This window comes from Esox lucius, chromosome 7, assembly GCF_011004845.1.
Source record: "Esox lucius isolate fEsoLuc1 chromosome 7, fEsoLuc1.pri, whole genome shotgun sequence".
Taxonomy (NCBI): domain Eukaryota; kingdom Metazoa; phylum Chordata; class Actinopteri; order Esociformes; family Esocidae; genus Esox; species Esox lucius.
Genome location: NC_047575.1, coordinates 30471840 through 30715632, shown reverse-complemented (window position 1 = coordinate 30715632; position 243793 = coordinate 30471840). Strand labels below are relative to the sequence as shown.

Sequence of the window (243793 nt, the reverse complement as noted above, 5' to 3'; positions counted from 1 at the left end):
AAACCTTGGGGTTGAGACAGAGGGGTCCAGTAACACTGTGGCCCTATCCTTGGCCTTACCTGCACCATCTCTTGGTGAGGCTATAGGAAATTGACAGTGATTTGCAAAAGTATAATTTCTGAATAACAAATAGAACATTCATATTTTGTTCTGTTTGTTATTTTATATCAAAACACAGAAACTCAAAATCCTAGGGTGACGTTTTTGCGTTGGGAAATATTTTAAAGATATTTTTATGAAATACTGTGTGTTGCTTACATAGGTATTCAATCCCTTACACATTCTTATTTGGTAGATCCACCTTTATGCTGCATCAGCTATATGTTTTAGGAGGAAGTACTATCTACCTGCTTTGCACATGGTGTCAATAATTATGGCCATTCATGGTAGATTTGCTCCAGGTTGGATAACACATATGGACCACAATTCTAAGTAGCATCACAGATTCTCGCTGGGATTTATATCAGCTAGACATGGTATGTCAAGAGGCATGGGTAGTGTTAGGTTTGCGTCTTTTTTCGGCTTTTGCCCAAAAAGTTATATTTCTGTCTCATTTGACCACAAAACCTTTCCCACGTGTAGCTGGGTCACTCATATGCTTTTTAGTAATTGCCAGACGTGCTTTCAGTAATGGTGCATCAGTCAACCATATCAAGAGCTCTGCATAAAACTGTGACGGAATCTAAAACAAAAATCCAGAAAATCACATTATGATTCATAAGTAATTAATTTGTATTTTATTGCATGACATAAGTATTTAATACCTCAGAAAAGCAGAACTTAATATTTGGTACAGAAACCTTTGTTTGCAATTACAGTGATCATACGTTTCCTGTAGTTCTTGACCAGGTTTGCACACACTGCAGCAGGGATTTTGGCCCACTCCTCCATACAGACCGTCTCCAGATCCTTCAGGTTTCGAGGCTGTCGCTGGGCAATACGGACTTTCAGCTCCCTCCAAAGATTTTCTATTGGGTTCAGGTCTGGAGACTGGCTAGGCCACTCCAGGACCTTGAGATGCTTCTTATGCAGCCACTCCTTAGTTGCCCTGGCTGTGTGTTTCGGATCGTTGTCATGCTGGAAGATCTTCAATGCTCTTAATGAGGGAAGTAGGTTGTTGGCCAAGATCTCGCGATACATGGCCCCATCCATCCTCCCCTCAATACGGAGCAGTCGTCCTCTCCCCTTTGCAGAAAAGCATCCCCAAAGAATGATGTTTCCACTTTCATGGTTGGGATGGTGTTCTTGGGATTGTACTCATCCTTCTTCCTCCAAACACGAGTTTAGACCAAAAAGCTCTATTTTTGTCTTATCAGACCACATGACCTTCTCCCATTCCTCCTCTGGATCATCCAGATGGTCATTGGCAAACTTCAGACGGGCCTGGACAGGCTTGAGCAGGGGGACCTTGCGTGCGTTGCAGGATTTTGAATCTATGACAGCGTAGTGTGTTACTAATGGTTTTCTTTGAGACTGTGGTCCCAGCTCTCTTCAGGTCATTGACCAGGTCCTGCCGTGTAGTTCTGGGCTGATCCCTCACCTTCCTCATGATCATTGATGCCCCACAAGTTGAGATCTTGCATGGAGCCCCAGACCGAGGAAGATTGACCGTCATCTTGAACTTCTTCCATTTTCTAATAATTGCGCCAACAGTTGTTGCCTTCTCACCAAGCTGCTTACCTATTGTCCTGTAGCCCATCCCAGCCTTGTGCAGGTCTACAATTTTATCCATGATGTCCTTACACAGGTCAATCTACGTTCCTACTCTCACCTATGGTCATGAGCTTTGGGTCATGACCGAAAGGACAAGATCCCGGATACAGGCGGCCGAAATGAGCTTTCTCCGCAGGGTGGCTGGGCGTTCCCTTAGAGATAGGGTGAGAAGCTCGGTCACCCGGGAGGAGCTCGGAGTAGAGCCGCTGCTCCTCCACATCGAGAGGGGTCAGCTGAGGTGGCTTGGGCATCTGTTTCGGATGCCTCCGGAACGCCTTCCAGGGAAGGTGTTCCGGTCCCGTCCCACCGGGAGGAGACCCCGGGGAAGACCTAGGACACGCTGGAGGGACTATGTCTCCCGGCTGGCCTGGGAACGCCTCGGTGTCCCCCCGGAAGAGCTGGAGGAAGTGTCTGGGGAGAGGGAAGTCTGGGCATCCCTGCTTAGACTGCTGCCCCCGCGACCCGGCCCCGGATGAAGCGGAAGAAGATGATGATGATGATGTCCTTACACAGCTCTCTGGTCTTGGCCATTGTGGAGAGGTTGGTGTCTGTTTGAGTGTGTGGACAGGTGTCTTTTATACAGGTAACGAGTTCAAACAAGTGCAGTTAATAAAGGTAATGAGTGGAGAACAGGAGGGCTTCTTAAAGAAAAACTAACAGGTCTGTGAGAGCTGGAATTCTTACTGGTTGGTAGGTGATAAAATACGTATGTCATGCAATAAAATGCAAATTAATTATTTAATAATCATACAATGCGATTTTATGGATTTTTTTTTTAGATTCCGTCTCTCGCAGTTGATGTGAACCTATGATAAAAATGACAGACCTCTACATGCTTTGTAAGTAGGAAAACCTGCAAAATCGTCCATGTATCAAGTATTTGTTCTCCCCACTGTACATAGTTAAGCGTGTTGGCCTCTGATTATGACACGTTGAGGTGAAATCACACGTACATCAGATCAAAATAACTGACAATTTGGTGAATAATGAATACTATTACTGATCCTACACACGTTTTATAGCCTATCAATCAATAATCCAATGTAGCAGGCATAAAAGAAATGTCTAAATCTAGATGCTTTACATACCTGAAGAGAGATAAAAGTTAAGATAAAATCACCTTAAACTCCAGTAGCAGATGATTTCCATTTCCTAAAAAAAAAAAACGAATGCATCTGGTTTTTGCCAACCCCGCTGATGGTTCTCAATCAGAGATCAAATATTAGAGATACAGTTTTTGCGGTAACACTTTATTTGAAGGGGTGTGCATAAGAGTGACATGACACTGTCATGATACTGTCATAACCATGACATGACACATGAATTAATCATTTTTAACATTTATTAATATTTTCATTAGGATAAGCAAAGTTCCTTTCATGGCAGACAGAATACTGGCTAAATAGTTTCTTCAAGTTTGACAATTAGGCCCATGTTTATGACAGGTTATGTTGTCTTGGTTACTGTCATGTTGTCATAAAAAAAAACACTGACAGGATATTTTGTCTTAGTTAATGTCAAGTTCTCATAACAAAGACATTGACAGGTTGTGTTGACTCAGTTAATGTCAAGTAGTCATAACAAAGATATCCCAAACAATGTCAACCTTGCATAAAAAAAATTCATAAACGCTCATATTGATTCTTACATGTGTCATGTCATGGCTATGACAGTATCATGACAATGTCATGTCTCTTATGCACACCCCTTCAAATTAAGTGTTACCGTTTTTGCTTTGAAGGTGCTGCCAGAAGGCTGTCATCAACATAAGAAGCCACATATTACTGCCAAATTACCTTTTAATAATTGGTGCATTTTAGACAGACAGTCCAATTCAGATATTTTTTCACCAATTTTGCACATTAACATAACTTCATATCATTTGATCTAAATGTAAGGCCTGTTTTAACAGTCAGGTTAAAGTTTAGCCATTACAATAATTCCAGTTCAATATATATTTTTTAGGTTTGTTTGTACATTTTCTGTTTTAAGTTTTGGTTACATTAAAGTAAATAAAATTATGGACAAATTAAATATTATAATAAATTTGTACAAAGCTAGTTACCCCACAATGTAGCAATTTGGGTCCCAGATTATTATTTATTTTGACCTATTAATTTATTGACGCATAAAAAATGCAGTTGCATAGAAATGCAGTTACTGAATGTCCACAGCCATGCCCAGATCTGGTGCCTCTTCAAATGTGATCTTATAGTCAGCTTCCTGCTCCTCAAACACAATGACCTGCATGAGGATGAAGAAACACATTAAGGTAAGAGAAAGATGGACTGTAAGTAAAATTACTAGTACGACACCCTTTTAATGTGTTACTGTTTAATAAAAAAAAAATTCACCAATGATATTGTCTGTTTATAAATTCTCGCTAAGTGCTTCTATTTAGTCCTACCTGGTTTACTCCACTGTTGAGAAAAGGTCCTGGAAGGTAGAGCGTTTGCTGGGGGCCGATGGACCAGTACCGCCCCAAGTTCAACCCATTGATGAAAACTACACCTTTTCCCCAACCCTGCAAACATAATGATTGGCAACTTTACAGTCATAACATTACCCAACATCATATCATCATATATCCATGTGTCTAAAAATTGTCTTGTTCTGAGGAAAGGACCCCAATTTCAAATTCTGCAAAACAGCATTTCAAATTTAAATAAATAGTAACTGAAATTATCATAACTTTACTGTCATCCCATAAGTCCTTACATCTGAAAATACCCTTGTTCTGAGCAAAGGATCCCAATTTCCACTCTACGAAATATTATCTAAAATGTAATAATTAATATTAATTGAAGAGAGATATCATGTAGTTTCTTACACTTAATGTGGCATTAAATAATATATGTTAAGGCTGTGATTCCTGAAAAGATTGTCAACCCTGTTATCTCTGTATCATAAAAAAATTAACAGTGTAAGCTGCAGTTTAAATATCCCTTCTGTGCTCATTCTTTATAGTGCAATGTAACCGCTCATGGTCTCTAAGGTCGCTTTGATAGATGTAAAAGCACAATCCAATTTGTATTTTTATTTTCAAACACTAAGTTGAAAATTAGAATAGCATTTTGTGTTAAGAGCTTTGAATTTCAGCCTGATGAATTGATAGGCCATCCAGCAAGGCGTTGCATGCAGGGAAAACATGCTTACCAAACCTTGTTTTAGGTCTTTATAAGGTAGACTACCAACAACCTCCTCACAGCTACTGGGTTGTAGGAAAGGCATGCAAAACAGAGCCTAGGCCTAGAAGTCTGAACCAATTCTTTACTATTCCAGTTTCCCCGTAGCTCATAAAAGCAACAGAGAGAACATGCTCTATGAAAGCAAGCAGTTATAACAGCCAAATTGTCATAGTATGATATGCTTGTAATGACTCACTGGTAGCTTGATGAAGGTGTCACTTGGATAGCCGTATGTAAACATTCTTCCCAGGAAGAATCCGGGGAAACTGGGGCTGTGTGGTAGAGACTTCCAAGGTGCTTGGTTGAGGCTGATATAGATAGAACTCAAGGTATAGTCTCGAGTGCAGTAAATGAAGATGTACTGTACATGCAAACAATCAGAGTGGGTCACCAGCAAACATTTTATAATAAAGCAGAAACACCAATCAGCCATAACATTATGACCACTGACAGGTGACGTGAATAACACTGATAACCTCGTTATCATGGCACCTGTCAGTGTGACGGATATATTAGGCAGCAAGTGAACATTCTGTCCTCAAAGTTGATGTGTTAGAAGCAGGACAAATGGGAAAGCGTAAGGATGACAAGGGCCAAACTGTGATGACTTGATGACTGGGTCATAGGCTAGACGACTGGGCACCTCCAAAACTGCAGCCCTTGTGGGGTGTTCCCGGTCTGCAGTGGTCAGTACCTATCAAAAGTGGTCCATGGAAGGAAAAGAGGTGAACCGGTGACAGGGTCATGGGCAGCCAAGGCTCATTGATGCATTGGGAGTGAAGGCTGATGCATGGTCCGATCCAACAGACGAGCTACTGTAGCTCAAATTGCTAAGAAAGATAATGCTGGTACTGATAGAAAGGTGTCAGAACACACATTGCATTGCAGTTTGTTGCGTATGGGGCTGCATAGCTGCAGACCAGTCAGGGTGCCCATGCCGATCCCTGTCCTCAGCCGAAAGCACCTACAATGGGCACGTGAGCATCAGAACTGGACCACAGAGCAATGGAAGAAGTTGGCCTGGTCTGATGAAGCACGTTTCCTTTTACATCAAGGGGATGGCCGGGTGCGTGTTTATCACTTACCTGGAGAACACATGGCACCAGGATGCACTATGGGAAGGAGGTAAGCCAATGGAGGCAGTGTGATGCTTTGGGCAATGTTCCGCTGGGAAACCTGCCACAAAGCAAAAATGATTCAGGAATTGTCTGAGGAACACAACAACAAATTCAAGTTGTTGACTTGGCCTCCAAATTCCCCAGATCTCAATCCAATCAAGCATCTGTGGGATATGCTAGACAAACAAGTCTGATCCATGGAGGGCCAACCTCGCAACTTAAAGGACTTAAAGGACCAGCTGCTAACGTCTTGGTGCTAGATACCACAGCACACCTTCAGAGGTCTAGTGGACAGATCAGGGCTGTTTTTGTGGCAAAAGGGGGGCCTACACAATGTGAGGCAGGTGGTCATAATGTTATGGCTTATCGGTGTATGTCCCATGAGGTGTTTACATGCAAACAGTAGCAATGCATTCAGTGGAAGGATTATTAATTTACAGCTATGAAACTACAACCCCGTTTCCCCCAAAAGTTGGACACTGTATAATGCAAATAAAAACAGAATGCAATGATGTGCAAATCATTTACCACTATATTTAATTGAAAATAGTACAAACCTGATTCCAAAAAAGTTGGGACACTGTACAATTGTGAATAAAAACAGAATGCAATGATGTGGAATCTTTTTATAACAGACTGCAAACATCTGGGGACTGAGGAGCTCAAATTTATAAATAGGAATGTTGTCCCATTCTTGTCTAATACAGACTTCTAGTTGCTCAACTGTCTTAGGTCTTCTTTGTCGCACCTTCCTCTTTATGATGCACCAAATGTTTTCTATGGGTGAAAGATCTGGACTGCAGGCTGGCAATTTCAGTACCCGGATCCTTCTTCTATGCAGCCATGATATTGTAATTGATGCAGAATGTGGTCTGGCATTGTCATGTTGGAAAATGCAAGGTCTTCCCTGAAAGAGACAACGTCTGGATGGGAGCATATGTTGTTCTAGAACTTGGATATAACTGTCAGCATTGATGGTGCCTTTCCAGATGTGTAGGCTGCCCATGCCACACGCACTCATGCAACCCCATACCATCAGAGATGCAGGCATCTGAACTGAGCACTGATAACAATTTGGGTTGTCCTTGTCCTCTTTAGTCCGGATGACATGGCATCCCAGTTTTCCAAAATGAACTTCAAATTTGTATTTGTCTGACCACAGAACACTTTTCCACTTTGGCACAGTCCATTTTAAATTATCTTTGGCCCAGAGAAAATGCCTGCACTTCAGGATCCTGTTTAGATACGGCTTATTTTTTGACCTATAGAGTTTTAGCCGGCAACGGCGAATGGCACGGGGGATTGTGTTCACTGACAATGTTTTCTGGAAGTATTCCTGAGCCCATGTTGTGATTTCCATTACAGTATCATTCCTGTATGTGATGCAGTGCTGTCTGATGGCCTGAAGATCACAGGCATCCAGTATGGTTTTCCGGCCTTGACCCTTACGCACAGAGATTGTTCCAGATTCTCTGAATCTCTGGATGATATTATGCACTGTAGATGATGATAACTTCAAACTCTTTGCAATTTTTCTCTGAGAAACTTCTTTCTGATATTGCTCCACTATTTTTCGCTGCAGCATTGGGGGAATTGGTGATCCTCTGCCCATCTTGACTTCTGAGAGACACTGCCACTCTGAGAGGCTCTTTTTATACTCAATCATGTTGCCAATTGACATAATAAGTAGCAAATTGGTCCTCCAGCTGTTCCTTATCTGTACATTTAACTTTTCTGGCCTCTTATTGCTACCTGTCCCAACTTTTTTGGAATGTGTAGCTCTCATGAAATCCAAAATGAGCCAATATTTGGCATGACATTACAAAATGTCTAATTTTCAACATTCAATATGTTCTCTATATTCTATTGTGAATATAAGTTTATGAGATTTGTAAATTATTCCATTCCTTTTTTACTCACACTTGTACAGTGTCGCAACTTTTTTGGAATCGGGTTTGTATAAAGGCAACATATCAAATTTTGAAACTGAGAAATTCTATTGTTTTTGGAAAAAAACATGCCCATTTTGAATTTGATGCCAGTAACACAATTCAAAAATGTTGGGACAGAGGCATGTTTACTACTGTGTTGCATCACCTTTTCTTTCAACTGAGGAGACCAATAGCTATAGCTTTGAAAGTAAAATATATAAAAATTCTTCCTTGATACAGGATTCCAGCTGCTCAACAGTTTGGGGTCTCCTTTGCATTATTTCTTGTGTCATAATGCGCCTAATGTTTTCAATAGGGGACAAGTCTGGACTGCAGGCAGGCCAGTTTAGCACACAGACTCTTACTACGGAGCTATGCTGTTGCAATACGTGCAGAATGTGGTTTGCCGTTGTCTTGCTGAAATAAACAAGACGTCGTCTGAATGGCAGCATACAGTATGTGGCTCCAAAACCTTGGGTGTTGGCGGCCAGTCCCCGGCGGGTTCTGGTGGCAGCTGCGGCGCCTGGGCAGCGGGAGGAGGGGGCACTGGGAACACCGTACACGAGGTGTTAGCTGCACCAGGCTGGCCGGGGGCTCTGCCACAGGCGGAGAGAACTGGTACGGTGGATCCTTAAAGCCCCACAAGTCTGGGTAGGCCTCCCCACCAGAGGTGTTGCCCAACGCCTTGGCGCTGGCACTGGGCATGGTTGGAGCACCTCGATAACCCCCCCATGTGAGCGGCGGCGGCAAGGGCTCGTCGTACTCGGGGTCCTCTTCCTGCCCCCATAGCACCCCCCCAAAAAATGATTGGGGCTGCCTCATGGTGGGTGGGTTACGTCACCTCCGTCGACGTCTCCTCCGGGGTCGGTGTTGGTGCTGGCCAGGTGTGTAGCAGGGGACGGTAGGGGTTCTCCTCCTCCTCAGTTTCGCTGTCGAGCCAACCAAGAAGTTCCCCTACCGTCTATCTCTGTGGTGTCTCTTCTTGGTGGTTCATTCTGTCACGGTTGTGGTTGTGGTAGGACACAGGCTCAGAGTCAAAATGGTAGAAGTTATCCATGGTTTTAATGAAACGAAATGAAACAAAACCAGCGACGTAGGGCGTCCAAACAAAACCAAAATGAACCACCCCAGGTGTGGCCACACACAGAACATAAATAGGATCCCCAATCGGAGGCAACGATCTACACCTGCCTCCAACTGGGGAGACCAAAAAGGATTAAAGGTGGCTGAAGGCACTACCTTCTGTCCTGTCCTGACTATGGCTCCAGCCCTGCACAGAGATGGCTAGGGGCATAGCCAGGACATGACACACATCATTACATTCTGTTTTTATTTACATTTTATGCAGTGTCCCAACTTTTTGGAAACAAGGTTGTACTTAACAATACTTGTGACATGTATTACAAGTTGAAAATGAAAATATACAAACCTATCAATGAAGCTGGTTTTCATATCTAGACTGTATATTGTGAAGTCCCTCAACGGGGCGTTGTTCAACAGAATGTCCCCTACGAGACCTATAATAATACATCACCAACAACAAAAAGGCATCAAACCTGAAAATAAGTGCATTGTTAACAGCTGCTATTACAATATAAGGATGATATGATTTTGATAGTGTAAAGAGAGGATAGTCAAAATGTGTATTCACCTTTGCGCTGTTTATCTAGATCTTTCCCATAGTGAACTCGTCCACAGTTTTCAACTAGTAAGCTCAATGTCTGTTTGCCCTATTTGAATATGAAACAATTATTTGGTTCCATACTTTTTGTTTTATATGATTATGAAAGCTATATTTTAGGTCTCTTCATTTACAGTGGACATAAAAAGTCTACACACCTTTGTTAAAATGCCAGGTTCTTGTGATGTAAAAGAATGAGACAAAGATAAATCATGTCAGAACTTTTTCCACCTTTAATGCGACCAATAACGTGAACAATTTTATTGAAAAACAAACAGAAAAATAAAAAATAAAAAACTCACAATAACCTGATTGCATAAGTGTGCACACCCTTAAACTAATACTTTTTGGGTAGAAGTCTATTAGCATGGCACATCTATACGTGGCAATATTTGCCCACCCTTTTTTTGCAAAAGCGCTCCAGATCTGTCAGCTTGTGAGGACATCTCCTGTGCACAGCCCTCTTCAGATCACCCCACAGATGTTCAATTGGATAAAGCTCTAGGCTCTGGCTGGGCCATTCCAAAACGTTAATCTTCTTCTGGTGAATCCATACTTTTGTGGATTTGGATGTGTGCTTTGGGTCGTTGTCATGCTGAAAGAACATCCTCTTCATCTTCAGCTTTCTAGTGGACGACCTGAAGGTTTTGTGCCAAAATTGCCTGGTATTTGGAACTGTTCATAATTCCCTCCACCCTGACTAAGGCCCCGGTTCCAGCTGAAGAAAAACAGCCCCAAAGCATGATGCTGCCACCACCATGCTTCGCTGTGGGTATGGTGTTCTTTGGGTGATATGCAGTGTTATTTTTGCGCCAAACATACCTTTTGGAATTATGGACAAAAAGTTCAACCTTGGTTTCATCAGACCATAACACATTTTCCCACGTGCTTCTGGGAGACTTGATGTTTTGTTTTTGCAAATTTCAGCCAGGCTTGGATGTTTTTCTTTGTAAGAAAAGGCTTCCGTCTTGCCACCCTACCCCATAGCCCATTCATATGAAGAATACGGGAGATTGTTGTCACATGTAGCTAGTACTTTCCAGAAATTCCTGCAATTTGTTTTGAATTGAATTGTTCACATAATAGGTCACATTAAAAGTGGAAAAAGTTCTGACATTATTTCTCTTTGTCTCATTCTTTTACCTCACAAAAACCTGGCATTTTAACAGGGGTGTGTATACTTTTTATATCCACTGTAGGTTCCACTTGCTATGTTTGTCTTGCAGTACCTTTCCTTCAGGTACCATAAGTTCCAGACTCCGATGCTTGAAAATTCCAATGTAGTGTCTGTCAACAAACACCTGGAAATAAACAACAAAACTGTCAAATAAATTCCTTCAAAATATTTCAATTGCAACTGTATTTTTCTAATTTGCCTGTCATAAGTGTAATACCATTTCCACATCACATCATCAGCAATATATTCATCTTAAATTAGCTTTAACTTGGTCATAAAAGATGTTATATAAATGTATTATTTATCAGACTGTTGAACTACAGATGGATTCAATTCACAACAGGTTATTGCACTTTACATCAAGGTCTTCACTCACTCAACCCCACCCCAACTCAGTCCCCAGTATCTGCCCTGCAATACTCTGTCCCTTTGATGGGTTGGTCCAGTCTGGTGTAATTCATCCTGTATTATTTGGTATCTTATCTGGTCTTATCTATGCTCTGTATTTTCTCTTGTGTCTTGCTGGATCTTAGTAGAACTTGAGCCATAGCAACATGCCTGAGCACTACCTGTTTGATGACTCCTAGCTGTCCCTGTCCACATTCCAACTGGTCGTGTTGCCGATTTATATTTTTGACGTAAGTTTTACATAGATTCATATTTTTCGGAATTTTTATATTGGAATATCTTGATGAATGCTTTGGATTTGTACGATTGATATCTTCCTCTGATACAGCCAGAAGAGTAGTGGTCAACTCCCAGATCACTGGTCCTCTGTAGGTTTCCTCACCTCTGCAGTTTTTCCTAGCCTCTGTACTTTTTTCTGCCTTTTGCAGTTTTATGCTGGGTAGCTTTATAAACACATTTTGACAGAAAAGAGAGCTTTATAAATTACAGTTGATTGATTAATTCAGGCATAAAAGAACAATTAAGGAGGTGATGACCCACCAGGGCTCTGTCCCGTACATTGTCTCCAGACTTGAGGGAACCTCCGTTGGTTATGGTGGTTTCATAGAGGGTATATCCAGAGGACTGGCCATTCCCATTGTTCACAGGGAGATTTTCCATGTTGACTGGGATTGGAGATTTAAATGGCTAAAGATTCACACACCAAAACATGTGTTAAGTCTAAGTTTGTTGTAGATCTGACCCATTCAGATGCATACAAACATACACACCTCCTCAGTGAAGCTTAAGACGTCCCACAGGGAGAGGTGCTGGTACATGATGGCTGGCTCGTACGTTTCCTTCCAACGAAGAGCTGGCATGTCAGGAAGCGCCTCACCTCCAAAACACATGGCCAAAGGAATCATACAAGAGGTCAAACTAAATCTAGACTTACTCCTAGGGCCAGTTTCCAAGACACAGAGTAAAGGAAAACCAATCCTGGATATAATCACACTTTGAACTGAGATTCTCTTTAAAAAATATTTCCATCTAAGACTAAGGCTAGTGAACAAAATAAGGGCTATGGAATTATTCTCCTTACAATAAATTATGAACTTACTTTGGTACCGACTGAATAGATCCCTGAGAAGGTGATATTTTGGCGTATATTCCCCCGATTCTGACAGGGGTGCATCATAATCTGGATGACGGCAATTATTGGTGGGTTAGGGAAGATTTCTTGACTTGTTTTTCCATACTGCCACTTACTGGGGGCAATGTGTAACAGAATACAAATCAAAGTTTTAAGAGGAATTATTGTTCAATCTCAAAGGAAGATGTTCAATGACTGGAGATTCTTAATCAAAAGACATTGCCACATGTTGTAATGCTGCAAATAATTAAAATACAGGGAGTGGACAAAATAATGAAAATGGCCAATAATATAATAAAATGACATAAACAGGACACTTCTTGCCTTCAGAACAGCACCAACCCTTAATTGAAATGCTGTTCCTGAACTCTACGTAGTGGAATATTGCACCATTCTTCAAGAAAAGCCTCTTTTAGGGATGAAGTAAGTGGAAATATACTTCACACTGGAAGTATTGGAACATCATGAGGGTACAGTGTTTGCAATATAGGGTGTACCGGGTCCTGGAAATTGGGCCTTCACATTTCCTTGGCTGTTATACAACCATGTAGAACAATCATCACACTCAATCACTGGCTGCCCATACCATGACGGATCCCCCATCATGTTTAACAGTTGGCAGCAGACACTGTGGGCTGAAGTTATCCTTTGGCTTTATTCAAACTTAAACCCGTCCGGATGTAGTAAATAGGGTAAAAGATGGCTCATCAGAGCATATTACTTTTACATTGCTAATGGGTCCAACTTTTGTACTCCTTACATCAAATATTGTACATTTGTGCGTTGGCGAATTGTAGCCCTGCCATAAATTCCAGCTTTGTGAAACCCACAACTTACAGTTTTGGCGCATTGATCAACTATTCTGTTAAGTATCTGTCCATCCCAATCGGACTTACCACCACTGTTTCCTTTTGCAGATGCAATTTGTCCATGTTTGACATATGCTGTCATTTTTCAGACAGTTCACATTGACACATTTAATAATTTCTGTTACCAATGCACCTACAACTCAGACACCGACTATTTGGTTTCTTTGGAACATTGTTAGTTACCTCATGTTTCTTTGAAAACTCAAATTTCAAAGTGTTGATTGTCTGAATGCTTATAGCTGACACGTAAGTACTGCTAAATGTCAATGAACCTAACGCGACCTCTGCAGCTGCAGGTCCTTTTCCATGTGGTGTTTCCGTTATTTTGTCCACCCTCTGTAACAGGCTATATCTGAAAGAGGAGAAATAGCAGGACCAACCGTAGCTTGTGATTAGTGCCTTGTAGACGGGGTTGGCCAGTGCTCCACTCATGAAGCCAAAGTTAGTCCCTCCGTGGAACATGTAAAGGTTGATGGAAATGCCATGACTCAGAATCTCCCGCACAGTAGAAATCATATCTGACGAAAGAAAATTATCTTTTCATCACAGATATCTAACAATGTAATTACTGACACTATGACTAAGCATGTTACGGTGAAAAGTGGATAACAATAAACCTCATTCCATACAAATGTCCCTCTGACCAAATACGTTTTCTATTAACAAAATAGATTTGTTATAGTGCCCCCTTTGGGCTATTCACTGTAATTTTGTATAGGTCTGGGGGCTCGTTCATCAAGCATGTTTTCTTGTCAATTAGAATGTACACACAGGCATAACTATGCGTAGACACAGTGCTAAGTGGTTGAATAAGGTAACTTTTTGTCAAACTGATTAGTCAATATGGAAGATCTGTCGAAATTAATTAATTCAATTGTGAGAAACATGTAATCTGTTTCTTTATAATGATAAATAACTACATTAACGTATAGTATGTTTTGAGCACAGCCACATGTAAAAGTATTCTGGAATAATTGAAAGACTGACAAAATGGATAATTGGAGATTTATTTGAGATTTTTCCAGAAATAATATTGTCAGTCTTTCAATTATTCCAGAATACTTTTACATGTGGCTCTGCAGATATCATATTTGTGTCTGGAAAACTTATTTTACAGAGGCAAACAGATATAAATGCCATTCCGGTGCACATTGAGGTGCAATCTACCTTCAGGTTTTGGCAAATGGGCATTTCACAATGGAACCTATTATTCTAGCATGTAACTCAGGGTGAGCTGGATGATAAATGCCTGTAAAACAAACACTATACATACCCTGCTCCTCAACAGGTTGGAGTTAAGCATAGTTTAACAGTTTATTTGACATTTAGGTGTTCCTAAAAACAGTCTAAGGGTATAGACGGCACGCAGATTGACATAAAAGCATCATCCTAAGAATACTATGAGAATCGAACATCATTCCCGGTTTTATGTTAAGTGTGAAAGATGCTCTTTTATGTGATGGCAGTATGGGGAACGCACGACTCCTTCATTCTGCAGTACCGCAATGATGACATTTGAACCAGGGCTATAGAGGGACCTGTTGATGATGGGAGACCTCTTGGGGATTGTTTAATATATTAATTTAAAGAACAGCAGTTTTGCCAGTGCTAATGTGACTTGAATTTTCTTTATTGTCACTTCTTTAGCAAGGTTTTTTTTTTTACTGGTAAAGCAAGCAACAACAAGCTTAAAAAATAAAAGAACTAACTCAAAATTTCAAACTAGCACCATTTTCTTTGATTTGTTGGTTGCGTTGCTGCATTTTATGCTATGGTATTGTATATTCCACACAAACTTTACAGTGATAATTTTGACCATATATGGATAATTAGAGGCGTTTCGAAATGCAAATAGCCAAATATTTGTTTGTTTGTTTTTCACAAATTTCCAAATGCTGGAAAATCTATCATGTAAGTATATTACTTGTGATGAGTGGAATTAGCCATTCCTCACAAATTTCATGAGTTTGTAAGGGGTAAGGGGTGTGACCTTGCAAAATGTGCATTCCAATTGCATTTTATAGCACCATCTGATCAGTTAGTGTAATTTTGTAAATGCCAGATCTTTATGGCGAGATGTAATATTTAACCAAGTGGTGTCACAGATATTTAATGTGATGTAACGTGGTGCATGACAGGAAGAAATGGATGCCTTATGAGCCATTTGACACAACAAAGCTTGAAGTAATTAAACAAGCTGATAACCCTACCCTCAGGGGAGAGGACATGATGGAGGTCTCCCCATGCATCAAACCAGCCAGTCCAGTACTCCATCACCATCATGGGGCTTTTGGGCTGTCATGCACAAACACAAAGCCCACAACATGAACATTATTAAAACACACTGATATCATTCTAATTGAAGGCCAATGAAAGCACACTTACTTCATTTGTTAAGCATTTGATGAACATTTCAAATGATGAAGGCAGTGTAGAAGTTTATGAATGTATGCTTGTTATGTTTAGATTACAATCGAACATCCGTTTATCCATACACAGGAAGTCACGGTCAGTCAAAGCATGACAGTTATCAACCAATGGGCTTACTGTACTGTGTTGTGTATTCTGGACTGCGTACAGGATGACCGTAGAGAATGACTGGAGGTTATATTGAGACAAACCTGAATAGCATTCAAATCCTTGATATCCCCCAGATTTAGTTTCTGTAGATTCAATGTTCTGAGGGCTACACAAGAGGAATATACTGTGAATAACTGCAGACCTTTATTACTGAATTGGGACACAAGGACAGAGTAAAATAAAAATACTGTATGTATGTCTGTTGTGAAGATGAACTGTACCTCCAGACACACCCCCGCCCTTTAACAACCCCTTCTGGTTATCTGATGTTAGTAAGAGTTCATTGATTCCCCTGGACTGTAGAGCCTATGAAGAAACACAGTTGTGAGCTCCAACCTTGTACAGAATCCAAATATTATAGTGTCAGTAGATAATGCCATAGTATAACGTGTGTTTACCTCTTTGATGAAAGGCATGTAAGTGCTATCCATTGCAAACGATCCATATTCATTTTCTAACTGTATTGCGATAATGGGCCCTCCTTTTTTATACTGAAAAACAAAAAATATGTTAGGATTTTCTATAGCTAATATAGTTCATAGCTTTGGTTTAGTTACAGTTAGGTTTGTTTTATAGAAACCAAAACATTACCTGTAGAGGAACCACTTTTGGAATGAGCTTGTCAAAGAATTGATTGACTGCTTCAGTAAATCCTAGATGAGTAGTCCTCAACCTCATACTTCTGTCACGGAGCAGCCAACTTAACCAATGGTAAAAGAGCAAGAGAAGATATATTATTACAAATGCCAGAATATATATTGTAGATATTGTAGTCAATTAAACTCACTGTTCATGAAACTGTTGAGTCATATTCCCAGGAAAACAGAGAACTAGTAGACAAGGGTATTTACCCTGATTCCCATGGTCACGCATTACATAAAAAAATGGCACCTTGTGTTGCTAGATCAAGTTACCTCTGTGCAAAACAATTAGACTCCCTGATCTCTTTATTACATTTACTGAAGAATGTTGCAAAACAATTGAACGGTCAAATAGTGTAGGGAAAGGTTTCCTTCCTTCCAGAAAGACAGCCAGAAAAATACAAAGACAGACATACACACATACACTCACCTAAAGGATTATTAGGAACACCTGTTCAATTTCTCATTAATGCAATTATCTAATCAACCAATCACATGGCAGTTGCTTCAGTACATTTAGGGGTGTTGTCTTGGTCAAGACAATCTTCTGAACTCCAAACTGAATGTCAGAATGGGAAAGGTGATTTAAGCAATTTTGAGCGTGGCATGGTTGTTGGTGCCAGACGGGCTGGTCTGAGTATTTCACAATCTGCTCAGTTACTGGGATTTTCACGCACAACCATTTCTAGGGTTTATAAAGAATGGTGTGAAAAGGGCAGTCCTGTGGGCGAAAATGCCTTGTTGATGCTAGAGGTCAGAGGAGAATGGGCCAACTGATTCAAGCTGTTAGAAGAGCAACTTTGACTGAAATAAACACTCGTTAGAACCGAGGTATGCAGCAAAGCATTTGTGAAGCCACAACACGCACAACCTTGAGGCAGATGGGCTCCAACAGCAGAAGACCCCACCGGGTACCACTCATCTCCACTACAAATAGGAAAAAGAGGCTACAATTTGCACGAGCTCACCAAAATTGGACAGTTGAAGACTGGAATAATGTTACCTGGTCTGATGAGTCTCGATTTCTGTTGAGATATTCAGATGGTAGAGTCAGAATTTGGCGTAAACAGAATGAGAACATGGATCCATCATGCCTTGTTACCACTGTGCAGGCTGGTGGTGGTGGTGTAATGGTGTGGGGGATGTTTTCTTGGCACACTTTAGGCCCCTTAGTGCCAATTGGGCATCGTTTAAATGCCACGGCCTACCTGAGCATTGTTTCTGACCATGTCCATCCCTTTATGACCACCATGTACCCATCTTCTGATGGCTACTTCCAGCAGGATAATGCACCATGTCACAAAGCTCGAATCATTTCAAATTGGTTTCTTGAACATGACAATGAGTTCACTGTACTGAAATGGCCCCCACAGTCACCAGATCTCAACCCAATAGAGCATCTTTGGGATGTGGTGGAACGGGAGCTTCGTGCCCTGGATGTGCATCCCACAAATCTCCATCAACTGCAAGATGCTATCCTATCAATATGGGCCAACATTTCTAAAGAATGCTTTCAGCACCTTGTTGAATCAATGCCACGTAGAATTAAGGCAGTTCTGAAGGCGAAAGGGGGTCAAACACAGTATTAGTATGGTGTTAAAAATAATTCTTTAGGTGAGTGTACATACAGACAGAGAGGCGGACAGGTAGTTAGACACACAACTGACCTTGGCAGCCCTCCCAGGTCCAGCTCCGAGCAAATATATGGTCCTGGACGCAGGATAACCCAGAGTCCTATCTCGGCAGCTAGGTTAATGTAGGCTCTGGGAAAACAAGACACAACAAGACAAGACAGAGACAGAGAGTTGTAGTCAGACACACCAGTTACTTCACCTCAATACCAGTGACAAAAACAATCAACATTTGTGAGTTCTTTCTGGTCCTCTGAGTTCTGATTTTGGAGTTGGATTTGCAAAGATTATCTTTGACTTTGACATATATAATTGTTTTTAAGCCAAGTCCCCTGGAAACATGGGAGTCATGTGACCTGATCTCTGCTTGGCAACGCTGGTAAGGTTCACAGAGATATCTCCTCAGTGGCAATGATTGCACAGCAAATGCTGTTGTTGTGGAGATGCATTGGCGTATGTCAGGAGAGTGCATCTGCTATTTATTCCCATGAGCCTTGGAGCTATATAGGATATAATGACTGATGTCTGATGCAATATGATGTATTCCTACTATGTTTCAGTCCTGCACGTATTAACACCAGGGCAGAAATAAAATACCATTTGTTAGTTTGTTTTTGTGGTGAGTGGTTTCCAACCAGGGCTGCTAGGATCCCATGGACCTATCCACAGGGAATCCTTGAGAGGACTAATGAGACTGTAGGTTTACAGATTAAATGCTTTGTAAGGGTACTTCTCAGGTACTGTGAGCAGACCAAAATGTAGTTGCTGCTACCAGTAAACAAGAATGTTGATAATCAATGGAAAACTGCAAACATCAACTGGATATGGTGAACAAGAGGGCAAGAGGGTATCCTCACTCTAAATCCAACTCTGTATGAAAATGGAAAACCCCTCTCTCTGGCTGATGTAAACTCCATGGTACATATCTGTAAAAGAAACAGAATGCTCCTTGTTATCACATGACAATTGACCAGAGTCATGAACTAGTGGACATTAGTAAACTTCATTACTGATACTTCCAGCCTAATATAAGGAAGAGGGTGCCATTTTGTGACTGTAATCTAAATACATACGTACGTAGTAAGTGTGTTAATGCCACAGGCCTTCATTTTCATCAGGCGATCCCTCCAGTAGGCTCTAGGGACCCGGAAGTAGTGGACTGACCCCCCCAGAATACGGAAGGGTTCTCCTTCTAAGGTGAACTGGGATGAGTTGGCACTCAAGCCTCCCCTCCTGCCCATTCTCCTGCCTCCAGGCATAGTACTAGACAACAACGGAGCATGTGAAATAGATTTGTGTCTAATTTTGCTTTCTAACCTACTTTTAAACCACAGCCTTGCTAAATTTCTTGATGGGACGTAATTATAGACAATGAGAATGGAAGCCGTTGTTTTTGTTTAAAGAAATCTGCTATTAAGAAATGGTGTGCATTGACCCGTAAACACTTGCATTCACCCCTTTTACATATTGGATGGATGCACTGTATAGGAGCACTGTGCAATGCAAAATTCTTCCGAGTAACTTATTTAACCAAAGATACATTTCAGTCTATCAATTCAGACAAATGTTTCAAAAAACATTTAGTATACTAAAACATGTCATAAGATGAATGATAAATTATATTACTTACGTCAAGTACCAATACACGATGAAGCCAATAATGCTCAAACAGAGAAGTGCATGTCTTTTGTGGGCATTCCTTATTCTTAGAACAACCATCTGTTATATTTATATATGTTAATCTATTATTTGTTGATAGAAAGTAAGCACTACGTTTATACAAATTAAACTCTTTCCAAAAACACATCTATTCTGTTTGGATTTGCTGAGCGAAATGAAGGATCACTGCAGCTTCCCTTGAATGGTTGAAGCATTGACTATGAAGCATTGTACCGCCCAGCAACTGGGTGTTTATGTTAGAGAGAGAGAGAGAGAGAGAGCGTAAAAGAGAGAGAGAGAGAGAGAGAGAGAGAGAGAGAGAGAGAGAGAGGGGAGGTCATTAAGACATCACTTTGTGTCATCATATGACATCCTATCAATGTCAAATGCTAATGAATATATAGGATGTTTTCATAGTAATTTCCATATCAATAAGTGTAGTTCACTACACCACCCACAGTCCTATGCTGTTGCTTATGTTGCCTTGAACAATGCCTGATAGGCAACAGTATCTGCCAGACAGTTTAAGTCTTAAGGTTTGTTATTCCTAACCCGTTTCAGTTTGACATGTCTGAAATACAACTTAATTGTATTTGTTCTGCATGAAACCTGATGACATCCTGAACGTTGGGTATGGACCAATTTGGAGTGGATGTCACAGTTACATTACTGCAGTGGCATGCGCATTGTAGTGGCAGAAAACTGGGAACAGATGGATGGAACACTGTATTAGCTCTACATTTACAGCAAGACATAATATTTCTAATAGTTCTAACATACACTAAACAATGAAAAATATTAAATACACACCCAGCCATGCAAGTGCAGAGCACTGACAGTAAGCCTATGTAGCTTAGAACTAAAATACTTCTTAGACCGAGTAATCTTTTGATCAAGCTGTCAATGTTTAGTGATTATAGTGACATACAAATGTTGTTTGCATGTCATGAATTAGCATTTCTGAAATGTCAGTGGAAATATAAATATTTTCAGCTAGTTGGTTAGCGACGTAACAAAAAAATACGACCCCATATTATCGGCCACCTTACTATTTCTTTAATTACGTTAAATTTCCTTTTTCTTTGTGTTACACACAAAAGATCATAATCTTCTCTTAACTATTTACTAGAATGTTTTAGCTACCTTTCATGCCTTCTGGAGAAGAATAAAAAGATGTATCACTTTGATATTGCATGATGTCTGGTCTTGTCGCACAAGTCAGCTTTCACAATAAGCAACTCGTCTAAAACTATTTCTATATCAAATCTAAACAAAACTATTTAACTTCCATACCATACATCTCTATTAAAAATGATGGTGGGCTAGCTGAAATTGTATATATAAGAGGGGGACGTTAGCTAGTTGGGTGACTTGTTTATTTTAGCCCACGTCTTCTATAACTGCATTTTATGTCCTTGTCGTTAACAAAAGTAATTTGACAAATCTTGGAATTCAATGTCCTGGTCATGACCACCAAGTACAAAATGGTATGCGTCAAGAGATTTGTATGCCTTCACCCATTCACAGTGAGAACAGGTCAGGAAACCTCACCCTATTGCTAAGGGTTAGCTTATTGATGTTACACATCCTGACTTCTGCTGACAAACTCTTAAAATAATTGAAGAAGGCAGCCAGATGATCCATATTCCTATATGTTATTAAGAGGTTTGACAACTGTCACAAGATGGATTTTCTTTCATTGTGACAGGATTTAGAACATGTGTGGTGACAATTTCAATCTCACAGCAAGAGAGATTTACATTGGGCAGGGCTGGCCCAAATTAGGCCTGATTTTATTAACAAGGTATTTTAATTGGTCACCTTCTTGCCTAGTTAGTTTAGTATAGCCAAATGGGTAGCTCTAGGGAGAGTTTATAACCTTCCCCAGAACTATGCCTAGATACAATAATCTTGTGAAGTGTGGGACCTTATATAGGCAGGTGTTTGCCTTTCTAAATCATGTCCAATCAATTGTATTTGCCACAAGTGGACTCCATTGGGTTTCTTTATCATATCTCAAGTATGATAAAGAGATACAAGATGAATCTGAGGTCAATTTGTAGTTTCATGTTATGAGTCTGAATACTTTGTGTACGGGATTTCAGTTTTTTATTTACAATAAATATACACTAATATATACAAATATGGTTTTGTTTGGTCATTCTAAGTATGTAGATTGATGGCAAAAAAATTATGTATTAAATTATAAAATATCTATAACAAGAAAATTATTGAAACGTCTTTAAATGTGTTAGATTCAGTAGGGCATAAAATATAAGGGGCCAGACACAGTCTAGGTCTAAATACTAATGTTCAATAGAAAAGTCCATTGAGCTTGTTTTTAAGTCCTACACAAAGCTTAAACTGTGTCTGCAAAACCGGCCCAATATGTTTAATAGAAGACCGCTGTAGCCACTGATCATAATAGGGGATTCGATTTTCAGCTAACAATACCTGTAGTACCATAGTCAACCTCGAATTTCAATCTTCGATGGAAGGGGGCAGTCGTTCTTGTCTTGGCGACACACAGCCTGTAAGACAGGTCGAGGTAAAGTTGGCTTTATATTCAGAGATTCAACAAACATTCCACAGACATTCGAAGCAAACATTTAAATGTTAAAAACTACTTGTATTCTTCACTGATAACTATGACTGACTTATTTTTTTGGAATGAAGTTTTTGGAATGAAGTTTGGAATGAAGTTTCTATTATACTTTTTGAAAAAAAAAAGTTGTCCAACTTCCTGGAGAATATTTTGATCTTATAATGAAGTTTCTATGATGACATTTTAAAAAGATTGTGTTATAACTGTAATGTTCGAAGTAATTTTTTAAAATAAAATGTATGTGCATAATATTGATCAATTTAAAGGTTGTAAAGTTTGTCCAGCCTACTCCAGAATATTTTGAACTTGGAATGAAGTTTCTGTGATATTCTAATAATATCGCAATAACATTTTCAAAAAGTATGTGCATAAAACCTATGTTTGATTGTTTTATCAAATGGCTTGTGAATGTTATCCAACATAACATAGAATATTTTTACAAGTCAGTCATAGTTATCAGTGAACAATGCAAGTAGTTTTTAACATTTAAATTGTTTGCTTAGAATGTGTGTTGAATCTCTGTTGAATCTCCGTTGAATGTCTGTTGAATCTGAATATAAAACCAACTTTACTTCGGTGTAAGACTGCGCGACCTGTGAGTTTCAGTCAGGGCGTAAATACCCAACGAGAGGGTGTAACCCAGAAGTTTTCGAAAAATGGCCAGCTGGGTGAAGGTTACTGGAGTTTTGAGGAACTTTTTGACGAGAACTTCGTCGTACAGAACGCTACGTCGTGCCCTTGGAACTGGTATTTTGGGGTCTCTCGCTGGAGGCGGACTGATATATTATCACCATGAATCGCTGAAGAGGTTGTTGCGCTTTACGGTTTATGCCGACGAGGAAAAGGTAAGTGTAGCTATCATCGGTATGAGTAGCGCAGTAAAAGCTAACCCTATTTTTAATTAAGGTACTGTAGTTATTTTTGCCAGGTATTGCTACTTTCAGTGCTTGGCGAATTGTCTTTGCACTTGTATAACTGAATGAGGTCTATTTTTTTATGATTACTTCGTTATAAGAATGAAGACGATAATGTCAAGATGGGATACAACTTTAGTCAAATGCACTGTACGCGATTGTACATCTTAAGGGTGCACTTCAGTCACCAAACTCCTCCCAAAACACTGTTTTCAAGAAGTGATAATTTGTCGGAATGTGACGTCACTCGGTCCTCGAATTTTCTCTTCTAAATAAATAATTTGTTTGCAAGGTGGGACTTTTTAGCTGTAAATACATTTTAGATGTGATCAAGGTGCACCTTTTAAAGATGCAGTCCCTAACTTTTGCAGTGTAGGACGTTTAACCTCAATAATATTACCTTATAGTTGTTCTCCAAAGTTTGCATACCCTTGGAGAATAGGCAATACATGTAGAAAACATGAGTGAGCAGGCAAAACACGTCTTATTTCATATGGTATTCATATTCAACTGTAGGTCATAACAGAAAGGCACAATCATAAAACCAAACATGGCAACACAGAAAAAAATGAATTAACCCCTGTCTGCATACCCTTAGTTCTTAATAATGTGTCTTGCCCCCCTTTAGCATAAATGACAGCATGCAGTCTTTTGTAATAGTTGTCTATGAGGCCCTGAATTCTTGCAGGTGGTATAACTGCCCAATCGTCTTTGCAAAATGCCTCCAAGTCAAGCTTAGTCTTTGGTCCTCTTGCATAAACCGCACGTTTGAGATCTCCCTAGAGTGGCTTGATGATATTAAGGTCAGGAGACTGTGTTGGCCACTTCAGAACCTTCACCTTTTTCTGCTGTAACCACTGGAGGGTCAACTTGGCCTAGTGCTTAGGGTCAATGTCGTGCACAGCTTTCATACAGAAGAATGCAAATTGTCTGCCAGTATTTTAAGATAACATGCTGCATTGATCTTGCCATCAATTTTCACAAGATTCCCCGTGCCTTTAGAGCTCACACACCCCCAAAACATCAATGAGCCACCACCATGCGTCACAGTGGGCATGGTATTCTGTTCACTTGGCCTTGTTGACCCCTCTCCAAACATAGCACTTATGGTTGTGACCATAAAGCTCTATTTTGGTCTTGTCACTCCAAATTATGGTGTGCCAGAAGCTGTGGTGCGTGTCAAGGTGTAATTGTATATTGTAACTTGGCTTTTTTGTGGCATTGGCGCAGTAAAGGCTTCTTTCTGGCATCTCGACCATGCAGCTCAAGTATCGTCGTATTGTGCTCCTTGAAACAACCACACAGTCTTTTTTTACCTGAGGGTTTTTCTTTGTATCCTGAATAATTCTACTGGCAGTTTTGGCTGAATTCTTTCTTGGTCTTCCTGACCTTGGCTTGGTATCAAGATATCTTGAATTTTCCACTTCTTAATATGTGATTGAACAGTACTGACTGGTATTTGCAAGGCTTTGGATATAATTTTATATCCTTTTCCATCTTTATAAAGTTCCAAAAACAGGCCTTTCACCCAGGCTCTTGCTATCAGTTCTACTGAGTGCTGTGGCACCAACTCATTTTAAAGTGTTCTGAAAGTTCAAAACAAAAACAAACCCCACTACTGCTTGGCAGACTTCCACATTAATGATAGGACAGGCAGGCTTATAGCCCTGACTAGTGAGGAGGACAAAGGCATCGTACAAAGATGTGATCACATCTTTGTACGATGATCAGTCCAGTAAAATGTAATATTAGCAACAATTCTAAGTTATCCTATTGCTCTTAAACTGAGGTATGCTTGTTTTTCTTCAAATTAAGAAACGTTTAGCTAGCTCTGTCCTCACCTGCTAAGTAAGTGTTCAAATAACAATGAATTATCCCTAAACCTAACCCTTGCCTCAGTTGGGACTTGCACCACTTTTCTGTTTGTTTTTCCAATTAGGTCAATTGGTCCGTTGGCCTATTAAGGTCGCAAGGTGTCATACATTTGTGCAAACATTCTTTCAAAATGTGATAGTAATCTGACAAGTAGCCATCTTTTAGTCTTATAATTGTTAGATTTTCCCTGATCTATGGCATAATGTTTTCTATGTATACAGTTATTAAGCAATAACTGGATAATGTGATAGAGAAGAAAAAGGAATGTAGCACATTAGAGACTGTTATCCAGAGTACACGAGCAGTTAGGGTCAAGTGCCTTGCCTGAATGCACAATGACGAGAAGTTAATTTGCCTCTTCGTTTTAGACTTTGACCTCCTCTACGTGGTAATTCATCCTTGTGTTTTATAGGTGCTTCCAACATCCCAGCAGTCTGCCAGACGGATGCGCTTCAACCAGTTTGCCTCCTTGATTTACGATGAGGACATCTACATGACACCAAGGGATTTCCTGTTCTCAGTCATGCTGGATAACGTTGACAGTAAGTGGTTGTTTGCCGTATTGGAGGTTACATTTGCATTCAAAATCACAGAATTCACAAACAAAAGGGATATTCAACTTTGTGTGTAGACAGACATACAGACATGCATAGACAAAGTATACAAAAGCTGTGTGTCAATTAATGTAGCAATTTCTTGTAACTGTCGATCAGTCGCACGACCCACTTCAAGTCCCCAACACAGTATTTCAATAGGACTGAGGTCTGGGCTTTGACTTGGACAATCTATAATCTGTTTTGTACTGGACACATCAACTGGTGTTATTTAATGTGTCAAATAGCGTTATGTCTTACTTCTGACATTAGAAGACCCAAACGTCATTCCATATTACCTGTCCAAGTCACAAACAAAACCAAGACACCTCAAATCAGTCTGACAAGCCTCAGAAACCTCTCTTCTATATGTGAAAAAAGTAAACTCTATCAGGACTATGGATCATTTATGAATGTAGTTTCATGGGTTTATTTATAAACTATTTGTGGATGGTGCCCTTCCCAGGAAAATTGAAATACGTGTATGTTTTAAGGTAGACTAACTATGGGAAAAGGGATACTTCATGATGTGATTAATTAATAGCCAAACAGCTATTCTCTGTGGCAACATTTGGTTTGGGAGCAAATTACAAATTATCATACCGCATTGGACAATATGTCAAATTTAATTTTTTAAGCTAGTTTATATGAAAATCTACATGTAAATTTGACTAGTTTCCTTGTAGAACCCAGCTCCTCTGCACTACACCCATGTTATTGGTTTTGACCACTAATTTAATAGGCAAATCTGTTTTGCATGCCTGTGGGGCTGCCTATTGCAATACATAATGTTGGTGAAATACCTTTGCCAAGTGGTCAGTATTGTAAGTGTCAATGATTTTAGGTTTGTTATCCCATCACACAAGGATGAATACAATTATTGGCGGCGGAACTGCCATTCCCACAGCTTTAGTCGCTTGAGGAGGAAATGAACAGAACAGTGACCTGCATGCGCTAGTTAATTAATTGTTATATGGCTACATTGGCTGGACGTAATCTTCTGTGTTTTACATTTTGAACTGCTCTTTACCTCAATTTTTTTCTGCAATTAGGAAAATTACAGAAGAGAGCTTTAAACAAAAAGGTGAGTGGGAATGGGTTGGATCTTCCATTAACCTGAGCAGTACAGGCAGAGATTACCTGGTTGTTTCTGTTTGTAAACATTGTTATACTTGCAGGATGTGGATAAAATGCTGGATTTTGCCTCACGGGCCCAGGCAAGCAACAATCTGTTCAGACACTTCGGAGATGAGGGTATGTTTTAAAAATAGCCTCATGTGCTGTGTGCTCAAATCAAGGTTGCTGATGAGATGCTAATCTTTTCTTGAGCCAGATACAAATATTTTGTGTGTGTAGGTTATATGTATATATTCTATACACACAGACACTCTCACATGTGGCTCACAAAAGCATTCACCCCCTTGGACTTTGTGTTAAAACATGAAATAAAAAATTTATTTAATCAGGGGGTTTTGGCACTGATCAACACACAAAATAGCCTATAAAGTCAAATCCACATTGTTCAAAATTCATTACAAATACAAAACAGCAAATAATGAACTGTGTAAGTCTTCATTCCCTTTGCTCTGGCACCTAAATCCGCTATGGTGCAGCCAATTTTCTTTAGTGACGTAATTAGGGGAATTAGTTTCACCTGTGTGCAAAGGTGATTTCAGCTGAAAAACATTTGTTTCGGGGCGGTCCCACAGTTGGTATAACATGAACACAAAAAAATAATTCAATCCAAATCTGGAATCAGGTTATTTAAAATCATCATTAATCAGGGGTGGGATTTAAGTATTTATAAGGCATTAAATATCTAATATGGCACAACTGTCTGTGTGTCTCTGATATGTTTGTGTGACCGATTGTATGTTTTAATTTTTATTTTGCAGGTCTGTTATCCTACATTGAGTACTTGTTCCTGTTGACCATTCTGACGAGTAAGTCACAGACCCAGCTCATTTGTTAGACGATTGTACTATGTCAGAACTGTGGGTTTGAAATTGCGCTGGGGGCCAGTTAAAAAAAAAATGCACGCACTCTCCTAGTAAGAAAAGATTGCTACATTGAAACATCTTTTCATGGTTAAAAAAATATTGCGCTGTGAATAACTGTCTGAATTACTGACTAAAATTGTGTACCTGGACCAAAATAAATAGGTTTTCAGACACAAAACCAAAAATTTAATCATCAATTTATCTTTCCTCTTGGCCACTGAACACACTAAGCATATGCTAGTGTTTTACTGAAAGTGATGCTGTGAGATTTATGTAGTACTTTCCCAGAGTCCAATGAGTTTTGTGATAATATAAGTATTTTGCTTGTTTACCATAATTTGAAGGTCTCAAGCAGGACACTTTTTTTCCCCCCAAAATGCAAAGCCTCACAATTGTGTGGGGTCTCTTGGGCAGTGAGGCCCCCTGCTGCCTTGTAGCAGGTATTACAAGCAGAATTGCAAGATAGAACAAAAGTTTCGTAGGCACAAAAATACTATACACATGATTTAATAGACAACACACACCGTGGTTGCACATCAGTCTATTTACAAAAGATAATTTCATTCAGCACACCTCTTGACTATCGATGGGTGCTGCCGAAACAGGTTTCAAAACGCTCTGAAAACCTTGTGACACTGACGGGCTGAAACATAGTGTAGAAGTTTGTTTCAAAGTGGCCAAGTCACGTGATCTAAGCAAACAGTGTCGGTTACGTCATACTGTTTAGATCAGGTTTCAATCACCTATGCCAGTCCTTGAAATAAAATCCAATGAAAATGGCCAGATTTCAAGAGTTGTTTGGAGTAGGAGAGATACAGACATTACTATCAGTGTTTCAGTCAATTTGGAGAAATGGAGGAGCACAAAAAATAAGAGCCACTGTGTGGGAACATTTTCAAGTTGTTGAATTTAACCTTGTGAAATGCACTATTTGAGAGCAACAACTGGGCTAAAACTCCACCAATACAACATCAGTATTTTATATGGCTAATACTATTGGCACACACAGGCCAATTGTATACACAAATTCCAATTATTAAAATGTAATCATATAGATGTACAGTTGTATACTTTAATAGTCAAGCATCTAAGGACATTATCTGTAAAATCCTTGACATTGGTGGTTTTTTGTTAACTGATTTCCATATGTCTATGCAAACAATGCTTGTATGAAAATGCTCTAATGTGTTGTGCATTTGCAGATTTAGGAACCTTTGCGTTTATCTTCAACCACACACACAGTTGCGCTTAAGATGTTACTGCTCTTTTATTAACTCTGTAAGCTAAACATCTGTGATATGTCACATGAGTAGATACCACATCTAGCCCCACTTAACTGTTAACTTAACAATTTGCTATTCAGTGTTTAGGCCTATAAGAAATGCCAGCATATGCCACCTGCTACACCACTGAGTTTATTTTCTGGGAGTCTTCCAGTTCCATTACATGTGTTTGGCCAGCAGTCGTGAGCGTGTGATGTTTCGAGTGTATCGAAACAGTGAATTATTTTTCAATGTAATTGTTTCAATTAGCTTGTAGTTTCAGAAAGCTTTGATTTTCCCATCACTATTCATGACACATTTGAGCTGGAATAGCTAACTACCTAGCTAAGATGGCTTCAGTCAGTGGAAATTAGCAAATTAAACATGTCTACTACTCAAGCTCAAAAATTTAAAGAAGATTTAAAAAATAAAATGCTGAACAGGAACATTTACAGAAGCTCACTAGTAGCAATGCAAAGTTATTTAAAGTTACTCCGGCTAATTCCGAAGAAGTGGCTCAACCTGCCATGGAAGTTGTGGCATTCTTGCTAGTAAAATTTCATGATCTGGTGAAGGTGAGGGGAAACTGTCATTGTTTTGAATGACCCAGCTGTTTGGCAAGACAAGGTTACAAACTAAGAAAAGTCCACCATTTTACTGGACAGTTACCGGAAGACAATGAAAAGCGGAGAGAATAAACATTGTAAGAGAGGTTTACTCAATGAGTAGTGATTGTGTTTTTAGCTGCAAGCTGCTTATAGCAACAGTTGATTTTGAATGTGGATACATTTTCATAGCCACTTGAAAGAGCATGAGCTGGGCAAATCGCACCGTGCCAATATGCAAATCTGGTGGGAATTAGGAGATTGAATGAGATCTAGCTTAACCATTGATAGTTCCAGCCTGGAAGTACAGCACTGGAGGTCTGTGTTAGGCATAGTTATTGCCATTGTTTGCCATTTAGCAGAAAGAAACCAGGCGTTAAGGGGACATTCAGAGAAACTTTCTGAGGCCCTTAATAGCAATTTTAGCTATTGCCACAGATTTATTCAATAATGAGCGAACGTCTCAGAGGAATTGACAAAAAAAGAAATAATGGATCGTTACTAGTAACACCATCCATAATTTTGTCCATGATGCCACGCATTGTGAGCTGGAAGTCATTGGGGGGGTGGGTGGGGGGGGGGGGTTTCTTTGGGTTTATCAGTGTTGATGAGGCCACAGGAAAAGGTTTAAATACTCTGCTTGGGCAGCTGACCCACTTGAAAGTGAACCTTTTGTACTATTGTGGGCAGTCCTCTGATGATACACGTAATATGATGGGACACAAGCAGGAGATCCAGAAAAGTGCTCAAACTGAACAATAAGGCTATATGTGTTCCTTGCAGCAGTCTCGCACTCAACCTTGTTGTGGTTGATGCAGCCAAATCACCTATACCCTCTGTGTTTGTTTGGCATTCTTCAGCGGCTTTACAACCTATTTAGCTCCTCAGTACATCGCTGGTCAGTACCACAAAGACAGTGAAGCGTACAGTGAAAAGTCTGTCAATTACGAGGTGGGAGTGCCACGATGACCGTGTGAATGGACTTTGCTACCAAGTGCCTGGCGGTACGGATGCATCTTTCGGTGAATGTGCAGCAGGGAACAAGGATGGGGAGGCGTCACAAAGCCTGTGTAAAGGCTAGGGGTTTGTTCTGTTGTGATCTGCGAGAGTCTGGTATCGGGTAAATTATGTCAGTAAACTCCTTTAAAGCCCCAGTGTTTCAATTGAGACAGTGAAGAGGGAGAGTGAATTGACTTAAACAGTTTCTCTGCAAATACAGGCAGGGTGGATGTGCCAAAACATAGATGGATGCAAGATGAATAGCTGAGAAAATGCAGATATGACATTCCCAGTGGAGAGACCACAAAGAACAGCTTGCCAGTGAGGGCACTGAGGAAACTCCATTCACGCCAGAACAGTGCTTTATGCAAGACGTCTTCCTTCCACTGGTGGCTATAGCACTGAATGGTGTCAGTGAGAGGTTCACAACTTTAATCGCCTCCCTTTGTTTGGATTTTTATGTTCACTAGACAAGATTAAGAAAGCCACTCAAGGAGAAAATTGTTGACTCATGCAGGAACCTGGAACAATCAGGGGACATCCAGGACTTTGGGGGGCAGCTGTCATTGTTTTTCCTGGTTACATTTCTTCTCCATTAGAAATGCTGAATTACTTCTACAAGGAGAATCTGTTGGCACTGTATGGCAATTTGAGCATCAACCTGTGTTTACTCTTGACTTCAACCATTCCTGTCTATTCAGGTGAGAGGAGTTTCTCCTTAAAGCATATTCAAACATACTTGCAACCAACCATTTCCCAAGAAGACAATGGTTTAGCAATGATCTCTATTGAGTAGTCAAAGACAAAGGACAGCATAGTTAGATTCTGATTGCAGCAAGAACTACTAGAAAGATAAGCCAAAACTTATGAGGAATAAGTAAATCAAACCCTACACTTTTATCTGTCAAATTTTGCTAGCTACTAACCTGGTTACAAAGCAGATAAAAGGAACTTGGAATCTGACTGCAGGACCTTTTTCATCAATGTCTAGTCACTTGATATGTGGAAAACGCTAACTGTGGAAGGAGTTAGACTGAAATAGCATGAGTGATAATCTGTACAAAACCTTGAGTCACAACTGGGAAAAGCATCTCTTTCAGTTCTTACACCTTTAATTTCTCCCACAGGTGATATTTTTTTTTTGCCTCACACATCTGCCTGATCCCACAAGCTTACATTTAAACACTAGACCACATCCATATTTCATGGAAGTGCACTGTTAAACGGTAGCCGGCTCCAAACGTAAGCCTTCTCATCACGACCAGACTGATCTTCATTTAGCATTTTAATGTAAACTCGCAGGATCATGTGGCTTTGCAACGCTGGGGGATTTGGAGGCCTGTGTTTTGTGTAGGCTTACACCACCTAATGTATGTATCGGTTGTACAATTTGACTTACTAAATATTAGAAAAAATATTTTGTACACGTAATTGAATCAGACATGAAGAGATGTACCCAGTTTTATTTGAAGAAATTCTAAATGTCTTAAGGAATACATGAAAAGAATGTGAAAAGAACTAGTATCACATTGTAGCGACCATTTCCGTCTACATCATTTAAATCAAAACCTATTAAGGGGAGTGGACTGTGAGTAGTTAGGTTTTACCATATAAGGAACGTAATGAATAGCTAGAGGGGTGTGGCCCAGTCCTGCATGCACACAAAACCAGACTGTCTTAGCTAGATACCAGCAATTCTTCTGTGGCTATATTGTAAATTAAACTTGCTCGTATACTTGACAAATGGTGTTAAAAAGCTAGATTCTCTGCCTTTTTGTTTGCTGTGGGATTTTACACCAATATATGGGAGCCCTGGCTATGCCTTGTCCTAATGGGAATGGCAGTTAAGCTCCACCCAAGGACCCCACCCAGTTTTTAGGTAGTTAGGTATTTTTTTTCCTGCTTTTGAGTAGAGCTTACTACTATAACTGGAGACTTCTTGCAATTCTAACCTCCATGCGGGACAATAAATGGTGTCCGTGAGTTAATCGGACATCTCACAGTATCCCTGTAATGTCTTTATTCAAGATGTTGTCTGGTCATTAGGGATTTGACGATAGACGATTTTAGTACTAATCACGATAGAAAATACTCACGATTATGAAACTGTGGAGAAATTCCATAATCGGGATAATCATAAATCAAGATAATCCTCACGAGTGACTTGGAAAAAGTTCTGCCAGTCGCTGAAGTTTCCCTGACTGTTTTTTTGTGCGCACATCGCCTCTCACATTGTGCTTATGCCACTAAACATCCTCTGCAATGTATGGTCAGAAGCAGAATGGTTTTGCTAGCGTAAATAGAATAATATTGTAAATTACAATAAAAATATAAATTAAATTCTTAAATGTCATTGAGTTGAGATTGTAATGATAAAGAATAAACTAGTTTTCCAATTTCTTTCCAACAGTACTAGTCTAACTACACTTATTAGTCTAGAAAAAAAGCTTCTGATCACGTTTCCACTTCCTGCTATATACAAGACCTGTCCTACGCAGTTGAAACCATGTTGAGCTCAAACAAACCAATGATATCCTAGAAGAACCTGTTAACTGCAAATTGTTGAAAAATGAATATGATATACATTATACACACCTCTTTCAATTTTCTAATTATAATTTTGTTTATATTGTAGGATAATTGTTAACGCTTCCCTACTGAAAGTGACTAGAGAAGACCGAATATAATTTGCGCAGGCCAAAATAACACTATCTACATGATCTACACAATACATACGTGGGGTGTCTGATGGCAGGCTAATTAAAATGAACGTCCCTCAATAGTCAGCAGTGTTTTAGGCTATTTATTACGATGGAGAATGATACAAAGAATAAACTAGTTTTCCAATTCCTTTACAACAGTAGGCCTACTAGTGTAACCACTACACTTAGTAGCTTACAAAAAATATTCCGATCACGTCTCCACTTCCCGCTACAGTATAAGCCAATATACTGTCAATGAAGCTGGCAACCATATATATTTAGAGATGTACGTTATTAGAGTAGTTAGTTAATTATTTAAAACCTTCTTCTTTGATATTTTATTGTAATTGCCTTTTAAATGCACAAGAACAATATTTATGTAATGGAAGAATATCTGATCAGCCGTTTTGAGATAGAAACCAGAGTTGTTATTGGGATTGTTATTAATCGGAATAAAATTGTAAATTGAGATAATTTGGGCCAGGATAATGGTGGAATGAAATTCTCATATCATCCCACCCCTACTGGTCACCGGCAATGTTGTGCTTGAATCATTATCTCAAAAGGCTCTGATATTAACCTTGTGGAGTGGGCGGCAATGTAATGACTACTCATCTTGGTGTTGCTTTCTTTTTCTTCACCTAGATGAGTTTGTCATGTTTTCTAACTGTTAATGCATTGTTGTTTCAGAGCCAGACACCGGATTTCATATTGCTTTTAAAATGCTTGATATTGATGGCAATGAACAGGTGGATAGAAAAGAGTTTATGAAGGTACGTTTTAAGGAATATTTAAGTGTTTCATAGATGTTTTTAATTTTTTTTGTGACGTGCTTCTAAAGGAATTTACTGTGTTCCATATTAGACTGTATTGTATAAAATCATGTAGCTCTATTTCAAGTATTCACAATGATACATTGTAAAAGTTTCCACCCCTCACTACAGTGTTTCCCAATTCCATTCCCTAAGTACCCCCAGCAACTTTTTGTGCATTGGTAACAACAAAAATGTGTAATGCTGGGGTTACTGAAGGAAGTTTGGAAGCACTGTCTTACGTGGTCGTTTCCCAATTTGAGGTTTTGAGGTCGATGCTCCAACAAATATTGTAAGTACTATGAAGTCTTGACGCTAGAAAATAGTTGAATGTTGCATGGCCAGTACCTCAAGTCTATACCACATTTGTTTCTTTGTAGCAGTTTTTCACACCTCAATTGTTTCGTTCTGTCAAGTCTATTCTCGGACTGAGGTACCACATTCTTTCTGCTGAATCTTTTAATCATACATTATTTGCTAAGTGGCTTCAACTCAGTAAAATTAGTGTAGGACAAAAACGAAATCCTGTGACTGATACATTTACCTACCAACTCAGTTTCAAGTCCATGATTTGGAACAGAGGTTGGTGTGGAAATCAGCAACATTAGAAACAAAGGTTGGTTGGTTGGTTGTGTGTTCCTAATGGGATGATGAGGTCCAGAACATGCATCATTATGGCATGCACCTATGTTTTTCCCCATGACTAAATTGTGGTTTTAGGGGCTAGTTAGACCCTCCATCCCCTTCAAGCCTATGTGCAACAATTCAGCCTCTTGAGCAGAATGTGACAATGGAAGGCACTCTTATAATATGCACTGTGCCAAGGAGCTGGTTTGGGATTTTGGCTGAAAAGACTAGTTCCACACTAAACAATGACGAGAATTAAGCCTGGGTCTGTGTAAGGAAAGTACAGGATCACATGATGTCTAGTATTTAAGATGCAAGGTGATTTGTCAATCAGTGGTTCTGTGCTGTCCAACTGCCGAACTGTCTTTTATATTTGAGTGTGGCATTATAAGTAGTTGGTAAACTTTTCACAAATGATAATGAAATTCTGTTATTGCTGACGTTTCTTGGATGATTCAGAGGTAGGTTATTAGTGGATTTAGTTAGTTTTGCTATGACGTTCTCTCACTGGTGTTACAGTCTTTAGGTTGTTTACCATCTGCCTTATAATGTGTATTGTTGCTGGATTTGTTTTTATGATGAAGCTCAACAAAATCTTTGGGAAAATAAAAGAGAGCATGACCAATGAAGGTGCCACAGACATGGTAAGTTTAAAGAAGAATAAACTTCAATAAGTAGATAGACATTTTTTGGGGGGGGGTACTCCCAACCTTGCCATCTCTTTCATTGTGCAATGATTTTTACCTGTATTTCAAGCATGATGGGGCTTAACAACAGAGATGCGAAGTGTTGACTGTTGTCATCCTCACAGAAACCTACAACAGAGAGGGATGGTGTGAGTACTACACTGCAGGCCTTTTTTTTTGGCAAGAGTGGTGTAAATAAGCTTCAGTACAAGGAATTTTGCAGGTAAAATATTTGTGGGTTACTAGTGATTGTGTAAAGAATATTTGACAATTACATTGTGGTAGGATGTTGCCATTGCCTAATAATTTATATAGTATTTCAATATAAGTGTGTGTGTGTATAGTATAATTGTACATATATGATATTGGTACCTACTTGTATTGTGTTCTCCAGTCCCAGGCAATTCCCAGCCTTATTGGCTACTATGTAGTGTTTGTGCTAAGACTTAGAGCCCTCTTTGGGATGTTGAAATGAACCTAGATTCCTCAGTAACTACTTTAGATGGCATGATAATTTAGAAATTGGACAGTTTAATAAACAAGACACATTAGGTCAAAGCCACCACTGCTTGAATCCTGTATCATGTATTCCAGAAGAAACCGCAAATATTTTGTAACCATGTGCTAGAAAGTTTGCAGCATGATGTTATGCTGAATAATTTTCATTGTTAGGGCCAGAGGCCCTTGTTAAGGACAAGTATGATAGTATTAATAGAGGTCCTTGAGCAACCCCTGCTTCTCTTTGCAAGAAAGCTAAAATATAGTGGTATAGTGGAGTGGCTCCGGAATGAGTGGCTGGGAAATGTCCTTAAATGGCCTAGTCAAAACCAGGACCTATATACTATCAAAATGTGTGGCTTGACTTGCATTGAGGAATCTTAAAGAATCTCTAGTCAACAGTTTTGTAAAGAAGCATGGTTAAATTTTGCTAAATTATATTTGTATTATTATTATGATGTTGATGTGCAAAGTTAGTAGGGACCTATTCCAACACAGCTACAGTGGGGAGAACAAGTATTTGATACACTGCCGATTTTGCAGATTTTCCCACTTACAAAGCATTGGCTAGGCCACTCCAGGACCTTGAGATGCTTCTTATGGAGCCACTCCTTAGTTGCCCTGGCTGTGTGTTTCGGGTCATTGTCTTGCTGGAAGACCCAGCCATGACCCATCTTCAATGCTCTTACTGAGGGAAAGGTCTCGCGATACATGGCCCCATCCATCCTCCCCTCAATACGGTGCAGTCGTCCCATCCCCTTTGCAGAAAAGCATCCCCCAAGAATGATGTTTCCACCTCCATACTTCACAGTTGAGATGGTGTTCTTGGGTTGTACTCATCCTTCTTCCTCCAAACACGGCAAGTGGAGTTTAGACCAAAAAGCTCTATTTTTGTCTCATCAGACCACATGACCTTCTCCCATTCCTCCTCTGAATCATCCAGATGGTAATTGCAAACTTCAGACGGGCCTGGACATGGGCTGGCTTGAGCAGGGGTCCTTGCGTGCGCTGCAGGATTTTAATCCATGACAGCGTAGTGTGTTACTAATGGTTTTCTTTGAGACTGTGGTCCCAGCTCTCTTCAGGTCATTGACCAGGTTCTGCCATGTAGTTCTGGGCTGATCCCTCACCTTCCTCATGATCATTGATGCACCACGAGGTGAGATCTTGCATGGAGCCCCAGACCGACGGAGATTGACCGTCATCTTGAACTTCTTCCATTTTCTAATAATTGCGCCAACAGTTGTTGCCTTCTCACCAACCTGCTTGCCTATTGTCCTGTAGCCCATCCCAGCCTTGTGCCGGTCTACAATTTTATCCCTGATGTCCTTACACAGCTCTTTGGTCTTGACCATTGTGGAGAGGTTGGTGTCTGTTTGAGTGTGTGGACAGGTGTCTTTCATACAGGTAACGAGTTCAAACAGGTGCAGTTAATACAGGTAATGAGTGGAGGGCTTCTTAAAGAAAAACCAACAGGTCTGTGAGAGCTGGAATTCTTACTGGTTGGTAGGTGATCGAATACTTATGTCATGCAATAAAATGCAAATTAATTATTTAAAAATCATACAATGTGATTTTCTGGATTAGATTCTGTCTCTCACAGTTGAAGTGTACCTATGATAAAAATTACAGACCTCTACATGCTTTGTAAGTAGGAAAACCTGCAAAATCGGCAGGTTATCAAATACTTGTTCTCACTACTGTATATCTACTGCCAAAGGAGCTTCTTTAAGTATTAAGTTGGGGCAGAGACTATAATAATAATAATAATACAAAAACAGTGTGTATAATGTGTAGATAAGCATTTGAATGCATGAAACTGAGGCATTGACATGACAATTTCAAACTAGTTTAAGGGGGTGTACACTTTCTCAAGAGACTCTAGGTCAATGTCTCTACTCCGGATGTCTCTAGGTTCATGGAGGACCTGCAGGCTGAAGTACAGGAGATGGAGTTCTTGCAGTTCTCCAAAGGAATGGACACCATGAGGCGGGAGGATTTTGCGGAGTGGCTGCTGCACTACACCAATGAGGAAGCCAATGAGGCCTACTGGGAGAACCTGAGGAAGAGGATCCCTACAGGCCAGGTAAAAAGAAAATGGGTTTTGTTCCAAAACTTTCCAAAAATATTTCACCCTTGTTTGAGTTACTGCCTGCTTTTCTGGTGTGTTTTGGATCATTGGAGTTTATAGTTGACTCGATGTTGGCAAGTTGGCACAGAGGCAGCAAAGCAGTTCTAATATTCTTTTGTCTTGATATTCTTTTATGAGAGGCTTCCTCCTTCCGACCTCTCATGTAAGCCAATTTATTGAAGTCTATCTGGCAGTTGACTCATGCTCTTTGACAGATTGTAGCAAGTGTTTGACATATTGTAGGAAGGGATGTTACTTTTCTAAGCATGCTGAAGTATATCAGCATCTTTTGGTCAGCTCTCTGGTTGAATTTGGTGAGATTACCAGTTGTCTTGAATTATCTCCATTTTGTAGATCTGCCAGAAAGTAGAACAATGTACTTCAAATTGCTTGGAAACGGTTTTGTAACCCCTCCTAGACTCAAAGGCATCAGTAGTAGTTCCTTTGGGGGTCTTTGAATTTAAAAAAATTTTTATTTGCATGTTGTTACCACACATTCTTCTGGTTATGACCAATCTTCAAAAGGGTGTGTACTTCTCAGGTGGTGTACTTTTTCACCTGACTGTATTTGTCTTTTTCGAGGTCTCTGACTGTATGATTTCTTTTGTACAACTTTGTAATGTCTGTTCTTTTCCAGAGCATTACATTTGACGAGTTCAAAGAATTCTGTCTCTTTGCCAACAACTTGGAAGACTTTGCCTTCTCTGTGAAAATGATAAATGAAGCCAACCAACCTATTGGAATGGGTATGTTTATTTTTAGAAATTTAAGTGAATTTTGTTAAATATTAAAATTGTACACATTCAAATCACTAACTTTGTACATTATCCTGATAGTTTGTTTCCCTTTCATTCTCTGCAGTCCAGTTTAAGCGTGCTGTGAAGATTGCCACAGGGCATGACCTCTCGGAGAATGTGCTGGACACTGTGTTTAAGATATTTGATCTAGACGGCGATAACTGCTTGAGTCACAAAGAGTTTCTAGGAGTAATGGAGGACCGAGTACTTCGTGGTTTGAAGGTAGAGGGAATTTATTTGTCGGGGTTGAAAATCTTACGTTAAGTCCTAAAAGGTGTTATTCAGTCTTGAGAGAGACACTAAACACAAACCTTTCGGCAAGTCAGTTAATTTCTTACTGTCATTGTGATTTGACTCTATGAGTGGTGCTACAGAAACAAAATGTGGCCTGAGGCTACATGACTTTATTGAACTGCCCTGTTTAATCATGTTGACATTTTGGAGGCCAATTTTTATTTTCAGAATGTGTGCTCAGAAGCTTTAACACGGCAGTAGCCACATTCCTCTAGATTTTATCACTATAACATAAAACCGGAAAGAATGTTGACGTAATGATTTGTGTTCTGTTATCTAATTAGGGACTCTCAATTCCTATTAATGAAGTCCAACAATTTGTAATTGACGCATTTTAATAATTCTGGGATTTGTGGTCAGTAATTGTAAACATGTTGAGCCAACACAGGTCTCTGAAAAGGCTGTACTGTCTTGTATGGGCTGATATGTGTCCGATTTAATCTTAACTACTCACTTTCAAACTTTTAATTTAATGGATAACTGAGGTATGATAGTGATTCTACTTAAAAATGACATGTTACACAGCCAGCCCAAAACGAGAGATTTAAAAAACAAAATGTTTGTTACTCACGAAAGTCCCAGACTTCATATACAGCTCTTGAAAGAATTAAGAGACCACACTGCACCTTTTTGTTTCCTTTCCAAAAAAGTTGGATAGGAAGGTTTTGAGTGAGGAACAGAAGGGTTAAAAATAAGAGACCACTGCAAATTTTACGCTTCTGTTGCTCACTCAAAACCTTCCTATCCAAATATTTTGGAAAGGAAACAAAGCTGAGCTGTACAACTAAACTGGCTGTGCTAAATTTGACTTTGTAACTCCATTACATAGGCAAATGTTGAGTTCAAGCCAGCTACATGACACGATTGGAACTGGAAAGTTAACAGTATGTGATCTGTGTTTTAACCCAGGTGCAGCCTCAGCGTGGCCTCACAGGTTACTGGAAATGTGTGAAGAGGGAGACACTAAAGGGAGCTCAAGAGGCGCTCCGGGAAACAGGAAGCCCTTTCTGAGGCACTACACCATTGGATTAAGTGTTCACTGGGTTGATTTCACTGTAAAGCATTGATGGCAGACCAATAGATGCCAATTAATACATTATATTTGCTGACAGAATATAAACTAGATCCAATTAGGGATCCAAATCAATGAGCGATTTATTTTTAAGAAAATATTAATACATAATTTATGGGTGAGGTGTTTGTTTACAATATTTGACAGATTCTTATTCAAAGAATGTGATGCTTGGCACCAGTCTATGCACACAAGGCATGAGAATGTAAGATTTTTACATTTATTGAATGTTTCTTGGCACTTATTTCCCTCATGCATGTGGTTTACTTACTGTGGTATTCTTTTTTTATTGAAATGTGAATGTTCTTAACTACTGAGTCATGACAAGTCACAGAAGTGAGACTAGTTATGTTTGAAATACCTAGAAGTCTTTCTTTCCCTCAACATGTTGCTAAGTACAGATGCACTCTTATAGGTACCCTTCCAAATTGTTTATTTCAAAATGTGTTTACAATGACAAACGCTTTGTGTTAACTGTACAGCATCCAAAAAAATAAATCCAAACTGAAACGAGCTCACCTGTGGCAAGTTGCATTAATATTTGTTCTAAGTTTCAGACGGAAAATATTGAAAGCTTCTTTCCTCACTTAAAACATTCCTTTTCAAATGTTTTGGAAAGCAATGAAAAAGGAGCAGTGGCCTCTTCATTTTTTTTAGATTTAACATCCAAGACTCACAAAGCCTAACAGTAATCGGTTTTCATTAGAACGATACACATGATCTTTTAACAATAATGAATTTGGAAAGTATGACAGGTTATGTAAAATGTACTGTAGTCTGCCTAGTAACTACCCATACTGTTGAATACTTCATGTAGGTTTCCAGTCTCTACTGGAAGATTGTTCAACATTTGCAATCACATGCTGTATTTGCCAAAAGTTTGTTGATTTCTGTCAGTCAGCATAATGTTTGAATTCCCCGTTTCGCATTGGCTTCCCCCCAAATGTAAATATGAACTGCCTTGAAATGATCCATTATAGTACTTGTTACAGTATACATAGACCTATTTCAATGTTTAAAAAACAAAACCATACTTCCTTGTATTAAAAACTGAAAATAGGCCTACTTATCAATTTCACCCTTGTTTTAAATTAATACACTTTCATCATGAAGCCCTTGCGATTTGCACAATATATTTGCCAGCTTGCCATCAAATTTCAATCATTAGCAGGTGTCCATAATTATACCACCAAAAGGGAGGCAGACAAAGAAAAACAACAAACGCAATGACTATTCTGTAATTTATTAGTTGACCCCATGTTAAGATCACATTTGAGTATGTGGGTTAACCATTTAAGCATGTGGTGTGGGAAGAGTTCAGAAAGTAAATATTAAAGACAAACAACCAACTTCTGTCATGGATGAAGAAACAGTGACTGATGCCATAGGTTATCAGTGAGTACAACATTTATAGCTACAATACAATAAAATTACATAGAGCACAAAGCCATCTTTGGTCTTATTACTATAAACTCATACATATAAATTTGTATTGTATCAAAAATAGAAATTACATAGTCATTGAAAGTAAATTCACATTTTTGACATATATGTAATAAAGGAGCATACATAGGAGACATTTGAATAACGTTTTTATACCTTGGCTTTTTTAAGATCCTACTGGTTTTTCCTTTTTTTTTTTTTCCTCTTTCTCCTGTCCCAATATTTGCATGGTTCTGGCAACCAATGGACTTTCAATATCGGTATCATTTACTTGTATGACAGTATGCAACTAAATATTTTAGTTTAATAGAATATATAGAAACATATGAAATGTTGAGATTGTCATATTGAAGAACAGACCTGTGCTTCCAATCCTGGGCTTTTAAAACAAGGCCTCACGAGTAGCCTCTTCTGCTGCATTGGACATGGAGAATGATGTGTGTGGGATTTTCCGTAGTTTAAACTTAATACTAAACCCTGCGGAGAAGCCCCGCCCAGACAGGAAAACAAGTTGCCTTCTCTTGGACAGATGGTTCTAGTTCCCTCCCAACATTTTCTGTTGCCTCCTGGGTTGCATGGTAACTTTATTTTTTCGTGCTGCACCTTTGAGGCACACGTGATGAACTGCAGGCAACTGGACCTTCTGGGTGATATATATAGATCAGGGAAGTGCTTTTGAAGTGTTGTTTGACCCGCTGTGGAAAAAGGGGATTATTAAAACTTTCATTAAAAACAGAAACACTTCACTATTGTTACTAATAAGGAAAATATAAAGTCGTCACCCGCTTACCTTTCACTTTGATTAAACTGGGGGGTCAGGGGTCATTCTCCTTCTTCACCGTCACGTCACCGGCAAGAATGGTAGAGATCTCTCCTTGCATGAAGGCCCAGGGCACGGTGGATCCGGCCAGAGGGCAGCGCTCGCCACTGGGGCAGTACACTTCTCCGCCGGGGCCCTGACTGCGGATGGAGCCACGCGTGCACGGGAAGCAGAACTTATGGTGCGGGACAGACGGGCACTGGACAAAGTGAGTGTCCTCTAGACGCTCTCGGCAGAGGGTGCAGCAGAGCAGGGCACTGCTCCCGGTCTCCCCGGCACTGGTGGTGCTTGGCCCCCCTTGGGCACCCTGGCTCATAGATGCCTGGGAAACCGAGGCAGAGGAGGGACTGCCACTGTTAGGGCGGCCGGGTGCGGAGGAATGGGCCGAGGACATTCCGGGGCCGTCTCGGGACATCTGACTAGAGGTCAAGCTGTCGGCCACTCCCATGAGTGCCGAAATAGGTGAGGGCTGGCTGTGGGAGCGGGCTGGGCCATCCTGAGGGTTGGGCATGCCTGAGCCCAGAGGCTCCATGCCTGGATAGGCACCTCGAGGCCATGGCTCCCTGGCTGGATGATCCCCCATGGGTCTCACTTCACTCTCTCCATTTTCTGAGCCCGGGGATGCTTTGCGACGCCGCGCAGTGCCTTTCGGAGGTGCAGAGCGCCCTCCAGCCACTGTGGACATGCCGGCATCTGGATAAGCCTGTGGGAGGACCTCCGGGATCGGTGGCTCCTTAAACGAGCGTACGCCATCGCTCAGAAGCTCCGTGAGTGCACGCCAGTCCCCAGCACCCTGCCGCCTCTCGTATTCCACATACCGCAGCCCTGAGTTCCCCGCTTTGCCGGCATCTTTGTTCGAGTCACGGAACATCTGCCTGATCAGCTCTGGGATGCCGGAGAACACTATTCCAGAGCCACTAGGGTACTCCACAAACACCTTCAGCTCAAACTCTGGCCCGGTACCAGCTTCAAACGCCAGGATGCGGCCCACCAGGTTGTGGTCCTTCCTGAAGCGCACACTAAACGGAGCACAGCCACAGAGGGTCACCAGGACATCTCTTACCGCTTTAGGACGGTTGGGCCAGCCCTCTGCCCGGCTTCTGGCACTCTCCGCCAGCTCAGCCATGACCTCCCCATTCCTCCAGCCTGCCTCCAGACCCACCAGAGTAGAGGCACCAGCCCCCAGTGACAGGGCTGACACTACCTGACGCCTGCCTACATCACCTATTATAGGGCCAGAGGAACCAGCCATCTGTGGGCCTCCAGATCTGGCTGCTGAAACAGGGGCCAACAAGCCATGAGGAGGCCCCACTAACCCCTGGGCTATCAAAGCATGGGGTATGGTCCCATGAAGAGCAGGTACAGCCCCAGACATGGCCCGTCTGGTGTTGGGGCTCTGCCTGCTCCCCTCTGACATACTCACATCCTCAGCTCTGTGCAGACCGTTGGGGAGGCGTGGGGAAACACCATAATCTCCCCTCCCCCTGTCTAAACGCTCTGCGTGCTGCCTCCCTCCTTCCATGGACCCACCTGAGATGGGTTTGCCTTGCTGAGGGCCAGGGGACCTTCCATCCAAAACACCGTGGCTGCTCTTCAACTGTCTGGCGGTCTCAATTAGGAGCTCGATCCTATCTGCCCCATCGTAGTTCACGCATCCCCGACAAACAGCCTCGCTGAATTCCCACAGCATGGCCCAGGGCATCTTGGGCAGATCGCATAGGTAGCACCATTGCCGTCTAGAGGATGCCTGCGAGGCGGAGGACATATTGTTTACAGGCCCTTGCACAAACTTTCTTGAGCGGTCAACGCGTTACAGTCTTTGCTTTTCACAGATTTTTCAATATTCCGTCACGTCGAGCACCATACCGCGATTTTGTTGTAAAAAATTCAACTATGCTTGAAAATCTTTTGTTGATTGCTGGTTTTAAAAGTTAACTACGTTTTCTTTATCGGTCTGCCCGTGTCGTTCTGTCTGGGAGGAAGTAAAATGTGTTCAAGACCCCGGATACACCTATGCCGCATTGCGGTTGCACTCTGGGAGCTGTAGTTTAAATCTGTACTAATCTCCTACCTAGAAAGCCAGTCTGGAAAAAGATCTACTGAGATAGCTACTTGAATAATTACATTTTCAGTACCAAATGATTCTACGCATGGCAGCAAAAATACAAACAATGAGCTACAATCTATGGACTCGCGTGCACGTGTTCAAATGCTCGTGACTTAGCTGATTCTATTTATTCCATTGGTGAAGGGAGCTAACGTTCACCTTCCCCGCCTCACTGCCTACCTGATGTCCGATGAGGGAATTCACATTTCCCCCAAACTAAGGGAAAAGTACGCTTGGTCAATTCATAACTGTTTGTTACAGTAGCTAGCTACAGGTGCAACTTAATTAGCTATATAATCAGATGACTAGAAACCAGTTAACCAAGTATTATGAATGAATTTGGCCTCTGGCCAAACATTGTTAAGTATGGTAACGTTACTCGGCCAATGTAAAGTACAGTCAGTATATAGCTAGCTAGGTACTGTACTGTAGCTGGTTAACATTACTGAACAGTCACTACAACGTTGAACTGGTAAAACGTCTGAGCTAGTTAGCTACATTCACTAATCGTACATGTATTGTTTACAGTAACTACTGTAGCTAGCTGCGTTTTTTGTACTATTTCTTCGGTTATGATAACTGGCTAAGTAAGTTTAATTTCTCTGAAGTGAAATAGGTCACGTTAGTTGAGTAAAACGTGGTTGTGTCGTTTCGTTTTTTGTCCGTTTCAGACATGTTGACTGTCCATATTATCCTCATTCTGAGTCTCCTGTGTGGAAGAAGATTAAGAAGTTCTGCTATTGGAGAGTGTCAGTGGGGTGTCAGTCTTTGTGAAATTGGTGACCCACTTAATCCTGCTTCCACGTGCAGCTTTGAAAGTCCCCTGACCACTCTGTCAGGAGGCATTGAGGAGCAGCAGTTCAGCACCAAGGTTCAGGCCATAATGGATACTCTGACTGACCAGCCAGTGGACACCCAGAAGAGTTCCACTGTGAGTTCCCAACCGTCAGACAGTGGTTAAGAGCCAGCGGCATGCCACCCTGCATCAATCACACTGCTAGTTTTCCTCTGAAGCTAAGCAAGGTTGGCCTGGTCAACCTCCAGATGGGAGACTAGATGCTGCCAGAAATAGTGTTCTAGTACAAGTAGGGGGTATTCTCACCTCTCGTCTAAAGATCAAAACTGAACACCACAGGGTAATGAAGAGGTCATTGCCCTGTGTCTCGTGACACCTTTTGGATGGGACATTAACAGGGTGTTCTCACTATAGAGCCCATTGTACATACCATTTGTGTTGGAACGTTTACCCTGGCGTCCTGGCTAACATTCCAATCTGGCCACTTAATTATCTCCTTTCAATTGGTTCATTCATCCCCTGTAACAAAAAAACATGAATACATTTCAGTGCTAAAGGCACTATCTGCATGCAAACATAAGTTTCATGCAATTCACTCTGGATAAAATGACTAAGAAGTCTGTGGTGTAATTAGAAGAACGTTCTTTAAAAGCCTAACTGTCCACTGTTTCTGTTTTTTAGAGTTATTTTGGCTTCCCTTACTACCTACGCATAGACCTACTCTGTGGATCGAAGGTATCACCTCTTACATCCTTTAATGGTACCTATTTTGAATGCAAACACATTGTCTAGAAGAAGCTACGTGTTTGTTCCTAACAGAAATCTTCAAAGCGTGCCATTCGGGAGGCCCTTCTGACAGGGTTGATCCCAAATGTGGTGCTGACTTTCCAGGAACCTGTTCACCCTACCCGCTTTAAACCGCAGAGGCTGCAAACCATCCTCACCACAGCCCCTCTGCTGGACAGTGGTGGGTGTCTGGCCATTTTGTTTATTAATTGGAATGTTTCTTAGGGCTTGCAACTCTACGAGCTACATGGCCTCTTCATAGAATCTAATTAATTCATGTCCATTTTTACTCCTAGTCAGTAATGTCACATTTCTGTGTGTTTTCCCTACAGTGCCCTGTGACAGCAACCTGTGCCAGTTGGGTTGGTATGCTCCCATGCCCATCCTGAATGGATCGGTAGTGTACAGGGTTCAAGTCGTGTCAAATGGCCAGGGTCAACTGGTATCTGAGAAGAGGTCAGTGATATCTGTGTATTTTAATGTGTGCTTGCATGGGTTTATAGCACAGTGCCTTCTTAGAATTGTCAGTGTCCTTAATGCACGTTACGGGACTCTTGAAATTGTAATATTGAATTCTTATCTAGGAAATTCTTTCAGAGTATGGCTATGTAGCATGTCCTACTTTGAAAGAAAATAGAGTTAATACAGTATGAGCAGAAAAGGAATTCTTTCTTGGCTCTGTATTCCTTATGATTGTGATCTTCTCTACATGATTGCTGAACTGCATGCTTTATCTGTTTGTGTGAACAGCTATGCAGTGAATGTTAATGGCTATGTGCGCCCTACTGACAGAGGGGACAAGGTGATCTCTATTGGTATGGAGGTAAGGGACAGGCAGATCCATAGTAAAGGGAAGGATTGAGAAGAATGTACTAATAAGCGTTCTCTATTATGCAAGGTGGTTTGTGTTTTGCAGTAGGTGGCTTCTGGAGGAGTTCTATGGACTACAAACTGGATTTTTACATGTATTTTTATTTTTAAAAATTGTTTATAGAGAAGTAATGGTTATACTATAAATTATGAATGATTTTTCAAAAGTTTTCGGTGCTCCACTCTCTTTCTTGCTTTTACTCCCTCCATTTTTATAGATGCCAGCACTTGAGGAAGTTATGGTTTTGGGCAGTCCCTCTCGTCCTTTGTGGATGGTGGTGGAAAGCTCTCCCGTTCTCATCCTCCCTGGCATTCCTGGCTTTAAGGCTATCCTGATGACTGCCACTGAGTTCCAGCACACATCCCTCATCGAGGTAAAACCAGACAGTGTCAAGTCACCGGCCAGAGCATTGACTTATTTACAATAAAAATAACATGTCAAAAATGTGTTACTCAGAAATGATCTAAGTGGCCTCTGCAGGGGGCTAAATGAGGGTGAAAAGTCCTGGTCAGGGTATACTGACTGTGCGGGAGGTTCTCACACCGAGCTGTGCAAACACTAGTCAAAGGGTTGGAATTGACTTCGACTAGTGAAGTCTGTCACCAGCCTTGATATCCAATCCTTCGACCCTCTACTTGAAGCTCAAGGACACAAAGTGCTGTGTTTCACTTCAAGAGAATGGAGCCAGCTGAAGGAGCTTGTAGAGGTTTTGGACCCCTTTCTCCAGGCCACAGATCTCACCCAGGGAGACAAAGCAGCCACCGTCAGCGCAGCCCTCCCCTGTGTTCTGACACCGAGGAAGCCCCTGCAGATTCGGGTGTATATTCATGAATGTAAAAATGGATGAGTGTGATGAACAGCAGGATCCTCCATTTGAACAACAGACCTGCCGCGCATCGGTGCTAACAGACCCAACCTTCTGCCTTTCCTGACTCAACCGTGATGTGGACGCATGCGAAGAGGACAGGCTTGGGGTGAAAGAGAGGCTGATGGGTAGGTGTCTGCTGCTGATCCTATAATAAAAATGATATTCTTGGCAGTGTTTGTGTGTGTTTGGTGTATCTGTAGTCATTGTGAATCCAAATGAAATAATGATGAATTTTAGACCATTATTTGTGAAGCAGTATGCAAATTGTCTGCCAGTATTTTCTGATGATGACATGCTGCATTCATCTTGCCATCTATTTTCACAAGATTCCCCATGCCTTTAGAGCTCCCCCCCCCCCCCCCCCAAAACATCAGTGAGCCACCACCATGCTTCACAGTGGGGATGGTATTTTGTTCACTATAGGCCTTGTTGACTCCTCTCCAAACATAACGCTTATTGTTGTGACCATAAAGCTCTATTTTGGTCTCGTCACTCCAAATTACAGTGTGCCAGCAGCTATGAGGTGTGTCAAGGTGTTGTTGGCATATTATAACTGGTCTTTTTTGTGGCACTGGCACAGTAAAGGCTTCTTTCTGGCAACTCGACCATGCAGCAGATTTTTGTTCAAGTATCGTCGTATTGTGCTACAACCACACCATATTTTTCCAGAGCAGCCTGTATTTCTCCTGAGGTTACCTATGGGTTTTTCTTTGTATCCCGAACAATTCCTCTGGCAGTTTTGGCTGGAATCTTTCTTTGGTCTACCTGACTTTGGCTTTGTATCAAGAGATCCCTGAATTGTCCACTTCTTAATAAGACATTGAAAAGTACTAACCAGCATTTGCAAGGCTTTGGATATTTTTTTATATCCTTTTCCATCTTTATAAAGTTCCATTACCTTGTTACGCAGGTCTTTTGACAGTTCTTTTCTGCTACACATTGCTCAGTAACTAGCCTGCTCAGTGCATCCACGTGAGAGCTGAGAAATTAATTGACTATTTATACAGAGACACTAATTGCAATAAGCCACAGGTGTGGGAAATTCACCTTTAATTGCCATTTCCACCTGTGTGTCACCTTGTGTGTCTGTAACAAGGCCAAACATTCAAGGGTATGTAAACTTTTGATCAGGGCCATTTGGGTGATTTCTGTTATCAATATGATTTAAAAAGGAGCCAAACAACTATATGATAATAAATGGCTTCATATGATCACTATCCTTAAATAAAATAAATTTTTTTGCATTATCAGTCATATTTTCAAAAGCAATGCTAAAATGTCACAGTTTCTGCCAGGGTATGCAAACTTATGAGCTGTATGTAATGATAGTAAGCATTGTTTTTGTAACTTTTTCAGACCATGCCATGTCCGAGGCAGAAATACTTAAAATCCCCATGAGTGCCGCTGCTTAAATCCAGGGCAATGAAGAAGAGGAGCCACCAGCCAAAATCACCAGACTGTTCTCAATTTAGAAGACCAACGAGAGGGCTGAAACTTCCACAGCGAGAGCAGAGATCCTCTGTACCTTCACGCAGTTCCTGACACAGACCAGGACTGCTTGGATTTCTGAAGGAGCCACAGGAATGATTTTCACCACCATCTGGCAATGCTGCAGTGGTCTGTACCAGCCACCAGCGTGCCAGCAGAACGGGTGTTCAGCCATGGAGGAACCATCGTATGGCTTCATCGTGCCAGCCTCCGTGCCAGGACACTGGCCAACCTTGTGGTTTTGAAATGCAACAGCACAATGAGGCTGTAATGATACAACGTCCATGGGTGTTCTACTGAGAGCTACATATACACTGGTCGATGATGATTGTTTATCAGGTGTGGTCAGTCTTTTTTTAATGGTCCAAAGAGAACATGATTTGGTGATGTTCTGTGCCAAGTTAAAGAGGGCAGGTTCTATTGTAGGTAACACGTGACTGTAAACTGTTGTATCCATCTGATTGATGTTGTCATTATATGTTTTAAAAAATGTGTTATTCTGTGTTTTCTGTTGCGAGAACATCTACAACCCTGTTTCCGACTCTGTGTAAAATACAAATAAAAACTGAATGCAATAATTTCCCCCCTATATTTAATTGAAAATAGTACAAAGACAACATATCAAATGTTGAAACTGACATTTTTTATTGTTTTTGTAAAATACATGTCAGTTTTAGAATTTGATGCAAGCAACACTTTCAAAAAAGTTGTGACAAGGGCGTGTTTATCACTGAGTTGCACCACCTTTTCTTTTAACAATACACTTTGTTTGGGAGCTGAGGAGACTAATTGCTGTACTTTTGAATGTAAAATGTATTCCCATTCTTGTGTGATATAGGATTTCAGCTGCTCAACAGTTCATGGTCTCCTTTGTCGTTTTTTTTCCGTTTCATAATGTGCCAAATGTTTTCAATGGGTGACAGGTCTGGAATGCAGGCAGGCCAGTCTAGCACCCAGACTCTTACTACAGAGTTGTAATACTTGCAGAATGTGGTTAGACATTGTCTTGCTGAAACAAGCAAGGCCATCCCTGAAAAAGTTGTCATCTGGATGGCAGCATATGTTGCTCCAAAACCTGTATATTGTTTAGCATTAATGCTGCCTTCACAGATGTGCAAGTCACCCATGTAATGTGCAATAATGTACCCCCATACCATTACGGATGCTGGCTTTTGAACTGTGCGCTGATAAGCTGGATGGTTTTAATTTGTATTTGTGGATGCAGCAACATACTGTGTTCACAGACAATGGTTTTCGGATGTGTTTCTGAGCACATGCAGTGATTTTCACTACAGAATCATGTTTGTTTTTAATGCAGTCCCACCTGAAGATCATGGCCATCCAATATTGGTTTTCGGCCTTGTCCTTGCAGACAGAGATTTCTCCAGATTCTCTGAATATTTCAATGATCTTATGTACTGTAGACAAGTCTTTGCAACTTTACATTGAGAAACGTTATTTCATCACTCCGTCTTTCACAGAGTGATGAACCTCTCCCCATCCTCACTTCTGACAGACCCATCCCCTCTGGAGTGATCTTTTAATATCCAATCATGTTACTGACCTTTTGCCAATTTAGTTGCCAAAATAGTTTTCCACCAGGTTTAGTTTTTTGGCATTACAAAACTTTTCCGGTGTTTTATTGCCTCTGTCACAACTTTCTTTGAAACATGTTGCTGACATCAAATTCAAAGTGGGCATATATTTTTCAAGAAACAATAACATTTCTCAGCCTATCATATTTTGTCTTTGTACAATTTCCTATTGAATATAGAGTTTAAATGATTTGCATCTGTTTTTATTTACATTTTACGCAGCGTCCCAACTTTTTTGGAAACGTAGTTGTAGTTGCCCTGGTATGTAAGGCAGCAAACCAAAACCTTTGTGAATTCAGAAAAATAATTTGCCTGAAGAATAAACTATATGTTGCAATTCAGTATTAGGTTAGTAAATTGTCAACTGCTGATGTAAAAATAGGCCAGAAAAAATGTGTCACCCCCCCAAAAAAAAAATCGCTTTAGACTGTGACTATAGCCAATAGTGCTTAAAATACTTGAGACATGACTTGGACTTGTATGAAGTAACTTAAAGACATGTCTGCTACTTAGTAATGTGCAGCACCTTCTTCCCTACTGCGATTGACAAATTGGTTTTAAAAACTGTTTTAATTTGTGTTTGAAATGCATCATGTTTTTACAAAATGAATAATGTAAAATATATTTTATGACTTTTTAACACAATTTTTTTTTATAAATACCCAATTTCATTGTCTTCCTCAAATGATCAGTCAATGTTTGCAAAATGGAGAGAATCATGTAATTGGTCTGTGACTCGCAGCTGACTGTTTAAGTGGAGTTAGCCATGAGTTGCCCTTTAAGAGAATATGTATGTACCATTTTAATGTGTTGGGTCTGGGAGAGTTAACTTAACATGGCTTATGTAAACACCCTTAGGTGGGCATTGAAAGCTGCTGGGCAGGCTCCCTGAACTGCCCACAAGCAGAATTTTCCTCCATGATCCTGGAGGCCATCTCTACAGAGAGCTCCCTGTTCATCCGCCAAAACCAGCTCCTGCACCGCTTCGTGGGCAACTTTTCTCTGCTTCCGCTCACTGCCCCACCTTCAGGTGCCACCAGCTCATCAGACACCATTTGTTCCCTGAAGGCCATAGCTGCAATTGCACATTTAATGCTCAAAGTGAGACTACAAAGTCGGGAAGGGTCAATCTGCGACCTGTGGCAGGGAAGCTCCACCCATATAGAACACCCTCCCCCTCTTCCAACTGGTTCCTCAAAGCCTGCAGTGCCTCTAAAATAGTGAAAATCACATCCTGTATTGCTTTTTTAATATAGATTGAGGGCGATTTGATGAAATATGTAAAAAAAAATATTATAATAATAATAACAACATCTAATAAACTGAGTAATCCTACTTAACTCAGTGATGGAATTCAAACTGAAGGATGCCTGGCTTTCATAGCAGCAAAGGTGTTTTTGTGTTTTTGACTGTGCACTACTTGTTATTCAAGTAGTGCACAGTCGATATGATAAAAAGTATTTTTGAGTTTGTAAATGTTTCTCTTGACTTAGTTAACAATTAGGGGTGTAATGGTTCGGCATGCGTTGTGATCCGAATTAATACTGTCAATTATTTTTTATTGAAAATAAAATAATTTTACTCTCGACAAAAAGACACAAATGTACCTCTGTAGTTTCCTCCCAGAGATGGTAACTTAGCAACTGAAGTAGCCTAGCACATGCGATTCAAAATTGATATGACGAACGCAAATAACAAGCCAAACCTTTATGTGCCTTTTATTCAGGGAATTATGGCCAATTAGCCACTGTTTACAACTTTATAACTTCATAATAAATACATGTTATGTTTTGCATGTAATTTTTCCATTGTACCTCTAATAACTATTGTTTTATAGACTTCCCTAACCATGCAAAGGGAAAGCGAATAGTTCAGTAGTATACACTAGTACGGTGGCTTGGGGTTACATTTCCACGCATTCCTTGGTTGCCACTGTTCTTGTTCATCTAGAAAGTATTGTTAAATCATCAAATTACATCTTAAGTAATTCCACAAAAACAATTTTGAAATAAGTTGATCTTATATTTTGTTATTTAGAAAACATTGTCATGTGATGTGAAGTTAGACCTCTAAACTGATTTTTGATTGAAGGCCTTAGGCTAAGAAATCCACTTGTTCAGGAGGGGAAAAAATTATAATACCTTTTATTCCAATTTTGCCTTTGGATATTAGAATGTGCAATATCACAATTAAAACTGGTTTTGTTAACTCACTTAAGTACTGCTACCAGAACTGAAGAGCATTTTACCCCTAATGGTGGGACATTTTGCCCCAATAGTGGCAAACTATTTCCATATTTTGGCATTTGATTAAGTTGCAGTAAAATGAAATAATTTTTTTCTAAATCCATCCATCCATCTTCTTCCGCTTATCCGGGGCCGGGTCGCGGGGGAAGCAGTCTAAGCAGGGATGCCCAGACTTCCCTCTCCCCAGACACTTTCTCCAGCTCTTCCGGGGGGACACCGAGGCGTTCCCAGGCCAGCCGGGAGACATAGTCCCTCCAGCGTGTCTTAGGTCTTCCCCGGGGTATTCACCGGAAAGGGGTTCCGGAGGCATCCGAAACAGATGCCCAAGCCACCTCAGCTGACCCCTCTCGATGTGGAGGAGCAGCGGCTCTACTCTGAGCTCCTCCCGGGTGACAGAGTGTTTTTTTTTCTAAATGTATTTCTTTAGTCAATATGTTCATATAAAAATCTGACCAATCATTGCTTTTTGGAGTCAGAAAATACAGATTTCCCTTAAGGGGGGAGTTTTCCCCCAAGTTACCGTATTATATTAGGAAAAATCTCTGATATAAGCCAATGTAGCCAATTGGATATGCAATCTGTGCTGTTGATAAACAATCTAAGCTTTCAATGTAAATTGGACAGTAAATAAACAACATTTTTGACTCTGTCATTTTGGCTGCTACTGCGCCCCGTAGAACAAGGAAGTAGCCCAAAAGAACGCTGAAGAACCGTGAGGAATGAATCAGAAGAGAGGGAGTGTGTTTTATATTGGCGGAGCATCCCTGGGCGGAGCTTCCTTGCCGCAGGCTGCATAGGAACAAATTGGAAGAGAGGGAAGGTGTTTACTCTGGGCGGAGCTTCCCTTGGCTGAGGGAAAACTTCATGGCTTTGTTTTCTGACCCAGTCCCTATGTGGTGATAAAACGCCCATAAACCTACACAGCTCCATTTCAAACTCATCTGCCTGTCTTTCCCCACTGTCAGAGGCGTGGCAGCACGTGCTGCGCTCAGTGTGTGTGTCCCGCATGGTGCCCGTGTTCATCTCCTACCATGGCAGCGAGTACTTCTATGTTCTAGGAGGAGGCTGGCAGAAAGGCACCCTCTACAGGGCCCAGGTCTATGGTTAGTCATTCTAGCAGGCAGTCAAACTGACAGTCAGCCAGTTAACTGCAAACCTCTGATATGAACCTCAAATATGATGATTATCTTTTTACTTAAACTGTATGCTAAGCTGTCTCTCACTTGGGTGTTCCCTCTTATTGCACAATTCTCTTAGTCCTTTTGTTGCACTGTTACATTTCCCAACAGATGGTGACGTGACATTTACTCAGTTGCTAGACTCAAACAGCCGCACTGCTTGCGAGTTCATGAATAGTGAGTTACCATGAAATGTTACGAGGGTTTTCAGTAGTACTATACACAACTGGCTAATGTAGACTAAAGAATGTTGTTTTCATTTATTATGGTTTTTTTTTGTCACGAACACGGGTTAGAATTATATTTAAATTATATTAATGACTTTCTTTGATTGTATTTGCCTTAATTAACCACTAGAATAGTTCTAGAATTGTCCTTGAAGGCGTGTATTATTTTTAACAAATCCACATTGTATTTCAAACCAGGTTTATGGTGTTAAGATTCCCCCTTGTGATTATAATCCTCAGGTAAAGCCTGTGAGGTTAAATGGGCAGCCCAGGATTCTTCTCACAACCACCTGACTGACTTGGTTCTCATCGAACTGCAATCAGACAAAGAAGAAGCTCAGTCTTACCAGCTCCTCACATTCGGTACAGTATGGAACATACAGAAACACTAGAGGCCAAAGGTCAAATGAATTGCCTTACCCCCTCTATCCTCCTCTATCCTCCATTCTCTACCTTAAAGTAAATTGAGCAGAGGTCAATAGAGGAGATGAGGAGAAAGAAACTTGCATGCAAATTGTGCTTGTATTGAATGAAGCAGATCTCCTTTCTTTCCTATATCAATCAGTTAGGTTCACAGGTGTGGATCCCAAAACGTATACTGTTAGTTGGTCGGTACATTATATTGACGGAAGGAGAGGGTTTAGGATAAACCAAACTTTTCTGTGTCTATGCGTATTCTGACCTTGAACTTAAGGATGGGGTTAAGTTTGTTTCAGCTGGCTACTGTTTTATGGGCAAAATAAAAAATGTATGTGATCTAGTAGAGCACAGCTACAGATTTGCTGTATTCTGACCTTTTTGTAACTCCTTCATAATTCGTCTGTCTTTACATCCCATGAAACGATGAATAGGGGGACATGAACATGTCCGTTTCAAGTGGAGCATCTACTTGTTTTGTTTGTTATAATGATCTGAATTAATCAAACCTGTTATTTTGTGTATAGTTCTGAATAGACCTGGAAATGGACCATTCAGAACTCTCCCCTATGGCAGAAGGTTGAGGTCTATCTGGACCAAAACATCTTGCCACAAGAACAGTTTCTTTCCTACAGCAGTAGACCTCATGAACATGCCCTTGGAGCCATACTGACAATAGCCTTTTCCCCACATACACACAACCCTCACCTGGACAAATCTGTACCCCTCCCCACATACACACAACCCTCACCTGGACAAATCTGTACCCCTCCCTACATACACACACAACCCTCACCTGGACAAATCTGTACCCCTCCCTACATACACACAACCCTCACCTGGACAAATCTGTACCCCTCCCCACATACACACACAACCCTCACCTGGACAAATCTGTACCCCTCCCTACATACACACACAACCCTCACCTGGACAAATCTGTACCCCTCCCTACATACACACAACCCTCACCTGGACAAATCTGTACCCCTCCCTACATACACACAACCCTCACCTGGACAAATCTGTACCCCTCCCTACATACACACAACCCTCACCTGGACAAATCTGTACCCCTCCCCACATACACACACAACCCTCACCTGGACAAATCTGTACCCCTCCCTACATACACACACAACCCTCACCTGGACAAATTTGTACCCCTCCCTACATACACACAACCCTCACCTGGACAAATCTGTACCCCTCCCTACATACACACAACCCTCACCTGGACAAATCTGTACCCCTCCCTACATACACACACAACCCTCACCTGGACAAATCTGTACCCCTCCCCACATACACACACAACCCTCACCTGGACAAATCTGTACCCCTCCCCACATACACACACAACCCTCACCTGGACAAATCTGTACCCCTCCCTACATACACACACAACCCTCACCTGGACAAATCTGTACCCCTCCCTACATACACACACAACCCTCACCTGGACAAATCTGTACCCCTCCCTACATACACACAACCCTCACCTGGACAAATCTGTACCCCTCCCTACATACACACACAACCCTCACCTGGACAAATCTGTACCCCTCCCCACATACACACAACCCTCACCTGGACAAATCTGTACCCCTCCCCACATACACACACAACCCTCACCTGGACAAATCTGTACCCCTCCCTACATACACACACAACCCTCACCTGGACAAATCTGTACCCCTCCCTACATACACACACAACCCTCACCTGGACAAATCTGTACCCCTCCCCACATACACACAACCCTCACCTGGACAAATCTGTACCCCTCCCCACATACACACACAACCCTCACCTGGACAAATCTGTACCCCTCCCTACATACACACAACCCTCACCTGGACAAATCTGTACCCCTCCCCACATACACACATAACCCTCACCTGGACAAATCTGTACCCCTCCCCACATACACACACAACCCTCACCTGGACAAATCTGTACCCCTCCCTACATACACACACAACCCTCACCTGGACAAATCTGTACCCCTCCCTACATACACACACAACCCTCACCTGGACAAATCTGTACCCCTCCCCACATACACACAACCCTCACCTGGACAAATCTGTACCCCTCCCTACATACACACACAACCCTCACCTGGACAAATCTGTACCCCTCCCTACATACACACAACCCTCACCTGGACAAATCTGTACCCCTCCCCACATACACACACAACCCTCACCTGGACAAATCTGTACCCCTCCCTACATACACACAACCCTCACCTGGACAAATCTGTACCCCTCCCCACATACACACACAACCCTCACCTGGACAAATCTGTACCCCTCCCCAAATACACACACAACCCTCACCTGGACAAATCTGTACCCCTCCCTACATACACACACAACCCTCACCTGGACAAATCTGTACCCCTCCCTACATACACACACAACCCTCACCTGGACAAATCTGTACCCCTCCCCACATACACACACAACCCTCACCTGGACAAATCTGTACCCCTCCCCACATACACACACAACCCTCACCTGGACAAATCTGTACCCCTCCCTACATACACACACAACCCTCACCTGGACAAATCTGTACCCCTCCCCACATACACACACAACCCTCACCTGGACAAATCTGTACCCCTCCCTACATACACACAACCCTCACCTGGACAAATCTGTACCCCTCCCTACATACACACATAACCCTCACCTGGACAAATCTGTACCCCTCCCTACATACACACAACCCTCACCTGGACAAATCTGTACCCCTCCCTACATACACACACAACCCTCACCTGGACAAATCTGTACCCCTCCCCACATACACACATAACCCTCACCTGGACAAATCTGTACCCCTCCCCACATACACACATAACCCTCACCTGGACAAATCTGTACCCCTCCCCACATACACACATAACCCTCACCTGGACAAATCTGTACCCCTCCCTACATACACACATAACCCTCACCTGGACAAATCTGTACCCCTCCCCACATACACACAACCCTCACCTGGACAAATCTGTACCCCTCCCTACATACACACATAACCCTCACCTGGACAAATCTGTACCCCTCCCCACATACACACATAACCCTCAACTGGAAAAATCTAGAACCCCTCCCCACATACACACACAACCCTCAACTGGACAAATCTATAACCCCTCCCCACATACACACACAACCCTCAACTGGACAAAGGTATAACCCTTCCCCACATACACACACAGCCCTCACCTGAATAAATCTAGAACCCCTCCCCACATACACACACAACCCTCAACTGGACAAATCTGTAACCTCTCCCCAGATACACACACAACCCTCAACTGGACAATTCTTGCACCTTACATATTTTTTTGTATATTTTTTATGCATAGCCTACTGTTTTTATGCTCAGTCCAATATTCTTATTTATTTTTATTTATTTTGTACAAAATTGCTGCACTAACAAACCAGAAATAAATCCTACTTTGTTGTGAAATTTACCTGGCAATAAGATTCCAATAAGTCCACTCCAAACCATTGAAATAGTGTGTGTATGTATATATACTTTCCTACTTCTTAGTTATCTACATGTTCAGAATACTTTCAAATCAACAAATGAGTACTAAGGACAACAAATATGCATGTACATCGATTACTTTCTTTCATGAATCTTTATTCTGAACCTGTCTCTGTATTTTTCCAGTTATCCTGTCGGCAGAATTGTAATCAATGGGATGTCTGTTGAGAATGAATGGGACTCCAGTAGAGAATCTCTTTGTGTTTACTGGCAGTTATATAAATATATTAACTGTTAGTTGTGGCTCTTTCCTAACTTTTTCAAGATATTTTCCAAAGCTTCTGCACATTTAAGGATCCTGTCTCACATTTACTTACACAGCACCCATACTGATCACCGTGTTATGCATAACACCTTTCGTAACCTGACAACACATTCTTCTGTCTCCCCTGTGACTTTGCCAGGTCTTTAAAGCAGTTAAATGTTTACTGGTTTTAGATACATCGACATAATAATAACACTTCTTCCTTTCTTTTCAGATAAGAATTTCCTCCTTTGTGAGACATTCCCCAAGTACATCCCAAAAGGTAGCATGTGCTGATCAGTGTTAGCAGTGTTAGTTAAGTTGGTTTAAACTGACTAGTCATGTTCAAAAGCCCCGATCCATGAAAACATTTTTTGTGGTGCAGCTGTCTAAAGTGTTTCAAGATAACAATCACGCTTGTTTGCAAGACAGAGAATGTAAGAAGAACATATCGGTTCATCTCATTAGAGAAGAAGCTAAACTATTGCCCGACAGCATGACACACATAAATATGTCCATATTATGAGTAGTGTGATCTGGTCGTGGTGTCACGTGTGCCTGTCCGTTTGAAGGCACCGGAGAGTCATTCACCGTGGTGACCAACACTCAGGAGAACACCACGGTGACTCTGCAGCTGGCTGGGATGGTGTTCAACCCCATCAGTGGCATCCTCTACATCTGGGGAAACGCTTTGCTTTGCTCGTGAGTACTCTGGTTCCATCGACAAAACACAATAATGTCTGCTCTGTATCTTACACGTTGAGACCAATGTAATCGTCATTTTGTAAATTATTGCTGTTCATATAACGGCTTGTGTATTGCTCCTTGACCTGGTAGCTGATACAGTGCATTCGGAAATTATTTAGAGCCCTTAAGTTTTTCCAAATCATGTCCAATCTATCGAATTTACTACAGGTGGAAAGGGGAACTCAAATCAGGTTCTAGAGAATCCTCAAGGATGGTCAATGGAAACAGGATTCATCTGAGCTAAATTTCAAATTTCATAGGAAAGGTTTTTAATACTATATGTACAGTATCTCACAGAAGTGAGTACACCCCTCACATTTTCGCAAATATTTGATTATATCTTTTCATGTGACAACACTGAAGAAATGACACTTTGCTATACAAGCTGTGAGTGTACAGCATGTATTACAGTGTACATTTGCTGTCCCCTAAAAATAACTCAACACACAGCCATTAATGTCTAAACCGCTGGCAACAAAAGTGAGTATACTCCTAAGTGAAAATATCCAAATTGGGCCCAATTAGCTATTTCCAAGACCATACAGCGGTTTAACGGGACAGGTTCCACTCAGAACAGGCCTCGCTATGGTCGACCAAAGAAGTTGAGTGCTTGTGCTCAGCGTCATATCCAGAGGTTGTCTTTGGGAAATAGACATATGAGTGCTGCCAGCATTGCTGCAGGGGTTGAAGGGATGGGGAGTCAGCCTGTCAGTGCTCAGACCGTACGCCGCACACTGCATCAAATTGGTCTGCATGGCTGTCATCCCAGAAGGAAGCCTCTTCTAAAGATGATGCACAAGAAAGCCCGCAAACAGTTTGCTGAAGACAAGCAGACTAAGGACATAGATTTCTGGAACCATGTCCTGTGGTAGAGCCGCTACTCCTCCACATCGAGAGGTGTCAGCTGAGATGGCTTGGGCATCTGTTTCGGATGCCTCCGGAACGCCTACCTGGGAAGGTGTTCCGGTCCCATCCCACCAGGAGGAGACCCCGGGGAAGACCTAGTACACGCTGGAGGGACTATGTCTCCCGGCTGGCCTGGGAGTGCCTCGGTGTCCCCCCGGAAGAGCTGGAGGAAGTGTCTGAGGAGAGGGAAGTCTGGGCATCCCTGCTTAGACTGCTGCCCCGCGACCCGGCCCCGGATAAGCGGTTGAAGATGGATGGATGGATGTCCTGTGGTCTGATGAGACCAAGATAAACGTATTTGGTTCAGATGGTGTCAAGCGTGTGTGGCAGCAACCAGGTTAGGAGTACAAAGACAAGTGTGTTTTGCCTACAGTCAAGCATGGTGGTGGGAGTGTCATGGTCTGGGGCTGCATGAGTGCTGCCGGCACAGGGGAGCTACAGTTCATTGAGGGAACCATTAATGCCAACATGTACTGTGAAAACTGAAGCAGAGCATGATCCCCTCCCTTCAGAGATTGGGCCGCAGGGCTGTATTCCAACATGATAACGACCACAAACACACCTCCAAGACGACCACTGCCTTGCTAAAGAAGCTGAAGGCAAAGGTGATGGACTTGCCAAGCATGTCTCCAGACCTAAACCCTATTGAGCATCTGTGGGGCATTCTCAAGGAGGTGGAGGGCAAGGTCTCTAACATCCACCAGCTCTGTGATGTCGTCATGGAGGAGTGGAAGAAGCTCTGGTGAAGCTCTGGTGAACTCCATACCCATGAGGGTTGAGTCAGTGCTGGAAAATGATGGTGGTCACACAAAATATTGACACTTTTGGCCCAATTTGGATGTTTTTCACTTAGGGGTGTACTCACTTTTGTTGCCAGCGCTTTAGACATTAATGGCTGTGTGTTGTGTTATTTTGAGGGGATAGCAAATTTACACTGCTATACAAGCAGTACACTCACTACTTTGCATTGTAGCAAAGTGACATTTCTTCAGTGTTGTCACATGAACAGATATAATCAAATATTTACAGAAATGTGACTGGTGTACTCACTTTTGTGAGATACTGTGTATGTAAATGTGAAATTTCTGTTTACATTTTTTTAATAAATTGGATTAAAAAAAAAAGGTTTTGTTTTGTCATTATGTGGTATTGTATGCATGTTTATTGTACACACAGGTACATGAATGGAAATATTTAAATATGTTTGTGTAACTTTGTTTTTGGTTCCCCCCAGTCAAGACGTGGGTAAGAGCTTCCTGTTCTTTAATGGCTTTCCTCTGGATCAGATGATCAAATATTTTACTCTGTCCTTCTACGGGGAGTTTGCCTTCGTCACAGAGACCGAAGAGGTATGCCTGTGGAGTGCGAGAAAGGCAGTTTTTTTTGCTTATTATTTTTGCTTTATTTGTTTTGAAAATGTGTGGGTGTGTGTCAGTCTGATATGAGACAGAGAGGCATTGTGTATGTACATTTTAGCTGTGGTGGGGACAGGAGGGCGTGGACCAGGTGATGCGAGTGCGCCCTTCCCTGGGCTGGCAGGCCTTCTCTAGCCTGCAGGCTCTGAAGGGACACAGCTCCTATTCCATTAACCAAAGTCTGCTCACTGTCTTCTACGACTGGGACAAACAGTTACAGGAGGTAAACCTTTTCATGCATATAAAGTATCAATCATATAAGTATCTACTATATGTGATAAACCGGAATGACATTTGAATTGTGGAAGAATCGGACAGTTGGAAAGTAAGATTTGATGGATGTCTGACTGATAAAAAGTGGTGCTTTGAATTCTGAATGGTCATTGGTTGATAGCTATGGTATATGGAAGCAATAATGCACTAGGGGTTGTGGTATATGTAAGCCATAATGCACTAGGGGTTGTAGTATATGGCCCATATTCCATGGCTAAGAGGACAAAACATCACCTGGACATAGAGCCTAGCCATGTTATATTGGCCATGTCACACACCCCTGAGATTCCTTGTTGTTATAAACCTCACATCATACCTGTGCTATACGGTCTAATGAACTGGGGGGTTTGAGTCGTGAATGCTGATTGGTTGATAGCCGTTTTACATGAGACTGTAAGCCGCTCCCCCTCGTGTCTTATATCCTAAATACATCATAGGAATGCGTGGTGGATTACGTATTTAAGCTTTAAAACTGCAGTGGTTTCCCTCTGACTTGGCAGAATGTGCACTGATGCAGGATATTTGCTGCAGCCATGTGTCGAATATTCCTTCCCAGGGCAAGATTTGGTTCATTCAACTATGAACATCCAAATCAAAGGAAGAGTCTTGTAAGTGTGCTTGTATGTCCTTTGCATCTTTTTCATGGGAATTCTCTCACTCTCCTTCACACACTCATACGCACCAACACCTGAACATTAGGTGGTGTACATAGTGGACTCTAACGGAAAGGGTTCTGTGGTGAAGAGGAGACTGCCGGTACCAGAGATCCTTTCCTACGGCCACTTTTCCACCACCCCCCATGACGTCCACCACTTTGAGTACTGTACCATTCCCTGTGTGTTTTTTAAAATGTCATCACAGTTTCTCGTCATACCTGTTCCTGCGAATATTTCCTTCCCGTCTCCTCCCCTCTCTCCCTCTCTGGGGGGCCCAGGTCGTTCAGTGCCTTTTCCTTCCCCCCCACCTGCCCCTTCTTCTGGGAGCACATGGAAGACCTGCCTCACCCGGAGCCCCACAACCGCATTCAGCTGTACTTGGCCCGCCCCCCCCTGGTGCACACATCGTCTGGCCTCCAGACCACCGGCTCCCTGGCCACCTACCAGGCCCTGCTGCAACACCTGTTCCGTCTGCATTCAGACTACATCATGGTACGGCTACATCTGCCTGCATGCCTGCATATCGCATCCTAGGGCGCAGGCACACGTCAGCCCAGAGATATTTCCTACAAATTATAGGAACTTGGTCAATTTATATGATTATATCTCCACCTTGTCTTCTGATAGGCTGTCAATATCTTCTTAGAATCTCTCAAGGGAATTGATTTGGGATTGGGCCCTGCTACATACAACCACCATCTAGTTGTAGTAGGTTAATGCCTCTTTTGACCGCTGATGTCACTCAACGTAGTGCTGTTGGGATTGGAAGAGGAGTTGTTTTTGTCAAGGACTAAACCATACCCCTGACTTGACGACTGCACTTCTGTTCAGGACATTGGTGACCCTGTCCACAACCCAATCTGGCGCTGGTGGAAGGACAAGCTTATATATGCGGTAAGACTTGTTTGACTTTGTGTGTATGACCCTGTATACTCCACCCCGTACAGACACACACACACTCTGCCTTAAGGCTTACCATGCCTGCTTGGTTCCACAGGAACATACAGATACACACACACACTCTGCCTTAAGGCTTACCATGCCTGCTTGGTTCCACAGGAACGTACAGACACACACACACACACACACACTGCCTTTAGTCTTACCATGCCTGCTTGGTTCCACAGGAACGTACAGACACACACACACACACACACTGCCTTTAGTCTTACCATGCCTGCTTGGCTTCACAGGAACATACAGATACACACACACACTCTGCCTTAAGGCTTACCATGCCTGCTTGGTTCCACAGGGACATACAGATACAGATACACACACACACACACACACTCTGCCTTTAGTCTTACCATGCCTGCTTGGCTTCACAGGAACGTACAGATACACACACACACACTCTGCCTTTAGTCTTACCATGCCTGCTTGGTTCCACAGGGACATACAGATACACAAACACACACACACTCTGCCTTTAGTCTTACCATGCCTGCTTGGCTTCACAGGACTACTACTTTTACATGGCCAGCAACGGGGTGACGTCCACGGGCTTCAACGTGGAGATGGGGGGCTACTCCAGGCCCTATCTGAGTTCAGATATCACCCTACCAGACAAGGTGTATCTGGACCAGTTCTCCACCTTCTCCTTCTCCATCTACATTGCCTGCGGCTCTGCAATACACCTCTCCATGGAGAAGGAGCCAAGAGGTATGGTGAAGGTTTTCTGTCATTCTGGAGTTTTCTGTCATTAGGGTTTTAGGGCAAGTACATAATTTTGCATGATAAAAAAACAACAACAAAAACGGTAGGACTGAAAAGTAAAATCCCAAATGGAATGACTGTCGGCTAACATTTGGGAGGCATATCACTGTAGCAACTCATTGTGGTGGATCAGCTGCCTATTAACTGTAACTGGTAATTTAGGAATCTTTTTTATTTTTTTAACCCAGGCATCCCAGAATGTTAACACCCAGGAAATGAGGCATTTCTATTTTTAAGCCTGCCTGAATGCCCATGCCTCTTAGTGATGCTAACTGAAGGCTATGCTTTGCAAAGCCTTTTGCAGCAACTTCCAGGGGTCTCAGGGGTGCCGGCAAGGACAGGTGATCCCAAGCGACCATGATGCACCTGTGCATGCGAGGCAGTGACTGAAAACGGTTTACTGAACCTTTATGCTTCTTATCACACCGCTTGCTCAACCAGGAAGTTTCTATGGGAAATGTATTTTTCTCATTCCCTGGATAACGATCACAGTCCATGACACAAAACAACTCTTCATCGTATGCAGTGTCCCTGTGAGGCGTTGACCGTTGTGCATTTCACCTGGGGGGAACAAGGGGACATTTTTCCATCTCAACAAAATCACTATACTAGTGCCAATTCATTTAATGTTCATTGAAATGATGGGAAAAATTGGAAACTGAAAACGGACTCACCATCGGAAGATGAAATCACATTTATTTAATATTCTGCCATAACTTCAAATAGGACTAAATAGACTAGAGGAAATGTTTGATTTTAAAGATGTAGGCTATTCCATTATATGATGACTGAATTGCACATCGCAAATATTCCACAAATACGTGTTTAAGATTATTATTAATTTTTTCATAAATGCCTGGTTTGCGTAGGCTACCCATGCTTTCTTTGACATTTAATGTTGATATAACCTGGAACATCATTCTACCTGCATTTATTGATCTGCTGGTTATCTGAACATGCAAGAACATTGATATGGCCCAAAAAGGTAATGTACTCTAATCTTCACCCAGCACTGCCAGAAAACATCTGGCTACCCCTCAGTCTGGATCCTTTCTAGGTTTCTTCCTAACTCCCTGAGTTTTCCCTGGCCACTGTACATCAACTCTTGTTGGTGCTTGTTCTTTGGGGCTTAGGTTTGCTCTTTGAGTATTTCTAAAATCACTTTGTGACAACTGCTGATGTAAAAAGGCTTTATAAAATCAATTGGATTGACAGATGTTTCTTACTACTTTCCTATTCCTACTGCTGTAGGTCTTTGGTGAGATGCTGTACACAACAACTAGCTATTTAATAGCTGTACACACTGCCAGACTGATTATCAGAAACTCTCTGCCAGGCTGATTATCAGAAACTAGGCTATATGTTTGCTGCTTGTGTGTAATAATCCACCTAATAATACTGTGACAGCCTTGGGAAATAAACTGTGATTTAACAAATGTTATTGCCTAAATAAAAATAGTATTTGATACACTGCTGATTTTGCAGGTTTTCCTACTTACAAAGCATGTAGAAGTCTGTAGACAGAATCTAAAACAAAAGTCCAGAAAATCACATTGTATGATTTTTAAATAATTAATTTGCATTTTATTGCATGACATAAGTATTTGATCACCTACCAACCAGTAAGAATACACCTGTTTGAACTTGTTACCTGTATAAAAGACACCTGTCCACACACTCAGTCAAACAGACTCCAACCTCTCCACAATGGCCAAGACCAGAGAGCTGTGTAAGGACATCAGGGATAAAATTGTAGACCTGCACAAGGCTGGGATGGGCTACTGGACAATAGGCAAGCAGCTTGGTGAGAAGGCAACAACTGTTGGGCGCAGTTATTAGAAAATGGAAGAAGTTCAAGATGACGGTCAATCTCCGTCGGTCTGGGGCTCCATGCAAGATCTCACCTCTTGGGGCATCAATGATCATGAGCAAGGTGAGGGATCAGCCCAGAACTACACGGCAGGACCTGGTCAATGACCTGAAGAGATCTGGGACCACAGTCTCAAAGAAAACCATTAGTAACACACTACGCCGTCATGGATTAAAATCCTGCAGCACACACAAAGTCCCCCTGCTCAAGCCAGCGTACAACCCCAAGAACACCATCCCAACCGTGAAGCATGGAGATGGATACTTATGTCATGCAATAAAATGCTAATTAATTATTTCTGAATCCCACTCTCCGCTAAACCTAATCACTTACTACAGCTCCGGAAAAAATTAAGAGACCACTGCACCTTTTCCTACCTTCTTTCCTTTCCAAAAAAGTTGGTGCCAAGTCACCTGTCTCCGTCATCCTCACACCAAGTCACGTGTCTCCATCATCCTCACACCATGTCACCTGTTTCCGTCATCCTCACACCAAGTCACCTGGCTCCGTCATCCTCACACCAAGTCACCTGTCTCCGTCATCCTCACACCAAGTCACGTGTCTCCATCATCCTCACACCAAGTCACGTCTCCATCATCCTCACAGCAAGTCACCTGGCTCCGTCATCCTCACAGCAAGTCACCTGGCTCCGTCATCCTCACAGCAAGTCACCTGGCTCCGTCATCCTCACACCAAGTCACCTGTCTCCGTCATCCTCACACCAAGTCACCTGTCTCCGTCATCCTCACACCAAGTCACGTGTCTCCATCATCCTCACACCAAGTCACGTCTCCATCATCCTCACAGCAAGTCACCTGGCTCCGTCATCCTCACAGCAAGTCACCTGGCTCCGTCATCCTCACACCAAGTCACGTGTCTCCATCATCCTCACACCATGTCACCTGTTTCCGTCATCCTCACACCAAGTCACCTGGCTCCGTCATCCTCACACCAAGTCACCTGGCTCCGTCATCCTCACAGCAAGTCACCTGGCTCCGTCATCCTCACAGCAAGTCACCTGGCTCCGTCATCCTCACACCAAGTCACGTGTCTCCATCATCCTCACACCATGTCACCTGTTTCCGTCATCCTCACACCAAGTCACCTGGCTCCGTCATCCTCACACCAAGTCACCTGGCTCCGTCATCCTCACAGCAAGTCACCTGGCTCCGTCATCCTCACACCAAGTCACGTGTCTCCATCATCCTCACACCAAGTCACGTCTCCATCATCCTCACAGCAAGTCACCTGGCTCCGTCATCCTCACAGCAAGTCACCTGGCTCCGTCATCCTCACAGCAAGTCACCTGGCTCCGTCATCCTCACACCAAGTCACGTGTCTCCATCATCCTCACACCAAGTCACGTCTCCATCATCCTCACAGCAAGTCACCTGGCTCCGTCATCCTCACAGCAAGTCACCTGGCTCCGTCATCCTCACAGCAAGTCACCTGTCTCCGTCATCCTCACACCAAGTCACGTGTCTCCATCATCCTCACACCAAGTCACATGTCTCCACCATCCTCACACCAAGTCACCTGGCTCCGTCATCCTCACAGCAAGTCACCTGTCTCCGTCATCCTCACATGGTCTCTCCTACCACTGCTGTGTGGATAACAATCAGCTACTTTTCTACTTCCACCATTCTGACATGCATCTCTGCATTGACATCTGGCTGACATCTCAGCCCACAACTTCAAGCTCAAAACTAAGCTGCTTTTACTCCCAGGGAAGGCCTACCCACTCAAAAGACCTACATCTTGTCAACTTGATGCTATCAAAACCCTTTTTTTATCTTTAAGAAATGTGGTCAGTAATGTTTTATTTAACAAATACATTGGGGGTACACTGGAGGCAGCAGCTTAGACCACTGGACAGCCTCGAAGGCCATAGACATGATGAATATTGACATGACCTTGAACACCACCCTGTCATTTTAATGCAAATATCACACAGGAAAGCAGTGACTCGTTCTGACAGGTTCATTCTCCACAACATCCATAGGCAATGCAGCCCACTGGTGGAACCAGCTTCCTGTTAATGTCAGGAAGCCTACCTCTTAGCATGTTAAGTTACATTGGAATTTCTGTGAGGTTTTGTTACATTATGTGTTGTTTGTCTCTGACGCACACAATAGAGCTTAGTAACATCAACTACATCTGGCTGTCGGCTGAGGTGTCCGACAACTACTACATCCACGTGTCTGCCACCAGGAAAGAGCTCTTCAACAGAGGAGCTGTGTTATATAAGGTAACATTACGTCTTTCACGGTATCACCACCACGCCACCACTACTTTTAACATGCTTCTCTTCACTTTCCACTGGGGGAAAATTTGACACAACTTTAGCCTCATATGTTTGGTTGCAGATGCAGTGTGTGCTCTCAGCTCAGTGTCACATAATATGCCACTGAGCTTCCAACAAATCCATGCATACATTTTCACATCTTTGGCTTCAATGGCAATCAAACCCATGGGTCACCATCCTAGCTTTGCAAGAGCCTAGCTGTACCGCACAAATATTGTAGATTGTTACTATTGCTAAACAATGTGATGTTGTTGAATGTTGTCAGGTGACGGTGGCAGACAGGGGGATGTTTCCTGATCAAGCGCTGGCGGGGGAAGGGCTCCTGTCTTTCAATATCCTGCTTCGGGTGAGCAATTAGGAGTGGCTGAAATGATGGGTGTATGTTCTGTATGTTGTCATCTAGTTTATATCTGTGTGTGTGTGTGTGTGTGTGGGGGGGGGGGGGGGGGGCAGTGTATTTGACCTAGTCCATTGCGGAATTGTACTCTTTTTATTCTTAAATACCATAGAATAAGTAATAACAGCATTACAAACAAAAAACTGTACTGGCAGTCAACATTGTTGTATTTGGCATTGCACTTTTCCTAAAATAAAGATTGGTATTCTCCCGTAAATTGCATCGTATGTCTGAGACAGATTCTCAAAAAGCTAGACTAAGCCTAGCTGTGATAGATCATTAGCCTGAAGTATTTATTTTAATATTTAATTAAGGACTATCATGTGCTTTGTATTACTGGGTTGTGTGGTTGTCCCAACTAGAACTAAAATGTAAATCACTCTGGATAAAGAGTGTCTGGCAAAAATGTAAGTGTAACATAAACAAATATAAACCTAGGTATTCCCACAGTGCTCTGTTGATATTTCAGAGATATACTTGCTTTCGTAAGAAATACAAAAATAAAGTGAAAAGGAGGACAATATGTCATGCCTCGCAAGCCATAACTTCTGTAGCTTAATTGAGCCTGCATCTGGTAGGTAGCCTGTCAGAGCTGTAAGCTTTCAGCTTAGCTGACACAATGCCACAGTTATTTAAACTGAGTTGTCCAATTGGTGTAATACATTGAGTTGCTGTTACTAAGAACCTAAGGTTATATTTTGGATTACATTTCAAATTTATATTTTATAGGTCTGCTCATGTGGTTTTTGGCAAGAATTTTGTCTGCTCTCTATTGATTTAGTAACTTTGGCCCTCTCAGGTAAAAACTTCAATAACCTTTGAACAAAAAATGATTACATGAGGTTTAGATCCTGGGCTTTCCTGGAGGATTATCAACACAACATTATATGCATTGATTGAACAACCTATATTTGTATGAAATAGTTTTCTTTTGGTATTGGTATTAACCCTTAAGTGGTACACCTGCTCCTGAAAAGTATAATGCAGAGTTTAGGGGAAGATCGCTCAATCATTTAACAAACCAAGGGGCAACTGTTGGAGGATCATATATTCTGCCAGTAAGCCTTCACCTGCACAAAAAGCACATGTTCTTATTTGTTGCATATACTCACTTGGGGGGCGGGGCATTGTTGTGTTGTGGGCCTGCATTACGTTACATGCCCGAAATTGCCAACTAACACATTGTGCCGCCTAGACGTCAGCCAAAATAGAGCCCTCAATGTTTAGAGATGTTTAATGAATAGTGTTGTAAAGTCTTCTATCAACCAGGTGCCTCTCTCTCACTCATGTGTGAACTTACTGTAGGTGAGCAGATCAGAGATGCAGTGCTACCAGCGGACAGACCAGGGGATAGCTCTAAATGTCAGTATAATATTGAATGTACTCCATCCTGTGCTGTACAATTGTGTTAGCCTCACTTTAGGGTTTCTTCAGGACAACCCAAAGAATTGAAAACATTGGCCATGTAGGGCACTGCCAAACTGGCACAATCATGTTATTGTTATGTGTGCTTTCCAATGCTTTCTCAAAGGGAGTCACAATGAAGTGAGAAAGGCCGCCATGTGTAAATGTTAGCAAAACATGACATTGTTCCTCTGTAACTCGCCAAAAGGATTAGACCTTTGTGTTGTTTTCTGTTGCAAAGATGTCTTTTTTGGAAAGGAAAGAAAAAGGTGCAGTGGTCTCTTAATTTTTTCCAGAGGTATATATTGCTTCTTTCAAGCAATGGGTTACTGCTAAAGACATTCTTGTTGGCTGATACAGTAAGCCCATGAGTCGTCTAGGGAGATATTATAAAAGGTAGACTTTGAAACCTGCAATTTATCACATAAAATGTATATGACACGTGTTTCCTGTGACAGTACATTTGTTTTTCTCGTAGATAATTGTTATTTCGTAAAGTTCTATCAAAGCGCATTAGTGGGAGGAGCAATATAATCAAATGACGCTGCACTCATGCTAGCTCTAACCTGCTCTCCCTGATTAAGAGGGTTAAAGGCATAGAAATCTTGTACTTCATGCAGTTTATGAAAAGGTCAATTTTTGTAATGATTCCCCATTTAAGACTTTCTACAAAGACCCACATAAATCTCTAGCCATGCACTTTTAATATTGGAATTAGCATGTTGGCAGTGGTGTGTTTTAGCCTTTACTGATTCATGGTCTTTATATACAGTGCCATTCAAAGGTTTTCAGACCCCTGACCAATTTATTTTCAGACACTGAAAACCTATTATTATAAGGTGTCATTGGTTTGACATTGTGAAATATGTGTAAGAATTTAAAAATCATTGCTTACGTAAGTATTCGACCCCAACACATTAATATTTGGCATTACTATGGTGGATGCTTAACCATGCTGGCACAATACAGCTTGGTCCTATACTTTGAACAAGGTATAACTGGTCTCCCTGTTTTGCACCACCACTCAGGGGCTACACAGAGTGCCAGTCTACATCGGCTGCCCTCCTGGGAACCGCTTGGCGTTTGACATTACCACCACCTTGGCGCAGTCTGCCCAAAACAACAAGCGCTACTTCAACTGTCCCAAACCCGACCCCATTATGCCTTGCTTCTACTACGAAGATTGTGAGACCATGACTAACACTGAAAATTGTGAAACTTTGCTGGACAAGTTTTGACCCTTAGAATTAGATTCAGTTCTACCGTGAACTCTGAAAAGCGATAATCGCATAGCATTTTCAGTCGGCTGATGTGGGAGGTTTAACAGGATTAAAAATAACATTTTCTGGCATTCTTCATTTTGTGCAGTTGGATATGTAGATGTGTGGATAATTAAACACGTGAGGGATGAGGTTAATCTACACTCACCTAAAGGATTATTAGGAACACCTGTTCAATTTCTCATTAATGCAATTATCTAATAAACCAATCACATGGCAGTTGCATCAATGCATTTAGGGGTGTGGTCCTGGTCAAGACAATCTACTGAATGATGATTTAAGCCATTTTGAGCATGGCATGGTTGTTGGTGCCAGACGGGCCGGTCTGAGTATTTCACAATCTGCTCAGTTACTGGGATTTTCACGCACAACCATTTCTAGGGTTTACAAAGAATGGTGTGAAAAGGGAAAAACATCCAGTATGCGGCAGTCCTGTGGGCGAAAATGCCTTGTTGATGCTAGAGGTCAGAGGAGAATGGGCCGACTGATTCAAGCTGATAGAAGAGCAACTATGACTGAAATAACCACTTGTTACAACCGAGGTATTCAGCAAAGCATTTGTGAAGCCACAACACGCACAACCTTGAGGCAGATGGGCTCCAACAGCAGAAGACCCCACCGGGTACCACTCATCTCCACTACAAATTGGAAAAAGAGGCTACAATTTGCATTGACCATGTCCATCCCTTTATGACCATCATGTACCCATCCTCTGATGGCTACTTCCAGCAGGATAATGCACCATGTCACAAAGCTCTAATCATTTCAAATTGGTTTCTTGAACATGACAATGAGTTCACTGTACTGAAATGGCCCCCACAGTCACCAGATCTCAACCCAATTGAGTATCTTTGGGATGTGCATCCTACAAATCTCCATCAACTGCAAGATTCTATCCTATCAATATGGGCCAACATTTCTAAAGAATGCTTTCAGCACTTTGTTGAATCAATGCCACATAGAATTAAGGCAGTTCTGAAGGCGAAAGGGGGTCAAACAGTATTAGTATGGTGTTCCTAATAATCCTTTGTCAGTGTATGTACTTTCATTACTCATTTTATTGTTATACTTATTTCTTCATTTTTTTCCTCCCATCCCAATTTGTCCATTTCATAATAACGTCCATGCCTTTTAAATGTACACACATTTAGATCATGTTCATTAAGGCCACAAGTGTGAAAATGCCTAATGTGAACCCTCTTATCTCCTTTTATTGTGTCTGTATGCAGTGTTCTATCCTTTTTTCTTGATCCAGGATATGGTCTCTGGAGAGTCTGGGAGATTCCTGGGTAGGTGAGTGCACCTTCCCCTTCAATGTCATCCCCTCTGCTTTGGGGTTTTCATACATTGGTTGATATTATATGGTCTCTTTGTTACACTACAGTTATACCTTTAAGGTGGTTGGCGGAGGAGCTTACTCGAAAGATAACATATTCTTCTATACTCCAGAGGAGGTACTGATGTATAACAGCCTCAACTACAGGTAATGCACACCCAAATGTATAATTTTAGTGTATCACAAGGTTTGTGTGGTAAACAGTACCAGTAGTGTCCTGAAATGTCTCCATGGTTTATCCCACAGCTCCCAGAGGACACTGATTTGGATATTTGAAGATGGGGACAAAAATATCAACATTACGGAGGAAGGATTTGTTGTCATGCATGGCACCAGAAACGTGATTCGGTAACTATATTATCAGTATATTAAAAAGAGATACTGTTTCACGGGTAAAACACGAAGACTCACTGATGTCCTATTTTGAATGCCTAACATGCCATTTTAAAATAACATTTTTAAAATAAAATAAACATATTTTCAGAAACGGTAGGACGTTTCAATAAGCCCATTTAATAATCTGGCCATAGCCTGCAGGATATGAACTTCAATTAATGTAATTATAACCAGATAGCCCAACACACCTGCTACATAATGATCATTGGTCGACCTGCTGTGTATTGCTGTGTAGGTGGGTTTGTCAACGGAACTCTCCCTGTGGCGACCTAGCAGTTCAGAGCGTTCAAGCACCCGACTATTACTTTGTCATTGAAGTCTCAAACAAGTATGGCTGTGTTTTGCTTTACATTCTGAAGACTAGGGTCTAGTCTGTGTCAGAATATGTTCTCACGGTCTGTTATACAGGCAGTCTAATTCTGACATTTGTTGGTCAAGAACACAAACGAGACCAGTTACAGAGGAAAAAATTCAGTATCGGACAATGTAATTGCATGATAACTAATGTGTTTTTTTCTTCTTTAGGGGTATAGATTTGAGTACATACTGTGACTATGCCTTGCGGTTTATACTTCATGTACATGGATTCCCATTGGAACCCACCAGAAGCCTGTTCTACATGCTTGTAAGTGGTTCCTGGGTTAGATTCCACTAATGTACCACTTCCTTTTGTTTAATGCCGGTAATAAGATAAAAGATTTGGGATTGAAATAGAAGTGTACTATGAAATATTATTGTTCTCCCCCTAAACAATTACATTTGGTTGCCCCCCCCATCCCCCATCTCTTTCTCCAGATGACTGTGGCTACTATCATAGGAATCTTATTCTTCTTTATTGTGTATAAATGCGGTGGTCCAGGCTTGAAGAACCTGTTGAAGGCAGCCCGTAAGCACCGGGCCCGTAAGCACCAACGCCATGTGGAGCACGGTAAACTACCAACACCACCTATCACAATTACTGGAATGTTCATATCCAAAATGTGTCTTGCTTAATACTTACACTTAGTTTAATAATACAGTACTGTCAGAAAGGATTCAGACCCCTTTACTTTGTCCATATTTTGGTGTTATAGTCTAAATTCATAATTGATTCATTTTATTTTTTTACACCCCTATATTGGCAAAGCAAGAACCATAATAAGAACATGTTAAGCATTCAGAAAATTTGATTGTTAAAGCTCAGACACTTCAGTTATATTTACAAGCAAATAATGAATAAAGCTGTATGTCTACCCTGTTATGTACATTTAAACAATATTCTTTTGCGATAAAGATTAATACGACAAAAAATGTTTTTTTAAGTTTCCTCTAACACTAACATCACAATGAATAATAGTTAGATAAAAACTAAGGGAAATACTAGGCGTACCACAGATATTGTTTGGCCATTAAAACCATGTTACTTTCTGAATATGATATTTTACAATGTTTTTTTTTTTAAAGGGACAGTACTGTGACAAAAGGTGGACAGTAAATGTAGCAACACAGAAAACCTATTTTTATTTAGAATTGCAACAACTATAAAACACCATTTATTAGAAGCATGTTAATCCAAACTGAGAAATAGTAAGAAAAAGAATCCCCCCCTTGGTTTTAGCATTGTTATTTACAATAGAAATTGAACATGCAGGAGTGGCACGTGAAATCAGAGGTCTATAGTACACAGAATGTAAAATCCATTACAACTACCTTTCAGTTCAATTGGCATTGTTTTTAGTCAGTCCAAACCTTACAAATAGCCTTTTAGAATTTGTGAAAAACAACAATTACATTAAAACTGCCATATTTTGTTAGGGAATGTAAAAGTAATTGAGTTGTATGAATGATCCAATATAGAATTATTGACAATGAAAATTGTCTAATTGTTGCTACATTCACTATCATACAATCAGAAAATGTCTATGCAAATATTAGATTTATAAATTTTGTTGTTGAGGTTAATCAAGTTTAGAACTGGTTTAGTGTTATGAACCTAGATACAGTGGGGAGAACAAGTATTTGATACACTGCTGATTTTGCAGGTTTTCATTTTTTTTACAAAGCATGTAGAGGTCTGTAATTTTTATCATAGGTAGACTTCAACTGTGAGACGGAATCTAAAAAAATCCAGAAAATTACATTGTATGATTTTTAAATAATTAATTTGCATGACATAAGTATTTGATCACCTACCAACCAGTAAGAATTCCGGCTCTCACAGACCTGTTCGTTTTTCTTTAAGAAGCCCTCCTGTTCTCTACTCATTACCTGTATTAACTGCACCTGTTTGAACTCGTTACCTGTATAAGAGACACCTGTCCACACAATCAAACAAACAGACTCCAACCTCTCCACAATGTCCAAGACCAGAGAGCTGTGTAAGGACATCAGGGATAAAAATTGTAGACCTGCACAAGGCTGGGATGGGCTACAGGACAATAGGCAAGCAGCTTGGTGAGAAGGCAACAACTGTTGGCGCAATTATTAGAAAATTCAAGAGGTTCAAGATGACGGTCAATCTCCCTCAGTCTGGGGCTCCATGCAAGATCTCACCTTGTGGGGCACCAATGATCTTGAGGAAGGTGAGGGATAAGCCCAGAACTACACGGCAGGACCCGGTCAATGACCTGAAGAGAGCGGGGACCACAGTCTCAAAGAAAACCATTAGTAACACACTACGCCGTCATGGATTAAAATCCTGTAGTGCACGCAAGGTCCCCCTGCTCAAGCCAGCGCATGTCCAGGCCCGTCTGAAGTTTGCCAATTACCATCTGGATGATCCAGAGGAATGGGAGAAGGTCATGTGGTCTGATGAGACAAAAATAGAGCTTTTTGGTCTAAACTCCACTCGCCGTGTTTGGAGGAAGAAGATAGATGAGTACAACCCCAAGAACACCATCCCAACCGTGAAGCATGGAGGTGGAAAAGTTCTTTCGGGATGCTTTTCTGCAAAGGGGACAGGACGACTGCACCGTATTGAGGGGAGGATGGATGGGGCTATGTATCGCGAGATCTTGGCCAACAACCTCCTTCCCTCAGTAAGAGCATTGAAGATGGGTCATGGCTGGATCTTCCAGCATGACAATGACCCGAAACACACAGCCAGGGCAACTAAGGAGTGGCTCCATAAGAAGCATCTCAAGGTCCTGGAGTGGCCTAGCCAGTCTCCAGACCTGAACCCAATAGAAAATCTTTGGAGGGAGCTGAAAGTCCGTATTGCCCAGCGACAGCCCCGAAACCTGAAGGATCTGGAGAAGGTCTGTATGGAGGAGTGGGCCAAAATCCCTGCTGCAGTGTGTGCAAACCTGGTCAAGAACTACAGGAAACGTATGATCTCTGTAATTGCAAATAAAAGGTTTCTGTACCTAATATTAAGTTCTGCTTTTCTGATGTATCAAATACTTATGTCATGCAATAAAATGCTAATTAATTACTTAAAAATCATACAATGTGATTTTCTGACTTTTTGTTTTAGATTCGGTCACTCACAGTTGAAGTTAAAAATTTGACTTCCAAATGCTTTGTATGTGGGAAAACCTGCAAAATCAGCAGTGTATCAAATACATGTTCTCCCCACTGTATTTGATGATTTGACATGCTGGGTTCTGACTCAAGGGTGGCATCTGTTTCAGATTCTGGCATCTCCCTGGCAACCAGTATAGGAAATGGATATCACAGATCCAGCGATTCCACAGTGGGTTTCGTCCTTACATCCACTAATTGAAAGGATTTATCATAGACCTGTAGTTAACCATACACTTTATTTAAAAGACAGGCAGTGTTTACATAGAATTAAAATTTATTTCAGAAGAGTTTCTTTGAGATCTAATGTACTGAACAAAAACATCAAACTCATAATTGTAGATAAAAAAAAAAAAGAAAAGAAACGATACACTCACTGATATAAAATCTTGCCCTCAATATTATCACTTAAGTACCATAAGGAAAACGTGTCAGTCTCAATTTTGTTTCTGCTTCATACAGGGAAAGTGTGTAGTGACGACGTGACTGCAATATTCACTATGTATGGACACAGAGCATTACAGATACGTGGGGTGGTCGGGATGCTTTCTAGTTGGCATGCTGCGCAGTTGAGAAACACAGCTTCAGTGTATAGGGGTACGGACCACCTGGGGGAAAAGGGGGGAGGGGGGTTTAGCCAACTGGAGCGAGATTGTCAGGGCCGGAATAATACATTAAACATTGTCATTAACTAGTCCAGGGTGAGTTTCCCCAAAACAGAGATAATCTTTTGCAGTAAGTTCGTCGGTCCTTCATTTGACTTAAAACCTGCATTGTTTCGATTATTGCTATATTCATAAATGTTAAGGAAATTGACACGGTATGGAACAGCTTGCTGATGGATGACGAGTTATTAACGTTTAAAGAAAATGTTGTTCACAGGATTGGTCTCCCATTTGCAATGTTATTGCTGGGTGTGCCAAAATGGCTTAGCTGATTGACTTGTGTAAAAATTTATTTTAAAAAACATTTTAAAAAGCCTCTCTCTGCTTCCTCCTTCTTGTGTAGCAATTCGTCGAGATGGAATGAATGTAAGAATTCTGTAACTGACTTTTTCCAGAGGTTTTTGTGAGCCAGTATTGTTTTAAAATGTGCAGCTGCAGTACACTGAAGCCGTTTATTCATGCATGACATTCTACCTGGGAACCTTCGTGTACATTGTAATGAGCTCAGAAGCATAACCTCCATGTGTTTTCAATATACTCATTCCTGACCGATTAACCTAACTTAATAGATTGTGACACGGTTTCTAAAATGTAATATTCTGTTTTCAAGAAGAAAAAAAAATAACTTTAACAGACCTTTAAAAGGTTGCATAGTGCAGAACCTGTGAATGCATCCCTGCCGCAAGGTGATCTTAGTACTTCAGATGATCATGTTTTTGAGAAACTCACTTCTGAATTACAGACTAGTCACTGTGTATTTGCTCACCGTTTTTATCATTAGCTGTGTTGTTGTTATCGCAGTCTGAGTACTTACTGGGGTTCTTCATCTGGTAGTGGTTCATCATTGCCAGTGCCTCCATGGCGTCGTTTATGGACTCCCACTCCAGCAGCCCGGATGAGCTACGCTCGCCTGTCGTGCCACCCGAGGCAAGAGACACACATTCCAATTTATTGACACTGCAACAACTGACTGGTGGGAACTCAGTAAAGGAGTAATCCACCCCCAGACACACACATCCTTACATTTGGGGAAAGCCTATCGTCTTATTTGTCAGTCAAATGTATTGTTTCAGCACGACTTGGGAATAGTTGTCTAGAAGACATCCATTGGTCTATGTTGCCATGGCAACATATATACAAGGGGTGTACAAAATAATGGAAACACCCAACAATATATGACCTAATAAGAAATAGGGCCATCTTTGGCCTTCAGAACAGCTCAAATCTTTTATGTAATGCTGTCATACAAGTCCTGAACTGTGTGTAGTGAAATATTGTGCAGTTTTTCAAAAAGAAAAGCCTCAAGATCTTTGGGGGAAGGAAGTGACATCATGCTGGTTTTGAAGTTTTTATAATGCCCCAAACTCTTGAAGTTTGGGGCATTATCATAAACTCTTACGGATGTAGTGAAAGACAGTACTGCTTTATGCTTTGGCCTGGGATACAGGTGGTTTCTGAATGGCAGCCTTGCCATGAAGTTCATGACACAGCTTTTTGTTGAAATGGGAAATACATTCCTCCATTCACTGACCATTGTATTTCAGATTTCCTTTCTTTCTCTCTTGACTGGATTAGTGACCAGATAAATAATTTGAACACAAAATATGGTGCAGTTTGAGTGATTTTACAATTATACAACTACATCACACGCTGATATTGGCTTTGTGTTGTGTTGATAGATTTTCAAATAACCAAAATTTCCACTGAGGCAAACATTTTCTTACCTTGCCAGCCTACCTAGAGAGAATGTTGCAGTGCTTTTGTAGCCCACATGAGTCAGATTCCATCAACCAATTTCACATTCTGGTTGCCAACTTATGACATGCAAATAAAGTCACAACATGCATTGTTGTCATGTTAGCCTTATTTACCTATGTATATCAAAGGAATGTGTTATTTTGGGTGGATTAACCCTTTAAGTAAAACAAATTCATGCAAATAAAGTTTATTACTCACTCTTTCCGGTGAAAAGTTTAATGTTGGATGGGTTCTTTACACCCAGTTCCTCACAGACCTTAAAAGGACAAAGGGTTTATGGAGGCAAAACATATTTTACACTGATAAGGTCAAATTAAAAATGTTCAACTTGCCAAGAGTTGTCTTACCCCATTAAAGACCTCCACGGAGATGTCAGGTTGCCCATTAAAGAAATGCAGGACATTGCTGGGGTGCTGGATGCGGTTCTTGGCTGCCTGCTCCGGGGAGGTGAAGCGATTGTTACGGGAGCCGTGGAAGTCCTTGAAGCTGCTGGAGCCATCCTCCAACTCATAGGACTGACCAGGCATGATCGCCTGCTGCTTGGAGACACTATGGATGAAGAATGGACAACACTGAATGTTAATGTACATCAACACTACAAACCTGGGTTGAATCTGTAGAACTAGTCTGTTTCAGAGTATATCATTGTGTATGTAGTTTGAAAGGTGCCCTAACCAGACATTCAGCTTCTGCCCAAACAGGAAGTTGTTATTAAGGTGGCTGATGGCACGATCCACAGCGTAGCAGTCGCCCATCTCCACCATGGCTGCCCCCGGCTTACTCTTCATAAACTTCACCTGAGGATGGATGGGACTCAGAAACTATCCTACCACCAATCTCCCAAAACCATGTTCCCACTAGACAATAGCAATAAGATGACCTCGATAAAGCCCCGCCCCCACCTGGACTCACCCGCTCCACATTGCCGTAGAGGCAGAAGACGTTAAAAACCCTGTCTGCGTTGACCTTTCCGGGTTCCAGGCCATACACCATGACAACAGGGGAGTCAGCGTGGGCACTGTAGTCACCGGGCGGGGGTGGTCCATGCCCATACCCAGGCGCCCCGTAGCTGCCGCCACGTCCACGCCCACGCCCTCCCATTGGAGGGCCCATGCGCCGACCGGCCTCATAGTGTGGTGGTGGAGGAGGTCCGTAACCACTTTCATCATGGTAGCCATGATAGCCACCGGTTGGACCACCTTGTGAAAGACACGGATGGACACAGGTGATTATCGGGCAAACAGACTACAACAGTCACTGAAGTCATTCCAGACATCCAAGTTAGGTCCAACAGTCACTGAAGTCATTCCAGACATCCAAGTTAGGTCCAACAGTCACTGAAGTCATTCCAGACATCCAAGTTAGGTCCAACAGTCACTGAAGTCATTCCAGACATCCAAGTTAGGTCCAACAGTCACTGAAGTCATTCCAGACATCCAAGTTAGGTACAACAGTCACTGAAGTCATTCCAGACATCCAAGTTAGGTCCAACAGTCACTGAAGTCATTCCAGACATCCAAGTTAGCCTACTCACCATATTCGGGAGGGTGGTCTCCTAGAAGAGCTGGCTGTCTTGCACGCTTGTTGGGGTTGGCATTGGGATCTGAGATCCAAATAATAAAAAAAATAGCATTAGTAAGCCCTTGATTCCAGAGAAAACTGAATCAGTGTATCAAAAGGGGCATATCTATTACAAACAATGGGGTGTGATCAACATGCACAAGAAGCTGTGTAAAAATATTACATGAGTTAAAGGGATGCTGCAAGTTTCTGGCAATTAAGCCTTTTTACTACTTGTAAAGTCTGATGAACTTGTAGATACCATGTGTGTCTGTGTGTTGTATGAATGAATTTTTCCCCAGAGTCAATGCTGATTAGCACAATTACTGGTCTTTGACAAAGTCATAAAAATGGTATCCACAAGTTCACTGTACCAGGTTAAATTAAAAACAACTTAATTGCCATAATCTCAAAGTAACCCTTCAATAAATGTATACGTTAAAGTTTATGCAGGCCCTGACACTATTTGTTAAAGATAACAAGCAACATACTGGAGATTCGTATGAGGATTTAACAGCTGCATAGCAAATAGGGTGGATGCTCTCACACCAATGTATCCCTACATTAACTGTCAACCATTCTTATTCAAACACACACCTTGTGAATTGTTCCAATTGCCTTCAGCGTCAGCATCTGTACAGGTACATACAGAATGTCAAAACCAAACAAATTGTGTACAAATTTCCACGCTGTACTGTTAAACCAAAACCAACACTAAAAATACAAAAATTTACATTTCTTAGCAGAATATCAAACAGAATACAGAGTGGCAACAGATGTGTTTCTTACCACAGACCTTTAGAAAATGTGTATCTTTCAACAAAGATCCAGAAGCTTCTGTGCATGTGTATTCATTCTCTATACAATCTTAACACAAAAGGCTAATATTTCTAACTATTACTACATTATTTGATAGCAAGCAACAAACGGCATAAAACCAAACAGAATACACATCCAAAATGTATGCAAGGCACAAAATAACAGGTTTGTATGTCTGACAAGTCATATCACACACAAACCGTGCCCCGGGTGGGTTAAGAGATTTCACATCAGGACCAATGGTGCCCATTTATGGTACCAGGCCATGCAGAATAAACAAGCCCACTATCTAACAGTGATAACTGGCTATGCTGTGGCTGCCCAGAGGTAAAATTGTAGCCAATTAAGCATGGTCTTTCAAATCATGCCTACATTTTAAATGATCTTACAAAAAAGGCTTTTGGCTATTTATGTAGTTTCGCAGCAGACAGAAAGTCCAGAGGGGATGAACAGCAACTAGCCTAATACATTAACACTGTATATCCACAGAACATGATGGAGACGTGCAGAAGCTTCTGGATCTTTAGTAAAGGTTTCTCCAGAAAGGTCTGAGTTAACAGATACAGGGCCAGTAGGATATTGTGAGATATTTCATTGAAGAAAACCCATCTACCACACCCCGTAAGAAAATACAGATTAAAACACGAACAGGCTCAGTAGAACAAACATTTGCATATCAATGATTTCAGTTTTTAATTGTACTAATAAAATGTAGTAGCCAAAACAAGTAAAATTAACAGGGAGAAAACCATTCACATGAGGCCATTTCAGCTAACTTCATTCCAAAACCCTTTTCAGACAGGATTCGTTTTACTGGAGGATTTAGGGTAATGTAATTATGTGCACAAAACCAAAACATCTAATCGTTTTATTTTTCTCACACACAGAGTTAGGAAGGAAAAATACAGTTTTGTATTCCATTTAGCAGACATCTATTCAGATTGAGCAACAAGGTTTAAGTGCCTTGCTCAAGAACGCATCTAACTTCACCCTGTTTTCTTGGGGTTTTAAACAAGTTAACTTTCAGTTACTGGCCCAACATTAAGGTTATCTGGCCCCCAATATTATTCCGTTCTTTCTCACCCAGTCTGATTTACTGCATAGTCCTTTATTCTGTTTTAAGAGGTTCGAGGGGAAAAATATTATCAAGGATGGGATCATACTATTTTGTAGCTTATACTTTTCTTCAGCTTTTCTTGCAATCCTGTTTATCAATCAAATGTATTTATAATAATTTTTTTACAACAGCCCTTTTTACAACAGCAGTTGTCACAAACTGCTTTACAGAGACACCCAGCCTTAAACCCCAAGGAGCAAACAACAGTAGTGTTGAATTTCAGTGGCTAGGAAAAACTCCCTAAGAAGGCCGAATTTTAGGAAGAAACCAAGAGAGGACCTAGAGGACTATGTGACACCTTGTTTGGGAAACACTGCTGCAGCAAGGATGCCAAATATTTCAGTAAAAAATGACAAAACTGGCCTTTCTACTGTTAAGTCTTACGTAAAGACTCATCTCCTCAACGATGGAAGGGAGCTGCAGGCAAACCTGCACCTTCCCCGTTTGGTGGTCTGATGCTATTTTAGAACTGACCCACCCAACACACTTTCATTCCTGCCATACCTCAGGACTACCTGATCGGTCCACAGTCCACCTGATTCTATTGCTGTCTGGACTTCTTCACACTAACGTATGAAAAGCAAAAATGAAATTTACATTTCCTCTAAAGGACCAGATTTTTAGCAGCTTTTATACACATGGTTTTAAGTTGACGCTTGGTTATGAAAAGCCAAGTGACATTTACTCCTTATTAATGAGTCTTTTTGACCTGCTTGATAGAAGAGCGGCCACCCCCTGGAGCCCAGCTACTTTCCAATTTTCTGGTGTGTTTGCCCAGTCAGTTTCAACATGTCTTCGAGGATTTAGGCTGGGTATAACTACCTTGTGATAACTACAAAGCTGTAGTTTTTATTCATGAAAAACTACACTAACAATAAGTGTCCCATGTTTGCTAACAGATCACCTTTCACCTGCCTTGTATTTGCTCTGAATTTTTACTAGAGATTTTACTAGAGATAGAGATTTACTAGAGATTACTTATATAGATTTCAGTGACCATGTTTTTTTTGTAAAGATTGAACAGACTATAGTGCCAACTCACAAATTGTCAAATGATGCAGGAATAAAATTTCTGCATACCGTTCATTGTTTTGACTTTTTTCACTCTATGCTGAAAACTCTGACTAATCTCTAGACAAGTTGAACTCTTTCCATACCTAGCCTGAGCTTCATTCACACCGGCCCATTATAAGGTAAAATAATTTGAAGCAGTTTGGTAAAACAAATCCTGTTGCAAATCCTCTGAAATAACATATGCTTGTTTAATAATTAAAAAACTGACAATTTAGTAGTCCAAATAGGGCTCAACTCAGTCATAATCATTTCTCTGATTAAAAGTAATACCCCTTTACAAGAAATATAAAATTAATAATAAAGCGGCTTAATATATTTATTTGATTCTAGCCTAAGTTTAGTTGCATGACCGGACAAGAACTGTATCACATCCCATTAATAAGCAACAAGTTTAAAACATTTGACAGAAAAATTTAAACCAGGCCAGGAATTTCATTACCTTGGACTGAAGTAGATTTGCGTCAACTAGTGTGAATCTATAATTTTGGTTTGGTCAGTATAGCAACCAGTCAACTGCAAAAAACAGCTGAGACATTCAAAATATCCAGTTAATTGCGATTTTATAAACAACCAGCGTATACAGTACATCTCAGTGGATAGCCTAAAGAAAACTAGCAGCGAAATTAATGACATTCCAGACCTGGAATTTGAGGCAATATTCATCAAAAAAGTAATTAATTCACATATGGGGCAGACAAAAAGTAAATGACAACAAGCAGACATTTACATTCTCTATCACCAGGTCAGTCAAGTCTCTTTACATGTACTTACAGCACCAGACACGGAGAGCACAGGATGCAGAAGGCAGGTAGGGGGCACTCTTCAGCAAGGATCCTACCCGCCAAACCTGTGACTCCAGCTTCAACTCACTATTTCCACCTTCCCTTCCTTTTCCCACCACCAGACAAAGAGCATCCACCAATCTTCCATGCTCGGCTCCAAGTTGCTGTCGCTTTGTTTTTATGGGTAGCCATTTGAGTTAAATTTCCGGCTTACCGTGCTTTGACCGAAAAGCTGGGAGGACATTTGCACCGTTTGAGGCGTGTCTTGTCGTCAGACACACAGAGCCAAACCTGTATCACACGGGAGGCGTTAGAGGCATCACTCTGGGCCAGCTCATAAAGGGAAAAAACAACGTAGAGGTAACAACATAAGAACAGCATAGAGAGGGGAAACGGGAGGGTAGGGTAGAGGGAAAAAACAGCACCTGAGTCCATCAATGCAGAGAGCTTTGGGAAAAGCAGAGGTTTCTATCAGTCTGCCTCTGTGCTTGTATGCTCGGTGGGTGTTTGACGCTTGTGTCTTCGTAGTCCCCCCCATGGGCTTTGTGGGGTGCGTCTCCTCATGTAAGTGGCGGCACGTGTGGGCGAAGTGAAAGGCGTCTAGTGCTTGACAGTAAAATCATCTGGAATGGCATTGTCTGCATGGTGGTGTGATGTCATGGCGATTCAGCTTGGTGTGTTGTTGCCGTGAGTATTCAGCTCAGGTGTGTTGTCGTGTTGTGTTGTTCAGCACAAGAGGGTAGAGTGATAGCAAAAGGAAGCCCACGCACCCAAGTCAAGAGACGGGACGGCATAGGGGCAGTTTGAGAAAAAGAGCGGTCTCATTCTGCCTCTGTATATAGTCTCAGTATGTAGTGTCATCTGTTCGCTTCTCGGGCTGTTGTGTTGTGTTTGGAAAACTCCTCTGTTGCTTGCTGAAGTGGCTGTGTCTGTGACAGTCAGATCCCGGGGGCAGGGAGGAGCGGCCTTAACGGCCACACACCAGACTCCCGCCCCATCACAAAATGTGCTGTGTAAAAAGGTGAGATCTTCAGCGCTCTGGAGATGAAATATGCTGTACTTGTAAGAGGAGAACTGATGGTTATCAATCTATTGCATCAGTCTGTGGTGGTGGGTAATGCTGGGTGTCTGCTCACACTGACTCTTGGAGTGTCTCAGGCCCTCACCATGATCAAAACAGGATAGCTACTTTCCCCAAACCAACAGTTGGTTAAAAATGGTAAAATATTGTTTCTTGCAACAGTGGAGAGAGAGGTGGTGGAAATTGAGTACTGAGTTGAAGTGGTGTGAATTCCAATGTCGGCTGACCCCATTGTGTCCGATGTTTACTGAAGAGCTGGTTGGTTTGGAGTGCCTGTGGGTGGGTGTTGTAGCAGATGTGTCTGCTTAAGGCTGAGCCTGTATCAGTGTGCACAGTGAGGACATGAGGAGTACCTCCTTTTCACAGGGCAGCCTGCCTGCAAACACATTGGATGGCTGTTCTTTTGTTACCTCTGAGGGTCAAATGTGAAGATGTTGCCATGGTGTGCATAAATTACTAAGACTAACAAACTGCGGCTATGAGAATCTGAACAACCAAAACATCGACAAGGGTGGTCAAATGGATTAAGGGCTTAACTAAAACAATATTCATTTTGCATGAAGTAATCAGGGGAAACAGCGTATAAGGAAGGCAAATGGCGCACTAATGTATGACAGATATTCTGCTCTGTAAAAGGTTGAACTAAAACAGTACACCCAAAATCTGATTTTAGACCCCTATGCTAAATACATTGTCACTTTACCAGCAAGTAAAATGTACTTGGTAGAAGGCAAAAACCCACCACTCTTAGATCCCTAAGACCTATCCCTGACCCAAGCTGGCTGAGGAAATTAAGGGCTTTTGTTAGTAGCAAAATGACTTGACCATAGGCTATTTACCTCAAACCATGGTTAGTGAATGTGATTAAACTGCAATTAAAAGGTTTAATAAAACAATGTGACAGTGCAGGCTAACTCTCAATGTCACACATGATTGGCATCCAGTTAGCATGTATAATTGGTTACTTCTTTCCCAAAGACACTTCAGAGAGTTAGCACTACTAACTCAGACTACGCTGTAGTGAGTTAACAGATAGCCTGCACCCTATGGGGAACAAAACAAAATGTCTGAAGCACCTTTGGGCTAATAGCAAACTCTACATGGCAGTGCCAGTCCTAACCCCAGTGTTTGAGAAAACCTTCCATGTATCACTAAATTGTGATTTCATTCAGGCACTCATTGTGCATCATTTCCAAATGGAGAATGCCACAAGAAAATGTAGTTTAATTAAAAACAGCCAACCAAAGAAAGATCAAGCTATAAACTGGACTTTTTTAAATGTATTTTTTAAAATCCCTTAATTCCCATCTCCGCAATGTTATCCTTTAGGTTCCTAATGAAATAAAGTTGAACTTGAGCCCACACAAGGCAGGGATTCCCCGGCCAAGAAACCGTCTACATCCCCTGGCTGGTACACAAACCTGTAGAATTCAGCCCCAAGGGACAGATTTCAATTGCAAAACCTGACCTCAGCTGAGACCTAACGACCACAAGTCTATTTTTCTAACAAAATCTCCAATATGTTTGAGATGAATGGGTCAGGCATTCCAAGCGTGACACGTTGCTTGTCTACCGACACATGCTTGAGCTGTGAAGTGAGGTGTGACATGCACTGCCGGGAATGTGAACCTGTCTGAAGAGAAGTGCTCCCCTTTGACATACTGGGTCATTTCCCTGAGAAATAATGGAACGACCCGTGAGTGCATGCAGTGGTCTAGAACGCAGGCGATTGAACGTGCAGGACCATGTGTTGCAAAATGGCTTCCCATGGAGGTCGCTCCTCTGGCCCTTACTGCGTGTCTGTGATGTTGTGAGAGCACACGGTGATGCGTCACAGGCGTAGTGCCCCGTAGCTGCTCACCGCGGAGCAGGGCATTCAAAGACACTACACCTGGAGGCCAAGGACGCTACTCCTACCACATAGAGCCATAAGAGCAAAAGGAGGAGAGGAAGAGAGAAGGGGAGGGGGAGGGAGGAGGGGATCTGGGTTTTACCTTGGCCACTCAAGTTGGGGTTTGTGTAGTCCCAGGTGTCCTGGTCATTCTTGAACACATTCAGACGGGTTGGCTGTGAAGAGCAACACTCGGTATTTAGCTCAAGCCAGTGTTCCTTCCCTGACATGACCAGTGTTTGGATAGAATGATTTAGATACTGACCTTAGCGTACTCAATCTTCAGTGTGCAGCACCCAGAGTAGATGTCTGCCCCGTTAAGAGAGGCTTTTGCCCTCTGGGCACTTTGAACAGAGTCAAACGTAAGGAGAGTCAAGGAAATTATGGTCCAACACTGGTAGAATAGAACACAGCCTAATTTACTCTATTCATTTTCTTCTGTTAATTTAACTACTCAGGACACAAGCACGTATCGCACAACTGGATAGATACACATACATAGCATAAGCATTTCCCAGCCACCACCTACAAAAAAAAAAAAAACACTCCGGTCAACAACTCAGCAGTAATCATCTCTAAAGTGAATTAAGGTGGGGTCACACGCAGGGAATGTGAGCCTGTGTGTGGTGACAAGATCCCAGGTGGGAATAATCAAACTTGAGGAAAGGATATTCCACCATGGCCTGAACTCCATTCTTTCTGAAGATGACAATCCTATGCACAGGACCACAGTTGTTACACACAGTGTACAGCACATCCTGCAGAACAGAGAACCCAACGTTATGGTTAAGAATGCGTCACAGTAATCACACAGCTGCCAAGTGTACTTTTTGTTTAAATATGATATGGCATGCACTGTTGCAATCACTCTGGATAACAGGATCTGCAAAATGACAACAAAAAAAACTGTATATAGGCAGGTGTGTTACCGAGGTAATCGGATAGATGGGGTTCATGATGGTGAGCAGCAGCACGTTGTTAACGCTGCGTGAGTCATCTGGATCGCCTGGCCGGGAGATCTTCTGGCTGGTGGAGTAGTTTATGAAAGCTGGGTGCCCAGCAATGTAGACCTGGTTCTCAGCTGCGTAGGTCACAGCATTGCAGGATCCATTCATGTCCTCGTATTCCACCAGCGCCTGTCGCTTCTTTGGCATCATGACCACATAACTGTGAAGAGAACCGAAGATGGAATATTGGGGTTTCTAAGCACTGCAATTGCAATAAAGGGATCAAGTTAACCCTACAGGGGAATTAAAATGGTGAAAAATCTAAAATATATCCCGTCTATGAAACGAGAGGAGTAAGTGTGTCAGGTAGTCACCTAATGGTACCAAACTCCTGCAGGGCTTCCACTAGATCTGCCTCCATGATTCCATCAACAAGGCCTCTGATGTGGACCACAGGTGAAGGGAGCGTTTTATGGGGGTCATCATAGCCCTCCTGACAAACACAAAAGAAAACAACTGTTAGAGGACCTGCAGAGGTAAGCGAGGGAGGGAATCTATACTGTCAAATCAATCTCCTGACTGAGCCAAGGCTAATTATCCGCTGGAAAAACTAGTAACTTTCCACAGAAAGTAACTATCAGATTTATGAAGAAATGTTCGTCATGGGGTATCAAGTATTCTCTGGTCACCTGCCTCAGTGGCAAACATACCATGTTACTTTGTTCAATAATAATAATTTAAAAGATATCTGGCCTAGAGTAACATATATATTACCTGTAGCCAAGTAACCTGATTGACTAATGAAATTATTGATTATTTCCTGACAAGTTAAATCTGGTTAGCTAGCTTTGGAATAGAGCAAAAACATGGGCCGGCTGGGGTTCCCTGAGCTGAGCTACAGAGGGTTGAATACCTCTGCACTAGTAGGCCCAAAATAGTTAGCTAGCTTTCTGTGTAGTGTAGCTAGACCTAACAATTTACCCACAACAAGGTTACATAAAAAATAATAAATGTACGTACATGAGAAATTCGTCACTAAATATCCATGCTTTGTTGAATTCATGGCAAACCTGGTGAATAACGTAACCTTCCTCAACCACAAATGTGTTAGCTAGGTAATGTACAGTACCGTAGCTAGCTGGCTGGCTAGTTAACTAACCAGGTAACTGTCAGTGTAGAATCTTCGACCAAAAAACTAAAGGTATACAATAATAGCTAGTTAAACTCGATTACATGACTAGGTAAAAACGTTGCCGTATTTACGGTCCTTTAACTGTGGCGCAATACAAACTACCAAAATAAACTGAGTAGCAAATTCACCGGTTTGGGGCTACATTAGCATTAGCTCATCCTTATTCACGTTAGCTTTTTACTGTGTTCACTATTCATGTTGTTGCACTCTGGCCATTTTATCGCTTAATTCTCCAACATTGGCTACGTTTTACTCGGAGTTAGCTAGATAACCCTTTCCTTGGACACGAAGACATGAGATTATGCTTACCGTCGTCATTCCGTCTTCGGTTTTCTGTCTTTTCGTTGCTCTGCCACCCTCGTTGTAGTAGCGACCTGCAGCAGCAGCCATGTTGTCCCAGACCAACCCAAATGGAAACTCGAATAGCCGAATGAAAAACGACAACGTAACGCATAGGAAATTGTCGTCACTAGCAGCAGCGCTTACAAGTATAATGAAAAGAACAGGCTCGGTACCGATACCTAATAAACATGTAAACGCAACAAGTGTTGATCCCACGTTTCATTGAAAAGGGTTAGGATTAAAATCTTATTTCCCTAAAATTGTGTGCATTAATTTGGTTACACATGAAAGCATTCCCCGTTTCCCTGTTAAGATAAACTATCCACCTGGCATATCAAAACGCTTATTAAACAGCTTACGCACGGTTACCTTTTGCTGAGGACAATAAAATGCCACACTGAAATGGGCAGTTGTTTGAACAACCAAATCATTTCTTCACAAACTATCAGAATCTTAGGGAAACTAATGTTTGACATCCTCACCAGGATCATGACCAGTACATTTTAACTGATTTCAGCGGGCAAAGGCACCCTATGGGTTCTTCATGGACGAATCCCAGTCCCAGCTGTACTGGGCTGTGACTCAATCTCCTAATTAAAAAAATACTCAAAAGTGACTACAAAAGCTTTATAATCAACTTGAATCATGACAAATTAACATCAATATTTAGTGTCTGTGCATGTATTTATGCTCTGTGTTGGATGGGTGCATGCATGTTTACCCAGTTGAGCAGTCAGGTAGAGGTCAATTGTTCGTCAATTTTGTGATATACAGTACATAGAGACTATTTCTAAGTTCCTGTTCTTCGGCAAGTCCCCTTCTGACTAAACGTGTTGCTTGGGTGTGACTCCAGTCTTTCATCTGGTATGGTGGGAGAAAATGTCCTGGATGTCCACTGCCTGTGTTTTGAATGACCATCTTCACCCTGCAGTCACGGGCAGAGCCGTTTACAGACCAGGCCATGATGCAACCAGTCAAGATGATCGACGGTGCAGCAACAGTACGATTTTGAAAGAACCCAGTATGGCGCATCAAATTCCTAGACAGTCACTTTTGTGGCCTCTACAAGGGGCTGTGACAATGCAAGACAAGTCCTTAAATATGTGGGTGCACAAGAACACATGCATTTGAGTTTTTTCCCCTTTGAAAAAAGACATGGGTCATGAAATAACATTTGTTGTATGGAATCATTTTTTTGTATGGTATGGATGTTTTTGCTGCATGATACTCAAGTTGTATTTTTTTAGTAACTGCTCAAGCTAACTTCAGTTAAAATAAGCTGGCCGCATTGCAGACTGCAAACAAAAATTGGTGGTGGCAGTAATCAGTTGTTTTAGTTGTAATGCAGTTGACTGGCAACAATCAGCATCATACTTTTCTCTCAGAGTTAAAGACATTGAAACTAGTCTGTTTAATCATTTTGATTGGGTAATGAGACTCAGGATCATTCCCAAAGGCATCTTTCACATTATTTACTCTAGTTCAACATATCTAACTGATGTACCGATAGTGTGATTTTAAAATAGAATATCACTGTACTATTTGTTAAGCCTATAAATCAATGTATCAGGGGTCTTAATACTTCTGCAGGGCACTGGGGGCTGGCTTTGAAGGCACAGAAGATGTAGTCATGGACTAAAAAGAATTAAGCCCAATTAAGATTTCCATTGAGCTTGATCCTTTGTCCACAAAACCATCCCCATTTATTTTCAAATAAATTTAAGCAGTAAAAGCCAATGTGAAATCGTAAATCACATCACTACTGTGTAAAGATTCATTTTATTAAAAAGATACAGCCATTTACAATGAAAATGAAATAAACTCAAAATAATTTCATTTTAGTACAGCTATGAGTACACTTCAATGCACTCCACTGTAGCTGCAATACTGACCAATATATCAGGAAACCGGGCACAGACAAATTAAAATGCACAAGTGTTAAAAAATAGATTTCTCACCAATGTAAAAAGAGCAATTGAAATGTACATGATGGGAAAAGTACAGTTTGGGAATCAATTGTACATAGGTGAAATGCCAAAGCCAGAGGATGAAAACCAAGGGATATTAAAAATGACAGGAAAAAAACAAATCAAGTACATGGACAATAATGTAAAATGGCTTAAAGCCCTGAGGCAAATCGGAACAGGTGAACAGGAGGGCAGGGAGTGGTCTCACCCCCTTGGTCAGTTGGCATCAGGAGTGGGGCTTTTCCTCTGACTGGGAGACCTGGATTGACTTAAGGCAAGAGAACAATTAGCACTCTCAGTGTAATGTGACCTTTGAAACAAATAACTTAACTATTCTTACAGCATTATGCACTGACCATCCTTGTTTAACTGGATAATCGCAATTAATCTAGAATACAAAATGGACCATATCTGTGGTGCAGAAGAGTGAAAACCAGGGTACTGAAATCAACTTGCATCGTTTAAGTCTTCGGTGCACCATGCATTAATAAACCTTACTGTAGTGCCCCATGACAAAAGAAATGAGTAGGGATGTGACGAGATTCTGAAGTTTAATACCTGTTCCTCTTAGGGACGGCTGAGCGGGACCTGGACCGGGATCGAGACCTGGAAACGCTGCGCGCCCTGGGGCGGGAAACTGACCGGGAACGGGACCGAGAACGCGAGCGACTGCAAAGGAAACACCAGTGATCAGTAGGAAAGGAGGACCTTTTGACATTCAGTGCTTTTTTTTTTTTTAAATGGGTAAGAAGTTAAGTCCACATCAAACTACAAATGTAACCAATGGAGCTATTCAACTAGATTAATCACTACTTTCCACAGCCATTTAAAAAGCCAATCTTAGTTACTAATACAAGTTTAAACAATTAAACCCATTTTCCCCCTGCATGTAGCCCGGTAGAATTGTATGGTAGGGTTATGCATTATTGTAGTCTACATAACTAACTTATATTAAAAGCAATTACTTTGCAGGCCTAGTGTGTTAATTCATATGTATGTATTGTTTGATCATCTGGATAAGTGCCCTCTTCAATAAAGCAAGTGCATTTTTGTTAATTGTTCTACAGTGCTGCTTGAAAAAAAACAGTACCAGTCAGAGGTTTGGACATTACTCATTAAAGGAATTTCTTTATTTTCCACACTGTACAATTACAGCGAAAATATAATACAAAAATAACACACATGGAATCATGTAGCAAACAGAAGTGTTAAAGAGCTCAAAATACACTTCATATTGTAGATTCTTCAAAGTAACCGGCCTTTGCAAACTTTGCATTCTCTCAACCAAATTTATGAGGTGGTCATCTGGAATACTTGCTTTGGCAAACAAACCAGAGACATGCACATTAGACTGATGGAAAACAGTTATTTGGTCTGAGGAGTTCAAATTTGAGATTTTTGCTTCCTGCCACCGTGTTTGTGAGATGCAGAGTGGATGAATGATTTCCACCGTGTTGCATAGAGGAGTTGTGATGGCGCTTTGCTGATTACACCATCTGCATCCAAATTTGCACCATGCTTAGATTGACTGCTTAGATTAAATCTACTTTCTGATAGCAACCGAACTGGCACTTGATTCCATCTGATTTTCAAAGCTAAATGGGACTTATGCTGATGATTAACAAAGCTGACATATTCCTATACAGATAAGGATAAACTTGATCTTCATACATTTTGTAAGAAGTGCATCTTCATGGCTATAGTTTAAGCATAAATAGGGCTGTGCCTGCTCATTCTTACCCTAAGCCAATGTTAGTAAGAACTTGATCTGATTTTTGTTTCTCCCCTTCATACTTCCTCCAAGCATTACTATCCCACAGTTTTTTCAACATGGAAGCTTTGGATAGTACACACAAGGTTGAGACTACCACATTCCCCAGGTTTACAACCACAGTTCAGTTCACAGGCGCCCGACCTACACCAGGAGTCACTCAAGAGCGGCGTGACAGACACCCCCATCTGACTATTCACCCATCCACCCTTGGCAGCGATATTGCAATATGCATCACCCTGTGCTGTACAGAAGCAATGTCAAAATACTTCCACCAGGATACAAACCATAGCCACAGTGATGTAGTTGTAATGCAAGGAAGTCAATTATTTTATATTCTTAAGATTGATTTGGTAATCCATGTGAATAGTGCTTTTTAAATGTTTTATAAATCAGTTCAAGAAAGTAACTTCACAGATAAACAAAAAAAAAAGCTATCGAACTACCTAGCCCTGTCCACCAAAGACATTTTGACAGGGCAGAACGCAAGAAGCAGTCTAGATTGGCATTTAAATGTATTCACACTATCATGACATCTTCAGATACCAAGTATTGTTTCAATATCGAGTAATACAATAAGGCCTGGTATCGGTATCAAAGTCAACATTTTCATATTGTGACAATATACTGACAAAGTAAGCCAGCCTCACCTTGCTGCTCTGCGAACTGGAGTCCTGGACCGACGGACTGGACTTCTGGACGACCTGCGCACGGGACTTCTGGACGACCTGCGCACGGGACTTCTGGACGACCTGCGCACGGGACTTCTGGACGACCTGCGCACGGGACTTCTGGACGACCTGCGCACGGGACTTCTGGACGACCTGCGCACGGGACTTCTGGACGACCTGCGCACGGGACTTCTGGACTTTGAACGCGCTGGGGACCTAGATCTGCTGTACAAAAAAATTTGCGCGATCATCAGATCTATTAATAGGGGCAATATAGAGTTAGATCTGGAAATATTTGGACACTGACAATTTTTCATAGTTATGGCCCTGTACACCACCACAATCGATTTGAAATGAAACTGAGATGCAAGTGAATTGGAGACCTACAGCTTTAATTCAAGGGGTTGAAAAGTATCTTATGAAACGTATTGAAATTGCAACCAAATGTAATTGGACAAATTATCATAAATGTTCATTTAAATACTTTGTAGAGAATCCTTTGCAGGCAATAACGGTTTGAAGTCAGGAGCGTATGGACAACAAATGCTGGGTTTCCTCCTTTGTGATGCTTTGCCAGGCCTTTACAGCTGCTGTCTTCAGCAAGTGAAATGCATGTTGGATCAGGTTGAGATCAAATGATTGACTCAGCCATTACAGAATATTCCACTTTAAACTCCTGGGTTGCTTTCGCAGTACTTTTTGGGTCATTTGTAAAGTGAAGTGCCGTCCAATCAACTTTGCTGAATTTGGTTGAATCTGAGCAGACAATATATCCATATACACTTCAGAGACCATCTGGCTGCTTCTGTCTTGTGGATGTTGGGAAGGAGTTTCTTTGCCTTTGTACTGGTGAGCTCTGCCACACGTTCTTTTTTGCCACAGAATGTACCAAACTGTTGATTTGACACTCCCAATGTTCCTGCTAACTCTGATGGATTTTTTTTTTTACAGCCTAATGGATGGCTTGTTTCACTCGCATGGAGTGCTCCTTTGACCGCATGTCGTGGGTTTACAGCAACAACACACAAATGCGAATGCCACAACTGGAATCAACTCCAGACCTTTTACGTACTTAATTGATGAAACAATGAAGGAATAGCCCACACCTGTCCATGAAATAGCTTGAGTCAACTGTCCAATTACTTTAGGTCCCTTGAACCAGAAACCCGGCGAGCGTAGTTCAGCCGGGCCGCAATACAAAGTGTTGATCGTGGTTGCGCTCTCGAGATTCAAACCTGGGCTGCCCACATAAACAGCTGGGTCGTTAACCACTATGCTACAGAGCTGTACATTTGCTGGATGTCGGATTACTCTCTTGACATTATATAATTTGGTCACGCATTAACAAGAATGTGTCGTTAGACACCATTAACCATTGTGTTAAAATGAGTAAAGTTTTATTAAGTTTACCTCCACCACAAATAGTATCTATGAACTGTATGACTTTTGCCACTGGCGGTTTTAACAGCTTATTAGCCATTTATGAATGACACTGATACACTAACTACTGTATTAATATACACTCACCTAAAGGATTTAGGAACACCTGTTCAATTTCTCATTAATGCAATTATCTAATCAACCAATCACATGGCAGTTGCTTCAATGCATTTAGGGGTGTGGTCCTGGTCAAGACAATCTCCTGAACTCCAAACTGAATGTCAGAATGGGAAAGAAAGGTGATTTAAGCAATTTTGAGCGTGGCATGGTTGTTGGTGCCAGGTGGGCCGGTCTGAGTATTTCACAATCTGCTCAGTTACTGGGATTGTCACGCACAACCATTTCTAGGGTTTACAAAGGATGGTGTGAAAAGGGAAAAACATCCAGTATGCAGCAGTCCTGTGGGCGAAAATGCCTTGTTGATGCTAGAGGTCAGAGGAGAATGGGCCGACTGATTCAAGCCGACAGAAGAGCAACTGACTGAAATAACCACTCGTTACAACCGAGGTATTCAGCAAAGCATTTGTGAAGCCGCACAACCTTGAGGCGGATGGGCTACAACAGCAGAAGACCCCACCGGGTACCACTCATCTCCACTACAAATAGGAAAAAGAGGCTACAATTTGCACGAGCTCACCAAAATTGGACAGTTGAAGACTAGAAGAATGTTACCTGGTCTGAGGAGTCTCGATTTCTGTTAAAACATTCAGATGGTAGCGTCAGAATTTGGCTTAAACAGAATGAGAACATGGATCCATCATGCCTCGTTAACACTGTGCAGGCTGGTGGTGGTGGTGTAATGGTGTGGGGGATGGGGGATGTTTTCTTGGCACACTTTAGGCCCCTTAGTGCCAATTGGGCATGGTTTAAATGCCACGGCCTACCTGAGCATTGTTTCTGACCATGTCCATCCCTTTATGACCACCATGTACCCATCCTCTGATGGCTACTTCCAGCAGGATAATGCACCATGTCACAAAGCTCAAATCATTTCAAATTGGTTTCTTGAACATGACAATGAGTTCACTGTACTGAAATGGCCCCCACAGTCACCAGATCTCAACCCAATAGAGCATCTTTGGGATGTGGTGGAACGGGAGCTTCGTGCCCTGGATGTGCATCCCACAAATCTCCATCAACTGCAAGATGCTATCCTATCAATATGGGCCAACATTTCTAAAGAATGCTTTCAGCACCTTGTTGAATCAATGCCACATAGAATTAAGGCAGTTCTGAAGGCGAAAGGGGGTCAAACACAGTATTAGTATGGCGTTCCTAATAATCCTTTAGGTGAGTGTAGGTAACGATAACAGACTTTAGTCTTAATATCCACCAGAACTGCTTTTTTAGGTTTCCTATTACATAGCTACTGAAGGTTGTAGCCAGCAAAGTTTGTCTGTCCTGAACAAATCCTCAGGCATAGCGTTTTAACTGTCACAGGAGTCAAAAGCTGGACCTGTGGTTCCGCAGCCCGCGTCTCTTACCTCTAGTCAGAGACACTCGCTCTTCAAGGCTGGCTCAGTTTATGCGGTCCGGCAGAAAGAGGGGGCTACATATTAAAGAGCAGTAATTCCTAAACCCTTTCTCCAATTTGGATGTGAATTCCCTCTAATTAAATCGGAGACTGCACTTGAAGCCCACAATATTTAATTGTAACTTGAATATATTTTGGTCAACAGCCAAATTAAAACTTGTCAGTGACCAATTATTTCCGGAACTAACTATATATCAGGCAATATATGCAAACTAAGGGTTGGGATTATATAATTAGTGAGATGACTATGCAAGTCAAAAATCAAATGTTAAATATGTTCACCGAGAGATGCAGCAGATTAAGTCTTACCTGCTTCTGCGCTTTGAGTATGATGGGGATCTGTACCGCCTGCTAAGGGGAGGTAAGGGAACTTGTAAAGCTAACGGCAATTAAGAAAACACTGACATCAGGTCTGTGTATTTTAAAACCAGACACTCGTCTCATACAATGACAAAAAGATCTAAATCTCATTTCCATAGGAGACTCCCAACTCCAAGAAATGTATATTTTAAGTTAACACCTTCAGGGGCAAAATCACTCACCGGTCGTTGCTGCGGCTGCGCGAGCGGTAACGCCTTCCCCTGGACCTTGAGCGGGACCTAAGAGGAGACGGATTGAACATTCAGTGCAGGGTAAAGTGCAACATTGTACAGATTTCTTTTTTATGGTGCCTCCACAAAAGATTTGTGACATTTTCTTAGAGCTAACATGTCACTGAATGCCATTCAACAAGGATGTCATTCCAGTTATATTCTTGAATACATGCTCAAGTAGACTACAGCGTACCTGCTGCGACGGCCACCTCCCCTCTTACTAAAGCGATAACAATCATATGCATAATGGCCGCTCTCGCCGCACTGGTAGCAGCGGTCGTTCGGGTCAAAGTGCCGGCGACTGGGACGGCCGTAGCGTGACTTGCGAGACATTCCTGTTGACAATTCCACTCTTATGCGGGCACCACAGAGCACTCTGAAACAGGAAAATGAGTTAATAACAGACGGTATATTTGATAATAGCCTGCTAGCGAGGGTAACACAGGCAGTTACTGAGGTAAAATAGTTTGAGATTCAGCCAACGAAGTTTCTCGAGAGCCAAATAAACATTAGATACTTTGACTCAGCATTCAGTTTAAGGGAAGTTGCCAACCAGAGTTGGCAATAAATGGAAGTCACAGGACAGCTAGCATAGAACATCAGTCATTGCACTAATGCAATAGAACTTTGTGTGGACTCACTTGCCATCCATGCCCTTCACAGCATCCTCAGCATCTCTGGGATCTTCATACTCAACAAAGGCAAAGCCTGGTGGATTCCGGGCCACCCAGACACTGCGCAAAGGCCCATAATAGCTGAACGCTCGCTCCAATTCCCCTTTGGCAGCACCGTTGCCTAGATCACCCACATACACCTTGCAGTCGGTGTTGCGCGAGGAGCTTCTAGATGATGAGTAGGACATCTTTATCTGAAACGGTAAAATAAGAAGGGTAAATTGAGACCTCCTGAAAACACTGTACACTAATGGTGGCATGGCCTATTGCACCGATCTACTTAAACATTGATTGGTCAAGTTGATAAACAAGGGTAATGCTGACGAGACTAGCCTAAGTTTAAGATATTGGTAGTTCCTTTTCTCTGATTACTATCAGCACAATACAGACATTTCCTCCACACCCATTTTGAGTTCAAGGCAGGGTTTGTATTTTCAGTGACATCTTCACTTCAATGGACTTAATTTGGCACTCCAGGCATAAAACTAGACCTGTCGTACACAAACTGTAAAAACCAAGAAATTCTAAAGGATTTTCAACAATCTCACTGAGATGAGTCACGCAAGATGTGTAGGCTAAATAGAAATGAAAAAGTTTAAATATTGTTTTTAATGAAGTACCACATACACTGATGAGCCAAAACATTCTGACCCATAACAGGTGAATAACTTCCACCATCTCCTAACAAGGACACGTCAAGGTCTGGGGTAGATTAGATGGTATGCAAAGAACCAGCTCTCGTAGACAACGTGCTGGATGCAGGAGTAAAGACCGAAGCGACAAGGGCCAAACTGTTATGGCCAGATGACTGGGTCAGAGCACCTCTAAAATAGCAAGGCTTGCAGGGCGCTCCCAGTATGCAGTGGCGAGTACCTACCGGCAGTGGTTCCTAGAGGAACAAACCACAAACCAGCGACAGGTTATGAGGGCAACGAAGGCTATCCGTTCAGGTCACAGAACATTTTAGTTACATTACAAATTTGCCCGAGCACACAGTGCATTGCACCCAGCTGCATACCGGTCAGAGTGCCCATGATGACCCATGTCCACCACCAAAAGCACATACAATGCGCACGTGAGCGTCGGAACGGGACCTTGGAACAGCAGAAAAAGGTCACCTGGTCCAATGAGTCACGTTTTCTTTTACATAATGTGAACGGCCGTGCATGCCATTTCCCTGGGGAAGTTACAGCAACAGGATTTGACATGTGCCATCTACCTAAACATTGTTTCAGACCAGGTACCCCAAGTTCACAGTGTTGCCCTGGCAGTAGTTTAATAATAAATTATTAACAGAGGGCCCTCAAAAATCTGATTAAAAAAATGAATTCAACAGTTCCCAAATTTAACATTAACCAGGAACCAATTGTTCCTGGTTATTTTTTTTATTCTCTATGACTATTATTCACACCATACATGCTGTACTTGTTGCAAAAAACAAAATGCCTCTTTTCTTGCCCCTCTTGGTAGGATTGTTCCGTGCAACTTTACTCCACTCCCAGTCACTGGACTCTCTAGCCCCTTTAAAGTGACTGTTGGCCTCCCTGTATCTTCTCAAATATCCTGTTGGTTTGATTCCTGAGTCGAGGGAACACCTTTCATCACACCACTTAGTGAGTGGGTGGTGTGATACACTGGGCTCACTGGAACATCCAAACATTCTGATTTGTATTCCTTCTTAACTTTCATTTGTATTTCTTCATCTCTCACTTCTATAGAATTCTTTGTGGCCTTCACTATATTTCAGATACACAGACAGATAAATAATCCTTCAGCAGTAGGATTTTTAGCCAGAAAATGTGAAACTTATGGAAGCCAATGGTAATTATGTTTTTGTTAGGGCAATATCTAATCTGTATAACCTGGGATCTTCCACAGCACTTGAATTGAATACATACGCAAGCACTACATTTCAGGGCCAATAAATTATAAAACAGGTACTTTGGATCCTGAGCTCTGTTCCAAGCAGAAATGTATCATTGCATCAATAACAATGTCCACAGATCCCTCTTGCTGTGCAAAAACAAATCAACAGTAGCTATACACTTGGATGTTATTTCCCTTGTTTCTAGCCTCGCGTTCTTGTTTGGTATTGCAGGGATTAAGCATGTCAGACTAGTTTCACTTTTGATATACGATCTGTGCACAGAGCTGATGGGGCAATACTTATCAGGCATCAGCATTATCATCATGCATACATGAGGTAATGTCAACAGAAAAGCTTAAAAATGCAGGTAATCCCTCATTTCAGTTCCTATTTTTTACATGACCAAGTTAGCAAACAAGCAAATGATTACAAACCCTAGCCAGTATGCAAAGCAACCACTTTCGATGGATCAGAAAAAGTCCTTTTATATACAAACTATGCAAAAATACCTAGGGAAAGCGTATCCATTATAAATTAAGCAACTACCACCATTGGATTAAAAACATTGTAGATGTCAAGCAAAGAACATATTTTCCAATACTTTAAAAATGAATTTGTTAAATATTTATACAACATTTTTAATTGAGTGACCGCAATTTGGAATGGCTTCCTATAGAACAAATTGGAGAGTTTCGCACAAACGATGTGGAAGGATTTGCATGTTCTAACGTATCACATGTTGACAGAAATTCTCCAACCTAGGCAAGCGCAGGGACACTTACCACGGCAACCTTTTTGCATTTAACGTTTTGCAATTTATCACATTACTACTTACTAGGAATACATGTATTATTTGAGAAATACAACAGCCTATTCACGTGTTGGTTTGCATTAAACCGGATTTGCCGAGTAAGAAATCAATTTTATTTTCATCTAGCAACCACAGTGACTGGTAGACCAACAAGTTTGAGGCACAATATTAAATGTTATATTACATATACAAAGGCTGATGGCCTTAGTTCCTATGCATTTCTAATGCATGGTTGATCTGCGTATTAATAAAAGTCAGCACCGCTAATTGTATGGTCTACTTGTGTGCACATGGTACCCATAAATCCCAGAATTTCACGTTCAACCATAATATCTTCATTCAGAACTCTTAGAGATTAATATTACATTTAATATCCACTTAGTTTTGATCAGATTTGGTCCAGACTCTCTCTTCAAGTGGAAGATTTTAATTTTAGGCATTTACTTAAATAATGTTTTAATTAACATAAACATTTTGTAATTTAGGGCTGTCCACAGCTGAGATTTAGTTTTTTAGTGTTGCACCATTCCTTACAGAATAAACAACTTACAATTTCCATCCATATTTTTATTGCCCTCAGAAATGGGCCGGTATGGGTTGGAATCGGATCTGTTTAACGTGGCCAAGCGACTAAAATATTCTTAGTTTCAGTTGAGGGTCAGCCCAACTGTTATTTTGATATATTGGTGAGTTAGGTCTATCTAGCTTTTATCCCCTCTCTCACAATGTAAATAAGGCCTTAGAAAATCTGTATTGGCCCTAAAAATTACATATTGGTCATTCTCCTGCTATGTTTAAATTAAAAGGATATTTCAGGATTTCCAGATGTGTGATGTTCCTACTTAACCGGAGTTGAACAAACCGATTAATACCATTTTTATGTTGTTTCATATAGTTTAAATTTGATATGTTGCATATTAAAATCTTAGTGCAATTTCTGGTTATCGATAAGTGGGTATTAGCCAGCTCTTAACCAAGCAGCGGAATGTACCCATCCCCTCCAAAGCTGGCTTGTTAGTACTACAAATACATAGTAATATTTAAAAATTAAATGCTTACTGACAATCGAAGCAAATAGATCCCATCAACCTCCTCAGGACAGACTGGACTACTTTGGGTGGTTTGCGCTCTCTTTGAGCGACTGTGTTTATTTTTTATTTTTTTTAAACTAACAAGAGGGTTGTTTCTCCTTGCAACCAAGCTAGCATTCTTCATCAAATAATCACAATATTTGAAAAGCAAGTCATTTTTCAGACATATGGACTACACCTCAATATTTGGTTACGGTTCAGTTGCATAAGGGCAATGTAAATCAATTTCCAGAGAACATTTGGTCTTAATTTATAAAAAAGCTCTAAAACCCCTCTTAAGTGGCATTTCCTTAGTCTCTAAAGAAATGCCAGGTCTGAAGCAGAGCAATTATTCATCACTAGGTGACTAGAACGGTGAATTAAATAGACATCTGATGATACCGTCAGTCTCTGAAACCATAGTGCAGACCACTGTTCTCCATGTCTGAAATGGGTCTCGCTTGGGGTCACCCCAAAAGCCCTCACCTCCTTTGGCCACCACTCCTTCTAGTTTCCAGCTGCCAACGACTAGAACAAATTACCAAAAAAAATGAAACCGGAGACCCTCATTCCCCTCACTGCCTTTAAAGAAAAATGTCTGTCGGAGCTACTGATCGTTCATTGTACGTATTAACTCTCCTCCATCATGCGCACACTGATCCTGCACATAGCCCAAATTGAAATTCAACACTACTGTTGTTTGTTCCTTGGGGTTTAAGGCTGGGTGTTTTGTAAAAGCACTTTGTGACAACTGCTGATATAAAAATGGCTTTATAAATACATTTGATTGATTATCTCTGTCATGCCCCATGGCATATTTGCGCTCTTATCTGCACAATTGTCTTAGATTCATTCCTTTGCACTATACCCTTTGCACAGTTATCTATTGTCTTTGCCACGCCACCATTGCACAAAATGTATAACACTACTGCATTGTACACTTACCTAGACTCTAGCGTATTGGTACTCGTTATTACCTAATCACATTTAAACTAACTGTATATAAACCACAGACTTCTAAAAATACAACCATCATCCTCAGTACAATAAAAATTCTGTAGTATTCAAGGCTGTTCTATCAAATAATCAACAGACAAGGTTGTGTCAACCAACAACTTATTAGTAGATTATTGGTTACAATAGGTGGAAGGGCTAAGTTGGAATCGCTACCCTGTGAAAAACCGCACGTGTTATCAGCAGGGATGTCGCTAGGCCTATTTTTGGTGGGCCTTTGCCCTCTTCTGTAGTAACTAACGTTTCCTTACCATCTGCCACCCCCATTATCGGATCTATCTTGTGGTCAGAGAAGAAAAACCTTAAGTTCAGAATGTAAATGCACTGGAAAGCAACAGCACATTTGATAATCAAGAAACTCTTTCAGCTAGCCAACCACCAAATTATATAGCTCTTTAAAATGTCACGTAAGGAAATTGTTTAAACAAGTTGCAATTCATGAAATCAGACTTCCAAGACAGAGCAGACATGTAATATCAGTGATCAGTCTTTTTCTTTACAAGGCAAGAAAGCTAGCTACAACTTCCTAGTAGACACTTCAGAGAAGATCTGTCATTTGTAATAAAACAAAGCAATTATAATGTAATTCTACAAAATAGTAAGTTGGCCAATAATTGGGGACGTTGGCCAATAACAGGGGGTGGATTTCTTTTAGGTAGGCCCAAAACATTTTCCCATTGATGACATGCTAGCTAAATGTATGACACTAATAATCATCATAAACATTGATGAGTTGATCCAATGATTACTCAATACAAGATTGTTTTTTTTGTTGGATATGCAACTAATATGGGTTTAGAGATTAGTTCAACTCTTCGGTTCAAAAGAACACAGTTGCAAAACGGTGCGTGTTTCACAGATTCATGTTTGTTTGGGCTTGAAATTACTTATTGCAAGGTATTCTGTTCAGAGGAAGGGAGATCCGGTTACTAAATGTGATTTTTTAAAATTACTTAATTCTAAGATGAATGGGCTAATGACTAAATCTATTCTGTAATAATTTTGATTTCATTTGAAATCTCATTTATAAATACAGTACATATTCTGTTTCTATGTTCATTTACTATAAACTATAGTTGACTAAAGTAATTTGGCTACAGCTGTTTTAGTGACTTTTGTTGGTGGTGGATGGATGAGGACAGAGTGGCCATCAATTTCATTATTTGGATAGAATTGAAGTCATATTAGATCAGTGTCAAACACAAACTAAGAAACAGGTATATTTTTGGCCAACATTGACAAAAATAACCTTATTTTGATAGATTTTACACCCATTGTCACTCTACAAATACGTGAAGTTTTGGAGAGTATCCCTAGACCCCCCAAAACGAGGCTTGGCCCCAGCATCCATTAATTTCTAGTGACGTCCCTGGTTATCAGCACTAATCTTTCAAAGTACCGGCATTTGGTAAATCAATGTAGCCACAAAACCCAATGATAACCACTCAACTCCAGACCAAAGACAATTATTTGGGTTTGTTCAATGAACTACTATAGCTAACCACAATATAACATTTCTAAAGTTAAGCATAAAATGCTTTATCGAGGCTAATTAAACGTTAATCAACTAGCTAGTTAGTCAATTAACAACTAAGGGACACGTAGACGTTTGGTAGTTAGTACCGGTAAATCATGAAACTTGAAAACAAAGCACAAAATAAACTAGCAAGCAGTTCAGTAGTACTGAGATGAGAAGTCCGCGTATTCCTGCGCTGTACCTCGTAGTCCTAGGCCGCACATTGGTTTCAGACCATTGTTAATCAGAAGGCTACAATATACATTTAAGTCATGTTGAAGCAGTACCACGATATCAGAGACATCGCTTAAACCTGTTTCAATGTTGCAAACATTTGATTTGACATTATTCCCAATTAACACGGATTGGAGAACGTTAAACAATGGTTGCCATACTCACTTCATTTACTATGCTAACGTATTAGCTCGCTAGCAGCCTGGATGGTTCAGCGAGTGAATTAACACTGTTTCTAGTTCGGCCTCTCAGCTGCAAAACGAATGAAATAGTAATTCATATTACGAGTTTTTATCTGTACTTAATTTCATGTTTTCTTCATTTTCTTAACATACTTATGAGCTAAGCCGGACACTCACCTTTTCCACAGTCCCCCTTCCCCTTATCGACCTCGCTAGCGGCTCGCAAAGCGCAGTAGGCAGCAACACGTTTTTAAAACAGCTAGCTAGCTAACTAGGGTAGGAAGTACCGCCAACCTTCCCTGACCAACCAGAGATGTGTATATGCTTTCGGTTTTAGTGAGGAGGGATTTCCGGATTGGGAATATCCCATTGGTTCTTGCATAAGAGTTGTTAAATACGACGGGTGGGTATACATGTAAATCATAAATTGAAATTAGGGCGCCTCAACAGATGACGTATCAGTGTCCTTGCTGCTTTACCAGAGAATGTAAAACAATTATTAAAAAAAAATACATATATATATCTATATATAGATATATGTATATAGATGGAAGTACACCATGTTAAGCATCAAGCACTAGGCATTATTCTGCCATTACTGAAGATATGTCATTGATATTTTCTGCTTTCACAATGCAAAAAGAAAAGCTTATGTATAGCACCTTTATTTGAACACAAATGTAACAAGATTACCTTGTGGCAAATTTGATATATATATATATATATATATATATATATGTATATATATATAACCTTGTGGCAAATTGTATATATATTTCAAAGGTTTTACTGAATCACAGTTCATTTAAGGAATTCAGTCAGTTTAATGTAGAGTCCTGCCACCTGTAAAATACTGATTGTAAAAAAGAACACAATTTGTCTCCTCCTCTTCCTTTACTGAATAAGATCGAAATAGTATAAGTTAGATTATGGTGAGGGGGGCTGTACTTCAATATGGCTGTACTCTGCTGACAATACTCTGCCCTCTTTCAGGGTGGTTGCAGTTGGTTGGGGTCCCTTTGGTTGATGCTTGGGAATGTTTTAACCTAGGAGGACATGAGGTCTTGGCCCACACCTGAGGAGTACCAGGCTTGAAAGACCCGTTGCTGTCCCTGTTCAAAGTCCTCCTGGTTGTGTTGCAGATAAAGACGATACCTGACGATTTCAGCTGCCACTGTGCTGACACCTCTCCCTCCCCCGTGTTGTCCTTGTCCTAGTCCATCTGGTCAGGCTCCCAACCTGGACTAAGTTTAAATAGACTCTGGACTCAGCCCAAATGCATTTATTAATTATTACAATTTGTACTCATAATATGTTCACCCGGCACAGCCAGAAGAGGACTGGTCACCTCTCTAGGTTTCTTCCAAAATATTGGCCTTCTTAGGGAGTTTTTCCTAGCCACTGAAATTCAACACTACTGTTGTTTGCTCCTTGGGGTTTAAGCCCGGGTGTTTTGTAAAAGCACCTTGTGACAACTCATGATGTAAAAAGGGCTTTATAAATACATTTGATTGATTGGTTGATTGATGGATTGATAAAGAATAGCAATACAATACAAACAGCAATACAAACTGATAAACAGACCGTCAAGAAAGTTTAAATGGGCAATATGTCAGTTACTCAGAACAATTGTGCAAAAATATTTTGAATAAAACTTTAACTGCAGATATCTTCTTGTCATTTATACTTGTATTTATGCTAGTAGTACATTAGGCCCTAATCTATGATTTTCGCAGGAAATAACTTTCTGGGTATCGAATATGTATGGGATCTTTTATTTCAGCTCATGCATAAGATAAGCACTTTACATGTTTGCTTTATATTTGTATTTAGTATAATTTCTACATGTACTGTCAATATATCAGAAATGTTTTTTCTTCTGGACAGCATTTTGGCACAAACAAATATTGCAATGTGAATTTGTGGTAACAACTAGACAACAAATTATCTACAGAGGATATTCAGAGCAGGTAGATTGAGTGCTCCTTTATTTTTTTAGGAGGACGCACAGTATTTAATACTATTGCCAACTGTGCACAGGTTAGTTAGGTTGTCTCTTCATAAGAAAAACAGTCTTCAGTTGAACAGATCAGAAAGCTTAAACAGTTTGACATTAGTGGTAAAGGGATATTCTGTTTTAGATGGGGAAAAAGAGCAAATCTTTAGATAGAAACGACCATTTTATTGTTAATCACTTTAGAGGGCCTTGTGCTCTCTGTGCTCCCCCCCAACTCTGCTCCTGGCTTGCCCTCTGTGTCGGTCTTGCAAATCAGTACCACAATGTAATTTATACATTTTTGTGAATGTATATTGTTTTCCAGACGCTTATGAAAGCTGTCATCAAAACTCATCTGTTTGTTTTGTCCTCTGCCAAAAAACAATACATTTAAATATTTCAGTGAGTGACGTTTTTTTTCCTTTCTCCTGTATATGCATCTTCATTCTACACTGCAAAAATTTCAGCTCTCATCTTTTATATGATTTTTGACTAAAGTTTTTGATCAATTAATATTTCACTTGTAAAGTAGACAAACTGAAAGGTGGAATTACATTCAACAATTAATCCTCATATTTTGGTAAAGAGGCAGTTACAATGAAAGAGAAGGATTGTGGTTGTGACTTTAGTCAATGTAGTGGGAAGAATGTGGATAAACTATTGCTATCCATTTATATTGATAGGCCACCATGTATACACAACCTACTCGAGAGATGATTGAAAATGGTAACATACTTTATTACCAACCCTAATTTTGATGTCTTTAATCCAAGCCTAAAAGAGAGTTTTATGAAGCTCAAGTAATTCTACTTCTTAAAAATTGTAGAGGACCCTTGCTCCATTAGCTACTCAATCAGTTTTTGCCCCTTAAACTGATGGAGAAAATGATGTTTGAACAAAACAAAAAAAATTGGACACCGATGCTGGGGCTATTTGCGCACCATTCTTTGTAATTGAAAAATCTGTTGTTATGGCATTAAATCTCCTGACCTCAGAATGTTACTCATCCAGTAAACACAAAGAGATTTCTTCAGTGGGAGTTCCTCCAACATCTTCAATATACAGTGTGTTTTACCTGAGGTTTGTTGCCTTGGGCTGTTACTCTATTTGTTTTTACATGACTTGTCAAGTGACCTACAAGAAGTTAAAATGACTGTGTATTCTGCTGATGCCACACTATACATGCCAGCACCCAAAGCAAGTAGCTCATTGAGATTCTTAAAAACAAGTTATTATAATTTCTAATAAACAATTAACTCTTAGTCTTATGTGCAACTAAAAATAAAAACACTGTATTTGGTCCAGCGAAAGTCTGTACGACATAATTATCCACTGGAGTTGGGCATTTAACACAAACCTCAACTGTGCCAGTTGTTTAGTCTCTGGTTTTGTCCTATCTTGGTTATTGTTAAGTAATGTAAAACTGTAACATATACTGTCCTCAACTGCACCCACTGAACAAACCTCAACGTGAAGTATGCGTAAGAGGATTCGAAATGTCTGATTATATAAATTTTATGTACGTCTTAAGAGTGATCTCTACTGGTGTGATGCAGTACTGCAGTCTTAGGGTCACATCCTACTGCTTACCTTGCCTCCCACTTTTCTACTTTTACCGGACATTTGTAGTAAGTAGGTAATATTTGTGTATTTGTGTCTTGCCGACATGATTAATTTCATGTGATGTAATGTGATCAGTCACATGTTGTTTTGACTATAAGTATTATGTGTTTGATGTTTAATTTGGACCCTAGAATGCTAGCTGTTGCATTTGCTATAACTTGGTTTCTAGAATCACATCTCCCATAACACCTTGCCCTACGTCTCCTGTGCCCCCAAGCACCAACTGCTACAGTGTGATGTTGTTCTAGGTAAGCTCATTATACTTATTCATTTGGATAGAACTGTCACTACAGATGGCTAGCCTAATATAAAGTGGCTGGTTCAGAGTAGAATGTAATCAACAAGCATTTGATTTTACATTAATAAACTTCAGAAATGGTGATCAATTTGGAGTTGTGAGTTGCTGTATTTTGACTGGCTAAAATCAAAATATGCCAAATACTCCAGAATAATGATATATATCTGCCGATGATATGGCCAACTTATTGTGGTCTAAAAAGACAATTCCGCATGACCATACCTGCATGGAATGTAATTTTAGTATTTCCAATAATATTGTACAATATTCTTATTAATAAATAATACACAACCAATTGAACCAGGTTTGCCCGATAAATATGTTATATTTTGCAACAAATTGTGGTGATAATATGCAGGACCAGACAGTAACTTTCTGAATTCAGACAATGCTCAGTCCTCTGTCCCTATTCAATGTCACTGTTCTGTCACCTCTCTTGGCCAAGGTTTCTTAGCATTTCCACCCCTAAGGAAGGTCAGCTCCTGCTCAGTCAAGTCAAAGCCCTTCTCTGTTCTAGCATTACCATGATGGAAAGAGCTTCCCTGGTCTGATCCCAATTGCATCACTTTGAATTAACACCAAGATATGTTTGGACCTGCTGCAAAGACATTTAATACAAGTATGGTCATACTTAATTATCCAAAGAGTTTATTTCTTAGTTTGTTTAGAAGCCAGAGTGGAAAAACTCTTCGTTGACGTTGATTCAAGAATTCTGTGATGGCCCTGCATCGGAAAACCCTGTTCTAGCTGTGTCTGTGCAATTTAATACCACTTTTACCAACATTAAAATTAAAAAACATAGCTGCCCCTTTACATTAATGATATGGCTAAACATGAAACAGTTTAAAATCAATGGCACAATATGCATGATAATTGAACAATACTTTTAGCTGGTGCTTTCAAAGTTGATTATATTAAATATAATTTCAAAGATAATTGACCATTCAGAACCACATGTCAAATGAAATTGAACATGTATAAATTATTCCTTTTTTAAGCATTGTATATAGTTCTGCCAATAACTCAATTTAAGCATTGTAATCTTCCAACTCTAGGGACAGTCCTTCAAGAAAATAAGTACGAGACAGTCACCCACAGAACAAGACAGTCACCCATATTCCTTTAAGAAAATCAATATGAGATAGTCACCCCAACTGAGCCGGTCTGATACCTAGCTAATGGACTATACAGTTGTGAATAAAACATCTTAGACAAACATTTTAAAAAATCACAGTAAAATAAGGAGATGATCAAGCTAAGATTTTCAATATAATTTTAACAATTTGAAATATATTACAATGTCACTTCTTGTGAATGTCAGTACATTGAAATATACATACATTAAATGACAAAATAAAATAAATAGATAATACTACTTCTGTTGAGTCGGATGAATGATCTCTGTCACACTGTCACTCTAAATGGCAGACATTCAGTTATTTCTCCCTAAATTAAACTAATTCATGTCACAGCTTCTCAGCACTTTTCAAACAGAACTGATTGTCGCTTTGGTTTTTGTTGGTATGAGGACCCCATGATGAACCCAAATGCAAGAGGACAGGTGCATTATATTTTGGAACTTGCCATAAGATGACGTAATAGGGAACAACCCTTTCCAAGATAAATACATAATACAAAAAATAGGCATAGGGGTTGTGTGCCATGGAGGCAGCTAGATCCATTGAGCAATACAAGACAATGTGGGAGAAAGTGAGCTGCTTTTTGTTCAGGTGTGGTTCACATAGTTCTGTCCATGACGTTCATCCGTGTCAAAGCAGCCACCGTGGATGCCGTTGTTACTGTAGCCAGGCAATACGCAGCAGGATGAAGACAGACTTTTTTTTTTTTACCTTACAGTAAACAAATAACACATCTTCTCCATTGGACAACACCGGTTGAAATGATGTATTTTAACCAGTTTTGCCCACTGGATCCTTCTAAGTGATAGCTGTTGCATACTCCCACATTAGGGAATTAACATTGGGGTGCTGATACTTTGCTGCCAACAAGGCAAGCAAAGCTAGGCGCTGTAAATACAAGGAGCTTTACAGTGTCCTACTTGGCCACTAACTCTGGTCTATCATGTGATGACAAGAAGTTGTCTATGCAGCTACAGTGGATATAAAAAGTCTACAGACCCCTGTTAGAATGCCAGGTTCTTGTGATGCAAATGAATCAGACAAAGAAAAATCATGTCAGAAATGTTTCCACCTTTAATGTGACTTATAATGTGAGGAATTAAATTGAAAAACAAACAAATCTTTCAGGGGGAAAAGTAAAAAACTCAGAATAACCTGGTTGCATAAGTGTGTACACCCTTAAACTAATAATTTGTTGAAGCACCTTCTGATTTTATTACAGCACTCAACCTCCCTGACCAGTTTTCTTCTCGTCTTTTCATCAGTTTTGGAGGGACATCTTGGTAATGTCTCTGTTTTGCCATATTTTCTCCACTTGATGATAACTGTCTTCACTGTGTTCTATGGTATGTCTAATGCTTTGGAAATTATTTTGTACCCTTCTCCTGAATAATATCTTTCAACAATGAGATCCCTCTGACGCTTTGGAAGCCCCTCTGCGGACCATGGCTTTTGCTCTGAGATTAAGAAAATGTCAGGAAAATCAGCTGAACCTTATTTGTGATTAATCAGAGTCACTGTAAATGATGGCAGGTGTGTAATGACTTCTATTTAACATGAGTTTGAATGTGATTGGTTAATTCTGAACACAGCCACACCCCCAGTTATAAGAGGGTGTGCACACTAATGCAACCAGATTATTGTTAAGGTTTTTATTTTTCATTTTTCCCCCTCAAAGATTTCAGTTTGTTTTTCAATTGAATTGTTCACATTATAGGTCACATTAAAAGTGGAAAAAGTTCTGACATGATTTATGTGTAGACTTTTTATATCCACTGTATGCAATGGAAACTCATTGCTGTCATCACACTATGGACCAGAGCTACTTTGCTAAGTAACTCTGACAAAAGATAATATTCAGTGACAGATCTGGACCACATTAATTAAAAGACTTCCAAAGATCATGGCCCAGCCAGACCCAGACCAGAACCATGACAATGTGGTCTCAAGTGGCCTCAAGACCTCACACTCCATATAGACTCCTTTCAAGATCCAGAATCAATCTCTGCTACAGACTCCCTTTAGTCTTTCCTTTGAATCTCTTCGAATGTGTGTCTTTGCACTGTCCCTCCACTTCTTACAGCAGGCATAGGATCAGCTCATAGTCCATCACCACCACATTCTCCTACTAATAACCCGCTTTTCCTTCTACATTTCCTTCTACAACCTATATTGCGTATGCATGTGGTATGAACATGTATGCATGTCTGTCTGTGTGTGTGTGTGTGTGTCTGAGTACAAGCATGTATGCCCATGTTTGTATGTGTGTGTGCATATATGCGTTTGTCAATCTACTCATCTATCTATCCCTACGATTCTTCAGAATCCCTTTACATGACAATAGGCCTCAAGGCTGGAGAAGAGGATGTAGAGGAACCAGAGGCCAAAGAAGAACAGGGTGGTGAGCACCTTGGTGACCTTTGGGCCACCCAGCTCGCCCCCTACAGACGGCCGACGGCGGAGCATCAGCACCCCCATGTTGATAAAGGCGAAGATGGTGAAGAGTGTGACAGAGAAGGCCAGGGAACCGGGGTCCACACGGAAGGGCTGGCCTTTGATCTCCCAGTAGATGGCAGCAACTGACCACGCCACCCCAATGCCAAGGAACACGTTGACGGCGTTGCTGCCTGTCACGTTGCCCACAGATGCATCAGCATATTGGTCCTGCGTGGCTGCCACTTTACTGGCAAAGGTGTCTATGGAAAGAGGTTGGGTTTAGAGGGTATAATACAAGATGTGTTGAAAATAGGTTAGAGCTAGGATTACGAAGGCTGGGAGAGGTTAAAATTAAGGTAGGGAGATACAGTTTTGCATTGCAGATTGTGTAAATAGCTAGCTTGGATTGAAAATAAAGTATCTTGAAGCAGAGACTCTTTCTCTTCACACACACGCAGACTAACCTCTGACCCCTAACAGACGCATGTGTACATGCTCATCTCAAACATTCAGGCACTCACTCACACACTCAGGGACTGACCAGGGATAGAGGTGCCCAGAGCCACAAACACCACGGCAGTGACAGTGTCTCTGAGGCCAACGGTACAACCAAAGTGGGAGGCCAGATCCCCGATGACTGTGGTCAGTAAGCCGATAACAATGATGGACACCATGAAGCAGGCCCAGCCGTTCCAGTACTCGGTAGGCGGCACGCAGGCAAACAGAACCTTCCAGAACACTGTCACAATGTGCATGAAGTAGTCAAAGCAACTGGGCATTCGCCGCTCTGCTCCCTCTTCTTCGTCACCTGGCAACATGAGGCAGGATGAGAGCGATAAAAGACATTTTCTGGAAAGAAGTCCCAAACATTATACAAACCACACAGAAAAAATAACAAGCATATACAAAAACACATACAAACACTATATGTAATGTATTATACAGTGCATTGAAGGTATTCCGACCTGATTTCAATACAATTTAGAATCTTTGGCACTAATTTAGATGTGTGGTCCACAAGCGTCGCCCAACCATCCCAAACAACCTGGAACAAATCTGCCACGAATAACTGTCCAAAATCACTTCAAGACGTGTGTAATGCCGGTACAACCAAACATTAATGTTTTGCGGTTGAAGACTTACGAAAGCAACATATCTTATTTTTTTTAAATAGACCCAGCATAAAACCAATGTCACTCCACAATAATTGATTTTGAGTTTCACTGTTTTAAAACAAAATATCAAACCATATTAAATTTCAATGTACCATTTGTTGCTAACAGGCGGGCAATGGAAAAAATATATATCATTGCAGTACAACAGTGGTGTGCAGAACCGCATCTCGGAACACACTTTGTTTGTGTTCATCACAGATGGGTTATTGCAGGACTTGGACAACCACTCCTGCATGATGCCATTGTTTCGGCATGGTCCTCATTACTCGTGGAATGTTTCCAACACCATGTACTGTTCTGGAGACAAAGTGTCCGACCCAGTAGTAGATCAGTGTACCTAATAAACTGGCCTCGGGGCAACTCTAAAGGAGTAACAGTCTTCCACGGCTGAGCTGGGAGACACTGTGCATACTCCAACAACAACCTGGGGGCTTTTCAAAAGTAGCCTTTATGGGAGAGTGGCAAAAGATATATACAGTATATTTGAATCGGAGTATTCCATTAGAGTACATGGCACACGTTTTCATGTCATACCTCCTGCACTGACTGTGACGGCCTCAATGAACTGTTCTCTCCAGGAATGAGTTCCAATCACCATGGCCAGATTGGTGTCCTTCAAGAGTTTGTCCACAGTGCTCTAAAACAACAGACAACAAATTAGTAATGGGAGAGGTTTTTTTTATTTTATTAAAGGGCATGTATTAAACAATAATAAAACAGCATAAAGATAAAATGGCATGCTCTGAAACAATTTTATCAATCCAAACTCAAGGTAAAAGAAGATAGCAACCAGGTTCTAACATAGATTCAGTCTACAGTCCAGAACTTTCGATTTAACATGCTTAAACTTAGGAAGTGTCTGGGGAGAGGGAAGTCTGGGCATCCCTGCTGCCCCCGCGACCCGGCCCCGGAAAAGCGGAAGAAGATGGTATGGTATGGTATGCTTAAACTTATATACTTAGTACCGTGGTCCAAAGTTTTGTATTTGGTCCTATGGTACTAGCACACAGTGACTACACTACTTCAAGTTTGTGACCCAACAAACTTGGTGGATGCATTGGCAGTTATTTTGCTCAACTGAAATTAATAATTTATATTTTTAGCATTTTGTTATTTTGCAATCACTTTTATTGTAAAAAAAAAATTGAAAATGTTTCTAAACAATTCTAAATGAATGTTGATGCTACCATGATTATTGAAAATCATGAATTGTGAATAATGATGAGTAAGAAAGGTATGGAGTGACTGCTGAGGTGTTTACTTCAGTGCGAGATAAAGGAGTTAGATTTATATGGTAATGTATTCTCTAGACACAACTCCTGGGTTGCCATGATTTGAGAACTAATAAAACCAGATTCTCTGCATCTCAGAGATTAAATCATCATTTGATGAAGATGATCGATTAAATATTGCATTCATATTTTTTTTTTATAGTTAAATAGTAATATTCAAAATACCCATTACTAATTTTGTAATGAAATAAGGCATTTGAAGGTTAACGCACAGAAGACCTTTCATACAACTTGGCACACATGAAAATATGGTACTGGCTCTGCCACGGACTGACAGTTCAGCATTTTGACAGTTCAGTTTTTAGCTTGAATGAGAATAAGAGTAAACATTCAAAGTATTTTGCTTGACTGCTCACTGTCATTCAATACCCACATCATGTTTACACTTGAAAAATGTCCTACCAATCCTCGAATATTAGGGTTAAAAGCTCCTCCATATATTGGATTGAATATACCACTCTGCCATCTGGTCAATAACCAGTGCCACCTTAAACCCCCATCACTGTGATCTTCAAACTCTGATAAATTGGCATTCCTGTCACACCTGATCCCAGAATCACCACACAATTTGTATTTATACATATTTTTTACATTACATTTTGTCTTGCATTTGGCCAGATCGTCCTCAAAAATGTTCATCACTTGTTTAAATAATATTCACATAAAATAGACATAGTATACAAATCAGATTCACCTAGTCAACTAATCACCAAGCCCATGATTAGCTGAATCAGGATGGATTTTGATGGAATAGACCAAATATGTAATGGTGATAAAACGTGTTTGAACAAAAGCACTGCTCTATTGTCAATGACAAGAAAAAGCAGTAGGAACATAAAGTAGGATAGATGTTCAAGTGGCCAAAAGGAAGTTTTAACAAGAACATCATTAAGGGCTTCCACCAGAGACAGTACAGGAGCAGATAGACTTGAAAACACCCCGCTAATATTTTAAGCCAGACTGGGCCATTTGCTTGTGGTGCAGTGCCCCAGAGAAAACTGGTTTATCAGAAAGACCCAGTGAGATGTCTCGCTCTGGGTCACCTGCTTTTCGGGGTGTGGTCAATAAACAGACCAAAAGGCCTGCCAGTTAAAATATTTTGTTTTGATTGGGATATCTTGATTACTTTACTGTCTCTGCTTTCCTCCATTTCAGTAAAATAAACTGGGTGGGCCTTCCAGCTTAATTGCTCTTCTTTAGCTGATCACTCCTGATAACCACGTTGGAGTCATAATCACAACTGGCATCTGTCAATGGTGTCAGCTAATGAAGTTGAAAGTCCCGGCACCCAGTTACGTTTTTTAAAATGGAAGGCCTCAATGGCGCTGCTTGTGCACTCACAGACAGCATCACAAACAATATACAGGGATGTGTCCTCTATCCTGCTACATAAGCAGGTAGTGGAGATCATCCCAAATGGACCCCTAAGCGCGTACACCCTACGCCCTTGTGGAGATCAGGGTATAAGCTCCACCATGCACTCAGATAGGCCATATTACTTATACCAATGAAATTGTCCACAACTGTATAGGACATAGGGCTTAAGCCTGGGCCAAATGCTTTCATTAAAAAGCCATCTCGGCTTTGTCTAATCAATCCTATTGATAGTGGCTACAATACCGGGTCCAGTATCCCTTGTGGACTCATTCCCTGTCTTATCTGTTGGGTGAGAAAGTGCCACAGTGGGAGGGGTTAATCAGACACATATTCACAGAGGTAGACAAACAAACACACTGTATACTGTATGACAAAGATAGACGTAGACAACCAAACACACTGTATACTGTATGACACAGACAGACGTAGACAACCAAACACACTGTATACTGTATGACGCAGACAGACGTAGACAACCAAACACACTGTATACTCTATGACGCAGACAGACATAGACAACCAAACACACTGTATACTGTATGACGCAGACAGACGTAGACAACCAAACACACTGTATACTGTATGACAAAGACAGACGTAGACAACCAAACACACTGTATACTGTATGACGCAGACAGACGTAGACAACCAAACACACTGTATACTGTATGACGCAGACAGACGTAGACAACCAAACACACTGTATACTGTATGACGCAGACAGACGTAGACAACCAAACACACGGTATACTGTATGACGCAGACAGACGTAGACAACCAAACACATTGTATACTGTATGACGCAGACAGACATAGACAACCAAACACACTGTATACTCTATGACACAGACAGACGTAGACAACCAAACACACTGTATACTGTATGACGCAGACAGACATAGACAACCAAACACACTGTATACACTATGACACAGACAGACGTAGACAACCAAACACACTGTATACTGTATGACACAGACAGACCTTAAACTCATAGGATTCCTCTATAATGACCTCTAGCCTGTTGTTCTCTCCCAGAATGGGCTTCCCCATCTCTGAGATACGCCTTGCATCTTCCTGTTCTGGAGTAGGATGCCCTGAAAGGGGAAAGAACAGGGTGATTATGATGTGGTTAGACAGTTGTAAGCTTATTATTTTATGGGTAATTATATGGGTATACACAACGACACGGCCCGTCAAACTGCATGCATAACTTACCCTGGTTGAGAAGAAGAGCTGCAATAGAAAAGGAAAAATTGGTTTATGACATTGAGATGTGACAATTTCTTATGCATGTCAAGCTAGCTGAGGTAATCAAGAGATTTTTTTGCATTCAACCTTAATTCATCCAGGTTAGGCTCAAAGAAATAAAAAGTATACTGCAAGAGAGTCTGTCAGGATTGCAGCAATTAATAAGACAAAAAAGGAAAGTACGCCTAAGAAAACTCAGGATGGGAGTCATGCTCAAGGCTCAGAGTTGGCGATGTGGACCTTGGGAAAAGCATGGCTACAAATGTGGTGGTTCAGTGCCACCTGTGGTTAAAGTGACAGAGTGGGAGAGTAGTACTTGGCAGAGTAGATCTAAAAGTGGTAGTTTGGCTCAGCCATTGACTTCATCCAGGCTCACTACGTAAATACAAACCCTCACAACAAATCCCACTGACCTGAAATTCCTCGCTTTAGCCATTTTGGTTCTTCCAATGCAATGAAGAAGTTTTCCTGCTTTTCATACTCCTCCACATTTACAATGCGCACCTGTAAAGTCTGACTGAAGAGATCCCCAAGCATACCCCCATAAAGACGCACACACACACACACACAAACACACACATTTACAGACATGCAAACACACATACAGAGGGAGATAGAGAAAGAAGAAATACATGTGATTATATTTGCACACTTTTTTGGATGATGACAAAAGCAAACATGTTAAGAACACAATCACATTTGGTTGAATAAATACAACTACCCACACTTCCATGAATAACATCATGTAAAATAGAATTATTAGGCCCATACTTAAACATACGCAAACATTAAAAGCCCTTTAACTCCCTCTTCTGCACGTGTCTCTAAATCAGACACAAATTAAATAACTAGGCGTGCATGTAAATGTATTTGTGTGAATGTGTGCAAACTCAAAAGAAATGTAGTGTCTCATGGATTCCAGGTCAATTATAAAGACTCAGCGGACACTGGCTGGAAGGGCCACCGGAGGTTCTAATTAAGCCCTTACACCCTGGATCATTTTCACTGTCTCAGCTTTGGGACACTTGAGCAAATGGTGAAGGTTTGAGTGAATGTGCAAATGGAGGGTCAGGGCAAGGGAGTCATTTGTAATGCCTGTGTAGCTCACTGATAGAGGACACAACCCCAGGACCACACCTCAGGACTACCTGGCCTAATGGCTCCTAGCTGTCCCTGTCTATAGTCCACTTGGTCCTATTGCTGATCTGGATTCTGCCTGAAGACTCGTGTAGCTGCCGGCCACAGCCCATGTATTCCCATGTCTATATTATGACCAGGTGGTCATCTGAGAGTTTAAATATATAAAGAATGGCTTAACCTTAACATGTGACGTCCTATGTGCTTCTTTTTGATTTTTCTTTTGGGGTATTTGGCTAGGCATCTGTACAAGTACTTTCTGACACCTGCTGATGTAAAACAAGTCTCAATAAAATAACTGTGATTGATTGGTTGAACATGTTCTCAGTTGAGAACTCTAACTATTTCAAGGGTTTGAAAACACAGCAACTAGATCAGAGCATTTAGCGCCTAGGTTTACTATAACTTTTTGTAAATGTAAAATTGTATTTATCCAATAGGCAGTAATTCTTCAACCCAGACAAGGAACATACACTGCTAATGTGGCTCATATATGGATGTGTTTTTTTTTTTAGAGGTTGACAGATAATTTTTGAAAAATAAATCTATTGTTGATTTAATTTGTTCTCAGGTTCTCTACACAGACAATCTTTAACATTTCAGATTTTGCGACTTCTTTTTGACCATTGCAAAGGAGTGATAGCAAGGGACTTGAAGTGTACACCTAGCTTTGGACAAATTCAATACAATTTACAGACCACACTCTCAGCAGGTAAAAAAAAAAAATCTGTATAATTATTTGCCATATTAATCAATCAACATAATAATAATAATAATGTATTTTATTTCTATAGCGCTTGTCAAGGACCCAAAGACACTGAATATGAAAAATAAATAAATACGATATACAAAATTAAAAACATCACATTAAATGTATGCTAAACTTTCAGTACTAAACCAATACAAAATCTGTAGACTACCATTACACCAGCATGACCAGGTTATCAGAGCCTGATTGTACATGTAAGTAGTTTGTGCAAATCCCCAAAAACGAGTTCAGTTCATTACTAATGACATGCAGTGTTTGCTAGTGCAGCTATGATTTGGGTACAAGGCACTGCACAAGGATTTATTGCTGTTGCCGTTTTTTTGACAGTTACCACATGTGATTGTTCATGTGTGACATTGAAGTGTTATTTATATTAATTAGGATTAAGTGTACTCCCGTAGCTCGGTTGAAATGTCTGTGGAGGCACAAAATGCTGTTATTATTTGCCATTCCATAAACCTCCATTTTTTTTTTTTCAGCAATCCTGTTATACCTTTGCTCGTGTGTTTTAGTTCATTGTCCTGTTGGATAGACGACCTCACATTCTCCTCAAGAATATTCTTGTACAATACGGAATTCATTGTTGACTCACTGATGGCAAGTTGGCCCTGAGGTGGCAAAGAAGCCCCAAAACCAATAATGCCACCGCCTCCATGCTTAATGCATTTTATGAGGTATTTCTGTTCAAAGGCATTGTTTTATTTTCACGATGTGTTACATTGAGGCAAAACAACTTCACTTCTGTCTCATTTATCCAGAGTACATTATTCCAGTAATTTTGGTCTTTACCCAGGTGTTGTCAGGCAAACGTCAGATGTGTCTTGATATTCTTTTTTTGAGAGCAGAGACTACTTCCTTCCTGACCTCCCACATAAACCAAGATTTATAGCAGTAATTACTGTCAAATATGCTTCCACCAAGTATTAACTCGGGGTGAGAAGACCTTTCCAAATATGATATTTCAGTTTTGTATTTTTACAATAATTAACAAATCCCCCTGCTATTGTGGAGTACTGTGTGTAGCATTAAAATAACTGTAATTTCCATTCAAGAAACTGATCAAGTCTGCCAAGCGTACTTGGAAGTTCCACAACATTGGCATTTGGTTTGAAATCGATAGTTGTCCACTGCCTTTTGCAAATGCTGTCTAGTAAGCACTAGAAAAACCTACCCAAGAAGTGCTGTTTAACAACAATAATTAATTCCAGTATGCTGCTTATTCCGAATTTTCACAACAGTGCCAAAACCAACCATTGTACAATCTTAAAATCTGGTTGCCTGTAAACTTTAGCCACTGAGCTTCATCCAAAATCTAATATAATCACAACTACTGGAAAAATGTAAGGACATTGTTAAAAATTATATACTTGTAATTACCAGGTCCTATTCTATTCAAATTACAGCACGTTACTTCTTCCAACTGCAAAACACCAGCCTCACCTAGTCTGTTCATTGGCGAACTCAAGCTCGCCCTTGGTCTCCTCGTAGTCCACGCCGGCGCGGGCACTCCCATCTTCGGGTGTGGTAGGGCAGCACTACCGTGCCCCGCGAGCCTGAGTTGCGCGTGACCGTCACCACCACCATACCCGAGCTCTCGCTCACCCGCAGCACACGCTCGCTAAATGTGAAGATGCCTGCATGATCATCGTCCAGGACGGTCACCATAGCGACCAGCGGCTCCACCAGCCGGCCCTTGGGTGGTGTTCCTGGCAAGACCTCGTTGCCACCCTCATCCAGGCGGAGGTTCTGCAGCCGCACAAAGAAGTGCTCGTCTTCCTCAAAGACATCGTCGTCCAAGATGCCCACCTGATCAGAGCAGTGACCACACAAACTGTCAAGATAGCGATTACTGCATTACAAACATTTTAATCTTATTTTAATTACAGACTGTTTACACTAAACATTTAAAATGAAACCTCCAGCCTGCTTTTCCACCAAATGTTCCACCTGATTTCAAAAGGCACATCTTCAAAGGTGGTAAAAGACATAACATACACAAATAAGCATTTGCTCTTTCATTATCCACTACTGCCCTATAGTTCCTTAATCAAGGGCACTAACCAAAATTCAACGTTGAGGTTTGTATGAACACAGATAGAGGATAGAATATTTAGCATTATTAAAACACACTGTACCTCTTTCAGTGTATTATACCCCCTCTTCAGATTAAGGGACAATAGATTTTTTACTATCTTGATTTTATAATTCCATATCCAAAAAGGCTAGAAAAGTAATCCTTTTTTTTTTTAAAGAGAATGTGATTTCTAGCATATTATGTTTTACTGGATAGAAAAGTGGCAAAATATAGAGGAGAGGGTTCCAGCAAAAAAAAAAGCAATGGATTGACAAAAACCCATGCTGGAATAATAAAAAAAAAACTTAAATGCCCTGACTACTTACTATAACTTTTTTGCTAGCAGTGGCTAAATATCTGATGTTTGTAATGGCTGTTTAATAGAATCATGAAGTTCCTCTTGGCCCACAGAAATTCATCTATTAAAAATATGTAGAATTCTCATTTAAAATCAAGCTAAGGTTTCACATTACTCAGAAGTACAGTCGAACCTGGCCGCAATGCCAAACAGAATTTGGCATTGTTGGTGTGGCTAAAATCATGGAAAAAAGTATTGATAATTTGTATAGTAACAGGTGTGTTACTATGGCCTCATAATTACACTGAAACTGCACCAGAGCCTATTCAGAATCAATGTGGAAAAAAGGAAGAAAGTACTGTTAAATTGCACTATAAAAGTAGCTTTGCTTTAGAAAACATGGCCAAAGCCTTGTAGGTACATTCAAACTAAACAGAAGTTACATTCAAACTACAGTGAAGAATTCTTTTTTTTTATCCCCTGCTGATTTTGTACGTTTGCCCACTGACAAAGACATTACCAGTCTATAATTTTTATGGTAGGTTTATTTGAACAGTGAGAGACAGAATAACAACAAAAAAATCCAGAAAAATGCATATCAAAAAGTTTATTAATTGATTTGCATTTTAATGAGTGAAATAAGTATTCAACCCCTCGGCAAAACATGATTTAGCACTTGGTGGCAAAACCCTTGTTGGCAATCACAGAGGTCAGATGTTTCTTGTAGTTGCCCACCAGGTTTGCACACATCTCAGGAGGGATTTTGCAGATCTTCTCCAAGTCATTAAGGTTTCGAGGCTGACGTTTTGCAACTCAAACCTTCAGCTCCCTTAATCCCACAGATTTTCTTTTGTGTTTCTTCCATTTGTGAATAATCACACCAACTGTTGTCACCTTCTCACCAAGCTGCTTGGCGATGGTATTGTAGCCCATTCCAGCCTTGTGTAGGTCTACAATCTTGTCCCTGACATACTTGGACAGCTCTTTGGTCTTGGCCATGGTGGAGAGTTTGGAATCTGACTGATTGATTGCTTCTGTGGATGGGTGTCTTTAATACAGGTAACAAACTGAGATTAGGAACACCCCCTTAAAGAGTGTGCTCCTAATCTCAGCTCGTAACCTGTATAAAAGACACCTGGGAAATATTTCTGATTGAAAGGGGATCAAATACTTATTTCACTCATTAAAATGCTAATCAATTTATATATTTTTTTACATGCGTTTTCTGGATTTTTGTTGTTGTTATTCTGTCTCTCACTGTTCAAATAAACCTACCATTAAAATAATAGACTGATAATTTCTTTGTCAGTGGGCAAACGTACAAAATCAGCTGGGGATCAAATAATGTTTTCCCTCACTGTATGACTTCAGAATACAGGGCTAAGTCACCATATTTACACTGAAACGAATGTCAAAATGAAGTAAGATGTGAGGTATATAAGACATACTTAAATACAGTATTGAAATAACTTGGTAACAACAATACTGAAACAGCCCATCTATGGAGGATTTAGGATGGCCCACATACAGCAATATTTTTTAAGTAGTTAATCAAACAATTTCTCATAGATGGAAAGTCTTTCCTTATATTTTACCCCTATAAACTAAAGTTGAACTGTTCTGTTTTGCAATGGACAAGCTGCTGACAAAAATATACAAACAAATATAAGTTGATTAGGTCTTTGATGGATTATTTGTTCGATTGCTTTTTTAAATTAATATATTGCTTATTAATATATTGGATATTAATTGTTGCACTGATTGATTTTAATACTGGTTGATTAATTGATGTTTTGCTTAGAACTACAGTAAACGGTTACTATTCTCCTCCCTCCAATTCCCTCTTTTCCTCTCCTTTTTTTCCAGCTAACCTTTATCTCCTTCCGACTCTCCCCTGGCTTGAACACCAGCGTGCCTTCACTGAACACATAGTCCTCCCCGGCGTTAGCCGAGCCATTTTCTGTGCGGTAGTCCACATAGAACGTGTGCTGCATAGTGCCACCCTCACAGATTACCCCTAAGCTCAGGGTGCCACAGTTCTCTGTACACTGGTACCGGGCACGCTCGAAGGACAGGTGGGCACATGTAGCCCTGTCGTCTTCCACCGCTTCGCCCTCTGTAGCAGCAGCGCTACGTCGTGCATGCTCGGCGGCATGCTTCTTGAGCACGTTGCCAGCACCGATCATCATGCGTGTGGCCTGGATGCGGTAAAATGCTCGACTCTTCCTCTGCTGGACTAGGGCAGAGTAGTTGGCCATCTCAATTAGCTGGTCCAGGTCTTTGTCTGGGTGCTTCTGCTTCAGGTCCTTTAGAATGCGCACCACCTAAGTTAGGTCAAAGGGTTAACACAAAGTTAACATTCACAGTTAACATTCACATTAGCATAAAGTTAAAAACAGGCTAAAATAACACAAACAAAATGATACCACACTGTTAACAAAATACTTAAATACAATCACCCCAACGTTTGAAATACAACGTTAACACAATAGTTAAAAAATAACTTTAGTTTGACATGAAATGTAAAAACAGACTTTTTTTAAATAATAGAAATGACCAGTACCAGGGATCCGCTAAACAACAAAAATCTCTACTCCACCCATGATGGAGTACCCAACTCATCCAGAATCCCCCTGATCTTCTAGTTTAGGATTTACCTCATCTCTGTTCTGGTCCAGCTCCTTGCCTGTCTGCACAGAGACTGTGCAGACACTGGAGGAGTTTCCAGCTGGGGAATTGCCATCTGAGAATTTGGCGTCCATAATTACATCAATTCCCTTTGGTGCCAGATCACCCTCTGTTTCCACCACAATGCCATGACGCTTGTCTGCACGGTAACGCTTGTGCATGTACTTGTAGAAGAGTAGGCGGCGGTCAGCGATCCAAGCCAAGATGACACACACAGGGAAATAAAGCAAAGTGACCAAAGCCTCCCAAACCTGCAGAATCAACACACAAAGTTTGTACTAACAATAAAAAATGAATTCAGTTCATCCAAGAAGTATTCAGACCCGTTCACTTCTTTCACAAGTTGTTAAGTTTCAACCTTGTTCTAAAATAGATTACATAAATTCTTACACACAATACCAAAACGTTTACTGAGAAGTGGGTTCTGTATGGTCAAGCTAACATCTAGGCCTGATTAGTGGAGAGCTGCTGAGATGGTTTTCCTTCTGGAAGGTTCTCCTATATCCACACAGGAACTCTGGAGCTCTGTCAGAGGTTATAATAGCCAATATTGTTCATAGATTGATGAGAAAAAGAAATTTTAAATCCATTATTGGATAAGGCTGTAACTAAACAATGTGTGGAAAAAGTGAATGATTGTAAACCCTGACTGACACACTACCATATATGCATGCAGGCACAAACATACACATTAACACACAAAATGAAGTATTTATGTATTTTAAACACAGTGCCTTGCAAAGTTATTCAAATCCCTGACCAATTTGCTAATATTGCTGAATTACAAATGGTACATTAAAATGTCATTCTGTTTGAAATGTCAGTTGTAAGTAAAATGAAGACCATTCTACAAAAAGCATTCTACAGAGGTTAGAGATGAAGTAATACCCATGCATTAATTAGGAAAAAGGTAAAAAAAAAAAAAAAAGATATCCAAGTGTTTGAATATTACAGTTGGATCAATAATCTGGAAATGGAAGCTACATCACTCCACCCAGGCACTGCAGAGAAAAAGTAGCCTCTCAAAACACATTGCACAAACAAGAAGACTGTCGAGAGAATCCACAGAGAGGCCATAAATTACTTTGAATTTGTCAAAGCATAGGTGTTGTCTAACTAACCAGAACAACTTGGAGCAAATCTGCCAGAAAAAGTTGTCAAAATCTGTTTGACATTGAGTGCAAAACATACTTACCAAAAGCTTAAAGCTGTTATTGCAGCCAAAGTTCGCTCTACCTATCAGTGTGTAGGGGTTGAATACTTACAGTATGCAAAATATTTCCAATTTCCCAACATAAAGCCAATGTCACCTTGTAAAAATTGAATTTCTGTTTTTTTAAATAAAATATAAAGTAATGTTTATTTATACAACCGTTTCCAAAAAAGTTGAGACACTGCGTAAAATGTCAATAAAAACAGAATGCAACGATGTGCAAATCATTGAAACCCTATATTAAAAAAAAATTGTACAAAGACAACATATCAAAAGTTGGGACAGCGGCAACAAAAGACTAGAAAAGTATTGTGATTCAAAACAATTGCTGGAATATCACACAACTAATTAGGTCACTTTGCAACAGGTCAGTAATATGATTAGGTATTAAAAGATCATTCCAGAGAGGATGGGTCTGTCAGAAGTGAGGATTTGAAGGGGTTCATCACTCTGTGAAAGACTGCAGAGGCTAATATTGCAACAATTTAAGAATAAGGTTTTTTGCAAAGAGTTTGGAGATCTCAACACCATTTGAAACAGACACGATTATTAAAAAAACAGACACGATTCAGTAGTGGAAATCATTGCATGAACTCAGGAACCCTTCAGAAAACTATTTTCTATGAACGGACTAAAGAGGAGAGAGACGATTTATCAGTGCATAGTTCAAAAGCCACCATCCATGATGGTATGGGGGTGGTAAACATGCATCAAATTCAAAATGGGCGGCAATTATTCCAAAGACAATTCCATTCTCAGTTTCAACATTTGATATGTTGTCTTGGAACTATTTTCAATTAAATACAGGGATAAATGATTTGCATAAAATTCCAACATATTTGGAAACATGGTTGTAATTGTAATTTGCAATAGGTCAGGGGTGTGAACATCTTTTAAGTATTTGTATTTTACTGGGTTGAAATACAATTGTCCTGAAAGAATAATGTTCAGGAGTGGAGCTCATTATTGTAATGCCGAGAATGAATTGCAAGATACTTGAGTACATACAGTGTAACACAACATTAAAGGTTTACATAAGGAAATTGAAAGAAACTCACTTTTAGGCCATAATCTATGGATCGTTTTGCAAGATAGTAATTGATGCGCAAACATGGAAAAGATTGTAATTACAATTGCATTCATGCAACTAAATATTTTCAAGCACTAATTGCTTCTATACATCTGCGCATGTGAATTTACTATACTCAGATATTTGTATAATCCTTTAGCACACAACTGTGACAAAAATATTTGTAGATATGCAAACAACAATGTTAGCAAGAAGAGTGAGAGTGGCATGAGCACTTGAAGCACTTTAATATTGCATTATGCAAGATAAAACCAAAGTCTGTTTCACACATTTTTGCCAATATAGTATAGAAAGGTTTACTAAGTTTATTTGCAAGGATATAGAACAATAATCAACATTGTCATTAAATATGTACATTTATGCCAGTTTTAATCTTACTCCTTATGCAGGTAATTAAAAGCCTAGCCTATACATTATTTATTACTTATAAAGTAAGTTTGTATATGAGTCAGCTCCCAGCTCTGTACAACTAAGACTATAATTTGCAGCCGATTGTTTATTCTCATACACTATGTACTGAAGTCACATTTAGCTTGGCCAGTGCAAGAGACAGCTTGTCAAGTTGACAAGTTGACTGTCACATTTTGTTATATCAATTGTCTCTTAGAAAATGACAACCAAAGACCTCCATGTAAGACCAAGAAGACAACGCTGGGGGGGTTTAACTGTAAAATGTTTTGTTCTGCCTTCACTGTGAAATCAATCAATCAATCAATCAAATATATTTATAAAGCCTGTTTTACATCAGCAGTTGTCACAAAGTGCTTTTATATGACACTCAGCCAGAAACCCCAAGGACCACGCAACAACAGTGTTGAAAGAAAAGAACAGCCGAGTCTAAACCTGCTGTCTAGATTGACATCAAATCCAACATACGGTATCTCCAAAATCCAAACATCACTCTGCATATACAGCACTGCTTGGGTACTGCATACCAAAGCTGTGAGTTATGATGTGACTGCGGTTGTGAATGTTCAGATGATAAGCATGATGAGGATAGTGTCTGCCTACCAATCATACACTGCGTGCACAATTATTAGGCAAATTGTATTCCTCCAGAATTTTATTTTATTGTTGAACAAACACAATGCTCTCAGTCAATTCAAAATATAATTGAACCTCAAACCTGAATGTTTATCAAAGGAAAAAGGAGTTTTGATCTCAGGGGAATACATAAGTGTGCACAATTATTAGGCAACAATTAGAGTGCACAATTGTTAGGCAACTAAATTGCAAAAATAATTTCTCAAACTCACTTTTTAGATTAAGTGCAACAAAATTGGAACACATAATGAAAATTAAATAACATTTCAGAAGCCACCCTTCTTTTCAATAACTGCCATGAGCCTTCCATCCGTGCAGTCTGTCGGTTTCTTGATCTGTACACGATCAACTTTTGCTGAAACAGCAACCACAGCCTCCCAAATGCTGTTCAAAGAGGTGTATTGTCTTCCCTGACTGTAAATCCCACGTTTGAGAAGGGCCCACAAGTTCTCAATAGGATTTAAGTCAGGTAAGGAAGGGGGCCAGGTGATTAATCGGGCAGCTTTGCTAGCCAAGCAGTGGAGTACTTGGATGCATGTGATAGAGCATTGTCCTGCATCCCATGCTGAGGACTTCTTCCTGTACCACTGCCTAAAGAAAGTATCTTCCAGAAACTGGCAGTTGGTATGGGAGTTGAGTTGGACCTTTTTTGGACCTTTTCAATGCGAAAAGGTCCAACTACCTCATCCTTAATGATAGAAGCCCATACCAGTACCCCTCCTCCACCTTGCTGGCGCCTGACTCAAAGTGACGCCCTGTGCCCATTAGTGATGGTCACAGACCCATCCATCTGGTCCATCAAGAGTGACTCTCATTTTATCTTTCCATAAAACCTTTGAAAAATCTGTTTTCAGGTATTTCTTTGCCCATTCTTTATGCTTCAATGTGTGAATCTTCAGTGGTGGTCTTCATTCAGCCTTCTTGGCCTTGGCCAGGTCTCTGAGCACTTGACACCTTGTACTTCTGGACACACCAGGTAGGCTGCAGTTCTGGAATATGGTGGCGCTGAAGGATAATGGGTTCCTGGTAGCTACACCTTTAACTCTTCTCAAGTCATTTGCAGTTAATTTGTGTCTTTTCTTCTCCATAAATGTTTTGCACCCCAGTTAACTATTCACAACAAAACGTTTGAATGTCCGGTGGTCACGCCTCAATAGTTTAACTATTTCAAGAGTGTTGCATCCGTCTGAAAGGAATTTTACAATGTATTACTTTTCAGGGTCAGTTAAATCTCGTTTTTGGCCCATTTTACCTGAGGTCATGAAGCTGCCTAATAATTATGCATACCTTGATATAAGGTGTTATTCACTGTTGCCACACTCTCCCTCATTACACAAATACATATCACCTGAAAATGATTCAATCCAATGAGCATTCAAGTTTATATGCTTTGGAGTTGGAACATTGGCATAGAAATAATAATACAATCAGAATACTCACTTGCCTAATAATTGTGCACGCAGTGTATGATGACAGAAACCAAATCACAACATCTGTCCAAACAGTTGTAACTACAGTGATATTTGTTTTGAGATTGAATATTGTAAATATAGTGATCTCTCTCTTTCTTTTTTTTAAATCTTTGCAGTACATAGGGCAGCACAGACTAATCATGGTACTCTTCAGATTCCTCTGCCGAAGATAACATTTCCAGCATTTATACAGCTCCATTACATATTAACTACCATCTCTGTTTCCAGATAACACACAGTGCTAATTGGAAATGTAAAGGGATATAATGGTATATCTGAATAGAAACAGATAATGTTGCACTTACGTAGCTTAATTACATAGAAATTACCACTGTCTTCAGATAAGAAAACATTTTGATGTAGTTGGGACATTGAAAGGGATTGCACTAAATGTATTTATAAAGGAAAACATTTATGTAAACTATTTGTGTTTTCTGTGTTTTCTGTAGTTTTTACAGAAACTCCCCATCCCAAAGCTTCAACACTTCAACACTTCTGATGATCATGGATTACCAAAGAAAACACTGTGATTTGAGTTGCATTCTCTTTATCTATGCATTTTCGGACAGTTGGAGTGTATTGTGTTTGCTAAAGCAGATTCACTCTGCTGTGTTTTTCAGAAGTCACAAACAAATTGTAGTTTGTAGCAATTCCTTATTATAGGCAGAAAACAAAGAGAAAACCTGTACTATGTACTATATATAAATTATGGGTTCAATTACAGGCTCAAAATGGCCAGAAACAAATACATTTCTTCTGAAAGTCGTCAGCCTATTCTTGTGCTGAGAAAAGCTATTCCAGTCAGCTGGTATTCTGTCTATAATGGAGTGGCCAGTACAGTCACCGGATCTCAACCCTATTGAGCTGTAGTGGTAGCAGCTTGACCATATGGTACATATGAAGTGCCCATCAAGACAATCCAACTTGTGGGAGGAGCTTCAGGAAGCATGGGGGGAAATCTCATCAGATTACCTCAACAAATTGACATCTAGAATGCCAAAGGTCTGTATTTGCTGCGAATTGACATTTCTTTGACAAAAGCTATGTCTGAAGGACACAATTATTATTTCAATTAAAAATCATTATTTCTAACCTTGCCAATGACAATGTTTCCTATATATTTGGCTATATCTCCCATTCAAACTAATAAACTACTTCATGTATGTTTTCCTGGAAGACAGGAACATTTCTGAGTGACCCCAAACATTTGAACGGTAGTGTAACTACACAAGTGATGATCAACAATTGACAGAACAATATTTGTCATTAACAGTTATGAATACAAACTAAAAACCTACAAATTAAAAAGATTATACGAAAAACAGACACGTGTTTATTAATGACAAATGTGAAGAAGACACCTACTCGAGGCCCAAGACAATAAGTAGCAACTAACAGATTTTTTGAGTGAATGACAGAACAGTAGCCAAACACGTGGGAGTAAGAGCAAGATGCACAAACATAAAAGAACCAGGTAAGCGTAGTTCAGCCAGCCTGCAATTGAAAGTGATGAATGTTGTGGCTCAAACTGGATTCGAACCAGGGATTCCCACATGAAAGGCTATGTCTGTAGCCACTACACCACAGAACTCAATGCCTACAAACAGTCAGTATAGCATCTCGACATTAAATCATTCTGTCACGCATTAACATCACGCAAAGTTTGAATATTTCGCAAGACACTATTAAGCATTACGATAAACTGACTGAAGTTTCTTATTAAGTTTACCTCCATCACAAATAGCATCTATAAAATGTATGGCTTTTGCCACTGGCCGTTTTAACTGCTTATTAGCCATTCGTGAATGACATTGATACAATAACTATAGTTACTGACGATAAGTTATTTTTCGTCAAGTGAAAAGATGAGATAATCGTTAGGCCGGCGAAGGTTTTGCCCTGAACAAATCCTAATGCATAATTCGAAAATCCACCAGAAATAGACACAATATAACTGAACAGTATTATTTTAGGCTTCCTATAACGTAGCTACTGAAAGTTGTAGCCAGCAACGATTTTGTCTGAGTTGAACAAATCCCTAAGGCATAACATGTTTTGACAGGAGACGGACACGGACCTGTTCTCTAACCACCACGCTATTTAAAAAGTGGTAGTCAGTCAGTCGGGTCAGGCACTCAATCAGTCAGTAAGAGACCTTCGCTCTTCTAGTCCGGCTCCGCTAACATGGTCCGGCAAAAACAGAAGTGAAGGAGTAAGTTGACAGGGAAACTAGAGATACAATGCCACTTCAAGTATTTTGAATGGGTGGGACTGGCAGTAGTCATGTACTAGTGGCAGAAGACTGACGTAGGACAGGAAAAGACTTAAGACAGGAACAGAAGATACACTGTATATGGTCAGGCCCTCCGTTGCCTTCAGCACAGGAATGTGGAGAGCTCCATGATAATAAGCAAAAGAGAGCGAGAAAAGGAAATCTAAACAGAAATTAATACAACAAGAAATGCAACTTTAAATCGTGATACAAATGTTACTGTAGCTAGATGCTACTGTACAGACAGTATTTGAATAGTATTTGAATACTGGAATAGAAGTGTCACATGATTGGTAGGCTATATTGTGTTTGAATAACCCTCTGGGGCCCTCTGCTCCTCATGTGCTGCATGAGGAGCGACTGGAGCTGTGTGTTGCACTGGTCTCATTGGCAGACACTGACCTCATCACTCCAATCACCTGAACAATCACAACAGCACTCACATCAAAAATCACAGCTTTGGTGTGCAGTACACAGAGAGTGGTATGTATGCAGTGTCGCCGTACATGTGTGTAAAGCCGTGGGAGGAGTTTGGTCATATGTTGGCTGACGTCAGTCAACCCAGCAGGGCTATGTTCTTTTTTCACAGCGAACTCAGAACAAAGCATTTCCCAGACAAAACAGAATACAGCTTTTAGTGACCCTAATGGTTTTTGCATAGATTGGATGTGTTATGTCAATAAGTGGCCATTAGAAAAAAAGAATATGACAGCAAGTGACCTCAACAAGCTGCTTAAACATTCATCGATGTATCAAGCTAAATTTAACATGACTACACACTACATGACAATGAACACACTGTTGTTTATATTTTCAGGTTGCCAGAGCTAGGAGCAGACTCTGAAATAAGCTAGCTTCATAGGTAATAAGCAGAGAACAAAAAAAAAATTAAGCTGCATCTTTTATAGTTGATATTTTGTTTTTGTTGTTAGTTGATGGTTAACATGAATTGGATGCCACCAGAAAAGACTAAAGCTTGTGTGCAGTAAAACAGCTGGCTACTGTAGCTGGCTAATAAGCTTAGGTGGTCAGCAATAGATTGAGTTGAAGGAAAAAATGTATACAAGTTATGCCCCTTTTCACAGCGATTGCAATAACATTGTAATACTACACAGACAAAATGAGTGGTGAAATGAGTAGTCTTACCATGCGTTATGCAGTGTGGCAAAAACAGACAGAACTGTCAGTATCACCAACTGACCAGTGTGGATACGCTGGTCTATGAAAACCTCATCTGATTGGTCAGATGAAGCAGGTCCCACCTCTCATACTGCTCTCGCTCTCCCTCTTTCTCTCTCGCTCTCTCTCTCTCTCTCTCTTTAGAAGTATTGTAGGGCCTCTAGGTTACCATCTCTCTCTTCTTGAATAAATATTTCAATGTAATATTTTTTTCATAAATTAACACATGGCTATCACTGTCCTCTTCCATTTTCAATGCTACAAACAGTAATTTTTGTTATAATCTGTAACTTGTTACATTTAATTACGAAAACACTGGAGACAGGTAGCCTAGAGGCCCTATCTTGTAGCAATACCTAAAAAAAGAGAGAATTATAGTTTTTTTTCAGTCTTTGGTGGACCATAACTAGGTAGCTAGTAATACAATTGTTCTCTCTAATTCTCTCCATGGTAATTTGTTTTGGTCTCAAACGGGGGGAAATAATCTCGGTAGATTGCATGATTGTACATCCATCTGATGTTTGAAGACAATTTGCAAAGGTGGATAAGAAATGTTCATGACCTGATGCTGTCAGGCATTTCTAACTTTGCCAGCATGTTCCTTAGAACTCTCCTGTTAGTTGTATGCAGTTTTACAATGTTATGTTATTTATTTTGGGATTCATGATCATTTCAAACTATAAGTTGTAGGTAGCACAGAGGCCCTATCAGATGGACCAAAAATACAGATAATTTTATTATAACACTTCATCTGTTGTGGGAATTGATTAACTTATTATAGGAAATGAATAGAGACAATCCATATTCATTACAAACAACTGTAGATATTTGTTATATTATGAAAAATATAGTGAAAATAACTAAATTTAGGAAATAGGGCATCTTGGAGACCAAAACCCTAACGCTGTTTTACAAAATTAACTAAATCTATGTCTAAACTGTGTTTTCTCTAAATTAGGTTTAATGTTTGGTGTAGAATTTGTTATTATACACAAGGTAAAGTGTGAATGAAAGTTTTTCTGTCCGATAATCATCCCAATAGGGCCTCTTTGAGACCCCTCTAAATTCTAACCCTAACTCTATTTCACAAAATGATCTAAAACAATATCTTAACTCTATTTTTCCAGTTGTATATTGATAGATGATTTAGAACATGCTATGACATAGCATGAGAAGTATAAATGTAAACAACATCATTTTAATGTTCTCAGATAATCATACCTTTACAACCTAATAGGAGACCTCTCTTTACCCACACCATAAATGTCCCTAAATGCACAAAGCAGACAATGCAGCAAAAACAACAATAGGTAACATTTCCAAACTGGTAACCTATTTACTAGACACTTGTATCTACAATATATTACACTATGAGTCAATATTACTGTGGAATTTTGATCTTATTGATCCTGCAGAAAAACCTTGAACAACCCCTGACCTCTGTGAAAAATATGAAAGCTTAACAGTTGAGACTGGTGCTTTGGATATGTCAACAGTGGGCTATGTCTGAAGAAATGGGTGAAGTGGCTAAGCTAAAATGTCATTAAATAGTTATCAAGATGTATATACAATGTTCACTAGCTGAGACCGCACTACACATGCAACCATACCAAAATAACAATAGGTAACAGTTTGGAACTTTTAAATTGTCAACTACACAGTTGTATCTATAGGTTGTAACAAGATGAGACAATTTTACTGTGGAATTTTTCAGTTATTGATCCTGCAATTTACCCTTTTAAATGCACAATTGATCCTTACGGAATGACCCTTGACCTCTTTTAAAAATATGAAAGCTTAACAATTGAGACTGGTGCTTTGGATATGTGAACTGGGGGCTAAGTCTGAAAGAGTAGCTGAAGTAGCTTGCCTGTATCTTTATCTAAGGCCAAGATATGGCCAAAAAGCTATAAAATTATTGTCAAAATCACCATACAATTTTGTAGATCTTTGGCCATATCTTGGCCTTAGATAAAGATACAGACATGCTACTTCAGCAACTCCTTCAAGACTAGTTTCCAGGTGACATATTCTAAACAATAGTCTCAACTCCCAAACTTTCATATTTTACACAGGGGTCAGGGGTCGTTCCATAAGGATGAATTGAATGCTTTGCGGGTTAATTTTCAGGATCAATAACTAAAGAATTCCACAGTAGAATTGTCTGATCTGGTTCCAACCTACAGATAATAGCGTGGAGTTGCTAGATTTAATTTTCCCAAAATGTTCCCTATTGTTATTTTGGTATGGTTGCATGTTTAGTGCAGTCACAAACAGTAAAAATTGTATGGCGATTTTGACAATAATGTTATAGATGTTTGGCCATATCTTGGCCTTAGATAAAGATACAGCCAAGCTACTTCAGCAACTCTTTCAAGACTAGTTTCTAGGTGACATTTTTTAAGCAAAAGTCTCAACTCCCAAGCTCTCATATTTTACACAGGGGTCGTTCCATAAGGATGAACTGAATGCTTTGCGGGTTAATTTTAAGGATCTATAACTAAAGAATTCCTCCGTAATATTGTCTGATCTGGTTCCAACCTATAGATATTAGTGTGATGTTGCTGGATTTTATACTCCCATATAATGAATTTGTAGATTTGTTACATTATCTTGGGTATTGAACAGGTTAAAGGTAAGCAACTTTTGCCATTACTTCCAAATGTTGCCAATTGTTGTTTTTGCAGCATTGCCAGTTTTTTCTAGTCAGGGTTATTTATGGTAATGGCCCTATTGGAATGATAAGACATGGTTCTAACAGCAATGAAGGTATGTTTTTGTCCTCTCCACTTCAAATACAATCTCATATAATGTTCTAAAATATCTATTAACATCAATTTAGTTTTGTGAATAAGGGTTAGGTTAATAGAGTCAATGAGTTTTTGTTTAACTGTATTACAGATTTGTACTTTTAATGGTTTGTAGTATACAGGGCATCATTACAAATAGACAGGAGAGATGTGTAATCTCACATGCTATAATTTTTGGTCATATGTGTATTTTTTCATATAAAGCTGTAATGGCCCATTGACATGAATGAATGCAAAGAGGCCCTATACATATTGAAGTAGCCGAGATGCCCAGTTGGTAGCCAAGATGCCCTGTTTCAGGTAGCCAAGATGCCCAGTTGGTAGCCAAGATGCCCTGTTTCAGGTAGCCAAGATGCCGTTACAGATATCTCTCTCTCTCTCACTCTCTCCCCTTGCTGACAAAACACTGCTTGTACATACAGTGTCTTTGTCACGGTATTGCCCTTGTCTAAACATGGGGAATTGAAATGCGTAGATGTACAGATGCAATTATTGCTAGGAAATATTATGCCGGAAGTTTGTACCATCATGTTCACATCTCATCTGTTACATGTTTGAGAACGTGTTGACAACTACAAATGATTCCTTTAAGTTCACATCTCATCAATTACATGCTTGCAAATTTTAGAACTTCTAAAATATTTTACAAGATTAATGTTTAGGTCGGTGACACCATATTTACACCAACACACCTGTATTTTAAATAGATACAATACTTGTATGTACTCAAATGTATTCAGTACTTTGGTCTCCAGGGTATTTGTAATCGTCATTTAAAAAAGCTGCCCATCTTTACACTTACAAAATCATGCACAAACGCTCACAACCACAACCACACACGCGCACAGACCTCCACTACTCCAGGGGAGATGACGGCCAGGATGAGGTATAGCCAGATATAGGCAAAGATGCTCCAGAAGGCTGTGATGAAGAACACTCGCAGATGTTTGATTTTTCGTGACTCTCCATCGGGGATGACCCACACACACACTCCGATGATCACAAACATGTTGAATGCAGCACTGCCCACAATGGTCCCTGGCCCGAGCTCTCCTGCATCGAAGTTGTGCCCACATACCTGCCATCATAAAAAACAGTATAGTAGTCAAGCTGAAAAAGAAAATAATATGTATATGTGCAGAAACTGTGCTCGACCGGTAATGCTCCTATTTTGAGCGCATACTGTATAACCCCTCTTCCCCCGTGATCCTGGGGGTGCGACCTCCACTCCCACCTACCTGTGTCCCCTCTGTCATTTCACCATCGTCTCAATACACTGTAAAGTGTCCGAATACCCCACAATAATATTACAGAACAGAGCAAAATACAGAGGCCCTTGAAGACAACCTGACTCAGAGTGCACAGCATTTCAGACTTAGGCAAAGACTAATCTTTCACCATGACAACGATCCAAAGCGCACAACCAAAACAGTGATATAGAGTGGCTTTTGGACAAGACTCGGTACGTCATTGAACGGGCCAGCCAAAGCCTGGACCTCAAGATTTCAGTTCACACCTGTTGCCCATCATATCTGGCAGTGTTTGAGAGAATAGGAGAAATTGGAGGAACTACCCGATTCAAGGTGTGCAAAGCTGGTCAAGGCATAACTTTAGAAGACTGAAAGCTGTGATCACTGCTAAACGTGCTTCTACCAAGTATTTAATGGTCTGAATACAAATGTATATAATATATTCCTGTTTCTTCTTTTTCAATAAATGTGTGCACATTTCTGTTTCTTTTTGCTTTGCCGTTATTGGACATTGTGTGTAGATTGATTTGACAAGTCAAGTCTATAACACACACAACGTGGAGACAGTGAAAGGATCTGAATACCTTCTAAAGGCACAGTATGCTAACTCCGTCCAACCTGGATCATTTAAAGTGAACCAAGGATCCCTAAGCGCTAAGGTATTGTGTGTAATACAAGGGGTGGGTGGGGACACTCAGGGGTAGTGTGGATTACAATAGGTGTAGGGGACAAACAGGAGATATGTGCAGTACATAGGGAAGGGGGGGTGGTAATTCTGATAGTGTGTCGTCCAAGAGATTTGTGGGGACAATGGTATAGAGTGCAGTACTGGAGGTTTGTTAGGCCCCTCTCATGTGGATTGTGTTATGGCGGGGTCAGCAGCGTACCTCAATGACAGAGAGAAGTATCTCTGGTGCAGAGGAGCCCAGGGCCATGAGCGTGAGGTTGGACACCGTCTCATTCCAGATCCGCACAGTGGTCACTGATGTCTCCCCGTTGGGTTTGGTAATGGTCACCTCTTTCTCCTACAAACACAAAGATTCAAAGACACACATCACATGTAGCGAACACGTATAGTATTTTATCGACGGCAAATTACATGTGATATTGCTTTTTCCAAAATAGAATTTCTGGTAAAGGAAGTCCCAGAATCATTCCTGACAAATCTCTGAAAACATGGGGAAAGGATAAGGACAAAGGAAAAAGGTCACTGGTCACCTGAGAGGTGATGACCTCGATGGAGGCCATGAAGCGGTCAGCGATGATGGACACTCCCAGAAACATGTACATGAGACAGGCGAAGTAGACTATTGCTCTCCCCGTCTGTTCAGCCAGTGGAGGGCTGAGGGGAAGCCACACAGGGAGCACGATCCCAGGTCTGCACACCACCTTGTCCGTGCACGTCCGCTTTGTGGTGTTACCGGAAGGGGCGGACGGGGTGCCTGATACAGATGCCCACTCCGTGTCCTGAGGCGGGGAGTGGGAGGAAGGGGTGCCCGGGTGGGGCAGGAGGAGGACCATGGAGAAGAGGAGGAGGAAGGATGGGAGTGGAGTATGCAAGGGGTGGTGTCCCATGCTATCCCTGAGTAAGGTGGTGCCTGGGGTCACCGGAAAAGCAGCTAGGTAGGAACACGTCCCTGATAAAACAGAGAGGGCGAGAGGGAGATTGAAGAGGTGTCACAGCAGCTCATTGTGTTATTCTCTGTCAAGTTCCGATATAAGGCAGGTCAACAACCATGTCAGTCATGATGTTATACATTCCAGATTTCCTCTTGGGAATATTACATGCAGTCTCTCCACAACTGTCAATAATCCAAAAGATGCCATCTCAGTAAACCCATTTACTTTCAGGTGGAAAAAGACCACAAGAAAAAGGGGTCCATTATGGTATGGTACGATCTCAATACACGCAACTGTGCCACTCTAAAAAAATATGTACCAATAGGGGCGTTGTTGATTACGGGGACACTTCACCTAAAATTCGAAATTACGTAAATGACATAAAATGTAGTTTATTTCTTTATTTACTTAGTCACAGTCACGACCACAATAGTAAATAGTAAGGAATGTATAGCATCTGCAATAGAATGCGCTACTGTGTCCAAAACCACTTTACAGTAACTTCAAACCCAAGTTCTGCAGCAAGGTAATACCAGTGTTTTAGTAATTGATGCCTATGCTAGAGGTCAGGCACTGAAGCTTAGTAAACAAAACCTGAAGCATGGATTGCAGTCTCTTCTGGTCCGCAGACTCTCAATGTAAGGAAATACAGCCATGTACCAATTAAACTCATCTACTCACAGCTCTCCCTCCACCTCCCTCCTCAGAAAAACTCTTGAAACCTTGAAGCTACATAATCAGAATTACTTTATTTCATAGGTTTAGGCTATCCCAACTTAAATTTCTTTAGAAAATGTACAAAATATAATGAAATGTACATTAATTTATATAATCAGCATAAATTAATCCACTAACAATAACTATTGATTTGTTCAAGCTAGAGGAACACACAAAGCTTTCTTTCATTAGTACATACTTACATTTCTAAAACTGTTGATGAACTGTAAATATATGCAGTTCACGATACAGCAGCACATTGGAATTTAAAAGAAACAATGAATAAGTTAAAGAGCCGACTGTCAGCTTTAATCTGAGGGTTTTCACATCATATACTGTGAACCGTGGAGGAATAACAGCCTTTTTATACATAATCCTTCTGTTTCAGAAAGTGAAACTTGCTTGGCCAGTCAATGAGATTCCAATTTTTGGCCTTGAAACTCCTTGGTTGCTTTAGCAGTCTGTCTGCAGTCATTGTCTCGTTGGAACATGCAGGGCCATCCAATGGGTTTTGAGGCATTTGGTTGGATCTGAGAAGATGAGATGTTTCTGTCCACTCCAGAATCCATCCTGCTGATGCGGTCAGGAGGCACATCTTAACATGCCCAAGCCATAACTACCTCCTGCATGTTTCAGAGACCAGGTGGCATGCTTGGAAGTAATACACCAAGACAGTTAGCTAACATAGGCAATCTCTGACATAGGTCCAGGCTGTCACGTCCTGGCACGGTAGGCCTACCATACTCGTGGGATCCAACGTCCACTCTCCCTCATTTGGAGCGTGAACACCTGCTTATTGTTGTTATCGCCCTCAGCTGTGTACCTGATCTCTGTCCCTATTTAAATTCCTCCTTTCCACATCTATCTCGTCAGACATTGTATTTTGTTTTGCTGACCTGTTCTGTCTTCGTTTAAGTCATGTTATCAAAGTCCTCGGTTCTACCTGCCTCTGTGAACAACGTAACTCAGGCTTAATATAGTTGATGGATTTAAATGCCAAAATACCCAAGTAGTAATGACCATTTGCAGAGGAAGCCATTACAAAGACTCAAATAACAGTCTTATCCCAGGACCGCACTTGTATGAAAGGTTTATTGACGGAACATATAAAAAGGCTCAGAGTTGTAAAGGGTGGGGACGTGGGCACCGAATTCCAACCACTAAATAAACGTAAACTGGACTGCCTTGCCTGAGGTTAGGGTCAGAATCATGTCAAGCTGAATGGTGTTTTTTGGCTGAGGAATGTACTCATCTTCCAGGTGTATGTGCCAGACAATAAGTCCTGGTTGAGACAGCAGTATACATAACATAAGAAAACTTAAGCATTTATGGGGCTGGGCCATGATTGAGAATTGGACAAATTCTAATTTATGAAAATGTAAAATATAGTGGATAAAAGAGCATCAACATGGAGCTAAAATAACTAACCATATTAATTATCCATATTTGCAATGGTGGTTGATGAGAAAGCTTGGAAAGTGTGCAGTATTTACTACAGGATAGCTTCTATTAAGAGACTTAATAATGTGCTTTCTTAAAGAACGCCCCAACTGGTTTCATATATTCCAAGCCAGGCCCACTGTTTATAGTGTTCTAGAAAAACAAATACTGGTACCCCAAGCAGTGAGAACCTACCACGATTGTGGTACGTCATTTGTAGTCAATCATGGGGGATAAGGTCAATGTCTTTTAGTCAGCAGTTGTGGAATGGTAAAAAATAGAGACAAACTCCCTCCAAGCACGTCTCGCTAAGCCTGTCTGATACTTCACGCTGCTTGCTAAACCTTCAAACATTTAACTGGTACGCATGGGCTGCGGCAAATAGTCCTTCAAAACATCCACATCCACCCCTGAGTCTGCAAGTGCACAACCTTAACACAAGGAGTCACTAGAGCGCGAAGTGATGAGGCAGACCTGTCCAACTCTTCTGAAATCCATGGTTTAGACTTAGTGTGTTATAATCATAACAGCACCAAAGAAATCATATTCTTGACAGTATTGGGCCTTTAAAGTCTAAAATGTATTATTTATTACTTTGAGTGAGAGTGCTGGCAGAGAAGCTGCTCTGTCTACAGTAACAAACACCACAGTGCTGCATCATTGATACTACCTGTGCCTTGGCCAGCTCATTATCGGGTTGTGATTGAAAAACAGGCCACGCATCAGATTTCACTTTCCAAGGCCTGCATTAGGTTACCATGGCCTCAGACTTAGGGCCACCTTACACCAGACGGCGGGGCTCAGAGGCGTGGACCAAAAATAACCCCAGACTGTTCATCCCTGAACTGGAATACTGCGGCAACAGAGGACCACAGAGATAGAAGTTGCAGCAACCTAATCAATACAAAAACACAAGCAGTATAACGTAACTGGTTTTCTGGTAACTCATACTAAAATGGTTTTGCTGATCTGTCCAATAAATGTATTTGTGGTAAGACTTCAAAGCCAAAACCCTTAAACACCCACACATAAAACATTTATTGCAAACAGACGTTTGAAAAAAGTCATTAAGACTTTAGAGCACAATTACTGAGAAATATTATCAAAATATATCAGCTGACCGCCATTTTCTAACACAAACACAAACACCAAGAACAAATAACAATAACAATTACTTTGTTTTAAAAATCACATGTTTTTCCTTAATTTGACACCACATTCATGTAACTTGAAGTAATAAACATTTTCTTCCCATGGTGTAGATACTTTTGATCAAAAAAAACATTCACACTCAACACACCAAAGTATTGGGAATGTAGGTTCCCTATGTGGTGTGCTCTCCCTCTACATCCACCTCTCCCTCTACATCCACCTCTCCCTCTACATCCACCTCTCCCTCTCCCTATACCTGTTCCTCTCCCTCCACCTGTTCCTCCACCTGTTCCTCCACCTCACCCTCTTCCTCCACCTGTTCCTCTTCCTCTCCCTCTTTCTCCACCTGTTCCTCTCCCTCCACCTGTTCCTCTTCCTCTCCCTCTTTCTCCACCTGTTCCTCTCCCTCCACCTCTTCCTCCACCTGTTCCTCCACCTCACCCTCTTCCTCCACCTGTTCCTCTTCCTCCACCTGTTCCTCCACCTCACCCTCTTCCTCCACCTGTTCCTCTTCCTCTCCCTCTCCCTCCACCTGTTCCTCTCCCTCCACCTGTTCCTCCACCTCACCCTCTTCCTCCACCTGTTCCTCCACCAGTTCCTCTCCCTCCACCTGTTCCTCCACCCCTACCTGTTCCTCTCCCTCCACCTGTTCCTCTTCCTCCACCTCTTCGTCTCCCTCCACCTCTCCCTCTTCCTCCACCTGTTCCTCTCCCTCCACCTGTTCCTCTTCCTCCACCTCTCCCTCTTCCTCCCCCTTTGTGAGTATAGCACACATTTGCCACCAATCAACTTTCTATGTAGCCTGACAGATGAACCAGATTCATTATATGGCCCAAAGTATGTGGACAGACACCCCTACTAATTGTTGAGTTCAGGTGTTTCAGCCACACCCATTGCTCAAAGGTACCTAAAATCCTCATTGACTTTAAATAGGATGCCACAAGTCAGTTCGTGAAATTTCTGCTCTCCTAGATCTGCCCAGGTCAATTGTAAGTGCTATAATTGTGCAGTGGAAGCGTCTAGGAGCAACAATAGCCCATCCACGAAGTGGCAGACCACGCAAACTCACAGAGTGCTGAATGCCTCATGAAGCAACATCAGTACAAGAACTGTGCGTTGGGAGCTTCACAAAATGGGTTTCCATGGCCAAGCAGCTGTACACAAGGTGTACTCACATCAACATGAGGAAGGCTAAGTGTTAGCTGGAGTTATGTATAGCAAACTGCCACTGGACTCTGGAGCAGTGAAAACATGTTCTCTGGAGTGATGAATCACACTTGACTATCAGGCAATCCGATGGATGAATCTGGGTGTTGCGAATGCCAAGAAAATGCTTCCTAACAGAAAGCATAGTGCCTACTGTAAAAGTTGGTGGAGGAGGGATAATGTTCTGGGGCTGTTTCGGGGGAGCATTTTTTTTTTCTAACAACTACCTGTAAGCTCACACGACCATGTCGGGATCAAAAGTGTTCTGAGTCAGTCCAAATGTTTTATGTTATTTCATGTGTAACAGCCCACTGAGTGGTGTGCTCTACCCTCGGTTTATAGTACATGTTGGGATCATGAACATCACTGCATGGGGTAATACCATGGTATTAGCTGATCCCCAGCCTGCTGCTGCAGGGAGAACTGACTGCATTATTAATGTTGCAATCTAAATATACAAAGATTGTTCCCCCCCCGGGCCACCTACAAGCAACACCGTACAACAAACCCATTTATGACAATACTAGATTGCCACGGTCATAAACGCAGCAGAGACAAACGCAGTAAACATTCTTTATCACTTCTATACAGAGACTAAATTGCCTAGATAGTATGTGTTTCACGTTCAAAATGAAGAAAGCTTTGAGGAGCTTATGACTTGTGGCCATGACGTTCCATCTGCAGGGACTTCTGCTTGGATGGTTTCAGTGTCTGCTATGCTTCCTTTTTGATCTGTAAGACCCCGACTGTGTTTAACCTTCGTTTCAAAAGTCTCATGGGGACAAATGCAGAAAGATGGTTGATCATCTGAACTGATCATTTTTTTTTTTGGTTCATGTTTTTATTTCAATACTATCTTACTCAGAAAAGTATCAATAATACAATTTAAGCTTTCCACACGGCTTCATTAAGATATTATTTATTATTGAAGAAGCTTATTTTGTCAGTCCCCTCTGAGGTGTCAATACTGTAACCACCTCCTCCATGGCCTGTTCTGTTTGTGGACAGGACACTGAGCTGTGTAACACGGCTGCTGTCTGTCAGCGACGCTGATAAGTGATTGGCTGGGATTAAATTACACAGATAAAAGCACAGGCAAAATGCGAGTTAGCACCTTCCTCTCACCGCATAGTGATGGAGGGGAAACATCAGGTAAGGTAAGGGATACTGGCTTTCCAGGTTCAGGTGGGAGAGAGTGAGAGAAACAGTGTGAGAGGAAAAGACAGACAGAGAGGAATGTTTTACACTTAAGTGAGGTCTCCACATGTAAATTGACCTGAAGGGATCATAGGAGCTAATATACCTAATACAACTGGGCTAAGAATCGAAAATTATATAGAAAGAAATCCCTGTTTAGTAAAACAATATTTACAGAATTGGATGTGTTTTCCTCTCAAGTTTTCAGACTCTAGTAAAGATGCAGTAGGGTACTTTTTTGTGATTAACCATATAAATAATTTAATCTTCCATTTTAACTGGATGTGTTGGATGTTGTTAACATTTAAATATTTTAAAAGCAGGACCACTGTCATACCTCTGTCGGCCATACAATTCTAATTTTTAAAGTGAATAGTTTTAATGGGGCAAAAATTGGCACATATAGACGGATGATGAATTAAAGGAGAAACATAAATAAATGAGTGGAGGGACATAACAAATGCAGATACTTCCACAAAGCTGTACTGCCTGATACAATCAAGCAATGAACATCCTATCATGCCCTGTGGCATGTAGGAAAATGCAGAGCGATGTGTAAAACCCTCCCTCACCACCGTCAAAACATCAAATGAGAGAATATCTTTTGGAAGAATGGTATAGAGCTTCCAGTAGTCCAGTAGAGTTTGAAGTTTCAGTAAGTCCAGTAGAGTTTGAAGTTTCAATAAGTCCAGTAGAGTTTGAAAGACTTTAATCTATGCCGAGGTGCACTGAACCTGTTCTGGCAGCTCGTGGTGGGCCAACACCTTAATGAGACACTTTATATGGGTTTTCATATCATTTGTCACCCATCATTGTATGACATAGTACAGAATCTTGGGGGAACCTTTTGGTTGTCGACAGCACCACTTTCACAACCTGTGGCCCAGTGTCACAGAATGCATCTTTAAAAGTAACACAAACCAAACTATGTGGCCGTAACTATGTCAAAGGTGCTTTTACGTAGCCCATAATGTGTGTCTTCACTGTTCAGCCACAGCTTTGAACAAACATGTTGAGGTAAAATGCAGACAACTTTCTATTAACAACTTAAACCATTTAAACAACATCATATCTTATACAAATGTTCAAATACACTCCAATGTAGAGTAAAGCATTTTTGGTAATTCTATATAACAATGCACGATGGAAAAGGTGATACATATTGGTTAAATAAGTCACGGCAGTAGAACCTAGGCATGTGACAAACTGACAATCTTTCTTTGAGTTGATATAATACTTTATCGGTATTTGGGTAAAATCATAACATTCCATCTGAATTATAATGTTTAGTCAGTTGCAGTCAAAGCTTGATCCACCTGGCATTTAGAAGAGCCTATCTAGCTAATCAATTGAAATTATAAGTTTATTTACTGCTTCAATCACACAAAAGAAAGTATAATTTAGGTCCACCGCACTTAATTACTTTGCACCCTACTTACATTCTCCTCTCCCCTCACTTCCTCCTCTCTCCTGCCCCCTACCGATCATTCACTATTACACAGAAACAACATATCCCCTCTTTCTAAGCAAGCACGTTATCACTACCAGATATTAAAGTAACTACTGTATACCCTCTTCTACTAATACTACTGTATACCCTCTTCTACTAATACTACTGTATACCCTCTTCTACTAATAGTACTGTATACCCTCTTCTACTAACACTACTGTATACCCTCTTCTACTAATAATACTGTATACCCTCTTCTACTAATCCAACTGTATACCCTCTTCTACTAATAATACTGTATACCCTCTTCTACTAATACTACTGTATACCCACTTCTACTAATAATACTGTATACCCTCTTCTACTAATACTACTGTATACCCTCTTCTACTAATACTACTGTATACCCTCTTCTACTAATACTACTGTATACCCTCTTCTACTAATACTACTGTATACCCACTTGCTCCTTACTTTTTCACCTAGTGGCTTTTAGAACAAATCAATGTAATTACCCCAACTAACAACCTCTCCTGTGTCTACTAAATAACACAGTCTTAAGCCCGAACTGGTGCCATAACCTCTCTAAGGGGAGGCCGAGCTCCGGGCTCATTGTCCTTGCCAGTGTCAGCCTCCACATCAGGAGCTGTCTGCTTTGACTCTCCCCTCACCTCCTGACGGAAAGCAGGTGCCAGGTATGACGCATTCCACGTGCGCCCGTCTGCCAGCCCATAGGTGTGAGTGCCACACCGGCCACACACTCAGAGAGGTGCAGAGTTGGTTGACTGACCACTGCGCAGGACGTCCGCTCTCCTGCCACCAACCAAAGACCCACGCTGGAAGCAGACTGACTATGCTGATCTCTTGTCGTCCACGTACCGTCTCATTTCGTTCGGACTCTCGCTCACTGCGCGAGAGTCCGAACGATGCCTGCCTAAGCAGCTGGGGTTTGTGGAGACCCACTACATGCAGTTTGGTGCTCATCTGACATCCATGAAATAGCACAGCTGGAGAGCACTGAGTGGTAGCATGTCTGGTCGATCTGTAGGCCCGGAGGAAGACTTTAGTGAACAATATCCACTCTTTGCTGTCTGTAGACTGCCTTTGAAACTTCTACTGAATCTTTCCATTTCGTCATTCACCTGTGGGTTATATAAAGATGATGTTTCGTGCAAAATGCCCGTCAGCAAGAAATGTCTACATGTCCTGTTAGATCAGCTGACTGCCGTTGTCTGAGATCAGTTATTTTGGGTTACCTTCCCTGCTGAAAACAGTGGATAGGAATTGAATCGGATGCAGACATAACAGAGGAGGTGAATGGTACTTCCGGCCACTTTATGAAGTAATCGATCAGGGTGATGGCGAAACGGTAACCCGGAGAGGTGCCAAAAGGGCACCACTCTGTGAAATGTCTATTGCCGCTTTCTCCCATGCAGCAGTAGGGAAAGGAACAGGATTCAGGGGCATTGTGAGGGTAACCGTCGTTTTGTCATGCTGCTGGCAGGTGTGACAGGACCTGATTGCAGATTCTACCCGTGAGTCCATACCTGGCCACCAAAAAAGTCTATGAGCCGTTGCTTTGTCCGCAGTACGCCTTGGTTTGGCTCATGGGCCAGTTGTGGTTGCAGGCTCTGTGGGACAAGAAGACACTGCCCTGGATCGGCGATAAGCTGTCTCAATTTCAAATCCTGGTGTGTACTCAATAAAATAGTTGAATGACAGCAGCCTTGCCGACCACCTAGCTACACACGTTAACGCTCAGTTGAGGCCCTTGGAGGAGATCAGTGTCGTGAGTTGACTGTGGATTGTGCGCCATCCCCACAAGTAAGTTCACCATCTCTCAACCAAACGCAACCCAATGCTTCTCTTCTACTGTAGAATACCTACATTCAGCGTTATGCAAACGCCGCTGTCCTCTCAGAATTGCCCTTGTGTCCCTGTGTGAGCACAGTCCCGATCCCAGAGTCAGATGCACCTGCGGTCAATATTGTTAGAGAGCTCAGGGTCAAACATAGTCAACGCAGGGCTGAGGACTACAAGACGTTGTTCTGTTTCAAAGCTCTGCTGTATGTCCTCCGTCCAGTCAAATCCAGTTGAACTTCGCAAGAGGCTGCACATGGGCTCCATCACTGTTGAATAGATTGGGATAAACATTGCATACCATGAGGTGAGCCCCAGGAATGAATGAGCGAAGGCTGGGTACGTCTGGGGGTTGTGGCGCCTGCAGTATTACCTCCATATGCGGACACCAGAGCTAGGATCACCATACATTCAGGGCTTAGCCCACCCACCCGCTCCGCCCGGGACAGAAAGTACAGGGTTTGAATTTGATGTTTGGAAAACTTTGATGTACACGCTAGCGGCCTACACGTCCACATTGTCATAACGCGCAATCGGAATTATAGATTAATAGATCAGAGGCTATTTTTTCATTCTTATAATCTTTGGTCAATTTGCGATCCGGGGCTATTCATAAAAGATCCGGATGCCCAGGCCTAACGACGAGACTGGCGGACACTGTACGGCCCAGAAATCCTAGCTCTGCCTTCCTGAACTTACATTTTGCTAGGTTGAGTTTTAGTGCCGCTGAATCAATAGCATGCAGCACTGCGGTAAGGTTTATGTATGTTTCTCCCACTATGATGCTATCATTAAGGTCACACTGGACCCCAGGTAGACCCTTTAGAATGGTGGACATCATGTGTTGAAAACAGCTGGGGCCGAACACCAACCCATAGGAAACCTTTTTGCACTGATATAGCCTCTCATGAGTAATGAATGCAGTCCCCGTGAAGGAGCACCTGATAATATGAGCTCTGCAAGTCCAGAGTGAAAAACACAGTAACCCCCTCAATGCAGAAAACAGCTCTTCTATGTGAGGAAGAGGATAGCTTTCAACTATAACTGCCTTGTATCTCTGCCTTGCCCTGTAAAATGTATCTCTTAGCAACTGTGTTAACAACAGGTACAAAAAACACCTTAAGAGCAAAAACCTTTATCCACGGCGTAAATATCATGTGATTCAGGTTCACAGCCATCGTTGCCATATGTGGTGTTGCTCCAATAACACATGCACAGGTATACTTTTGTTCCACAGCACTTGATCCACCTTGCTTACATTCTCCCCTCCCCTCTATCTTCAGCTTCTCAAATTCAACCCTTAAAACACTGGCTTCACAAAGCAATGCAGCAATCAATGGAGCAATTTGGCATCGATTTACCTGGTACTTCTTCTAAACCAGCTACAATTGGAACACATGGTAGAGGTGGCAGTTGAAGGTTATGATGGTTATTTGGACAATGTGTTTCGTGGCATAATCTCAATCAAAGATTCACAGTTGTTGATACCCAATCATGTGTTTTTTGCCAGTATCAAAACACATTTCCGATTCCAATCTTGGATCAGTACATTCCTATCCCTGATATATTGCCAGCAGTGTGGGCTCTAACCTTTTGGGGGCCGTACGCAAAATTCTATTTGGGGTAAGTGTAAAAATGTTTTATGTTGTGAATGACTACTGTAGCTGGAAACAGCTTATTTGTAATGGAATATCTACATAGGCGTACAGAGGCCTATTAACAGCAAAAATGTGTCCTGTGTTCCAGGGGCACATTATGTTTTCTAATCCAAGTGGATCATTTTAGAAGGTTATGTGTTTACTTGAAAAAAATTTTGCAATTATGTTAGGACACCTGAAAACTGTTGCGCTGATTAAAGGAGCAATAAAACTGTTAGAAAACTAGTTGAGTATTTGGAGCATCAGCAATCGTGGGTTTGATTACAGTTCTCGAAATGGTCTAAAAGATCACCACAAGATGCAAACCACAACGTAGCCTTAAAAACATAACGGCCAGGTTACAGTTTGATAAAAAGTACCTAAAAGAGTTTTATGGTCAAATTTGTACAGTTTATGAAAAGAGAAAATGTGCAGAAAAAAGGACTGCATGTGATCCAAAGTATACCAACACATCAGTGAAATATTGTGGAGGTAGCGTTATGGCTTGGTCATGCATTGCTGCTATTGGAACTGGCTCTTCTTCATCAATGTGACAACTGATGGTAGAAGACTGATGAATTCTAAAGTGTACAGATATTTCTGGTCTGCTCAACTAAATGCCTCTATATTCCTTGGACAGTGATTCATTATGCTAGAATAATGACCCGAAACACAATGACCCCAAAATTGAACATTTCTTGATTGCCCAAGTACATTTTTCAATTTAAATCCGATTAAGCATGTCTTTTGCATGCTTAAAACAAGACTTTGGTCAGCCTCAAAGACAAGTCATTTTCAGGATGCCTCAAAGACACGTTTTTCAGAATGGTAAGCATGTCAATGTTCTGTAAACACAATGTCTATGGACTGCTTTAATCCTCACATGGGTGGCTTAAAAATATCCATTATCATTGATTTTGGCTTCATTTATTGGACTTTTTACAGAACATTTATTGTTTTATGTATTTGCACTTGCAAAATCCTTAATGTCATAGCAAAATTTTAACACTTTCTATATAAGCAAACCAACCCATCATTTATGCTGTAATGGTAATACTAGTTCGAGTTACCCACAAATCATAGCAGTTGGACAGTAAAGAGATCCATCCCTTTAATAAGTAAGTGAAGGCTGTCCATGAACTAGATGAGTGAGGGTGTAAACAAATCTACCTTCGGCTCCAGGCCAACCAGACAGAGACTATAATAACACTCTTACAATTATAACTGCTATCATTAGGTCTTATACAGTATTACTTCAAAAACATGTCATAATTTGGTTATTATTAAGGTTGGTGTTCATGCAGAATTAGAGGACACCGTAATTTATAGCCTTATGTTTATAGAAGCTTTTTTAAAAGCAAATTCCATAATGTTACAATAGTGACTTCAGACCAACGTGTTGCCTTGCAATTGTAGTATCATAATTGGCACTTGAAGAGTAATTCGATTCCGGACCTTTGGTACAAAGCAAAGATGTTCTTTATAAACACCCGGTATGACTGATAGGAAGAGATGTATCAAAGCCACTATGCAGGCATCACGGCACCACTCCATCATAAAAAATATTTTTGAATCAAAAGAAATGCATTTGTTTGTACATTAGTTTTCCCTTTTTTGTTCTATTACACCATAATCCATTCTTTTAAATTATATTAAGTGAGCTAAACACAAATATATATTTTTTAACAAAATATGAAATAAAATTGTAACACTGTGGTTTGAGACTTTTGAAGGAGGAGCCACAATAGAGAGTTGGGGGGTTGGATCATACCTGTTCACTGCAGGATTTTCCTCTCAAGCAGCTGGTGTCATGGGGTTCATAGGCCATTTTTAATAGTGTATCATCACTTAATTATGACAAGTTTTAGATGGGGGAGCTGTCTGTATTGTGAATAGGTGGAAAGGCTAGGGATTTGTTGAAATGGGGAAAAGAAAGTAGAGGGAAATATAGCCAGAGGCTCTCTTTGATATGAAATCTGATTCAAGAGCTTGTTAGCTAAGGGCTTATTTACATTAAGAGAGAGTAAAACGCTAGATTGCATGGCCAAGACCAAATAGCTGTCTAAGGATGTCAGGGACAAGATTTTAGACCTACACAAGGCAGGAATGGGCTACAAGACCATCAGCAAACAGCTTGATGAGAAGGTGACAGTTAGTATGATTATTTGCAAAATGAAAAAAACACAAAAGAACTGTCAATCTCCCTCGGTCTGGGGCTCCATGCAAGATCTCACCTCGTGGAGTGCAATGATCATGAGAACGGTGAGGAATCAGCCCAGAACTACACGGGAGGATCTCGTCAATGATCTCAAGGCGGCTGGGACCGTAGTCACCAAGAAAACAATTGGTAACACACTACGCTGTGAAGGACTGAAATCCTGCAGCAACCGCATGGTCCCCCTGCTCAAGAAAGCACATGTACAGGCCCGTCTGAAGTTTGCCAATGAAAATCTGAATGATTCAGAGGAGAACTGGGTGAAAGAGTAGTGGTCAGATGAGACCAAAATCGAGCTCTTTGGAATCAACTCAACTCGCTGTGTTTGGAGGAGGAGGAATGCTTCCTATGATCCCAAGAACACCCTCCCCACTGTCAAACATGGAGGAGGAAACATTATGCTTTGGGGGTGTTTTCCTGCTAAGGGGACAGGACAACTTCACTGCATCAAAGGAACGATGGACGGGGCCGTGGACCATCAAATATTGGGTGAGAACCTCCTTCCCTCAGTCAGGGCATTGAAATTGGGTCGTGGATGGATATTCCAGCATGACAATGACCCAAAAAACTCGGCAAAGGCAACAAAGGAGTGGCTCAAGAAGAAGCACATTAAGGTCCTGGAGTGGCCTAGCCAGTCTCCAGACCATAATCCCATAGAAAATCTGTGGAGGGAGCTGAAGGGAGCTGAAGCCAATTCCAACTGAAGTACAGAAAGAACTAATGACTGTGTATGGTCGTATGTTAAACATAATATATTGCTCTGTATCAGTGTTTGTACCAACCTACAGTGGATATAAAAAGTCTACACACCCCTGTTAAAATGCCAGGTTCTTGTGATGTAAAAGAATGAGACAAAGATAAATCAGGTCAGAACTTTTTCCACCTATAATGTGAACAATTCAATTGAAAAACAAACTGAAATCTTTGAGGGGGAAAAATAAAAAATAAAAAACTCACAATAACCTGGTTGCATAAGTGTGCACAATAATAATACTTTGTTGAAGCACCTTTTGATTTTATGACAGCACTCAGTCTTTTTGGGTAGGATTCTATTAGCATGAGACATCTTGACGTGGCAATATTTGCCCACTCTTCTTTGCAAATGTGCTCCAAATCTGTCGGATTGCGAGGACATCTCCTGTGCACAGCCCTCTTCAGATCACCCCACAGATATTCAATTGGATTCAGGTCTGGGCTGGGGCTGGGCCATCCCAAAATGTTAATCATCTTCTGGTGAAGTCATGCTTTTGTGGATTTGGATGTGTGCTTTGAGTCGTTGTCGTGCTGAAAGGTGAACTTCATCTTCAACTTTCTAACGGACTCCTGGAGGTTTTGTGCCAAAATTGCCTGGTATTTGGAACTGGTATTTGAAACATTATTTCCTCCACCCTGACTAAGGCCCCATTTCCAGCTGAAGTAAAACAGCCCCAAAGCATGATGCTGCCACCACCATGCTTCACTGTGGGTATGGTGTTCTTTGGGTTATGTGCAGTGTTGTTTTTGTGCCAAACATAGCTTTTGGAATTATGGCCAAAAAGTTCAACATTGGTTTCATTAGACCATAACACATTTTCCTACGTGCTTTTGGGAGACTTGTTGTTTTGTTTTTGCAAACATCAGCCGGGCTTGGATGTTTTTCTTTGTAAGAAAAGGCTTCCGTCTTGCCACCCTACCCCATAGCCCATTCATATGAAGAATATGGGACATTGTTGTCACATGTAGCACACAGCCAGTACTTGCCAGAAATTCCTGCAGTTCCTTTAATGTTGCTGTAGGCCTCTTGGAAGACTCCCTGGCCAGTTTTCTTCTCGTTTTTCATATATTTTGGAGGGACGTCAAGTTCTTGGTAATGTTTCTGTTGTGCCTCATTTTCTCCACTTGATGATGACTGTCTTCACTATGTTCCATGGTATATCTAATGCTTTGGAAATTCTTTTGAACCCATCTCCTGACTGAAATCTTTCAACAATGAGACCCCTCTGATGCTTTGGAAGCTCTCTGCGGAAAATTGGCTTTTGCTCTGAGATGCAACTAAGAAAATTTCTGGAAAATCCTACTAGAAATGCTGAACTTTTTGTGATTAATCAGAGCCACTTTAAATGATGGAAGGTGTGTAATGACTTCTATTTAACATGAGTTTGAAAGTGATTGCTAATTCTGAACACAGCCACACCCCCAGTTATATCATTCTTTTACATCACAAAAACTTGGCATTCAAACAGGGGTGTGATGACTTTTTATATCCACTGTATGTAAAACCAGAAGTAATAAAGCCTTTCTTAAAGTACCTTTTCAACTGACTTGTTGGCGTCAAGGTGATGGCAGGGGGCAAAATGGATCTTCATCCAGGCAGGTTCATCATAGCTGCAGCTGTTTTACATTTCATTATTACTTCGCTAATAGTGGAGATGGGTATTTTCAGGGATATAGACATGTTTTTATAGCCTTTGCCTGATTTGTAATGATCAAAAACCCCTTGTCTCATTTGTGCATTCTCTAGCCTTTCCCATTTTGATGGATGACGAAGGGAGTTTAGCCTGTGTGTCACCTTATATTTATACCCCAGTGAACCAGGATGGATGACCACACACGAGTTACCAAAGACACAGAACTTGAATAAAAACTTGAATATATATCAATCGGAATACATATAAATTACATTTTGTATTGTTCTACTTGCATAATTACAATCATAAATTACAAGAAGACATCCACAGTTAATAATTCAAGCAAATGTTTCAAATATGTTTTTCTAAATTGTTGCGTGTGCCTGAGATATTCCCCACTGAAACGTTCTTGCTGTTCTGTCTAATAGTTTCCACTGACATGTTTTCTCCTCATACTGGCTTTAGACACATGCAGTTCTATCTCCCACACCCCAAACCACCCTGGACTAGCTCCTACTCTTCCATTCTTGTTTGGCGAATGATGAAGAGTAGGAGACAAGTCAAGTCACTCTTAGTAACGTTAGAGGCAGGATTCTACACAGCACAATTTTCACTCAGTTAAAAAATTTGATTCATATGAGTTTTGTTGAGTGTATGATCAAGCTGATAATCAACAATTCAATTTATTATTTTATGTTCATATTTACCTAGGCTGTCAATACTTCTCGACGACGCTGTAAAGTGTATACCAGCAAGTTAGGGTATAGTGTAGAAAATGTATGTAAAATATGTATACCTATTCCACTACCAAACTAACACTATTAAAAAGTTAAAACAAGCCCCAGGAAGTTAACATTTACTCTAAAATATATTATATTATATATACCCATTACATTTTTTGGATGGCATATAAAAAATTACTTCCTGTTCATAAGTTTGAATTGTGTTGACAACCTGGATCTCCAATTTCTCATTCAATCTTCCAAACCCTGTGGGGATATGCATTATGGTCTGATGGGACCAAGGTAGAAACTTTCACCCTTAATTACAAAAGACATTGTCTTGTCACCAAGAAGGAGCCGGACTTCAGCACTGACCCAGCTAGAGACACCAGTTATGCAATATTCAGCGCCAAACTGGAAACAATCAGGCAAAGGGAAATAGACACATACACCATACAGGCCATGGCCTGTGCCCCCTTGCTAAGAGAATGGGAGAGTCACATTGTAGCCTGCTAGTACTAAAATATGGACTTTTGTTGTGTTTTTTCTCCATACTTCCAGGACAGAATAGAACATAAAAACAAACAAAAAACAGATTTTAACTGTGACCTGATCAATGTATCATTACACCATCTCATTTAATGCTGAAAAACTATAAATATATACTGAAGTATATACAAGTATAATATTTGGCTGTCAAATGTTTAATTTCTTTCTGAGCCCTACAGCTTTAGTCAGAAACATAATCCTGTAAGTATGTATAGGAATACTGGGGGAGTGAGAAGCAGCAAACTGAATTCCAGACATTATTACAGTATTATCTGTGTGGAGTGATAGGTAGGCCTAACAGTTTATAATTGAATTGACTATTCACTAGTTAAACATTTATAAATGAGGGTATTGCAGGGAAAAATGTAATATCTCAAACAAAACAAAAATCTAACCAGTCAAATTATTTCAGAAGTAAATATATAGCGGGTGCCTTTTGAAGCCACTCCATGCCACTCTTTGAATTCAGTGCAACAATTTTTGTCAGAACAACAAAGTGTTAAACAAAAAGCGCAGAGGCAGCCAGTAGGCCCACACAGACAAAGCTATAGACACTGAATGAAAACAAAACAGGCGCTGTAACACACACACTACATAGCTTGCTGTGTGAAACCTGGCAAATAATACCCGTTAGTGCACTCTCAGTGCTACAACAATAAGCACTTCATTCCCAGTACCAGAGAGAGCATCCCTCTATGACCGTACTACTCTGTGTCACTGTCACTGCTAACTCCAAATAAGAAACATGCTGCTTTGTCCATCCATACATTCCAAATGGACATTTATAGCCAGATATATAGTGTGATTTTAACGGTAATTGGTACTTTGAGCTCCAATGCAATCTACAACAGTTTTCAAACATAATCAGTCTTCTAAACCATGTTAATATAAAATATTCATAGAACAAATCAACAAGTCTATAAATTAGTGATGAACTGATCGACTGGCATGGGCTGATATTTTCTTAAAATAAGTAATCAGCCATCGGCTGATCTCCCATTCTAATGGCCGATGGGTAGAACCGATTTCTGATGTAAAAGGTGTGAGCTAAAATCTTTGTGAGCTAAGAAGTTTACCATTTAGCCATAGGAGTTATTTTTGTCTGCAGCTATAGGTTGTGCAGATTCACTGTATTTTATTATGAATAAACCGATCTACCAAAGGTATATATAACAGGATTATCCTGTCAAAAGACCAGAACTAATTTGACACAAAACAGCAACACCTTAAAATAATTATTACAAAAATTGAATAGATAGATCAGTGTTGGCCTGTAATTGACCAAACCAGCAGAAAACCAACTGGGAAAGTAAAGAACAGAACTCATAGGAAGGTTATAGGGAGTCCATCATTAATCAATCATCAATCCACCTATGTTGGTTTCAACGGTTGGGGTAAAACAGCCGTTTGGGCCAGTCTAATGAGTGATATGCTGCGAGTGTGACAGGAATGGGAGTTATAGTTTGGCTCATCTTTCTTCCAATCCTTGAACTCTGAGAGAGATTTATAGATAGATTGCTTTGGGGAACTCCAAAACATATACTCAAGGTGACTCATTTTATTATGACTTATTACTTAATTAAAATATTAGACATAACGTGAAGTTAAATAAGGTACTATAAGTATTATCCCTATAAAAGCGATAATAGTTTATGCAATGTACAACACAATACATAGTTAAGCTGGGCACTACTGATGAGACCAGTAGGACACATACAGCTCACAGAGATAGACACTGATCCCACCTCTCACAACTCAACACCCCTTTACAGACAGACATGTAGAAAAGGATGCAGACAGATGGTTACTGGCAGCATACTGACAAGACCCATACTGAATGTCTTAATCAGTCCTGTTGCCGATTCAGTCACGTTCTTTGACTGCTTTTCAAATTCACTTAAGAACGTCCATCCAGCTAACTGTAAAAAACGGACAGCAGAAAAGGAGAGATGTGGAACCGATGTCAATCGTTAAGAGACCTTTAAACTGCCCAGCAGGAGCCCTCACATATCAATATTGCCTGAGTTCAGTAGAGTCAGTGACTCTAATGTATATGAATTAGGAGGCTTTGGAGGCCTAGGGGAGTAGAGCAGTTTAAACCACCATCTCCTGTGCACATATACAGTCGCAGCATGGGTTTGAAAATCTCTCTACCCAAACTTTCTCTATCAATACAGCATAAATGCCTGAAAGATGTATGTAAAAACAACAGAAGAAAAAGGTAAGGAAATGGATAGACCCACTTAACGTAGAAAACACTCCTAGGGTCAGTGTTCAAAAACTGTCTCAGAGGAAGAGTGCTGATTGAGGATCGGGTTCCCATTATTATTCATTATTATTTAAATACATCCTAGAGGTACAACTTAGGCTAGTGCGATGTAGAGACAAAACGAAACTATAACTGTAACCACAACAATTTTTATTGCTTTCTAAAATATCTAAAAGGTTATATTATATCAACTGAAACAACATAGGCAACACGTGCATTACATGAAACATACAGGTTTAACTCTAATAAATTCCAATGACAATTTGACAGTTGACCAGACAGAACGTACACAACGCAACCACGGGTATCATCGACATCAACAGGGGCAATTCACACTGCGTTGCTGAACAGTTTTTACATTTGCATAGCAGACCCTTATCCAACTGACCTCAAAATAATTAAGATTTTTGCCTTAAATTATATTCGTGAAACGAGTTGGGCACGCACATACTGACACACTTCAAACATTTTTAAAATAATTTGTGTGAAAAACAGAAAGAATAACGTTCACGTATGATAAAGTATTTACATATTCAAAACATTAATTATTTTACCTTGGTATTAGGTACTCTTACCGTGTCGCCTATGGCACGTTTCGTCGTAATGCAGACATTGCTTCGAAACACTTAAACAGGTCCCCAGTAAAACTATCCCCTTCTTCCCAAACAGGTGGACTCACAGACGCACTTTCCCTTTTACTCACATTCCCGAACTACTGATGCTGGAATCCATGCGGGTTATCATCACACACAAGGTAAACTGCGCAACCGCGAAACCTGACACTATCAATGTTCCAACATTGGACCATAGAATAGAGCCGCATTCACGTGCTCCAGTGTGAAATTTCTCTTAAATAACCAAAGTTGGAATTAATAGTGGGAAGCTCGGAGTACACTTGGTTAACGTAGCTGACACATTTTACCACTGCCCATTTATTGTCTTACTGCTAACCTTATTCATTCATTTTTTGTTGTAACCAACAACCTCTTATAAATTAGCACTAAGACATGAGTGAATGTGGTATATGCCCAATATACCACAACTAAGAGCTGTTCTGAGACATGAGGCATGGCGGAGTGCCCGGACAAAGTGCCTAGCTGTGGTATATTGAAAAAATACCACAAACCCCCAAGATGGCAATTACCAAATCAATTGGAGCAGTAAATAGGGATGTGATGGCATACCTGTGGTATACGTAAGAAATAAGGCACGGGGGGGGGGGGGGGGTGGTACATTATATGAGCAATATACCAGAGCTAAGAGCTGTTCTTGGCCACAATGCACAGCTATTATCTGTGATATATTGATAATATAAACTGTAAAATGGTTACCAATGCAATTACAGCAATTAAAATGTATGTGATGTCATACCTGTGGTATATGGTCTCAAATACCACAAGTCATTTTTACTGCTGTAATTGCATTATTAACTGGTTTATAAGAGCAATATGGCATCTTTGCGGTTTGTGATATATTGTCAATATATCACGAATAAGCGCTGTGTCCAGGCACTCCGCAAACCGTCTTGGCTAAGAACTGTTCTTAGTTGTGGTACAGCCAATTCATTGAATATCACAAACTGAAATATCTCATGTACACCAAAGAAAATATAACATTGATCTAACCTAAAAATATAGGTATCCCAGCATACCTCTTTAAATAAAACTGAGTGATACCCACCTATGAGTGTGTCTGTGAGTGACAGAGACATAGTTGTTGCACTCAGTAACTCACAAATCTGAAGCTTTCATCAAGTGAGTGCTAAATACATTTGTGCTATGTTAACACTATGAATTAACATAATTTTGAGTGTGGTCTTAATTCCACAGCTTATCCACCATATAGTATACAGTATGCAAGTCACAAGAAGCTTGTTTGTGGAGTGTTAAATATTACCAAATGGAATTCAGCTAAACACCCACAATACATATCCAGAATGACTACAGCCTTCAACAGTCTCTGGAACTTGGAGTCCACCTGTGGGAAATTCAATTGATTGGACATGATATACACTCACCTAAAGGATTATTAGGAACACCATACTAATACTGTGTTTGACCCCCTTTCGCCTTCAGAACTGCCTTAATTCTATGTGGCATTAATTCAACAAGGTGCTGAAAGCTCCCGTTCCACCACATCCCAAAGATGCTCTATTGGGTTGAGATCTGGTGACTGTGGGGGCCATTTCAGTACAGTGAACTCATTGTCATGTTCAAGAAACCAATTTGAAATGATTAGAGCTTTGTGACATGGTGCATTATCCTGTTGGAAGTAGCCATCAGAGGATGGGTACATGGTGGTCATAAAGGGATGGACATGGTCAGAAACAATGCTCAGGTAGGCCGTGGCATTTAAACAATGCCCAATTGGCACTAAGGGGCCTAAAGTGTGCCAAGAAAACATCCCCCACACCATTACACCACCACCACCAGCCTACATAGTGGTAACGAGGCATGATGGATCCATGTTCTCATTCTGTTTACGCCAAATTCTGACTCTATCATCTGAATGTTTCAACAGAAATCGAGACTCATCAGACCAGGCAACATTCTTCCATTCTTCAACTGTCCAATTCTGGTGAGCTTGTGCAAATTGTAGCACGCTCAAAATTGCTTAAATCACCTTTCTTTCCCATTCTGACATTCAGTTTGGAGTTCAGGAGATTGTCTTGACCAGGACCACACCCCTAAATGCATTGAAGCAACTGCCATGTGATTGGTTGATTAGATAATTGCATTAATGAGAAATTGAACAGGTGTTCCTAATAATCCTTTAGGTGAGTGTAGAAAGGCACACACCTGTCTATATAAGGTGCCACATTTCACAGTGCATATCAGAGCAAAAACCAAGGCGTGAAGTCCAAGGAACTTTCTGTAGACATCAAAAACATAATTCTGTTAAGGTGTAGATCTAGGGAAAGATATCAAGAATTGCTAAATAGTTGAAAGGTTCCAGGAGCAGAGTGGGCTCCATCATTGTTCAATGGAAGAAAACAGGAACCACCAAAACTCTTCCTAGAGCCGGTCTTCGGGCCAAACGAAGTAACTGGGCATGAATGTGCTTGGTGACAGAGGTGAACAAGAAGCCAATGGCCACCCTAATAGCGCTTCAGAGTATCTTTGCAGAGATGGGAGAACATGCCAGGAGGACAACAATCCCTACAGCACTCCATCAATCTAGCCTTTGTGGTTGTAACTAGACAGAAACCAAACGGCACTTAAAGGACCCTGAGACTATTAGGACAAATAGAATGATCTCTCCGCAATGACAATGACCCAATGCCCACAGCCAAGACAATGCTGAAGTGCTTTGGGTCAAGTGACCTAGAGTGGCCCAGCCACTGGGAGAAACTGCTCAAATTCCGGTCTAAGAAGCTGGTTGAGACATACCCTCGAAGACCCAAGTTTGTTTACTACCCAAGGTATTTCTACCAAATTCAGAATAAATTATCTGAATATTTTATATGAGAAAATTCCATTTTGTATTTCAATAAATTTGCAAACATGTCTAACAGCATGTTTCCACTTCTGTTTTTATGGGGTATTGTGTGCAGATCAAAGGCAAAACAAAAACAATTTAATTGATTATAAAGCAAATCCATAACACAACAAAATTGGAGAATGGGTCTTTCTTTCCGAAAGAACCTGTGTCAGTGCTATTGAAATGAAATAATGAAATACAAGAACAGATTGGCTGATCTGTGGACTGAGTTAAGATTGGTTTGGTCATCTAGTGATATTGTACTATTGAAATTACTTTTTATTGTTCTAGTTGTGTTGGTAACCAGTTTATACCACAGCTAATTGCAAAGAGTTGTGCCTAAGAACAGCTCTTAGCCATGGTATATTGGCCATATACCACACCCCCTCATGCCTTACTTCTTCTAAATAATCATAGGAATATGTTATTGGGTGGATTACACCATTAATATAACCTTGTTGTTTACATTTGGTGCATTTCAATTCCAGGATTAAGCCATGGAAAGTTTCAGCAAATGATTGATATCAGCACCTAAGTATCATGATAATACTTGACAATACCTTGGACTTCCCAGCACTACTTTCCACTTGCATTATCAGAGTTGATCTATGACTTCATATACAACTTCCTCTGCAAATGTTTTAGAACTCATAGATACAGATTCAATCAACGCGTTAGTTTGGCCATGCCCTAAGCCTCTACTTCCTAAGCCTTGCTCAGGTTACTTTGCAAGTCTGGTATAGGCGAGGGTAAGGTACAGTATATGCTTAGGAAAAATATTTTGGCGCATGATGGCACTTTAGCCCATCATAAAGTTAGGCATACATGTTCATATCTTACATAAATAGAATGTCAACTTACATTTGTGTTGTTTAATTTGCACCTACAGTACAGCTCTGGAAAAAATTAAGAGACCATTGCACCTTTTTCTTTCCATGGATGAATATTGGTCCTCAATGCTCATGTAGGACTATTTGAGGAGAGAAATAATAGCAATAAAATAACCATAAAAACAGAATGGTGAGACTCCATTGTGAAGTGTAAATAATTTTGTCAACGTGTCAATTGTTTCGCCATTGGGAGGTTTTCTATTACTCCCTATGACAAGGACTCCATCAAGGACGTATTCTTCAGTCTATGGAGAAGGTGGACGTACCTCACACCAGGCCAGAACTTACTGTATATGTGGGGCATCTACATAACTAGACAGACAGACAGACAAACTATTAGAAAACTGCACAAATTCAAGTATTAAGTATGTAAAAGATTATAGATATACTGAAAGGAACCATACATTCTCTATGTATTTGTTAGTCTGACCTACTGACACCAGTAAAATGGAAAAAAGGAGCCCACAAGATAAATTACATCAATTTATTATTTAATAAGTCTAGTTTCTAATCTCTGAAGAAGTGAACATAAAATCTTTACGGACCTGTATTTATCCAGTCAGAACACACAATATTTGATTAATTAGAAGGCTTGTAGTCTGTAGGCTAGTATAATTTGTTGGGTCTGTGTTGGCTAGGCTGAGTTGGTTCTGGTATAAGCTAGTAGCCTGTGTTGTGCTGGTACAGGCTAGGCTATGTTGGGCTGCTGTAGGCTGGCCTGTGTTGGTTTTGTTATAGGCCACCTTCCTTCCTGAACGGGCCAATGGGTCAGGTATTATGGGTAACTACTTCAACAGGCTAGTTGACAGATAATGTTGAAATTGCTCCACCTAGTGGATCTCGGTGTCTGAAGCTTCTTATGTCACGGGTCTAAAATGCAAAGTGTGCTGTAGCTCTCCACTCAGGATAGTATTCACTCCAGACTTCAGCAAAATTATGTTTAATTAATTTGATGTGATATTAAAATAATTGCAAAAATAAAAAGTAGAAAAATCAAGCCAAAAACACAGAAAAAGTTTAAAAAAAGTTTATGCAGTATGTAACATCAAATGTAGGACACACCTAGATGAGCTAGACCACCAAGAACATGAATCCTATTGAGCAGTACGTTCCAAGCAGCTATATGCTTAGGGAAGATTCTAGGGGTTTGGCAAAATTAGTGCAAGCTTGGTTTCTCTGACATTATAAGTGTCTGCATTGGCTGAGTGCCTGTTTTTGGGGGGGAAGGTGGAAGGGGAATGGTGTGTGGTTGTGTGTGTGTGTGTGTGTGGGGGGGGGGTTATATCAACCTAATTTATGCTTCTGCTGCCAGTGGCACAGAGACACACACTGTATAGGGACTGGAAAAATCTGGCAAGCATAAAATGGGTAACAGGAAAGTGGACAGCGCAGGGCATAGAATTTGACTGGGGAATTTTCTGGTTAACATACCCCTACACATTCAGCACATTTATGGATGGGGATGTGCACTAATTATCCAATGAGATATTATGTGTTTTAAACTGCATGGTTTGAATCCTGAATGCTAACTGGTTCATTAACACTGGGCGATCTTACGACTGGGGTGCACCTTTTACAGAAAGGTATTTTTGATAATATATTCATTTTTAATAAAGGGTTTCAGGATATTTGCCCCAAGTATATCATTATTCCATTATCCCTTTTATCCCTTAAAAATGTACTTACAAATGTACTTCAAACTAATGACATCAGGCCTAAACTATTTGGCTTACAACAACAAAATACATGCACGTTTCCCAGGCGGGCTACAGGGCTGTATGTACTGCTGCAATCGTTTCTTTGGGAAACTTCACTTTCAATCTTCGCTTTCCTGAAGACAGTCCTTCTTGCATTTTATTTGGCACGCCAAATAACATTTTGAATAGTCAAGATGGCAGGAGAAGGGTCAAAGGGTACCACCTTCGTAGATTATGACACGTGTTGGAGTGTTGGAGTGTTGGAGGGCCCACTGGTCCTCCGTAAATCGTGGTGGACATGTAACCCCTGTGATAAATATAACCTCCGCCTGACCACAGCACACATGACCCTGCTGGCTCTGGTTTCAATGGGGGGAGACCAATCATAGATACCTACCTTGACGCACACAAGCAATCCCCTCCTCACTTTCAACCATATACCAGCACTGGTCTTCAAATAGAAGTACAATCCCCTCCTCACTGTCAACCATATAACAGCACTGGTCTTCAAATAGAAGTACAATCACCGCAAAGACATTTCTCTGGTTTCTTAGTTTGAATTGTAGTCTGTAGTAGACAAGCGGATCATGTTTTTTGGGGTTTTTCACATATTTTTCACAAAATCAACTACAGCAGCTGGTCAGCTGGACAAAGCTTACATGGTGATGAAAAATAGTGGCACGGCTTTAGAACAAGCTAGAGAAACTTGATTTTCTGTCCAGGAAAAAAGGTGAAAATGCAATCTGAAGTCTGGGATGGAAAGGTAATGGAGAGCCAAATGTTGTGTAACTCCCTCCACAAACCTGTTCCTTTGACACCCCCACACGCATTGGAACAACAGTTAAAAAAATGTACTATGTGTGTAGTGTTTGGAATCAGGTTTCCAAAGGTTTTAAGTATGTTTGGCAGCTGCCACTGTTCAGACATGGGTGTTACATGTGACATGGCAACCGCCTCCAAATGGAGTTTGGAGTCAAAGCATTTTATCAAACACAACAATCGACCTTCATCAAATAATAGGTTAAACATAACATTTAGCTTAACAAAATGTGTTAAAATGTATTCTCCTTCTATGCATGTGTAGGTTAATGGAAATCATATGCAGTACACTGTACTCCAGAGCTGTCACCCACTGAAAACGTTTGGTGCTTTATGAACTGAAATATACGACAAAGGAGACCCCAAACTGTGGAGCACCTGAAATCCTATAGTAAGCAATAATTGGAAAACATTTCCCTTTCAAAGTTACAGCAATTGGTCTCCTCAGTTCCAAACGCTTACAGATAATTGTTAAAAGAAGAGGTGATGCAACACAGTGATAAACATGCCCATGTCCCAATTTTTTTGAAACGTGTTGCTGACATCAAATTCATAATGGGCATGTATAATTTTCCAAAAACAATAACATTTCTGTTTCAACATTTGAAATTATGTCTTTGTACAATTTTCAGTTAAATACAGGCATACATGATTTGCACATCATTACATTCTGTTTTTATTTGCATTTTACAAAGCCTTCCAAGTTTTTGGGAAATGGGGTTGCATAATAAGGATTTTTTTAAACTGTGCTGTTGAATTACCTAGCCTATATATCTTATTTTTCTGAATGAAATCCTCCGTAAATCAATAATTAATAACTATTGTATGAGTGAGTTATTAAAATACCACTTGAGTAATTAGATAATCGTCTGATTTGTAAATAATGACTTACTTTCACTTTCAATAATAATTTTGATTGTTTAATATATAACATGAGCATTTCAATGTAGCATGTAGCTAAAAGCATTTCATTTTCTAATTGGCACAGGTCCCTCTCTCTAGGTTTCCATATCCCGTGAAGACAGTGCTTCCGTATCTTCTGTAGTGTATCGTTCTGTTCGTTCAAGTGCACTGTATAATGTCCCTATGTTGCATAACTGTTCTAGCTCAGATCTGGGCAGCTGTAATGTGTAAAGTGTTCGTAGCTGATATATCAGGAGACCTAGAGAAAAATTCTCAGACGCTACTACCTGCCACTCTCTCAAGCATGACTAATGATCTGTGCAGAACGAAACTCAAAACACGCAGGCCCATTTCTGCACTACTGAGATTACCATTCAGAAGTTATCAGTGTTGTATGCACATACCAGCCCAGTGGACTCACTCCAATTTCATAATGCAACAACAAAATCTTTCATTTTCCTCATGTATCCATTGCATCAGCTTGATAGTCAGCTTTACTCGGGGCGACAGTTAAGTATGCTGATGACTGATGACAGCCTTGTGGTTTGGGGGAGTGGACCTGGGAAGCCAAGCGGTGGGGGTGGGTGGCAGGTCCTGGGAAAGAGACTAATTTGGTCTGCCCCTGGGGAAAGGTGGACGCACAGCAGACAGCTGTGTAATAAGAGACGGGGTGTCAATTCAGGGCAAGGACACCGTGACCAGCCCACACTCCACCCCTTAATATCTGCTCACAACCGGCAGAGTAGCGGGTTGGGGTTTCAGTGAGTGTGTTTGGGAGTGGGGTGAGGGATTAGGTTGAGAGTAGTCGAATGGGTGAGGGTATTAAGTGTGGAGAGAAGAAAAAAATAGCAATTACATAGTGTGCAGGAATGAGTGTTGGGGTAGCGTTAGGGTTGGGAACAAGTGGCATGGTCTGTGACAGTTGTGATTGGGTACGGCACGTGTTGTGGTGGGACGAGCCAGGGACGCAGTGGTGCTTGCCAGCTGGCGAGAATGCACCACAAACTGGCAGAGTTGACAGGATGCCTGTCTCACCTGAGGCTCAAGGCACTTCACCTGTTCACAGCCTTCTCGCTCTCCGGGTCTTGTGTCCCTGCTGCACATTTACCAGATCGGTAGTGTTGAAACTCAACAAATTCCTCTCTGTAATACGATTTACAATCAAAAGTTATCAAAACACAGATAGCAGTTGGTTATGTCGATTCATTTGGTTGTACGGGAGCAAGTCAACAGCATGTCAGATTCAGAAGATGCACTAACTGCAGGATGGGTTGCTCTAAGTCTTATGGTTACAGGGGGCTTTATATAGTCTTGACCAAAAAGTTGATTCTTTGTTACAAAAGGTGTGAAAAAAGTCTAATGCCATCGTCCTTTGTTTTCTCAACAATGAAACAAAGAAACGGGCACTCCCACATTTACATTTATTCAATTAGTTTCACTAAACTCTTGGTCTACTTCTCAACTATCTCTTGATATCCAGGAGAACATTTACTGGATATCAATTACAGTATACCCCCTTGATACAGTATACCCCCTTGATACAGTATACACCCTTGATACAGTATACACCCTTGATCATTTCTGTCAATGTAGGCTATGTTAGCACACATTCATTTCTTACAGTTGATTATGATAATGAATTAACAGGATAGGAAATAACTTTGATCATGAAACAGAAATTGGTCTCTCAATGCAATCCATGGACAGTATATGATAAAAACAATCAAGGTATACAATGTGAAATGACATACCCCTTGATTAGGCTTTTGCAAGAATTAGGGGGCATGAGACATCCCAAAATCATGATCTCAACAGTAGATTCTGCTGGGAGGTGGGGTATGATAATATAGAAACAATTGTGGCATGGATCCACTTCACGGCAATGTTAAGTGGATTGTGTGAACCAACCTGAGTTCAGGACATTTTGGTTTTCTTCCCATTAAAGTGGCATTGTGTACAATTCTTGCATTGACTTATGAGAAAATGTCCATGATATATCTTCAGGAAGTAGTGCAATGATAGTGTTTCACAACACTCACTCACCAGAAAGGATTTTGATTGCACAGAAAATGCAGAATTTCTATTGGTCAACAGAAGACTCAGTGTTTTCTGTTGACCAATAGAAAAGTGGCACACTCCCTTTCTTGCAACACTGACACACAATCGTGCTCCTCTTAGGCAGTGAGCGTTTTTTTTTTTGTGAGTTGAACATTTTATTGTATATACAGTATGTTAATTTAATTAAATTGTATTGTATTATACAGTATGTTAATTTAATTAAATTGTATTGTATTATACAGTATGTTAATTTAATTAAATTGTATTGTATTATACAGTTTGTGATTTTAAATAAATTGTATTGTATTATACAGTATGTGATTTTAAATCAATTGTATTGTATTATACAGTATGTGATTTTAAATAAATTGTATTGTATTATACAGTATGTGATTTGAATTTAAAAAAATTCACAACAGCTGATAAAGCTCTTAATGAGGCAGATTAGGTTAGATTAATCTCTTCTAACACATCAATGGAAAATACTTCTCTTATATACTGTACCTGCCTGTGGGTAAAAATAAATTTAAAAAAAAGCACACATCAGACAACTTTCACAGCTTATAATAACCTTGCAGCTCAATAAGCACACTGACATTTTCCCCACCAACAAGCTAACGGAAATAACAACAGCAAGGGGGTTACCAGGCCATTATACGAAACATTAGGGTTAGGGTTAGTATGAATGCATTTTGTAAAGCATAAACCTGCATGTGCGATTCACCACTTCGATGTTTGTAGAAATGAATAGCATTGTGCAGGGTCACACAAATGTTCTCCATGGACGTGTAAACCATGATGCAGAGGTCTTGGAGTGGACAAGGAACACATTTCCTTAAAGCAAGACATGATGTATTTTCTGCTATACAAGATTGTGAATAACACTCACTCGCCCTGGGCAGCAATATGCAAATATATAATGTACGTGTTGTAAGAGGGAGTCACAGAAAATGGACACGAGACAGGCTCCTGGAGGGCGTTTCATTAACAAAAGAGGATAACCCGATAAATCGCTCTCTTGCGGTGGCTCTGACGTCTCCAGGGAGGCCTCACGCTCCCGAAGGAGGAATGGGTGCAGGCAGTCGAAATCTGGCTGGCCTCAACACCCTCCATTTCCTGGCTATCTTCCTCCTAAATGCTCTGCAGCGCTGGGGTAGTGCAGCATGAACGTTCGCCTGGAGCGGTGTGTCGCTGACGAGTCCCTTGTGGCTGCTGCATCTTCTGTATCTTCCTCAGCCCAGAGCTGCTCTGCTGGGGCCTAAATATACCACCCCTCATTGGAGGCAGCTGGGTTGGGGAGGGGCTGGCCCTGCTAACTGCCCCTGGAATCTTCTAGTAGCTGCCAGATTTTTCCTTTGGGGGTGTTGGGAAACATTATTTTACATATTCAGGCTATACTAACTTCAAATGTGTTAACACTATGCACTGCATTAATGTTTTAGGTTAACATTTTGTCACTGGGAAGCTTTGGCTGCTCAAGGTCTTGACTTGACTACAATGCAGCATTGAAATCAACTGCTGTGGACGAATGCTCAACTTTGATAGTCCAAGTCTCAGCTGTACCCGGCATATGTCAGTCTATGGGATTGTGTGACATTGTTTTGAAAAGAGTGCCAGCTGGTATGATGGTGGGGTTATGGTATGATGGTGGGTTATGGTATGATGGTGGGGTTATGGTAGGATGGTGGGGTTATGGTATGATGGTGGGTTATGGTATGATGGTGGGGTTATGGTATGATGGTGGGGTTATGGTATGATGGTGGGTTATGTTATGGTGGTGGGTTATGTTATGATGGTGGGGTTATGGTATGATGGTAGGGTTATGGTATGATGGTGGGGTTATGGTATGATGGTGGGGTTATGGTATGATGGTAGGGTTATGGTATGATGGTGGGGTTATGGTATGATGGTGGGGTTATGGTATGATGGTGGGTTATGGTATGATGGTGGGGTTATGGTATGATGGTGGGGTTATGGTATGAATGTGGGTTATGGTATGATGGTGGGTTATGGTATGATGGTGGGTTATGGTATGATGGTGGGGTTATGGTATGATGGTGGGGTTATGGTATGATGGTGGGTTATGGTATGATGGTGGGGTTATGGTATGATGGTGGGGTTATGTTATGATGGTGGGGTTATGGTATGATGGTGGGTTATGTTATGATGGTGGGGTTATGGTATGATGGTGAGATTATGGTATGATGGTGGGGTTATGTTATGATGGTGGGGTTATGGTATGATGGTGGGGTTATGGAATGGGCAGGTATAAGAAAGACAACAAACACAATCGCATTTTATCTATGGCAAGGTCTTTGTTGTGCCATTCAGTGCCTTCCATTACCTTTCAGCGTGATAATACAGGTCTTGTGTTTCCTGACAGGTGAAAATGATCAAGACCTTCCGTGGCCTGCATACTCACCAGAAATGTCACCTAGTCAGCATGTTTGGGATGCTCTAGATCAACATGGAAGACAGCGTGTTAGCCAGTGTAGCTTTGAAAAGCCATTGACAATAGGGAGCTTGAAGATGTCTTCTTATTATGCGTTAAATTCATCAATAAAGAATTTGCAGCTGGAATTCTTTTTGCTCGTAGAAAACGCAATATGCATCACTATGTCATTCACACAGTTCACGAATAAACCTACTCTATTACATCAAATTGTCACATTTTGGCCAGTGTCATTAATTCCAGCAACATTGCTAGCAAGTGTCAGGAGTCAACTGCTAGAAATTATGGATTGACTCCAAAACAACACTAGATCTCCCAGCCGCAGATTTGGCGATGGACAAGCAGGGTTAGGGTGGAGGGCAGGGGAAGGGGAGGGGGGGCTGGCCAGGGAAGGGGTGAGAGGATGAGGGTGCAGCAGCAGCCTGGTCTTAGATAACAGATTTAAATCCAATCCTTTTGATAACTAAACTGGGTATCAAAGATACTCTGGGGCCAATGGGAAAACAGCATGCAATAAAATGGACAGCCAATGACTGTGTATCTGTCCAGTATATAAGGAGAGGGCAAAAACCCGTTGAGTTGGGTGACCTCTATATTTTGGCTCTGGTGAACAGGATCTGATCCCAAGGACTGTAACATTTTTCTTGTCTGGTGTGCAGGTAAAAAACCCAATTCTTTAACTTTAAGAAATAGCTATATTTTGGGGCTTAGAGCGGGATGGCGATTTGGACTGGGACTTGTGAGCTTGAAAAGGCTTTGGAGAAGAGTTTTAAAAATGGAATTCTGTGCATTTGAGAGTCCCTATTAGTGGGGACCATTTTTACCTCTCATGCTCCTACTTACCTTTCCTCTTGTAGTTACTTTTTTGGGGTGCAAAATATATACAAACAACAATATACTTAAATTACACAAAAACATAATAGGTCAGTAAATGTATATCTGGAAGCATTCAGAAAGTTTCAGATGAGTAGAATATTACACATCATATCGCAGTAGCAATCTGATTCTCTTGGCTCATTTGAGAATTGTGAAGTTGTTAAATGTTGCAAAGCTATTTAAACATATTTTTTTCTCTTGTGCAGATATTGAGATTTCCAGGACTTACGTTTGGACGGTTATTTTAACACTTCTCATTGTTGTTAGTCATGGGCATGTGATGCAAAAAGTGTTTCAGTTGTTTTGTACAGGTTACATTTACTGTAGATTTAGATTAGATTCAACTTTATTGTCACTGAACAAGTACAAGTACTGTACAATGAAATGCAGTTAGCAACTAACAAGCAGTGCAAATAGAAGAGGGACGGAAATTGTAATTAATACATTATACTTAACACTAAATGTGTTAAGGATAATGCATGTTACAAATGGTATGAATAGTTGTGCAATGAGGCAAATGCAAGTACAAATGTGCAGTCGAGGCAAACTGAAGGTACGAGCAAATTCCTCCCAAACAATTACATTCAAGGAGCATATTTGGAATCCAATTTATGAATTGGAAAATAAATAGGGAATACAATTACATAAATGTGTTTGCCTATTAACCCTGTTGTTATAATACAAAACGTAGTGTATGTGATGTGCATCAAAGCAGTTTAAGGATATTGTGATGGGAAACCAAGAGGGTCTGAAGTGGGTATCGACATGCCTACCAGATACTCTCGCTGGGATAGGACCCACTATGTTGAGAGATTACACTCCAGGGCAGGGGGCTATATTGTGATGGGACTCTTCTTGTGATTGGATGGTTGAATATATATTCCATACGTAAGAGGACCATGGGATCGTAGTATACAGTGGGAATTTTGAACAGATTCTGAGGCTGGTGTCGAGGGTGTTAAAAATACCCAACACACAAGTGCTCCTCCCTATCTATTCTGAACAGAAATATGACCTGGTGGATGAGGGTATTGACATTTGTACATGTAACTAGGACACAGGGTGTCCACACCACTAAGAGTTTTTGCAGCTGTTTTACTGTGTTATCTTCTAAATGTTGACCAAAGTAATTTCATTTATTTTCTCAAATGTACTTATGCTGTGCACAAGCACATTTATTTTCAGATAAGTTACTGTGATTAATTTTCTTTGCGAACAGAAAGTAAAGATCTAAAAATGTCTTATTTTCTTCCCCCGCTAAAGTGTAAGAAACGCAATCATGCCTTTCGGTAATACCCACAACAACTTCAAACTCAACTTCAAATCTGATGAGGAGTATCCTGACCTCAGCAAACACAACAACCACATGGCCAAGGTGCTGACCAAGGATATGTACGCCAAACTGAGGGACAAGCAGACCCCATCTGGCTTCACCCTGGATGACATCATCCAGACCGGTGTCGACAACCCTGGTGAGTGCTACATCCTATTATGTAATAACTTATATGCAACTGCTATGTTGTTGCTACAGATATTACTACAAATTAAGATATTACTAAACCCTGAATGTGTTGTGACCCTAGCAACGCCTCTGCTCTGTACACATTGCTCTCAAATTCACATTTGATCAAAAATCCAAAAGCTCAGCTACAGAGACCAAATAAACAATACCCATAGATATTTTTTTATTTTATGCCACAGTGATATTTGCACTTCATTAGCAATTTATATTAAGACAACATGGAATTCTTTCACAATGGTCAAACCATGGATCCTTTAGCATTTTTATTTTGAATCATAAGACCCATGTAGATATACAGTTAAAAAAATTTCCTTCACTGGTATGTTGATTATGACTAAAGGTAAGTATACCAATGATTAAAGAGAAGTTTATGCTTAAAGGCATTTTCCATATCTGAGAGATTAATAAAAGTTTATTTTAGACCCATCTCTCTTTTGTTCCTATTTCTAATGGCAGGAGTGTTCATACATGTGCACATACAGCTATTTTGACAGAAACCAACTTAACCAACCTTCTGATTAATTGCAAATAATGTTTGCAGTGTACAGCAAAACCACAAAGATTCTCATGTCCCATATGGTCCAGGGTGGTCCAGTGGTCTAAGCCACTGCCTCCAGTGCACATGTAAGGCTGAGTTCAAATCCATCCCAGTACTTCTATAGCAAAAACGATTTCCTCTATCTTGCCCCACCTTTCAGTCAAATAACATGTTGTTTACTACAAAAGTTACAACAGATGTGTTTGAGACATTTCTTAAACTGTTTACTCTGATCTAACACTGCATTCCACAAACCCTATGCAATGCAATCTAAAACTGCCTTATGCCATCAGATTGCAATAAAGAAATACTAACTAATTAGATACTAAACTTCTTTGATGCCTGTTTGTACACCTTTGTACACGCATTCTAACAGCTCGTTCTCTCTCTGTCTTTAGGTCATCCCTTCATTATGACCGTTGGTTGTGTGGCTGGAGATGAGGAGTCCTATGAGGTCTTCAAGGATCTGCTGGATCCCATCATCTCAGACCGTCACAGTGGATACAAGCCAACAGACAAGCACAAGACCGACCTGAACTTTGAGAACCTGAAGGTAAGGCATTGGAATCAGTTCGCAGACCTGTTTTATGGGCTTTGTTCTCCACAGGCCTGGCTCCAGGATGAAATGTGGGGGCATATTTAATTCATGCACCATTTCCAGTGTTTGTAAGGAAACAATCTGGGGGGGACAGAGATTCTATTTGGAGGGGCAATGCCCGGTTTTGCCCCACCATGGTTCTACACCATGTGGTTATAAAAAAAAAAATACATACAATCTCAAATAATTAAAATTTCAAATTTCACATTTTCTTCTCTACATAGGGAGGTGATGACCTGGACCCCAACTACGTCCTGTCCAGCCGCGTGCGTACCGGCCGCAGCATCAAGGGATACACCCTGCCCCCCCACAACAGCCGTGGCGAGCGCAGAGCCGTGGAGAGGCTGTCCGTCGAAGGTGAGTCTCCCAGTTATCAGTAACAATGCATGAAGCTAGGCCATGGCCAGGCCCCCGTGAGTCTGGACAGCAGCATCAACTGACACGGAGGACCAGGTGTGTGGGATTTATTTATTAATTATTTATTAATAAATTAAATCCTTAATTAGCTTAAGTGGCCAGTTACTCCTGAAGTAAAAAGTAAAACCAACAAAAAGTAATTCATTGAAATTTTTATAGCAACCATTAGTGAAATGGAAATTGATATCAAAGGTGAATTCACAGTTGCAAAACCACGTCAGAGAGTGGGGAAACTAAGGGGTTTCCTGTGTCTCCAGCTCTGAAAACCCTGGACGGTGAGTTCAAGGGAAAGTACTACCCCCTGAATAAGATGACCGATGCCGAGCAGGAGCAGCTGATCAACGATCACTTCTTGTTTGACAAACCCGTCTCCCCCCTGCTCTTGGGTGCTGGTATGGCCCGTGACTGGCCCGACGCAAGAGGAATCTGGTACGTACTCAGAATGCAGACCCATAACAAAAGTTAACCAAACCAATTGTTTTTGAGGGGAAAAGATGGTGTATTTTCCAGAGAATTCCTCGTTGCGATGTTTTACGTGACACCACATCCCTCCTTTCTGAAGGCACAACGAACAGAAGAGCTTCTTGGTCTGGGTGAATGAGGAGGATCACCTGCGTGTCATCTCCATGGAGAAGGGCGGCAACATGAAGGAGGTCTTCAGACGCTTCTGTGTTGGTCTTAAAAAGGTATGTACCAGTATTTAAGCCATTTTGACAAAGCACAAAAAAAGCCTCATCACAAAGGTAAGACATGAAATTGCAGACAAAGAAAGTTCTGTGACGGGTTGTTTCCCTCACCTGACAGATTGAAGAGACCTTCAAGAAGCACAACCACGGCTTCATGTGGAATGAGCATATCGGCTTCGTGCTGACCTGCCCCTCCAACCTGGGAACTGGCCTGCGCGGTGGCGTGCACGTCAAGCTGCCCAAGCTGAGCACACACCCCAAGTTCGAGGAGATCCTGACCAGGCTGCGCCTGCAGAAGCGTGGCACAGGTATGCACACAAACCACAAAAACTGCATCCAGATCAGCTGCTAAAATATTATTGTATATATTTTGTTATTTCATTGATAATTTATTAATTTTCACATGCATTCAATACATTAAAAATATCTAAATTGGGAGAGGTTTTGTTTTTACATTATTTAAGAATTATATTTTGCTGTATTAAGTTCTTTCTCTCGGTATTCCCTGCAGGTGGCGTGGACACTGCCTCCGTGGGTGGAGTGTTCGACATCTCCAACGCTGACCGTCTGGGCTCCTCCGAGGTAGAGCAGGTCCAGATGGTGGTGGATGGTGTCAAGCTCATGGTGGAGATGGAGAAGAAGCTGGAGAAGGGAGAGGCCATTGATAGCATGATCCCTGCCCAGAAGTAAAAGGTTGTCGACGTTGAGAGCGCTATTTTATTTTTCTACTGTCAAGTCATGTACCATTGATCCAACCGACCGGCGTGCAGAGAAACCTGAAGCGTCAGAGACTTTTAACCTCTTTTTCTCATTTCGGCCATTCTTCCTAATGTTTTTTCCGAAGTCCGTAACATCCTGGGATCAGCCTCCACTGACGCCGGGCTTGCCTGGCAGATGTGGCCTCACCAAAATTTGAACTTTGGTTCTAAAAATTAATAGCTGAAACTGATTCAATAAACTTGGCCCCATGAACCAAAACAGATATCAACATAGTTTGGTCTTTCTTGGTCGTGTGTGCATGAAAAATCAATGCAAAATGTTAAAACAAGACTAACAATAACTGTATGTTTAGGCCCATACTACACATACTTCTTAAAACAGTTTCACAGATGTTATGTCTCGGTGCAAAGTTACAAATTAAGAGCACTGGCTGATATTGTTGGGGGCCATGCTGCCTTGTCTTGTGGAGACAAGAATCAAGCTTTTGCTAAGCCCTCCAACTGGAAATCGGCAGGATTAATTGCAGTTGAGAGTACACCAGCAAGGACCAAGGACTCTGAACAATCCAGAGAGATTCTGCATGGATTAATTTTCGCAGGTGTGCACAAAGAGCTGAATGCAGCGGTGGCAGTAATCATGCTGCATATTTGTTCGTGGAAAATATTTATTCCTTGATTAGGATTTTCTTTTAAATATTCATAAAATGTGTTTTCTAGTGTAAGATCAAGGTGATAAAGAACAAATATCATAGCCTTTGCTAATCTTTTCCAGGGGTACCAATAATTGTTGAGGGCCCTGTAAACTCATTGTGCATTGTCCTGCTGGAAGTATCCATTTAAAAACAAGTAGACTGCTGCCATGAAAAGATAGCCCCACACAGCTGCTCTACAGTTATCAGCCTGGTCATGATGAGGAGCCGTAAACCGTTTAACCAGGCAAATCAGCACATTTTCATGAATTATTGGTGTGGTCTAGGTGATGACCAGTAGTAACCGAAATGAATTTTTCAGGAATGTTCAGCAATCTTAAATCGAATGTTATTAGGTGTCTGGAGGAAACATCAGTGAATACAAAGAGTCAGTGTCCGGTTTTATTAGCAAATGTATCAACAACGTTGTACCACGTAAAACTACAAAAAAACCTGGGTCAACAGTGGTATTCATGCCATGCTAAAGGCACGGACTGCAGCATTCAATCCGGCAACAAGGACAATTATAAGAAATCCCGGTATGACCTCAGGAAGGCAATAAAAACAGCAAAAAGTCAATACAGAGTCAAAGTAGAATCTCTCTACCAGGGCTCCAATACCAGGAACATGTGGAGTGGTCTGAGAACATCACTGACTATACAGGCTATTCAGGCAGTGTGGAGGAAGTGCCGGCTTCTCTCCCAGAGGAACTGAACTCTTTCTATGCTCGCTTTGAGAACATAATCCTTGGTATGGGAACTCAAATGGACCAGGACGGCTGCCCTTTACTAATGACCAGGTCAGACATCTGTAAAGCCCTAAAGACGATTAACACCCGCAAGGCTCCTGAACCAGACAACATTGCAGGCCGTGTTCTCAAGGTCTGTGCAGACCAACTGGCTGATGTCTTTACTGATATCTTCAACCTATCGCTATGTCAGTCAGTGGTCCCTACCTGCTTCAAAAAGTCCATCATTGTTCCTGTGCCAAAAAAGCAAAAAGTCCTCTGCATGAATGACTACTGCCCTGTAGCTTTGACCGGCTAGTTAAAACACACATCACAGACTCCATGCCTGTAACACTAGACCCGCTACAGTTTGCCTACAGACAAAACAGATCCAAAGAGGATGCCATTGCTCTGTCCCTCCACACAACGCCACCTCCTCCTCACTGACTCTCAGTACTGGCTCCCCCCCAGGGCTGTGTGCTGAGCCCGCTCCTGTACTCTCTCTTCACCCATGACTGCCTGGCAACACAGGTCTCTAACACCATCATTAACTTTGCTGACGACACCACCATCATAGGCCTAATCTCTGACAATGACGAGTCAGCCTATAGAGACGAGGTACCACGCCCCCATATATATCAATGGGTCTGCAGTAGAGAGAGTTCACAACATCCGGTTCCTTGGTGTCAACATCAGCGATGACTTGACCTGGTCTCATCACTCTAACGTTGTGGTGAAGGAGGCCAGGAAACATCTCTTCTTCCTACGCTGATTAAGGAGATTTGGCATGGATTCCAGGATACTCTCCAACTTCTACAGATGCACTATTGAGAGTATCCTGACCGGCTGTGTCACCGGCTGCTACGGGACAGCTTATTTCCACAGGCTGTAAGGCTGCTCAACTTGGGAACCCCTCTTCCCTTCCATCCATAGTCACATGCACACCTGTCACTTTATATCATATTCATCTGCCAATTATATCATGCACACCTGTCACTTTTACATTGCACTATGGTTGTACAGTTGTATAGTTATTAACATTGATGCATATTTTTGTATAGTGTTATTATTGATTGATTGTGTTATCTTCTTTCTTTTTATAATACTGTTAGTTTTTAACTTTTAACTGCACTGTCGGGAGTAGGAAAACCAAGCATTTCATTGCCATAACTTGTCATTGCAAATGACAAATAAACCTTTGAACCTATTAGTCTTTAGCTAATTCTTTTTCATTTGCTGTTTTTTAGAATATTTCTTGTTACTTGCTAAAGTGCCTTTGATGCGCAAATGCCTTTGATGCGCAAATGTTCATGACAAAGACGGCAAATCATTTTCAGACTATCATGTCTACACTGACTAATCTGTTGGTTTGATTGCTGTTGTTCAAAGTACGTTATTGTTTGTTGTTGTGAATTATGGCGCTTTGGCACTACGTCTGGTGCGTTGTTTGTTTGATTAGTTGAAGATTGATCCGATTGCATTCAAATGAGCTTTTCTCAACGTCCATTGGAGACGCTTAGGTATGCTGTGGCATTATGATAAATCATAAATAATACTCAGTTGTTCTTAAGTAGCCTACAAAGTGCCAAGAAAATGTTCCACAAAACATTCCACCACCACCAGCCTGTATTGTTGACACAAGGCAGGATGGATCAACAGTAAAGAGAAACCACAGGTGTATTTTTGGCATTTCTATCAGCTTGATTGAGTCTGGCCATTCTCCTCTAACCTCACATATGTGCAAAGTGTTTTTACCCACACAATTGTGTGGATGTGGATGTTATTTGTTAATCGCACCATTCTCTGTGAACTTCATTGACTGTAGTTTGAGAAAATCCCATGGCGACCGTTTCTAAGATGTCAATCAACAATCATACCACAGCCAATCTCAGATAGATCACATCTTTCCCATTCTAATGTTTGGTCAAAATACAATGAAACCTATTGACCATGTCTGCATGCTTGGCTCTAAAACATATTCACCCCGCTTCGATTTTTCCACATTTCATTGTGTTGCAACATGACATCAAAAAGGATTTCATCTGAATCAAGTGTCCTAAATGAATTACAAATATAAAACAGGTATACATCCTAAGGAAAACATATAAGGGTGGGGAACAAACAGGTGGAGGGTGGAGAGTAGCCTCGGTTGAGTAGATGACACAGATACAGCTGACAGAATGCAGGCTTCAACGCTGCTTCTGGCTGGTTGGCCAACAGGAGTTAGAAGCAGGAGCCCTGGGGTATAAGGGAGGGGGGCAAAAGGAGGTGAGAAGGGACAAAGAAAGGGGCAGGGTTGTAAGCGTTTTGAGTAGGGCTGTTGGTAAGCCAGGGAGTAATGCTTAGCAATGAATTAGACCTGAAGGGCTAGAAGGGAGGACAGGCTTTTAATGCATGGTATCATGGCACTGTAAGTGAGCCTTCAGCTTCAGCTTTTAACACAATTGCTCCCTTCAAAATCATCACAAAACTCAGCATAGCATCACTGCTGTTTGTCATGTGGGAATGGTGATTCTGGAGCACTGTGCATTGGTCACATGATAAGGGAATATCTGTGGCAACGCCCAGCGCGTAAATTACTTTGGAGCTCCCACAGATATTTTACAAGAAACAACTGTTGAATACAGTTCAAACATTGACCTGTATTGATCATGTATGTTAACTGTCTGGTCGGTATACCGTGCAGCTCACTTTTGACTGTTGCTTACTCCAAGCAGCTAGTATATGCATAACATTTGGTAGCTTCCAGTGACATATTGTCCTCCTAGTCATTTCAACCTGCCTGCAGATTGGCTATCCAGGGGAGTGGACGTTCCATTCCTTGACATTCTCCAAGATTTGGGAACAAGGCTGACATAGGTCTTCATGCACTTTGGAAAAAAACACCTGTGTGAGATCTGAGGTTCTATGACATCTGTGACCTCCTGTATGCTTTGATCCAGCCCCCACTGGACAGGATGTGTGTGGATGGCCTATCATTGACCTATGCCATGCACTACATCATAGTCCATTGAAACCATCAGAGCCTATTTAGGATCCTCTCCCACAAAGTTTTACTCATTTGCGGAAATGCTTGCAGGTGTTTTGCATGTGTTATCCATGCACCTCTTCATCACGCCTGAATGCAGCCTTTAAGCGTAAAGTTATGTCTTTGTTGTATTGGATTCTGGCCTGTGAGCTGTTTCCCTTCACATCTCCCACTTTTTACCCGAGGACCAATGGAGGTTACATGCCATAAGCCCAGCCTAGCGTATAGCATGCTGTCGGCTGGGGCAGTAATGGGTAAACAGGTAGGCTGCGTACTCAGTGTTGGTCTAGGCAAGCCTGTGCCTGCGCAAGTTGGTTCCACTTGGGTAGACCGCCATGGGATGCAACATTCTGGCAGGCTTGGGATGTGATTATACAAACTCAAATCTGTAGTACAATTAACCGACTGAAAGAAACATTTTGATGATGTCTGTGATTCTGGTTCCCAAATGTAGGAAAAAAGGTATAAACAATGAGGTTTTCTGCTCATGACTTTTCTGGTTGGAACGACAGATCACTTTTGTAGCTCTAATGGAAGCCATATTCGGAAAAAAGATGAGCACTGCCGAATTCTCGTAGTGGAGAATGTTGCAGAAATTAATGGGGATTAAATTTTACACTGAATTACTGGAGATCAGTTTCTATTTGATAGGTAAGCTTGTATTTGTATATTAACTAGCTAATTTTCTAATATTCGATTATCTATTAGTTAGTTAGCAAACCTTTGCTTTAGTAGATGTTAAGTAAGTTAGTTTGTTAGCTAGCAAAAGTCAACTAATATTAGCTTGCTTTAAATTTTTGCTGTATCCAAATATACAGTACCTTAAGATTGGGATTGTATAGCTCAATTCTGTAAATAGCTGTAAATTATTTCTAATGCAACTTGCAGATAAAAGACAGATGTGTCAACATCCACAACAAGGAAGCACTATATGTCAGCCTCTCCATTATATAACATTGGAACATACTAAATACAGTAGTTCTTGGAGAAGTCTTTAGGGGTTCTTAACATTGAAACTGATAGAGAAACCCTCCAGGTTATTCAAGGAAAATATAACCGTTTAATGTTATGTCTATTTGGAGATTTATTAATGCTTTGTTGGACAGGACAGTGGTGAAAGATATAAGAGAGATTCCTGCTGAAAGAGCTGTTTGATAGATTTCAATTGGATGTAACATTTACCCACAGTTTCAAGTTGAAGAACCCCTAAAAGTTCTTCCAGGGACCTCCTTTCCTTTTTGGAGCGCAATTGCATTCTTACTGGTAAATAAGTAAAAATGTAGCGAACAAGTAGCTACTGAATGAGAAATATATCAGCTGCCTGGGTAAAAGGAATCTGCTGATACTTTTTGCAGACTCCATTATTATTAGATCTGTGTAACTGGCTAGATGGAAGGCTATTTAAAGCAAATGGATGTGGTGTTTTGTTTAAATGAAATTAAGTCAGGAAATCTGGCAGATTGAAGCTGCTTACAACAGTGTAACTGAAGCCACTTAGCCCTAAATTTCTGACCTCCATTCTGGAGAGACGGTTGAAAGCTGAGAAGGGGATGCAAAAACCTTTTCAGCGTCTTGTGCTTATAATGAGGTGTCCCACTTCCAACTACCTAGAAGCTATGTCCCAAATCATCAGAGATTCAGACATGAAGATGTTATTAAATGTTACCCCAACACTGTAAATTATTTCTCTGAGTTAAAGTGCTCATCAACAGAAGGGTGTCAAATATTTGCATCTTATACAAAAAATGCTTTGCATTACACTTTATTAATCTCAGGTACTAGTATTCACCTCTGGTTTAATTAATGAAATCAGTAGTCAATGTATATGCATTTTATTCAACACAGGACGAAACTCGAAATGAACTAAGGAGACCATTGAGTGAATAATGTTTTTATTCATTCATAAGGTCTGTCGTCCACAATGAGTGCTGAGACCACATTGATCACCTAAATCTGCTGTCCATCCTACATTAATAAATAGACTGAAATAGAATTATGCCTTATGAATGATTTATGCTGTTGGACAGCATTAAAATATTTTTCTTTTAACATATGTATATCAATATGTAAAACTACTGTAATTGGCTAGCAGTGTGGCTATTATCGTGTTTTATAATTATCTTGTTGTACATTTGGCTATGACTTTAAATCACTCAATGATGAAATAAAAAAGCAATAGTGCATTGACTCCATCTGTTTTGCTAGAAATAGTAGAGGATAAATATAAATGTAAAAATTTTGTATTAGGAAATTATTCATTCAGTTGAATTCCAGTTGACTGCAAAAATAAATAAATACATTTTTATTATTGAACAGAATTATAATGTAATGTTCAGAATACATTTTCACAATCTGAATATTCAAAGCTACGAAGAAAACAAATTTAACAAATGAGAGATGTAAATTAGTAACAATGACAACAAAAGAAGATACGAATGACAATTGCAGTTATACATTCACACTAAAAACAATATTGTACACTGTCCAACCAGACATAATTGTAAGGTTGAAATCTAGTAGGTACCAAGCCTGCATCAGTAACATCTGGTGATCTCATGTTGCTGTGTATAACATCCCTGATAAATGACACACAGCAACACAGAACCCTCTCCCAGGGAACCCTACTGCCACAACACAAATGCTGTATATGTTGCTTAGCAGAACTCTTTGTGGTCAGCACTAGGCCAAGAAATTGTTCCACAGCTTCCTGGCCCACCAGAATATATATTTTTTTGCCTTCAAATCAAAAACTGAAAGAAATACAATACAACAAAAAAATTGGGAACTTGGCCACTAAAGCACTTTATTTCAATGTCTGTGGTTATGTCCTACACCTCCTGGAAGCGCACCACGGATGCTGTCCATACGCAGGGCTTAGTGGAGAATCCTGGGGGTGATTGTAGGCAGCCTTTACCATCAAAAACATTTACAGGATGATGGATAGCCGACTGTACATTGCCCAGGGTTTATTAGGCCCACATATACAGAGGATATAAAAAGTCTACACACCCCTGTGAAAATGCCAGGTTTTTGTGATGTAAAAGAATGAGACAAAGAGAAATCATGTCACAACTTTTTCTCTACTTTTAATGTGACCTATAATGTGAACAATTCAATTCAAAATAAAACTGAAATCTTCGAGGGGGAAAAATGAAAAATAAAAACCTTACAATAACCTGGTTGCATAAGTGTGCACACCCTCTTATAACTGGGGATGTGGCTGTGTTCAGAATTAACCAATCACATTCAAACTCATGTTAAATAGAAGTCATTACACATCTGCTATCATTGAAAGTGACTCCGATTAATCACACAAAAAAGTTCAGCTGTTCTAGTAGGATTTTTATCTAGGACATTTTCTTAATTGCATCTCAGAGCAAAAGCCATGGTCTGCAGAGAACTTCCAAAGCATCAGAGGGATCTCATTGTTGAAAGATATCAGTCAGGAGAAGGGTACAAAATAATTTCCAAAGCATTAGATATATCATGGAACACAGTGAAGTCAGTCATCATCAAGTGGAGAAAATATGGCACAACAGAGACTCCAAAATGTATGAAAAGACGAGAAAACTTCCAAGAGGCCTATAGCAACATTAAAGGAACTGCAGGAATTTCTGGCAAGTATTGGCATACAATGTGATTTTCTGGATTTTTGTTTTAGATTCCGTCACTCACAGTTGAAGAGTACCTATGACAAAAATTATAGACTTCAACATGCTTTATAAGTGGGAAAACCTGCAAAATCGGCAGTGTATTGTATGATTTTTAAGTAATTAATTTGCATTTTATTGCATGACATAAGTATTTGATACATCAGAAAAGCAGAACTTAATATTTGGAACAGAAACCTTTGTTTGCAATTACAGAGATCATACGTTTCCTGTAGTTTTTGACCAGGTTTGTATACACTGCAGCAGGGATTTTGGCCCACTCCTCCATACAGACCTTCTCCAGATCCTTCAGGTTTAGGGGCTGTCGCTGGGCAATACGGACTTTCAGCTCCCTCCAAAGATTTTCTATTGGGTTCAGGTCTGGAGACTGGCTAGGCCACTCCAGGACCTTGAGATGCTTCTTACGGAGCCACTCCTTAGTTGCCCTGGCTGTGTGTTTCAGGTCTTTGTCATGCTGGAAGACCCAGCCACGACCCATTTTCAATGCTCTTACTGAGGGAAGGAGGTTGTTGGGCAAGATCTCGCGATACATAGCCCCATCCATCCTCCTCTCAATACGGTGCAGTCGTCCTGTCCCCTTTGCAGAAAAGCATCCCCAAAGAATGATGTTTCCACCTCCATGCTTCACGGTTGGGATGGTGTTCTTGTGGTTGTACTCATCCTTCTTCTTCCTCCAAACACGGCGAGTGGAGTTTAGACCAAAAAGCTCTATTTTTGTCTAATCAGACCACATGACCTTCTCCCATTCCTCCTCTGGATCATCCAGATGGTCATTGACAAACTTCAGACGGGCCTGGACATGCGCTGGCTTGAGCAGGGGGACCTTGCGTGCGCTGCAGGATTTTAATCCATGACGGCGTAATGTGTAACTAATGGTTTTCTTTGAGACTGTGGTCCCAGCTCTCTTCAGGTCATTGACCAGGTCCTGCTGTGTAGTTCTGGGCTGATCCCTCACCTTCCTCATGATCATTGATGATTTTGCATGGAGCCCCAGACTGAGGGAGATTGACCGTCATCTTGAACTTCTTGAATTTTCTAATAATTGCGCCAACAGTTGTTGCCTTCTCACCAAGCTGCTTGCCTATTGTCCTGTAGCCCATCCCCAGCCTTGTGCAGGTCTACAATTTTATTCCTGATGTCCTTACACAGCTCTCTGGTCTTGGCCGTTGTGTAGAGGTTGGAGTCTGTTTGATTGAGTGTGTGGACAGGTGTCTTTTATACAGGTAACGAGTTCAAACAGGCGCAATTAATACAGGTAATGAGTGGAGAAGGGGAGGGCTTCTTAAAGAAAAACTGACAGGTCTGTGAGAGCCGGAATTATTACTGGTTGGTAGGTGATCAAATACTTGTGATTTTCTGGATTTTTGTTTTACATTCCGTCTCTCACAGTTGAAATGTATCTATGATAAAAATTACAGACCTCTACATGCTTTGTAAGTAGGAAAACCTGCAAAATCGGCAGTGTATCAATTATTTATTTTTGTCTTTTGACACAGCTCAGCTGCTTTTAGTTGCTGGAGCCAAGAAACAGGTGGTCCTGATTTAACCATTTGTTAGAGACTTCATCAAATCCGGCTCTCCCTAAAAACCTTCCCCTGACCTCCTTATTGAACCCCAGTTTGAAACTTGACTAGGGTAAGGACTGTGGAGGGGCAGCGCTAGAAGAGGGGCGAGGTTTGAGAAGTATGGGTGACAAGATTGCTTATGTGTTTCCTGTAGGAGTAGTATTGTTCCACTATAGGGGACCCTGTCATAGGCCAGAGCCTACTAAACAGGACTGCCAATGGTGCAGAAACTGAAATGGCCAGCCAATGGCTGCTTGTCTGCCCATTATATAAGCTGTGGCAAATGCAATTCAGAGTTTGGTGTTCCCTGTATTGGCTCTGGAGAACTGTTTTGGCTCTGTTCCCTGTTTTGGCTCTTCTCTGGTCTAAAGGTAAAATATAAATTTCTTTGTTGAGTGGTGTCTTTTATACAGGTAACGAGTTCAAACAGGTGCAGTTAATACAGGTAATAAGTGGAGAACAGGAGGGCTTCTTAAAGAAAAACTGACAGGTCTGTGAGAGCCGGAATTATTACTGGTTAGTAGGTGATCAAATACTTATGTCAAATTAATTATTTAAAAATTATACAATGTGATTTTCTGGATTTTGTTTTACATTCCGTCTCTCACAGTTGAAGTGTATCTATGATAAAAATTACAGACCTCTACATGCTTTGTAAGTAGGAAAACCTGCAAAATCGGCAGTGTATCAAATACTGGTTCTCCCCACTATAATAAGGTGTATAGAATTATTTATTTTTGTCTTTTGACACAGCTCAGCTGCTTTTAGTTGCTGGAGCCAAGAAACAGGTGGTCCTGATTAAAACCATTTGTTAGAGACTTCATCAAATCCTGCTCTCCCTAAAAACCTTCCCCTGACCTCCTTATTGAACCCCAGTTTGAAACTTGACTAGGGTAAGGACTGTGGAGGGGCAGCGCTAGAAGAGGGGCGAGGTTTGAGAAGTATGGATGACAAGATTGCTCATGTGTTTCCTGTAGGAGTAGTATTGTTCCACTATAGGGGACCCTGTCATAGGCCAGAGCCTACTAAACAGGACTGCCAATGGTGCAGAAACTGAAATGGCCAGCCAATGGCTGCTTGTCTGCCCATTATATAAGCTGTGGCAAATACAATTCAGAGTTTGGTGTTCCCTGTATTGGCTTTGGAGAACTGTTTTGGCTCTGTTCCCTGTTTTGGCTCTTGTCTGGTCTAAAGGTAAAATATACATTTCTTTGTTGAGTGAAACATTCAGGGTTTGAAATGAGGGCAGTATTGTAGTTTGGTCTTGTATCTTGGAAAGAATTGCTAGAAAATAGAAATATTAAGAAAAAGGTTTAATTGAGGATGAAAATTACTGCAAAAGAAAAACGGGTCAGAAAATATATACATAGGCCATTCTGGAAGAATAGGTTTAGTCTGAAATCAATGCATATTGGAAACTATTTTCTCATTACCTTGACAATGAAACAGTTTGAGTCACGAGTGAACATTTTAGAGTAATCAGTGGGATTAGTTGTTTGTACCGTATACTAATGTTTCTCTCTTGTGAATACACTGATAATAAGCAAGTGAGTATTGACCAAAAGGATGTTTTTGAATAAAGCCCAGCAGTATGTGGCTGTTTTAAATAGCAGGCTCCATTTAATTGGCACAGTGATTGTTGATAGAGGATTGCATTCTGTGTAACGCAGCAGATGTGTCAGTGGTTGTTAGGTTAGGGTCATTTATCTGATCTATCCATTCAATATTTTAGAATGAAGAAAAATTCCAATTAAGGGCCAAGATATTAATACAAATTATATCCTGGCTGTCAAACGGATAGTTTGGTGTTGTAACAATGAAGCCCAGAGTCAGATTAACTCATAGATACAATTGGATGTCATTGCCTGCAGTTTAAAGGTTTAAAGTTGCTATCTATCATTAGACACATTTACAAAAGCTTTAGCATAATGACTGAAATTCTATTGGAAGAGGAATCAGTCATTGTGCTTATACTAGTCAGCACGGAGTGTGTCCAAACATGACAGCCAGGTTGACTCTTTGATGGACAGGACTTAATGTGTTGAGTGATCATTCTGCATATTAGGGTTCTGTATTGTGAAGTAAACAGGCTTGTTTGTCCTCTGCATTTGTGAATGTAATACATGTACATATGTAAGTGGACAAAGGGAGATGGTTTTAGGGGTGCTCGAGAGGGTTATGAGAGGGGTCAGGGGTCTGAAGAGAGTATTATATATGGAAGGTGGAATGTTGAAGAGGTTGTAAAGTTGGGAGTGAGAATCTTAAAATATCCAACGCACAAGCACTCCTCCCCCTTATCTATTCCTAACAGAAACCTGACTCTGTGGACGTGGACTGACGCTTGTAACTAGCATACTGGTTAGTCTTTGCAGCTGTTCAGTAATACAGACTGTCCTCGACTTTTAGTGTCTCCAATAAATCTTGACACGGTTTCAAAGTCATTCAGGTGTGTTCCATTGGCTATTTTTCTGTGGAAATCATAGACAATAAAGATCTAAACATTAAGCAGTTCTTTTATTTTTCCCCTGTAGTAACTGAAACGCAATCATGCCTTTCGGTAATACCCACAACAACTTCAAACTCAACTTCAGTGTTGAGCAAGAGTATCCTGACCTCAGCAAGCACAATAACCACATGGCCAAGGTGCTGACCAAGGAAATGTACGAAAAGCTGAGGGACAAGCAGACCCCCTCTGGCTTCACCCTGGATGACATCATCCAGACCGGTGTCGACAACCCTGGTGAGTGCTACATCTCCTTACACACCATCTGAGGATAGTCACAGACCAGAGCAAACACAATGTGAAAGGCACAACAGAGCCAGGAGCCATACATTTGTTTGGAAACCCATTACAGACTGAGAAATAGCTTAGGCATCAACCATTCATTATATCATGGCCAAGTCATGAGATACTAATAATACAATGTATAATATAGCTTAGTCAACCAGAGCGTGGGTGCTAGGGTGTTAAAAGTAGGGGGTGATGTAGCCTATAACCAACACTAAGGTCATGGAGTGGGATCAACACAGAAACCCAGCTAAGGCCAATGATGCGCTTTACCGCAATCTATATGGCTACAGCTTGAGAGTTTTTAAGCAGATAGTGGGAAGGTTATTAAGGTATTCACAGCCATTTGATATGCGCAATGTTCACCAAAGTTTATTGGCTTGTAGCTTCACATGCTGTAATAGAAATACATTTTAGCTAGCTCAATTCCGTAATTGCAGTGTGCATTTCACACGCTATCTTGAATCCTGTGATTGCAGTGTGCATTTCACACACTACCTTGGATTCTCTGATACTCAGCATACTCTGCTGCCTTCTTACCCTCCTCCCCTGGACTCTCTGTCTTTAGGTCATCCCTTCATTATGACCGTTGGTTGTGTGGCTGGAGATGAGGAGTCCTATGAGGTCTTCAAGGATCTGCTGGATCCCATCATCTCAGACCGTCACAGTGGATACAAGCCAACAGACAAGCACAAGACCGACCTGAACTTTGAGAACCTGAAGGTAGAGAATCTACTTTTCTGCTTTCTTGTACTGGCCCCCAAGAAAATAGAATACACAACCATAGAGAGCCATGCCCTACTAACTGATTGACACACGACTTATGGGTATCATTCACTATATAAAATGCCTAACTAGGACTTGAGCAAAAGCTAAAGTGGTGTTGGAATAATCTTTGAATGATCTCTACAGCATATGCAGCAAAAAATACATCCATCCCCACACCCCAAAAACAGTGTGTACCAGAGAGGACAGAGGTTAGAGGAATCAGCTAAACTTATGAAATAGGCGATTGTTGACTTTAGGAAGCAAAGGGAACATGAACCAATCAACATCAACGTGGCTGCAGTGAAGAGAGTCAGCTGTTCTATGCTCATCTGTGTCAAGGCATCTAAGAACTCGTCACAGTCCGTCATTGCCACCAATGTTGTCAAGAGGGCTCAACAGCACCTCCTGGTGGAGACTAAAGGGATGTGTGATGACTAGGAGGGTCCTTCCCAAATAGTATTGCTGCACCATCGAGAGCATCCTGACTGGCTGCAATACGGTCCGGTATTAGAACTGGTCTGCACATGACCGCGAGGCCCTCCAGCCCACTGGCCTTGCAATGCAGAACACTGACTTACACTGAATTTTCCAAACTTGGCAGTCTCAGGCATGCACTCACCTGTGTTATCTTCGTAGTTTCTATTTTTGCATCGTCGAGCCGAAGCCAACAAATGTTGTGTGGAGAACATGAACTTGAAAGGTCCTTTTCTCTACGTAGGGAGGTGATGACCTGGACCCCAACTACGTCCTGTCCAGCCGCGTGCGTACCGGCCGCAGCATCAAGGGATACACCCTGCCCCCCCACAACAGCCGTGGCGAGCGCAGAGCCGTGGAGAGGCTGTCCGTCGAAGGTGAGTCTCCCAGTTATCAGTAACCACAAAGGCACGCAAAGGATTACCGTTACACAAAAAGCTACTGTTAAATAAAAAAAAACAAATGTTTGAGAGAATGTGTTTCCTTAGACATTAATATGTTACCCTGAGTTGAAATTAAACATGACTGAAGCTTCCTTGTTAACTCCTCCAGTCAGGAATGAAGTTTAGTAGACACCTGTGATCCTAGAACAACACTGCTAATCTGAGAAGTTTTACTGTGTACAGAACCAGATTTCTGAGCTAACTGCTTTTACCCGTTTAGAGAGGGTGGGGGAACTTAATATTCAATGGGATTTCCTGTGTCTCCAGCTCTGAACACCCTGGACGGTGAGTTCAAGGGAAAGTACTACCCCCTGAATAAGATGACCGATGCCGAGCAGGAGCAGCTGATCAACGATCACTTCTTGTTTGACAAACCCGTCTCCCCCCTGCTCTTGGCTGCTGGTATGGCCCGTGACTGGCCCGACGCAAGAGGAATCTGGTATTTTTATATATTTGTTTTAATTAAACTATTACTTATATATGAGTCCAAAGTCTCAGTTACAAGAATGTCCTGTAAAAAAATATGAGAAATATAAAATATATGAACACAATAAAATCCAATAATAACCTGCATGTTTAAGAAAAACAATCAATCACATTTATCACAAATGTCCTCAATCAACAACTTCCACACAGAACATAGACGCACACCAATAGCCAACAAATGCAATACTTTTTGTGGGACCAGATACATTTTCACGAGCATTACTCATAGCAATGTGTCATGTGAAACCATGTAATTTGTCATCTGTTTCATGTATGTAAAGCATAAACACCAATATATTACCTTGGAAATAATGGACGATGCAATGGGACGAGGTTTAACAGAGTTCATTTTTCCATGGCAATGTAAAGAACATTGGTGTTATTTTGCTTATACCACAGTTTACAAAAAATAACATAAGCAACCATTTAATAGTAGAAATTATGCGTTTATTTGCATTTACAAGTTCTGTTAGTGATCATGCTTTCTCATGTTTTGGGCTGTACTGTCGAAACCCACTCCTTCATTTTATTAATTCTACATTCATATAGGACTTTAGGAGTAATGGAACTCTGAATCGTCTTCAACCAAAACATGAGAAAGAATATACTAATTAATAAAACACCTTTTATACAGTACCAGTCAAAAGTTGAGTGATATGTCCAGACTTTTGGCTGGTATTGAAAATATAAACAAAAACATGTCATTTCAGATAAAGTATGTTTGCTTATGTTGTTGTTTGTTAACTGTTATATAAGCAGGATTAACACCTCCATAAATGTTGCCATTTATAGCTTTCTAAATGTAATGCCTTAGGCCCCGTCATGATTAGATGCCCCATACTATATCTGTCCCAAAGACATCCAACTGTCCCGTATATATCTGGAATGAATTAATTTGCATGCTAGAACGCATTTTAGTCAATCAGAAAATATCCTAGAATACTGTTGTATAACTGGATGTCTGCTCCTCTCTTTCTGAAGGCACAACGAACAGAAGAGCTTCTTGGTCTGGGTGAATGAGGAGGATCACCTGCGTGTCATCTCCATGGAGAAGGGCGGCAACATGAAGGAGGTCTTCAGACGCTTCTGTGTTGGTCTGACAAAGGTACGAACTGGTACACAACTCATTTTGACATGAAAAAGTCGGAACACCTTGCAATGACATGGAAACATTTAGAGATAAAGATGAGAATGATGACATGGTGTTGTTGTTTCTCTAACCTGACAGATTGAAGAGACCTTCAAGAAGCACAACCACGGCTTCATGTGGAACGAGCATCTCGGCTTCGTGCTGACCTGCCCCTCCAACCTGGGAACTGGCCTGCGCGGTGGCGTGCACGTCAAGCTGCCCAAGCTGAGCACACACCCCAAGTTCGAGGAGATCCTGACCAGGCTGCGCCTGCAGAAGCGTGGCACCGGTGTGTATTTGCTTCTGCGTTTTTCCGGTTGAATCAACCCAAGCCCTGGTGTTTTTATTAACGTTCTGCCAACCAATTAAACATATTTTGGGATGTGGATGTCACCATATGCTATGCAGCAAACCCACTTTCTGAAGTGCTGGGACAGCTGATCAGAAAAAAAAAGCTACTGGACGAATGCATACAAAAAACGAATAATTTTTAACTGAATGGAATGATATTGATGAATAACAGCTGTAATAATTTTTTCAGTTTAGTTATCTAACTAAAACAAATAAAACAAAACAAATTATTTGTTTTTGTTCAATAACTACATAGCTGTAATTACAGCTGTTGTAATTTCAATTCATTTTCTTTTATTCCATTCAGTTTAAAATTATGAATTTAGTTGTAGAACCAAACATTTTTTATTTGATCAAGTGAAGTTGCCTGCAGAGTGTAAAGCTAAAATATTTTTTGTCTCATTTAATATATGTTTTTTAGGTCAGTGTTTCTCAATCCTGGTCCTGGGCGCCCCCCTGCCCTGCATGTTTTAGATCTCTCACTGCCCTAACACAGCTGATGTACCTCATCTAGGACTTGATAATGAGCTGATCATTTGAATCAGGTGTGACAGAGCAGGGAGAGATCTAAAACATGCAGGGCAGTGGGCCTCCAGGAGCAGGGTTGAGAAACACTGTCCTAACCTAATCCAACCTTTAAGAATTTGGATTTATTGCACCCATTACAGAGATGCTTGTTTTAGTTGTAGTTTACCCGGTCTTGTCCATTAAGCAATTCCCTGTTCATTCAGTTGTTTTGAGTGTGTTGTGGGTGACAGCATGTTGGTTGGCTACTCTCTCAGCTGTATTCCATTTGTTAACATTTAAAACCCTGTTGCCATCTCTAGCCTATTGGGCACCTGCTCCTACATCAGTTGGGGGTTTCCCAAGTGGTCTGCAATTGCCACCTAGAACCAGCCCTTTTAGAACCCAACAAGCATGCTGTCTCACACATTTCCATCATGTGAAGAATATGAATTACTTTAGAACAAACTAGTTGGAAATTTCAGGAATACCAGCAATTGAGTGCAAAAACCATCTCTTTGTCAATATGAAACACACTCATGGGTGGGTATCACTCACATATATAAAGGCATGCTGGGATATGTGTAAATGAGACTACTTAACCATGTAGCGAGGTGTCATCATGTCTTCATCTCTACAATGCTCCTAACTATTTATAAGGCCATTTACATTGATGATGGTTGTGTTTGGAAACTGTCAGTTGCTGTTATATTAAGTTTTGCGTTGGGTTAGCCCAGTATTGTTAATTTCAACAGAACAAGTGGCTAATAATTAAATGGATTACTAAATCATTGCTAAGAATATTGAAAATATCTTCTGGTCCTCATTTACAGGGATGTTGCATTGGTCCCTACATTCTTTTGCATCAAAGATGCACACACATCAATGCCTGACGTCAGCGATGTTGACAGGAAAACCATCCATATTATCAAAAATCCAAACTATAGTTCACTTACACCATATTCTCTTTGTTTCCCTGCTCGCTGCAGGTGGCGTGGACACTGCCTCCGTGGGTGGAGTGTTCGACATCTCCAACGCTGACCGTCTGGGCTCCTCCGAGGTAGAGCAGGTCCAGATGGTGGTGGATGGTGTCAAGCTCATGGTGGAGATGGAGAAGAAGCTGGAGAAGGGAGAGGCCATTGATAGCATGATCCCTGCCCAGAAGTAAAGGACTGTGGACATTGCTGGTAGTGTTATTTTTGTATGTACAATCAAGCCAACAAACCAAAGCACACGGAGGAAGAAGCTGTTTGCTCCAGGGGCTTTTGACTCTACCGCACAGCACATTTTCCCCTTCATTTCAGACTTCCCTTCTGTCCTTGCTTTCCTTCTATTTCTTTCTCATTTTTTCCCTCCTCCTTAACTTCTTGAGATCAACCTCCACTGAAGTCGGGTATTCCTGACAGACGTGGATGCCACACCAGTTGTAAAAATGTCATCACTGATTATTGTCATTCAAACTGCGGTCCAATAAACGTATCAATACAAACCAAGACTTAGTTTGGTATTTCTTGTTTGCTATCAAATACCAGGTCAACATAAAGTTAACAGTAAGTATTGCGCCCATAGACAGTCTACACCCACTTTGAAAATGTTTCACAGCGAGTAACTGGGTCATCAAGAGCTATCCGAAAATAAAGATGAAAGTCAACATTCATGGTAGATATTGGAAATGTCTTTGCAATGTCAGTAAGGAACAAGGTTTGATAGAGTTTTACACTAGCTAACACTTTCTATCTCTTAAACTAAACTGAATCTAAGTAAATTGAACTAATGATAACTATCATTATTGGCTACACTGTGTAAGAATGTAGCCTCTAACAGAGTTGACTATATTTTAACAATGTATAGGTTGTAAAATAAAATAACATTTCAAGGTTTTTAACCCAGGGTAGCATTTACAGATATTCAAAGTTCTGATACAAAGCATCAAGAGCCTGTTGAAGTTCATAAACTGGAGTAAACATTGAAGTAACATTCGGTGGTGTTTGATGACTAATTGTTAATGATGCTATTCACAAGCCAAACTATGCGCCAATGAGTTATTATTGTCAGCAAAAGCAATAACAGATATAAAGCAATGATAAAAAATTCAAAAAATTGACACAACGGCAACATCTGTGAATTTTATTTCTCGTCAGCTCCATGTTTCTCACTTTTTCTGTAGATCAAAAGCACCAGGGCCTTTGGGTAACACAATCTGACATAACACGTTGTTTGTTGGGTACAGAGAATCAGGCGTTTAGGTTTCAAATGTATCTCTTCATCAGTCTCATTGGCCTCTATTGCATATTACATCAACGTTCCCAAAGAAGTTCCAGCATGACGTTCGCAAAACCTGGTCAGTATATTATCTCCAACAACTAGATTTACCATTGACATTCCTGTAAAGGCATACTAGGACACACAGAATATCTTTCTAAATGCATTTTATGGATTTGTATTCAAATTATTTTGGTAAAATAACCCCTTCTTTATTTTATGACCTCAGCAGCCACTGTGGATATGTTCAATAAACCAGACGCTTTAAACGTAAACAAACATTTCTATGGCTTGAACGCAACCCAAGGCTTTTCAATCAGATTTGCCCGATATTTGTGTCAATCATGGATGGTGTGAATTCAAACATCAAATTTGTATCTGAAACACTTTATTTGTCTGGAATTGAAAATTGTGTCGTACGAGTAGAGACTTGAGATTTGTGAATTACATTGTTGAATATCCAATGGATAGAGGATTTGCTACATTCATGTGTTGTTAGCATCTACTGTAGGAAAATTCAAAGATGTCTGACTTGCTAATTGGTTAAACACTACAAATGATTAATTACAACCAGTTAGCTAGTCAAATATTTATGATTTTCGAAAAGTACTTGAATGCTGCAATAATCCTTTCAGTTTCCATTTGAGTGAAATCATTGGATTTGAAAAACCTGTACTTGTGAAGTGAGAAAGAACAGGGGAAATACCCAATTAAATTACTCTGTATCCATATTCAAGTCCAAACACTGACTGCATCTTTATTTCATATAGCATAACCCCCCCCCCACCCCCACCCACACACACACACATCCTGCCCCCCCCCCCCAACCCCCCCTCCCCGAAGCCATGCAAGATTGCAGGTTGGTATTGTACCCCATTGTCATTGACAGAAACTGGTTTAAATTACTTCCCCTGCTCTAGCTATAAATAAACCTTGAGCTCTAAGATATATACTATATTAATATATTTTATATACAGCCATAAACTGGCTGATATAAATCCAGTTTTTATTACGATATTCAAAAAAATAAATAAAGTACCTGTGCAAATATCCACAAATTGAAGTGTTCACATTTAAGACATTGGCACCCTTCAGTGGCTTGTTGCGGGCATTGCCTGAGATTCCACTGAAAGGAGCTGATTCAAGTCAAAGCAAAGTGCATTGAGATCTATATTACCTAATGCTAATATACACCACAATGTTATAGGACATACGACTGACCCTCCTCTGGTCCGTGACTCTGTCTATCTGCATTTTCAGGGGCTGTGTATTGAAGGGCTTGTAGACCGGTGTTGTTTTCTTCTACAGGGCATCCTGCCATGGGGCAACGCAGCAGACCACACGGCACAGAGGAAGTTCAAAAGGGACGATTCGACAACTCGTCTGTGAACTGGATCACGGTTTGAAGTGTTTCCCACGTAACTCAACAACAGGATGAAACAATGGACACGCGTAAATGGAAAACACTTGAGGGTGACAATCAAATGAAAGCAAAGAAAAAATACACTTTTTTTTTACATGATCATGTTGGTCTGACTGGTTCAATCACCACGAGCTAAAAGCCCCAATCGAGATCGAGAGTGTCAACAGTTCGGCCAAGCTGACACCACACACGTTTAGCCTGTTCTACAGGCTCCCGATCTCCGACTCACTGTTGTAAAACGAAGTATCCCAGCAAACATGGAGAAGAACCTAATGCCGCAGCGTGTACAGTGTAACTGATGGCTCTCACAGGCTCCCGGACACTACATACGGCACACTACTTATGGCACTTAAGGCGTCCCAATACATTTCAAACATGCAGAATATTTTCAGCCTCAAATTGGCCAATACCGCCAAGTGTGAGCAGTGCCCTGATCAGATGAGGCATGTCCTACCGTCAGCCAATCAGTCAGAACAATGACGGTTCTCTTAACCCACACCTCAAGTTCATCTCACAGACACACACATGCACATTCACGCTCGCATACAAGCTAGCCGGTCTGTAGGGCAACCTGTTCTTACCTCAAGGTCATTTCTGTAAAATCAATAATCTGATTGGAGTGCCCGAATTTGCTTCTGTCATGCTATTTCTTTGGGTAGGCTACCAGAGTGCTTTTGCTATTTTACTAAGCAATATTTTTCTCAATAAATGTTGGTAGGCTACCAACATGCCCAAGTCTATAATGCATCATCTAAATGTAATGGCTGCCTAAGAACATTAGATTTTATTAAAGGCCTCATTAAGCCTAAGTTATTACAAATCAAGCCATAATCACTCGTTCACTGTTGGTGTCATTAATCACATATAAACCTTAACATTTTACTAAGAAAAAGTCAGTCCTGCCTTTGCATGCCAACCACCTGGCTGATAATCCCCGAATCCTTTCATGGGAATTTGTAAGTCGATCTTATTTTTCCTTACTGATGTAAGCAGCCTGCTACTGTTCAAGCAGGTGTCAGAGCAGAAAGAGTTAAGTCGGCCTACACCTGCATTTCGTTTCAGCCATTGGCTAGTGTAGCGTAATTAGCCTTGAGGCTGCACGGTTGAGGTCAAGCTGCATGAGCACACAATCTGATCACTCGCACCGATCCTCAAATGTCACGTTAGCCTAATGAGGCATGTATGGTGTTTTTGACAGGTAAGCCCTAAGTTATGCCATGCTATTGTATTCAATGTCCTATGTGGAACAGCATACAAATAAATCCTTAGACTAAGTCATTTTGTCAGACATATTGATTCAGCTTCAGTTTAAACGTTATTAAATGAGCACCGGCTTTGCGCAGGCAGCACTACACTCCAGTCTGGACGGTTTTAGGACCAATGCACACAACAGGAACGCAGTGTCTTCCTAGGCTGCCAGAGGATTTCCTTACTGAGCACGTGCAAACCTGTTTCAAAAACAGCCAGATTCTGGCTTGATTGTCCAATTGTATGGCCGCTTATGTGTCGCCAGGTGAACGTTACAACAGGATTACTATTTCACTACGATTCAGCATGACTGAGTGGCTAAATGGGAGAGGTGGACTGATGAACAGAGCCTGTAGAGCCGGCAAAAATAATACAGTGTATTTCAGCCTTCATTCATCAGGCAGACATCTTGGTCTCTGTAGCCACCGCCTGTATGAACGTCAGGAGACGTCATTCATTCTAACTCGGGGGATGGGGAGGAAATATAGATTGCTCCTCTACCCTTTTTTCCACACTGAACAAGTACTGTAGGTACAGTAGGCCTAAGGGGTACAACACAGAACACACAGCATCCCAGTCACACTTCCTGACTCTCTCTCGTTAAACAAGTCCTCTGTGTGTGTACATGCACACATCCTAAAGCATCCCTTCGGCCATCAGCAGTAGACAAACCCAGCTGGATCCAAACACTGAAATACTGTAGGGCGTGAGAGGACAGGCACCAGTGAGTGTTACACTGGGACTGGTTTTGGATGGTAGCAGTTACCGCAGAGGGGAGCTGGTAGTTTTACTTGTCTTAGTTGTAGATCTGCCCCGGAGGCAGAAATTAATTTGTGATTCGTTGACTCAGTGGAGAGGGCGAAGCTTACCTCCTAACTCTGAAGTCACTGAATTTAAGTTTACATTTAAAATGGTTATAGTTAATGTTAGGGTTACGGGTAAAGACAAGCACAAACCCTGGTCAAAATTCCTCTTGGAGTTTTCACCCATTTGAAATGCAAGCTCCGGCCTCTCCACTGAATATATGAGTGAGTGAAACTCACACTTTCCCTCAAAGGAACCAGCTTTTCATGGAATAGAACCAAAACAAAATAACATTGCATCGCATTGTACTGAAATATATTACTCATTCAAGACAGACCTGGTTTAAATACTGTAAATATGTACAATATTTAAATATGTATATTGTGTTAATATTAATTGTGTAGTTTGAGTGGGTAAACATCGTCTAAAACATACTCCTTAAAGATTTATTATTTCCACTCAATAAAAATGGCACCCACAGCTCATCTGACTGAGGGAAGTGGATTCTTGATAAGTAAACAGAAAATATATATTATTAATTTAAAATGTGATGCTTAAATGCAACCCAGGTCTGTTTCTAATTTGGCTCATTATGATGTCTGAAAGCTTTGCATTTTGGCAAAGTCATGTGGCATTTAAGGGTGCAAAGTTCTGCAGTGAACAACTTTCCAAACATCCCAACAATAATTCCTTTCCCAGCCATCCAATGTCCAGCAATTGGGCATTGCCAATGCATCTTAGTACCCCATGAAAGGTATTTTACGTATCAGCTTCCCACGTAACATGTTATATTAATCAATGGTTGACTTGGCACGCAACATTCAGTTGATGCACGCAACGTCTGAGCAGGGGAAAGCTACCTGAGTTACAAACAATGATGTATAAACCCTGGATTGCTGATGCTAATTAATGGCCATCGTGAAGCTTCCAGCCATCTTGGCACTCCTACCAAGCGCAGTCCTCTGTAGGAATAAATAGAATTTAAATTGAATGTTTCAAAGACAAAATTACATGCATACGTATTTTTGATTGTAGTGGGAACAGTAGCCTTATCTCAAAAAGTATATTTTAAGGAAGATGTAAGTGTTGTGTTCTATTTTATTTAAAATTGTAAATAATTTTGTGTAGCTCACATATAAATATAGGTTATGCTCTAAGATGTTGTAAACAGAATAAATGCTGCAAACACATAATTGTATGCATTTCTAAAACCTCCAAAATGTGTTTAACAGTGGAGTACCAGATGGCGGCGTGATGGATTCAATACAGCACCCTCTGTCATCTAGGGTTTATACAGTAACAGTCCACATTTTGGACACACTTACCCAAACCTCTGACTAATACTGTACATATCATTAACACTACATGTGTCAAATCTGCATCATCTGCCATAGATTCACATAGAGGAACTATCCTATGCATTTCTACTGGGATGCTGCCATTGAATGCAATGCATCGCCGGCAGTATAGCAGCTTTTCTTGATTTCAAAGCAGGCATTCCCTTCACGGCTTAATGGCAATACACCATGCCGGATGGCCGTAGTATAGCAGGGCTGTTTGGTTGTTTTATGCAAACGACTGGTTAAATGTCTAATTGATTCATGGCTTGAATGCAACTCTGTAGAAGAAAGTTAAAAGTAAGAGATCTGACTGTGAGAGTTAGAAATGTACGGTTGCCACGACAGACACTGATCCCAGCCAATCACAGGGCTAAAAGAGTTTTCTTGAACAGGAATTTGCCAATGGAATGACTTTTCTAGGGAGTATGCAGAAAACTAACGCTACAGGTAGCTAAAGACGTATGAAGGTGAAAAAATATAGTAGGCTATGAACCACAATTTTAATCTACACAGATTCAGTTCATATCTAAAATGATTTCTAAAATGATTTGTATACTACCTGACATTATTAACAGCTTAATATGGTGAGTTGTACAATACAAAAAAACAGAAACCTACTGTATATCCGCCAAGTTCATATGTAATGTGTAGTAAGTAGTAAGACTAACTGAGAAAGTGTGTCAGAGGAAACTTGCCCTCCTTCTACCTTATTCAGTTGATGATGTCAGTGGAAAATGGATGTGAAGTTTCCCATTGGCTGGTCAAAATCCTCTGTCAATTCTTCTTTCATTGCCAATAATCCAATCCCACCCAAACTGTGCACACAAAGAAAAACAGAGCAATGTTTCTGGCCCCCCAAATCACTGAGTTAACCGTCTCCATAGTTGTGCATATTGTCCACAGTCGACAACAAGCCGTTGGCTAAATCACTTCAATGTTCAAATGGGAGAAGAATGAGCAAACACTGAGTGGCTCCTCAAAGACCAGGACACAATACATGTTTTGGAGAATGTTCTCCGTAGGGTTGGAAGGTGGTTATGGTTAAAACTGACAATGATACCAATCATAAAAGTAATAGTCATTACAGCTAGAGATAACTATAAAAAATATGACACTGGATTCCTCTCTACACTGGACCCACTTGTTGAAGTTATTCAGTAGTAGAGGTGAGGGTGCCACAGGGAACATTTGGAGAGGGCTGCTTGAGTCTGTTTGGCGTGTGGACTAGGGTGGGGGGGGTTAGATTGAGACTGTTGTTGAGGGTTTTAGATCTATAGGCATGTAGGAGACAGGAGGAAATGTATTTTTAGCTTGGGTCCAGCCCCGTGTTCTAACGCTTTGTCTTTCTCTATTCCACCTTCTCAAACCCCCATTATGTTCAGAGTTCGAGGTCTTTCGAGATTTGCGTGGCGATTTCCCGGAAAGCAAGTGGTGCCCCCCAGAGTCGCGTGTAGCGCACCCCGTTGGAAGTCTCGTTGCTGGTGCCGCCCCCCACCGTGGAGAGATGGCACACCTCAGCCTGGAAGGCAACCCGACCCCCGGCCACCCCGTGGGTGCAGGAGAGCAGGAACGGGCCGGTGTGGTGGACCTGGCAGCCGCAGCCCCGTGCCGCCTCCCGCAAAGCCAGCACCACCTCCGCCGGGTCCCGCCGCCCCCCTGGTCCCCTCAGATCCCAGCCACGTCCGGCGGCCCGGGGCTCGGACGCTTTTTGATGCCCAGGTAGATGGCAACTTGAGAGCAGAAGGACAGAAGGAAGGAGTGGTTGGAGAGTGGAGGAAAACCAAAGAGAAAAAAGGTATTAAAAGGGGAAGTGGTAGGAAATGTGGGAAATCAAATAATAATGGGTTATTTAATCTGATGTCTCCAACTTCCAGTTAAAGTGCACGCGTTTAAATTAAGATGTAGCATTTTAAGTTAATTTGTCAGTTTAATTTAAGGTGTGCCAGTTTAAGTTAATTTGTCAGTTTAATTTAATGTGTGCCAGTTTAAGTTAATTTGTCAGTTTAATTTACGGTATACCAGTTTAAGTTAATTTGTCAGTTTCATTTACGGTGTGTCAGTTTTAGTTAATTTGTCAGTTTAATTTACGGTATACCAGTTTAAGTTAATTTGTCAGTTTCATTTACGGTGTGTCAGTTTTAGTTAATTTGTCAGTTTCATTTACGGTGTGTCAGTTTAAGTTAATTTGTCAGTTTAATTTAAGGTGTGTCAGTTTAAGTACATTTTTCAGTTTAATTTATGGTGTGTCAGTTTAAGTTAATTTGTCAGTTTCATTTACGGTGTGTCAGTTTAAGTTAATTTGTCAGTTTCATTTACGGTGTGTCAGTTTTAGTTAATTTGTCAGTTTCATTTACGGTGTGTCAGTTTTAGTTAATTTGTCAGTTTCATTGACGATGTGTCAGTTTAAGTTAATTTATCAGTTTCATTTACGGTGTGTCAGTTTAAGTTAATTTATCAGTTTCTTTTACGGTGTGCCAGTTTAAGTTAATTTATCAGTTTCATTTACGGTGTGTCAGTTTAAGTTAATTTGTCAGTTTAATTTAAGGTGTGTCAGTTTAAGTTAATTTGTCAGTTTAATTTAAGGTGTGTCAGTTTAAGTAAATTTTTCAGTTTAATTTATGGTGTGCCAGTTTAAGTTAATTTGTCAGTTTAATTTAAGGTGTGCCAGTTTAAGTTAATTTGTCAGTTTAATTTAATGTGTGCCTGTTTAAGTTAATTTGTCAGTTTAATTTACGGTATACCAGTTTAAGTTAATTTGTCGGTTTCATTTACGGTGTGTCAGTTTAAGTTAATTTGTCAGTTTCATTTACGGTGTGCCAGTTTAAGTTAATTTGTCAGTCTCATTTACGGTGTGCCAGTTTAAGTTAATTTGTCAGTTTCATTTACGGTGTGTCAGTTTAAGTTAATTTGTCAGTTTCATTTACGGTGTGTCAGTTTTAGTTAATTTGTCAGTTTCATTTACAGTGTGTCAGTTTTAGTTAATTTGTCAGTTTCATTTACGGTGTGTCAGTTTTAGTTAATTTGTCAGTTTCATTTACGATGTGTCAGTTTAAGTTAATTTATCAGTTTCATTTACGGTGTGTCAGTTTAAGTTAATTTATCAGTTTCATTTACGGTGTGCCAGTTTAAGTTAATTTATCAGTTTCATTTACGGTGTGTCAGTTTAAGTTAATTTGTCCATTTAATTTAAGGTGTGTCAGTTTATTGTCTAGAAGAGTTGATGAAGGGCTCCCGGGTATACTGACCTTGTGACATATACTGACCTTGTGACCGCAGATCGGCAGATTCCCTCAGGTTCATTTGTGACCCTGCAAAGAGAACACACACACACAGTTAAAGGGGGATCAGACAGGTGCCTAATGGGAGAATCTGTTCCATGTCCACCAAGTACACAGAGAAAGTCACCATCCACCACAACACTGTGAAGCCATTCTAAAACAAAGGAAAGGAAACAACACTAGAATCCTTCAGGTATACATGGGTTGCACAGTGCCTCACAATACTGTAATGAAAGTTCTGTTGAGATATTGCAACTGAATGTTCTACTGACTGCATTGTCAATTTACAGTGTGTTGGAAATAAAGTGTATTATTGGAAAAAATTGCTTGGAAATACGATGACATTTCTAAAGGAAGCATATCATTTGTTGATATACGCTCAAATTATAATTGTGTTTATGTGCTGTACAGCAAATTGAACTGTTAGCGTTCGCACCATTGTACTACTTGGTGTAAAACATGTTGTCAAGAAAGTGACAAACTATTAAATGTTAGGATTTACAATGTGACAACAATGTGTGTTATTCATTAGCTAAACTACGATATTGTCAGAGAGCCTTTGGATACCGGAATGGTTGTGGGTAGAGCACCAGAGCAAACTAATGACAACAATAGAGTGGAATTTCATATGTAACAACATCCATCCCAGTGATAATGATCACTGTTACGTTGTGCTGAATGTGTCGGTGGGCTGATCTACAAAGGGAAGTCTGAAACCTGCTGGATGTAGAAACAAAGCTGACAACACCGGTCATGAGAACATTCAGATAAATGATGTGATGCAACCAGATGATATAGGTGCAACCCATGAATACGGATCCGAGAATGGTTTGATGTTACTGAAACCGAAACACAAATCCTATTGGCAGTTCTTTATCGGAGCCCCCTGACTCCCACAATAGAGTAAATGAAAATGTGTCTATATCGATATAACATATAAATAAACAACCCCATGCATGTCAATCTGTTTGTTCATCTGCTTCTTGTTGTGTTTGTCAACAAGAATCATTACATCCCTACTAATATGACTGCATTCCACATCTATTCAGGTGTGACTGAGATAAACAATCATTTCCCAAATGGAAGTAAAACACTTGATGGGGGTAGTTGTAGTCCCTTTCCCCTTCACTTATCCACTATGACAGTGCCTCTGGAACAAAGACTTCTACTAACACAAGCAAGAAAGGTGGCATAACACTTTCAAAACAATGACATAAAAGATGTCAGCTCATGCCAAATTTTAAATTGTCAAGGGGATCAGCCAATTGTTTAGCGAAATGGTTTCAATGGCCTCATGACAATGATTGTTGGACACCTTCAGAAGATATTGTTCCATCAGTGTCATGTTGCACTTATCATGATGCAGGGTCAAGGCACATTGGAACCTCTGAGACAATAGATGACACGGCATTAAGGCATGCTAAAGGAAAGAACCAAAAAGTGCTATGCGAGTGCTAAAGGCAGACAGGTACGCATTCAGACAGATAAGTACTAGACACACTGGAAATGACAGTGCCATTGTCAGGCATGCGCACACACACACACACACACACACACACAGGTATTTCTTGTAGGCAGGCAGACACGCAGGCAGACAGGCAGAGAAAAGCTAGAGACATGGGAACTTACTAACTGTTTTTGATCCCTGGGGAAGGGTACAACCCGATACTGATTTGTTTGAGCCCTGGCGCTTAGATGGGTCAAGATTGACCCTGATGTAAAGAAAGGAAGAGCAAGAGAGAGATAGAAAATGAAGAGATGAAAAAAGGGAGAAAGATCATATCACTGAAACATGACCGAGGGAGTGATGGAAAACAGTGAAGCTACAGCTGATTGGCATGGAAATCAATCACAGGTTTATTACATTACAACAAATATTAGATTATATATTAATACTGCAAAGAGGGAGAGCTCACTGAATCCCAGTAACAACTGTATTCAGCTCAGTTTCCAATGGAAGGACCCTGAGCCATGGTCTGTGAAATTTTCTAATAGTCCCTAAAATGTGTCCTTCGTGAACATCTTCAGGTAGTAGGCCTACCACCCTATTTCACCTTCTGAACACTTGCCTGTTTTTACATTCCAAATGACCATTTGTCAAGTAGGCACATACTATTCACTTAAATCAGGGTTTGGCAACCTTTACGACAGACAGCTAGTGGTTAGTGTTGAGGTGAAATCGAAAGGTTGCTGGGTACGAATCCCAGAGCAAACGAGGAAAGTCAAGAAGGAAAATCTGTTGTTATTCATTTTTATAATGCACTTTAAGGGGTATTTCACCAATACTAAAAATGTAAAACACGCACAGGGTTTGGACAGATTTCCTTAAAAGTGTTGACTTATGCTCCAAAAGATTTATTTGACTGATATTTGGATTCAGGCCATAAATCCCGATATTCTGGCACTCGCAGAAACCCGATAAACAGATTGGTCAATAATGTGTACACTCCCATAGAATGCTATACTGTTTTAGATGTGATAGGATATGGAAAGGTGGAGGAGAGCCATCAATGCTAAATTGAACCATGTAGTATCTCAAGCACTAAATATTTCTTTACCTCAGATTTTTGAGCTGTTCATTATTGATGTATCCATTGCTGAAAGTAGACAATATAATGTAGAAGGGATATACCATCCCCCCAATGCTTAGTATGGACAGGCTGGTGCTGTCCATACTAAGTCTAAATGCCTGGTCCCTTTTATTTCCTCTGAGATGGTTTATCTAAGCGATCTGTATCTTGACTGGTTAATGCCAGCCTCTGAAAAAAATGAGTTTATGCACTCATTTTAATTTGACAAATCAGATTTGAATGCTTGCTAGGATCAACGTAAAAAATCTGGTTAACTCCTAAATAATTGATTGAATTCTGACAAACAACCCTCACAAATATAGATCAACTGGTGTTCATGCAAATTATATTAAGGATCATTGTCAAATAGTTTGTATTAGAACAAAAGACAAAATGGCCACCATCGCCTAATTAAGAAAATTTTAAACATATTTCCCAGATTTAATTAATGCAGGATGTATTTTATACTGCGCTGTCATAATTAATTCCTAGATCTGTCTCTTGATCTCATACATTTTTTTGCACATCACTCATTTGGAATAAACTCCAAGCTTGTTTCAACCTGAATGAATTGGTGCCTCTAGGGCAATTGAAAAGGATGATAGAGGAATATTTCCATGAAAAATGTTTTTGTGTCATATGAATTGTGTGTTCATATTTATTTATTTATTTTTGTGGGGTGTGCTCTCCATACTTCCTGTTCCTGTTTACTACTTGTGTTTATGCAAGGCTCCTCTGCAAAAGAGACCTTTGGTCTCAACATGGCTTCCCCTGCTAAAATGAAGGTTAAATAAAAAGAAAATAGCCTACTCCTTTTAGAAATGGCTACTGTCGTTAAATCCACATTTGGTTCATGAACTATTGAGATCTGTGGCTAGCAATGTACTGTAAAACATATAGCATATTCAAAGGCATAGGTTAATACTGGGGGGTCCGGGTCAATGACCCTTTTCCAGAAGGTTCATGACCCCCCATCCCCCCTAATTCTACACCCCTGAACCTATTCCTTTTAGATATGGGTACTGTTGTTAAAACAGCAGGTTTACTACAACAGTGGGGAAGGTATACTATTTGCATGCTAACCATGCTTAATAAATTGGGACCTGCTGTCTGTATTTTTATGTCTTTAAACAAAGCTAATTCAGTTACTTTGACATTATTCTGGTTAATAAGTTGTTTGACTAATAAACATTTGTTAATGTTATTGTTTGTTGGCATGGTATAAGCAGGATAAACACATATGTAAGATCCTGAACATGGCATTTACCCATACAATCTGTTCTAGCTACATAGGTTGCATTGGGGTACATCTCCAATACTTGCATGTAATTACTATAAATAAGCACAGAACACCACATGGGCCTGATCAACATTGGTGACCAGAAAATAGCTATAGTTTAAAATTGAGATTTCTACATTCACAATGAATGCAGGAACTCGTTTCATTTTTGAACATACAATACAGAAGAAGTCAATTGTTCTGGATTCTATTGTGACATTCAAATTCACTCTATTGTATTTTCAATACACAAATGTATCATTGCCAACATAAGTAATTAGCGCATTAAGTAGGTAAGCTATGGTGAAATTCCCCTTTAACTCTAATTTCCCTTTTAACTCTAATCTAATTAGAGTGTTATCCCTGTTCAAGTGCAATAGTGGCATTATGTAATATTCCGCATAGCTAATAGCAATTGCATCAAACTGTCCCAAAATCGACGTTCAGTGTCATAGAGCAGAACAGCAAAATGGCTGTTGTGTAAATTAATTTCAATTCAAGTGTTAATTTCAATCAAATTTTTTAAAACTGCTTTAGCTAAAAACAAATAGCTCTTTATTTATTTTATAACCACAATTTAATAGACTCTAAAATGTTGACTTTGGTCATTATCTTGGTTGTTGTAGCTTAATTTACCTCTGTCAGGCAACCTAACATTGTACCATGTTATAAAGAACTAAATTAAACTATTGAAACAACAGTTATCCCAATCCCACCTGCCATATTCAACCTCCCTCTTAAGCCAGATAGCCACTTTGGTCCTAAAACCTATTACCACATAACTGCATAATGTACCTTGACTAGTTTTAGTTGCCTATTTCATATTTTCAGTTCGGAAGTAGGTTGCATTCATAAATTCATAAATACATAATTGTTTATGAACAAATAGAAATTTTGACAAATGTTTTGTACATTTTTACTAATGTTTAGGGAGTTGGCACCTGACTCCTGCATTTGGAGGAAGTCATCACTCAGAGACTGTAAATGTTTCAGTATTGAGGCCGGTATTAAAGAGGTTTCTGCAGCAACTACTACAAGTATTGGGAAGTTTTCTCCTGAATTTGGAGTGTTACGGAGTTGTCTGTTACAGGGGTGACTGTTATGGATTGACACTGTTACAAATGTGATTATTACGGAGGTGTCTGTTACAGGGGTGACTGTAACGGATTGACACTGTTACGAATGTGATTATTACGGAGGTGTCTGTTACAGGGGTGACTGTAATTGATAGACACTGTTACAAATGTGATTGTTACGGAGGTGTCTGTTACAGGGGTGACTGTCATGGATTGAAACTGTTACTAAGGAGGTGTCTGTTACAGGGGTGACTGTTATGGATTGACACTGTTACGAATGTGATTGTTACGGAGGTGTCTGTTACAGGGGTTACTGTTATGGATTGACACTGTTATGAATGTAGTTGTTATGGAGGTGTCTGGTACGGAGAAGACCACTTACCTGCGTGTGAGTTTAGAGGTGAGCTTGGTGAAGAGGTTGGAGGTGGCGCGGCTGCGGGCATGCGGCAGGGGACTGGCATCATGGTGGGAAAGAGTAGGGGAGGTGGGCGGAGCAGAGTAGATGGGCGGGGCCCGGTCCCTCAACTGGCCTCCATGGAAGGTGCTCCGGATAGTGGAGCCCCGGGTCAGACGGCAACGCTCGCCAGAGGAGGAGGAGGCCCCGGCCCCAGAGATGCTCAGTGTGGAGGGGGAGGTGGGGGGGAGGCGGTGGGAAAGGGAACTGAAGAGAGACAAATGTTACTCGCCACACAAAGTGGATATTCATCTTTATCTTTGGCTTTACATTTATCTTTGGATTCACAACAACACGGTTAACATTTAAAAACCCTAAAACCATCCTCTTCATCATCATGAGACCAGGGGGAAATCTTTTGGGGTCGGACTCTCCCTCCCGGTCAGTGCAAAAACAACACATTTTTCTCTCACTCTGCTTCACCATTTCTCGTCTCCCCATGTTTTTTTTTTTACCTATTCTCCTTCCCATTCTGCAGCAAGGAGTGTCTGTCCGTCGTGGAGCGGTCCGTGCAGACATAAGTGTTCCGGCGGGTCATGGCACTTCCAGGGATGTTGTTCTGGGAAAGTAAGAGGGGGGGTCAAAACAAATATCCAAGTCAGGCGTTATGAATGAAAAAACATATCATTTAATGGAAAAAGTATTTGTGCGAAATCGATTCCTGATGTGATCAGTTGACAATGACAAACATTTACACAAAGTCTATTGCACAGTGAAGAATGGTAGAAATGATCATGACAATGTATTTTGTTAACTAGTCATATCCTTCAATCAGCAAGAACTTAAACAAATATGAATGAAAAAGAAAAGACACAGAAACCCAGTTGAGTCTCATGATACACAATGTATTTATGTATGGATGTTGGTATATTCAGACGTCTAGAACTAATACGTTCATTTCAATGTAGCTCACACTTTTTCCTTTATTCCTGGCACCCCCCAACCATACCGTTTCTCACAGCATTCTATCAAAGAGGAGTAGTCAATGGCCTTATTTGAATACTCAATACTTGCATTCTAAATAGTATGCTTTAAAAATATTTAAATGCCACGATGTCCTACTCATTTAGGCTTCTCATCTGGTATGATTTGTCTCATTGTGTTGCTTGCTGCATAGATAAATCATATGTAGAATAAAAATTCATAATGCAAATGTAAATAGTTGTCCTTAAAATATTGTAACAAAACAGTTAGACAATGAATTAAGATATCCCAACTCTTTTTTGGGGAGGGTTAAACTGTATACATAGGTATATGTATTTACATACAGGGATTTGGGAAAGTATTTCGATCCTTTCACTTTCAACAAATTTTCTTGTGTTATAGACTTAACTGATAATTGATCACCTATTTATTTTACATCAGTCAACACACAATACCCCATGATGGCAAAAAAACAAACATGTTTTTAGACATTTGTGTCAATTGATAGCATGTACATTTAAGTATTCATTCAGAACCTTTATTCATTCAGTAATTTCTGGGTGTGCCTTCTTGGGCATATGCAACCCCCTAGCATGATACTGTCGCTACCATGCTTCACCATAGGAATAGCATTAGCCAGGTGATAAGTGGTACCTTGTTCTGGCAGACATAGCGCATGGCATACAGGCATCATTCTGAAGCTCTATTAAAGTGGCTTTTGGGTTGTTGGTCACCTGTCTGACAAAGGCCCTTCTTGCCCGGTTTATTTGTTTGGCAAGGTAGCCATTTCTAGGAAAGGTCTTTGTGGTTCCAAACTTTGTATTATTTCATAATGGAGCCCACTGTGCTCCTGGGAATTTTCAATGCTTTAGCAATTTTTTTGTAAACTTCCAGAGATCAATGCCTTGACATTATTCAATCTCAGATGTCTTGGACTTCATGGCTCGGTTTTTGTTCTGACAACTGTGGGACTTTATATAGACAGCCGTGGCCCTTACTAAATCATATCCATTCAATTTAATTTAAACCAGGTGGATTCCAGTTGTAGAAACATCTCAAGGATGATCAAAGGACACAAGACACTTAAATTCATCTGAGCTGAATGTGGAGGCTTAGGCAAACGGTCTGATTGCTTAAGCACATGAGAAATGTCTGTTTTAAATGTTTTAATTAAATTGGCAGGCGTTTCAAAAAATTAGTTTTTGCATGGTCAGTAAAAAATCCATTCTAAACAGCATGAAAATCTCTTTCACAGGGTGTGTCTGAAAAGGCTTCGCATTCCCCCGGCACTCAATTTGCCTGTACGGTGACACAGTACTTACGGAAGGTAACCTCCCCAACCCACCTCTCCTACCTCACTGTTCCTCACCGTGGTGGCCGTCATCTCTTTACGGCGGTCGGGGATCTCTGACTTGTTGGGGTTATTGGCGCTGCTAACCATTGGACTGGAGGGGGGCAGGGAGCGGCTGCCCATTACGCTGCAGCTAGCCTTACGCGGGGGCATGCGTCCCTCCCTCAGCTCCCGGTCGCCCGTGCTGGTGGGGCTCCTCTTGGGGTGCATGACCGGCATGGAGGGGCCACCTGAGGGGGGAGACACGTGAAAACCCTGGCACACGAACCGATGCCGTACACACGCTGTACACACACACACACACACACACACTGATGAACTGTACGCGTGTATGCAGGCACTGACACAAACGCGCGTGTGAACACACTCTTAGTCAGTGGACGTAAGAAGAGTTGAATATAAGAGGTTCAGAGGTCGGACCGGTACAGTGGAATCAACAGTAGACTCACAGAAGTCGCTGTGCCGTCGCTGCCTGTGATAGGTGGAGGCACTGCGCTGGGCCTTGCTGTGCGAGGAAGAGGAGGAAGAGGGGCCTGCTGTGGCCGAGGAGTGTTTGTTGGTCCCGTTGGTGATGGGATTGGGCCGGACACGTGCCAGGGACAGGGTGCTGGCTGAACGAGACTCGCTGCCGTCCTGTTACAAAGACAACAGAGGCCTGGGTGTTAGCGAGCCACATGGACTGAACGTGGGGCAAAACAGAACACTGTGGGTTTCTGTGTACCGGAATGTTCAACATTACATTGATTTGTTTCAGTTATAGCTAATAGGGCTCAATACATCTCCCTGGCCTCTAGGACAATGGATATATACCACGAGGTATCAGAGGAAGGCCCAAGTGTATGCACGTTTATGGTTCATGTAATACATGTACCTTATTGCGCCAGTCATACTTGACATAGCAGGATCATCATTTATACAGTATTGTATACATGCCAATTTTCTCTTCCCCAGATGAATGGTCATTGGTCTTTAATCAGATCAGAATGTGATGTCTGTACCAAAAAGGGCATTATAATAATTTCAGAGTATTAATTCAACACCATAGTGTGGTAATATCAGCAAGCAAACAGGACTGAAGCATCCTTCATAAGAATCCCAACAGTTGGCTGAGGCTTCTGGACCAATAAGAAACATACACAACAAATACATTACTGAAATCTTATGCTGCCCTCTGGTGGCCAGCCTGATATATCTCACCTCATTCTTGAGACCCAGCAGTAGGTAGGTTGCAGTGACCTCGTTGTACTTCTGGTTGAGCAAAGCATCCTTTATCTCCTCAGGAGTGAAGCCCATCCCCACCATCACCTCTGATAACCACAAATGAAGGGATGTGATGAAAAAGGGAGAAATCAAATAATTCTGAAGATAATTTAGCAGAAGAATAAATTGTGGGATGCTGGAATTTTCAGGAGTTTTCATATTTATTATTTTCATTAGACAAATAATTAACCTAGTCCATTGCAGAGAGTGTTGTAATTAACTACAATGACCATAAGCCATTGCGCCACGGACAGAAGCAGATGGTGCATTCAGTCAGACTGCATGAGAAAGGGGGAGTAATGTATTATATACACAAGTGATAGAGCTTGTAAGGGAGTCCTACCCAATGGGTAGCTGAGGTACTTAATAAACTTTGAATCCATTCATGCAATTAAAACAAACCGAAACGCATTTGAAAAATGCAGGTGAAAATGACTGCAAAATAACTTGTGATGGTCCAGATTTTCATAAGGGTTAGAGACATATGGGTGTATGGTAACTGTTAATGTATAATTATATATCTCAGATTTTGACTGTCATCATCCTCATCTGTGTATCAACTATATTATGGACACCAATAATGTTCAATAAGAACAGTATCTTTCATGGTCAAGATTAACTTATTTTCTGTCAGACAATTATCCAGACATTTTAATGAGTAGAATGTCTGTTAGATGATGCCTCATCAGCCCTAGAATGCCTGACAGCATAACGTGAATCCATGGATGCTGGAAAGAAGGAAATGGGCCTTGGGCCTTAGCACAGTGCAAATAAAGTTATCTGGGGATAGATAAATCCATAACATCATGCCAAGATCCTTTGACATTTCCAAGGCCCCAAGATGAAAGATTATTGGTACCCATGACTTAGGGAGGGGTTACAAAGACATTTCCAAGCAAGTTGAAGTGCATCAGTATAATGTCTGATGGCTCATATTCAAAATCAAGTCCAGAGTAGTGGCAAGCTACATAGGACAGGCCGTCCCATCAAATACAGCCCAATAGCTAACATCAAGGGTTCCACAAGTTTCTCTTGCCACAATCAATGTCGAAGGACATGAGTCAACCGTCAGCAAGAGACTGCACAAACCTGGCCTTCATGGGAGGACAGGAAGGAAGAATATAAAAAATTGAATAAAATTATATCAAGAAATGACTGACTTCTGCCAGAAAACACTTGAGTAAAGCCCAAAACCTCTTGGACAATGTGCTCTAAAGAGATGCATCAAAGGAGGATTTGTTTGGCCACAAAGCCAGAAGACATGTTTGGCAAAAACGAAATAATGCTTTTGAAGAACCTCCCAACAATCTTAAAACATGAGGGCAGTGACTTGGGGCTGCTTTGCAGCCTCAGGACCAGGCCATTATTGAGTAATCCATGAACATGAAATTGTACAAGAGAATTCTTAAGGAGAATGTGAAAAAAGCTGAAGCTGAATTAAACATGCATCTTGTAACAAGACAATGAACCAAAACACACAAGAAAAGCAACAACAGATTGGCTCAAAAATAATAAATGTAGGGTTATGGAACGGCTGAGTTAAATCTCAGATCACAAGAAAGCAACCTAACATGAAACAGGTAAAGCAATACTGTGAAGAAGAGTGGGCACAAATTCCTCCTAGCTGATGTGATATTTGGACTTTCGGTAACTTTTTAAATGAAAGGAATTTATATTGAGTAGACCCCTAAATAGAAGCAATCATTCTCATTGAATTCAGTGGATAGATTTCAACTATTTCTGAAAGGACACTGTATCTGTGTGTCCTAAGAATGTGAATAAGCCATGGGAAGCCATGGAGACAGAACAGAAAAGTAACACATTGCTCTTGGAGCCAAAATATTGGACTGCTACCCAGTGGACTGGACATGGCTCACCTATGCGACTGGCATCACTGTAGTCCTCAACAGGCTCTATATGGGGCTTCAGGGAATCCTCATCATACCCTGCATTTATCCACTTGTCCTTCATGACTTGCTGTAGAGATAGCATTTCACAACACATTTCAATGTTAGAAAAAATATCAAGTTAGTGACAGTGTGGTGAGCTTGTACAAGGCCTTCGGAGATTATTCAGGAGAAGCTTTAAGTTATAGACTTATTTTATAAATAATTGCATTAACTTATTTTGCCATAAATCTACACACAATACCCAGCACTGACAATGTGAAAACACATTTTTAGAAATATGTGCCAATTTGCTGAAATTTATAAACTTAAATATCTCATATACATAGAATTTCAGACACTTTGCCATGACACTCAAAACTGTGCTCAGATGCATCCTCATCCTTGAGATATACATGAGATAAATCAGTCCTTGAGATATACATGAGATAAATCAGTCCTTGAGTCAGTTGATTGGACATGATGTAGTAAGGCACACACCTTTCAATATAAGTGGTCCGACATATCACAATGCATGTCAACGCAAAATCCAAGTCTAAGGAACTCTACATAGACAAGAGAGTTGCCGACATATACAGTAAGGTCCAGAAATATTTGCACACTGACACAATTTCTATAATTGAACAAAAATATCATATGAAACGTTTAGGAATTGTAACCAATTTCATACAGTCCCCTTCAGAATCAGAATCAGCTTTATTGGCCAGGGATGTGTACACATACGAGGAAATTGACTCTGGATTATACAGGCTCATGATGTGCTTACTCATAAAAAAACGTAAACAAAGGACACTCAAGAGTCGCCAACTGCAATATACAGTACACATAAATACACATAATAAACCAAAACAATAACATAGTAAGACTGATGAGACAATAGTGCAATGAGGAGGGTATAAAGGGTGCTGGAAATAAATATTTTAGTACAGGTATTATTATTTACATAATGATGGTGGATGTGATCTATATATATATATATATATATATATATATATATATATATATATATATATATATATATAGTGTAATGGAGCAGATTGCAAACGATGCTGGATTGAATAAATAAGTAATATTTGTGCAGGTGTAATGTACATGAGGTACATGAGTCCCCTTATTTCAGGGGCTCAAATATAATTGGACAAATAAACACAATCATAAATAAAATGTTCATTTATAATACTTTGTCGAGAATCCTGCAAGCAATGACTGCTTGAAGTCTGGAAAGCATGGACATCACCAAACGCTGGGTTCCTCCTTTGTGATGCTTTGCCAGGCCTTTACTGCAGCTGTCTTCAGTTGTTGTTTGTTCTTTGTTGTTTGTTCTTTGTCTTCAGCAACTGAAATGCATGACTCGGCCATTACAGAATATTCAATTTCTTTGCCTCAAAAAACTTCATTATCCATCGGTAAAGTGAATCTGAATTTGGCTGAATCTGAGCTGATAATATATCCATATACACTTCAGAATTCATCCAGCAGCTTCTGTCTTCTGTCACATCATCAATAAACACTAGTGACGAGTGGCATTGGAAGCCATGCATGCCCATGCCATCACACTGCCTCCACCGTGTTTTACAGATGATGTGGTATGCTTCGGATCATGAGCCGTTCCAAGCCTTCTCCATACTTTTTTCTTCCCATCATTCTGGTACAGGTTGATCTTAGAATCATCTGTCCTTAGTATGCTGTTCCAGAACTGGGCTGGGTTTTTTAGATGTTTTTGGCAAAGTCTAATCTGGACTTTCTATTCTGGTTTGCACCTTATGGTGAACCCTCTGTATGCATTATGAGTTATTCCATATAGATGGCTAAAACCTTGATTAACTACATTAACTGTTTCTGGTGGATTTTCAAAGTACGCATCCATTCATGCGTTTTGGGTCAGTATAGACAAACACAATTCTTATGATTGTGTAAACGTAATAAGAAACGTTAGTCAGTCAAACACAATCCTCAATGGGGTCTAGCGACCGCTTAAACGTGTAATGCCGTGGCGTAGTGGTTAAAGACAGTGCCTCTCATGTGGAAGACGTAAGTTCTAATCTATTGTGAGCAACGAAATGTATTAATTATTTCTGGTAGATTCCACGATTCTCTCGTCTTTTCACTTGATGAAAAAGTTAGTTATTGTCGCCTTTATTGATAGTTACTGTATAAATGTCATTCACGAATGAAAGAAAAAAGTATGTTGTTTTGCCATGAAAGAAAAAAATACGTTCTTATGCCATAAAATGAAATAGCTTTGGCAGACTCGCTAGCAATTGCTCAATTCTTATGACTATTCCCGGTAAAGCTTATTACTGGCTAATACGCTTTTAAAACGTCCAGTAGCAAATGCAATACATAGAAGCTATTTGTGGTGAAGGTAAACTTAGTAAGAAATGTTAGTCAGTTTAACTGTATCAGTGTCATTCACGAATGGCCAATTAACTATTAAAACGGTCAATGGCAAAAGAGGATTTGTTCAGACAAGAGGCTACGCTGACACCCAGAATACGTACGGCTCTGTGGTGTTGTGGTTAACAACACAGCCATTCATGTGGGCGACCCAAGTTCGAATGTCGAGATGGCAACTCTTTCTAATGTGGGCCGGCTGAACTAGGCTTGCTTGGTTTCTTGTTAATGTACAAACCCGATTCCAAAAAAGTTGGGACACTGTACAATTGTGAATAAAAACAGAAGGCAATGATGTGGAGGTTTCAAATTTCTATATTTTATTCAGAATACAACATAGATGACATATCAAATGTTTAATCGGAGAAAATGTATCACTTTAAGGGGAAAATAAGTTGATTTAAAATTCCATGGCATCAACACATCTTAAAAAAGTTGGGACAAGGCCATGTTTACCACTGTGTGGTAGAATGCAAACGTCTGGGGACTGAGGAGACAAGTTGCTCAAGTTTATGAATAGGAATGTTGTCCCATTCTTGTCTAATACAGGCTTCTAGTTGCTCAACTGTCTTAGGTCTTCTTTGTCGCACCTTCCTCTTTATGATGCGCCAAATGTTTTCTATGGGTGGAAGATCTGGACTGCAGGCTGGCCATTTCAGTACCCGGATCCTTCTTCTATGCAGCCATGACATTGTAATTGATGCAGTATGTGGTCTGGCATTGTCATGTTGGAAAATGCAAGGTCTTCCCTGAAAGAGACGACATCTGGATGTGTTGTTCTAGAACTTGGATATAACTGTCAGCATTGATGGTGCCTATCCAGATGTGTAGGCTGTCCATGCCACACGCACTCATGCAACCCCATACCATCAGGGATGCAGGCTTCTGAATGGAGCGCTGATAACAACTTGAGTTGTCCTTGTCCTCTTTAGTCCGGATGACATGGCGTCCCAGTTTTCCAAAATGAACTTCAAATTTTGAACCACAGAACACTTTTCCACTTTGCCACAATCCATTAAATGATCCTTGGCCCAGAGAAAACGCCTGCGCTTCTGGATCCTGTTTAGATATGGCTTCTTTTTTGACCTATAGAGTTTTAGCCGGCAACGGCGAATGGCACGGTGGATTGTGTTCACCGACAATGTTTTCTGGAAGTATTCCTGAGCCCATGTTGTGATTTCCATTACAGTATCATTCCTGTATGTGATGCAGTGCCGTCTGAGGGCCCAAAGATCACGGGCATCCAGTATGGTTTTCCGGCCTTGACCCTTACGCACAGAGATTGATCCCGATTCTCTGAATCTTTGGATGATATTATGCACTGTAGATGATGATAACTTCAAACTCTTTGCAATTTTTCTCTGAGAAACTCTTTTCTGATATTGCTCCACTATTTTTCGCCGCAGCATTGGGGGAATTGGTGATCCTCTGCCCATCTTGACTTCTGAGAGACACTGCCACTCTGAGAGGCTCTTTTTATACCCAATCATGTTGCCAATTGACATAATAAGTTGCGAATTAGTCCTCCAGCTGTTCCTTATCTGTACATTTAACTTTTCCGGCCTCTTATTGCTACCTGTCCCAACTTTTTTGGAATGTGTAGCTCTCATGAAATCCAAAGTGAGACAATATTTGGATTGACATTACAAAATGTCTCACTTTCAACATTCAATATGTTATCTATATTCCATTGTGAATTAAATATACGTTTATGATATTTGTGAATTATTCCATTCCTTTTTTACTCACCATTTGTACAGTGTCCCAACTTTTTTGGAATTGGGTTTGTATGTCTTGGAATACTATAGTTCACATGAAAGAGTAATTGGGAATATTGTTTGCTGACCCCTATCTTCTTTATAAGTGTTTGAAATGGACAAAGATGTTTTACCCGTTTTCTTGAGCCAAACCATGGCAGAACTGTACTGGCCTGTTTAGGCATTCAAATAGATCCTGAAACTATTCAGGGAAGGACAATTTCAAAATAAAATATCCAAGCCAATAACCAAACCAGCACAGTCAATATTGGGCTGTTCTTATACCTAATTAGAGTCAGTGATTGGTGTTAGGCGGTTGTTCATCCTTACATCTAGAGTGCATCGCTTGGTAGGGTTGAGCACCAGGAACCGGCGTAGGATCCCTTCGCAGTCTGTGGACATGTAGAAGGGCACGCGGTACTTTCCCCTAAGGACACGTTCACGTAGCTCCTGTAAGGGACAATGAAGATGACAGTCAAAAGGTCAGAGGTTAAGCATTAAGATTAGTCAGTGGACATGTAAAAGGTCATAAAATACTTCCTCCTCTGGGCGCGCGAACACAGTTTCTGTGGCTAGTAACATTAACTGTTTTAAGTGCACACAAAATACCAAACATGGTCAAACACAGAGCAAAAGCATGTTGCACAGCACACATTACACAAGATGTCAAGTTCACCCATCGAAACTGAAACTGTCAAAAACACATTAAACGAGTGAAGGCACTCTAATCCCTACAATAAAATATTCTTTGGAGTTTTCCAATTATCAGATGCACATACATACATTCACCTCCTCTTGTGAGCGAATTGGAGTGGAGCAGAGGATGAAAAGCATTTGTTGCATTACGTTTTGTTAACAAATGTCTTAGTGAAAGATACCACAGGACACCTTCAGGGGTCTTGCAGAATCCATGCCCCCGCGCGCCGGCAACACCACACCTTATTACACTCCCCGAATACATCACACACCTTGAGGTTTTGGCCGTCGAAGGGCAGGGAACCTGACACCAGTGTGTAGAGGATGACCCCCAGGCTCCAGACGTCCACCTCGGGCCCGTCGTACTTCTTCCCCTGGAACAGCTCCGGGGCGGCGTAGGGCGGGGAGCCACAGAACGTGTCCAGCTTGTTGCCCAGCGTGAACTCGTTGCTGAAGCCAAAGTCGGCAATCTTGATGTTGGCGTCGGCGTCCAGCAGGAGGTTCTCGGCCTGGAAGAGCAAGCGGAGAGAGGAGTTAGGATTAAGGATTCGTTTTTTACCGTCATTAAACCAGCCAATTTGTTTTGAGATCCATTTCTTATTTACAGCAACAACACGGAGGAAAGTTACGGGGGGAGGAGGAGTTCATCAGGGTCAGGGGACAGAACCACATTAGAACCACAGACCTTTCGGGAACTGAGGAGAGAGGGAGGAGAGAGACAGAGGGATGAGGAGAGAATGGGAGAGGTATGGAGGGAAAGAGGGATAATGTGTAGGAGGAGAAGTGGAGAGTACTCACACCATCTGCCTCTCTGTGCCTGTGTTCAGGGAATATCCAATACAACACCCGCATCCACTCAACTATATATTTCACATCTATTAAAACATGCATGCCTGATTCTCACATCATAAAACCCCAAGCACGACCAAGTAGTCGTGTCAGTCAATGAGCTTGGTCTACACATCGAGTGTGCGTAATTTAGAATGACACGACCAGGAGATTGTGCACACTGAGGAGGAAGCAGGTGATTGATTGTTGGAGGCTTCTGTATTCTTATGGTGGCAAGAGGAATGTCACCATGGACAATGTGTTCGACTCACTCTCATTTGTAAAGAGATTGCTTGAAAAGAAACAAGCCTGATGAACACTCCCTCCCTCGGCATGAAATAAGGCAGCTGCACTCATCTGTCGTCCACAACGTTAGTGAAGAATTACAAGACATCTCTCTCAAGTCATAAAAGAGAGCTTGTGTCGCGAAGATCATTCAACCATAGTTGTATTCCATATTAAATTCTATTCCATAGTTTGGAGTGGATGTTTTGGACTTGATAGCAAGGCTGTAGCCTACTTTCTGAAAGGAGGAATTTGACACTGCCATGTTGCTTTGATGTTGCTGTTATTTGAACTGAATAACACGGCCATACACTTCGTGGTGAAAGGACTGCATACCAAACTCTCATACTGTGGATTTTTCGTAAAAATTTAAAAAAAAACGGAAATAGTTATTATTCATTTGTATCTCCAGCACAATGTGTTACCGTGTTTTGTCACTTGTTTATGTCATTTGGGCTTAACTGTAAGCAGACCATATACTGTACCTTTCAACACATGCAATTTTGCAGTTTTTCACAACTGCTAACACATTCCTAAATTCCTAAAACTTTGCAAAGGTATGGTGTATTTTGTTGATCAAACCAGTTTTGTTAGCAATCGTGAAGAACAATAATGGCCTGGTATTGTGACACCATGTGGCCAATTAGAAGGACACTGCATAAGAGGTTGTGGTTGTTTAATATCACGCAAGGTTGCACCCTCTTAGGCCGAACCATCTCACAGCAATGTGCATTTTAAAATGTCCTTATGGAAGAAGTGAAATAATAATGGCCAGCACTCAACACTATAGCTCAATAAAAAATTCTGCATTCTTACCTTCAAGTCTCGGTGGACAATGTTCTTCATGTGGCAGTAGTGGACAGCAGACACGATCTAGAGGACAGTGTGACAGGTTAGAAGACAGAAAGACCAAAAGACAGACAGAAAACTAGACACACAGACATACTGTACAGACACTGACAGAGAAGCAGACATGGAGTGTTGAAGGCACCCTGGTTGTCATACCTGTCGAAATTTGGCTCTGGCTTCAATCTCCTTCATTCTCCCATGAGACACGAGGTAGTCAAAAACTTCACCTGTAAAAAAGGAGTGGTTAAAGTGATACTTCATTTCAATCGTCAAGCAAAATGTAAATACTTTCCTGGTTCCATTTACATTCTCCTCATTTGTATTTCACATGGTGTACAACCATGATATTCTATATGATTTTTTTTTAACCCCTTTGTTCTACCGATTTTGTGATATCCAATACTGTATGTGATTAAGGCCCTGATTCATCACAGTAGCTCACATTGGACAAGGTAAAGTCAATTTTGACGGTGAGGGACAGTCGTTGTCTATCAACGCTACAAACATGAATTTGAACTGGACTCACACTGCCAAAATATGTCCGTTTATCACGGCCTATTCCCCATTTGCCTGAGCCTCACAGTGTCTATGCTAGTTAGACTATTAACAAGAACCAGAACCAGAAAGGTGGGTGAACAGGTAACCTGTATATTGTGCATTGTTCTAGAGTACAGTTGTCGAACCGGTTCCAAGGAGGCCCGAGTGTCTGAAGGTTTTCTCTCTCACCTTTTACTTGATTAATAAGGTCACTAATTGGTTAAATTCTACCCTCACCTGGATGTTTAGGCCTGAACTGGGAAACAACTTAAAAGAAAAAACTAAAACCAGCATACACAGTGGAATTGGTTTGACACCTGTGTCCTAGAGGATTGCTTGGTGCAAGTTAAATGTTGGCCCTGAGGGGACCAGATTCAAAGTGTTGAATAAGATTAGGCCCACAGAATCGGCACATTAAATTAATGGCATGTTTCCCGTTTGCTGATCAAGTTGTAAAAATCCAAATGATCAAATAAATTGTGAGCGTACGTGGTTACGCAGAGCTAGGGACTTGTAGCTTGTAGAGGTTCCACACTTCTGTCTGTGTAAACTGTGATTATATCAGTTGTTTCAGTCACCCATTTTTCTGGCTTTAACTGTATTGTTTTAGTTATGTCGAGGTTTACACTCAGAGGCTCCTGTTAAGCCAGAAGATAACTGTAGAATTCATGTTGGTGTAAGAAACCTGTTTCTATTATTTTTTTATCCGTGACTGCTTCGTATGTATTTAGTTGTTGGAATCTAAAGGGACAAATATGAAATAAGAAACTGATACTTTATTTGCGCTGTTGTTTATTTTCCCACCAGTCAAACTTTAGTAGTTTTTGATGTTTGCTTGCCTCAGAAAATTATCAATTATAGTCTTTTTTTATAACACAAATAAAAACTGTTTCAGGCCAAAAACTAACAGGCGTATAACCAATTATTACAATCTTAAAGTGAACTCTGTCAACCTGCCAAACAGGCAGTTGTCCGTCCTGTGCTTTTTCTATTCCACCAAGTCAGCAATTGTTTCTTTTTGATTTAGGGCTCAGCTGATTGCTAAAGTACAAATCTAATTTAGAAAACATTTTTAAAACAAGGATGGAGATAAAATACTTTTGGTAGCCCCTAATGGCTTGATCACACCGCAGCATTGCCTTTCAGTCGACCAGGAAGCACGTTCATTTTCAATGTAAGGCGACGCTGCCCCGACAGTGTGACACTGCAGAGTCCGTTACAATGTGTTCCGTGTGGTGCACAGGTTGGATGAATCACAAAGATTTAATTACAAACAGGTGGATGGAAGTGGCAGCAAAACATACACATGAACTTTTGTGGCACATAATGCCCAGATGATGTACAATCCCCTGTGTGTGACCCTCTGGGGAAATGACAACGCACAGTGCTATCGTCTACACCCCGTCTCTAGACAGGATGATGGGACACTGTGTTGTTCTAGACATCGGTCAACCTTAATCCTAATATAATCACAGATTTAACTCACCAGATTACCCATAACCCCCCCCCCCCCACCACCACCCCAACACACATTCATTAAATACATTGTAAAAGAACAATTGTAAAATGTGCAACATTATCTTTAGTTTATATACATATACAGTAAGGTACCTAACATTTGATCTTTGTATTCAGGTATGACTTTTAGCCAGTGGCCTCGGTCTGGTCATACTTTTCCCTCCTGTCAATCAAGCACAAGCTAATCCGCCGTTCCAGAGATCCAGTAGCCAGGTCTAATATTGACACAGATTACAGAGCACCCACCTCCACTGGCATACTCCATGATTAGGTAAAGGGTCTTATCCGTCTCAATCACCTCGAACAGCTGCACTGCAGTAGGCACAAACAAAACCATTTTACAAATAAAAAATAAAATGCTTAACATAATAAACAGACATACAAAGTATTATAAACATACAAAATCCCACATCACCTTCTCTGCCTGCTAAATACAGGACCCTGGTCTAGTGTAGTGCTGTGTGTTTTTTTTTTTTATCTACATGACATTACAATTATAAAACATCCTGTCCTGACTCCTTCAGTTATAGAGAATACACACCCTTATAAATAACATATTATTAATGCAGACTCTTACCTATGTTTGGGTGATTTAAACCTTTCATAATCCGAACTTCTCGAAAGAGCTGTGAAAGGCAGAAGTATATGTGTGTTAGATGGGAATATAATACAAATATAGAACATATAAATGTGTCTCTGTCTGAGATTAGGGGAGATCAGGGGCAGTTGTAACACATTTAAACACTTGAACCATGCCAGAAATATTTTTATAATATATGAGAAACATAAATCTGTCTCCTAATCATTCAAACAATTTATCCTTGTGTATTTAACACAATCAGACTACAATATTGTACAACTCTCCTGTTTCTAGGGCATTTGTGACTGTTTGACACTATCAAATACAACACATACAAATGTATACATAAATTAACTTCTTTTTGAAAACTATGAATGTGTGCCAAGTATTTCTATGTTCATAACCAATATTTGTGTAAATCCATTAGGTTTCTCAGAATTGCATTATCTTAAGGTGCCACTCATTTATTTAACAGAACCCAAAGGTTATTTTATGTTATCTGTCCAATAAATGTAATTATCTATAATAACTTACTGTTAAATGCACTTATTTTATAATTATCCATAATTTGGATAATTAGCGCAGGATCATTCTAAAGGTTAAGAGGTTCACTAGAAACTCATACTATTTCTTCTTATTATAATAATATACTCTTCTGGGCAGATTTGTCCTGTACTGTTGTCTTATGTACACAATCATGTATGCAACTGCTAAATTCAATTATTCAAACATAGTGAGAGTACAAATCATTAACAGAGTCATTAACAAGGTTCTTTGTGATAATTGGTTAATGCACATTTGTTATCTAGTTGTTTAGTTACATGGGCAGAAAATTATTCTCTGAATTACAATATAGTGATGAAGAGCTTGTGTGACATGGCACAAAACTGAGCAACTGCCAAAGTGCTGGAGTTCATGTTAATCTTGAGGACTGACAAGTTTGTGTCTTTATTGATAGGAAGGTTTAGATGCTCAAACTATATTATGGAAAACTTTAAAGGGTTCTTCTCACCACCAATAAAACAAAATGCATGCTCTTCAATCAGAAATGACCTCTATCTGCCTGCCCCAAAAAAATTCTTACCTTTGATGGATCTGAGTAAGACTATGTTGTTAACTCTAATTATATTGGTATTTCGTTGGATTGCTCACTCTCCATACCCACATCAGCCACCTCCAGTATGAAATCAATTCGAGAATTGGTTTGTTACTTCACAACAAAGCATCCTTTCCCCACACTGCAGAACACGCTCTGGTGAAAACATGGATCCTGCCCATGGATCCTGGTTTATCACAATTCCATCCGTCATCAACTGGCCCTTACTGTGCTTATGAAGCCAGACTCAATGGTACAAGCTTATCTACAAGTCCCACTTTTTATTTTGCTTGTATCATTACATGATAACCCAGGGTGGCACTCTGGTCTCCACAATCATTATACTGGTCTGCTAGAAAAACTGGGCAGGCCCTGCCTCAGGACCAGAGTCTTGGTCTCTCCCCTGCCTCAGGACCACAATCATGGCCTCTCCCCTGCCTCAGGACCACATTCATGGCCTCTCCCCTGCCTCAGGACCACAGTCATGTCCACTCCCCTGCCTCAGGACCACAGTTGTTGTCACAGCCACAATAAACCACACAAAAAACAACACAATAAACAACACAGAGCACCCAAGAAAAAAGATGAATTTGGATATGCCTCCCTCCTATACAAGTTGTATCTCAATATTCACAGGGTATGAAATAATTTAAAACCGTTGACCCTGATAACCCTCAATGGCCACTTTCATTAGAGAAAGACATTTATATTGAAATCATTTAGCCGGCGTTCTTATCCAGAGGGACAGTAGTGCATCCATAAATACTTAGATTCACTAGATAAATACTAGGTACTAAGTACTAGATTCACATGGGAATGTATTCCCAAACCCTTGCAAACACAATGCTCTGCCAGGCGAGCTACATGGGACCCATAAAGACTCATGAACTGGGTGAGTTTCATTACTCGTGCTCATTTGTTTGTAAAAATTCAAGTTGTTACATATGCCCTCTGCTAAAATTGTCCCCAGTCTCCCTGAGATGCCACAGCAATGTGTCATTTCAACATTTGATGCATTTTCAAGTCATACTGCTGTAGGCTTACAATTATTGGAGGAAATCATTATAAATGCTCTGTCATAAAGCAGGAGGTTCCATTTGAATCAACCATCTGGCTCATCTAGTTTGCAATACATACAGGTCCCTTAACATAAGGCCATCGTTTGAATTAAGCTACATTCCCCCACGTAATCACGGGACTAGGCAGAAAGATGGCACGGTAGGCTTTTCTATCCACTTTCCTCATTCCTCCCCCTCTTTCTATATGTCTCTTTCCCTCTGTTTCCTGCTCCTTCAGTCAACCCCTTCCTTTTTCTCTGGCAATGGCCAACGTCACTGTTGCCATAGCGACCCCGGTATTAAGACTAGGCCCTTCCCCACTCCTCCAGCTGTGCCAGAGGGAATCATGGGATAGGATGATGCTCACATACTCATCGTCATCATCCAGAAATCCCAGAATTCCACTGACCAAAAACGCCTCAGCCCATTTGCTCCCACAATCCACTATCTGACCTACTATCAAACCATCGATATGCAGTATAGAATTAATTAACATATTTATTTTTTGTGAGTTGTATACCCATCTGTTAAAACATGGCATTTTAATAATTGACACAGTCCTGACCATCTCTAGATGGCAATAACGCTAATTCCTTTCTCTCATCCCTTTCTCTCCTCTGTCCCTTAGCCTCCTCCAACTCTCCATTTCCCTCTAACCCTTTCTTCTTCATGCGTAACAGGCCAGATTATGCTAATATGGGCTCTTTCATGTCTTCTGTACTGAGGATTTTCTCTAGCCCACGGGTATGTAAAGTAGTCTGTTATAATCACCGGCCAATTATAGAGCATTCTCCCTGTTGCTAGCCAATCCCAGCCATCTCTAGTCAATCGATGCCCAATCCGATAGATAGTAGGTATTGGATCTGACAATGGCCAAATTGCATTGTATAGTCTGACAGAGTCATCCAATCAGTGGCGCCGACTGTAGTGCCACCCAATAGGAGATAAGTGAGATAATGAAGGGAGGGCATAGGCCTATGATCACAGACCCTGAAAAGACACACCATATAAGAAAAAACAACTCAGGGCAAAGACAAAGCCGTCGTGTGTTTGAACCTACGCAGTGCTCAGATGAAAGATGATTATCCAAAATATCCTAATTAAAAAATATAAGGTAAAAGAGATCAAAACAGTTTGTCTGGCTACCTGACCAAAACGCTCTGACTAAACTGATGTTTTTTCTCCATGATGAATTTGGATTTGCCTCCTTCCTATACAAGTTGTAGAATGCAAACAAATTCTGACTGTTCTGATGGGTTGGGCCAGAACGAGCATACATACAGCAGTAGGTAACTTCAGTCCTGGGGGGGACAAAACAATGTCACCTGTCAGCAAATAGCACTCATCTGGTGTCTGAGGTCTCAGTACAGACCCTGATTTGGACAGGAAGAAAACCAGAAGTGTTTCAGCCCTCCCAGCCCGGTTAGGGTTTAGGGTTGCCTAACCATGTCTGGTTAAAATGTTGCCCAAGCACTCACACACCTGGTTAAAATGTTGCCCAAGCACTCACACACCTGGTTAAAATGTTGCCCAAGCACTCACACACCTGGTTAAAATGTTGCCCAACCACTCACACACCTGGTTAAAATGTTGCCCAAGCACTCACACACCTGGTTAAAATGTTGCCCAACCACTCACACACCTGGTTACTCACACCAACATTTTAACCAGGTGTGTGAGTGCTAGGTCCAAAACAGAAATGAGCACCCCTTGGAAACCCCAGGACCAGGATTGGGAAACACTAGCCTACGTGATGACAGTATCAACAATGATACTCTGTTTGGTTAAATGTGTTACTGACATGCTTTGCAGTTCCACAGATGACTTCTGGTATGGCATGAAGAGAAATAAAGTTTTAGTGATAATTGTGTCATTATGAAAAGCGTTCTACCAAGTTATTTGTTGAATAGATCACTAAATGACCAGTTTTTCAGGTACAACGGTCTGGTGTCAGGTCAGCCCCTTTGCCTCCAGAAAAGCCAGGATTCTACAGGGCAGAGATGCTACAAGATGTCAGAAAGGATCCGCAGGCATTCAGTGATGACGAGATGGAATCACGCAGCTGCTGTAGATTGGACAGCATTACTTTCATGCAGCAAATCCAGCTCCATCACATCCTTCTTAAAGACTTAAAGTTATTCAGTGTAGCTCTTGGGACAGCATAGGCTAATCGAGGAAACCAAAGCAGAAAGCCTGTTGGCTTCCATAATTCAAGCTATTCTACTTTGACCTTTCTTCTCAACAAGCTGTTCTCGGCCACAGGACTTCCTCTGATTGGACGTTTTTGGTTAGTCACGCAATTCTTGGTTATACCTAGACACTATCATGCTTGAAAAGACAAGCAGGAAAGGCAATTTTTGTGAAGAAGGAACTTGTTTGCCTGCCATCATCATTTCATCATACCATTCCCAAAGTTGCAAGGTCACTTGTTTTGCCCATTCTAATGTTCAATGGAATAGTAACTGAATACATTGATGCCGGTTGGCCGTCTTTATGAACAAGTGTTTATAAGAGTTACTTTATCCATTGAGGAGATGACAGTACGGAATGTCCTTACTAAAGATTTGTCAGGCATTTACGCTTTATTGATAGTGTAAAACAAAGAAGACAGAGCTTTTGCTGAAAGCACAGTTGGCTGGTTTTGAACCCATGCTACAGCGGACATTTGAGGCAGCTGGACCATCCTAGGCCAGAACCAACCAAGGGCATAGAATATATTTTTTTGTTTTTTCAAACTTGGCATAAAGAGTGATCAAAAATGATTGACACATTTGAAAGGATTACTATGTTTGACTATCAAATAAAGATTTCAAATACTGAGGTAAATTCAATGCTGAGAAAATAGGGACACTCTTTTATACAAAATGTTATACTTACACAATTGCTCTGAGAAAAACCATTTTGTTCACAAAATTATTGAAAACTGTTTTCAATATTTCAACTTGCAAGGAAAAGGCCACTGAGACTTTTTCTAAAATTGTTCATGAGTTGGAAAACTACAGGTATTCAATGGCTTGTGAAACTCACCAGATTTTACCATTTTTTAAATGACATGAAAGCTCATTGGTCAGTCACACTGGTGAGGGGTTTGGTGTCCAAAGGAAAATCCATATGATGAAAATAACTGGGTGGGGGGTTGGTAATAGAATCCAGAAATTTGCATGTGATGCACAAGAACAACAAGCTTGATTGTCCAGCATTCTAGTTCTGTTAATACCCAAGAGTCCATCATTCAGGCTTTACCCTTGTGTTGTGAACATCACAGCCCCTGTGACACATCTTAGCATTTCCAAAGAAATCCTTGCAACTCACTCCTACCACAAAACAAAATGGCTGCATTCACAACAAGATTCATGCACAACCTCAAATACTGGTTCTGTTTTCCATTGCACACTGTAGATACTTTATTTACTATCAAACATTTAAAAGCAGATGAATTAGTAGTAGTAAAAATGTTGCTGCAAAGCTAACATAGTCTCAATCAGAAGATGAGTCAGAATGAGAGAAAAAGTGAGGGACAGAGAGAAAGATGGAGTGAAAAAGAGAGGGACAGAGAGAAAGATGGAATGAAAAAGAGAGGGACAGAGAGAAAGATGGAATGAAAAAGAGAGGGACAGAGAGAAAGATGGAATGAAAAAGAGAGGGACAGAGAGAAAGATGGAGAGAAAAAGAGAGGGACAGAGAGAAAGACGGAGAGAAAAAGAGAGGGACAGAGAGAAAGATGGAGAGAAAAAGAGAGGGACAGAGAGAAAGATGGAGTGAGAGGCATCAAGGGTACTGATAAGCAGAATCAGAGGTCACCTCCATCTCTCTAATCCCATCATCAATGAATTCAGTCAGCCAGTCATCCAGTCATCAGTGAATTCAGTCAGCCAGTCATCCAGTCATCAATGAATTCGGTCATCCAGTCATCCAGTCATCAATAAATTCAGTCAGGCAGTCATCCAGTCATCAATGAATTCAGTCAGGCAGTCATCCAGTCATCAATGAATTCAGTGAGGCAGTCAACCAGTCATCAACCAATAAAGTCAACAAGACGTTCAATTATCTGTTCATTCAGCCATTCAGTCATTTAGACCGTCATTCATCAATGTATCTAATCAGCAAGTCATTCAGTCATCCATTCATCCAGCCAAGCGGTCACTTAGTCATCCTGTCCATCTCATTATCCAATAATCCAGCAAACCATTCACCTGAACATACAGTCAATTTGTCATCCAGTTCTTCCATCTAGTCATCCAGATATTCTTTCATCCAGACCACCTGTTAAACAGTATCATAGCTCTCTCCATCTCTATCTACCCCTCTCTCAGTCTCCCCCTTTCTCAGTCTCCCCCTCTCTGAGCCTCTCTCCCCATCTCTCTCAGAGCCTCCATCTCTCAGTCTCTTTCCCCCTCTCTCAGCCTCTCTCCCCATCTCTCTCAGAGCCTCCATCTCTCAGTCTCTTTCTCCCTCTCTGAGCCTCTCTCCCCATCTCTCTCAGAGTCTCTTCCCCTCACTCAGTCTCACTCTTCATCGCTCTTTCCCTGTTTCTCATCAACTGAAGACAGTAGTTTTTCCTACAGCAAGTTCAAGCTCTTCCCATTAGTAACTTTGTCATTAAATAATCTCACTCAAAGGTGGCATTGACACTGTGTGAAGTCTGTATACACTGAGGTTTATCAAGCATTTATTGTTGTATGTTTATATGTTTATTAACGCAATGTTCATTATAACTAAGCACAAATTAATTAAGAACCAAATAACTTACCTTTTGTAGGCTGGTTGGATTCAACTGAGTTTTGTCAATAATTTTAATTGCAACCTGAAGGAGACATAATAAGAATGTAGGGTCAGAGGAATAGAAACACAACGTTTATGCACTAACAGTCCAGTTGTAAACATTGCTTTCTTCCACCCTCCCAGCTAACTTTGCCATTACCAAATTCCAGTTCAGTACACATAACCATCTCAAAGCATTATACTGATACATATATCCTAGAAATACATAACCCTCCCTAACCCTCTATCCTAGCATTATACTGATACATATATCCTAGAAATACATAACCCTCCCTAACCCTCTATCCTAGCATTATACTGATACATATATCCTAGAAATACATAGCCCTCCCTAACCCTCTATCCTAGCATTATACTGATACATATATCCAGGAAATACATAACCCTCCCTAACCCTCTATCCTAGCATTATACTGATACATATATCCGAGAAATACATAACCCTCCCTAACCCTCTATCCTAGCATTATACTGATACATATATCCTAGAAATACATAACCCTCCCTAACCCTCTATCCTAGCATTATACTGATACATATATCCTAGAAATCCATAACCCTCCCTAACCCTCTATCCTAGCATTATACTGATACATATATCCTAGAAATCCATAACCCTCCCTAACCCTCTATCCTAGCATTATACTGATACATATATCCTAGAAATACATAACCCTCCATAACCCTCTATCCTAGCATTATACTGATACATATATCACCCCATTCCCCACCTCATTCCCCACCCATCATTCCCCACCCATCATTCCCCACCCTATTCCCCATCCATCATTCCACCCCCCATTCCCCACCCATTATTACCCACCCCATTCCCCATCCTCACCTCTTTGCCAGTCAGGATATGGCGGGCCAGCTTGACCTTGGCAAAGTTGCCCTTGCCAATGGTCTTGAGCAGGCGGTAGTTGCCAATGTGTGGTGTCTCATCTGAGCATGAGGCAATGGAGTTTCTACAGCGGGCACCCAGCGAGCGGCTTGATAGGCTGGTTCCCTTGTCTGAACGGCTGGCAGCCAGGGACACATGCTGGGGGGGGGGGCAGAGCGAGGTTGGTTATCGCCAGCACACCTACGCAAAGCCTATGAATTCCAATACCCTGTTTACATTAGTCACTTGAGAACCTTGGCAGATGAATTGCGGTTTGGCAATGCCATTGTTAATAAACTTGCATTGGATAAAGCTTTATATTCCATGACAGACCCCTGGATTAGAGCATATATTTCTAGGTAACAGAGGTTGATGAACATGAAAATATCTCATGATAAATAAATCCTACTTTTCACTAGGCATCTTCTACCAGTTTTGGAATGTCAGAATCTGTTTGAGACCTGCGACAAAAGGATCCCTCTATGAACTAAACTAGTCACATGATGTCAATGTAAAACACTCAGAGAAGGTGAAAAGATCATGGGTGTCAGAATTTGCCCTTCAAATACTGAGATAGCGTACATCAAACCTTTGTTTTTTTCTCTGTCTGGTGTGCCATTTGGGCAAGGTTAGCATTAATTGCAAGAGGCATGCTTCATCTAGTACAGACTTTTTAAGATATTTAAATAATTATAATTTCAACCGATATAATTTCAACAGGTTCAGTACGAGGTGCTGCGAAGATCAAGTCTAAAGAAGCATTGTTTTCCCAGGCAGGCTGCAGAGCATGAAAAACAATTACCTTCTATATGAACAAAGATTTATGTGTTTGATGTGTGATGTCATATCACATGACCAAAAGAGGGAGCGAGGGAATGAGATGAGACAGAAAAAATAAAATGAGAAAAAAAGAGAAGCAGGACAACAGAGACAGTGAGTAGAGAATGAGAGGGAGCGAGACAGGAAGTAAAGACAGAGAGAAAGATAGTGACAGGAAGTAGAGACTGAGAGGGAGCGAGACAGGATGTAGAAACAAAGAGAATATGAGAGACCGGAAGTAGAGACAGAGAGGGAGTGAGACAGGAAGTAGAGACAGAGAGGGAGTGAGACCGGAAGTAGAGTCAGAGAGGGAGTGAGACTGGTAGTAGAGACATAGAGGGAGTGAGACCGGTAGTAGAGTCAGAGAGGGAGTGAGACCGGAAGTAGAGACAGAGAGGGAGTGAGACTGGTAGTAGAGACAGAGAGGGAGTGAGACCGGAAGTAGAGACAGAGAGGGAGTGAGACCGGTAGTAGAGACAGAGAGGGAGTGAGACCGGAAGAAGAGACAGAGAGGGAGTGAGACAGGAAGTAGAGACTGAGAGGGAGCGAGACAGGATGTAGAAACAGAGAGAATATGAGAGACCGGAAGTAGAGACAGAGAGGGAGTGAGACAGGAAGTAGAGACAGAGAGGGAGTGAGACCGGAAGTAGAGTCAGAGAGAATATGAGAGACCGGAAGTAGAGACATAGAGGGAGTGAGACAGGTAGTAGAGTCAGAGAGGGAGTGAGACCGGAAGTAGAGACAGAGAGGGAGTGAGACCGGTAGTAGAGACAGAGAGGGAGTGAGACCGGAAGAAGAGACAGAGAGGGAGTGAGACAGGAAGTAGAGACTGAGAGGGAGCGAGACAGGATGTAGAAACAGAGAGAATATGAGAGACCGGAAGTAGAGACAGAGAGGGTGTGAGACAGGAAGTAGAGACAGAGAGGGAGTGAGACCGGAAGTAGAGTCAGAGAGAATATGAGAGACCGGAAGTAGAGACATAGAGGGAGTGAGACAGGTAGTAGAGTCAGAGAGGGAGTGAGACCGGTAGTAGAGACAGAGAGGGAGTGAGACTGGTAGTAGAGACAGAGAGGGAGTGAGACCGGAAGTAGAGACAGAGAGGGAGTGAGACCGGTAGTAGAGACAGAGAGGGAGTGAGACAGGAAGTAGAGACAGAGAGGGAGTGAGACAGGAAGTAGAGACAGAGAGAAAGAGAGAGCCAAAGGAGAACAGATGCAGGCACAGTGGTCCCTGGCCAGTCTTTAGGCCTGAGGAGCCACACTTCCATCTCCTTAGCATGTCCTCCTGCTCTCTGCATTCCCCCCAATACCCCCACTGGCTCTAAGTAAGAACAGGTCTGTCTGAGCTACAGTATGGGCTAGTCTTTCACTGTGAGGATTTGGGGTAAAAAGTAATGGTACATTTTAAAGGGAAATTCAAGGCTGTACCCCCCAACCACTGCCTAAGCTTTAATCAATCAGCCTAGTACCCTGCCTAGGTACCAAACTAATAAAATGCAAGATAATGCATCATTCTTTCATTTCACATCTTCTGCCTGCTTGCTTCATCCTCAAATCAGATGAAAAAGTAAAGAAAGAAAGAAAGAAAGCAATAAAGGAAATATAAAATAGAGAGTAGTCTGCAAAGTGGATGCATACAGGATAGTGAACTTGGTCTGGTTTGGTCTTAACCATATGGGTGTGTAGTAACACATCATGCCAAGATTAAAAGTCCTATCCAAGGCCCTCAGAAGAAAGATTACTCATGCCCATGAGCCTGAGAGGGGTTAAAAAATAGTTTGCAAGCTATTTGAAGCACATTGTTCCGCTGTCTAATAGATGGATAAAATACCAGACAACTGACAATCTAACATAGGACAGGACGTTTCACCAAATTCAGCCCAGGACCTGATCAGAGTGACACAAACCTCCAGCTAAGATGCTGTTTCATAAAACCTGCCTCTGCCAGTAGCCTGAAACTGGGTTGTTGTTAGATCCAAGGCACACCTCCAAGTCCACATGAAAATGGTTCACGGACCATAGGATCAGCGTTTGCAATGGCAATCATAGTCCCCTGACCTAAATCCCATTGAAAACCTGTTGGGTGAGCTGACAAAGATAGTCCTTAAGTGAGGACCAAGGACTCAGAAGAATCTGGAGAGTTTCTGTATGGGGGAATGGTCTCAAATCCCCTCCAGTATGTTCTCCCAACTCATCAAACATTATAGGAGACGACTCTGCTATCCTGCCATATGTTGAATGAACAAAGTACTTAAATCAGGGGTGCCAGATGCTTTTGAAATAAATATATATTGTTAAAAATTATAATCAAGAAATAATCATTTTATTGATTAACATGTCACAGTTATTGGTACCCCTGCATTTACTACTTTATGCACTTTTTCAAAGTACTAAATGCATATATCGCACTTCTCTATTATTTATTCAGTGTATACAGTAGGAATACACAGTGCATTTGTAAAGTATTCATACCTCTTCACTTTCTCCACATTTTGTTTTATTGACTTAATTTATAATTCATTACATGTTTTGTGTGTTTTTGGGATCAATTTACACACATTAATCCACGATGACAAAACAAAAACAAAATGTTACTGCCCAAATCCAGGCTGGTAATGGCATAACCAAGAAGACTATAAAATGTGCATTTTTACAAAGTACTGAATAAATGGTCTGACGTGTTATGCATGTTTTTTTTTTTATTGGAACACATCTCTAAAACCTTTTTTTATGTCTTTGTCATTATGGGTTATTGGTGTAAACATTTATTCAATTAGAAATTTTCATATTTTCTGTTTTTTTGTTGTGATCATTTTCTGTATGAGTATTTGCAATATTAGTATATTTGAACCCCAAAAAATGTAAAACAACTTAGAACCGAATTTGGGAAAGAAACTGTATAGGGCCCACTTTGGAGTAGCTTATTAACCCAGGTATATTGGCAGGGAAGAGAATAATGTGCCTAACCAAATGCAAAAAAGAGAGCTGACGATTTTCTTTTTTAAAGTAGTTCTTATTGATGAAGAGGTTGGAGACTCCTACAACAGCCTTTTATGTCAAATATATTTTCAGCTCTCAGTTATTGTCCATAATTGCTGTGGTTAATTGTCAGCACTAGAGACTATTAAAACTGTACCTCAACAATTTAGCTGTGCTCAAATGTGTTCCTTGTAAAAAATAAAATAAAAAATAAAGTCAGCATATAGTCCTTCATAATAAATTCATTTTGACAGATAAGGAAAACTGTCCTGGAGGTAACTGTGGATGTGTCAGCCAATCCATCAGGAGAAGACTTCACCAGCAGAACTACACAGGTTACACTGCAAGCTGCAAACTAAAAGTTAGCATTCAAAACAAGATGGCCAGGTTATGAAAGATAATACAAAGATGATGCTCTCAATCTTGGACAGATGATACAAAGGATGGAATGTAGTAAAGTAATGCAAGAGGAAAGTTTGGAGAAAAAAGGAAAATGCCCAATATTAAAGCATGGAGACTCCTTAAGTGAGGACAAGTGAAACAGTGAAAACGGTGTCATGGCTTGGACATGTGTGGCTGCCACTGGAATTGGCAAATGCAGAACAAAAAGCAAAACGACAACAACTCAGAGTAGGATTACAAGAGCTTGTGGAAGTTAAAGGAAGAAGACAGCGCCAACATGGTCGACAAACAGCAAACCCAACACTCCTTGAGGTACCAGGGCTAACAAGGCATACATACACACACACTAATGAGTGAATGAGGAGCAGGTGTGCCTGCAGGGCGCGTCGCTGCCATCGCTCTTAGTACACCGACGAGGTGGAGCGCCAGAGCGGAAGAGGGCTGTGCTACGCGGAGCAGGCATCACACACTGATGATGGAACTGTCTGCGGCAGCAACAAAATTCATTCTCGACAGAAATATATTTTGCGAATGAAGCACAAGAAAATGACTTCAAGCTCATGGAACTGTGCTTCGTCATACAGCAAGGCAACGCCATAGCCATAGCCATTTTATAGGTCTCAGGGCACAAAAGTGAAAATATCTTTGACAGGGCAGGTCAATTGCCAGATTTAAATCGAGTTGAATTTGTTTTATCTGAAGATGAGACTTAAGGCAGAACAAACAACAACTGAAGATGGCTGCAGCACAGGCCAGGCAGAGCATCATCAGAGATGACACCCATCAGCTACTGGGGTCAGTGGGTCAAAGACTTCAGGCAGTTATTGCATCCAAAGTATGTGTTACCAAAAAACAAAACAGCTAATGTTTAATACAAAACATAGCTGCTTAATATTTAGACTTTAAATTCATCTCTCCAATCTGTGCCCTTAAAAGGGGGACTGTGTATACAGTTTTGTCATTTCTGTTGGCCACAATGGGTTTACTCAATGTGCATTGGTATGTGTAGCTGTCAGGATTTCCAAGGATGAACAAAAGTCTCAGTCACAGATGACAATAAAGAACCTCTATGCTGAACAAGATGTTAACGAGGAATGGGTCGTTCGTAAACAAACTTCTGTTTTTTTATGGCTACATTAACATTGCAAGTCATTTAGCAAGCGCTCTAATCAAAAGAAAGGTACAGTTGATGGAGAATGTATTTTTATACTTTCTCACATTACAATCCCTGTGGAAATTCTGGGGTTGCAAGCACCACGTTCTTCCAACCGAGCGACACGGGACACAAGTAGGCTATAATTATGTCAGATCCTGAAGTTCACTTTGAAACAGGCAACAACTTACCTGTGCTAATCATTAGATCACCTGCTAGAAGTGTTTTAGCGGGCTTAATAGAGTATTAGGGTTGGTTTACAACACTTTTGGCTTTGGAAATGTGCTTGTCCTTGGAAGCCAATCGAGACATTTCTTTTAGGTGAATGGAATAGCCTGCCAAATAGACAAGGAATGCCCATCACCAATTAAGAAGAGTCTAGTAGAATACAGTTGTGCTCATAAGTTTGCATACCCTGGCAGAAATTGTGACATTTTGGCATTGAAAATATAACTGATTATGCAAAAAAAACTGTCTTTTATTTAAGGATAGTCATCATATGAAATGACAATAAGACAATACTTAACAAAAATGCGCTGCATGGTTGAGTTGCCAGAAAGAAGTATTTACTGTGCCAGTGCCACACAAAAGCCTGGTTACAATATGCCCAACAACATCTTGACACACCTCACAGCTTCTGGCACAATGTAATTTGGAGTGACGAGACAAAAACAGAACTTTATGGTCACAACCATAAGCGCTGTTTGGAGAGGGGTCAACAAGGCCTATAGTGAACAGAATACCATCCCCACTGTGAAGCATGGTGGTGGCTCACTGATGTTTTGGGGGTGTGTGAGCTCTAAAGGCATGGGGAATCTAGTGAAAATTTATGGCAAGATGAATGCAGTATGTTATCAGAAAATACTGGCAGACAATTTGCATTCTTCTGCACGAAAGCTACGCATGGGATGCTCTTGGACTTTCCAGCACGACAATGACCCTAAGCACAAGGCCAAGTTGACCCTCCAGTGGTTACAGCAGAAAACATTTGAAGGTTCTGGAGTGGCCATCACAGGCCCCTGACCTTAATATTTTCAAGCCACTCTGGGGAGATCTCAAACGTGTGGTTCATGCAAGACCACCACCGACTTTGCATGACCTGGAGGCATTTTGCCAAGATAAATGGCCAGCTATAGCACCTGCAAGAATTTGGGGCCTCATAGACCACTATTACAAAAGACTGCATGCTGTCATTGATGCTAAAGGGGGCAATACACAGTATACTTTTGAACAGAGGCCATGTTTTGTTTTATGATTGGGCCATTCTGTTAACCTACAGTTGAATGTGAATCCCATAAGAAATAAAAGATGTGTTTTGCCTGCTCACTCATGTTTTCTTTACAAATGGTACATATATTACCAATTCAACAAGGGTATGCAAACTTCTGAGCACAACTGTATATTTTAGTTTTTAGTTTATTCTCTGTTCATCGTTTATTGGTAAATAAAGGAATATTTATTTTTACTAATCGACTGGAGAGCTGAAATTAACACTGGACTTCCACCAATCTCCATTAACGTGGGGAAGTACAACATAGATACATATGCACGCACGCACGCACTCACATTCAGGGTCAGTTTAATGCAAACCTCCATTGTTGCTTTTGCCGGCCCTAATACTTCTGGTTACAGTGGAGACTAAAGCCTTGCGCATGGGCCAGTGCTACACAGTTCAGGGTCCGCTATACGCAGCAGAATGCATTGTGCGCAACATTATATGCATGAATCCAAAAAGGTCATTTCAAAATAAATTTTACTATACAGGGACGTTTTCTCGCTATTTTTATTCCGAACGCTTGTAAGGTGCAACTGTGCAAGTCACATAGAGGTTTTGGCTACACAAGGCCAGGGAATACAGGCAGTAGCCTAGGCTATGTGACATCACTATCTACACAGCCTTTAATGAGAGGCAATGGCTCTCAATGTGAAGCTTCTGCGCATATCCACTGAGTGTTATGTATGCGGATAGACTCATTCTGGGCTGTTTGCCTATAGCCATCAGCTCTTTCGCTGTTTAGACGTTCAAGGATACGGCCCACCTTCTATGTTACATTTCCATCGCAACATGCTGATATTTCTAACAAACAAAATGCACTCCATACAATAGGAACTACAAATTAGCCAAAATATTTTGAATGCAATGCCCCATGCCATGACCCATATTTATATAATATGATACATCATTTCTACAAGCACACTCAAATGATGGGGATAATAATTGCACTTACATGGTCCGTGCCCCTGTCGTTCCCAGACGGTAACGCAGAACGAGAAGACATTTTACCTGACTTTTTCTTGAATTAATGTATATTTGTTCTTGTATTTTATTATTTTGCTAGACCTAATCACTAATAATAACAGTCGACATAAGCAGTTTCTCTGCTGCGACCACGTCCCAATCAATCTGCTTCTTCTCCAACCGGCGAAGCCATGGTCGAGAGGAGACCGCTGCCTATCATGGCAGCAGCAGACAAACGATATCTGGGGTGTCTTCAAGCAAGATGCATTTCTCCAGCGAAATTCGCTCAACTCAATTTAGTTATTTTAGACGCAACGCAAACCCACGATTTAACTTCAATTAAGGACTGTAGTGTTTGGCCAGAGTCCAATGTTTCTGTGGGGACTCTCCACCCCCTTCATTTCGGCAAAGGCTACAAAACAAATATACGCCTTCGGGAGGAGCGTCTCCGTTGATCATAATACTGTGTTATCCATACATATCCCCATCGTTGTCCTGTATGCAACCGACCGCGATTGCATTAATCCGCGGGAAAACAGGAGGTAGATCTGTCTTGCAGGAAAGAGGCCAAATCGTTCATATCCAGACAGTCCTCACTGCTGCTGTGTGAGATGCGCCACTTCTCCCGTCAGAGACGCTGACTGACACATCAACCCACCGAAAACGCACTGACTATTATACGAGCGTAAACTTGAGCGTAAAACAAACCTATCCAAAATCGCAGATGGAAAGATAGTGTTTAAGCAATTGATCCATTTTCAATGTTTGAATATTTCTTCACCATTCAAGTGTTCTTTGCTGTTGCATTTAACCCCATCCAGCTATAAGCATTACGAACAGTGATATTCGCATAAGTATTACATAAAAAATAATCCCACCTGGCCACTCTTTTCAATTATATATCCATCCTTCTCTTTACCTAAAACATCCCTCCAAAGCAGCAAATAGGGAATATAGTCGGTTATGTACCACTACATTTTGTCAAATCTAATGAGATTGATAGCCTGAATAATTTTCTTATCATGTGAAGAAGAAATGATATGGTACTATATTAATCCCCCAAAAGGGAAATGTCATTTACCTAGGACACACATACATTAATAGCTGCACACCATTAATAATATTGTATAAAAGTGAAGCATTTGCATAAAAAATATTTTCTAAAAAAACATCTAGGGGAATCATATTTCAGCCATCACAAAATGATGCTCCGTGCTGATAATGTGGAGGAGAGATTCTAGACCCATGAGCAGATCTGCTTGTCTGGGCTCCAGGTTGGGCCCATGGTAGATCCAGCCAGTGGTGGAGGATTTTGTTCAGCCGGTTTTGTAGAACATGGGGCTGATCACATTTCCTGCTCATACACTTTGTGCACACGAACAGCCTTGTATCTTCCACAAATATCTTGGCCTATAAGCAAACCGCACAGGGTCAAGAAAACCCTGAACCTGGTGCTTTAGTCTTTTGCCAGAACCATTCTCTCAAACACCTTCATGCTGACAAGTGAAGAAAATACTGGGGGGGTGAGGCAATAGTGTAAATCCAGCTGTCCCAGAGGGAGCTAGGATTGAACAAATAACCCTGTCTTGTCAAATTTGTGGGAAGGTTTCTGATTCAAAATCATATTCTGTATGTGGACAAATATAACGTTCATGTGGAGGAAGTTTGTTGGTTTAAGCCTGTGGCCAGGCGATTTAAAAAGAAAGGGAACTGGCAGAAGAAATGGTCTCTGTCCCAAATCAATGCAATTGTGCCCTTGAGAAAGGCGCCTGACCCTTAATTGCTTTAATCTTTTGTTTCTTTTTTGTTTTCAAGTTCTCTTCTTGTAGTCTGTGTCTTTTTTGTATTTGTAAATAATAAAATAATACAGCATCATTTAGAATTGTATGCCTGTAAATTGCACATATGTTTATTTGCTTCTTAATAACAATGTTTTTGAAACAAATGCCCATATGGACTCAGGACCCCACTGAATCAGACGGGAATCCATGTGTTTTCTAAATGCTACACATTTAAAAATATATGATACACAGATTTATTCAATATGTATGATACACACATACACAATGACCATACTAGGAGTCCTTTTCTCCTCTCTCGAACTTATGTGAATTGGTTAAATGAATGAAAGCGCTAAGCCTGAGGTAAGATCAATGATTAGTCTTATTCCAAACAAAAGTGGGATGATGCATTCAAAATGTGCTTTGGTCTTCACAGCGGCTGCACTGACCTGCAGTGCTTTACATCACCCACCAGATGGCAGCAATGTGTTATTTCACTGGGAGACCCAGGACACTGTTAACCTGTAAAACACTAATCAAAATCTTTAACACAGAGATCCTTGACAACACCTTAGCTCTGACCTTATCCCTGAACATAGTATTTTTACCAATTCACTCTCTTTGTTCATTCATACAACATCCATTATGTATCACCAGGAAATCCATTGGATTGTGTCTTTAAATGACAGGAATACAATGCTGTTAAATGGGACATATGCATATATATACATACATAGTAACACAGCGTATCACAGTGTAAGCAACGTTGGGAATAAGAGATTTAGCGTCCTAGAGAATTTTGCAATGCGGTACAATACTATAACTCCCCTAGCCTCTAGATGGCGACAATTATCTGCATTTGTAATGTCCCACTACAGAAAGCGAGACAGCCAGTAAGAGACATACCCTCATACTTCATATCTTAACCCTGGACTGACACAACGGCACATTTTCAGTCCTGTATTAAATTAGTGTTGAAGACTTTGTGGTCTTATTTGGTAAGAGCCATAGAGATGTGTAGATTGGAGATGCATTCCCAAGTACAGCATATTCTCCTTACAGTTCCCTGATTTTCAAGAGAGCAGGGGATAGGGCAGCATTTGGGATGGGTTATGAGAAGGCGGCCATGTGGGGACTCAGGGGAATGTCCTGTCAACAGGTTCAAACCACAACTCCCTAATGATGGAAGATAGCAGAGGGTTCATGCAAAGGTGAAAGGGGTCATAAAGGAATCATCTGGGTTTTTTGTATCTCTCCAGGGAGCACATTTGGTCCATTTCTGTTTGGACAATTTTAGTATGAATGTTCTTTCCAAACATGCCCCATATTCGGTGATTGTAATTATATAATGCATCTTATTATGGCTGTAATTATGGGCAAATAAAACTTAACAAAATACAATACATTAAAATTCAAATACAGTACATATCAAGGCAGTCAAAAAATAATTGTGATGGCTGTGTAAACGCAGCCATGTTGGTCGAGATGGTTTGGTGAAGGCCATGTTGGTTTACAGACAAACCACAACACCAGGCTGAGTTTACACAGGCAGGCTATTATGATATTGTTTTCTATACATTGACCAATCACATCAGATCTTTTCACATCTGATCCCATTGTTAAATTTTTTAGTAAAAACAATATCTGAATGCCTATGTAAAAGCAGTCACAATATTCCACATTTTAAATAGAGCAAAACAGATATGATAGTGAGTCTACTGTCAAACCCAACTACCAAACAAACTAAAGGAGATGAATGTGGAAAGGCTTCTGTTATTGCCAGACCGCATAAGAGGAGCTGGCCTAGAAGAGCGACTGACTGGGTGAGAGACTGACTACCCCTTGTTAAATAGCATAGTGGTTAGAGGTGCAGACTACAGAACAATAGGCCCTTCGTTTGATTCCTGTCACAGTCAAAACACAAGGATTTGTTCAGGACAGACAAAGCTTCGCTAGCTACAACCTTCGGTAGCTACATAACAGGAAGCCTAAAATAAAATTGTTCTGGTGGAAATTAGGATTTGTTCAGGATAGACAAACACTTTATTGGTTACACGATTCTCTCATCTTTTCACTTGACGAAAAAGTCTGTTATTGTCACCTATATGGATAGATATTCTATCAGTGTCATTCACAAATGGCTAATTAGCTGTTAAAACTTCGCTGGCTACAACCTTCAATAGCTATTTTATAGGAAGCCTAAAACGAAACTGTTATATTGTGACTATTTCTGGTGGATTGTCAAAGTATGTCAAAGGACTTGTTCTGGATAAACAAAAATGTTGCTGGTTACACAATGCTCTCGTTTTTGTCACTTAATGGCGTCGTTAGGTCTGGGCGTCCAGGCTATAGTGCGTTTACCCCCCCCCCCAAAAAAAAAAAATGAATACAAAAATAGTCCCTGATCTATTCATCTATAATTCCGATCACGCATTATGATAATGTTTGCGTATAGGCCGCTAGCATGCGCTTCAGAATCTTCTAGCATGTACATTCAGAACCCTGTACACTCTGTCCTGGGGGGCGGGTGGGGCTGAGCCGCGAATGTATTGGGATCCTAGCAACGCCTCTTTTATCACCTATATTGATGCAGTAGTTATTGTATCAATGTAATTCACAAATGGCTAATTAGCTGTTAAAACGGCCAGTGGCAAAAGCTGTAAAGTTCCTGGATGCTATTTGTGGTGGATGTATATAATAAGAAACGTTACTCAGTTCAACACAATGCTAAATGGTTGTTGAGTGACATATTACTGGCTAATAAGCTTTTAAAACGGCCAGCGGCATAAAACATCTATCTCATAAACATATCTCATAAAACATATGTGAAGCAATGAAAACAAATACTTTTTGGTTTTCTAGGTCCTGGAGGTGAGACGATGTCAGACTGACTTTTGCTAATTGATAAAAGCCTTCAGAATTATGGTCTAGGGCAAAACCTGAAAATCATGTTACTGCAGTACACATGTAGAATCATGTATTCAGCGCTATTATAATGACAGTGATGTTTTATTAATCAACTGAAAAAAGGTGTTTACACTTCCTGATGTATGCATTCTACTTTTAGTATTGGGTCAGTCCAAGCTGGGTTGGGCTACATGAATATACATATAATTGGTAAATTATGGTGGAAAATAAGTATTTGGTCATTAACAAAAGTTAATCTCAATACTTAGTTATATACCCTTTGTTGGCAATGACAGAGTTCAAACGTTTTCTGTAAGTCTTCTCAAGGTTTTCACACACTGTTGCTGGTATTTTAGGCCATTCCTCCATGCAGATCTCCTCTAGAGCAGTGATGTTTTGGGGCTGTGACCGGGCAACAGGACTTTCTATGGGGTTGAGATCTGGTGACGGGCTAGGCCACTCCAGGACCTTGAAATGCTTCTTACGAAGCCACTATGTTGCCCGGCCGGTGTGTTTGGGATCATTGTCATGCTGAAAGACCCAGCCACGTTTCATCTTCAATGCCCTTGCTGATGGAAGGAGGTTTTCACTCAAAATCTCACGATACATGGCCCCATTCATTCTTTCCTTTAAACGGATCAGTCGTCCTGGTGCCTTTGCAGAAAAACAGCCCCAAAGCATGATGTTTCCACCCCCATGCTTCACAGTAGGTATGGTGTTCTTTGGATGCAACTCAGCATTCTTTCTCCTCCAAAGTTTTTTTTTTTTGAGTTTTTACCAAAAAGTTATATTTTGTTTTCATCTGACCATATGACATTCTCCCAATCCTCTTCTGGACCATCCAAATGCTCTCTAGCAAACCT

The 243793-nt window shown here is 40.8% G+C and overlaps 10 protein-coding genes across 28 annotated transcripts; 4 read left to right on the top strand and 6 right to left on the bottom strand.

Moving 5' to 3' along the window:
* Positions 1-3406: 3406 nt before the first annotated feature.
* LOC105006376 (beta-galactosidase-1-like protein 2) lies at positions 3407-19239 on the bottom strand. Of its 2 annotated transcripts, XM_010864877.3 has the most exons (18): positions 19147-19239; positions 18927-18995; positions 18106-18201; positions 16389-16497; positions 16196-16288; positions 16019-16103; positions 15839-15903; positions 15428-15512; positions 13598-13735; positions 12316-12396; positions 11987-12093; positions 11757-11903; positions 10861-10932; positions 9602-9680; positions 9380-9467; positions 5098-5209; positions 4121-4237; positions 3407-3957 (listed from the first exon to the last, which is right to left on the bottom strand). In XM_010864877.3, exons 1-18 carry the CDS (start codon positions 19182-19184, stop codon positions 3871-3873), a joined length of 1668 nt encoding a protein of 555 aa, XP_010863179.2. In that variant the 5' UTR covers positions 19185-19239; the 3' UTR covers positions 3407-3870. The 2 variants fall into 2 exon arrangements, with proteins under 2 accessions (XP_010863179.2, XP_019903673.1); XM_020048114.2 differs by lacking the exons at positions 18106-18201; positions 18927-18995; positions 19147-19239 and adding an exon at positions 16585-16803.
* A 3690-nt stretch (positions 19240-22929) lies between these two features.
* On the top strand, positions 22930-40714 carry micu2 (mitochondrial calcium uptake 2). The gene is made up of 12 exons (XM_010864859.5): positions 22930-23178; positions 25535-25664; positions 26768-26799; positions 26894-26969; positions 27611-27658; positions 33974-34056; positions 35307-35366; positions 35534-35631; positions 37821-37992; positions 38675-38783; positions 38899-39056; positions 40038-40714. The coding sequence occupies exons 1-12, from the start codon at positions 22990-22992 to the stop codon at positions 40137-40139; spliced, it is 1257 nt and encodes a 418-aa protein (XP_010863161.1). The 5' UTR covers positions 22930-22989; the 3' UTR covers positions 40140-40714.
* A 710-nt stretch (positions 40715-41424) lies between these two features.
* LOC105006369 (interferon regulatory factor 2-binding protein 1-like) lies at positions 41425-44459 on the bottom strand. The gene is made up of 2 exons (XM_010864858.5): positions 42434-44459; positions 41425-42338 (listed from the first exon to the last, which is right to left on the bottom strand). The coding sequence occupies exon 1, from the start codon at positions 44226-44228 to the stop codon at positions 42459-42461; it is 1770 nt and encodes a 589-aa protein (XP_010863160.1). The 5' UTR covers positions 44229-44459; the 3' UTR covers positions 41425-42338; positions 42434-42458.
* Positions 44460-44598: 139 nt separating this feature from the next.
* Positions 44599-77268, top strand: LOC105006377 (cation channel sperm-associated protein subunit gamma). The gene is made up of 30 exons (XM_020048185.3): positions 44599-44797; positions 45381-45501; positions 46048-46101; positions 46186-46333; positions 46485-46608; positions 46903-46975; positions 47241-47396; positions 51833-52004; positions 54186-54323; positions 54510-54575; positions 54866-54988; positions 59092-59139; positions 59429-59558; positions 61744-61858; positions 61986-62147; positions 62897-63015; positions 63132-63345; positions 63685-63747; positions 64317-64518; positions 68578-68690; positions 69013-69093; positions 70450-70506; positions 71577-71733; positions 73058-73121; positions 73213-73311; positions 73411-73512; positions 73796-73888; positions 74086-74185; positions 74356-74488; positions 77172-77268. Exons 1-30 carry the CDS (start codon positions 44754-44756, stop codon positions 77261-77263), a joined length of 3363 nt encoding a protein of 1120 aa, XP_019903744.2. The 5' UTR covers positions 44599-44753; the 3' UTR covers positions 77264-77268.
* Positions 77269-77281: 13 nt separating this feature from the next.
* On the bottom strand, positions 77282-90755 carry hnrnpl (heterogeneous nuclear ribonucleoprotein L). Of its 8 annotated transcripts, XM_010864862.4 has the most exons (15): positions 90659-90755; positions 90257-90364; positions 89130-89248; positions 88738-88975; positions 88481-88566; positions 88074-88170; positions 87912-87984; positions 81642-81677; positions 81019-81087; positions 80397-80683; positions 80160-80281; positions 79832-80033; positions 79683-79740; positions 78493-78654; positions 77282-77669 (listed from the first exon to the last, which is right to left on the bottom strand). In XM_010864862.4, the coding sequence occupies exons 2-15, from the start codon at positions 90335-90337 to the stop codon at positions 77611-77613; spliced, it is 1689 nt and encodes a 562-aa protein (XP_010863164.1). In that variant the 5' UTR covers positions 90338-90364; positions 90659-90755; the 3' UTR covers positions 77282-77610. The 8 variants fall into 8 exon arrangements, with proteins under 8 accessions (XP_010863164.1, XP_012990035.1, XP_010863166.1 ...); XM_013134581.3 differs by lacking the exon at positions 90659-90755 and having other exon boundaries at positions 90257-90484; XM_010864864.3 differs by lacking the exon at positions 90659-90755 and having other exon boundaries at positions 78541-78654.
* A 1285-nt stretch (positions 90756-92040) lies between these two features.
* LOC105006373 (serine/arginine-rich splicing factor 7) lies at positions 92041-105934 on the bottom strand. 7 transcript variants are annotated; one of them, XM_034293188.1, is made up of 10 exons: positions 105811-105934; positions 105617-105703; positions 98907-99133; positions 98459-98641; positions 98215-98271; positions 97982-98023; positions 94732-94923; positions 94678-94686; positions 92815-92925; positions 92041-92524 (listed from the first exon to the last, which is right to left on the bottom strand). In XM_034293188.1, exons 3-10 carry the CDS (start codon positions 99125-99127, stop codon positions 92473-92475), a joined length of 867 nt encoding a protein of 288 aa, XP_034149079.1. In that variant the 5' UTR covers positions 99128-99133; positions 105617-105703; positions 105811-105934; the 3' UTR covers positions 92041-92472. The 7 variants fall into 7 exon arrangements, with proteins under 7 accessions (XP_034149079.1, XP_034149081.1, XP_034149082.1 ...); XM_034293190.1 differs by having other exon boundaries at positions 94732-94920; XM_034293191.1 differs by having other exon boundaries at positions 97982-98020.
* A 6478-nt stretch (positions 105935-112412) lies between these two features.
* On the bottom strand, positions 112413-158726 carry slc8a2a (solute carrier family 8 member 2a). The gene is given in 14 exon segments (XM_029120704.2): positions 112413-113385; positions 113667-113933; positions 114835-114937; positions 117954-118066; positions 118188-118205; positions 118634-118737; positions 121567-121643; positions 121645-121932; positions 124370-124822; positions 125156-125437; positions 137117-137344; positions 138404-138541; positions 138735-139153; positions 158492-158726. Coding segments are annotated over 13 exon segments (2805 nt in total). The 5' UTR covers positions 139092-139153; positions 158492-158726; the 3' UTR covers positions 112413-113008.
* Positions 158727-170790: 12064 nt separating this feature from the next.
* Positions 170791-175857, top strand: LOC105006908 (creatine kinase M-type-like). The gene is made up of 8 exons (XM_029121282.1): positions 170791-170895; positions 172376-172584; positions 173571-173725; positions 173995-174127; positions 174445-174616; positions 174750-174873; positions 174992-175181; positions 175385-175857. The coding sequence occupies exons 2-8, from the start codon at positions 172392-172394 to the stop codon at positions 175561-175563; spliced, it is 1146 nt and encodes a 381-aa protein (XP_028977115.1). The 5' UTR covers positions 170791-170895; positions 172376-172391; the 3' UTR covers positions 175564-175857.
* A 9699-nt stretch (positions 175858-185556) lies between these two features.
* LOC105006907 (creatine kinase M-type) lies at positions 185557-193439 on the top strand. 2 transcript variants are annotated; one of them, XM_029121263.2, is made up of 8 exons: positions 185557-185643; positions 187804-188012; positions 188629-188783; positions 189547-189679; positions 190013-190184; positions 191213-191336; positions 191460-191649; positions 193205-193439. In XM_029121263.2, exons 2-8 carry the CDS (start codon positions 187820-187822, stop codon positions 193381-193383), a joined length of 1146 nt encoding a protein of 381 aa, XP_028977096.1. In that variant the 5' UTR covers positions 185557-185643; positions 187804-187819; the 3' UTR covers positions 193384-193439. The 2 variants fall into 2 exon arrangements, with proteins under 2 accessions (XP_028977096.1, XP_028977095.1); XM_029121262.2 differs by lacking the exon at positions 185557-185643 and adding an exon at positions 186450-186466.
* A 1880-nt stretch (positions 193440-195319) lies between these two features.
* On the bottom strand, positions 195320-239003 carry mark4a (MAP/microtubule affinity-regulating kinase 4a). Of its 4 annotated transcripts, XM_010865640.4 has the most exons (18): positions 238232-239003; positions 230613-230810; positions 229740-229793; positions 222833-222881; positions 222502-222567; positions 220357-220427; positions 220168-220224; positions 218511-218747; positions 217873-217992; positions 213362-213461; positions 211422-211531; positions 210674-210857; positions 210243-210454; positions 208405-208508; positions 207878-208156; positions 204200-204282; positions 202556-202600; positions 200870-201022 (listed from the first exon to the last, which is right to left on the bottom strand). In XM_010865640.4, the coding sequence occupies exons 1-18, from the start codon at positions 238280-238282 to the stop codon at positions 200958-200960; spliced, it is 2085 nt and encodes a 694-aa protein (XP_010863942.2). In that variant the 5' UTR covers positions 238283-239003; the 3' UTR covers positions 200870-200957. The 4 variants fall into 4 exon arrangements, with proteins under 4 accessions (XP_019903308.2, XP_010863941.2, XP_010863940.2 ...); XM_020047749.3 differs by lacking the exon at positions 204200-204282 and having other exon boundaries at positions 195320-201022; positions 202538-202600; positions 210219-210454; XM_010865639.4 differs by lacking the exon at positions 204200-204282 and having other exon boundaries at positions 195320-201022; positions 202538-202600.
* Between the last annotated feature and the right edge of the window lie 4790 nt (positions 239004-243793).

Bases quoted from the DNA above. Each gene is read 5' to 3' on its own strand.
- LOC105006907 (XM_029121263.2), top strand. From the start codon at position 187,820: ATGCCTTTCGGTAATACCCACAACAACTTCAAACTCAACTTCAGTGTT. The intron at 189,680-190,012 runs GTGAGTCTCCCA...CTGTGTCTCCAG, and splicing joins GGAGAGGCTGTCCGTCGAAG to CTCTGAACACCCTGGACGGT. The intron at 191,650-193,204 runs GTGTGTATTTGC...TGCTCGCTGCAG, and splicing joins CCTGCAGAAGCGTGGCACCG to GTGGCGTGGACACTGCCTCC.
- LOC105006373 (XM_034293188.1), bottom strand. From the start codon at position 99,127: ATGTCCTACTCATCATCTAGAAGCTCCTCGCGCAACACCGACTGCAAG. The intron at 98,272-98,458 runs GTACGCTGTAGT...GTCTCCTCTTAG, and splicing joins GGAGGTGGCCGTCGCAGCAG to GTCCCGCTCAAGGTCCAGGG. The intron at 94,924-97,981 runs GTAAGACTTAAT...TTTTTTGTACAG, and splicing joins TACTCAAAGCGCAGAAGCAG to CAGATCTAGGTCCCCAGCGC.
- LOC105006369 (XM_010864858.5), bottom strand. From the start codon at position 44,228: ATGTCCTCCGCCTCGCAGGCATCCTCTAGACGGCAATGGTGCTACCTA.
- LOC105006908 (XM_029121282.1), top strand. From the start codon at position 172,392: ATGCCTTTCGGTAATACCCACAACAACTTCAAACTCAACTTCAAATCT. The intron at 173,726-173,994 runs GTAAGGCATTGG...TTCTCTACATAG, and splicing joins TGAACTTTGAGAACCTGAAG to GGAGGTGATGACCTGGACCC. The intron at 174,128-174,444 runs GTGAGTCTCCCA...CTGTGTCTCCAG, and splicing joins GGAGAGGCTGTCCGTCGAAG to CTCTGAAAACCCTGGACGGT.
- mark4a (XM_020047749.3), bottom strand. From the start codon at position 238,282: ATGTCTTCTCGTTCTGCGTTACCGTCTGGGAACGACAGGGGCACGGAC. The intron at 229,794-230,612 runs GTGAGGATGGGG...TGTCTCCTTCAG, and splicing joins ATATCCTGACTGGCAAAGAG to GTTGCAATTAAAATTATTGA. The intron at 202,601-207,877 runs GTAAGTGGTCTT...TTCTCTTTGCAG, and splicing joins ACCTCTAAACTCACACGCAG to GGTCACAAATGAACCTGAGG.
- micu2 (XM_010864859.5), top strand. From the start codon at position 22,990: ATGGCCAGCTGGGTGAAGGTTACTGGAGTTTTGAGGAACTTTTTGACG. The intron at 23,179-25,534 runs GTAAGTGTAGCT...TGTGTTTTATAG, and splicing joins TTTATGCCGACGAGGAAAAG to GTGCTTCCAACATCCCAGCA. The intron at 34,057-35,306 runs GTACGTTTTAAG...TTTATGATGAAG, and splicing joins ATAGAAAAGAGTTTATGAAG to CTCAACAAAATCTTTGGGAA.
- LOC105006377 (XM_020048185.3), top strand. From the start codon at position 44,754: ATGTCCGATGAGGGAATTCACATTTCCCCCAAACTAAGGGAAAA. The intron at 59,140-59,428 runs GTAGCATGTGCT...GTCCGTTTGAAG, and splicing joins CCCCAAGTACATCCCAAAAG to GCACCGGAGAGTCATTCACC. The intron at 61,859-61,985 runs GTATGCCTGTGG...TGTACATTTTAG, and splicing joins TCGTCACAGAGACCGAAGAG to CTGTGGTGGGGACAGGAGGG.
- hnrnpl (XM_010864862.4), bottom strand. From the start codon at position 90,337: ATGGCTGCTGCTGCAGGTCGCTACTACAACGAGGGTGGCAGAGCAACG. The intron at 88,976-89,129 runs GTGACTACCTGA...TTCTCTTCACAG, and splicing joins CAGGAGTTTGGTACCATTAG to TTATGTGGTCATGATGCCAA. The intron at 77,670-78,492 runs GTGAGCAAATAC...CTTTTCCCCCAG, and splicing joins CACAGCTAATGATAAAAACG to GTGGTCCGTACCCCTATACA.
- LOC105006376 (XM_010864877.3), bottom strand. From the start codon at position 19,184: ATGAAAATGAAGGCCTGTGGCATTAACACACTTACTAC. The intron at 10,933-11,756 runs GTGGGTCATCAC...GTTTATTTCCAG, and splicing joins ATGTACGGGACAGAGCCCTG to GTGTTTGTTGACAGACACTA. The intron at 9,468-9,601 runs GTGAATACACAT...GTATTATTATAG, and splicing joins TCTAGATAAACAGCGCAAAG to GTCTCGTAGGGGACATTCTG.